Genomic DNA, 280,240 nt, shown 5'->3' on the forward strand with positions numbered 1-280,240 from the left:
CCAGGCTGGGAAGACTGAATCTGCAATAGGTAAGCAGCTTGGTTTGAAGAAATCAACTGTGGGAGCAATTATTAGGAAATGGAAGACATACAAGACCACTGATAATCTCCCTCGATCTGGGGCTCCACGCAAGATCTCACCCTGTGGGGTCAAAATGATCACAAGAACGGTGAGCAAAAATCCCAGAACCACACGGGGGGACCTAGTGAATAACCTGCAGAGAGCTGGGACCAAAGTAACAAAGCCTACCATCAGTAACACACTACGCCGCCAGGGACTCAAATCCTGCAGTGCAAGACGTGTCCCCCTGCATAAGCCAGTACATGTCCAGGCCCGTCTGAAGTTTGCTAGAGTGCATTTGGATGATCCAGAAGAGGATTGGGAGAATGTCATATGGTCAGATGAAACCAAAATAGAACTTTTTGGTAAAAACTCAACTTGTCGTGTTTGGAGGACAAAGAATGCTGAGTTGCATCCAAAGAACACCATACCTACTGTGAAGCATGGGGGTGGAAACATCATGCTTTGGGGCTGTTTTTCTGCAAAGGGACCAGGACGACTGATCCGTGTAAAGGAAAGAATGAATGGGGCCATGTATCGTGAGATTTTGAGTGAAAACCTCCTTCCATCAGCAAGGGCATTGAAGATGAAACGTGGCTGGGTCTTTCAGCATGACAATGATCCCAAACACACCGCACGGGCAACAAAGGAGTGGCTTCGTAAGAAGCATTTCAAGGTCCTGGAGTGGCCTAGCCAGTCTCCAGATCTCAACCCCATAGAAAATCTTTGGAGGGAGTTGAAAGTCCGTGTTGCCCAGCGACAGCCCCAAAACATCACTGCTCTAGAGGAGATCTGCATGGAGGAATGGGCCAAAATACCAGCAACAGTGTGTGAAAACCTTGTGAAGACTTTGTGAAAACGTTTGACCTGTGTCATTGCCAACAAAGGGTATATATCAAAGTATTGAGAAACTTTTGTTATTGACCAAATACTTATTTTCCACCATAATTAGCAAATAAATTCATGAAAAATCCTACAATGTGATTTTCTGGATTTTTTTTCTCATTTTGTCTGTCTTAGTTGACGTGTACCTATGATGAAAATTACAGGCCTCTCTAATCTTTTTAAGTGCGAGAACTTGCACAATTGGTGGCTGACTAAATACTTTTTTCCCTCACTGTAATTAATATATTACTGAAAGCATAAACTACAGCTAGCTAGCACTGCAGTGTATAAAATGTGGTGAGTAGTTGACTCAAAAAGAGAGAAAGACAATAGTTGAACAAATTATTTTCTTTCAAAATGAAGGAGAAGCAAGAGACAAATAGAGAGAGAGAGAGATTCTAATTTCTTTTCACTTTCAGTTTCACTTACTTATCTAGCAAATGCAGCTAGCTAGTTTAGCCTACTGAAACACCCTGCTCAATGTTAGCTAGCTGGCTATGACTTTACAACACTGGAACTCTTCCAAGTCAAGGTAAGCTTTTGGTTTACACATTTATTGCCACCGGGACCCGCCGGTGTAACTGCTTACAGACTGTACACTAACTTTACTGCATGATTGTAGCAGGTTTACTAATGGATTAACATTAGTTCTATTAGCTACGCTGACTATGATGTTACTTTAGCTAATATGGTGACAACTATGTATGCTGTGTGTAGCGTTTTGGTTTGGAAGGTTATTTCGCCTGGTCACATACAGCTGATGTGCTGTGCATTGAAGTCCACAAGCGAAGGGAAGAGGTGAGAGCAGGAGTGTGCATGGATGCGAGAACGAATACAACATGGCTGTCATCAAAGTTAACTGTGTATACGGGTGATCAGGGGTGTATTCATTCCGCCGATTCTGTTGAAAACGACCTGTGTGCACTTACGTTGTAAACTTTCATTCATAGGCTAGGTTGCAGCAACCTCGTGATGGGTATAGGGAGAATTCGAGTATCATGTAGTAGCCTAAACCTATCGCTGTTACATTGAACTGGGTGAATGGAATATGAATGAGAGTCATCCAATATGATGTAATAGAAATAAGGCTATGCTCATGATAAAACATTTTTTTCTGAATTCTGTCGCTGTACATTTCAAAAGTGCTGAACAAATAGTTATATTGACTACGTCCGTCCTAGCTCGCTCATTAATGTCTTAATCGAAATTACGGATTGCCTTTAATCCGCTCGTCGTCTCCTTATGCCATAGATTGTACATCTCAATTGTCAGTAGAAACCACATTTGTTTAAGCAAGGCAGGCATGTTTTTTTACAAGGCAGTAAATGAGGGTGAATTAACTGTTTCGCTGCCAGACAAGGCTCCGCTTATAGCCAGGTGTAGCAGTGGTAAGGATTCCATGGCGCTGAAAAGAAAGCTCTGCTGTTGGGACAGCTTTATGTAGGCCCTTACAGCTTGTGGGAACCGTTTGTCACCGTTATAGTGCAATTCATGTATTGTTTAGTGTTGTGTTGTGTAGTGGCTTTGCTGGCATACATCTAAATAAATTGGCCCACCAAGATATACATGCTAAAATCGCCACTGTCCACGCCTAATAGTCATACTCGTCACTTATTATTATTATTATTATTATTACAAATAGAAGATTATCACTTCACACAATGGTGCTCGTTTAGTAAAGTTACATCAAAGCTGAATCAATGTCTCGCAAGATCACATAATGATTAATTCGTATTTTACATAACAGAACCAATATAATAGCATAGCATACTAGGCCTATAACGTTACTGTTACACCAAAAGTAGCTCCTCATTTCTAATGAGATTTTAGGATAGTTAGCTGAAGCTGAATAGTCAAAGAAAAAATGTAATGCGCCAAAACTCAACAGAGCCACTAGGCAGGATATATGCTTTGATTGAAACAAAATACAACAAAGGCCAATAGTTTGTTAACACCATCTGCTCTAATTCGCTAACGAAACAGATCGAAATGCATAGGCTATTCCCATGAAACTGACTGAGATCAATCAAGTGACTGGCATTCAGATGCAGTTTCACCTGTAAAACGTGAATATTTATCATTCATGATTGACAGTGATGATGTCCTATTTTGAAATTAGGTATGCCTAACTTGTTATTTGAAGGTATTAAAAATATAAAATTTTCTTGAGACAAAATGTGTGGGTAATTGGAGAATGCATTTTATGCATATTTTATAACAGGGCTCTCCAACCCTGTTCCTGGAGAGCTACTGTACCATCCTGTAGATTTTCATTCCAACCCTAATCTAGCGCACCTGATTCTGATAATTAGTTGGTTCATAAAATGAATGGGTTAGTTATGACTGGGGTTGGAGTGAAACCCTACAGGAAGGTAGCGCTCCAGGAACAGGATTGGAGAGCCCTGTAATGATAGGCTATTCAATAGGCTATCTTTCGGTACACACTTTGATTGAGGAAATGATGTCACCATTTACATAATTTTTGCACTCCCTCAACTAAAGAAATTGCACTAAACCACTGCAAGTAAGATCTGTGGTAGGTCTGTAGGGGGTGGTGTCTGCCAGTGGAGACTGGTGGGAGGAGCTATAGGAGGACAGGCTCATTGTAATGGCTGAAATGGAATAGAAGGAACGGAATCAAACATGTGGTTTCCATATTATTGACACCGTTCCATTTATTTCATTCCAACCATTACAATGAGCCCGTCCTTCTATAGCTCCTCCCACCAGCCTCCACTGCTGTCTGTATGCTGCATGTGTGCCCTGCTGGCTTCATCCATCTGAGCAGAAGCCAAAATGCAACGTCCCGTGCTCATTACGAACAGGGTAAATAAAGGACCTTGAATGACAGCACCATGGACAACTCCTCCATTCACCCGGAGACTTCGTGCAGTATTTTGGTCTGCCGCAGACCAGGTTTTAGCATTCTTCTCCATGTACATTGTGTCATAGCCTACACTTAGATTAGCCTACACTGTAATTCATTAACTGGACTGGATTATTTTACCACACCAGTATTGCAATCCAATATATGCACAATTTATGCAATACACTGAGATTTCTGCAATACACTGAGATATATTGCGGCGCTGTAATTATTATTTTTGCCTGCGCTACAGACGGCAATATTGGTTCTCTAATACAGGACTAGTAGAGGCCCAGTGCACTACTTTAGTGAAATAAATATACTAGATATTTAAACAAATAACGAATATTAGTTTTTATTCCGATTTTTCAGCGGGTGCTGCAGCACCTTCAGCCCCCCTACTTCCTGAGGCTATGCTTGCCACAGTCTGACAATGTACAATGGCCATTAGAATGGTATTGCTTTGGGAATACCGTGTGTGAGTGACGCCTGTTTGAACGAGTGTATTAGACACCCCCAAAACAAACACACACACACAACCCACCTGTCTCTATCTGTGTATGTAACCACATGGACTTGGATGAGATACCTCATCCCAGTCCGTGTGGTTCCTCCCTCTGAAAATAATCTGTGGCACAACCTCTTCCATGTCCTAATAGGCCTACTTATAATAATATGGTTATTATGTGCTAAAAGAGAAAGTATTTCCTTGTTACTAAAGCCAATTCTAAAGTATAGTTCCAGGTCATGTTATTATCATGTTGTTCAAGGTTATTGTATATATATATACATACATACATACAGTGGGGAAAAAAAGTATTTAGTCAGCCACCAATTGTGCAAGTTCTCCCACTTAAAAAGATGAGAGAGGCCTGTAATTTTCATCATAGGTACACGTCAACTATGACAGACAAAATGAGAAATCACATTGTAGGATTTTTTATGAATTTATTTGCAAATTATGGTGGAAAATAAGTATTTGGTCAATAACAAAAGTTTCTCAATACTTTGTTATATACCCTTTGTTGGCAATGACACAGGTCAAATTTTTTTTTCTGTAAGTCTTCACAAGGTTTTCACACACTGTTGCTGGTATTTTGGCCCATTCCTCCATGCAGATCTCCTCTAGAGCAGTGATGTTTTGGGGCTGTCGCTGGGCAACACAGACTTTCAACTCCCTCCAAAGATTTTCTATGGGGTTGAGATCTGGAGACTGGCTAGGCCACTCCAGGACCTTGAAATGCTTCTTACGAAGCCACTCCTTCGTTGCCCGGGCGGTGTGTTTGGGATCATTGTCATGCTGAAAGACCCAGCCATGTTTAATCTTCAATGCCCTTGCTGATGGAAGGAGGTTTTTCACTCAAAATCTCACGATACATGGCCCCATTCATTCTTTCCTTTACCGGATCAGTCGTCCTGGTCCCTTTGCAGAAAAACAGCCCCAAAGCATGATGTTTCCACCACCATGCTTCACAGTAGGTATGGTGTTCTTTGGATGCAACTCAGCATTATTTGTCCTCCAAACACGACGAGTTGAGTTTTTACCAAAAAGTTATATTTTGGTTTCATCTGACCATATGACATTCTCCCAATCCTCTTCTGGATCATCCAAATGCACTCTAGCAAACTTCAGACGGGCCTGGACATGTACTGGCTTAAGCAGGGGGACACGTCTGGCACTGCAGGATTTGAGTCCCTGGCGGCGTAGTGTGTTACTGATGGTAGGCTTTGTTACTTTGGTCCCAGCTCTCTGCAGGTCATTCACTAGGTCCCCCCGTGTGGTTCTGGGATTTTTGCTCACCGTTTTTGTGATCATTTTGACCCCACGGGGTGAGATCTTGCGTGGAGCCCCAGATCGAGGGAGATTATCAGTGGTCTTATATGTCTTCCATTTCCTAATAATTGCTCCCACAGTTGATTTCTTCAAACCAAGCTGCCTACCTATTGCAGATTCAGTCTTGCCAGCCTGGTGCAGGTCTACAATTTTGTTTCTGGTGTCCTTTGACAGCTCTTTGGTCTTGGCCATAGTGGAGTTTGGAGTGTGACTGTTTGAGGTTGTGGACAGGTGTCTTTTATACTGATAACAAGTTCAAACAGGTGCCATTAATACAGGTAACGAGTGGAGGACAGAGGAGCCTCTTAAAGAAGAAGTTACAGGTCTGTGAAAGCCAGAAATCTTGCTTGTTTGTAGGTGACCAAATACTTATTTTCCACCATAATTTGCAAATAAATTCATAAAAAATCCTACAATGTGATTTTCTGGATTTTTTTTCCTCAATTTGTCTGTCATAGTTGACGTGTACCTATGATGAAAATTACAGGCCTCTCTCATCTTTTTAAGTGGGAGAACTTGCACAATTGGTGGCTGACTAAATACTTTTTTCCCCCACTGTAGTACATTTATCATAATTTGGTTGTAATCCAGAGAGGTTAGAAAATGTATCTAGATCCTTTATGAGGCTGTGGAAGGATTCAAGTTGTGGATTTAAAAGAAAACATAAATCATCAGAGTACAATGACACCTTTGTTTTTAAGCCCTGGATTTCTAATCCCTTGATATTATTGTTGGATCTGATTTTAATAGCTACCATTTCGATGGCCATAATAAATAGATATGCCGATAGTGGACAACCTTGTTTTACTCCTCTTGACTGTTTAAAACTTTCGGCGAAATAGCCATTATTTACTATTTTACACCTAGGGTTCCTATACATGATTTTAACCCATTTTATAAGAGATTCTCCAAAATTGAAAAGCTCCAGGCATTTATATATAAACTCCAGTCGTACTTTATCAAATGCCTTTTCAAAGTCTGCTATGAATAGCAGGCCTGGTTTCCCATAATTTTTCATAGTGTTCTATTGTTTCCAGTACTTGCCTTATATTATCTCCAATGTATTGTCCATGTAAAAAAACATGTCTGATTAGAATGAAAAATGTCCGACAATACCTTTTTAATTCTATGCGCTATACATGTTGCTAGAATTTTTTTTATGGTTGGATCTTTATATTTCCCACTTGTATCCTGTTTAAGTAATAATGAAATCAGACCTTCTCCTTGAGTGTCTGATAATCTACCATTTACATAGGAATGGTTAAAACATGCTAATAACGGTCCTCTGAGTATATCAAAAAGGTTTGGTATACCTCGACTGTTATGCCATCCAACCCTGGAGTTTTCCTGGACTTAAAGTCTTTAATTGCATCCAGAAGTTCCTCCTCTGTAATTTCACCTTCACATGAGTCTTTCTGTATGGCTGTTAATTTTACATTATCAATAGAAAAAAATCTCTACAATTAGCTTCAGTTAGAGGAGAAGGAGGCAACTGAAACGAAAACATATGCTTAAAGTACTTTGCTTCCTCCTTCAAAATATCATTTGGTGAATCATGGGTGACTCCTTCATTTTTAACCAGTTTCAGTAAATTCTTTTTGGTAGCATTTCTATGTTGAAGATTAAAAAATAATTTGGTGCATTTTTCCCCATATTCCATCCAGTTTGCTTTATTTTTATAATATATTACACTTGATCTTTCTTGAATAAGTTTCTCCATTTCTTTTTGTTTTTCCTCAAATTTATTCTGAGCCTCTATGTTACAGTTTTTATTGCTATCTATCTGTTCTGTTAGACCTTCTATTTCCTTTGTTAGTATGGACTCTTTTGACCTAAATTGCTTTTGTTTTCGAGATGAGTACTGAATTGCATGGCAATTTAAAGGTGTCCCATACAATAAGGGGATTTGCTGTACCTATGTTATGTCGGAAAAATTCAGTTATAAATTCCTCTGTCCTAGTTAAAAACAAGTTATCATCCAATAGGCTTTGATTACATTTCCAATATCCTCGCCTACGTGGAAATTCAGTAAGAGTAATGTATATGCCAATTAATATGATGGTCCGACCGCATTCTGTCCCCTATCAACACTTTTTAAACTTTTGGTGCCAACGAGAATGACATAAGAAAGAAGTCAAGACGACTAGCTTGATTGAGTCTCCGCCATGTATATCTCACTAGGTCAGGATATTTAAGCCTCCATATATCCACTAGTTCTAATGTATCCATGACATGTACATGATATCTTTAATTTGATCACTCTGTTGTCGCAGATAATTTTTTCTGCGCAGCATGAAATGCAAATTGTAGTGTATTCAAAGTTTAAAAAGGCTTTTAAAGTTTGTAATTTCCACTTTAAAATGTCAGACATGATTTTTCCTAACGGAAAATGTATCAACCCCTACAAAAATGTCAATTAATTATAATCTACAGTGGGGAAAAAAAGTATTTAGTCAGCCACCAATTGTGCAAGTTCTCCCACTTAAAAAGATGAGAGAGGCCTGTAATTTTCATCATAGGTACACGTCAACTATGACAGACAAATTGAGAAGAAAAAAATCCAGAAAATCACATTGTAGGATTTTTTATGAATTGATTTGCAAATTATGGTGGAAAATAAGTATTTGGTCACCTACAAACAAGCAAGATTTCTGGCTCTCACAGACCTGTAACTTCTTCTTTAAGAGGCTCCTCTGTCCTCCACTCGATACCTGTATTAATGGCACCTGTTTGAACTTGTTATCAGTATAAAGACACCTGTCCACAACCTCAAACAGTCACACTCCAAACTCCACTATGGCCAAGACCAAAGAGCTGTCAAAGGACACCAGAAACAAAATTGTAGACCTGCACCAGGCTGGGAAGACTGAATCTGCAATAGGTAAGCAGCTTGGTTTGAAGAAATCAACTGTGGGAGCAATTATTAGGAAATGGAAGACATACAAGACCACTGATAATCTCCCTCGATCTGGGGCTCCACGCAAGATCTCACCCCGTGGGGTCAAAATGATCACAAGAATGGTGAGCAAAATCCCAGAACCACACGGGGGGGACCTAGTGAATGACCTGCAGAGAGCTGGGACCAAAGTAACAAAGCCTACCATCAGTAACACACTACGCCGCCAGGGACTCAAATCCTGCAGTGCCAGACGTGTCCGTCCCCCTGCTTAAGCCAGTACATGTCCAGGCCCGTCTGAAGTTTGCTAGAGTGCATTTGGATGATCCAGAAGAGGATTGGGAGAATGTCATATGGTCAGATGAAACCAAAATATAACTTTTTGGTAAAAACTCAACTCGTCGTGTTTGGAGGACAAAGAATGCTGAGTTGCATCCAAAGAACACCATACCTACTGTGAAGCATGGGGGTGGAAACATCATGCTTTGGGGCTGTTTTTCGGCAAAGGGACCAGGACGACTGATCCGTGTAAAGGAAAGAATGAATGGGGCCATGTATCGTGAGATTTTGAGTGAAAACCTCCTTCCATCAGCAAAGAAATTGAAGATGAAACGAGGCTGGGTCTTTCAGCATGACAATGATCCCAAACACACCGCCCGGGCAACGAAGGAGTGGCTTCGTAAGAAGCATTTCAAGGTCCTGGAGTGGCCTAGCCAGTCTCCAGATCTCAACCCCATAGAAAATCTTTGGAGGGAGTTGAAAGTCCGTGTTGCCCAGCGACAGCCCCAAAACATCACTGCTCTAGAGGAGATCTGCATGGAGGAATGGGCCAAAATACCAGCAACAGTGTGTGAAAACCTTGTGAAGACTTACAGAAAACTTTTGACCTGTGTCATTGCCAACAATGGGTATATAACAAAGTATTGAGAAACTTTTGTTATTGACCAAATACATATTTTCCACCATAATTTGCAAATAAAATCATTAAAAATCCTACAGTGTGATTTTCTGGGATTTTTTTTTCTCATTTTGTCTGTCATAGTTGACGTGAACCTATGATGAAAATTACAGGTCTCTCTCATCTTTTTAAGTGGGAGAACTTGCACAATTGGTGGCTGACTAAATACTTTTTTCCCCACTGTATATAATAATTCAAATTTCCTGTTGCTGCAGGATTATTTTCCTGCTGCGAGAAGCAGGGTCAAATTTAGATAGCACACCTGTACATAACATGGTATGATTGAAATATGAAAAGATGTGAACAACCATTGTAAAAAGTGGGTGAATAATGCCTGAGATTTTTTATCCTTTCTAAAAAGGCTATAGCCGCAATCAAACACACAAACGGCACCCTATACGATTTTACCTGATTTATATCTGTAAAGAAAATATTAATATTAGTGATAGTAATTCTGTGTCATACTTTCTGAATTTTTGGGGACTGTCACTCAGCCCCAAAACTACTGCCTCTCAGAAAAGAAAATAGAATTAGACCAGGCGGTGTCTGACCTCTGACCTGGAAGATCGTCAAGGTCAACAACTCCAGTCACCCGAGCCACGGACTGTTCACTCCTGTTCACTCCATTAGTTACCATCTGGAAAACGATATCAGCGCATTTGGCAAACTGCCTACTCGGCGAAGGAAAGGCGCCCTGTGTGAAAGATTCTTTGACAAACAGTGATATACACTCTGAATGACCTCAAATGATTAATCCCATATTGGTCTTTCACAGTCAGGCCAACCCAAGCTGTACTGTGCAAGTAGGCTAATATTAGGCCTACTAATCAAATAGATAAGTGAGGCTGTCAACTGAGTCAGAAATTCACAGGTTTCAGATTTTTATTTTTCAGGTTTTCGCGCTCAAAGTCACACTTTTTTAATAGAAAAACATAAAAATGGGATGTTCTAAGTCCACAACAATGCTTAAACCACATCAAGAGACCACTTTTGAGGTCTGCGAAAAATCTAAGAAATTTAGATTTTGAGGGTAGTTACCCCTTAATTTAACTGTGCAGGCACCTAGCACTGTTGTTTGGTTAGCTGGGTTTCTAAAGTGCACATGAAGTGGTGTTTGCAAACCAAATGGCCACTGGATTGATGCAAATAATCATGATATCATTCCTCCAGGTAGGCATAGGCTACTTTTTAGCTAGTTACCATTTAATTGAGAAGAAAAGGCTTTCACAACATCTACCAGAAGATGGTTAGGGCTATCATTAGTATCACTATATTTTTCCTGTTCCTTAATTGTTTGAAACCATATTATGAGGCATGTCTTACCTTGTTTCAAAGTAGCCTATAGCCAAAATCCCACCATAGAAATGTGGAGGCAATTATTTTATGAAGACTGCCTCATATGGCTCTCCTGTTCTATTGGTTTTCAATTCAACTTTATTTCATTGTCTAGCAGCCAAAGGTATTATTGTAGTCATATTAGCAACCCATGATTGTTGTCATAGCTGCGGGATGTAGGGGTGCTGGGGGTGCTTCAGCACCCCCTTGTGGTGAGATGTTAAAACTGCAATAATGTGTTGTTGCAATAAAAAATGATTAAATAGTTGCACTATTGATATAAATGATAATGGGATTTGGGTAGGGGAGAGAAAAAAAAACATGGGATATTTATATACAGTGCCTTCGGAAAGTATTCAGACCCCTTGACGTTTTCCACATTTTATTAGGTTACAGCCTTATTCTAAAATGTATTAAATTGTTTTTCCCCCCTCATCAATCTACACACAATACCCCATAATGACAAAGCAAAAACTGGATTTATTTATATATATATATATATATATATATATATATTCATATTTACATAAGTATTCAGACCTTTTACCAGTACTTTGTTGAAGATTACAGCCTCGAGTCTTCTTGGGTATGACGCTACAAGCTTGGCACACCAGTATTTGGGGAGTTTCTCCCATTCTTCTCTGCAGATCCTCTCTGTCAGGTTGGATGGGGAGCGTTGCTGCACAGCTATTTTCAGGTCTCTTCAGAGATGTTCGATTGGGTTCAAGTCCGGGCTCTGGCTGGGCCACTCAAGGACATTCAGAGACTTGTCCCGAAGCCACTCCTGTGTTTTCTTGGCTGTGTGCTTAGGGTCGTTGTCCTGTTGGGAGGTGAACCTTCGCCCCAGTCTGAGGTCCTGAGCGCTCTGGAGCAGGTTTTCATCAAGGATCTTTCTGTACTTTGCTCCGTTCATCTATGTCTCGATCCTGATTAGTCTCCCAGTCCCTGCCGCTGAAAAACATCCCCACAGCATGATGCTGCCACCACCATGCTTCACCGTAGGGATGGTGCCATGTTTCCTTCAGACGTGATGCTTGGCATTCAGGCCAAAGAGTTCAATCTTGGTTTCATCAGACCAGAGAATCTTGTTTCTATGGTCTGAGAATCTTTAGGTGCCTTTTGGCAAACTCCAAGCAGGCTGTCATGTGGCTTTTACTGAGGAGTGGCTTCCGTCTGGCCACTCTACCATAAAGGCCTAATTGGTGGAGTGCTGCAGAGATGGTTGTTCTTCTGGAAGGTTATCCCATTAACACAGAGGAACTGAATACTTATGTAAATAAGGTATTTCTGTTTTTCGTTTTTAATAAATTTGCTAAAATGTCTAAAAACCTGTTTTTACTTTGTCATTATGGGGTATTGTGTGTAGATTGCTGAGGAAATTGTTTTATTAAATCAATTTTAGAATAAGGCTGTAACGTAACAAAATTTGGAAAAAGTCAAGGGGTCTGAATACTTTCCGAAGGCACTGTATGGTTCCCCATTCTGCATGGAGAGCTCTCGGCTCTGTTTTGTAAGCGGTGCGCTCATGATATGCTCATATCTATTCAGTTGTGGGGGTTTGGAGTCGGACACACACTCTGCTGTACGTTAGACAGTTTAGTTTGAGTTAAGGTCTCTCTCTCTCCCTCGTCTCTTCTCTCCTCCTTGTGGTGGATATCAACTGATCTGGAGCAATAGTCTTCCACTTCTATTTTCTATTAGTTTACAATTCTAAACTTGGCGGAAAGGTAATGGGAACAATATCAAATAAGGAACATGGCATTCTCTCGCCCTTGGCTCGTAGGCCTGCTCCTGCCCTATGTCAAACACGTAGGCATACTAACCCACTAGCCTAGCAAGCAACACAGTGCTGGCCGCGGCCCAGTGAGTGGCGCTTTCCACCCACTGGTGCACGATGGATCGTATAGCTGTCCGTTTGTGCTCAGTTTTAATAGATACAATCTTAGTTACAACACCACTCTCTTTACCGCGCTCTCTCTCACAAACACCCTTTGTAATTATGCAGTACAAATAAATGTGCACTCTGTTCACAACAGTCTATTCCTAGGCAGCGAGTGAGTTTCAAGTTTGTGAGTTTCAAGTTTGGGGAAGCTTACAATTTATCAAACCATTTAACTACCGATCTGCGTGCCAGTTGTGATTTTCATATGCACATTTTCATGGAACAGTTTCATTTCAATGGTTAATAATACAAATCGGAATTAAAATGATAAAAGTAGAAAAGTAGAAATTCCACTAATGCGAGCCTTTGCCATATGGACACATTGATTCACTGTGAGCCATTGGCAGCTGAATAAATTAGTGCATGGAACTAAGAGATGCCTATAGGCCAATGTAGCAGTAGGCCTATAACTTCCATTGTCAACTAAGTAAAAATACATAAAGCCGACAAATAAAAACAGAAAATATCCTGATGAAAATGCAGGTTCTTTCAATTGCATTCATCGCTCTACTCCACCTGTCTGCCTCCCTTTCTATATGTCTTGACTTGAGCTATAGCTAGTGAAGTGCAACATTGTATCAAATCAATCAACTGGGTCCACCCAATGAAGGTCTGGCCGGAAGCTGTTGCTAGCAAACTTACAACATTGTATCAACTAGCCTCCGGGCCCTCAGAGTTTCCTGCACCTGTGAGCTCGGGACAGACACAGCTGTTTTTGTGAAAAGAGAAATGTGTTCAGGTATTTTATGACGTTTCCACTGGATATGTGGTATCCCAAGAGCATGGCATCTTGCTCTTTCACAATGAGTGAGGCCTGGTGATTATCAAGATTTTTCAAATAATATGAAGAACTATTATTTTTCACAATGACTGAGAAGCTCCGCTGATTAGTAGTGGTGAGTTAAGACAATCAGAAATCAGACATCCCCAAATGGGCACTTTCCTACTTTTGCGCACAGCAGGCCAGTTAGCCTACTTCTATGCCTGCTCAGCCGCACAAGCTCCCTTCACATTAAGAGGACAGAGAAACCAGACACATGCTCATTGCTCACATGGAGCGCTCCAAACAAAATAATAATAATAATAATATGCCATTTAGCAGACGCTTTTTATCCAAAGCGACTTACAGTCATGCGTGCATACATTTTTGTGTATGGGTGGTCCCGGGGATCGAACCCACTACCCTGGCGTTACAAGCGCCGTGCTCTACCAGCTGAGCTACAGAGGACCACAAATACAATGAAAAAATTGACAAAACTCATAAATGATGGTATGAAATAAATCACAACTTGTTTCTCACAAGAGTAGGTTGTGAACTCTGCAAACAACGTTTCCACTCCGAGAATAAGAATGGTAAATGACTGTAGGCCTAATTAATCCATGCATTAACAGAAATTAATGTAACCAAATGATGGGATTAATGGTAAATGTTTTACTAGTGACATATGCAATAGGGAATTGAACGAAATAAACAAAGGGCAAACAATAAAACAATGAATGAGCAAGAATTGGTGTGAGACAGCTCAGCGCATTCTGGAGAGAGACACGCCAATATCTTTGCCAATGTCTTGCCCGACTCACGCCTCTCCCTTGAGATTAATGAGCAAGCCTAAATTACCCCTGCTTCAGGCCTATTACCTACAGGTGTTGCCGTTCCAGCCCAGTTCCGATCCTAGAGACCTGCTGGTACCAACCGCGGCACCGGCTTCCCACTCGGCTGCCGACGGCTGGGGTGGGAGAAACCTTTATTAAAAACCTAGCTCAGGGGTTGGGTGACCCATAGTTCATCATGCTCTCCTAGGACTATAAGACCAGGGGAATTCGAGTGGTGAGTATACTTTCTCAGCTCGGCAACTTACAGTATCATTAAATAAATATAGTTGTACACCCACGGGTGCACGTAACAAACACTTCACCTGTGGACCTGGAGTTACTCTCCGTAATGGGACCTAGTGTCCCACGAGACTAAGAGGTATATTCACCTTGCCGTGCCTTAGCCTATCATCCTAAGACATTTCTATACACACCCCAAGCATGGACCCCATCGATAGCAAGAAAGAGGAGACCCTCTGCTCTATTACGGTCAGTGGCCCCAGTCGGGAAAATCCATTCAAGGAAAGCCCTTTACAATTACCCTAATTATCCCCCAAAATATCCTGTCTCCCAAGCCGAGATCTAAGTTTTTTTTTTTTTTTTTTTACATGACTTTAAAAAACCTAAGCCTATGCAACATTAACCTATTAAAAACAGTACTGTAGTCATGAAATTTGTGCAGTAGGCTATAGGCCCGTAACATTATCACAGCATATTGGCTTTGCTTGAATTGCCCTCCCAATGCATTGTTGTTCTTCTCAGACCATAAAAAAATTATCAACATTTGAGGTAGGCTATATGATCACACCGGTAATAGATCAGTTGTTGTATTACTTGTGAGGCACAGCTGAGTGAGAATACATTTGAATAATTTGCTTTTTTACTTTATAATAATAATAATAATATGCCATTTAGCAGACGCTTTTATCCAAAGCGACTTACAGTCATACTTTACTGGGCTGATGGAGCCTGCATCTGATGGTCAGTCTCAGCGGAGGGAGAGGGCAGCAGATTGGTTCTGCCTCTCAACGTCCCTCCGCTCTCCCTTTCCTCCGCTGACACTGACCAAAAAGGGACACTCTCTTCCAGCTGCTGGCAAAATTCGAGTCGCACTGCATTATTTCTACCTCATGCACAAATTCATCTTGTTGCGCCTATGACCAAGTGAAATATTCCTAGATATAAAAAAATACCCAAGCCGCTAATAATAACAATGCAAGCCTATCGATACACTTTCCTACTCATTCATGGCAGCTGCAGTGCTGGTTGTAGTGCGAGTGGAAGTAGGGAGAATGCACATTTTATGGCTTATGAAAGTGTTGGATAGAAAGTGTTGACAGTGCTGAGTAAAAACTTAAACATGAACTCACTCATAAAAACAGCAGCTCTTTGCTGTTTTCGTTGACAGTCTCTCTCTCTAGCCATGGTTTTAAAATCTCACAGTATCAACTTTGCTGTAGCTTTCTTTTCCGCCTGCTACGTTACTGCAGACACGGTAATATGAGTCCTCTGATTGGCCAGCGGTAAGCCTATAGTGCACTTGATTTTCTCCCCCCGGGCCTGCCGGGAAGGCAGTTGTACCTTCAGACATGAAATGGATGAAAATGGGAACACGTCACCTACTACGTGCGCTAGGCATTTGAATCGGGTGCACCTACCGCCAACAGCGAGACTAATACAAAAAAAAAAAGGAATGCAAGGCTTATCGTTGTTTTTTTACAGAAATGTTTGACAATCGACTAGAAATGCCTTGGCGATCGACCAGTTGGTGACCACTGCCTTAAACCATGACTTATATACTGTCATATCAACACACAACTCCTCCTTCAAAACTGGTTACATCAGATTCATACAATACTATAATTTCCCCTTATTCAATCACTCCCTTAAAACCGGTTACATCTGGTCCATACTGGACTCCCCCTCCCCAAACCCCCAGCCCTCATTGCTCGTCATCTTCCAGAAGGACTTCAAAGGGGTTTATGGAAGTTCATGTAGCCCCAGCTATTCAGCCACTCATTCATCCATTCCAGTGAGAACGTCTGACCAATCAGGCCTCCACTCACATAGCCGCGGCATGACAGTTTCCCTGTTACCATTCGAACCCAACCTCCACCGGCTAACCTCTTCCACCTGGTTTCCTCAGGTGCCCATTTTATTTTTTACAAGTTTCCCTCTAACGTCCTTTAGACTGAAACGATACAGCTTGCCCCTGGCTCATGCTATAACGGTCACATCCTTCTCAGGGGGATGGTCCTATACTCAGATCATAGGGTACGGTAATCACTTGGGTGTCTCATGTGTCTCCTGCTGAATAAACCGTGGCCAGATAATGGTAACAAGTCCAGTAATTGTTTCTCCAATCCAGTTTATTCAGGCATGGTTTCACATAGTTCAGCACCTCCCAGGTTTGCAGACCCCACCATACACAAGCCTTATCAGTGGTAAACACTTGGGTATACGATTTTAGCGCACTTTTCACCGTGCTGATCCTCGTAGCCCTGTGCAATTATACCGCCATAAGCCCTTCTCCCAGGCTCCCACCTGGTGTATAGAGCACCTAGGAGTTCCCCAGGAATTCCTGACTCCATCCAAGGTGAAGTCCTTGCCGTCTAGGGCCTCAGCCATCGCCTTACTCACACACTTATCCAGTTCCGCGAAGTGAGTTCGATTCACCCCATCCAAATCCCCGGGGGTGGGTTGGGACTGTACCCATATTTCTATTCCCACCATTCCAGGGGGTCGTTCACAGCTAATATGTACAGTGTAACAGGCCATCGAGCGCCAGGGAGGGGGCGCGGGAGCAGGCGTGACAGTACCCCCCCCCTCTCTAGGGACGCCACCCCGCGTTCCACCTGGGCGAACCTGAGGCATGGGAGCCGGACGAGCCGGCCGAGGCGCGGGAACCTGTCTAGCCTGACGGGCCGGCTGAGGTATGGGAGCCTCACGAGGGTGTTAGCATTCTGTGAGGACAGATGCTGGGAGACAGGAAGCAAGTACAGGGAGTGAACATTTAATGGAAAAAACAGACAGGAATAAAACACGGAGAGTGTCTGGACAGGGGAAACCAAACAAGATCAATGCTGACACAGGGATCAAACAGAGGAACAGACTGATATAGGGGAGGTAATCAACAAAGGGAAGGAGTCCAGGTGAGTACAATGAGCGCTGATGCGCGTAACGATAGTAACAGGTGTGAGTAATGATGGGTAGCCTGGCGCCCTTGAGCGCCAGGGAGGGGGAGCGGGTGCAGGCGTGACAGAGGTGGCCTCTCTTGACCAGGGGCATGTCAAATCTAGTTTTCCCCAAAACCGGCTATCTTGGTGTATGCTCACGATGCATTCCGCCTCCCCTGATCCACTTTTTCCACAAACTCTCTTTCTCCGAGCGGTGTGTCAGGATCTCCCCTGTGGTTCTTAATACACCAGTCAGCATACTGCCGAGGTGGTCCTCCATTTCTCTAATCCAGATCAGCTGCATAGGTCTGTCCTCCAGTTTGGACCATGACACGTGACCAAATACAAATATCTATGGTCCCAGTTCACATCCAAAACTCGAAAGCCCGTCTTATGATTCAGGTTGCCATCAGTGACCCAATTATCCAGCCCTTGGGTACAGTTGTCAACCGTTCTGTTCAACTCCTTCCCCACCACTTTGTTAAACCCACTCCACTTTTTTCTCACATTCCAGTGTCTGAATAAATGACTACCATCAACGGGGCCCCAGCCTTGTCCCCACCCACATACTGTATCATTGGTAGTGTGTATGTTTCAAACACGGGATTATACTCTGTTCCGTTAAATTGTCTAGTTGGCCTTATTCCTACCCTAATATGTGTGTGTTCCCAACCAGGCGCTACCATGAGCAGAGCCCTGAACAGCATGCTCATGCTAATTTCGTAACCTCATTTACACCACTTCCTGCTAGGCTTTCCTTCGGGTCCAGATGGTAGGGAAGCTCCATCTCCTTTGCTTCCCTTTACTTCCATTCTTACCCTTTCTGGGTGTCGGCTTGGGGGCGTCCTTTTTTACCAGGTCAGTTCCAGCTGCTGGCTTTACCACTCTCACTTCTGTTGAAAGAGAGTAGAGACCCGTTAGCGGCACATAGACCGTCCTAAGCTTCTCCCTCAGCTGCACAGGCTCCTTTCCTGCCAGTGGACCAGGCGCTCTGTCCACCTGACCCCCAGGGACCTGCAGTACACCCTGTCTAATTGTTTCCTAGGTGACTGCCATCAGAATCATTTCCTTGCATCTTATTCAGGCTTCTCTACTCCCCCTGCCATCTAATCTGGTCAGGATTTAGCGCAGCCTACCACTATTTTTCCCTTCCTCATCCGGAATTTGAATTCCCGTTTCCTCCCACAGGATTCGAGAATCCTTCATAATTTCCTTTATCAACTGGTTCCAATGGTATAATTTCCATAGGCCTGTCCAACCCTTAGCCTCTATACAGTCGGTTAATTGGGTGACCCATATCGAGGTGTCCCCTCCCTGGGTACAGGGGTTCAGGCACTCCATTCTGACGTGCCCTGTCCCACTGGGATATACCTCCCATTGAATCTCCCTCAAGCCTCCTACTGCGCTCAGAAGGAGTCTGGTAAATTTCCTAACCTGGTAACCATCATCCACCTCGGCTGACATTAGCAGGCCTGCCCTTTTTAGATCACTACATTCCTCACATCTCCCCAGCTGTGCCTCATCCCACTGACAGGAGCAGTCCTGGGGTCCTTTCTCCAGTCTCTCATTGCCACACTGGCCTACATTTTTAAATTTTTAGTCATTTAGCAGACGCTCTTATCCAGAGCGACTTACAGTTAGTGAGTGCATACATTATTTTTTTATTTTTCATACTGGCCCCCCGTGGGAATCAAACCCACAACACCAGGCACGACTGCAGGCCTTTTATTTCCTGGTCCTTGCCATATCTTGGGCAGGTTATATCCCAGGCAAACTGAGCATGCTCCCCCAGCCAAAGGACCCCACCTAATCACTTCCTTCTCCCTGGATATCAATCCATGATTTGCCCTGTTCAGAAACCCCAACCCTCTACCGATCCATGCTTGGGTATACCCTTGTCTCAACACTATGATCCCCTGTACGGTGGCCACCCCTGCCCAGGGGGGTAGTGCTACAGTTTTTTCTACCATACGCAGGGCCGGCGCCAGAACTCATCCGTTGGATGGGCATTTGATTTCCATAGAGCGCCAAAAAAAATCACGGGACCTCCTATATGGATATATGTAAAAAAATATATATATATATATGTCTTTTTTTTTTCTTTTTTTTCAAGGGTTCAATCAATTGTATTCGTGCAGTGCCTTTGCTACAACTATGAAACAGAAAGCATTGGTGTTGGAACCCCGTATAAGCTTATTTGTTGTAATATTTTTATAATAAAAATAAATACCCCAACCACCAAGACACACGGTCAGCAAGATGCATGGTTAAATGACACAAACATCAGTAGCCTAAACATCATTACAAGGGCCAAGTGTGCTTGATAATAGTGAAAATCATCACAAAAGCAATAATGGCATTATAAATATGTGTTAATATGACAGCAGTCAAAAAGTCAATTATCAGTTGGAGCATGTCCATGTCACATAGCCTAAACAACGAAAGCTGTTGAGTGCATTGCTGATTTTATTTCTTGCTTGAGATGTAGGGCCTGTTACCTCAGTAATGACATTTTGTGCTGATAATAATAGCCTGTATAATTCTCACTGGCTTGTTCTATTCTCTCCGGTCTCACCGTTTCAACCTCCCGAGTGGCGCAGTGGTCTAAGGCACTGCATCGCAGTGCTAGCTATGCCACTAGAGATCCTGGTTTGAATCGTAGCCGGCCGCGACTGGGATACCCATGGGGCGGCGCACAATTGGTCCAGTGTCGTCCAGGGTAGGGGAGGGAATGGCTGCCAGGGATGTAGCTCAGTTGGTAGAGCATGGCGTTTGCAACGCCAGGATTGTGGGTTCGATTCCCACGGGGGGCCAGTATGAAAAATAAAAAATAAATGTATGCACTCACTAACTGTAAGTCGCTCTGCGTAAGAGCGTCTGCTAAATGACTAAAATGTGGTGTGGTGCGTACAGTTCTGGCTTTTTTGCGCTTAGGCCACGGAGGTTCAGGTTGAGGCTCAGAATAAGAAGAATACTCGTTAGAGATGCCACCATGATTAGAATACTAATGAGTTACAGTGGGGGAAAAAAGTATTTAGTCAGCCACCAATTGTGCAAGTTCTCCCACTTAAAAAGATGAGAGAGGCCTGTAATTTTCATCATAGGTACACGTCAACTATGACAGACAAAATGAGAAAAACAAATCCAGAAAATCACATTGTAGGATTTTTAATGAATGTATTTGCAAATTATGGTGGAAAATAAGTATTTGGTCAATAACAAAAGTTTCTCAATACTTTGTTACAGTGGAGAAAAAAAGTATTTAGTCAGCCACCAATTGTGCAAGTTCTCCCACTTAAAAAGATGAGAGAGGCCTGTAATTTTCATCATAGGTACACGTCAACTATGACAGACAAATTGAGAAGAAAAAAATCCAGAAAATCACATTGTAGGATTTTTAAAGAATTTATTTGCAAATTATGGTGGAAAATAAGTATTTGGTCACCTACAAACAAGCAAGATTTCTGGCTCTCACAGACCTGTAACTTCTTCTTTAAGAGGCTCCTCTGTCCTCCACTCGTTACCTGTATTAATGGCACCTGTTTGAACTTGTTATCAGTATAAAAGACACTTGTCCACAACCTCAAACAGTCACACTCCAAACTCCACTATGGCCAAGACCAAAGAGCTGTCAAAGGACACCAGAAACAAAATTGTAGACCTGCACCAGGCTGGAAGACTGAATCTGCAATAGGTAAGCAGCTTGGTTTGAAGAAATCAACTGTGGGAGCAATTATTAGGAAATGGAAGACATACAAGACCACTGATAATCTCCCTCGATCTGGGGCTCCACGCAAGATCTCACCCCGTGGGGTCAAAATGATCACAAGAACGGTGAGCAAAATTCCCAGAACCACACGGGGGGACCTAGTGAATGACCTGCAGAGAGCTGGGACCAAAGTAACAAAGCCTACCATCAGTAACACACTACGCCGCCAGGGACTCAAATCCTGCAGTGCCAGACGTGTCCCCCTGCTTAAGCCAGTACATGTCCAGGCCCGTCTGAAGTTTGCTAGAGTGCATTTGGATGATCCAGAAGAGGATTGGGAGAATGTCATATGGTCAGATGAAACCAAAATATAACTTTTTGGTAAAAACTCAACTCGTCGTGTTTGGAGGACAAAGAATGCTGAGTTGCATCCAAAGAACACCATACCTACTGTGAAGCATGGGGGTGGAAACATCATGCTTTGGGGCTGTTTTTTCTGCAAAGGGACCAGGACGACTGATCCGTGTAAAGGAAAGAATGAATGGGGCCATGTATCGTGAGATTTTGAGTGAAAACCTCCTTCCATCAGCAAGGGCATTGAAGATGAAACGTGGCTGGGTCTTTCAGCATTACAATGATCCCAAACACACCGCCCGGGCAACGAAGGAGTGGCTTCGTAAGAAGCATTTCAAGGTCCTGGAGTGGCCTAGCCAGTCTCAAGATCTCAACCCCATAGAAAATCTTTGGAGGGAGTTGAAAGTCTGTGTTGCCCAGCGACAGCCCCAAAACATCACTGCTCTAGAGGAGATCTGCATGGAGGAATGGGCCAAAATACCAGCAACAGTGTGTGAAAACCTTGTGAAGACTTACAGAAAACGTTTGACCTGTGTCATTGCCAACAAAGGGTATATAACAAAGTATTGAGAAACTTTTTTGTTATTGACCAAATACTTATTTTCCACCATAATTTGCAAATAAATTCATTAAAAATCCTACAATGTGATTTTCTGGATTTTTTTTCTTCTCATTTTGTCTGTCATAGTTGACGTGTACCTATGATGAAAATTACAGGCCTCTCTCATCTTTTTAAGTGGGAGAACTTGCACAATTGGTGGCTGACTAAATACTTTTTTTCCCCACTGTAGATCTCAATGGGGACACACCAAAGAGATAGAGGACTCATCATGGATATAACCAGTTTTAGCATGGACATTGCCACTGAGGGCCTCCACCATTTTAAAATAGTCAACTGGGTGGGGAATCCTATGGGTTGGGCGCAATCAGCTAATGATCAGAGCATTGTCTACTTCTTCAAATTGGGTGTTATTGTTTGTAAATGGCTTTAACCTATATAACCGCCATCTAGTGGCCATAATAAATGAATGACACAAAATTTGGTTCACGACTCCAGCACTGCAGGTGACAATAAATCACCAATATTAGCTTCACACTTTTTTTTTTAACACAAAAGAAGAAAACTGACTACTTTAAAATGGAGATAGCCTCAATACATATGACTGTATATATGAATGGACAAAGCCATCGATCATGTGACACCATTAATTCCTATGTGAGTACTCAATAGCGCATTGAAGCCAAATGAAGTCGGTTAAGATGGCATCTCATGGAGACCTAACATGCACAGTTTGAGCTACTCCAATAAGTCACATTGCAGTCTTGGTCAGTGCTGCCCCCTCTCATTGAGTAACTCAAGTTGAATGCCAACCGGGGTACTGCAGGCTGCCATTAGTAACTAAATTATCCTTATGACTTCTTCTGTGTGCGATTTTAAAATAATCTGTTCAAGGACATACATCTGATGTATTAGAAGCAATTATTGGTACCATGATTTTCTTCTAAAAACATTTTTATTTACACAAAAATTCACCACAAAGATTTTTCCATTCACTATAATGGGGGATCCTTGTTTTCTGCGAGAGGGGGCACTCATTCTCCCCTGGGCGCTGCCCAAGCTGTCACAGACGCTAGTAGCCTATAATGGCACAGATACAAATATGAGTCCTCTATGGGACAAGCGCCAAAGAATGGAATGGACAGCATTCCCGCGTTCCTGAGATTCCAATCTTTACGGAGTACATTTTAACAGAAATCAGACATTCCTAAGTCAAATAAATAGCATAGTAAAATCACAACCAGCACCAAAACACAGTTTAGTTCCCGAATTCGGTCCTTTGTCATGATGACGATAACGTAGCCTAGTGTGCTTTCGCTCTGCCCTGTGTAGTCTACTAACTGTAGTGTCAGGTTAAAAAAACCAAAGTCCATGACACACCTTTTACTACTGCAGGGGTGTAATCATTAGTGCACACCTGAGTAAACAGTTGCAAACAGTTGCCAATACAAAACGTTTTTCATCAAAAACGAGAGTTTCTATTGGGCAAATTCAGGTAGGTCACTACCAATGATGTGCGTCATTGGTCAGTATCCGTTTGTTCCGTTTGCTTTTGTTGGCTGTTTGGTTCCTAGCTAGTACACCCCAGGTGTAACACACCCTGAAAGTATTGCCCAACCCGCTTACCCTGGTATACGGCGCTAGGCCTACTCTTGACTGAAAAAGACGCCGACCGCTGTCATCAAAATGTGTTTATTTAAATCTTTACGGTACAAAATGCTATCCAAACGTATATGAAAACGGTAAACGCATAGGCTTCAAATATATCTCCATAGATTTTCACTGAATTCAGATACATCCCTTGTACAGCAAGCCATCAAAACATAAAGGACAACACAAGGAAATCAGGCTGGTAAGGTAAGAACTACGTGGTTGTAAGAACCAAGTGGTTGTCAGCTTTCATGACAGTCACAACAATTAACAATGTCTGAGTAACATCTCACATTCTATTAGTGAATGTAATTATGTTGGCCAGCTGTTATTTTAATGTTATCCCCAAAAGATGGGGATAAAAAAACAATCCTGTCTATCTTAAAGGGGAAATCTACAGTTGCTACATCCACTTTTGCACTTGAGCTTAGTTCAACTGTCATACCCCATCAGAACCCAAATTATAAGCTTGCTTTACTCCAATGTTTGTAAACAAAGTAAATGTAAACAAACACTGTATAGCCTCAACATGGTTAAAACTATAATTTAGAAATCATGGATGGTCAGTCCTTGCATCTATAGCTCTATGAATTTGAGAGTGGTTACATTTTCCCCTTGACAGGGCATGTACATTTCCGTCTTGATCTAGTTGGTCACAAAGAAAATTATCAGAGATTTCAGAAATGTTTATTTTGCTTAAAAGTGTTCAAGTTCGACTGATATTTGAAACGAGCTTCCCTTCCAAACCTCTTGAATGACAATAATTAAAACAGGTGAAGGTTTTAAGTTTCAGACCATGGAAGTAACATTTCAACATGGTTTTGAGGGTCTTGATTGTACAATGCAAGTTTAACTGCACTCCAGGACTCCTATGGATCAGGTTAGTGTATATGAGGAAGAAGGAGATACGTTTTTTTTTTATACAACTTTACATAATTGTGATTCTTTATGAGCCAATAAACCTTTTTATAAAAAAGAAGAGTACTTTACTGAAAGTCGTGCACAGGAGACACTGTTTCTCTACGATAGAAGAGAATGTATGAAAATGTATGCACTCACTAACTGTAAGACGCTTTGGATAAGAGCGTCTGCTAAATGACTAAAATGTAAATTTCTCCTTTCTCAGCTTCTTACTGAAAGTGGCAGGCATGTTCTTTGTTATTGTTTTAACTGCAGATTTTTAGCTATACAATATAGATCCAGAGGTCTCTGTTTGCTGTGGCTTTGTTTATGTGAGAGGTTTGTGGTTGTGTGTATACAGTATACAGTGGCTTACGAAAGTATTCACCCCCCTTGGCAGGTTCCCGAGTGGCGCATTGGTCTGGCACTGCATCGCTAGCTGTGCCACTAGAGATCCTGGTTCGAATCCAGGCTCTGTCGTAGCCGGCCGTGACATGGGGCGGTGCACAATTGGCCCAGCGTTGTCCAGGGTAGGGGAGGTAATGGTCGGCAGGGATGTAGCTCAGTTGGTAGAGCATGGCGTTTGCAACGCCAGGGTTGTGGGTTCGATTCCCACGGGGGACTAGTATTAAAAATAAAATAAAATATGTATGCACTCACTAACTGGAAGTCGCTCTGGATAAGAACGTCTGCTAAAAATGACCCAAACATTTTTTTGGGACCACTGCTCCACTCGGGAACCTGCCAAGGGGGGTGAATACTTTCGCAAGCCACTGTATACTGTATACACACAATTTTTATTAAAAACTATTTTGTTGCCTTACAACCTGGAATTAAAATTGATTTTTGGGGGGTTTGTATAATTTGATTTACACAACATGCCTACAACTTTGAAGATGCAAAATATTTTTTGTGAAACAAACAACAAATAAGACAAAAAAAACAGAACTTGAGCGTGCATAACTATTGCGGCAGACATAGCGTTTTCCTTGATGGCCAAAAAGTTCAATTTTAGTCACATCTGAGAGTACCTTCTTCCATATGATTGGGGAGTCTCCCACATGCCAAACTTGTTTGCTTACTTTTTTCTTTAAGCAATGGCTTTTTTCTTGCCAATCTTCTGTAAAGCCCAGCTATGTGGAGAGTACGGCTTGAAGTGGTCCTATGGACAGATACTCCAATCTCCGCTGTGGAGCTTTGCAGCTCCTTCAGGGTTATCTTTGGTCTCTTTGTTGCCTCTCTGATTAATGCCCTCCTTGCCTGGTCTGTGAGTTTTGGTGGGTGGTCCTCTCTTGGCAGTTTCGTTGTGGTGCCATATTCTTTCCATTTTTTTTATAATGGATTTAATGGTGCTCCGTGGGATGTTCAAAGTTTCAGATTTTTTTATAACCCAACCCCTGACTTTGCCCCTGACCTGTTTGGAGAGCTCCTTGGTCTTCATGGTGCCGCTTGCTTGGTGTTGCAGACTCCGGGACCTTTCAGAACAGGTGTATATATACTGAGATCATGTGACAGATCATGTGACACTTAGATTGCACACAGGTGGACTTTATTTAACTAATTATATGACTTCTGAAGGTAATTGGTTGCACCAGATCTTATTTAGGGGCTTCATAGCAAAGGGAGTGAATACATATGTACGCACCACTTTTCCGTTATTAATTTTTTTGAAACAAGTTATTTTTTTCATTTCACTTCACCAATTTGGACTATTTTGTGTATGTCCATTTCATAAAATCCAAATAAAAATCCATTTAAATTACAGGTTGTAATGCAACAAAATAGGAAAAATGCCAAGGGGGATAAATACTTTTGCAAGGCACTGTATGTGTGTGGTACCCTCGTGGTGAGCCTCTGGTGACTGTGAGTTGTTTGTGGTGTGTGTGATTGTCAGATGGAGAAGAGGAGCGGTCTGCGCCTGTGTCACTTTGGGACAGCCAGGCGGAGGCGATGGTGGGGTCTGAGGAGAAGATGGATTTACATTTACATTACATTTACATTTACATGGAGGATGCTGGGGCTGTTTAAGATCAACCAGGAACATGACTTATGCAGCCTCACCTGTCTTATGAAAGAGGGCCTGCATGCTGCCCTACAGACCAGCAACGACACAACAATACCTGTGAGCAAACCTATAGACTACACAACAATATACACACTATTTCAACTGTCACATAGAATACATTTTTATACCATAGGAACTTACTGCATTGACCCACCTCTGAGAAAATTGCTCTACATACAGTATTTGCATTGTACATAGCTTTCCCTACTTATATGACAAGAAACCTTTCATTGCGGTTTGATAATTAGTTGATGTTGTTTCAATCAGGATAAACTTTCTGCTGAACATTACAAATTGGCGGAGACTCAAGTCCACAAGGTGCTATTTAATCACTATTCAAACAAATATGTTAAACCAATCCCGACAGCATACTGTCTATTTGAGTAAATGTTTTTTGGGACACGTCTCAATTTTGACCCGTGGTCCTCTGTTGCCTCCCCCTGCAGGACTTGGAGATGCAGACGTTTGCAGGGCCGGTGTTTGCCAGCCTGCGGCGCTCCCTGGATATAACAGAGGAGGAGTACCAGAGGTCCCTCTCTTCAGACGGCTGCTATCTACAGTTCATCAGCAACTCCAAGAGCAAGGCTGACTTCTTCCTCACGTGAGTCCTGCTGGAGGACAACATATAAACCTCATAAATGTACACACAACACACCTAATCTATGTCAACTCTATATAGTAGCATATGTAGTAAATGTCTTTTTTTCCTCCTTAGGAATGACAAGAGGTTCTTCCTAAAGACACAGAAAACACGGGAGGTTACCTTTTTCCTATCCAACCTGAAGGCATATATGGATCACTTGGAGAAATACCCCCACTCACTGATGGTCAGATTCCTGGGTGAGAGAGAAGACCAACAGCTTAAGATCAAAATATCACATGACAAATGGACTGTCACCTTTGTCAGATGTTCATATTCTTATTTTCTTATTCCAGGTCTCTATAGTATCCAAATTCCAAATAAAACAAAGGTAATTTTAATGAAGCACAAATATTCACAAACACAGTTGTTTTTTTTACTCTGTAAGTAACTTTTCTCTCACTCTCCCTCAGAAGTATTTCATTGTGATGCAGAATGTGTTTTACCCGGACGAGAGGATTAATACCAGGTAAACATTGTTTGTATTGTAGTTATGAAAGATAAAGTTGATTTAAAAAAATATCTTTCTGGATTGTTTGTTGCCAATTTTGGCTTTGTCTCTTAGATATGACATCAAGGGCTGTGAGGTGGGTAGGTGGACTGACCCTGCATCTACGGGAAGCCCAGTTACTAAGATTCTGAAGGATAACAACTTTGAAGGAAAGCACATCATTCTGGGTAAGAGTCTGGTATGCCCTATATCTGTCAGCACCTGAGGGGATGGATAAAGTAATATTGTATTGTGTTCTTTCCTTGTGTCTTATCAATTGAAAGGTAAATCCCCATATGTTCCCCTAAGAAGTAAACATTTATCATGTGTTGACAGATCAGCAGCGCTCCTGGCTTGTGGATCAGGTTGAAATAGACTCTGCCTTCCTCCGTAGCCTCAATGTGCTTGACTATAGTATCCTGCTGGCCCATCAACCCTTGCACCAAGACGAGCAGGACAGGAAGCACTCCTTTAGTAACCTGACTATGCGCACTGCAAAGTAGGTGTTCAGTGGAGAACAATAATCTACTGTATGACAAAGTATGAAAAAAAGTAACACAATAGTTTTCTTTAGTGGACCTTTCAGGCAAGCAACTAATGTAAAGTAACAGTGAGAAGATCATTAGAAATCAGGGCTTTTACTCTTAAGCTGAGTTCTTGAATGGTCTTTCCTCTGCAGGTCCATGGACCAAGACAGTCCCACAGAGGAAGATCCCCCCACTATTCCGTTGTTGGAGGGGGACTCTGCTCGACTGGCATCAGATACAATAGACAGTGGGTCAAACCACATCCAGAATACAGGGGAACACTCTGGCCATGGAATCCCCCTCCAGGAGATAAACCTACACTCAGTAAACCGTACAGATGCAGAACTCCATGAGTTCCATGCTCATCACCGTAGGCTGCTGCCTAATTTAAAAAACTCAGTGCATGTCATAGACGGACCAAAGCTGCGCTACTTTGTGGGTATTGTAGACTTTTTCACTGTGTATGGTGTGAAGAAAATGCAGGAGAACCTGTGGAAGAGTCTGCGCTTTCCTGGCAGAGCCTTCTCCACTGTCAGCCCAGCTACCTACTCACAGAGGTTCTGCCAGTGGGTAAAGGACCACACCAAGTAAAACAGGGACACTGTGAGAGATAGATACATTGCTAGAAACACAAAGTCCATTGAAAGAAACAGAAGAGAATGTCAAGTGAATAATCAAACTGGGCATCATTTTTTTGTTTGTTTTGTGAACAGCATGAACAGTAGGTGGCATCAAATAGCTTCTGTTGCAGTGGAAGCCTATTTCAAAATACATACTGTACAAACAACTTGTCATGTAACTTATGTTATTCAATTTGTTCATATTATGGTATTCTATGTGTTATATTATATAAAAAATGATCTAGAGGAATTTTACTGAAGTGATATTTACCCCCAAACAATTATGTGTCAGGTTTCTCAAAAATCATACATGAATGTGTATAAAAATGTATTGGAATAAGTCGTTAATAGAAAATCAATAATAAAACCTGTCACTGCATAAGAAACCATAAACTCCATAAATTGTCAGATGGGTTGTAAGATGGGTAGACGACCATTCATATAATGATTCCAGGATGATGTGTAGATACCAGAGACAGATACCGCTGACTGAATAACATCTGTCGCTGGACATAGCTAGATGTGTGTTTAGCCAGATACTTCCTACATAATGGATTTCAACGTGAAGAAATTAGCTTCGGATGCAGGAGTGTTTTTCACACGAGCTGTACAGGTAGGGTAGTTTATTTCGTGTCTCCTATACATTGACTAACGTTAAATGCTAGCTAGCTAATGTTCGCTAAATAGCTAGTAGCGTCTGGCTTCAGTAAAAACTGGAAACGTGATGATTTGGCATCATTGCCAAAGTCCTTTAGCTTACGTATTGACAGAATACCCTCTATATCCTATACAAAACACTGGTTCAGCTGACGTTATCCTCCTTTCTTCACAGTAGCTATCGTACAGTACTGCTAGCTAGTTTGCCTGGCGTGCACTATAGCCAGATATATTGGAGGAAGGTTTCTATGCCGTCTGTTATAGCCACTGCTAACTTGATGCTATAGCAGAAGTTCGCTAGTTGTGTTTTCGCAGAGGTCTTTCTTTGCCTTTCAGGTACAGTGTAGTGTGGGGTCAGAGGTGGCCTATCGTGTCCCCTTTGTCCAACCCCCAAACATTCCAAAGCAAGATACATCTTTCATTATTGTGACAGTGTGTAACAGGTCATGATAAAAATGTCACCAGGGAATGACAGTGGGACTGATTTCCTAATGACAGTAACGTTGCAAGGAAGCAATGAATGTCTGCTCAGCCCATCGACATTCTGGTGAAACATTAGACAGGGACTGGGAAACTAGCAGGTGTAGTGTTTCATGGCGTATGAGGGCTTGGTATTTAGTTAGATGGTTTCCAGTAGCCTATGAGGAGACGCATGACGTGAAGAGCATCTCAAAACCAGTGATAATGCTGAAGCTTCTAGTGACATGGCATAGGGCAGCTCCACAGGCACTATAGAAAAGTACAATGATACACAGAAACAGTGGAAATGCACTATTGATGTTGAGTCAATGCAATAGGCCTACTGCAATAGGCCTTGTTCACAGACAAGTGAAAGTGATGCTGTCATTGTGTATTTTGCCAAAGTTCACAGGGGAAAAGTTTGGACAGGTAGAGAAGACTGAGCTGGATGCCCATTTTGAGAGTCTGCTCAGCCGTGCTGATTCCACTAAAAACTGGACAGAGAAAATCTTCAGGCAGACAGAGTGTCTGCTGCAGCCCAACCCAAGTAAGGCCCGGCATACACACTGAACTCCCACCCCTACTTAATGCAAACACACACACATATACACAGGATAGAAGGACCAAAAACACATTAGATTAAAACTGTAAAAAAAAAAATGTTTTATGTGAAACATGGTGGTTACATGGTGATAGAGAGCAGGGAGCTCTAACCTGTGACTTTCTGATTTTCCATGCTACAGTTGACCACACTGGTGAGTATCCCTCCCTCCCATAGTGCCCTGTTGTGGAATCTTTTCATCCGTATGGTCTGTAGTGCAGCTCTATGCAGTATTGGGCATTTTCAAGCACCAGTCTGTTCTAACACTTGGTCTGTGGGTATGAAAACCTGTTGATTATCCTCTATGGCAAGCGGTAGCCTACTTATTAGTGAGCAGCTCAACAGCTGTGTCAGCTGTAACATGCAGCAATTCATTCCTCAGAAACATGCATTTACCATGTTTGGGATAAATATGTTAGTCTCTCTACAAAGGCATTATCTGAGTGAAATAACATTTATCTCCACAACGACTTCATTCTACACCTCGTTCCCACCATGTTGAATTACAATACTGTACATTCTCATTTTGGCCATTTTCTTACTTTGCTTTGGCATTCTTCTCTCCCACCAATTTCCATTCTCAGACTAGGTTTCATAGTGTCCATCAGTGACAACTGTTTTTTGCCAGGCCTCTCTTGAAGCATGCCCCCTCTTTCTATCTGCAGGTGCCAGGATTGAGGAGTTCCTGTATGAGAAGCTTGACAGAACGGTTCCCTCCAGACCAAATAATGGAGAACTACTGGGTCATTACATGCAGGATGCGGCAAAAGATTTTGGACCTGGAACTCCATATGGTGTGTGACTCAGGCTTTGTGTACACTTATTCTTCCCAGGTGGTCTAAATCTGGTTTGTTTGAGCGGATTGGCCAGTGATCATTTCATTTTTGAGAGAGGAAGCCGACACCGTGCCTTGGGCCCCATTCAAATCCATTAATACAATTTTCTGGAAAGTGCGTTTACACACTTACCCAATACATCTTCACTCTGTGACCTCACCCTTATGCATGCTATAAGAAAAGCTCAAACCATTTGTGGTATATCCCTGTGAGAAAAGATCTCCATAGTTGATACAGGATATTGATTTTAGATTACATTAGAAGTCAGTCACAGGTTGCAGGTGTAATTACAGGGTACAGTGAAAATCTTAAGCTCTGAGCTCCAACATATGGTATTTTTCCAATAGTTTGTAGTGTATAACTCTTTCGAAAGCCTTTGTTTATACTGATGATTTCACCGTAAGGTGAGTGAGCAGTGAGATTGGTGATGATAGCTGTTGTGAGCGTTAGTGAATTGGTCTCCTCCCACCCCTTCACTTCCCTGCCCTCCAGGCTGTCTCATGTCTGTCAGGCCAATAAATCGGCCTCTCTCCTTCACTGTCCTGAGGATCAATAGTTCTCTCTCTCTCACTCTCTCTCTCTTCTATGTGGATGTTGTTGAGAGCTGCAGGCTTGGCTCTGATGCGCAGAATGTTTATGCAGAAATTAGTTTATTAGGTGTTGTGGAAAATAACCACTATACTGTATTACAAATAAGGTCTTACATAGTTTTTGTTGCATCAAGAAATTACTTTATTAAAGTTTCAACAAAGCCGATACCAGTCTGCAGAGTGGCACCCCGTTCTCTCTCCCTTACGTCACATTATATACCATCATCCCCAACTCTTCTAGCTCTAAATCCCTCCCTCTTCAGTTTCCCGCTCTTTATCACTCCACGCCCACTTCCTTTGTCTCTGAGGGGGGCTAAACCTAACATACACAAACCTCACCCCATCATGCTGTAATCAATCAAGAAGATACCAAGGAGACCAAGGTCTAGCCCAAACTCCATTCAACCCTGGTGCCACTCCCTTCACTGTGTTTGACGAGAGAGACAAGTTTCAGTCTCTCATCAGATAAGACAGCCATGGATTTAAGTAAGAGCAAGCAATTTGACCCTAGGGCAGATTCCCTCTCTACTCACCCACACAGTGAAATTATGACCCAATACAATTCCTGGCCCAGTAACAAAGAATTCTAACTTTATGCTCTTGATTAACCCAGTTCTACCTCATAGTCCATTAAACTCTACAGTTCATTACTAATAATTCACCACATAGGCTGCCTGTCTGTGGTGCTTTTCTCCTTCAGTTGAAGAAATGTAACTCAGTCACAGAGACCTGAGTACTGGGCCATGTACAGTTTCATTTAGAGCTCTGCAGTACTGCTGCTTAGCAAGGATTTGATTTATAAATTAATTCCATTATTTTAGAATGGCAAGCTGATGCCAATAAGTCCCCTTTGTTTTTTCCAATATGAAAAATGCACACAAATACAATAACCTATACTAAGCAAGAACATGCATGTTTTAGTGATTTTAAATCATTTGTTTTCTAATTAATTAATTTGTACATCATGTCACAAAGCAGACAGCTGTGTGGAGCAGTGGAAACCCCTGTGGAAACCCCTTATTGGCATACAGATCAATACATCACTCATCAATCCCATTCTCTCCTCTCCTGCAATAGTAACTAGATTGGCACTGAGCTGCTCTAATCAGGTCGTTAGTGGCCTGTTTCTCAGTTGTGGGTTTTAGTGATGCAACCTTCTGTGTGTGGGTGTAGTAGTGGCTCCTCAAAGCAATGACGTGTAGAAAAACAATTATAGTTCCTCAGTATAAGAATGCAGTCTGTCCATGTTTTCCAACAAATAACCTACACAGATATTCATACTTCAAATTACACAAGTAGTAGGCCTGTTTGATGCTATTATCCTTGCTATGTGGTATTCAGCAGGTATCCCTGTACTCCTTTAGTCTGTTTTACATCTGAGGAAACCACAACGTTCAAAGGGGGAATTTGAGTTTCTGCTTTTTTTGATAGGTCATGTCAAGAATGTTGCTACTCTGGAGGTTCCCTCTCTGTTTCCTTCCCACTTTCACAGGTATTAAGTAGTTGGGCATGTAAAAGACACAGAAACGAAACTTAAGAACAGGAAGCATAGAAATAGCGCACATTGAACAGATCTACCGCTTCTTAGACTTGTTTTCAATGAGAATGACAGATCTATTACACACATTTCTATGTGAATTTGGGTGACCCAAAAAGTTGCATATTGCAGCTTTAATGTTTGAGATCCTAAACTGGTTGTGTTGCACTACCAAGTCCTATTGGTCTCGACTTTGTCTATCTGTATTCCTCTGATAAGTATTAAGTCATTTCTCTGATAAGTATTAAGTCATTCCTAAGTAATAAGTCAGACACTTAGACCTATATTTCACATATTGTGTGTGGGTTCATCATATGCTCATTGTGTGTGTGTGTGTGTGTGTGTGTGTGTGCTATAGGTAACACCCTGATCAAGGTAGGCGACTGTGAGAGGAGACTAGGCGGTGCACAGAGAGAGTTCCTACAGACCTCCGCTATCAGCTTCCTTGCCCCACTCAGGAACTTTCTGGAAGGAGACTGGAGGACCATCTCAGTGAGTCTGGCTTTCTGGCCTCAGAGGGACATCTTGGGATTGCATGCAGACCAGTGTATAGACCAGGATTGAATACAATGCTAATCAACACCTTGGGATTTACTTTACTACTTATTACTGTATGGATGTAGCAGGACTTAAGGGCCTAGCCAAGTTAAACATAGCCTGTATGTGTGGGGTTATGCCGTGCAGAGAGTTGCTGATCTTCTCCTCCCTGTCTCAGAAAGAGAGGCGTCTCCTGGAGAACCGCAGACTGGACCTGGACTCCTGTAAAGCACGGCTGAAGAAAGCCAAACTAGCAGAGTCCAAGGCCGCGGTGAGTCCCCCCTCTACCCCCTGCCCTCCACCTCTCCCTGTGCCCCTTCAGCTGCATCATGTAACCAGCCTCCAGTTCAGCGTGAACTGCTACTGCTAACTAACATCTTTCTCTGTTCTAATTATGTTCACAGTGTGAGGGAGAAGTGAGTATTAGTGTAAAATATTGTCCACTTTAGTTCTTTATTTTCCCTTTTTCTTTCTGACATGCTCATTGCCACCATGAAATCCAGTTGAATCCATGTTTGTTTTCCAAGCATTGCTCAATGAGAAGCCAAGAGAGGAAAAAAACAAAAACAGACTAGAGTTGTCTTGAAAGTGAATGAAATTAACTTGTGGCATGGTACACTGGAGCAAACCCATATATGACCCTAGAGTCAACAAAACTGAGTAGTACACAAAAGTATTTGGAAAATGCCTTTAAATTGGACTAGTTTATGGTTCCAAAGTGACAAACTGCATCCAATTTCCAAATCTATCCCCTCATTAAATCACAAAGGCCTATTTGAGACCAGTAGTGAGAGGAGAGGCCCTGTCCCATGTGAGTGCAGATGACTGGGGTTGAGAGTCCTGATTGCTAACATGCTTGCGCTATTATACCATGACCAGTGAATGTCTAGCTTCACCTCACATTCCCTGCTCCCACTCAGAGCATTTGAAATGTTTAGATTTTTGGCTGAGTTTTTCCTTCAGCTCAAAGATCTGATTTGATAAGCCATTGTATTAGCCATTTGAGTAGTTGTTTTTCTGTAATAACATGAGTAAATAAACAGATATACAGAGGAAATACATTTTCTTTCAGTTGTAGACTAATATCAAATCAGATATTTGAAACCTGTATGCATGGTAATTGCCACATGAAGGCATGCTATTTTTGAAATATGTATTTGTTTGTTTAGCCTACTTACACTATATATACAAAAGTATGTGGACACCCCTTCAAATTAGTGGATTTGGCTATTTCAGCCACAACCGTTGCTGACACGTGTACAAAATCGAGCACACAGCCATGCAATCTCCATAGACAAACATTGGCAGTAGAATGGCCTTACTGAAGAGCTTAGTGGCACCGTTATAGGGTGCCACCTTTACAACAAGTCAGCTCGTCAAATTTCTGCCCTGCTAGAGCTGCCTCAGTCAACTGTAAGTGCTGTTATTGTGAAGTGGAATCTTCTAGGAGCAACAACAGCTCAGCCGCGAAGTGGTAGGCCACACAAGCTCACAGAACGGGACCGCTGAGTGTTGTAGCGCGTAAAAATCGTCTGTCCTCTGTTTGCCACACTCACTACTGAGTTCCAAACTGCCTCTAGAAGCAACATCAGCACAAGAACCGTTCGTCAGGAGCTTCATGAAATGAGTTTCCATGGCCGAGCAGCCGCACACAAGCCTAAGATCACCATGCGCAATGCCAACCATCGGCTGGAGTGGTGTAAAGCTCACCGCCATTAGACTCTAGAGCAGTGGAAATGCGTTCTCTGGAGTGATGAATCACACTTCACCATCTGGCAGTCCGACGGACGAATCTGGGTTTGGCGGATGTCAGGAGGACGCTACCAGCCCGACTGTAAAGTTTGGTGGAGGAGGAATAATGGTCTGGGGTTGTTTTTCATTGTTCGGGCTAGGCCTCTTAGTTCCAGTGAAGGGAAATCTTAACACTACAGAATACATTGACATTCTAGACGATTCTGTGCTTCCAACTTTGTGGCAACAGTTTGGGGAAGGCCCTTTCCTGTTTCAGCATGACAATGCCCCTGTGCACAAAGCGAGGTCCATACAGAAATGGTTTGTCGAGATAGGTGTGGAAGAACTTCACTGGCCTGCACAGAGCCCGGACTTCAACCCCATCAAATACCTTTGGGATGAATTGAAACGCCGAATGCGAGCCAGGCCTAATCGCCCGACATCAGTGCCCGACCTCACTAATGCTCTTGTGGCTGAATGGAAGCAAGTCCCTGCAGCAATGTTCCAACATCTAGAGGAAAGCCTTCCCAGAAGAGTGGAGGCTGTTATAGCAGCAAAGGGGGGACCAACTCCATATTAATGCCCATGATTTTGGAATGAGATGTTCGACGAACAGGTGTCCACATACTTTTGGTCATGTAGTGTATTTCTTTCCTGCAAAACATTTGTCTTTTGATACTTTATTTACTTTGGGATTTTCCACATACTCATACATTTACATAAAATATACATTAAAGATCAAACCAACAACTCATCACCCAGATATAGCATTCACAGTTCCAGTTCCTCTATACTCCATTATATTATAGCTTAGCCTCTGTGAAGACAGGAACTATTGTCCAGGTATACTGATGGTGAATGACATGATGGTTGAAGGTTGGCTTCCTTTATGGGCTATGACACATGACAGGCTGTGTACAGATAATGATCTCACATCCTGCTGTGTTTATTTACACATGCTGCATAACCATTAACATTCTAGTCTAACGTGGCTTGGGACTCCCCAGGAGATATGCAGGTGTTGAAAGATATTTGGACCGGTCTCAGACTTGTCTCTGTATATCAGCAAGCAAAGAACAAAGGGTTTCGTTTTTGCTATGTGTGCTTTCCTGTCACATGACATTCTTAATTTTTTTGTTTTGTTTGTTGATTTGTTTCTTTGGTTTGGTGCACACCATACTGTATGTGTAAACTCCTCTGCCATGTCTGTAGGCTGTGCCTGATTTTCAGGAGACCAGACCCAGGAATTATGTCCTCTCTGCCAGTGCATCTGCGGTAAGGAGCTTAAACAGCCAGTCCACTCTACACTAACACTGTACATGTAGCCTACTCTCACTGACCCTCAGTGTGCTCATACCCTCGAGCAGCCTCTCCATACACTCAGTGTACACATGCGTCATGTTGCAGGCAGATAGACTACAGCCTACTGTTGAGAGTGCAGCTCCCCCTAGAGGTCCTAGAGCAGTGTTTCCCAATCCTGGTCCTGGGGTTGCCTCGCGAGCCACCCTGATCTAACAAGCTTTCATGAATTGTTCACTACACAAACAGAGATCTGTGTAGCGAACCATTCACGTAAACTCGCAAGATATTCTCTACACAGATACAGATATGACAAAGTTGGCTCTTTTACAATGGGGTCATTGGAAAATAATGTTTGTTTTCCCCTATTTGTGGGCGTGGTCCTTCTTATGACGTGAATATCGTCTTGGAGTATAAGTCACTATAATGTTAATCATGTCTGTCTTTGTGTTGTCACCCATGACAACCAGGGTTGTATACAAGACACACCATGAGACATATTTATTAACATCACCAGATTGCTTTCGGCATAGTTTTACGGTAGTCCATTATCTATCTATGTGACACTTTTCGGACACACCCACAAAAGTAGTGTAAATATCTTCACAGGTGTTTCACTTCAAATTATCCAGATAAAATGTACTCTGAACACAGTACCAGAATATTTGGCAAAAGCTGCTGTTCTGAATGCACTCTTGGGTTGAAAACGTATGTTTCTTAACTGTCATGTCATCAGTCTCAATCCAATCTAAGAATGTGTGTGTCTCCCCTGTGATGTCATCAGAATGTGTCTCTCTCTCCCCTCTCTTGTTGTGCTGTGGCTTTTCAGCTCTGGAGTGAGGAGGTGGACAAAGTGAGTATGACATGTTTGGACACCATCCTCACGTACTGTCTAAATAAATTATTTATTTACTTTTTATCTTTGTTTCTAGATAGTGTCTCTTTCCACAAGTTATCACCCCCAGAGTTCACACAGGTGGACACAAAAACAAAACAGCTGATAAAGGACAATGGGGTGATGTAATATTACATGTAGGTGTTACCGCCACACCAGCGGTCACGAGTCATGAAGGCAGTCAAATTGAACGTGACCGTTTAGTCACGGTAATTAGGCTTCTCCAAGCTCTGATGCTGCTGATCGTCATTAGTAGCATAACAAACTTGATAACTGGCTGTTACTCAGCACTCTGTTGTCCCTCTAATCACTCTGACATCAATGCAAATGTAATCGAAATTCTAATGAAACGCTTCATGAGAGCCCATGAGTTCATGTTGCGCAACATTTCTATAGTCTATGCAATTGCACGAGATCCCATCAGCTTTCTATAGGCTAGGCCTACTATATTTATTTCTCAACTTTCCTAATATTAAGCACATTGCTTATCTTTACAACAGGAGTATAGCCTACCTGGCTGGCATGAAAATGAACCACGGGAAAATCGTCCTCCATTTGCTATTTAAGTGCATAGATTACATGTATTTTTTCCCACTGCCCCTGTTTCGAGACGGGTGCATGATAATATAATAATATAATATGCCATTTAGCAGACGCTTTTAACCAAAGCAACTTACAGTCATGTGTGCATACATTTTCATGTATGGGTGGTCCCTGGGTTCGAACCCACTACCCTGGCGTTACAAGCGCCATGCTCTACCAATTGAGCTACAGAGGTCCATTCTAAATGAAAACAAATTTCACACATATATTATTTAGATTAAATCAAGAATAGTCTGATGGGTGACAATATTAGCCTATCACTTATGAATTATATATTATCATTTGTGAATGATGCCCAGCACAAGGCAAGAAACAATGCCTTTTATTGCAACTTTTTAAAATCATAGTCGCACACCTCATGTAGCCTAGCCCATAGGCCTATATGTTTTAATAAGGATTGTATCACAACTAAAGCGGCCAAATAACTTCTTAAAATTAAGCACATTAATCCGCTTTACAGGGGTGTTAAGCCTAACTGGCATACATAAACTCCAGAGTGGTCTAAGGCACTGCATCTCGGTGCTTGAGGCGTCACTACAGACCCCCTGGTTCGATTCCAGGCTGTATCACAACCGGCCGTGATTGGGAGTCCCATATGGCGGCGCACAATTGGCCCAGCATCGTCCGGGTTTGGCCGGTGTAGACCGTCATTGTAAATAAGAATTTGTTCTTAACTGACTTGCCTAGTTAAATAAAGGTAAAATAAAATAACATAAATAAAAATAAGCAGCGTGTGAGTTTCAAGTTTAGGGAAGATAATTTCCACCATAAAAATGCACCTGTGCGCTTTGCTGCACTTATAATGTGAAGAAATAGCCTAATAGTTTATCAACATTTAAAGCTAAACATTCTGATCTGTTGTGTCAGCCACATTGCGTAAAAATTAATTTGGGATCTATCGCATCCCACAACTGTCCCAGACTATGTTTGGAATATTTATTTCTCGCATAGAATAGGTCAACTTTTGTACTATGGGGGATAGTAGATTGACATAGGCTAGTGCTTTTGCTGTTCGTTAGGCCTACTCATCTTGTTGGCTGACGAAAAGTAAATGTGGACAGTTCTTCCAATATCTTCAATATGCACCTTGGAATTGGATAAGGACATGCGCAGTTGCGTCCCCGATGTGTCTGTCTTCACTTGTAGCCTGTGAGAAAGACCCGATCACGTGATGGAGAGCCATGTGAATGAGAGGTGCTTCGGAGTTCGCAGCACTCCGGGCCAAGGGCACAACGGCCACTGGCCGCAAAAGGCATGGATTTTGTTTAGGGTGCATTACGGCCACACAAAGGGGATGCCGCCGTGAAATTCAAGGCATTATCAAGTGGTTGTCAAATTCTGAACGAGAGACTGATAAAGTGTGTACAGCCTGCGCAAAAAAACAGCAGAGCTCATGCCTTTCAAGCAACTTTTTTCAAATCATCATTAGAGTTGCCTAATTTATAAAAAATCTAAACATATAGCCCAACGTTTGTAGAAAACCTGAAGTTACATAAATAACTTTAAGCGTAAAGGAATACCTATTTCTTTGTTAACCGCTCAACACAAGAATAGCCACATGTGCGCACTCAAGTCATTTGGAGAAAATATCATTTATATTTTATTCAGCTTTGTTCAATTGTATTCTACATACTATAAAATAATGCAAATCTTGTCTGCTAAATAAACCAGTGTAGCCCACAGTCATTTGGCATAGCCAGATCAGGACCTAACATAAGGACAACTCATAGTATGCTATTTTGTTCTTCTGAAATAGACTACATTTTCTTCATATCTTGCTTCTTTAGACATGTATAAAATAAATAATGGATTTATTGTGAAGGTGTAGGCTATTGAGGGAAAAACGTTTTTGATCCCCTGCTGATTTTGTACGTTTGCCCACTGACAAAGAAATGATCAGTCTATAATTTTAATGCTAGGTTTATCTGAACAGTGAGAGACAGAATAACAACAAAACATCTAGAAAGACTCATGTCAAAAATTTTATAAATAGTTTTGCATTTTAATTAGGGAAATAAGTATTTGACCCCCTCTCAATCAGAAAGATTTCTGGCTCCCAGGTGTCTTTTTATACAGGTAACGAGCTGAGATTAGGAGCACACTCTTAAAGGGAGTGCTCCTAATCTCAGCTTGTTACCTGTATAAAAGACACCTGTCCACAGAAGCAATCAATCAATCAGATTCCAAACTCTCCACCAGGCCAACACCAAAGAGCTCTCCAAGGATATCAGGGACAAGATTGTAGACCTACACAAGGCTGGAATGGGCTACAAGACCATCACCAAGCAGCTTGGTGAGAAGTTGACAACAGTTGGTGCGATTATTCGCAAATGGAAGAAACACAAAATAACTGTAAATCTCCCTCGGCCTGGGGCTCCATGCAAGATCTCACCTCATGGAGTTGCAATGATCATGAGAACGGTGAGGAATCAGCCCAGAACTACACGGGAGGATCTTGTCAATGATCTAAAGGCAGCTGGGACCATAGTCACCAAGAAAACAATTGGGAACACACTACGCCGTGAAGGACTGAAATCCTGCAGCGCCTGCAAGGTCCCCCTGCTCAAGAAAGCACATATACAGGCCCGTCTGAAGTTTGCCAATGAACATCTGAATGATTTAGAGGATAACTGGATGACAGTGTTGTGGTCAGATGAGACCAAAATCGAGCTCTTTGGCATCAACTCAACTCGCCGTGTTTGGAGGAGGAATGCTGCCTATGACCCCAAGAAAACCATCCCCACCGTCAAACATGGAGGTAGAAACATTATGCTTTGGGGGTGTTTTTCTGCTAAGGGGACAGGACAACTTCACCGCATCAAAGGGACGATGGACGGGGCCATGTACCATTAAATCTTGGGTGAGAACCTCCTTCCCTCAGCCAGAGCATTGAAAATGGGTCGTGGATGGGTATTCCAGCATGACAATGACCCAAAACACACGGCCTAGGCAACATAGGAGTGGCTCAATAAGAAGCACATTAAGGTCCTGGAGTGGCCTAGCCAGTCTCCAGACCTTAATCCCATAGAAAATCTGTGGAGGGAGCTGAAGGTTCGAGTTGCCAAACGTCAGCCTCGAAACCTTAATGACTTGGAGAAGATCTGCAAAGAGGAGTGGAACAAAATCCCTCCTGAGATGTGTGCAAACCTGGTGGCCAACTACAAGAAATGTCTGACCTCTGTGATTGCCAACAAGGGTTTTGCCACCAAGTACTAAGTAATGTTTTGCAGAGGGGTCAAATACTTATTTCCCTCATTAAAATGCAAATCAATTTATAACATTTTTGACATGCGTTTTTCTGGATTTTTTTGTTGTTATTCTGTCTCTCACTGTTCAAATAAACCTACCATTAAAATTATAGACTGATCATGTCTTTGTCAGTGGGCAAACGTACAAAATCAGCAGGGGATCAAATACTTTTTTCCCTCACTGTAACATGGATTTATTATACTTTTTAAAATGTAGATGTTTCAAAGGTCTGCATCAGTGGCTTGTAGGCTATGTGTGGAAGCCAGGAGATGCTAAATGTGTTTATGTTAATTAACGTCAATTACGGTGAGACCGACAGTTATTTGCTCGACAATCACCGGCTGACGAAATTTCGTAACCGCCACAGCCATAATTACATGATATCTCGTTCTGTGTTTTTGTTGTTCTGTAGGCAGCGCATGAACTTCGAGTGGCCCAGACAGAGTTTGACAGACAGGCAGAGGTCACACGGCTCCTGCTGGAGGGCATCAGCAGTACACACGTGAGTCATGATGTCACACATGTGGAGTGGACAAACATGACCACTACACAAAACCATTCTCTTTAGCATATGCACTGTTTACCATGTATTATGCTGTTTTAACATGGTGGTCACAGGGTATGTTGAGGTTGTCTTGTCTGTGTTTTGGATATGTTGTCTGTAGGTGAACCACCTGCGCTGCCTGCATGAGTTTGTGGAGGCGCAGACAGCCTATTACAAGCAGTGTTACCTGCACATGCAAGACCTGCAGAAAGAGCTGGGCAGGTGAGGACTGGCTCTGGGTAGATGCAGAGCATTTATATTGGGCACACTTAGCTGGGGTGTCTATGGCTGGCTTTCATTTGCTGCAAGCTGTTTATCAATGACCGTCTCCACTGTTATCTCTTATGCTTTCAGTTCCAATGGAGATGTGTAAGTAACATTTGATGACGATTACAGTTGAAGTCACCTTTACTCAACATATTTATGTTCACAGTTTTTCTAAATCAAACATGAAGTCTTATTATTCCTTAGGGAATGTGCTGTGTACCTTACGACTGTCTTCTCTCCCTAAACCTCTGCAGGTTTCCCAACGCGTTTGCTGGTAACCCGGGCCTCTCCATGGCCTCCGGTGGCTCCTCTCCCCAGGGGAATGCCACCCTACCCCTGGACGCTGCCAGCGCTGTGGAGACAGACACACTGAAAATCGAAGAGGTACAGGCTCCTGCCACGGGCACACGCAAGGCCAAGGTCCTGTACGACTACGACGCTGCCGACACCAGTGAGCTCTCCCTACTGGCTGACGAGGTGAGCACACAATCCTTTCTTTCTGCACACCAGTGATTAGTTTAATCAGGTGTGTCCGTGAAAGGCTAGAATATGTGGACTGGTTGCTGGCTCATGTACAGTTGCATTGTATTAACACTGCTGAAGCACTATTAATACACTACTGTATGTTATTTTGTCTTTTCCCAGCTAATCACAGTTTACACAGTGCCAGGCATGGACTCTGACTGGCTTGTTGGAGAGAGAGGGAACCAGAAAGGGAAAGTGCCTGTCACATACCTGGAGCTGCTCAGCTAAAGAAACTACACTCAAAGAAATACATGGACAGACAGACACACACACACACACACAAAATTGCACTCACATGCCTTCAAACATGCAGACATCGACAAATTCAAACAAGCAAACACACCCACTGTACATTCTTTACGCACGAGGACTGCATGAAATCATTGGTGATTATGAAGCCAAATGCACTACATTGAATATGGATGGATGGTTACCATGACAACTTGGCAGAAAATTCTGAAGTGTAAGACGTTTACAGATTATCTTAATTTCACCCTGCTTCTCACCGCAGGAAAATTATCCTGCAGCAACAAGAAATGTAAATGATTATGTGGATTATAGTTAAGGGACATTTTTGTAGGGGCTGATAAATTTTTTCAATAGGGCAAATCAAGTCTGGCATTTTAAAATGGAAATTACAAACTTTAGAAGCCTTTTAAACCTTGAATACACTACAATTTGCATTTCCTGCTGCGCTGGAAAATTCTCTGCGACAACAGAGTGGTCAAATTAAGATAGCAGATCAGTACATACTGAAATCCCCTGTATTATTCAGACTTTTTGATTTTATTTTAGGTGACCTAAAGCAGGTGTGAAGCTTCTTACTAGCGTCATAGCCTACCCACTCAGTAGCACCTGTTTAAACTATATGCACCAATGCATGCACCAATGCACCAATCTTTTCCATTCCAAATACTATTAGGGTACTGTACGTCTAAAACATATTCCATACACCCTGTGCACCTCTGGTTAGTCCACATTCCTATGGCATTTCCCTGCACAGCTCTACCACTACCTGGCACTGAAACATTTCATGGCCGTATGCCCTGCTTAGTGACTAACTGGAAATGTACTCACTCTCACAGCGAAGATTTGAAGCACTCCTAGTCGTTTACTAACTGCCTTACAATGATGGGAGAGAGCTGTTTCCATCTGCTATAAGTAATAGAATGTATTGTACACACCACAATGTCCACACTCTCCTGTTTGCTTGGACACTTCTTTTGAAGAAGAAAAGCCAGATCTAACATAGAACATACATTTTGGCATGCAAGACTATAACTTGTTATCATTTAAGTATCTGTGGTGAGCAAAATTCCCATTTGTGTCCCTTTTTTAGTTTGCTCTTTTGCTCTTCTGTTTCTTAAACATGTTACTGTTCCTTCAGTTGTCTTTCTGTGATCTCAGTGGCTTCAGACAGGACCTAGGCTGCTGCATGTTATGTGATACTGGCAGGAGTTGGTCAGACTACTCTGTCCACTGCAAAGCCTCTTTTAAAAAATTGTAATCCAAAGTTTTAATGGCTGTATATTTATTGCTCAGACCTTATTAGTACCAAAGCAAACACAAGTATACACATGCATGCAATTCTGAGCCCAAACCTGGTTTGTACCATTGCTGCTGTGACTGTTTTGGCATGTCTTGTTTTGACCCTTTTCTGCCTTTACTGTCAATGTATTTATTGCCTGTTTACAAGCCATGCTGAGTGAATGAAAATATGTAGGATGTAATAAAAAAGTATGCTTTATTTGGACACAATCCGGTTATGTGGTCGTCAGCTCAAGTTGTTCTTAAGCTAATATTCTGGTGTAGCAGTCAGTCAGAACGAATGTAATCATTCTCTTCTTTATGTAAGATTTAACTTTATGTCCAACATCCTGTAACACATCAAATAAAAGTTTATTGGTCGCTTACACAGATTTGCAGGTGTTATAGCAGGTGCAGCGAAATGCTTATGTTACTAGCTCCAACAGTGCAGTAGAATGTCTAGCAAATACACAAATAATCAGAAGATCTAAATAAGAAATCAAGAAATGTCAGAATGAGTCCAATTAACAATCCAAAGTAGATATATTAGAGTGAGCAGTGTCAGAATCCAGAATATAAATAAGTGGTGTGTATAGACAGTATATAACTTGGAAATAATTGTATGTACAGGAGTAGGTATATTAGGATGAGCTATGTTGAGAATACAGTATACATACACAGTTAGTAAACAATATAATATATGCCACACAGTCATGGGTGTACAGGGAGTACAGGAGGGGGCTGGGCACACACCCCTGGGGGGCCCCTTCTTGAGGATCAGTGTGGAAGAGGTGTTGTTGCCTAACCTCACCACCTGGGGTCAGCCTGTCAGGAAGTCCAGGATCCAGTTTTAGTGGGAGTTCAGACCCAGGGTCCTTAGCTTAGTGATGAGCTTGGAGGGCACTATGGTGTTGAAAGCTGAGCTCTAGTCGATGAACAGCATTCTCACATAGTCATTCCTCTTGTCCAGGTGGGATAGGGCGGAGTGCAGTGCGACGGCGATTGTGTCGTCCGTGGATCTGTTGGGGCGGTATGCAAATCATAGTGGGTCTAAGGAGTCAGGTAAGTTGGAGGTGATATGATCCTTAACTAGCCTCTCAAAGCACTTCATGATGACAGAGGTGAGTGCCTTGGGGCGATAGTCATTTGGTTCAGTTACCTTAGCTTTCTTGGGTACAGGAACAATGGTGGACATCTTGAAGGAAGTGGGGAAAACAGACTGAGATAGGCACGAGGTTGAATATGTCTTTAAACACTGCTCGGAGGATGCAGCTTGGGATGCCGTCTGGGCAGGCATACTGGTAATTCACTGTTTGACACAACATACTCTCCTATTTCTAATCGTTTTATGAGTACGGCATCAACATGTTCATGCGTATAAAGTATTTTATCTGGCATGCTTGGCATTAAAATTATGATTTCATTTCAAATAAACAAAGAAAAAAATAGCTTCAAACCGCATTTAAAATAAGTGCTATAGGTCATTTGTCCAGCAAATCGGGGAATATACGTACATGTTTATGTATATTTGAAATGTCATTACAGTTATGTTTATCTATAGTGCCTGTACATTCTAGAGGGTGCACCACGTACTCTCACTACTGGCGTCCCCTAGGGCTCGGTTCTAGGCCCTCTCCTTTTCGCTCTATACACCAAGTCACTCGGCTCCCTCATATCCTCACATGGTCTCTCCTATCATTGCTATGTGGATGACCTTAAACTACTTTTCTCCTTCCCACCTTCTGACACCCATTTGGTGACATGCATCTCTGCATGCTTGGCAGATATCTCAGCTTGAATGTTGGCCAAACACATCAAGCTCAACCTCAGCAAGACGGAGCTGCTCTTCCTCCCGGGGAAGGCATGCCTGCTCCAAGACCTCTCCATCACGATTGACAACTCATCGGTGTCCCCCTCCCAGAGTGCAAAGAAACTTGGTGTGACCCTGGACAACACCCTGTCGTTCTCTGCAAACATCAGAGCAGTGACTCGCTCCTGCAGGTTCATGCTCTACAACATCCGCAGAGTACGACCCTACCTCACACAGGAATCCAGGCACTTGTCATCTGCCGTCTGGAATACTGCAGCTCGCTGTTGGCTGGGCTCCCAGCTTGTGCCATCAAACCCCAGGAACATATCCAGAACGCTGCAGCCCGCCTGGTGTTCAACCTTCCCAAGTTCTCCCATGTCACCCCGCTCCTCCGCACACTCCACTGGCTTCCAGTTGAAGCTCGCATCCACTACAATACCATGGTGCTTGCCTACGGAGCAGCAAGAGGAATTGCCCTTCCCTACCTTCAGACTATGCTCAAACCCTACACCCCAACCTGAGTAAAAAAAAAAGCCTTTTGTGAACTAACACTCGCAATTGACTTTTCCCCCCTTACTAGCACTGAATTTGCTGATAGCAACTTTATTAAGGAAATATATACTTATTATAACTGAGATACATTATATATACAAAAGTATGTGGACACCCCTTCAAAATAGTGGATTCGGCTATTTCAGCCACACCCGTTGCTGACAGATTTATAAAATCGAGCACATAGCCATGCAATCTCCATAGACAAACAGTGGCAGTAGAATGGCCTTACTAAAGAGCTCAGTGACTTTCAACGTTGCACCGTCAAAGGATGCCACCTTTCCAGCAAGTGAGTTCGTCAAATTTCTGCCCTGCTAGAGCTGCCCCGGTCACGTCTTGCAACACACACTACCGAGTTCCAAACTGCCTCTGGAAGCAACGTCAGCACAATAACTATTCGTCGTGAGCCAAGCAGCCGCACACAAGCCTAAGATCACCATGCTCAATGCCAAGCGTCGGCTGGAGTGGTGTAAAGCTCGCCGCCATTGGACTCTGGAGCAGTGAAAACGTGTTCTCTGGAGTGATGAACAACGCTTCACCATCTGGCAGTCCAACGGATGAATCTGGGTTTGGCGGATGTCAGGAGAACGCTACCTGCCCCAATGCATAGTGCCAACTGTAAAGTTTGGTGGAGGAGGAATAATGGTCTGGGGCTGTTTTTCATGATTCGGGCTAGGCCCCTTATTTCCAGTGAAGGGAAATCTTAACGCTACAGCATACAATGACATTCTAGACGATTCTGTGCTTCCAACTTTGTGGCAACAGTTTGGGGAAGGCCATTTCCTGTTTCAGCATGACAATGCCCTCGTGCACAAAGCAAGGTCCATACAGAAAAGGTGTGTCGAGATCGGTGTGGAAGAACTTGACTGGCCTGCACAAAGCATTGACCTCAAATCCATTGAATACCTTTGGATTGAATTTGAATGCCAACTGCAAGCCAGGCCTAATCGCCCAACATCAGTGCCCAACCTCACTAATGCTCTTGTGGCTGAATGGAAGTAAGTCCCTGCAGCAACGTTCCAACATCTAGTGGAAAGCCTTCTCAGAAGAGTGGCGGTTGCTATAGCAGGAAAGGGGGGACCAACTCCATATTAATGTCCATTATCTTGGAATGAGATGTTCGAAGAGCAGGTGTCCACATACTTTTGGTCATGTAGTGTATGTTGTTGTCCCACCTAGCTATCTTAAGATGAATACAATAACTGTAAGTCACTCTGGATAAGAGCGTATGCTAAATGACTAAAATGTAAATGAGTAGATGTGTATCAGGTGCAAATCGAAAGTGGAGGCAGGGCCTTACCGTGTCGGCTATGCACAGAGAGATATCACTACATATATGATCCAGCCCACACAAACAAACACCCCAAACATTAGGCTGAACAGCACCAGCAGACGGGCCTTCTGGGAAGCCCTCTCTGCCTCCCTCATGTCCCCTCTGGCCAGAGCAGCACGGGTCTAGAGCAGAGGGGAGACACAACCAGCTCAGTCAGGACATGGTCTGTAGCCAACAGGCATATGCATTGTTTGAAGATGTCTGATAGGGTACAATTGAAAATCAAAAGAATTGAACTTTCCATAACTTTCCTTCTACTGAATCAGACATCTTGTTTTGTCATCATTGGCGTAAGGAAGGCCTTGATAGTATCACTGCATTCTTAGGATTCTACTACACCTACACTGAAACTCATGCCCACTCTCTGCCTTAATTCATTTCACAGCCAGGCCTTTGTTAGTGCACTAAGGATATATTGTACTTGAGTTACCTCATATGAATACATAAGGGCAATGAGGCCACTCATGAGGCAGCAGAAGATGGTGACCAGCAGGGACTCCACCATGTAGTCCTTGGGCAGGGGAGGCCGCTCATCCCCCAGTGGAGGGCCGTTCATGTACTGAAACACAACAGAGGCAAACATGCATGGACACAATAACCCATTAAAATAGTGGACATTCTTGATTTTGAATCGAGATTTAAAATAGAAATGGCACACTGTCGATCCAAGCACATTACTTTCATTACAACACAGGAAAATATTTAGATCTATTGTTAAATCCGGAAGTAGTCTCGCGTGGCCATAAGGGAATACATTTTTTAACCGTACGTGAATCATGTCCTGTGATTCAATAAAGCTATGAGGAGTAATTTAATGTGCAAATCTGTTCTAAACTTACTGTATATCTAATAAATTTCCCCCCTTCCACCACCACCACCACCACCACCACCACATGAAAAAGTATGTGTGTTTGACAGCACATTTACACTTGTTTTTTTTGCTCTATACTGATACTCTGATACTCTCTTACTATGGTGTAGGGAGGGTAGCTGGGTGAAGGCATGAACTGGGCCTGGTAGAAGGCTGGCTGGTTGGGTCCTGGCTGGCAGGCTATGACAGGGGGTCCTGGGTAGTGAGGTGGTTGTGGAGGGTAAATAATGTAGGCCATCTTGGGGTCAGGTGGGCTGTAGGGTGGGGGCTCCTCTGATGGGGTAGATGCTGTCATGTCTGGTTGGACCAAGGAGATCTGTGGTTGACACACAGTCGAGGGCGTCCCTCCTGCCAGGTCAGTCTGGCCTAGCAGCTCCTCCCTGGTTAACCTCCCATCACTGTCACTGTGAGCTCTGTATGGCGGACAGGCAGCAAAAGTACTGTCTGCCTTAGGCACTGGAGGACAGACAGTGTGGACACTGTCACTGATGGATGACAGATGGGTGGTTTGGACAGGTAAACTTGTACGTCCAACATGGTCTTGGGTTCCTGAGTTTCCCTCCTGCACTGCTGTCCTCCCACTGGACATGGCCTGGCTCTCAGGGCCGGATGGTTGAATGACTAATGAGTAGAAAGAGGAAGGATAGATATGATGACGGCTGACTGTAATTCTTAGTCAACTGGCAATGAAAAACGTGACTGAAAGTTGGTTATCTACAGCGATTATGTAGCCATGAATACATTACTAACTTTATTCATGAATGACTTATTTTAAAGGAAATGGTAATGTGATCTGTAATAAGTAAATAGAGGAACTCTCACAAGTTTCTCTGGGAAAGTTGACTGACCCACTTTGGGTTCTACAGTGGAAAACAGTGTATCTGATTAACTAAAAGGATCAGGCAAAATGAGTGTGGTTATTCAGTGTCACTCTCCAGCTGCCGGTGTGGTTTGTCATGGCTTATTGAGTTTCTGCTCGGGGGGGGAGGAGCTTGCTGACTGACTGAGACCACAGAACAAACAGCAGGGCAGAGCCCCAGCCAAGGCATCCAGGCTGCTCTAGTGTTGCATGCCTAGGAGAGAGAGGGTTTAGACTTAGGCCCACAAAGATAGATTTGTAGATTTAAAACCAACTGAGATCCTGTAGAATCAATTTGTACTTGTAGATGGGTCAAATAATGTATAATGGACCTGTGCATCACTGAACATTCTGCAGGTTAAATAGAGCAATAACAGCAACCTAATTTCTCTTCATAACATTGTCATGACCCATATATTTACACCTGTTGTGACATAAATTGCATTATTTTATGGCTGATTATGACACCCACATAAGAGTGTCAAAACCCACATTTATTCAAATTAGTTTTTTCTCTGCCAAGAAGTTTCTTTTCACTTAAAATGTTGTTTCTTAAATCTATTGTTGTTGTTGTAATCAGTCATGTTTTTTTCATCATATTTTAAATAACTTGTAGAAAATACACTTTATGACACTGTCAAGAAGCATTATGACCATCCTGTGTCACTTTACTTGAACTAAGAAAATACACTTTATGACACTGTCAATAAGCATTATGACCATCCTGTGTCACTTTACTTGAACTAAGAAAATACACTTTATGACACTGTCAAGAAGCATTATGACATCATAATCATATAAGCCAGATAGGCCTATCACATACATGCCCTTATATCAGTCATCAGTCAAAAAGAGGGTGTCTTGTCCTGCTCCTGAAATCTGCTCCTGCATTCATCCCAGTCATCAGCAACAGAGCATTGGGGTAGGTGCATGTCTGACATCAATGTGTGCAATTACAGTGATAATTTAATATGGTCAATTAAAAAAAAAATATATATATATATACAACATAAACATACTGTTGACATGTAGGCTATGGTGTAATGGAATGTTTTGTGGGTTTTGACACTCTTATGTAGGTGTCATAACCAGCCATAAAATAACTACCGTGGTAGGTTCTGTGGGTTTTTACAGTCATATGTATGTGTCATAACCAACCATAAAATAATGCAATATATGTCACAACAGGTCTAAATATATGTGCCATGACAGTGTTATGACCATATTATAACAGGTTATGACAAGTTCTGTCAGCTGTTGAGACATATTATGACATGGTTATGACCGTGTCATAATGTGTTATAACGCTTGGTGTCAAGTAAAGTGTTGCTGAATATTCATTGTTTTATACAATCCCATCTTCTTTTGTTTTAAATAAACTCAATGCATACAGCTTATCTCATTTTGTAATGTTTGTTGTTTGTTTCTGTGTAATCCTAATCATTCAATTTAAATTCCCATGTCTCCCAAAGTACACTGTTTCACACATTTTATACAATAATAAATTACCATTTTGGTTTGTAGGACTAAACATGCCTTAGGGCATGAACAGAGACTAACCTGGGTCCATTTTGGCAGGCAGCGTACAGTACAGGGCAGTATACAGTTGGAGAACGGTAGAGAGGAGGATTCAGGTGGTCATCTGTAGAAAATGCCTGATCCAGACAACAGAAACAGAACATGGGACAGTTTGCAGCAGATATCCCATGGGCTCCCTCAAATGGCTACTGATCTTGTGCCTCCTCTCCACAAGGGGAGAAATAGTATCGTGTTTGTTTAATAATTGAAAGGCTTGTGTGTGGTGTGCATGTGTGTGTGTGTATGTGGTGTGTGTGTGTGGGGGGAAACCTAGATTGTAACATAACATGGAAACAAGAACATCACAGTCTCTCTGATCACACCAAAACCAATGTAAAAAATAAGCAACCATGTTTTAGAAAAGGTTGAGCTCATCATCATGAATGGGAACTGTGATAACATTTGCTAAGAAATCATTATAATGTAATGTTTAGACAATAATAAAATAAACACTGTAAACCCGAGTGTGACTCAGTAATCAGATATCTAGAGAACTGTACTTCCTCTCCTCATCCACAACAAAGGTGTGCTCCTTTCTTGTGCTCCTCAGGGTGACTCAATTAGTTGGTGAGCCTTTCTTTTTGCGTATCCTTTTGCTGACAGTGAACTCAAATGCCATGGGATTACAGTGCCTTCAGAAAGTATTCATACACCTAGACTTATTCCACATTTTGTTGTGTTATAGCCTGAATTGAAAATTGATTAAGTAGATTTTTTTTCTCATTCATCTACACACAATACCCCATAATGAAAAAGTGAAAACATGTTTTTAGAAATTTTTGTATTGAAGGTGAAATACAGAAATATATCATTTACATAACTATTCACACCCCTGAGTCAATACACGTTAGAATCACCTTTGGCAGCGATTACAGCTGTGAGGCTTTCTGGGTATATCTCTAAGAGCTTTGCACACCTGGATTGTACAATATTTTCCATTATTCTTTTCAAAATTCTTCAAGCTCTGTCAAATTGGTTGTTGATCATTGCTAGACAACCATTTCTAAGTCTTGCTATAGATTTTCAAGCAGATTTAAGTCAAAACTGTAACTCCGCCACTCAGGAACATTCACTGTCTTCTTGGTAAGCAACTCTAGTGTAGATTTGGCCTTTTGTTTTAGGTTATTGTCCTGCTGAAAGGTGAATTCATCTCCCAGTGTCTGGTGGAAAGCAGACTGAACCAGGTTTTCCTCTAGGATTTTGCCTGTGCTTAGCTCCATTCTGTTTCTTTTTTATCCTGAAAAACTCCACAGTTCTTAACGATTACAAACATACCCAAAACATGATGCAGCCAACACTGTGCTTGAAAATATGGAGAGTGGTACTCAGTAATGTGTTGTATTCGATTTGCTTCAAACATAACACTTTGTATTCAGGACAAAAAGTTAATTGCTTTGCCACATTTTTTGAAGTATTATCTTTAGTGCTTTTTTACTAACAGGATGCATGTTTTGGAATATTTTTTTTCTGTACAGGCTTCTTTTTTTCCACTCTTTCAATTAGGTTAGTATTGTGGAGTAACTACAGTTTTCTCCTATCACAGCTATTAAACTGTAACTGTTTTAAAGTCACCATTGGCTTCATGGTGAAATCCCTGAGTGGTTACCTTTCTCTCAGGCTACTGACTTAGGAAGGACGCCTGTATCTTTGTAGTGACTGGGTGTATTGATACACCATCCAAAGTATAATTAATAACTTCACCATGCTCAAAGGGATATTCAATGTCTGCTTTTTTATTTTAACACATCTACCAATAGGTGCCCTTTGCGAGACATTGGAAAACCTCCCTGGTCTTTGTGGTTGAATCTGTGTTTGAAATTCACTGCTCGACTGAGGGACCTTACAGATAATTATATGTGTGGGGCACAGAGATGAGGTAGTCATAATAAAAATAATGTTAAACACTATTATTGCACACAGAGTGAGTCCATGCAACTGTTTACTCCTGAACTTATGTAGGTTTGTCATAACAAAGGGGTTGAATACTTATTGACAAAAGACATTTGAGCTTTTCATTTTTTATTAATTTGTAAAAATGTCATAAAAACATAATTCCACTTTGACATTATGTGGTATTGTGTGTAGGCCAGTGACAAAAAATCTCAATGTAATCCACTTTAAATTCAGGCACACAACAAAATGTGGAAAAAGTCAAGGGGTGTGAATACTTTCTGACGGCACTGTATATTGGTCAGCCTGTGTAAACAGGAAGCAATGCATCATTTAATCAACATTTACAACAATGGGTGTTGTCTGTCACACGATGGTGCAATAGCATGCATGCCATACATTCTGAAGTAAGGTTACGTTGAGGTGGTAAACACAGTGGCTGCTCATTCTGTTGTTTATCTGCTGGAAACACACTTCAAATGTCACTTTTACTTTTTTTATACAGTAGAAACACTATATGAGCTTTAGGGACATTTGTAGCTGACACAGTACCCAACCCCACAGGACAGGCTGGGAACACCACAGGGTCAGCCGTAGCGAGGCACTCATGGAGCAGTTAGGATTAAATGTGTTGCGCAAGGACACAACTCATAGATTTTCCTCATCAGCCCTGGGGTTTCAACCAGCAACCCTCTAGTAACTAGTCCGCTTCTCTTACTACGAAGTAACTGTCACCCCAAAAAAAAGACCTTCAACGGTCCAGGTCCGACTGTACTTATGGCTAACATAAATTAAGTTGTATACCACATACCGGATTGTGTAAGATCATCAATCTAATCTAAAGTTCCCTATTTGTCTGTGTGACAGACGTCACTGTGCTTGCTTAACTCTACTTCCTCCCCCACCAGCCCACACTGAGACTGGAACTCGGGACCTCTGTCCTGCAAACACATGTGACCACCCTTGTGTCTTCCCCACTAATCCAACTAGCTGACTAGGCATACATTTCCCAGATTGTACTTGTCCTAGGCTACACTTACACAGACAGCCAATTCTGATCTTTTGCCAAATGATTGGCAAAAGAGCTGATTGGTCAAAATAACAATTTGTGGAAAAATATCAGAATTGGGTTAACCCTATAGCTATGTCACTGTTTTACTGAATAACAGTTATTTATGGCCACACTTGAGAGCATAATAACACTGCAATGTTGTACTTCAAATGCTCTCTCACCCACATTCTCAAATCATTCTCAAATCAAAACTCCCCAGAAATAAATAAAGTATATAGTGAACAGACATTAATTTGTTTAATAAGTGATAGTGGTTACAATCATTTCAACAAAGTTATGCTCTCATTATGTAGCAGTTGACATATTCAATAGAAAACACAAACATAAAGCAAACATATATACAGCTCTAAAGTCCATTATTATCCCTGCACCTCAAATGAGATGTGCCCCAAAAAATGTATAGTCTTCTCGAAGGAGCATCAACTCATGGTACCTGTCCTCGTTACTCACTCTAAGCCTGTCCCCAGCTTTTAGTTTAAACACCCCGGATGTGCGGGTAGATTTTTCCCAGTATGGAGTCACTGAGTCAGGGGGCTGACAGCAATTTGATTTGGGCATGCATTCCACTGTGTCAGATGCTGTTAGGAGTTCTCTGTTCTTCTGGTAGTTAATTGCAAACAGGATCACCTTCTGGGAGAGGATGAACACAGGGTCCTCTTTGCTACACACAAAGTGACTAGGCCTTCGGAAGGTGATCTGCAGGTAAACCTCGTACATGCCATCTTTGAGCACGATGAGGTTGCCGTCATCATACTCAAAGCCGCTGAGGTGAGCAAGTCCAAGTTTGTCCTCCCATTCAAGGTATTCCCTTTTTGAATTACTAAATGAGGCTGGAGCTGGAAGAGAGACAATGAGGACATTACCTTTTAGCTTAGTCTTATAGATTGGTCTTTCAAGCAATAATATCATGAATAGTGTGGGTATCATAACTGTACCTGTCAGATGGGCACTTGGATTGGTTCCAACTTGCTGCTGCTGAACACTGCCTATATGGAGGGATAGAATAGACAGTGTGAGGATGATGATGATGATTATAATAATAATAATAAGAATCATAACAGCCATAATAATAATCAGAATGTACCTATAGAATCGCTTCCCGCTGAAGTGAGCTACAAATGAAAACACAAGATCCATTCAGATTTACTGTGTATAAGAGTCTGCAAGATATATCACAGCCCTCTACAATTAGAATGACAAGCGTTTTCTGATCTCTCTAATAATTATACACATTTACTCTAGGCTACAGTTTCGACTCTTATCACACACAACACTATCCATAAATTAATTATTTGCAGATAACAGGTTGATTTTATGGATGGACACTTGTGCGCCGTTGAAAAAGAAGCTCACCTGGTAGTCTGCTGCTGCTGCTGCTTTATGTTGATATGCGTTTAGCAGGAGTGCCACACACGACAGAAGTATAGAGGCAAACGCAGCGAACCGAGTGAGGCACACTGAGCGCCCTTTATCGCTGCCGCTCACCCGGGAATAAAGGATCATGTCACTCGTCGCATGATGACACGGGATCTCACAGCGAACCTCTTCATTGCCAGCGGCTGTCATGATCAGCATGGAGGGAGTACTACTCAATGGATTTTGCAGTTCATGTCCGACTTTTATAAATCTTGTCGCCCACGTTCCACCTACAGTCAGGGTATCGTGTAAAGGTGTTGTCTCAAACTGAGTTTCAGTGTAGTCCCTACAGTTGCCATTGTTAATTTAACACTTAACTTCCTGTTTACATTGAACTTAAAAATGAATGGGAATCTAGCCATACTATCAAGCAAGATACTGTTGTAAATATTGTAACTCAATAACAATGGATTTAAGGTACGTTTATTTGTTTTTCTCAAGTTGTTACAGGATTCAAATTTCAATCAAGTTAAAAATATAATCAATCATTCAATCATTCGAAATGTTCAATAAATAAGACAATTAAATAAACCCTTAAGAAAAAAGACTGCATTCAGAGTGCAGTATAACTGCAGAACACTATGCTGGAAATACTGCCACCAAAATAACCCCCAAAATGTACTGCAGTAATTTTGCAGTAAAACTGCAGTTACAGTGCAGTATAACTGAACTGCAATACACTGCAGTTATTCCGCAATTACTGTGTCCAAAATACCACAGTGCACTGCAGTTACTGCACTTTTACTGCAGTTTCAAAACATAAGTCATCCAATCAAAGCAAAAATAGACAGATCAAATCAAAAGGCAAATCAAACAAATGGTCAGCAAAAAGTAAAAACAAGAAAAATAAATAAAAGTGTATTTTCAAGGTTTGTTTTTTGTTTGTTTAAGTTACAGCTCTTTATTGACCATAACTGGCAGTGGACATAATCAGTCTTCATTGTCACAACACCAGTGGTGGCTGGTGGCCCTTAAAATGGGGAGGACAGGCTCATAGTAATGGCTGGAACGGAATAAATGGAAGGGTCTCAAACAATTCAAACACCTGGTTTCCATGTGTTTATACCATTCCATTGACTCCATTCCATTCATTATTATGAGCCGTCCTCACCTCACCAGCCTCCTCTGAACAGAACACATAGGTCGCATTCCCCTGCTCAGACCTGCACGCATGACATTTTAGTCATTTAGCAGACGCTCTTATCCAGAGCGACTTACAGTTAGTGCATACATTTTTTTTCCCATACTGGCCCCCTGTGGGAATCGAACCCACGACCCTGGCGTTGCAAGCGCCATGCTCTACCAACTGAGCTACACGGGGCCCAATCATTGCATCAACCAATGATTGCGTGTGCTGTCGGGCACCAGATTGCTATAACATATGATGTGATTAGCCAATACTTAAAATACCTATCTGCCCATAAACTGGCTGACACTCTCATGGTTGCAAACAAATATTCTAATGAGCCATCAATCTAGACCACCTGGCCAGGCTGGAAGGACCGGTGTTATGACACTGATAGCTTCTCGGAACTGATGGCTTCTACAGTTGTGGCTAGATGGAATACAGGTCCATCCAGTTGTTGCTTTCGAGGACAGTTGTAGCATTATAGTTAAGCCAAACGCTAACTATTTTCCTATCCTTAACCTAATTCTCCTAACCTGCTATGTTAATTCTCCAAACCTGCTACTTAAAGTCACTTCAGCCACAACCGTAGAAGCCATCAGTTCCTAAGAAAACAGCAGTATCACCACACCGGCCTTGACCACGGTTGTCAGTCACTCTCCTCTGCTTGATTTTCACCTTCAACACACAGCACTGAGTGCAGATGTGATGACAGCAAACTCAATAGAACTTCTCTCAGGCGTTGGAGGGTCTCTGTCTTCTGGGAGTGACCCTCCCCCACTGCCTCACAAACAGCTCGAAGGACATGGGCTCGAAGGGAACTGGGTACAAGGAACTGCCAGACCTACACCATCACGCGTCATCTCCTTCCATACCCGAAACACAACCCCATTGTGAAGGGCCAGGCAGTCCCATTGTGAGTAGTAGGCCTTGGCCTCTGGGCCAAGGGAGGAGATACTACCCCAGGCAGATTCTGGCCAACCTCCAGTCATCCCCACACGACTGCCAACACTAGGTCAGTTTCCTTGTTTTCTCTGAAAGTCCTGCTCATCCAAAACCTCCAAGGGGATATTCACCCTGTCTGCCCATCTGCTGGGAGACACTCAATTCTTGGGCCTCTAGCTGCATGGTCCTCTCCTGGCGGTCATCACTGCCGGCTGCTGCCCGTGCTGGCAGCTCCCACTGACGGTGCACCAGCTGAGGTGGAGCTACTGCTACACAGTACCGAACCATGTACACATTACACTTTTTTGCAGTGTTGCCGCTTATGCCCATAAAAAGGAAGCAAAGTGAATGAAGTTATGCTACTTAAAGCTAGAATTACATTTACATTTACATTTTAGTCATTTAGCAGACGCTCTTATCCAGAGCGACTTACAGGAGCAATTAGGGTTAAGTGCCTTGCTCAAGGGCACATTTACGTCATTTAGCAGACGCTCTTATCCAGAACGACTCACCAATTGGTGCGTTCACCCTATAGCCAGTGGGATAACCACTTTACAAATTTTTTTTGGGGGGTAGAAGGATTACTTTATCCTATCCCAGGTAATCCTTAAAGAGGTGGGGTTTCAAATGTCTCCGGAAGGTGGTGAGTGACTCCGCTGTCCTGGCGTCGTGAGGGAGCTTGTTCCACCATTGGGGTGCCAGAGCAGCGAACAGTTTTGACTGGGCTGAGCGGGAGCTATGCTTCCGCAGAGGAAGGGGAGCCAGCAGGCCAGAGGTGGATGAACGCAGAGGTGGATGAATTCTTAATTGAAACAATAACAAAGCACTCCCCGCCAGTGTTTTGCTAAAAAACTAAGGGATGGAGGTGGAGAAATGTTGCCACTCTCAAATTCATAGACAGAGCTATGGATGCAAGGACTGACCATCCATGATACACTAAATGACCAAAAGTATGTGGACACCTGCTCGTCGAACATCTCATTCCAAAATCATGGGCATTTATATGGAGTTGGTCCCCCCTTTGCTGCTATAACAGCCTCCACTCTTCTGGGAAGGCTTTCCACTAGATGTTAGAACATTGCTGCGGGCACTTACTTCCATTCAGCCACAAGAGCATTAGTGAGGTCGGGCACGGATGTTGGGCGATTAGGCCTAACTCGCAGTCGGCGTTCCAATTCATCCCAAAGGTGTTCGATGGGGTTGAGGTCAGGGCTTTCTGTGCATGCCAGTCAAGTTTTTCCACACCGATCTCAACACACCATTTCTGTATGTACCTCGCTTTGTGCACAGGGGCATTGTCATGCTGAAACAGGAAATGGCCTTCCCCAAACTGTTGCCACAAAGTTGGAGGCACATAAATGTCTAGAATGTCATTGTATGTGCTATAGTGTTAAGATTTTCCTTCACTGGAACTAAGGAGCCTAGCTTGAACCATGAAAAACAGCCACAGACCATTATTCCTCCTCCACCAAACTTTACAGTTGGCACTATGCATTGGGGCAGGTAGCGTTCTCCACCAAATCCAGATTTGTCCATCGGACTACCAGATGGTGAAGTGTGATTCATCACTCCAGAGAACGCGTTTCCACTGCTCCAGAGTCCAATGGCGGCGAGCTTTACACAACTCCAATGTCACGACTTCCGCCGTGGCTGCCTCCCCTCCTTGTTCGGGCAAATTTCGGCGTTCGTCCTCACCAGCTTACTAGCTACTGCTAATCCCATTCTCATCACTCCACTTGTCTTGTCTTGTCAATCACACACACCTGGTGCTCATTCCCCTAATTAGTATGTGTATAAGTGTTCCCTCTGTTCCCCTTGTCTTTGTGAGTGATTGTTTCATTGTGAGAGCGAGTAGCTCGGTTGAGCTTGGTTATTGCCAAGGTGGAATATTTCCCTTGTGATAGTTTCGTTTTGACGCTGGGTGCGTTTTATTTATGTAAACGGAATAAACTCTGGACTTCGGTGTTTTACCTCCTGTGCCTGACTCCTTCATTCACACCTCATCACATCCAGCTGCCGCTTGGCATTGCGTCTGGTGATCTTAGGCTTGTGTGTGGCTGCTCGGCCATGGAAACCCATTTCATGAAGCTTCTGACGAACAGTTATTGTGCTGACGTTGATTCCAGAGGCAGTTTGGAACTCGGTAGTGAGTGTTTCAACCGAGCACAGGCGATTTCTACACGTTACGCGCTTCAGCACTCAGCGGTCCCATTCTGTGAGCTTGTGTGGCCTACCACTTCGCGTCTGAGCCGTTGTTGCTCCTAGACGTTTCCACTTCACAATAACAGCACTTACAGTTGACCGGGGCAGCTCTAGCAGGGCACAAATTTGACGAACTGACTTGTTGGAAAGGTGGCATCCTATGACGGTCACATTGAAAGTGGCCTCCACAATCCCCCAACCTCATCCCAATTGAGATGGTTTGGGATGAGTCGGACGGCAGCGTGAAGGAGCCAACAAGTGCTCAGCATATGTGGGAACTCCTTCAAGACTGTTGGAAAAGCATTCCAGGTGAAGCTGGTTGAGAGAATGCCAAGAGTGTGAAAAGCTGTCATCAAGGCAAAGGGTGCCTATTTGAAAGTCACTGAGCTCTTCAGTAAGGCCATTATACTGCCAATGTTTGTCTATGGAGATTGCATGGCGGTGTGCTCGATTTTATACCCCTGTCAGCAACAGGTGTGGCTGAAATAGCTGAATCCACTCATTTGAATGGGTGTCCACATACTTTTGTATATATAGTGTATCAAATGTATAGTTTTAACCATGTTGAGGCTATACAGTGTTTGTTTACATTTATGTTGTTTACAAACATTGGAGTAAAGCAAGCATATATTTCGGGTTCTGATGGAGTCAACAGCTGAACTAAGCTCATGAGGCATTTATAAGTTATCTTCTTCAAGAATCAATAGGTATATATATCATTAACTTATATGTCCAAAAATGGATGTAGCAACTAAGGATTCTAGCTTTAATTGCTATTGATTAATAAGAAAGAAATTAAAACTTTCAGACCAGTCTTCTCTGTTGAACTTCTCTGGCTGCACTTCATTAGCACTGAAACGACTCAAACACAGAAACACAGCCACTGTGAAACAATATAACAAAATACATCTCCAGGTAGGGTAAACATGCAAATATAAAGGAGTTAAACACAGTTACAGACTAAGCAAGAAACCCTCTTTTATTTAGCATTGTGTGTGACATTTTCAGTTTGTGGTATTTACACAATTCCCATGAATAATTTAACTGAAAACAGTAGTTAGGGATGATGACATGTATCCTGCAAGACAATACAGAGGGTAGGTCTTTTTATAATTCATTTCCTGTGTGGACTGTGCCCAGACCATATTGGAGCCTTTTAGTGTACGGGTACCGACTGTTCTGAGTGCACTCTACCTGTACAATAATAATGATCCTATTCACATTCATCTGTACAATGTCCTACTCTTATTTACAGTGATCACACTGGGGAAAGAGGCAGTACCTGAGGAGTGAGTTCCCTTAATAACTTAACCCATTAATTATACTTTTTACAGAAACAAATCCTAGATATCATTGTAGTTTATAAACAACATAAAAGCACGAGCAGGATTAATAGTGATGCTGCCAGCAATACATTACCAAGATCAGTCTATTTTGTACTGATAAGACTACATAAGAAATTGAGGCTGGCATAATTTTGTCCTAGAAGTGGATTACTTAATGAAACCTGCTTAAATAGACTAGGACTACTTTTTGAGCAAGAACATGTTCAACAACTTCTGTTGAGGTAGACATTTCTCAAACCAGCAGATTAGCACACCATCAGTAAAAAGCTCAAAGTGATGATCATAACAAGCAATGGGACAGACTGCCCTGCACAGTACTGAGTAGAGAGAGGATACAAGGTATGCTTGTTTTATCATCTAAACACTCCTTGTTAATACTCAAGGTTAGGACCTGGCAATTCTTCATCCAGGATACAACCGAAAACAAAAGACGAGGTCATTAAGCCAGCAGCCGTCACTTTTCCCAATAACTAACAAAAAATACATATACATGAAATCATTTTGCACTTCTTAATATAGCACACAAGTTAAAATACCATGTTCCACCTACCATGTACCATCTTACACGTGGAACATTTATCCCAAGAACAAAACTTGAAACAATAAATACAATTAATTAAATAACAATCATTGTCTGGACCAGATCTCTGTTCAAGTTATAACTTAAACTATTAGTCTGTTTTAAAAGGTTCTGAAATGCTCGGTCTCCTGATGAGTGGTCTGATGTCCATTGAGCTGCATAAGGAACAGTGTCCATACAACAGAGACATGGTCCTCTACTCTTGCATGGGCAAACACCCCATTACCACAACCATCCACGTCTTTAACAGTGCCCTCTGCAGGCACAACTGAAGTAAAACAGTCTACTCTTCTTTGGACCCTTCATTGACTTCTTCTTTTACATGAATCACTTAAATCTGAAATGGAGCCCAAAACGTAAAATAATCTTGTAATCTTTTGCCAGGACAAAACCAACAGAAACATACCATCCCTTTTTCCTCTGTCAGTCTGTTGGTTCAAATGGCCTTATGCAGAATCTCGAGTTACACATTGGCTTTGGGTTTGGTGTCCAGCAGCTTTGAAAGTCTTTATCCATTTCATGTCTCTGTCCTGTGAGGCAGGCAGCCAGGCCGGAAGCCTCTCGGTGTGTCCAGTCTGTACGCAGTGTGCAGTCTGTCTGCCCTGTGGGCTAGGCCTTGTAGCAGTTGCCCTGGGTGGTGAGAGCCAGCTGGCCGTTGGGTGCCACCTCGTTGGCCTCGTCCTCCAGCAAGCCCGATACGTCAGCGTTGGGAATGCTGTCATGGTAACTGCTGCAGCTGATGTTGTCCTCCTTCAGCTCGATGGTCCAGAAGGGAGCGTTGAGCTTGCGGTTCTGGTACTCTCGGTAGGTGTACACCCCTCCCACAAAGCCCAGAAGCACCACCACCACAAGGATGATGACGGCCAGGACGATGATGTTGAACTGGGTCCAGGAGACCTCTGTGAGGGCGGCTGTGGTGTTGTCTGAGGGGCTGCCCAGGCTGGTGAGCAGGGCCTGGGTGGTTGCTACGCTCAGCAGGGTGCTGGAGTTGGTGGTGGAGGGGGGAAAACTGGTGGGCACCGTGGAGGTCAGGCCCTTGCTGCTGGGGGTTGGAGCAGGGGTGGTGGTGTTGGTTTTAGGGGCCTCGGTTGTTGTCACAGGCTCTGGCGTAGGAATTATCCGTGATGCTAAAAAACAAATTATTTACAATGTGAATGGGCATGAATTGAGCTACTCATGGCTCATGCAATAGCTTCACAACTACTAATACTCCTCTGCACCAAATTATTGGATGACACTTACCTGGGCGGGTGCAGTTGTGGGCGTGGGCGTCCCCTGTGAAGCCGGCGGCACAAAGCTGGCATTGAGGCCCCGTGGTGTTGTTGGTGCAGCTCAGGCAGTGGCCAGTGTCAGGGTGGCAGAGCTGGGCCGGGCCCATAGGGTCTGCGTTCCCACTGCAGTCGCAGGGGACACACCCACTGTTGGCACTGTAGAAGCCAGCCTTGCACCGGTTACACTGCTGACCGCTGTATTCAGACAGGCACTGGTCACACACTGGGAACCCATCAGAATCTAGGTAAACAAAAACACACACAAATATATGTCAATCATAAATCATAAGAGACTTGGCTGATGTACTACCACTAGGTGGCACCAGAATGCCAAAGACAGATTGGTTTGTAATACTGTACAACGCAAAAGGTAAGCCCTATGGCAGTGTCTCTAGTCTACTATAGGCTACTTAAGGGCTACACGTGGGCTATATAAGAGTACCCTAGCTAATAATACAAATGTCTTCTGTTGCTCAGACGCATTTTTAACCTACCCCAAAAGTTTCAGAGAAAAGATTCAACGATAATAATAATATATGCCATTTAGCAGACACCTATCCAAAGAGTTTTTGTATGGGTGGCTCCAGTGGGAATTGAACCCACAACACTTGCCGTTGCAAGCACCATGCTCTGAGCCACACACGACCACCGATGTAATCAGAGAAAGATATGGCTTAAGTGTGGAAAAAAGACTGTTCCACAAACACGCGTCTTTACGGCCCGGAATCAAATTCACTTTAATCGTTTCTAAAGACTGATCCCTTGTATCAGAGCATCATCATCACTCCTCATTATCATGAGATGTCAGTCTCCTCCAGGGTCAGCTTTCTCCTCCAGCCTCTGGTCCTTAGTAATATGATGCTACTATACAGTGCCCTTCCTTCTCTCCTAATGGCATCACTAACTGTTATATATCCCCTTCTGCTGTAAGCACATCCATTAAGTACCAGGAGGTCTGACACCAAATATTATTGAGCACAGTAATCAAGCTTGCTATATGTCATTAGCGTAAGTGTTGATCCCCTCCTACTAAGCAACGTAATAGAGAAAATAGCGACATACTCAATGGTACCCTAAGCCACATCCTCAATGGTACCCTAAATGTGTGCTGCAGGCTTAAGTCTGCTCAAGATCTTTCCGACTTATGGACCAATAATTGTGCCCACAACAGACACACTTTTAAAGCGACAATTAAAATCCTAGATGAGCGCTAGACCAATGAAGTCTAGGAGTGATAACACCTCTTATCTATAGGCAGTGTCTGATTGGTCGGGTTTAACCCTGGGCCGTTGTCAGTGGAAACACTGCAGTCAGAGTGAAACATGTTATGTCACCAGGAGAGAACATGACCCAGTCAGCACGGTGACGGCTGGGGGCAAAGGACCTTCACATATGGATACTGACTCAACAACCTGACCTGGATATTTATCCAATACCATCCTCCCTCGCTACTGCTATACAGCCAGCTCAGCCACTGACAGGCCTGCACTTCCTTTTCATGCACACACAAATATACAGTACCAGTCAAAAGTTTGGACACACCTACTCATTCAAGGGTTTTTCTTGATTTTTACTATTTTCTACATTGTAGAATAATAGTGAAGACATCAAAACTATGAAATAACACCTATGGAATCATGTAGTAACCAAAAAAGTGTTACACAAATCAAATATATGTCATATTTTATTTGAGATTCTTCAAATAGGCACCCTTTGCCTTGATGACAGCTTTTCACACTCTTGGCATTCTCTCAACCAGCTTCACCTGGAATGCTTTTCCAACAGTCTTGAAGGAGTTCCCACATATGCTGAGCACTTGTTGGCTGCTTTTCCTTCACGCTGCCGTCCGACTCATCCCAAACCATCTCAATTGGGATGAGGTTGGGGGATTGTGGAGGCCAGGTCATCTGATGCAGCACTCCATCACTCTCCTTCTTGGTCAAATAGCCCTTACACAGCCTGGAGGTGTGTTGGGTCATTGTCCTGTTAAAAAACGAATGATAGTCCCACTAAGCCCAAACCAGATGGGATCGCTGCAGAATGTTGTGGTAGCCATGCTGGTTAAGTGTGCCTTGAATTCTAAATAAATCACAGACAGTGTCACCAGCAAAGCACCCCCACACCATAACACCTCCTCCTCCATGCTTTACGGTGGGAACTACACATGCGGAGATCATCCGTTCACCCACACCGCGTCTCACAAAGACACGGCGGTTGGAACCAAAAATCTCAAATTTGGACTCCAGACCAAAGGACACATTTCCACCGGTCTAATGTCCATTGCTTGTGTTTCTTGGCCCAAGCAAGTCTCTTCTTATTATTGGTATCCTTTAGTAGTGGTTATTTTGCAGCAATTCGACCATGAAGGCCTGATTCACAGTCTCCTCTGAACAGTTGATGTTGAGATGTGTCCGTTACTTGAACTCTGTGAAGCATTTATTTGGGCTGCAATTTCTGAGGCTGGTAACTCTAATTAACTTATCCTCTGCAGTAGAGGTAACTCTGGGTCTCCCATTCCTGTGGCGGTTTCATCATAGTGCTTGATGGTTTTTGCGACTGCACTTGAAGAAACTTTCAAAGTTCTTGACATTTTCCGTATGGACTGACCTTAAAGTAATGATGGACTGTTGTTTCTCTTTGCATATTTAAGCTGTTCTTTCCATAATATGGACTTGGTCTTTTACCAAATAGGGCTATCTTCTGTATACCCCCCACCTTGTCACAACACAACTGATTGGCTCAAACTCATTAAGAAGGAAAGAAATTCCACAAATTAACTTTTAAGAAGGCACACCTGTTAATTTAAATGCATTCCAGGTGACTACCTCATGAAGCTGGTTGAGAGAATGCCAAGAGTGTGCAAAACTGTCATCAAGGCAAAGGGTGGCTATTTGAAGAATCACTCTCCAAGAAGGAAGAGTGATGGAGTGCTGCATCAGATGACCTGGCCTCCACAATCCCCCGACCTCAACCCAATTGAGATGGTTTGGGATGAGTCGGACGGCATAGTGAAGGAAAAGCAGCCAACAAGTGCTCAGCATATGTGGGAACTACTTCAAGACTGTTGGATAAGCATTCCAGGTCAAGCTGGTTGAGAGAATGCCAAGAGTGTGCAAAGCTGTCATCAAGGCAAAGGGTGGCTATTTGAAGAATCTCAAATATAACATATATTTTGATTTGTTTAACACTTTTTTGGTTACTACATGATTCCATCTGTGTTATTTCATAGTTTTGATGTCTTCACTATTATTCTACAATGTAAAAAATAGTACAAATAAAGAAAAACCCTTGAATGAGTATGTGTGTCCAAACTTTTGACTGGTAGTGTAAGTCAATGTTTTATTTGCCTTAGGATGAATGAGTCAGGCCATCGTTTACCTTTGAGAAAAGAGAGGCTACACACAGATCATTTAATATGAGTGACCCATCTCTCTATCGATACTGCATTGTGGATTTGTCACTGTTGCCAGGGCAACCTCTAACTGAGGCTTTTGTTGATTACTCATACACCACATTATCACCCTACTGCTGCCTTGTTAATTCCAGGAGCCGTGGTGTGGTGCCATCCCCCCTCTGTTCTACTGCCTGACTAGCTTGCTGTGAAGTGGCCCGGCTGTGCTCTATGTTCAGCTCAACCTCGGCCTGGTGTGTGTGTCCCCCTTCCCCTCCCTGTCCAGTGACATAGCTGTTCAGCTCAGCCCCTTCGGCACTCGACCCTGGCTGGGCAAACACAACCTGACAGGCCTCAGAACCCTCTCCACATGGCTGTTGCCAGGCTGCTAGGACCCAATGGGAGGCTGTCAGCAGTCACATGGCTGCGGCTGATTGGTCAGATCAGAGGTGGGGAGGACTGTGAGAGGTGAAAGACGGTGACAGATAGACAGACAGGGACTCTACGTATGTCTGTGGCTCCAAGGCTCAGGCCTCATCTGCTGAGTTACCAGGTTATGATGGGTACAAACCAATGCTGGCTTGCTTGGTTAAAACATAATATCGAATACATGTCTACATGAGACATTTGTGATTTTGCTGATGTGAAGAGACCCATCCACTGTTAGGCCCTAACATACCAACACCAGCAGGGAGAAGACAGATAGGTGGGATTAAACATTGTCAACCAAAGGGTCCAGATATTGATGCTTTGGCAAACCATCACAAGTAAATTGCAATTATCTGTGAAAGACAAACAGTATCCTTGCGAATGGGGTTATAGTAATGGGGACCAGAGCATTCATCCCTGGCAGTGACTGTTGATGGTGTTTTGCTGTTGGAGAGTTCACAATAGTGGGGGTACGCTGTACCGGTTGAATATTAACCTATCATAATAATCCAAAACAAAAACCTTAGGCTATTACACTATTATTTATAATTTCCTCATGTCACCCGCATGAAAAATGTACGAATGGACTTGAAAACGTGTGGAATATGTTCCAAAATGTGGTATGGTTCGACATTTTGTGAAGGCAGAGATGAGTGGCCGAGACGCACGCGGACAGTGGATGCATCAATTCAGGTTACAAGTGTAGGCCTAATGAATGAAAATCAGCAAATGTTTTGGTGTTTTGTTACAGATGTCTTTTTCCATTCCTCAAATGGCGTGTGCACAGTGCACTGAAGCCTATGGATGCAGGGATTATTTTAGAGCGGACGAACGTGCGCAGGTAGCCAGGTTTACAAGAGCATTTTGTAGTGGTGGACAATCAGATTAAAACATCATGTTAATGTAATACATTTTGAAAGTTAAACGACAAATCTTCACTATTAGGCCCACAGAGATTGTATTAGACTAAGGGATTCTACATTGGGTGTACAAAACATTAGGAACACCTGCTCTTTCCATGACAGACTGACCAGGTGAATCCAGGTGAAAGCTATGATCCCTTATTGATGTCACTTGTTAATTCACTTCAAATCAGTGTAGATGAAGGGGAGGAGACAGGTTAAAGAAGGATTTTGAAGCCTTGAGACAATTGAGACATGGATTGTGTATGTGTGCCATTCAGAGGGTGAATGGGCAAGACAAAATATTGTCTTTGAACAGGGTACGGTAGTAGATGCCAAGCGCTCCGGTTTGAGTGTGTAAAAAACTGCAACGCTTCTGGGTTTTTCACGCTCAACAGTTTCCCGTTTGTATCAAGAAAAGACATCCAGCCAACCTGAGTCAACATGGGCCAGCATCCCTGTGGAATGCTTTGAACACCTTGTAGAGTCCATACCCCGACGAATTGAGGCCAAAAGGGTGTGCAACTCAATATTAAGGTGTTCCTAATGTTTTGTACACTCAGTGTATATGTAATTCTGTTTAGGCCCCCCCAGAATTCTGGGTCAATCCCTTCTGCGGTTACTCCCTCTTGCCCAGGCAGAGCACACCAAGACATGTTGACAGGTACACCAGCCTAGCAACCAGACTGGCAAGAGTACTAATATGTGACCTAAGAAGGGCACTACTGAGGCAGGGGATAGTGGCTACTCACCAGTGTGACAGGTGCCAGTGGAGGTGGTGTTGGAGCAGGGGCAGGGGACACAGGCATCGGTAGTGGCAGCACCAGAGCTGCAGTAGAATCTGGGCTTGCATTCCGCACTGTTGGGTCCTTGAGTGTTGCCCTGGCAGTTCAGACAGATGCCTGTGGAAAAGGAGGGGAAGTTATGGTTAAAAGTTAATGACCATTTCCTATGCTAACATATTTTGAAAACAGGGGTCTGTTTCTTCAATGTAGGGACTATGATATATGCTATTTATTGACCACACCTGAACATTGGTGCTTTTGTTTGTATAGTATAGAAACCGTTAATCCAGCAAATACTACTATCCTGCCGATTTGAATTTGAGCCCCAGACTGTTTAGTTGCCTGTTACATAGTAATGGAGTTGAGGGGTTTTTGTGGAATAGGAACCAATACTTCTCTATGGGATATGAAATTATTCTGTATATTGGGGCATTGCAGATGTTCTCTAAATGAAGGAATACAGTAAACACTTGTTTTCTCTGTCCTTCTCGATAGAGGACACCTCTATCACTCTTATCTAAAAACAATGACCCTATAGAGGTAGGAACAAATCAGCTTGATTTTCCAGTATTCAGATTGAAATGGAACAGGTCACTCTCATGTTAATCTGGAAGAGACAGTCTAGTGTGTTTTGCATACCCTCATGTTTCTTATGTAACGCTCCCTGGCTGACAGAGGGTCATTGTCGATGATGTCAGACCTGAGCAAGGAAGTACAACCACATTATTTATCATTCTTCTGCATCACAATGGCAGACAGATGGGTTCTACAATCCCATCCACCTTGACCCCTCCAAACCTCTCAATAAGTGTCCACTCATACAACAATACCCAGGATGGGGGAACGGACACACACACAAACAAACAGGATTATTGTGTAGCAGGGAGAAGAAAATGTGATTGTTATGGTTGTGGTTTGTAGATAGAAGGTGTGGTGTAGTGGATGACTCACCAGATTGCGGGTGGCAGTAGTTACTAAGGCTGTTGCACTGGCAGGGTTGGCACCCAGTGCTGCTGAAACGGAAGAAGCCTGGGTGGCACTCGTCACACTTGGGCCCGTACACTCCCGTCTTACACACACACATCCCTGAGCTGAAAGAACAGGAGAGCACAGTCAACATACGATCACATCACATATTTGATTATCCAGCCTTTAGGTTTTGTAACAGCCTAGCTGTAATGCTGGGTTTGAGAGCTCTCTACAGTCTGACAGTGAAACTGCACTATTTGGTTAGGATTGCATTAGCCATGACATTCTGTGCCCAGATTATTCTAATGGTTTCACACATGACATCCTGCAGGTTCCCCCTGAGTGGTTTCTCCCATCAATCCATCTGCTACCCATAACTCCCATAACACTCCCTGCCCTTTATGTTTTGATTGAATGAAGAGATTGTTGTGGTTGTAATGTTGAAATTTGTAACTTGTAGTTTTGTTTAAAAAAATAAAAACCAGATCCTTCCCTCCGTCGTGAACAGAGCACAGCTACTCCAGACGGGTTCAATGGCATGGGTTAGCCTCCCATCCTCCACAGTTCAAAGCTGTCTATTTAATTCCACTAACATGGTTGGCATGTTCTGGGGGCAGGGAAGCATGGTAGAGTCTGGACCACAGATTGGAGCACTCTAGGAACATCTGGTCCAAGGCTGGAGACTGAGAGGCTGCCTGGATCCCACAGCCTACAGGCCAGGCATGATAACTCAGCCTCACAGGGCCTCTTTCTGACAGGTTTTCCCCTCATATACTCTATTAGACAGTGACCTTGAGGAGTGCATAGGTCAGGGTACCTGTGGGACCCTCTTCAAGCATTCAGCACGTCTCAAGCGCTCTCAGCAAGACACAAAAGGACAAACCCCCTCCTACACAGCCCTATCTCCTGCTGGGTAGAAAGAGCAGCTATGCCCAAAGAGAAGGGGTTATGAAAGGGTTATGTCTCAAGCAATAACTAATTCACACCCAGTGGTCTCTGGTCATCATGGACTGACATGCAGCTCATAACTAACCCTGAATGGTACAGTGAGGCTCTGCAGGGTTGGGCTATGATCTAAAAACAATAGGCAAATAATTCATTACAGATAATTCACTATGGTTTTGATTACAGTACAATCATTACAGAGAATTCACTGTAGTTTTGATTACAGTACAATGCCTTTTGGAAGGAGATGAAAGTAATCAATGATTCCAAATTAAAGAGAAGAATAAATACAGTTTGTCATCTGTTTATTGTCTATGTAAATTTGAGGTAATAAAATTGCGGGCTAAAACCAAACAATGTGTTAGTGTGCTGATGATGATGATGCGTATGATTGCTGACAGCTGGAACTACAGGGTGCTTTCTATTTGATTATCCAGTCTTGCTCTAGCCCACTTAAATCCAATTAAACTTCAGCTCTTTAGCACACTGTCGAGCTTTGAACACTTATTTCATTCGCTAATGCGTTCTGTCCTAATGCCTACACACACCACTGCATTTCACCTGCACATTCCACATACTGCTGCGTGGCCAGCCTGCAAAACATACAAGCTGAAGCTTATATTGAATTGTACAGCACATGAGACACTGGGGGGAAAAGGAATGGGGTTGTTCGTTCACAGAAAATATGTCAGGCTGCACATCTATAGGCTACACACACACGCTCTCTGATTCCAATCGTCCTGTGTGCTGATCCCCGAGTCTCAAAGGAAAAACACACAGAGAAGAGTCATGCCTGATCACTCCCTTTCACCCAAAACAATCAACAGAATAGATCTGTGGACTACAACGAGCAAATAACAATCAAGCCCAAGAAATGACAGAGCAGTTGCCTCAATGCCTTCCCATGAGTGTGTGGGCCTTGTTCAAATGAGGCAGTATTAAAACACTGCTATTGATGCAAATGTTATGTTGATGGTAATGCTTAGTGGGCCGTGTGTAGCCTGATGGGAAGAACAAGGCTAGGAGTTAAGCAGCTCGAAATAAACACAGACAGAGACACACATTCAAACAACCATGAACCCCCCCCCCCAAAAAAAAGACAAAAACACACATGCACCATCATATGACTCCATGGGATTGGAGGCGGAGAGGAGAGTGAGCCATAGGAATGTGACACAGTAGAGAAGTAATTGCTATTTTCTGTTGCTATGGTTGCAAAATTCCTGTAACTTTCTCAGGTTCTTCAGAAATCACATTTGAAAGACTCCCAGAATCAGGAGGGAATAAGCAGGAAATCTGGAATTCTCCAACCAGGATTTCTGGAAAACCTGCGAATTTTGGGAAAGTTACCAGAATTTTGTATCCCTAAATGCTGCATAATCAACAGCACTGCTTATATAGTACGAATATTCCTGACACCTTGCTTATTTGGTAAAAAGCACACAAGAAATTTGGAGGCAGGTTCCCAGTATCACTGTCAGTGATTCAGTCTCTCTGATGTAAGAAGCTTTTCTTTTCTCGCCAAAGAGAGCAGATGGTGAGAAAATCTCATAATTTAATATGTTTTTGGCGAGACGTAAACAGTGTTGTACGACAGCACTGATCTCATCCTTGGTGGCCCAATTCCCCGACTGGTATCAAACCAACCACCCCAAACCAACCAGTGATGACACCCTAGAAGCCACCATCTGTGATGGTATCTGCTGAGCCACAATGAAACGTTTAAATGTAATCTAATATGTTTGATGGAAGATGACCTGACAAATACTTGATATTGTAGCTGGGAAAAGCATTCTGGGAGTAGTTATTGTGACTAGAGGAAATAACAACCCTAGGATCCATTCAAACAGACATTCCCAGACCAGGGCACAACAGAGATGAGCAAGGTTGGTAAGGCTGGGGTCTCTATGGAAATGTATCCTAAAACCAGGATATGGTTGAAATGCTAGTCATTCACTCACAACTACCACCCACCTAGTGTCACCAGGGGGAGGAGGGGGTTGTTTTGGTGTGTTTTCATTGGGCTTCAGACTGTGTAGCCCAGCCACTCTGCTCCGTGTTATAGACGCATATTAACTAGGTCAGTATTACATGGCAACCAGGCTTAGCTTAACCCTGTTCTGCTGCTGCCATGGCGATGCCGGCCATACATTGCTTGCGCATGACTGGGGAATCACAATAGACTGAGCACATATCTGTGCTGCAGAGCTGACTGCATCCTCTTTAACCACTGGGAAACAGCAGTCAGAAATGCAACCTAAGTGTTCTCATATACACCATGCGGGAGGAGAATGGTCGCCAGTCAGGAAAGACACGCACTGTTCTACACTAAGCATGTTTTAGAGTCAGGGCTCACACTGTCAGATCTTCAGAGAGAGAATGTTTAACAACAACAAGGGCCAAGAGTGGTGATCCATTCCAGAGCGCTCCTGGCTCAGGATCACACATTGGGCCAGTTATGTAACTCAGCTCAGAGTAAAGCCTGGCACAATGTGCTAGCAGTCATGGCCACTGCACTGCACTCCAGCCATTAAAGCAACAAAGCCTCCCCACTGGGTCCTTGCCACTAATACAGCATGGGATGCTGCCTCCTGCTAATGTGAGTGTTGGGTTGGTCGCCTGCGGTGGCCTGTCACTCGGCCTCTTCCTACACAGCACTCTACCCTTCGTTCTTCCTCCCCGTCAGAGAAGGCACACAGCTGTGCCGGTGTAGCATATACCAGGAGAGTCCTGTCAGGTTTGGATACCATGCATCTACCTACTACCTGCACTTCGGAGCAAACTGCATGCACCACTAGATCAAGAGGCTAGCATGTCGCTCTGGAGAAAACAGTAACAGTTAATATCAGGTGTGACAAAAGGATATCAATGCATGAACTGATACATCATTTTGGTGCCAACCCCTTTGGCTCCCCCGACAGTGCTCTGTTAAACTGGTTCATGATGACATGACCCCATCAAAGAGAAGGGAGGATATTGAGAGGGATCTCCCCGGGTTTCCATTGATTGCCCCAGTAATTCTAACTTGTTCAATCAAACCCACATGAAAAGGGAGAGGTTTGCGCCGGAATCGTTGAAAAGAGAGTGCTTTTTCAACTAAATATCCCAAAATAAAGACATTAAAGCACCCGAAACACATTTACACCAAGGCGTGTTTTCATATTCATACAAAATGGCTCGCAATCTCTCAATTCCTTCCTGACAAGAAATATGCAAACATAAAAAAGTGTTATTGAAATTTGTTTAGGCTACTGTATTAGAGAGAGAGACTAAAGAAATAGGAAACATCTGCACCCAAATCAATATTTCATTACAGACTGTGTTCCCATTCCATAGAGGACGAGGGTGAAAAATAAATGTGCAACTTTCAAAACAGTGCCCCTAAGGATTGGCCCAAATAAACTATTGATATAACATTTATGGCAAAAGGAAGTAATTTGAGCTAGAACATAATTGTTTTTGGTAGTATATTCACATAACTGTGGAGCTAAATAATGGTAGTGGATTACAGAGCAGTACCACATCATATCAGAATACAATCATTAATTTAGTTGCTAAGATACAGTAACATGAAGCCTCCTACTATGTCATCTGGGGCTCAATGCTACTGTCTCTTAGCAACAGCTTGTTTTTCCCACAGGCTTGAGATTAGTCCCATTTCTATCAAACTGTTCCTGTACAGTTTATCTGTTTGTCAAGCCCCCAGCCTACACAGAGAGACAGAAAGTGCAGTCGGCACTGATTCCAATGCTGCACTCATTATTATTTAGTATTGAGGCCCTAGATGAATCAGACTACAGGAGAGAGTCAGGAGTACAAACTGGTACAAAACCCATCCTGTTAGGCTGAGGATTACCATCAAATCACCTTCACATGTTAAGGTTGTTAACACAGATCATGATTTAAAAAAGGGCTCAAGACAAGACTGGCCAGGTTCACCTCCTCCAGTCTGCGGTCTGTAAATGCACACATACTGTATGAGCATATTGTCATGAACTATCAGCCTAATGGGCAGAGGTCAAGTCATTATCACTAATCATCACGCCTGAAAACAAATGATCAACGGAAGGCGGAAGGCTCTGAGACGAGCCTACAGCTCAGTAACTTTTGTTTTGACTGATGGATCTATTTCCATGTTTGTTGTTGGACCCCTGTGGATCTAGTTTGGTAAAGAGCACAGCGGGACACAGTAAGACATAGCTTCTTACAGATGAGTGAATTAAAAAGTAGCAACTTCCTACCAACATGGTCTAGTAGGCTGGGAGCCTAGAATATTCTTATTGCTACCAAGAGGAGCACATCCTTCCTATGCAAGATAACAGCAACAACAACTGAAACCAAAACAGTACATCTCATATCGTGCTTCAACCACATCGAATAGCTCATCCTCAACAACTTTCATTTGATTTACAGTTTGTCTGAAGAGAACTGTGGCTCTACTTTAAGATTATGGCACTATACAGATCAGAAATATGCTCATGCTTAACCTAGATCCGGTCAGTTCATGTCCTTGAGGAAATGTGAAGAACAAAGAGCTCAAGTTGAAATCCCAGGCAGGCAGCTCTGATCTAGACGTCTGCAAGCCAATGACATCCTGGTCCTCTCCCAGGTTCCAGGCTGGATCAGATCAGAATTATGCTGTGATCTGGAACCAGTAGGTAATTAGTTTAATCCAAGCCCTCTGTTCCTGGCCATGCAATTAAATAGACCTAAGCGAGAACACACAGACACACTTACAGAGTTCCAAAAGCAAATGTGATAGAATGCCAATTTGCCAAAGTAAAAGATGAATATGACTATGACTGTAATACGAAAGGCTGGATGGTCCATCAGTATATGAGAGGCATCCTCTAAAGCATGAGGGAGACTGGGGGGGTCTGGGAGCCAGCTAATCTATGTAAATCACAGTGCTTACCCGCTGGGAGAGAGCTGGCCTCGCCTGGGTTAGACCAACGCTACGCTAGCTGGGTTTGCACTGTGTAGGCTCAGACTGTCTGAGCAGGATCATTTTATGTGTGCTAGTGTTACTGCGTGAGGGCAGGGCTAGCCCCATACGCTCCTGCCCTCAGAATAACCCCCTGGCCTAGCTGCCCCTTCACCCGCTTCTCACTTGATCTATTCTCTACTCATTCCGTTTTTGTGGTAAATGAGGGAATGAGGCAATAAGCAGTTTTCTCCCTGAATTTGAATCCTACAGCTTGAGCCCCATGTATATTCCTACATGAATGTATAAAATGTTTGTCATAAACTTAATTTGGCACAATACAACATAAGCTCTAGGTTATCTACCTGCTGTATGTTGACGGTTGATTCACTGCCACTGGGCATTAGAAACATCACAAGGATGTTCACTCAGCTTTCTGACCAGACACATTCCTTCCAAAGGTTTAGAAGCCAAAATACAACAGCTATTTTTAGCGTGTTCCTAAGCCAAACAAGCTGCCTCTCTCCAAGTCACACTCTTTCTGACAAACTGTAAGGCTGCATCTGGGACAGTGTGTTGTTTAGCTCAGGATATGAGAACCAATCTGTGGTCCTCTGTAGCTCAATTGGTAGAGCACGGCGCTTGTAACGCCAGGGTAGTGGGTTCGATCCCCGGGACCACCCATACGTAAAAATGTATGCACACATGACTGTAAGTCGCTTTGGATAAAATGATCTGCTAAATGGCATATTATTATTATATTATTATAACCAACCGAGGTCTGGCAAACCAACTGTCTCTCTCTACAAAGGCCAGGGGGATGGTGGCCTGGTCGGCCAGGCTGCTGAACAAGACCAGGAGGATAATGACTACCACAAGATGGCTCCAGTATATCATAAACACTAGAGATTTGGAGCCGCTCTAACTCTACATCATCCTGTGTGACAAGTTCATGTATATTTCAGAGCAGTGTCTTTATGCACAGTGTCTGCTAAATCAGTTATTCAAACAGATTTGATACATTGTGATTTCTAAACTACATCTCAAAGATGCAGTAGATATGAACTAAAAAATGACAATTTATTCTGGTTTGGTTGGTAGTACGCTATACTGGATGTATAGTGTTTAATTCCCAGTGCCATTAGTGCATTAGAGCTCTTACCTGTCACATAGGTGGTTGACAGCGCCGTAGGAGTCACAACCGCAGGGTATGCAGCCAGTGGTGCCATTGGTGAAGTGTCCTTCCTCACAGTCCTCACACAGCAGCCCAGTGTACCCTGACATGCAGACACACTGGCCTGTTTTCTTGTCACAGTCATCCACGTCTAGAACACCCTCACTGCTGCAGTTACACAAAGACTCTGCAGGGACAGAGAGGAAGAGATTGTTATGAAACGGCACCACTAGGATATTCTGTATACACACACATATACTATGAGAAGTGCCAGATCTGGATGACCGTGTAGACTCTGCTGAGTGGCCATGTATTATTTATTTGAGCTCAAGTACGATGAGCATGGAGTCTGAGTGTTCCTTCCACCTCTCTCCAGACTGTTTCCAAGAGAGAGATGGAGGAAGAGGAGGGGTGTCACACCCTGGCGCTGGGACTCTATATGTTGAGCCAGGGTGTGTTCGTTCTATGTGGTGTATTTCTATGTTGGGAGTTCTAGTTTGTTTATTTCTATGTTGGCCTGAGTGACTCCCAATCAGAGGCAACGAGTGTCAGCTGTGGCTGGTTGTCTCTGATTGGGAGCCATATTTTAACTGTCTGTTTTTCCCTTTGTGTTTGTGGGTTCTTGTTCCAGTTGGTTTTGTGTTTGTACCGTGGACTTCACGAGTCGTTTGTTGTTTTTGTTTACTGTCCGTGTTTATCGCTAATGATAAATAAACATGTTCGTTCATCACGCTGCGCCTTGGTCTACTTCCTACGACGATCGTGACAGAAGAACCCACTATCACAGGACCAAGCAGCGTGTCCAGGAGCAGGCAGCCTGGACGTGGGAGCAGATCTTAGACGGGCAGGGGTCCTGGACCTGGGAGGAAATCCTGGCCGGGATGGATCACCGGCCATGGAGTGAGACAGTAGAGAGGCGACGGAGAGAGGAGCAACGGCGTGATCAGTGTCGTCGTCGGGCTGACGAGAGGCAACCCCAAAAAAAATTTAGGGGGGGGCACAGGGCATGGACGACGGGGCTGACGGAGGCAGAAAGGGGCGTATTCAGAAGGCCACCAGGTTACGGGGGCCACTGGTCAAAGTAGGGAAAGAAGGTTTAGAGGCACGGCCGAGAGGTACTGGGGTGTGTTACCAGTCCGGTCCGGCCCGTTCCAGATCCCGGGGTAGAGCCAGTGGTGTGTGTCCCCAGTACGGTCCGGCCTGTTACGGCCCCTCGCACCAAATGTACGGTGCGCGTCGCCAGCCCGGTCCGGCCTGTTCCTGCCTCTCGCACCAAGCCTACGGTGTGCGTCGCCAGCCCGGTCCGGCCTGTTCCTGCCCCTCGCACCAAGCCTACGGTGTGCGTCGCCAGCCCGGCCCGGCCTGTTCCTGCCACTCGCACCAAGTCTACGGGGTGCGTCGCCAGCCCGGCCCGGCCTGTTCCTGCCACTCGCACCAAGTCTAGGGTGCGCGTCGCCAGCCCGGCCCGGCCTGTTCCTGCCACTCGCACCAAGTCTACGGTGCGCGTCGCCAGCCCGGCCCGGCCTGTTCCTGCCACTCACACCAAGTCTACGGTGTGCGTCGCCAGCCCGGCCCGGCCTGTTCCTGCCACTCGCACCAAATCTACGGTGCGCGTCGCCAGCCCGGCCCGGCCTGTTCCTGCCACTCGCACCAAGCCTACGGTGCGCGTCGCCAGCCCGGCCCGGCCTGTTCCTGCCACTCGCACCAAGCCTACGGTGCGCGTCGCCAGCCCGGCCCGGCCTGTTCCTGCCCCTCGCACCAAGCCTACGGTGTGCGTCGCCAGCCCGGTCCGGCCTGTTCCTGCTCCTCGCACCAAGCCTACGGTGTGCGTCGCCAGCCCGGCCCGGCCTGTTCCTGCCACCCGCACCAAGCCTACGGTGAGCGTCGCCAGCCCGGCCCGGCCTGTTCCTGCCACTCGCACCAAGCCTACGGTGCGCGTCGCCAGCCCGGCCCGGCCTGTTCCTGCCACTCGCACCAAGCCTACGGTGCGCGTCGCCAGCCCGGACCGGCCTGTTCCTGCCACTCGCACCAAGCCTACGGTGTGCGTCGCCAGCCCGGCCCGGCCTGTTCCTGCCACTCGCACCAAGCCAGGGGTGCGAGTCGTCAGCCTGGTCCAGCCCGTTCCTGCTACTCGCACCAAGCCAGGGGTGCGAGTCGTCAGCCTGGTCCAGCCCGTTCCGGCCACTCGCACCAAGCCAGGGGTGCGAGTCGTCAGCCTGGTCCAGCCCGTTCCTGCTACTCGCACCAAGCCAGGGGTGCGAGTCGTCAGCCTGGTAAGGCCCGTCGCTGCTCTACGCACCAAGCCAGGGGTGCGAGTCGTCAGTCCGGTGAGGCCCGTTCCAGCTCCACGCACCAAGTCAGGGGTGCGCATCGTCAGCCCGGTCCGGTCCGTTCCTGCTCCACGCACCAAGCCAGGTGTGCGTATCGTCAGTCCGGCACAACCCGTGCCTGGGTCACCGGTGCCTAATCAGGTACCGGTCAACTGCTCCACAACGGAGCTGAAGCTATCCGCTCATACTACGTCCAGTTCAGCTCCAGCCAGCGGGGCCAGACCGGACCAAGGGCGTTATGGGGGGATTATTGGAGGGTGGTGGGCAAGCCCGGAGCCAGAACCGCCGCCGAGGAGGAAGGCCCACCCAGCCCTCCCCTGTTTTGCTCTGGTTGAGGCGCGGTCGCAGTCCGCGCCTTTAGGGGGGGGTACTGTCACACCCTGGCGCTGGGACTCTATATGTTGAGCCAGGGTGTGTTCGTTCTATGTGGTGTATTTCTATGTTGGGAGTTCTAGTTTGTTTATTTCTATGTTGGCCTGAGTGACTCCCAATCAGAGGCAACGAGTGTCAGCTGTGGCTGGTTGTCTCTGATTGGGAGCCATATTTTAACTGTCTGTTTTTCCCTTTGTGTTTGTGGGTTCTTGTTCCAGTTGGTTTTGTGTTTGTACCGTGGACTTCACGAGTCGTTTGTTGTTTTTGTTTACTGTCCTTGTTTATCGCTAATGATAAATAAACATGTTCGTTCATCACGCTGCGCCTTGGTCTACTTCCTACGACGATCGTGACAAGGGGGACGCAGAGGATGAGGAGATAGGATAGAGACTGACTGCTGCTGCATGAGACTGCTGCGGTTTTTCCAGGAGACAAATGTGAAAACAGTCAAAACTGCCTCATGACATGCAGAGGAAATACCAAGCTGCCATTGGTGTGCTTTGAGCATGTGGGCTGTTCTTCCACGAGAGGAGACAGGTTGCTGCTACTAACACAGCCTAATTTACAAGAATGATGTGGGAGGCTGGGGGAGGCAGGGCTGCTGTCATACTGTAAACCATTATACAATACTGTACATTGAAAGCTGAGAACAAAAAATAGAGGTTTGGGGAATAATGTTAATTGCTGAATTTGTGTCATATTATGCACATGACTAGAGCAAACGAACAGTTGGAAATCCAGTGTGTTGACAAAGTTGCTTGTCCTTTCAGGTCCATGTAGAGGTTGAAATTGAAACAAATGGGTGTTGAAGTACAACAGTGTGTCCTATGATCCAATATGGTATTGTGCTACGTTTGCTATTAGCACAGTCCTGTATGTTTCTGTACAGTGAGATAGGAAGGGTTTGACCTTAACATAGTACATTTTGTCCAACGTTACTGCTCTAAACGTTCAGAACACGTTGTTGTGCCGTCTTCTCAGACGTCGGCATGGCCATTAGAGGGGATTTCATGTCATTTTCTGCAACAGTAGTGTCCTCCTCAGATTAGCGCTCTCCATCTCTGGCCACTGTTCCAGCTTTATGTAACAGTGAAAGGGCATGGTTATGCAAGCCTGGAGAGCACTGTCAGCTTTCCATTTATTCACTGAAGCCATCTTCCCTGCACAACTGTCAGCCAAGATCACCCCCCAGACTGTGTGAGATCCTGGGCCGTGTAGCTGCCAATCTCACTCGCACGCTCGCTCGGGCATACGCACAGGGTTTCACTCTGTGTTGTATTAGATTTGACCCAAACCTGTAGTTTTTAATTTAGGCCAAAAAGTGTCTTTGCCATATTGTCTTACAATATTAAGGCTACTACAAGCTTCACTCCGCTGATCTACGTGCGTGCGTGCACGTGGGTGGAGTGGGATTTTGGGTGTAGCAGACACCTTTTGGTAATATGATATCCTCGCGGGTCCCACTCCCATTCACAAGGGGGTGATAGCAAAGTGTTTTCATTTTTTATTTAGTGAAGGCAAGGAAGTGTCACCTTCCATTGCTAGGTAGTAGCACAGATTGAACAATGAGCCTGATGTTTCAGCAGCTGTATAAACCTGAAGCAACCGGTTGGCATTTCCATTTACCACCAAATATGGTGATGAGAGGAAGCCCAGTGTCCGGCAGTGGGAGAAGGATGGATTTTGGCCAACATTTTTTCGTGGTTGAAACATTTGATCTCAATACTAATTTTTTTAGAAATTAAAAGCTGAATTGTCTTGAGCCAATAAGTATTAATGCCCTTTGTTATGGTATGCCTAAATAAGTTCAGGAGTAAAAATGTGCTTAACAAGTCACATAATAAGTTGCATGGACTCACTCTGTATGCAATAGTGTTTTAAATTATTTTTGAATGACTACCTCATCTCTGTACCCCACACATACGGCGCTTGTAACGCCAAGGTAGTGGGTTCGATCCCCGGGACCACCCATACACAAAAATGTATGCACGCATGACTGTAAGTCGCTTTGGATAAAAGCGTCTGCTAAATGGCATATTTATTTTATTTTATATTTATACAATTATCTGTAAGGTCCCTCAGTCGAGCAGTGAATTTCAAACACAGATTCAACCACAAAGACCAGCGAGGTTTTCCAATACCTCGCAAAGAAGGGCAGCTATTGAAAAAATAATAATTTGAATATCCCTTTGAGCATGATTACTTTATTAATTACACTTTGGATGGTGTATCAATACACCCAGTCACTACAAAGATACAGGCGTCCTTCGTAACTCAGTTGCCGGAGAGGAAGGAAACCGCTCAGGGATTTCACCATGAGGCCAATGGTGACTTCAAAACAGTTACAGAGTTTAATGGCTGAGAATGGATCAACAACATTGTAGTTACTCCACAATACTAACCTAATTGACAGAGTGAAATGAAGGAAGCCTGTACAAAATAACAAGGCACTAATGTAATACTGCAAAAAATGTGGCAATGCAGTTTACTTTTTGTCCAGAATACCAAGTGTTATGTTTGGGGAAAATCCAATACAACACATTACTGAGTACCACTCTCCATATTTTCAAGCATAGTGGTGGCTGCATCATGTTATGTGTACGCTTGTAATCGTTAAGGACTGGGGAGTTTTTCAGGATTAAAAAGTAACGGAATGGAGCTAAGCACAGGCAAAATCCTAGAGAAAAACCTGGTTCAGTCTGCTGTGGTGGAGATGAATTCACCTTTCAGCAGGACAATAACCTAAAACACAAGGCCAAATAGACACTACAGTTAAGTGGCGGCTGGTGGGAGGAGCTATAGGAGGACAGGCTCATTGTAATGATTGGAATGGAATTAATGGAACAGAGTCAAACATGTGGTTTCCATGTGTTTGATACCGTTCTATTTATTCCATTCCAGCCATTACTATAAGCCCGTCCTCCTATAGCTCCTCCCACCAGCCTCCACTGCTGGAGTTGCTTACCAAGACCACATTAAATGTTCCTGAGTGGCCTAGTTACAGTTTTGACTTAAATCGGCTTTATGATTCATTTGGAAACGACAGGCTGTGGTCTATCTTGGGTTAGTTATAAAAAAAATATTTGGTAGTAGTTAGCTGGCAGCCTGGCTAGCTGGCTTTAGCCTGGCTAAAAACATAGCAAGCTAGCTAGCCTTTTTAACTTCCAACATCTCCATGTGAGATAATCTGATTTATAATAAAAAAATATGCCCTGGCCTCCCGAGTGGCGCAGCGGTCTAAGACACTGCATCGCAGTGCTAGAGGCATTACTGCAGACCTGGGTTCATTCCCGGGCTGTGCCATAACCGGCCGTGGCCGGGAGTCGGGGGGGCTTTACTTGGCTCATCGCGCCCTAGTGACTCCTTGTGGCGGGCCGGGTGCCTGCAGGCTGACCCCGGTCGCCAGTTGAACAGTGTTTCCTCTGACACATTGGTGCGGCTGGCTTCCGGGTTAGGCGGGTCATGTTTCGGAGGACGCATGGCTTCGCCTCTCCCAAGCCCGTTGGGGCGTTGCAGCGATGAGCGATGAGACAAGATTGAAATTGGGTAGAAAAAAGGGGGGTTAAATACAATAATAATAATAAAAAATATGCCCTGGCAAATATTCTTATACTTGCCGGTGTAACCTAAAACCTTATCCCAGTTTGATATGCTGCTTGTGTATTCATAGAGTACCACAGTATGAGTCATAATACCCATTAAACCTAGCGGTCAAACAGGAAAATGGTTCCAATCGTTTTTCCACCATTCATTTTTCCCAAAGGGATTTTAGAAACACTTAAAATAAGGGCTGTGTTTCGTGTAGGCTTACCCTGGCATGACGTTTTGATAACTGTGTAAATCTCTCTAGGACAAGATGACTTAATATATTCACCTGTATATTTTAAGTGTTTCTAAAATCCCCTATGGAAAAAATGAATGGTGGAAAAACTACTGGAACCATTTCAGTTTGGCCGCTACGTTTTATGGGTATAATGACACCTCCACTGTGGGGCTCTATACCCATATCAGCTAAAAATGGAAGGTCATCATGTTTTGGTCATGGAGAAAAAAAGCACATGGATAGCTAGTTTGCTACAGCAGGTTCTACCATTTCACAATAGCCGGAGCGTATTACAAGGAGCCGCCCCTTTTGTGATGAATAAAGGTATTGCAACACTCCGAATCTTGTGTTTGCATAGAGCTTGTAGTAAGCTTTACTTAACGGCCTTGTTGCAAACAGCATGGATGATTTGGAGTGGATTTTTTAACACAAGCTTCCTTCTTTTCACTTTGTCATACAGGCCAGTAATGTGGAGTGAATACAATGTTGTTGATGTCTGTGTATTTTCAAGTATTGTGGTGGCAGCATAATGTTATGGGTAGGCTTGTCACCGGCAAGGACTGGGGAGTTTGTTAGGATCAAAATAAATATGAAAGGAGCAAAGCCCATGTAAAAAGTTAGAAGAAAACCCGCCCAATCTTCTGAAAACCTAACCCTGGGATAGAGTCTTATTTTTCTGTGGGGCAATTACACAAATTGTAATGCCAAAGACACACCAGAATGGATTTCCAAGAGGTGTTGAGTGTTCCTGATTTAAATCTGCTTAAAAAAACTCTGAAACAAGGTTTGAATATTGCTGTCCATCAATTAATCCCAACCAAATTTACTGAGCTTAAGCAATTTTGACAAAAACAATGGATATGTTTCCCTAGGAGTTGTGCAAGGTTGGTAGAATCTTATTCAAAATGATTCACAGCTGCAATCAATATATTATAATTTTGTATTTCTTAGTAATTAGGACATTTTTACATAATTGTTCTTTCTCTTTGAAAATGTTGCCCACCCCAATCTCTACATAGGCTCTGTCGGAACGTTTATCGTCATGCAAAGCACTTGAACGCAGAACAGCGGGGCCAGTGACGAGAGAGGAGGGAGACAACATAAACCGCTAAGGTTATAACAGTGCTGGCTCATTCATGTCTTGGTCTGCTCATTTTGATTGGATGTGGGGTAACATTCCCCTGTCCCCCCCTCCTTGGTCTAAGGATGTTGAATAGACACAAAGGCCACGGGGATCACTGTCCAAACGGACGCGTTGTCTGCTTGTATGAAAAATAAATAATATCATGGTGGCAATTATATGCAGACATGGAGAAGTCTGTGTGGATGGATGAATAAAAACAAGGGATAAACGCCCTCCCCTCCCATCCAATCACCATAATATCTGACACACTTATGCATGTCATTATACATAGCCTACCTCAGAATAAAGGCCCCACCATCTCTGGGAGCGCCAAACGTAGCTTATAATAATATTACTCTTGAACCGGTATGTTCTAATTCATATGGATAATTTAGTTATGTCTGATCATTTTGCAAGGAGAAAGCCGCCGATGGTTTGAGGACCACGATCTATTGTTTCTACAATCTCAGTTTCTTCGCCTGCCTGCGCTCTGCGTCAAGACATAATGCGGACGTTTTGGTTGTGCCTTTAGTTACATATTAATAACAAAAATTGCATGAAAAGGGACATTTCTGCAAATATAAGTGAATGTGTGAGGTGATTAAAAGGTCAGAGAGTAAAATATCATATATGCTATCAGTCTATTAATGAGGTGTATCTATTGCGGAGGTGTGGCAGAGGATATTCTATACACAACACAAGATAAAATGACAATTGATGCGCCTTGGAACATTATATATTTTATTCTTATCACACCTAAGCGCCAACATAGGCTCACCTTGACTATTCTCGGAGGTAATCGATGCATCGATGTTATCTGAAGACCATGCATCATTTGTCGTCCGCTGAGAAACCATGGAGACCATGGTCTGCAGCGTTTTTTCTGGAGGAAAATCTGATTGCGCATCAGTGGATCGTTTGCTTGAATTTGATGTTCTGGAGCTCAACGCCGTTATTTGTTGTCTAGGGGTTGAAATAATTTCTATGCTTGGCCTTGGGGTTGTCGGAAGCTGAATTGTGGTTGCGGTTGGCGAGACAGGAATGGTGGAGACCTGTAACGTTTTGCTGGTCGCTCCGGTGGAGACAATTGTGGGGGACGGCGTGAGCCCCGTTAGTAGGCCGAGCACAAACCTGTCCTCAGGTAAACGATTAGGCAAGGTGGTGTAGAGCTGCTCCAAGCTCTCGGATGCTGAGCGAGGCTTCCTGGAAATAGGCGACGCATTGTAGGAGTTGATGCGAGGTCCAGCATCAGAAAGTCCAATATACAAAATAAATAGCAACGCCGGGGATATGTACATCATTAAGGTCGTTAACCTCATATTCAATTTCAGCTCTCCATGTAAAGCCTTAGTAATGGTCTGTCTCAGACCTTTCCCTGAATGGACTAGCCTATGCTGTTCGCAATTGCTGCCCAGTTATTGCGAACCGAACTACCCGCAGCTTCTTAGCTTCACTTTCGGTTCAACCTAGCCCAGCGCAATGAAACTGAACGCTGTGGATTGTAATACTCTTCAGCCAATCAGGGCATTGAGGGGGGGTCTCGTGGTATGGTTAGGCGTTTGTTTTTCCATCGCAAAGGCATTTGATTGGTTCAATGCGTAATCGTGAGCCAGTGCGCAATGAGAAGTCTGTTTGACTTTTCTCTTTAAGTCCACGGACCACATCATTTGACACACTTTAATTGAACAAATATAAAGAATCTAAGATTACATTATTTTATGATTATAGCCCAGACTAAACATTACATCCATTCGATTATGGGACATTAGGCCTTGGCTATTCATGAAATAACATATGCCCCTCTTTAATCGATTTACCCCCTACAAGCAACAACATGTTGAAAAAGTAAGCTATCCAGGACTGTGGGCCTAGACTCGAGAAAAAAAGATGGTGATGTTTATTATGCCTACGCTGTAGGATACGTGCGCGCTGTAGCCTAATCACCCATTGTTTCTACTGTGTGCGAGCGACACTATGTGGCTATTGGCCTAAACACCTGCCGTCTACAGTCATTCATCAGCAGTGACATGAGCTGCCCAACAAGATCAAGATCAAAGCTACAGAGCTGTTACACTCAATAATTAATCATTTGATTATATGATTAGACAATCCTTAAAGAGCCCACAATATACAGTGTCCGGGGATCTGGGGCCTATACAATCTAAGGCCTAAGTAGTGCATAACCCACACAGCAGATGGCAGCACAACGCAAACTATTCAGTAAATCCGCTAGACGGAACCAAACATGTAGGCTAAATAGGCTAGAAACATTATCGCGAACAGCTGATACAATGGCGCCAATGGACCTGGATAAATACAAGGAGATTGCCAAGCAGTGTAAATATTTACCTGAAAACGACCTCAAGGTGAGAGTCACTGCCTTCGCAAAGTCGATCACCGAAATAAGCCTGATGAGCAGCACATATAGTAAGGAGCCTACTAATCAGACCTAAACAATGGCAAAATGGCTGTCACTTCTAAATCATAGACTATCTAAACTGACCTGAAATCACACAGACAGACTGTGATGCCATTATAACCAAGAATTTGAATTAAATGGATGCCATCATCATGCTTGACGAAATTATTGGTATGATATAAAATCCCAGTTTTTAATGGCTATGAATAAAATGTGCCATTTACAGTAGTTGTCACTAGTTTATGGATGTTCTATTATGACATGCATTCATTAAATCATTGCTTGGGCATTGCATCACATATCACACAGCACATTACACTGCTCCTTATTCTAAGGGTGTGTGTTTTTTTCCTCAGAGGTTATGTGACTATGTATGTGACATATTGCTAGAGGAATCCAATGTCCAACCAGTGTCCACCCCAGTGACAGTGTGTGGGGATATACATGGACAGGTAGGCTACTTCATTGACCCTCACAGCCATACAGCATCATTGCTAAATATTTGTATTTGAAACAGATTCTGTTTCTTTCCATTCTTTAATTTCCAGTAATTCTGAAGTTAACTTGCTTGTTTCTTCTTCATTCAATCAGTTTTATGATCTGTGTGAACTCTTCAGAACCGGAGGACAGGTCCCAGACACAAACTATATTTTCATGGTGGGTATAAACTCAACTATTATCCCCTCGTCCACTCCCATTTATGTTATTGTTGTCCCCCATGATGAAATCGGGGAGGGGACTGTGGATCTGTCTCCGTCTGTCCGTTCATAAGTTAAAGGCGCTACATGGTCAATCTGACGTCTGCACGAAGATTCCATCCATCTGCTAGCCCTTACTAGCCCCTGCTAACCCTCTTACTCACTAGCGCTTCACCACCGGACCTTATGATAACTCAGCTATACAGCTGATATCTGCTGGACTGTTCCTTTTTACGGTACTACATCCTGTTTATGTTTAGCCTCAGCCCAAACATGGTTAGTTTATTGTTGTTTCGGTTATTTCTAATTGTACTATATCACTGTAGACCCCCCAGCCTAGCTAAACCTGCCTTAGATAGCTATTTTGTCCCTCCCCCCATACACTCAGAGACCGACTCAATTGATGCCTCTAGAGATACTATCTCTTTCATTGTTACCCAACGCTTAGGTTTACCTCCACTTTACTCATATGCTTCCATATCCTTGTCTGTACATAATGCCCTGAATCTTTTCTATAACACCCGGAAATCTGCCCCCTTTATTCTATGTACCCAACACACTAGAAGACCAGTTCTTAAAGCCTTTAGCCGTATCCTTATTCTAGTCCTCCTCTGTTCCTCTGGTGATGTAGAGGCTAACCCAGGCCCTGCAGCCCTCAGTATCACTCCTACTCCCCAGGCGCTATCATTTGATGACTTCTGTAATCGCAAAAGTCTTGGTTTCTTGCACATAAATATCAGAAGTCTACTTCCTAAGTTTGAGTTATTCACTGCGTTAGCACACTCTGCCAACCCTGATGTTCTAGCAGTGTCTGAATCCTGGCTCAGGAAGGCCACCAAAAATTCTGAAATTTCCATCCCCAACTATAACATTTTCCGTCTAGATAGAACTGCCAAAGGGGGTGGAGTTGCAATCTACTGTAGAGATAGCCTGCAGAGCTCTATCATACTATCCAGGTCTGTGCCCAAACAGTTTGAGCTTCTACTTCTAAAAATCCACCTTTCCAGAAATAAGTCTCTCACTGTTGCCGCTTGCTACAGACCCCCCTCAGCCCCCAGCTGTGCCCTGGGCACCATATGTGAATTGATTGCCCCCCATTTATCCTCAGAGTTTGTACTGCTTGGTGACCTAAATTGGGATATGCTTAATACCCCAGCCATCCTACAATCCAAGCTAGATGCCCTCAACCTCACGCAAATTATCATCGAACCTACCAGGTACAACCCTAAATCCGTAAACATGGGTACCCTCATAGATATCATCCTGACTAACACACCCTCTAAATACACCTCAGCTGTCTTCAACCAGGATCTCAGCGATCACTGCCTTATTGCCTGCGTCCGTAACGGGTCCGCGGTCAAACGACCACCCCTCATCACTGTCAAACGCTCCTAAAACACTTTAGCGAGGAGGCCTTCCTAATTGACCTGGCCCAGGTATCCTGGATGGATATAGATCTCATTCCGTCAGTAGAGGATGCCTGGTTGTTCCTTAAAAGTAATTTCCTCTCAATCTTAAATAAACATGCCCCATTCAAAAATACAGAACTAAGAACCGATATAGCCCCTGGTTCTCCTCAGACTTGACTGCCCTTGACCAGCACAAAAACATCCTGTGGCGTACAGCATTAGCATCAAATAGCCCCCGCGATATGCAACTTTTCAGGGAAGTTAGGAACCAATATACACAAGCAGTCAGGAAAGCAAAGGCTAACTTTTTCAAACAGAAATTTGCTTCCTGTAGCACTAACTCCAAAAAGTTTTGGGACACTGTAAAGTCCATGGAGAATAAGAGCACTTCCTCCCAGCTGCCCACTGCACTGAGGCTAGGAAACACTATCACCACCGATAAATCTACAATAATCGAGAATTTCAACAAGCATTTTGCTACAGCTGGCCATGCTTTCCATCTGGCTACCACTAACCCGGCCACCAACTCTGCACCCTCTGCTGCAACTTGCCCATGCCCCCCCGCTTCTCCTTCACACAAATTCAGACAGCTGATGTTTTGAAAGCGCTGCAAAATCTGGACCCCTACAAATCAGCTGGGCTAGACAATCTGGACCCTTTCTTTCTAAAACTAGCCGCCGAAATTGTCGCAACCCCTATTACTAGTCTGTTCAACCTCTCTTTCATAACGTCTGAGATCCCCAGAGATTGGAAAGCTGCCGCGGTCATCCCCCCTCTTCAAAGGGGGTGACACTCTAGATCCAAACTGCTACAGACCTATATCCATCCTGCCCTGCCTTTCGAAAGTATTCAAAAGCCAAGTTAACAAACAGATCATCGACCATTTCGAATACCACCGTACCTTCTCCGCTATGCAATCCGGTTTCCGAGCTGGTCACGGGTGCACTTCAGCCACGCTCAAGGTCCTAAACGATATTATAACCGCGATTGATAATAGACAGTACTGTGCAGCCGTCTTCATCGACCTGGCCAAGGCTTTCGACTCTGTCAACCACCGCATTCTTATTGGCAGACTAAATAGCCTTGGTTTCTCAAATGACTGCCTCGCCTGGTTCACCAACTACTTCTCAGATAGAGTTCAGTGTGTCAAATCGGAGGGCCTGTTGTCTGGACCTATGGCAGTCTCTATGGGGGTGCCACAGGGTTCAATTCTTGGGCCGACACTTTTCTCCGTGTATATCAATGATGTCGCTCTTGCTGCTGGTGACTCTCAGATCCACCTCTACGCAGACGACACCATTTTGTATACATCTGGCCCTTCATTGGACACTGTGTTAACAAACCTCCAAACGAGCTTCAATGCCATACAACAATCCTTCAGTAGCCTTCAACTGCTCTTAAACACTAGTAAAACTAAATGCATGCTTTTCAATCGAACGCTGCTAGCACCCGCCCACCCGACTAGAATCACCACTCTCAGACGGGTCTGACCTAGAGTATGTGGACAACTACAAATATCTAGGTGTCTGGTTAGACTGTAAACACAACTTCCAGACTCACATAAAGAATCTCCAATCCAAAGTTAAATCTAGAATCGGCTTCCTATTTCGCAACAAAGCCTCCTTCACTCATGCTGCCAAACATGCCCTCGTAAAACTGACTATCCTACCGATCCTTGACTTCGGCGATGTCATTTACAAAATAGCCTCCAACACTCTACTCAGCAAATTGGATGTAGTCTATCACAGTGCCATCCGTTTTGTCTCCAAAGCCCCATACACTACCCACCACTGTGACCTGTACGCTCTTGTTGGCTGGTCCTCACTACATGTCCGTCGTCAAACCCACTGGCTCCAGGCCATCTATAAATCACTGCTAGGCAAATCCCCGCCTTATCTTAGCTCATTGGTCACCATAGCAGCACCCACCCGTAGTCTGCGCTCCAGCAGGTATATCTCACTGGTCATTCCCAAAGCCAACACCTCCTTTGGCCGCCATTCCTTCCAGTTCTCTGCTGCCAATGACTGGAGCGAATTGCAAAAATCTCTGAAGCTGGAGACTCTTATCTCCCTCAATAACTTTAAGCATCAGTTGTCAGAGCACCTTACCGATCACTGCACCTGTACACAGCCCATCTGAAATTAGCCCACCCAACTACCTCATCCCTATATTGTTATTTATTTTTGCTCTTTTTGCACCCCAGTATCTCTATTTGCACATAATCTCTTGCAATCTAGCATTCCAGTGTTAATACTATTGTAATTATTCTGCACTATAGCCTATTTATTGCCTTACCTCCATAACTTGCTACATTTGCACACACTGTATATATATTTTCTGTTGTATTTCTGACTTTATGTTTTTTTACCCCATATGTAACTCTGTGTTGTTTTTATTGCACTACTTTGCTTTATCTTGGCCAGGTCGCAGTTGTAAATGAGAACCTGTTCTCAACTGGCTTACCTGGTTAAATAAAGGTGAAATAAAATAAAATAAAAATAGTGAGGGTACTTTTTCCCATACTGGTCCCCGGTGCGAAGCGAACCCACAACACTGGCGTTGCAAGTGCCATGTTCTACCAACTGAGCCACACAGTTGCCTTGTTTTTCATAGTGTTTACAATGTCCATCAATAATGACCCCATCAGGATTATGTGTATTTGTGTCTCTTCAGGGTGATTTTGTTGACCGGGGATATTACAGCTTGGAGACGCTCACATACCTGCTGGTGTTAAAAGCGAAATGGCCTGACCGCATCACACTTTTAAGAGGAAACCACGAAAGCAGGCAGATAACCCAAGTGTATGGATTTTATGGTGAGATTTTCTTAATTAAATCTTCATATCCAACCCAACCAAATGTTGTATTAACACATTAGTAATTGATGTACAATGCAAACCCTTAACTCCAGGTGCTCTGGTTGTAAATGAGATGTTCCTGGACTATGTTGCCTTTCAGATGAATGCCAAACCAAATATGGAAATGCAAATGCCTGGCGCTACTGTACCAAAGTGTTTGATATGTTAACAGTTGCAGCAGTGAGTATATCTCTATTGCTTTGTATTTCTGATTTCCTGCAGTAACAACCCCCATGTCACAATTTTACCATATCAAGCCAACATGGGGATATTTTCTACTGTCACAGTAACTCGGCATTCTAATGCTGTGCTGTGGTTGTTTTCGTGTGCCAGCTGATGGATGAGCAGATTCTGTGTGTTCATGGGGGCCTCTCCCCGGACATAAAGACCCTGGACCAGATCAGAACCATTGAACGTAACCAGGAGATCCCCCACAAGGGAGCATTCTGTGACCTTGTGTGGTCAGACCCCGAGGATGTGGACACCTGGGCCATCAGCCCCAGGGGAGCTGGGTGGCTGTTTGGTGCAAAGATCACCAATGAGGTGAGTACATTGTCAATTTCACACTGTAAAATATATATATACACTACCAGTCAAAAGTTTGGACACACCTACTCATTCAAGGGTTTTTCTTTATTTTTACTATTTTCTACATTGTAGAATAATAGTGAAGACATCAAAACTATGAAATAACACATATGGAATCATGTAGTAACCAAAAAAGTGTTAAACAAATCCAATTATATTTTATATTTGAGATTCTTCAAAGTAGCCACCCTTTGCCTTGATGACAGCTTTGTACACTCTTGGCATTCTCTCAACCAGCTTCACCTGGAATGCTTTTCCAACCGTCTTGAAGGAGTTCCCACATATGCTGAGCACTTGTTGGCTGCTTTTCCTTCACTCTGCGGTCCAACTCATCCCAAACCATCTCAATTGGGTTGAGGTTGGGTGGTTGTGGAGGCTAGGTCATCTGATGCAGCACTCCATCACTCTCCTTCTTGGTCATATAGCCCTTACACAGCCTGGAGGTGTGTTGGGTCATTGTCCTGTTGAAAAACAAATGATAGTCCCACTAAGCGCAAACCAAATGGATGGCATATCGCTGCAGAATGCTGTGGTAGCCATGCTGGTTAAGTGTGCCTTGAATTCTAAATAAATCATAAACAGTGTCACCAGCAAAGCACCCCCACACCATAACACCTCCTCCTCCATGCTTCACAGTGGGAACCACACATGCGGAGATCATCCGTTCACCTACTCTGCGTCTCACAAAGACACGGCGGTTGGAACCAAAAATCTCAAATTTGGACTCATCAGGCCAAAATACAGATTTTCACAGGTCTAATGTCCATTGCTCGTGTTTCTTGGCCCAAGCATGTCTCTTCTTCTTATTGGTGTCCTTTAGTAGTGGTTTCTTTGCAGCAATTCGTCCATGAAAGCCTGATTAACGCAGTCTCCTCTGAACAGTTGATGTTGAGAAGTATTTATTTGGGCTGCAATTTGAGGTGCAGTTAACTCTAATGAACGTATCCTCTGCAGCAGAGGTAACTCTGGGTCTTCCTTTCCTGCGGCGGTCCTCATGAGAGCCAGTTTCATCATAGTGCTTGATGGTTTTTGCAACTGCATTTGAAGAAACTTTGAAAGTTCTTGAAATGTTCCATATTGACTGACCTTCATGTCTTAAAGTAATAATGGACTGTCGTTTCTCTTTGCTTATTTGAGCTGTTCTTGCCATAATATGGACTTGGTATTTTACCAAATAGGGCTATCTTCTGTATACCCCCCCTACCTCATCACAACACAACTGATTGTCTCAAACGCATTAAGAAGGAACGAAATTCCACAAATTAACTTTTAAGAAGGCACACCTGTTAATTGAAATGCATTCCAGGTGACTACCTCATGAAGCTGGTTGAGAGAATGCCAAGAGTGTGCAAAGCTGTCATCAAGGCAAAGGGTGGCTACTTTGAAGAATCTCATATATACAATATTTTGATTTGTTTAACACTTTTTTGGTTACTACATGATTCCATATGTGTTATTTCATAGTTTTGATGGACTCACTATTATTGTACAATATAGAAAATAGTAAAAATAAAGAAAAACCCTGGAATGAGTAGTTGTGTCCAAACTTTTGACTGATACTGTATATGAAATGGGTAGTAGTTTTATTTCTCACATTCACATTTATCTCACTGTCTTTCTTTTTTCATTATATATTGATGTGCAGTTTGTTCACATCAACAACTTGAAGTTGATCTGTCGGGCACATCAGCTAGTCCATGAGGGATACAAGTTCATGTTTGATGAGAAGCTGGTCACAGTCTGGTCGGCTCCTAACTACTGCTATCGCTGCGGCAACATTGCCTCCATCATGGTCTTCAAAGACGCCAATACGAGGGAGCCCAAGCTGTTCCGGGCGGTGCCCGACTCAGAGAGAGTAATTCCACCCAGAACAACGACACCATATTTCCTGTAAACACTGCACTAACTATCATCAGCTTTGGCCGCACTGTTCTCAACCACCACATTTGTAATGCATCACATAAGGAGGAGTGACAACAACTCCTGTTGAAGTGACACCACTGATTATGTAATTCCTATTTTATTATAGTGTGTACATTATATATGTACTGCAAGTTTTTGTGTCTGCTGTAGCTCTGTGTGCACACACACATGCATTGACACAGAAGTACCATATCAAGTAATGCCACTACGTTTTAGGTGATAGCAGTGTCAATATTTTATGTTTTTATCTAACGCATGGCATGTTAGATTACGTTAATCATGGTAGTTCACAATAAGAACACATGAAGTGAAACAGGATCACTTTACAGGAATAAGTCAGTTTCAGTTTGACTTGGGTCTATTTGCAACCTATTAGGCCTATAGAATGTTATTTCTCAGATGTTTGATTTTATTTTTGTAATGTACACTACCGTTCAAAAGTTTGGGGTCACTTAGACATTTCCTGAAAACATGAAATGAGTTTGAATAGGAAATATAGCAAAATGCATAGGAAATGTAGTCATTGACAAGGTTAGAAAAAATGATTTTTTTATTGAAATAATAATTGTGTCCTTCAAACTTAGCTTTCGTCAAAGAATCCTCCATTTGCAGCTATTACAGTCTTGCAGACCTTTGGCATTCTAGTTGTCAATTTGTTGAGGTAATCTGAAGAGATTTCACCCCATGCTTCCTGAAGCACCTCCCACAAGTTGGATTGGCTTGATGGGCACTTACGTACCATACAGTCAAGCTGCTCCCACAACAGCTCAATAGGGTTGAGATCCGGTGACTGTGCTGGCCACTCCATTATAGACAGAATACCAGCTGACTGCTTATTCCCTAAATAGTTCTTGCATAGTTTGGAGCTGTGCTTTGGGTCATTGTCCTGTTGTAGGAGGAAATTAGCTCCAATCAAGCGCCGTCCACAGGGTATGGCATGGCATTGTAAAATGGAGTGATAGCCTTCCTTCTTCAAGATCCCTTTTACCCTGTACAAATCTCCCACGTTGCCACCACCCAAAGCACTCCCAGACCAACACATTGCCTCCACCATGCTTGACAGATGGCATCAAGCACCCCTCCAGCATCTTTTCATTTGGTCTGCGTCTCACAAATGTTCTTCTTTGTGATCCGAACACCTCAAACTTCGATTCTTCTGTCCATAACACTTTTTTCCAATCTTCCTCTGTCCAGTGTCTGTGTTCTTTTGCCAATCTTAATCTTTTCTTTTTAGTGGCCAGTCTGAAATATGGCTTTTTCTTTGCAACTCTGCCTAGAAGGTCACCATCCCGGAGTCGCCTCTTCACTGTTGAGACTGGTGTTTTGCAGCTACTATTTAATGAAGCTGCCAGTTGAGGACCTGTGAGGCGTCTGTTTCTCAAACTAGACACTCTAATGTATTTATCCTCTTGCTCAGTTGTGCACCGGGGCCTCCCACTACTCTTTCTAAGAATATAATAATAAGCCATTTAGCAGACTCTTTTATCCAAAGCGACTTACAGTCATGTGTGCATACATTTTTACGTATGGGTGGTCCCGGGGATCGAACCCACTACCCTGGCATTACAAGCGCCATGCTCTACCAATTGAGCTACAGAGGTTAGAGCCAGTTTGCGCTGTTCTGTGAAGGGAGTAATACACAGCGTTGTACGAGATCTTCAGTTTCTTGGCAATTTCTCGCATGGAATAGCCTTCATTTCTCAGAACAAGAATAGACTGACAAGTTTCAGAAGAAAGTTCTTTGTTTCTGGCCATTTTGAGCCTGTAATCGAACCCACAATTGCTGATGCTCCAGATACTCAACTAGTCTCAAGAAGGCCCGTTTTATTGCTTCTTTAATCAGCACAACAGTTTTCAGCTGTGCTAACATAATTGCAAAAGGGTTTTCTAATGATCAATTAGCCTTTTAAAATGATAAACTTGGATTAGCAAACACAACGTGCTATTGGAACACAGGACTGATGGTTGCTGATAATGGGCCTCTGTACGCCTATGTAGATATTCCATAAACAATCAACAGTTTCCAGCTACAATAGCCATTTACAACATTAACAATGTCTACACTGTATTTCTGATCAATTTGATGTTCTTTTAATGGACAAAAAAATTGCTTTTCTTTCAAAAAGAGGGACATTTCTAAGCGACCCCAAACTTTTGAACGGTAGTGTATATTTATTTAATTTTGTGTATCGTGTAGATATATATATAAAGCACTCAAATCAGAAACAGCACATATGAGCAATACTATTTTTGTTCAGAAATATGTTGAGAATTTATTCATGCACTTGACTTAGTTGTCTCTTGTAATCTAGTCTTATAATAAAGCTATAAGCCTGATAATTGAGGTAAGCTCATTTTAAGATGAAGATCACTGATCTAAAGATGGGCAGTCCTATGAGAGCAGGAAGCCTAGCTGTGGTTATTTGTGTGAACTTACTGTGATACAGGATGAGCTAGTTAATATGGCAATTATCAAAATTAGAGATGCTGCTATTACTGTTAATGTCACGTTCGTTTATAGACGGGACGGACCAAGGCGCAGCGTGATATGCATACATGTTTATTATAATGAATAAACACAACGACAAAACAACAAACTAAATGAAACGTGAAGTCCAAGGTACAACAAACAACATACCTCACACGGAACAAGATCCCACAACTAACTAGTGCCAAAAGGCTGCCTAAGTATGGTACCCAATCAGAGACAACGAGCGACAGCTGCTTCTGATTGGGAACCACACCGGCCAACATAGAAATACACCTACTAGAAAACCAACATAGAAATACACAACATAGAATATACACACCCTGACTCAACATATAAGCGTCCTCTGCGTCAGGGCGTGACAGTACCCCCCCCCCAAAGGTGCGGACTCCGACCACACAACATACACATAACAGGGTAGGGACCGGGTGGTCATTCCGCCTCGGAGGCGGATCCGGCTCAGGGCATGACGACCTCTCACTCTTCGCCTCCCTGTTGCGCCCCTGGTCTGGTCTAGACCTCGGCGCGTTGCTTTCCCTCTCCTTCCTCCCACTATACTCCAAGCCCTGTCTGGACCCTGGTGTGGGAGATCCCGAACCTGGAGAGGGGCTGACGTCTGGGTCTGGACTGGAGCCGCTGACCGGAGCTGGACCGGGCACCGGTGGAGCGGACTGCTCAGGCTCCAGAGTGGAGCAGGTGACCTGAGCTGGATCAGGCACCGGTGGAGCAGACTGCTCTGGCTCCGGAGTGGAGCCGCTGACCGGAGCTGGACTGGACCCCGGTGAAGCGGATTGCTCTGGCTCCGGAGTGGAGTAGCTGACCGGAGCTGAACTGGGCACCGGTGGAGCGGACTGCTCTGGCTCCGGAGTGGAGCAGCTGACCGGTGCCGGACCAGGCACCGGTGGAACAGGCACGGGCCGTGCCGGACTGGACACACGCACCACTGGCTTGGTGCGAGGAGCAGGAACAGGCCGGACCGGGCTGGCGATGCGCACCAATGGCTTGATGCGAGGGACAGGAACAGGCCGGACCGGGCTGGCGACGCGCACCACTGGCTTGGTGCGATGGACAGGAACAGGCCGGGCCGGGCTGGCGACGCGCACCACTGGCTTGATGCGAGGGACAGGAACAGGCCGGACCGGGCTGGCGACGCGCACCACTGGCTTGGTGCGAGGGACAGGAACAGGCCGGACCGGGCTGGTGACGCGCACCACTGGCTTGGTGCGAGGTGCAGGAACAGGCCGGGCCGGGCTGGCGACGCGCACCACTGGCTTGGTGCGAGGGGCAGGAACAGGCCGGGCCGGGCTGGCGACGCGCACCACTGGCTTGGTGCGAGGGAGCGGAAACAGGCCATACCGGACTGGCGACGCGCACCACTGGCTTGGTGCGAGGGGCAGTAACGGGTCGGGCCGTACTGGGAACACGCACCACTGGCTTAGTGCGGGAAGCAGGAACGGGCCGGACCGGACTGGCGACACGCACCACTTGCTTGGTGCGAGGAGCGGGACTGGGTTCCTTTATTAACCCCCGCTGCCTAACCAGCTCCTCTTGCCGTGCCTCTACACTTTCCTTATCCCTTATAGCCTCCTGTAGCTCCTCCCTCTGACCGAATAACTCCTGCTCCCTCTGAACCAATAGCCCCTGTAACATGGTGGCCTCCTAACCTGCAGATCTCCAGCCTCCTGCTGTCTCGTCGTCCACACCGTGTGCCCCCCCCCAAAATGTTCTTGGGGTTGCCTCTCGGGTCTCCGTCGTCGGCACTCCTCTTCCCGTGAGGACTCCTCCGGGAGCCCCCACGAGTTAGGGAACAGAAACTTGTCGTCGTCGTCATCCTCCGACTCCTCAGTATAATACTGTTCCCACTCCTCTTCCCAAGGTCGTAGGGACCCAAACTGAAAACCAACCGGGTGCAGTGGTCAGGGCTCTTCTCTCACGCTCCACGACCACCCCTTTAGCCCCCCCAAAAATGTTTATTGGGGCTGCTTCTCGGGCATCCTCCTCGGCCGGCTTCCGTGTTGCCGTTGCTCCTCTCCTGCCTGGGCATCTACCTTCGCCCATGGCCCTTTCCCCGCGAATATCTCTTCCCATGACCACAATTTGCCCATCTGTGACATGGCAATTCGCTCTTCCTGGGCACGCTGCTTGGTCCTCGTTTGGTGGGATCTTCTGTCACGTTCGTTTATAGACGGGACGGACCAAGGCGCAGCGTGATATGCATACATGTTTATTATAATGAATAAACACAACGACAAAACAACAAACTAAACGAACCGTGAAGTCCAAGGTACAACGTACAACATACCTCACACGGAACAAGATCCCACAACTAACTAGTGCCAAAAGGCTGCCTAAGTATGGTCCCCAATCAGAGACAACGAGCGACAGCTGCCTCTGATTGGGAACCACACCGGCCAACATAGAAATACACCTACTAGAAAACCAATATAGAAATACACAACATAGAATATACACACCCTGACTCAACATATAAGCGTCCTCTGTGTCAGGGCGTGACAGTTAATCAGTAAATACAAGGAAATACACTACATGGCCAAAAGTATGTGGACACCTGCTCGTCGAACATCTCATTCCAAAATCATGGGCATTAATATGGAGTTGGTCCCTCCTTTGCTGCTATAACTGCCTCCACTCTTCTGGTAAGGCTTTCCACTAGATGTTTGAACATTCAGCCACAAGAGCATTACTGAGGTCGGGCACTGATGTTGGGCGATTAGGCCTGGCTCGCAGTCAGCCTTCCAATTCATCCCAAAGGTGTGCGATGGGGTTGAGATCAGGACTCTGTGCAGGCCAGTCAAGTTCTTCCACACCGATCTCGACAAACCAGTTCTGTATGGACCTCACTTTGTGCATGGGGGCGTTGTCATGCTGAAACAGGAAAGGGCCTTCCCCAAACTGTTGCCACAAAATTGGAAGCACAGAATCGTCCTATAATGTCATTGTATGCTGTAGTGTTAATATTTCCCTTCACTGGAACTAAGAAGCCTAGCCCGAACCATAAAAAACAGCCCAACCCATTATTCCTCCTCCTTTACAGTTGGCACTAGCATTCGGGCTGGTAGCGTCCTCCTGACATCCGCCTCAACACTTGGCGGTCCCGTTCTGTAAGCTTGTGTGACTTACCACTTCGCGGCTGAGCCGTTGTTGCTCCTAGACGTTTCCACTTCACAAAACAGCACTTAGAGTTGACCGGGGCAGCTCTAGCAGTGCAAAAATTTGACGAGCTGACTTTATTGGAAAGGTGGCATTCTATGACGGTACCACGTTGAAAGTCACTGAGCTCTTCATGACGGGCTATTCTACTCCAATGTTTGTCTATGGAGATTGCATGGCGGTGTGCTCAATTGTATACACCTGTCAGCAAGGGGTGTGGCTGAAATAGCCGAATCCACTAATTTGAAGAGGTGTCCACATACTTTTGGCCATGCAGTGTACAATCAACGCATTGTATGTCCTCCAGGTTCCGTCGTACTGTTTTTGTTGACTGACATGAAGTAGAGCGAATCCCTTTCCACACCCTTTTAGATTTGTCCAATGAACACGGACGCAGTGTACTGGCATATTACGTGTTGATGTAAGCGAGCTAGCCAAAGAAACAGTCCAGACATAGTAATACATTTGTCGTAAAGCAGTATATTTGTAGTTATTACATTGGGAAACGGTAGAGTTGCTATTCATTGCAGAGAATACGTTAAACACAATGGGCTTCACTGGGAATGTGTTACTTTGTCGGAGTTCATACGGTAAGAGATTCCCTTGATTAGCTGGCTAACTTCGCTAGCTAGGCTAACAATAACAGCGACAGCGTTTGTAAAACTGGCTAGGTAGCTAGCTGATAGCCATCATTTGTTGAAATCTTCTGTCTCTTCCTGGATGATCAAACAGCCGTGAACAGTTAGCTGGTGCCGACAGATTTCTTAAATCTCGAAATGTTGGGTTTTTTACAGAATGGTAACGAACTATTCGGAAACTGCTAATGAAAGCTAGCAAGAGAGCAGCCATCCTTGCCAAGACTGAGTAGCTAGTTAGCTACATTGTCGTGTCATCCAGCTGAAATATCATTAGCCTCTTCATATGTATGTCTTCGCAAACCTGCTAACTAAACCTGCTGTCACGTACGTGTCAACTGATCTGGTGACATCACAAATCATAAGGCCAAAACGACTTATCAGCTAGCTACAGTCAGTAGCATATCCTCATTCAGCATTTCTAATAGTTTTTATGCTGATTGCCATGACTCACTCTGTTGTCTATTTCAGATTGAAAGAGGAATGACAATGACAGTTTCCCTTTCTGTGAGAGGAGGCTACACTGGAATACAGCTGTTCTGGGACCCAGAACGACCACAGCCCGAGTGACAGAGGACTTGCATTGTGGAGCTTTTGGGGAGAGAACTAGTAGCAGGCAGTACACTTGGGTAAAGAAACACTAAGGCAAGGTGGAGATGTTTGCCAAACTGAAAAAGAAGATTGCTGAGGAGGCTGCCACTGCCCCCCGGACCGGAGTCCGCATGCCTCGCTCCTGCAGCAAAGAGTCCATTACGTCAGTGGGGGCAGACTCCGGGGATGATTTTGTAAGTACAAGTATTGTTACCTCACTGTCCATGCCAGTCATCCTTTGAACCCACTAAGAGTAGTTGGTCACATGACACGAAACAAGGTTTCCCAGGCTATTCTACAAGGAAGACATCATGGAAGAAAAGCTGGGAGGTTTCTTTGAAAGGATGGCTTGTGGCCTCTAATTTCAGTAGGCTTAAGTTTTGCACATATGAAACGCAAACAAAGGTCATTTATATCGTTTACACTCTTTCAATTCAACATAACTGATCTATAACATGATAGGCTTTCTCAGTGTTTTGAGAGATTCTGCCTACCTGACAGGAATGGCCCAGGCCCTCCATCAGTGTTTCTCCTGTGTAATGGAGCCCCAGGGACTGTCATGATGATGTAAATCACTACCATTTACATGCAACATATCAGATCGCCCTTGCACTGTGGTGTAAACAGTGCTGCATTCGCACTTTGAGATGGATATCTAATATTGGCTTTATGAATATCAGCGAAATAGTAGACCTAATGTACAAGACTTACAGTATGCAGAGCCAGGGAAAGAGCAGTGAAGCGATTTGCTGCGTTTTGAAGTTTGGTGTAATTGTCTTTTTATATACATTACCAGTCAAAAGTTTGGACACACCTACTCATTCAAGGGTTTTTCTTTATCTGTACTATTTTCTACATTGTAGAATAATAGTGAAGACATCAAAACTATGAAATAACACATATGGAATCATGTAGTAACCAAAAAAGTGTTAAAAAAATCAAAATATATTTTATATTTGAGATTCTTCAAATAGCCACCCTTTGCCTTGATGACAGCTTTGCACACTCTTGGCATTCTCTCAACCAGCTTGACCTGGAATGCTTTTCCAACAGCCTTGAAGGAGTTCCTACATATGCTGAGCACTTGTTGGCTGCTTTTCCTTCACTATGCTGTCCGACTCATCCCAAACCATCTCAATTGGGTTGAGGTTGGGGGATTGTGGAGGCCAGGTAATCTGATGCAGCACTCCATCACTCTCCTTCTTGGTAAAATAGCCCTTACACAGCCTGGAGGTGTGTTGGGTCATTGTCCTGTTGAAGAACAAATGATAGTCCCACTGAGCCCAAAAAGGATGGCATGGCGTATCGCTGCAGAATGCTGTGGTAGCCATGCTGGTTAAGTGTGCCTTGAATTCTAAATAAATCACAGACAGTGTCACCAGCAAAGCACCCCCACGCCGTAACACCTCCTCCTCCATGCTTTACGGATGGAACTAAATATGCGGCGATCATCCGTTCACCCACACCGCGTCTCACAAAGACACAGCGGTTGGAACCAAAAATCACATTTCCACCGGTCTAATGTCGATTGCTTGTGTTTCTTGGCCCAAGCAGGTCTCTTCTTCTTATTGGTGTCCTTTAGTAGTGGTTTATTTGCAGCAATTCGACCATGAAGGCCTGATTCACACAGTCCTCTCTGAACAGTTGATGTTGAGATGTGTCTGTGACTTGAACTCTGTGAAGCATTTATTTGGGCTGCAATTTCTGAGACTGGTAACTCTACTGAACTTATCCTCTGCAGCAGAGGTAACTCTGGGTCTTCCATTCCTGTGGCGGTCCTCATGAGAGCCAGTTTCATCATAGTGCTTGATGGTTTTTGCGACTGCACTTGAAGAAACTTTCAAAGTTCTTGACATTTTGTATTGACTGACCTTCATGTCTTAAAGTAATGATGGACTGTCGTTTCTCTTTGCTTATTTGAGCTGTTCTTGCCATAATATGGACTTGGTCTTTTACCAAATAGGGATATCTTCTGTATACCCCCTACCTTTTCACAACACAACTGATTGGCTCAAACGCATTAAGAAGGAAAGAAATTCCACAAATTAACTTTTAAGAAGGCACACCTGTTAATTGAAGTGCATTCCAGGTGACTACCTCATCAAGCTGGTTGAGAGAATGCCAAGAGTGTGCAAAGCTGTCATCAAGGCAAAGGGTGGCTATTTGAAGATTCTCAAATATCAAATATATTTTGATTTGTTAAACACTTTTTTGGTTACTACATGATTCCATATGTGTTATTTCATAGTTTTGATGTCTTCACTATTCTACAATATAGAAAATAGTAAAAATAAAGAAAAACCCTTGAATGAGTAGGTGTGTCCAAACTTTTGACTGGTACTGTACAAGTAGGTTGCCTATATTCTGTTGACATTGCCTCTTGGTTTATGATTTGGGTCTGTGAGTCAGCCATCCTGTTGTTATATGGTTAGGTGTGTCTGGAGATTGGCATCCAGAAGCCAGTGGATTCCATGGTCAAGTGTGTAAATGTACGAGTATGATACCATCACTCTTTTGTCAATGATGACATGAATTCAGAAATATTCCCCATCATAGAGCAGGTTAAAGGGATAGTTCAGGATTTCGACAATGAGGCCCTTTCTGTACTTACCCTTTCAATGAGGCCCTTTCTTTACTTATGTCTCTGCATGCAGTTTGAAGGAAGTTGCTAACTAGCGTTAGCGTAATGACTGGAAGTCCATGGGAACAGCAAGCATGCTACCTGTTCCTGGCTAGCTGTTCCTGTAGACTTCGTCATTGCGCTAACACTAGTTAGCATTGGCTTGCGAAACTCCTTACATTTCTTCATACTGGATGCAGATACAAATAAATGGTATCCACAAGTTCATCTGACTCTGGGAAAGTCATTGCCAAAATCCCGAACTATCCCTTTAATGCATTGTTGAGTCTTAAGGTGCAAACCTGTGTAACATGAAGCCCTGCTCGGGTGTCAGATCTACCCTGCTCTGTTCACTTGACCACACATGACTTGTAGGCACTAGAACACACACTGTTCCTTTTCTCTTTTGGAGAAGGTAGCTTAACATACTGTATGTAGAGACAATTCCGCTTAAATCTTTGAGGCTAATCAGTAGACAATGTGATGATGTTATTCCACATTGCACTGTTGTGTTAGATATTATATTACTTTCAGAATATCATAAGATACAGAATTTTTGTTGTTGTGGATGTTATTGGAAAGCGTCAGAAGCGTTAATCAGTTCAGTTGTGATTTTACCCCCCCCCCCCAGCCTACGGTTGACAATATGAATTGAGTGGCTCTTCTTACAGTGTTACCCAGATCCAGTGTCTTGGGGCTGATGCGTCTTTCCTTTGTCATTTGCACTATTTTGAATTATTTAAGTAATTGACTGGTAATAAGATCCAATCACCTGGTAGGCTATCCCTCATTAAATTTGTAGTAAAGTAAAATCACGCACAAACCGTCATTCTGTTACCAAACTTTGCATCTGCACTGTTCTTCAAGTTTTTGTAAAATGTTCAGTGTAAATTGTTAAAAGTAGTCCTTGTGCATAGAGTTGCATGATTTGTTTAAATTTGAAATCATTGTTTTTTGTTTGACATACATTTTAAAGTGAAAGATCATTCTGTGACCATGGAATTGCCCTAAACACACTTATAGACATGAGTTGGGTACCTCTGATATGAAATATCATTAATATAGATCTTGTCAGTGGGATATTTCATAGATTCTACAACATCCACAACATACAGTGGGGAGAACAAGTATTTGATACACTGCCGATTTTGCAGGTTTTCCTACTTACAAAGCATGTAGAGGTCTGTAATTTTTATCATAGGTACACTTCAACTGTGAGAGACAGAATCTAAAACAAAAATCCAGTAAATCACATTGTATGATTTTTAAGTAATTAATTTGCATTTTATTGCATGACATAAGTATTTGATCACCTACCAACCAGTAAGAATTCCGGCTCTCACAGACCTGTTAGTTTTTCTTTACCTGTATTAACTGCACCTGTTTGAACTCGTTACCTGTATAAAAGACACCTGTCCACACACTCATTCAAACAGACTCCAATCTCTCCATAATGGCCAAGACCAGAGAGCTGTGTAAGGACATCAGGGATAAAATTGTAGACCTGCACAAGGCTGGGATGGGCTACAGGACAATAGGCAAGCAGTTTGGTGAGAAGGCAACAACTGTTGGCGCAATTATTAGAAAATGGAAGAAGTTCAAGATGACGGTCACCCTCGGTCTGGGGCTCCATGCAAGATCTCACCTCGTGGGGCATCAATGATCATGAGGAAGGTGAGGGATCAGCCCAGAACTACATGGCAGGACCTGGTCAATGACCTGAAGAGAGCTGGGACCACAGTCTCAAAGAAAACCATTAGTAACACACTACGCTGTCATGGATTAAAATCCTGCAGTGCACGCAAGGTCCCCCCGCTCAAGCCAGCGCATGTCCAGGCCCGTCTGAAGTTTGCCAATGACCATCTGGATGATCCAGAGGAGGAATGGGAGAAGGTCATGTGGTCTGATGAGACAAAAATAGAGCTTTTTGGTCTAAACTCCACTCGCTGTGTTTGGAGGAAGAAGAAGGATGAGTACAACCCCAAGAACACCATCCCAACCGTGAAGCATGGAGGTTGAAACATCATTATTTGGGGATGTTTTTCTGCAAAGGGGACAGGACGACTGCACCGTATTGAGGGGAGGATGGATGGGGCCATGTATCGCGAGATCTTGGCCAACAACCTCCTTCCCTCAGTAAGAGCATTGAAGATGGGTCGTGGCTGGGTCTTCCAGCATGACAACGACCCGAAACACACAGCCAGGGCAACTAAGGAGTGGCTCCGTAAGAAGCATCTCAAGGTCCTGGAGTGGCCTAGCCAGTCTCCAGACCTGAACCCAATAGAAAATCTTTGGAGGGAGCTCAAAGTCCGTATTGCCCAGCGACAGCCCCGAAACCTGAAGGATCTGGAGAAAATAAAATAAAAATAATAATATGCCATTTAGCAGACGCTTTTATCCAAAGTGACTTACAGTCATGCGTGCATACATTTATTTGTGTATGGGTGGTCCCGGGGATCGAACCCACAACCTTGGCGTTACAAGCGCCGTGCTCTACCAGCTGAGCTACAGAGGACCACGAGAAGGTCTGTATGGAGGAGTGGGCCAAAATCCCTGCTGCAGTGTGTGTTAAACCTGGTCAAGACCTACAGGAAACGTATGATCTCTGTAATTGCAAACAAAAGTTTCTGTACCAAATATTAAGTTCTGCTTTTCTGATGTATCAAATACTTATGTCATGCAATAAAATGCAAATTAATTACTTAAAAATCATACAATGTGATTTTCTGGATTTTTGTTTTAGATTCCGCCTCTCACAGTTGAAGTGTACCTATGATAAAAATTACAGACCTCTACATGCTTTGTAAGTAGGAAAACCTGCAAAATCGGCAGTGTATCAAATACTTGTTCTCCCCACTGTATATGTTTCTAGTACCTGCTGCGCCATAACCATGGAAGCTCCAGTATGACCTGCTGTGCTGATGGGGATCCCTCTATTCTGTGTGTTTGTGTTGACCTCCAGGCTTCTGATGGCAGTAGCTCCAGGGACGACCTCTCCTCCCAGATCCTCAGAAGGAATGATCAGATTCGCAAGCTGGAGGCCAAACTATCAGGTAAGACATGTCTGTATGGAGCCAGTTTAATCAGAGTAGGATGATGTGGTTGCGCCTAGGCCTAGACACTGATCTAAGGTTAGTTTTGCATTTCCCCCAACCATAATTAAGGTTAGGTTTGGTGGTGCGTAAGCTGATTCTAGATCTGTGTCTATTGTGCTTAGAGACAACTTTTACCAAGAGCAGTATACTCAAGTCAAAGGTCACATAACCAACGGGTAATGTCTGGCTTCTGTCTCGACCTCATGGCTTTTGTTAACACCGGCCCTCACAAAAGGTATGATAGGGTATTTTTTACAATTTTTCTTTATTCTTTACCAAATTCCCATCTGGTGAACGTTAAGAGCAAATGCCATGGCTTTTAGTCTACCTTTTAGGTTCTGTGTGTCTTTTCTCCCAGATTAGTGTGATAGCTACTCCTCCCTTAGAGGTGGTGTGTCTGACCCCTTAGAAAAGGTTAAAAGTCGCACATCTTCACGCAGCCTCTTAACCAGGATGGTTTTCTCATCTAAGAAAATCATTGTTTTTTCCTTCCATTTTTTCTCAATCATGTTTTATTTTATTTTATATGCCTCTCCATTTATTTTATTCCTCCTCCTCCCCGTGGCTTGTACTCTCATCCCCCTGTCCCCCTTTCCTGTGTGTGTGTACATGTGTGTTTTATGTGCTGTTGGTATTCCATCACCCCACCTCCTGCCACTAGGCTACGCTGAGCAACTCCAACTTATGCAGAAGACCAAGGACAAGCTTGAAATTGCATTAGAAAAACATCAGGATTGTACGTACTTTTATTCTCCAATCTCCTCTCATTTTGCTTTCTTTCTTTCTTTCTTTCTCTCATTTGTTTGTCTGCTGGCTGTGGTAATGGTCACCCAAAGCACCATCACTCGCTCAAGGAGGGGCTCAGAATCATATGCTGTCACTTCTATAGGTTTCCATATTTAAAAAATCTATTGTTGAAACAAGGGACTTGCATGCTTCTTGACATAATTGTTTTGAAATGTTTTTGGCACTGTTGTAAGTAGGTAAGTATTTCTGCTATGACAATTATATGAGACAATATAAAACAGTGGATGTTTTATCAGTATGTAAATGTCTATTACTTCCCTTTTTTTGGTAATAATCAATGTTATAACAAACACCAATGTACTAACGTAACCAATAACAATAAAACATCTATAAAAATAAGTCCATTTGGGATGTCTGTGTTGGCCATGCTTAGATGCACTGCTTGCCTTTGCTTCTTGGAAACACCTAGCTTGGCTTACTGGACACATTCTATGGTCAATATTACTCTCACCCTTTCAAAGCTTTCAAAGCTAGCAGCTACCAACCACTGACAAATCTACAACCTGCTGTTTCAATTGAGCCATCTTTGGCTAGCCAGTTGTATTGCTAATTCTTTCTCTCTCTCGCTTTCTTTTACTACCCAGCCTCCATGAGGAAACTGCAGGACCAGAATGAGACTCACCAGACCAATAGAGCCAAAATGGCCGAAGGCATGGCTTTGGCCCTGGACAAGAAAGATCAGGTGAGCATCATATCCTTTGCACCACGAGGCATACGCTTGTGTGTGTTTATAGTTAGATTAAGTCCTGTCTTTGTCTGTAGGAATGGATGGAAAGGATGGCTACGCTAGATCAGGTACGCTAACATCTAACTAACATTCTAACATCTAACTAGCATTCTATGTTCTCATTCAGCCAGTCAGTCATCGTCTGTGTAGATGAGAGATCTATTCTGTCTGTGCCCCTCAGGAGAAGGCAGCTCTGTCTGTGCGGCTAGATGAGATGATGGAGCAGAGCCTCACTCTGTTCCAGAAGAGGGATGACCTGGATGAGCTGGAGGGCTTCCAGCAGCAGGAGCTCGCCAAAGTCAAACACATGGTACGCACTATGGACAACAAGGTCCCACTGTCTAACACTAACCCACCACATGGCACGTAGGAGGCAATTCAAACATACACATGTCGTTTTGTGCTTTATCTGTCTGTCTATTCTGATCCAAGCTGTAGCTATGTCGGTAATGATCCACCTTGGTAAAACAACGCTTTGGTGGGATCAAAAGTTTTTCTATTACCCTAGACAATAATGGTAGTTAAACATTTGTTATAGTGAAGTATTTTCTGTGGTGTGTCCTGTTTCGTTATGGTAGTTACTGAGGAAGGAGGAGCAGCTGGGACAGCGGGAGCGAGAGCTCCAGCAGAAGGAGGCCGAGCTGCAGACGGCCAAGAAGGGTTTGGCCGAAGCCCAGGAGAAGCTGCGGGCTCTGGGAGAGGAGCATCAGGAAAGTTGTAGGCTCAACACCGAGCTGGAGATCGAAAGGTTAGGACAGGACACAGAGATTGCCATGAATTCAGTAGTTGGAGATGCTTATCATCATGACTGAAAATAATGACCTTACTGATAAGGGAGAGTTTGTGTGCTAAATCTCTTGATGAAGTCTGCCTGTTTTCTTCTGGGTTTTCTGAGGTTTTGGTTGTTGTCTAACAGTACAGGGTTGTGTGTGTGTGGTCTCATTAAGAGAGGAGCTGCTGGAGGTCAGGGAGGAGGCTGAGAAGAAGATCGCTGAGCTGGAGGGCAGAGGCCAGAACCTGCAGAAGGTCATCCAACAGGTGTCTGAGGACTTCCAGAAGGTTAGCCCTCTAACCTATAGATGCTTCCTTGAAAAATCCTGTCACTGTATTGAAATGGTACATATCTGTAATGACAGCATATGAATACAGTTAGATAAATGTGATGATAACAGTTTATAACATTTTTCAGAATGTAGCAATCTAATTGTGTGTGTGTGTGTTCTCAGTCGCGGAGCGCGGAAGCAGCTGTAGAGAAGTCTCTCCATACCTTACAAACAGAGCACAATGCCCTGAAGCTGCAGCAACACAAGGTAAGACCAGACCACCATGTAACTCCTTATATGGGCAATTCCATATTTCTGTTACTAAATCTGCAGTTTTTCCAGTGAATGTTTTACTGTGTAAATTGTTCAAAGTAGTCATTGTGCATAGAGTTGTATGGTTTGTAAAACTTTGAAATTAATTGTTTTAGTTTGGCATAAACGAAAAATCGGAGTCTCAGTGTATTTCCATTACCGTGGAATTGCCAGTATCTAACCCCTCCTCCTCCTCATCCAGTATGCTCTATAATTGACCCATCCCTCTCTCTCTCCCTGTTGTGGTCCCCAGGCAGCAGTGACTGATGAGGACAAGGAGCGTGTGCTGCTGGACCTGCAGGAGAAGGTCTCCTCTCTGGAGAGACGTCTGCAGGGTAACCTGAGTGAAGACGAGCTCCTCCAGGAGCTGCTCAAAGAGGTAACTACAACAGCTAATCCTAAAGACAGAGGACTCCTGTGGAATTGGTATAAGGAAAATACCTTAAAGAACCATAAGTAAGTATTTCACTGTTAGTCCACATCTGTTATTTACGAAGCATGTGACAAATAAAATTTGATTTGAATGGTGATGCATTTCAAGTCAAGCTTATTTGTCATATGCACAGAAACACATGGTGTACACAGTACAATGAAATGCTTACTTGCAGGTTCACCTCTAAACAGTACAATAACTATAACAAAGAATTAATACAAATCATTTAGAAGCTTAACCCTTGGCCTATATGGAAAGGGCTAAATTGAAACGTTTCTTACAGAAGAAATATGAAATGCATATGCATAAGCATGGTAGCAATTGAAAAAGAACAGTTTGAAGATTATGGGAAAATTATTAGACCAAAGTTGAGGACACAATAGTTCACCTGACACAACACTGAATCCAAACATTACACTGTTTATTTTATGTGCATTTGACAATTTCTGTACTTTTTGCCACATTTGTTGATAACGAAATTTGAAAATACTCTTGATACATTCAGTAACATAATATTTTTCCTGGAAAATGTGGGGTAGGTGCAACATAAGACAAGAAAATGACAAGGGTTTGAGTGAGAGGACTAACTGGTGTCTCCAAGTGGCCACACACCTCTCCGAAGTGTGCACAGTTCCTAAGTAACTTCAATGCACTTTTATGGCTCAAAGAAGAGTCTTCATCTATAAGGTGCATTTTAGAGCTCTCCTAGCTGTGCTGTTGAGGAACTAGAGCAAGCACACTTGTAGTTGTTTTGTTTGGAACACAACCCTGCATCCCCGCCTTTACACAATTACTGTTGTTGTTTACGCAATCCAAAAACCTTCCATTATAAATCCTATTCTGGGTCAGGTGGGCATCATTTGAAAGCTTGTTCTATAGCCAACATTACTAGCTAAGTTATAAAATATGATCTTACAGTTAGGCTTTCACAAGGCAATTCGGAGAAACAGATCGTCATTTTGGTGCGCATAGAAAGGAATCGTGAGTGCATTCAGGTGCGTGTCCTGCGGCCAATATCTTCCAGTTGCCCAATTAGTGGAAGGGATGGGGGCAACTTCTTGTCGCGCTGTGCTCAAGTTCAGAACGTCTGTCAGTCAAAACCCATACAGCGCTCTGAAGCGGAGAGCCTGAGCTCTGATGTCATGTATAGCATGTTACTGTACAGCCACTTTGTCCCAATTTAGGCGCTTATCAGTGTCCAAATCTGCCATTTCCAACCTGTATACGGGTACGAGTGTAAAGGGTTCATGGAATAACAACAGAATAAACATTTAGCAGAAGTATAAATACAAGGAAGGCACTCAAACAAATGTACAGTATAATATTTACACGTGTGCCGGGGAAGGGGGATATGGAGAGGAAAGGGTTTTGTGCGATATTTTTAGCAATAATAAATAAAGTCCAATAGCAGCAGTCGTGGTGTGTATGTAGCGTGAGTGTGTGTGTGTGTATGTGTTTGTGCATATGGGTGTGTGAGTGCATGTGTGCTAAGGTGCGGAGAGTCAGTGCAAATGGTAAGTTCAAGTGTTCAGCAGTCTTTGTTTTTTCCCCTGTGTGTTAATGTGTAGAAGTCCACTCTGGAGCGGAGGCTGGAGGACATGAGAGTGGAGCTGCTGCAGGCACGCACCAACCATGCAGACACGGTTAGCTCACTGGAGACTCAGGTAAACAGCCCTCTCTCTACCTCTTCATCAGAGTTCTATAGTTCTTCACATGCAACTGGCTTAGATGCTCCATTAGTTAACAGCAACATATGAACAATTGTATGAACACATCTGGTAAGCATATTCTATCTCTCCCAGATATCCAGAATCAACAACAATGTAACTGAACTACAGAACCTGCTACGACACAAAGACGACTCTTCCAAGAACTACAGAGAGAGAACGGACGCACAGGTAAGCGATCAGGCACACTGGTGGGAGAGAACAATGTAAGCATTTCAGACCTGTGCTCTCTCTTCGTTCTTTCTCCTTGTGCGCTCTACCTTCAGTCTCTCACACACAGCCCCATGTCGCTCTCTGTCTTACAGATAGCAGGTCTGGAACAGCAGGTGCAGGAGAGCAACGAGAGGCTCAAGAACACTGAGCAGCAGATCACCGACAAGCAAGCACGCCTGGACGAACTGGTAAATGTTTGTCCGAGTACGGTGAAAGATGCTCTACCACCACTGTAAATAAAGTTGAAGCTGAGGCTGGAGCAAATGCAGTTGAACCTTTTATTCCTTGATTAGACTTCTTCATGTATCTTATGGGAGCCAGAGACACAGTTAATGTAAGTATGTGTGATGCTGAGACTGCCCTTTCCCCTGTGGTCACCCCCAGCAGGCAGAGTGGAGTGTGGAGAGGGACAGTCTGCAGCAGCAGGTGTCTGCAGAGCGGCAGCAGGGCCAGGAGAGGGCAGGCTGGATGGAGGAGCAGCTCTCTGCACTGCAGACAGAGAAAGACACAGAGCACACCTCTGCCCAAGCTAGGATTGTGAGTTACAGTTCTCAGCTCTCACTTGCTCTGTAGATGTTGACATTTTTGTTCACTAAACTGTTCTCAGTGACATACCTGTTAAGGTACATTTTTACTTTGGTATTTGATAGTTTCGATGCAGATTTTGATCAGCTTATCCATTGGTCTCGGTGGATTGGTAATTGCACATTATCGGGACTCTCAAACAAGGCCATAAAATATGTATCTATCGTTATTAGACTGTGATCCTACGCCCTCTAATTTCTGCTTTTCTTTCGCTAACATCCCTTTATCTATTTTTCTCTGTCCCTATCCCACATCTCTCTCCCTCACCCACCTCTCCCCCCACCCATTTCTGTTTTGTGTTTCCCAGAGTGAGTTGGAGGAGGCGAGAGGAGCTCTGCTGAGAGGGAGGGATGAAGCTGACGTGGCTTTGAGGAGACGGGCAGAGGAGCTGGAGCAGGCCAGGGTCAGACACACTTCCTGCTTTATATTAGGCAGTCAGTTGAAAACAGGATGTCACAGATTTCATGATAAATTCAATTGTATTCTTGGGTCACTCCAGATTTTTTTGCATGCTGTGCCACACCCATTTCTATGAGAATAGCTACTGCATTACAACTCCAAGAAAGGGTCCTGTTGCCCGTACACATGGGGTAATGATGCAGCGGTCTAAGGCACTACATCTCAGTGCATCTCAGTGGTAGAGGCGTCACTACAGACCCTGGATCGATTACAGGCTGTATCACAATCCGGCCGTGATTGGGAGCCCATAGGGCGTCGCACAATTGGCCCAGCGTCGTCCGGGTTTGGCAGGGGTAGGCCTTCATTGTAAATAAGAATGTGTTCTTAACTGACTTGCCTAGTTAAATAAAGGTTAAATACCATTTTAAAAATGATGTCCCTGTATGTGACCCCAGTCGGAGCTGAGCAGTAGGCAGACAGTGAGTGTGGAGATAGCGATGGCTCTGGAGGACACCAGGAGACAGAAGGAGGAGCTCCAACTACAGGTCTGGAGAGACATCATACTCACTATCACATCATACATTTTTTCTGTACTCTTTTAAATAACAAACAACATTCTCTACACTGTGTTGGAACAAGGTTTTACAAAATTGCCAATGCTATTGACTTAATCATACTCGGGCAGCGAGTGATCTGTTACAAATTCATGAATTCAGCTTGTTTCGATTGTGCTCCTAAATAAATTATACGTTTACTGTCTCCTTTTCCAGGTAGGACAGATGACGACATCACTTCAAACAACATCGCAGGAACTGGCCCACGTCACTGAGCAGTTGAAGCAGAGAGAGGAGGAACTCCAAACACTTCGCAATGGTAAACACTTAATTTCTCTGTCAGGTGCACTTTTCCTCTGTCTGCCTTGCTATGTGAATTTGGAAGTTGTAGTGTTGACTTAATACTGTGTAGTGTCTGATGCTCCCTTCCACTGTGTTTGTGTTGCAGAGTTGCAGAGGGCCCAGAGCTCCCTGTCCCAGCTGCAGGACGAGGGGGAGAGGCTGCGGGCATGGGCCCAGAAGAGGGAGGAGGAGAAGGACAGCCAGCTGGTCAGCCTGAGGCAGGAGCTCCTCACCCAGACCGAGCATCTGGATTCCTGCCAGTCACGGGTCCGAACACACACAGCGGGCACAGCCATTACGCCACTTTAACCCTGTTTTTAATGTCCTCCTTAGCTTCCATACTGTACATAACTCAAGTCTGTCATTACAGATTATACTTTTTGCATGTGTTGTCTGACTGTGCGTGTGTGTGTGTGTGTGTGTGTGTGTGTGTGTGTGTGTGTGTGTCTCAGGTATCTGAGCTGGAGGTGGAGGTGGAGACCCTGACGTTGCAGCTGCAGACTCCAGAGGTGTGTGAACCGGACCAGAATGGGACCGTGGACGACCTGGACCACATGCAGAAGGCCAACAGAGACCTGGAGCAGCAGCTTAGTGACAAGAACAAGGTCAGTACTGGGCCAACCAAAAACCGTGATCACCACACAGGCATGTTCGGATAATTACTCCTTGTCTGAAATATCTGGAACAGGTCCATTTCAGTGTTTGTGTGCTGTTATTGATTGGATGCCTGTTGCTTTACAGACCATTAAGCAGCTGCAGCAGAGGCTAGCTGAGCTGAAGAGGACCTTGCAGAAGGAGCTGGTGTGACATTTAGATACCTTTTAGTATGAGCATCCAATCTAAATCCAATATTTCTTCCATTGATTGAATATGGTCCATGTGCTGAGTTTTGTGTGTGATGGTTTGTGCCTGTGTGTTCCTGTTGCAGAAGCTGAAACCTGAAACGGAGTTAGAGGGGAAGGAAAGGGCCCAGGAAGGGAGAGGAGAGCGGCAGGAGAGGCCAGACAGAACCTTCACTGAGCCCACTCCAGCCCCTGGCCCAAACACCACTGTCACCAACACTTCTGACCTCAATGACTCACGAGAGATCAACTTTGAGTACCTCAAACACGTGGTGCTAAAATTTATGTCGTCCAGAGAGGCTGAGGTGAGAGCAACCCACCTGGTCCCTGTTATCGTAGCTAGACCCATCAGTTTTGGATGTCTATGGTCATGGCTGAAGTCTAAATCTCTCCCTGTCCCCATGTCGCTCTGTCTCATAGGCCTATCAGCTGATCAGAGCGGTGTCTGTGTTGCTGAACTTCACTGGTGAGGAAGAGGACATGTTAAAGGAGACACTGGAGTACAAGGTGACTTTCTCCTTTCAGACATCTGTTCCCTGAAACTCCTCTGTCAAATGAATGGGCGTTATGGCCATACCACAGCCAGTGTACAGTGGGGGAAAAAAAGTATTTAGTCAGCCACCAATTGTGCAAGTTCTCCCACTTAAAAAGATGAGAGAGGCCTGTAAATTTCGTCATAGGTACACGTCAACTATGACAGACAAAATGAGGAAAAAAAATCCAGAAAATCACATTGTAGGATTTTTAATGAATTTATTTGCAAATTATGGTGGAAAATAAGTATTTGGTCAATAACAAAAGTTTCTCAATACTTTGTCATATACCCTTTGTTGGCAATGACACAGGTCAAACGTTTTCTGTAAGTCTTCACAAGGTTTTCACACACTGTTGCTGGTATTTTGACCCATTCCTCCATGCAGATCTCCTCTAGAGCAGTGATGTTTTGGGGCTGTCGCTGGGCAACACGGACTTTCAACTCCCTCCAAAGATTTTCTATGGGGTTGAGATCTGTAGACTGGCTAGGCCACTCCAGGACCTTGAAATGCTTCTTACGAAGCCACTCCTTCGTTGCCCGGGCGGTGTGTTTGGGATCATTATCATGCTGAAAGACCCAGCCGTGTTTCATCTTCAATGCCCTTGCTGATGGAAGGAGGTTTTCACTCAAAATCTCACGATACATGGCCCCATTCATTCTTTCCTTTACACGGATCAGTCGTCCTGGTCCCTTGCAGAAAAACAGCCCCAAAGCATGATGTTTCCACCCCCATGCTTCACAGTAGGTATGGTGTTCTTTGGATGCAACTCAGCATTCTTTGTCCTCCAAACACGACGAGTTGAGTTTTTACCAAAAAGTTATATTTTGGTTTCATCTGACCATATGACATTCTCCCAATCCTCTTCTGGATCATCCAAATGCACTCTAGCAAACTTCAGACGGGCCTGGACATGTACTGGCTTAAGCAGGGGGACACGTCTGGCACTGCAGGATTTGAGTCCCTGGCGGCGTAGTGTGTTACTGATGGTAGGCTTTGTTACTTTGGTCCCAGCTCTCTGCAGGTCATTCACTAGGTCCCCCCGTGTGGTTCTGGGATTTTTGCTCACCGTTCTTGTGATCATTTTGACCCCACGAGGTGAGATCTTGCGTGGAGCCCCAGATCGAGGGAGATTATCAGTGGTCTGAGGACAGAGGAGCCTCTTAAAGAAGAAGTTACAGGTCTGTGAGAGCCAGAAATCTTGCTTGTTTGTAGGTGACCAAATACTTATTTTCCACCATAATTTGCAAATAAATGCATTAAAAATCCTACAATGTGATTTTCTGGATCTTTTTTTCTCAATTTGTCTGTCATAGTTGACGTGTACCTATGATGAAAATTACAGGCCTCTCTCATCTTTTTAAGTGGGAGAACTTGCACAATTGGTGGCTGACTAAATACTTTTTTCCCCCACTGTATATCAAATGAAATAGGCCATGACACTGTTTTGTCCTCAATTGGCCTCATTTCTTAAATATACTTGCTATCTGTTGTTTATTTTGGAATACCTAAGCTACATCCGGAGGGAAAATGTTATTTTAAAGAGGCTAGAAAGCCAGTATGAGGGTTTGCGCACAGGCTAGAATGAAATGCGGCCGGTGCGTGGGAGAGAAAATATCTGTAGAGTTCCAAAAGTACTCGCACTCAAAACCATGAAAAGGAATAACACAAGGAGGCCGAGATGCAAAAAATAATATAATGATTTTAATCCATGCTCAAAAGAATACAAAAAGTGAAATAAATAATGTACAGAGCATATGTATCGGCCTTATGCCTTCACCAGTGTTGTACAAACAAATTAAGAAGGCACTGTGCGTAACAGGCGCAACAGGTGCAAGCAGATAGTTAATTAGAGACTGGTGAATAGGGAGTCGATGCGAATATATAGAAGAGTATAAAAAATTGACAATTCATATGTCACATATAATTAGAAAGAGACAAGAGTCTGGGCTACCATAACTTTCAAGCACACATCACATATACAGTTGAGACGGGCACAGAGTCAAGCTGCAGTGCAGCACCCCTAGATGGAGAGCAAGTTGTGGGGTTAAGGGCCTTGCTCAAGGGCCCAACGGTAGGGGAATGTCTTCAGGATGTGAACCCAGCAGCCCTCCAGTTGCCAGATGAATTCCCTCCTATTTTTCCAGCGCCCGACCCTTCCACAGTTGTAACTATAGTTCTAATAGTCCAGTGATACATGTATTTCATTTGATATAATCGTAACATCGCTTTGTTTTTCAGATGTCCTGGTTTGGATCCAAGCCTTCTCCAAAGGGTATTGTTCGGCCGTCAGTTTCAGGGGCACCTGCTCACTGGAGCTGAGGGGACAGCGAGAGGAAGAGATGTGGAGAGGACAGAGACACACATGACTTTTATCATGTCCTTGCATGATGTCTCCCATCACTGTGGTAACCAACTGAACATTGTGAAGAGGACACTACCTAAGCTTTAAAACGGTTTCTGACGTGACACAGATTCCTATATAGCTCTTCAATCTCCTTAAAGGACTTTTTTCTTGCTCTTCAAGAGGACAGAGAAGGGCTCCACAATGACTTGGAGAGGCTGTCTTGTTTTATGGTCTGTAAAAAACGTTTTGGGGTGTGATTTTATTTACAAGTAAAATGGTTAAAGCAGACATGGGATTGCTGCGTTGATAAATGTTAACCTTAAAGGGATACTTCAGGATTTTGGCATTTATCTACTTCCCCAGAGGCAGATGAACTCATGGGATACAATGTCTATGTCTCTGCATCCATTGTGAAGGAAGTTAGAGGTACTGTAGTTTTGTGATCCAATGCTAACTAGCGTTGAACAATGACTGGAAGTCTATGGTATTTACTAGCATGCTAGCAGTTACCATAAACTTCTAGTCATTGCGCAAACGTTAGTTAGCAACTGCGCTAACGCTAGGTACCCCTTTAAGAGTAACCCTTCTCCCTCTTGGAATTAAGTTAACATGAGATCTTTGATGCAAACAGTACAAGTATGTCTTACGGAATTCAGCAGGTGTTAACAGAGTGGGATGGGTCAGGCCTACCAGACTGTCACGACTCTGTTTGACAGAGAATTTTATTTATTATCTCTGTGCTCCAATGTCTCTGTTTTTTCTTTAATTTAGATGTAGAAAATGGTACTTGCTGCCTAATAACTACCTATGGTCTATGGCTGGGAAAGGGATCTTGTTGGATTGCGAGTGCATGATAATAATAACCTTGTAAATGCTACCACCCCAATCAACCGCTCTTCAGTTGAATGGATCCCACCAAGATTTCTGAAGGACCCTTCACAACAGTATTTCATTTGGTTCTTTCCTACAACAATATTAATTCTGGGGGCTTGTGTAGAAAAATATCATGTTAGAATGAGAACTAGAATGAGAAGGTTTGCTGTTCTCTGAAGGGGAGGTGAGAGCCATACATCAATGGTGTTGATATCAATGGAAAAAATGTATGTTATGTAAAGAGGAGAGGAGTGACTCTTAATATAATGTTGATTAAGTAAATAATTATTGAAAGATATCTAAATAAGAATTATTGGAGGATGTGCTCTACCTTTACCTGCCTTGTGTTTGTGTAAATGACATTCCATATGTCTATTTATATATGAAAACTGTACATATGCATTGAGAACTTTATAAATCACTGGATGTAAATTATTTTTGTTTCACCTCTTGCAGCATTTTACACCATCTGTCTGTCCATGTTGCCAGTCTTGGCTTGATGCTCTGTCTCACTTGCATCCTGCAAGAAGTGACCCTTTTTATGAGCTTACAATGTGAGGGCATTAACATTGTACTGGAGGAAAGCCCATTGAGTACAGTATGAATGCCTTATACCAGAATGCATTGGATCTCTGTAGAGGAAAACCTGTCTCCCTACATTCTAAATAGAATGTGAACCAGGTGTGAAATCTCCATGTGTCTGGTGACGTTACAATACTGTAGCATTTGTTGTCACATTCATCAGGTTTCTGTGGTCAGTCAACCCTAGGGCTTTAAACTTTCTTAAAATGGACATGATCTACATTCAATTATAAAACACCACACTTCATTAACAGTGACCTGTTATTGAATAATACCGGGTATCACACAAGTTTAGAATTCTGTATGGACTCCAGTAAGGGCTTGAAAGCAATCTGCCTGAAGTAGTTATATATAACTACAACATTAATATCACAGCACAGGTGACTATGACTCCACTGATCAATTTACTGCAAGGTCACTATCAAAAACCTGATGCTCTTTTGAACCTTCTGTTTGATCCCGCTATGTGTTCAACTCTGGTTTTTAACAAATAAATAAAATAAATCACTACAGATTCTCTTCATTTGCATTTTAACAAGTGCTACCACAACAAATTATTTAGTTTTGTCTTAATTTATATTGTGAACATAAAGGTTTGTTTTCATACATTTTCTCCGGTACAGTGTACAATCCTCATGATTCTAAGTAAAGCAGAGATACAGCAAAACAAAGTGGGCAACAGTAATTCTCAGTTGAATCCATTCAGTGGCGCTGTAGGCATTTCACCCATGCGCAACAAAAGGAACGCCTCCGACCGGAAGATAGCTTATGCGCGAACACGTTTTCGGTCTTTCTTTTCCTGTGGCAGCATCGACGAACATGGTGAGAGGCTCGCGGCTTTCGTTCAATTCAGTAAAATGGTCCTGTCTATTCCACATAAAACGACCACAGTTGATAACATCCATGAGCATGAGAATCTTATCTTGCCACATATGTTTGTGGTAGTTCGAGAATGGTCCTTCATTTTTCGCTTGTCACCAAAACGAACGCGAGCTAGCTAAACGCTAACGTTAGTAAGCTAAAAGCTAACGTTAGCAAGTTTGCTAGTTACTAACGATTGCTAGCTACGAACGTTAACTAACCAGTTACGTTGGCTACATTTTAGTCATTTAGCAGATGCTCTTATCCAGAGCGACTTACAGTTAGTGAGTGCATACATTTTCATATTGGCCCCCCGTGGGAAACGAACCCACAACCCTGGCGTTGCAAGCGCCATGCTCTACCGACTGAGCTACAGGGGACTATAGCTAGCTGTCAAACATGTCTCATAACTACTTCCAAATGGAATGGTTGTTAGCTTACTAACTAGCTATGGCGGTTAGCTACCAACTATTTCACTACTTATCAACTTAATTATTTCGATATGTGTGTTGCCAATTAGAATACCTAGGAGATTCATTAGCTGTCAGCCCACGTTGACTGTATGTGTTAATTTCGCGAACTAACGTTACATGGGTAACGTTAGCTAGTTCGCTAACTGTTAGCCAAATCGATTTTCAAAGCTTGTGTCCCCGTTTTTTGTAAATCTTAACAGGGCAAGATCAAGGCTAGAGACCTGCGGGGCAAGAAAAAGGAGGAGCTGCTCAAGCAGCTGGATGACCTGAAGGTTGAGTTGTCCCAGCTCCGTGTAGCCAAGGTTACTGGTGGAGCTGCCTCCAAACTCTCCAAGATGTGAGTATTATTTGGACTGCAGAAATTATGCAGTGTCAGCTTGTCCAGAGTTGGCTGTCACTGTTTATGGTGAAGGAAAAAGTGGCTTCTCCGTTGTTATCTCGCAGTGAGGTGATGGTTATATGACTATGGTATACAGTGTTTAGATGCAGTAGGGCAGTCAAAATGGCCATATATTTCTGCTAAAATCGTGAATTGTACTAAACCCTTATATTTGGATCTGTTTCCTTTCAAGCTGTGTCGTCCGCAAATCCATCGCCCGTGTTCTGACTGTCATCAACCAGACTCAGAAGGAGAACCTGAGGAAGTTCTACAAGGTAAGAGCAATGCCCTCCATACCCACATCTATTCAACATTTTAGTTAAACAAACCTGATGAATGGTTAAAAACCAGCGGGCGGCTCTGACCACAGAGTATCTGCGAACATTTTCTGTTTATTTCCTGATTTTACGTGTTGACATGCCACCGTTCGTCAACACCCAACAGGTGATCTGCTGCACATGGTGTGGGTTATGGCTTTTCTTAAATGTCAACCTTGACCACAATTAAACATGCTGCAGATTAGTTTAAGTGACCTGTGTAACCTAAAAATTTCAGAACTAGGTTGAGTGCCAACCCTGACTATCAGACCTTGAATTTCCCGGCTGCACATGGCTGTCAATTTCCCCCTCTGTGGCCGTAATGCCCCTTAAAAAATCCATGCCTTGTGGCCGTTGTGCCCTGAATATAATAATTATAATTCCCTTCTCCCGGCTGCCTATCACCGTGCTCCGAAGCACCTCTCACACGCATGGCTCTCTCAGATATCTCAATTCTTATTAACCAATGCCCGTCACATGATCAGGTCCTTCTCACAGGCATTGCAGCTCCAAAGTAAGGTATAAGTGAAAACCGACATATTGGAGATGCAACAGCACGCGTTAGTCCATATTTACTTTGTCAGCCAACAATATGAGTAACCAACCACAGCCTATGTCAATCTACTATCCCCCATAGTACAAAAGTTTACCTATTCTATTGGTCAGCTTGTCCTTCTGTGCGAGAAATAAATATTCCAAACATACTCTGGGACAGTTGTGGGACGCGATAGATCCCAAATTAATGACAACTGTACATCAAAAAAAACTTTTGAAAGCACTGAGGCTGATTCAACAGATCAGAATGTTTAGCTTAAAATGTTGATAAACTATTAGGCTATTTCTTCAAGTAAGTGCAGCCTCTCAGATATCAAGGTGGGTGATGTTACAGTGCGCAACAGGCACTGGCCTTTCTCTATCTGAACGAACAGTGCCTCAATTATGTAGACAGAATCAAACCTTTAGATATTAATAATGATCCTACATATGTGTCACATATTTTCAGGCGTGTCCCTCATGTCAGCATCAGTCTGGACATAACCAAGGCGCATTGGCTGCAGCCTGTTGTCACCTACACTTCGACATATAGGCTATTTATGTACATTTACACATGTTTTTTTTACAGAATAGCTTCTGTTTAAAAATTAAAATAAATGTAATTGCCTATTTTGGTTAATGTCCTTGGTGCCCTGGCAGATTGGGCACCTCTTGGCCAAATGGCCTTGCCCCTAAAATCACAATTCCAGGCCTGCTGACTATACAGCCCAGTTTAATGCTGAAGGCCAGTTTATACGACCAGAATTGAAGAACAATGCAATAGCAGCAGTCCTAATCTGAGTTTTGTTCTGGTTATTTTTAGTACATATCGCATATAGTGCCAATGTAGTGTTTATTGTAATTTGACTGTGAATGTCATGTTTCAGGGTAAGAAATATAAGCCCTTGGACCTGAGACCCAGGAAGACCCGTGCCATCCGCAGGAGACTCAACAAGCATGAGGAGACTCTCAGAACCAAGAAGATGCAGAGAAAGGATCGCCTGTATTCAATTCGCAAATTTGCTGTCAAGGCTTAGGGTCGTTTATCTTGTACAAATAAATTGACTAAAAAGAGGAAGTATGTTGTCTTCTGTAAAGGGATGTCACTCAAAATGGTGTATGTGAGCGGGTGGAGTGTTGATTGCAAATATCTTCAGGGTAATTATTTGGTGAGACATTTTGCATCGGCTTTGCAATCTTAATATGCACTGATAATGGATATTATGCTGAGGATCCTGCTGTGTTTAGAAAAAAACGCTCTTAGTTGGAATTGGGACAACCTCAATGCCTTTGCTAAAATACTGATCTGAAGAATGTGGTCAAAAGTTTTGAGAATGACAGGTATTGGTCTTCACAAAGTTCGCTGCTTCAGTGTTATGATATTTTTGTCAGATGTTACTATGGTATACTGAAGTATAATTACAAGCGTTCCGTAAGTGTCAAAGGCTTTTATTGACAATTACATTACGTTTATGCAAAGAGTCAATATTTGCAGTGTTGACCCTTCTTTTTCAAGACCTCTGCAATCCGCCCTGGCATGCTGTCAATTAACTTCTGGGCCACATCCTGACTGATGGCAGCCCATTCTTGCAAAATCAATGCTTGGAGTTTGTCAGAATTTGTGGGTTTTTGTTTCTCCACCCGCCTCTTGAGGATCGACCACAAGTTCTCAATGGGATTACGGTCTGTGGAGTTTCCTGGCCATGGACCCAAAATGTCGCTGTTTTGTTCCCCGAGCCACTTAGTTATCACTTTTGCCTTATGGCAAGGTGCTCCATCATGCTGGAAAAGGCATTGGTCGTCACCAAACTGTTCTTGGATGTTTGGGAGAAGTTGCGCTCGGAAGATGTTGGTACCATTCTTTATTCATGGCTGTGTTCTTAGGCAAAAATGTGAGTCAGCCCACTCCCTTAGCTGAGAAGCAAAGAACCGTGGCGTGACCCTGGACAACACCGTTCTCCGCTAACATCAAAGCGGTGACCCGATCCTGCAGGTTCATGCTCTACAACATTCGCAGAGTGCGACCCTACCTTACACAGAAAGCGGCACAGGTCCTAATCCAGGCACTTGTCATCTCCCGTCTGGATTACTGCAACTCGCTGTTGGCTGAGCTCCCTGCCTGTGCCATTAAACCCCTACAACTTATCCAGAATGCTGCAGCCTGTCTGGTGTTCAAACTTCCCAAGTTCTCATGTCACCCCGCTCCTCCGCACACTCCACTGGCTTCCAGTTGATGCTCGCATCTACTACAAAACCATGGCGCTTACCTACGGAGCTGTGAGGGAAACAGCACCTCCTTACCTTCAGGCTCTGATCAGACCCTACACCCAAATGAGGGCACTACGATCATCCACCTCTGGCCTGCTAGCCCCCCTACCTCTACGGAAGCACAGTTCCCGCTCAGCCCAGTCAAAGCTATTCGCTGCTCTGGCACCCCAATGGTGGAACAAGCTTCCCCACGACGCCAGGACAGCGGAGTCACTGACCACATTCCGGAGACACTTGAAACCCTACCTCTTTAAGGAATACCTGGAATAGTCTAACAGTAATCTTTCTACACCCCCCCCCTCCCCAAGTGGTGGTTGTCCCACCGGCTATCCTAAATTGGATGCACCTATTTGTAAGTCGCTCTGGATAAGAGCATCTGCTAAATGACTTAAATGTAAGCAACCCCACACGTGAATGGTCTCAGGATGCTTTACTGTTGGCATGACACAGGACTGATGGTAGCGCTCACCTTGTCTTCTCCGGACAAGGTGTTTTCCGGATTCCCCAAACAATCAGAAAGGGGATTCGTCAGAGAAAATGACTTTACCCCAGTCCTCAGCAGTCCAATCCCTGTACCCTTTGCAGAATATCAGTCTGTCCCTGATGTTTTTCCTGGAGAGAAGTGGATTCTTTGCTGCCCTTCTTGACACCAGGCCATCCTCCAAAAGTATTTGCCTCACTGTGCGTGCAGATGCACTCACACCTGCCTGCTGCCATTCCTGAGCAAGCTCTGCACTGGTGGTGCCCCGATCCTGCAGCTGAATCAACTTTAGGAGACGGTCCTGGCGCTTGCTGGACTTTCTTGGGCGCCCTGACGCCTTCACAACAATTTAACCTCTCCTTTAAGTTCTTGATGATCCGATAAATGGTTGATTTAGGTGCAATCTTACTAGCAGCACTATCCTTGCCTGTGAAGCCCTTTTTGTGCAAAGCAATGATGCCGGCACGTGTTTCCTTGCAGGTAACCATGGTTAACAGAGGAAGAACAATGATTTCAAGCACCACCCTCCTTTTAAAGCTTCCAGTCTGTTATTCTAACTCAATCAGCATGACAGAGTGATCTCCAGCCTTGTCCTCGTCAACACTCTCACCTGTGTTAACGAGATAATCACTGACATGATGGCAGCTGGTCCTTTTGTGGCAGGGCTGAAATGCAGTGGAAATGTATGCAATTTGCAAATTGCCATCATCAACTGAGGCAGCAGACTTTGTGAAAATTAGTATTTGTGTCATTCTCAAAACTTTTGACCACGACTGTAGTATTTCATAGCAGGAATGTAATAACCAGTAATGACCTGTGGGGTGTACTCATACTGAATGTCTTGACTCTGGGTACAAAGTGATGATGAAATTAACAATCATAAGGTTATATAAACAAGCATTGTACTTCCTATCATATGCATAATTTATCTGTATTGTATTTGTGAAATATCCGCATAATACTCAGGAACGGTAGTAGGAAAAACACCTATGAACTCAGTAATGTAAAACGAGAAGCTCAAACATTTGATGTCAAAATTAGTAATGGGAACTAAATTCCCTTGAATTCCCCCTCAAACCCACCCCTAACACTCGGCCTATGTTTTTTTTTTCAAGTGTTTAATTGAAATCTGGCTGCTACAACCAATGATGTCATACGATGGATATGCATACCATTGATCCATGCTATTGATCAACAGCAGTGCTGAAATGGTATGGCTCCAGTGGAAGATGCACTATGACTATAGGAGGCATTTTTCCACCACAAGGGGGCAAAATGTATCCAAATCAAATGTTTATTCGTCATATGCTTTGTAAACAACCGGTGTAGACTAACAGTGAAATGCTTACTTACAGGCCCTTCCCAACAATGCAGAATGATTACAAAATATCCCATAACCTACTGTAAGGTATTAACCGAAGTAAGGTCATGTTATTTGTGCCAGTTTGACATTTGGTTTTTGGTAATGTGGCCAAATGATGAGTTGGTCAGAATGGTTTTGATTTGATAAAGTAATGGGACTGTAAAGGGAAGCTGAAGTACGGGGTCCTCTGGATAGGCATCACTCAGTCAGTAGCCTAACTAGAATTCTCCACTGCTCTGCTTATGACTGGGTAATGTCTCAGCTGCTGACCTTTGGGACTGAACACAATACAATGTAATTCCCCATCCACTTGCTGTTTTCCATGGCATGCATTTGTATTTTCCCACGTCTCTCGTTTCAGTTCTTTATTCACTGCACCATTAGTGTAATGTTATTTCTATTATGTCTGTAAGGATCTGGACAATTTGAAGAACCCAGTCATGACATGAACACAAAGCTGATCTGTTTGTGTACTTTGATATCTCATATAAGGTATTTTTTAGCCCAGTGTAATATACATGCATGTTTACATGCTTTTTCATCAGGGAACCACATTCTCTATACAAATATTTGCCTTTTCTGAACTGGAAGCAAGATCACAATATCATCTTTGCCTCTGGCATTTCCTTGGATCAGGTTATGTCAGATAGTGTTTTTACAATCACAGCTCCCCCTGTAAGGTCTAATCTTTTAGCTGACTATTTCTTATGGTTGGATATGAATCAGTTGGGTCTCACTGGCAGGTAAGATATTCCAACAAACCCAAGATATGGGATTCAATGTGAATGGCAGGATGAATGCTCTTATGTCTGATTTGTTGTGTATCTGCCAATATGCCTCTGCAGAACAAACACACTCTTAATCTCCTGGGGTCCAGAAAGACCCCACACAAAGGTCTTAGTGGTTTTTATTTTGGGGAGTCTGTTCACATGCTGCCTTAAAGATGTAGGGTCCCTCCCTTGAACAGCTGCCGGCATTATCTGGAGAGGGATGCATTCCTGTTTCTGTTCCATGTCATGTCCATGAGCTCTCTGCTTTGGAACCACAAGGCCATTTGTTCTGTAATGTGTTATCCCCTGGAACCTGGGATTGTCAGTGGGCTCCATAGAGCTGATGATGTCCTCTGAGGGGCCCTGTAGACTGGGGTTTAATGTAGGGGCCTCCTGTATTTGGACGGTTTCTTTATGATCCTGTTGTAGACCAGTATTATTGGTAGGGTTCAGCATTGTGACATTTTCTGAAGGGGTCGGTGTTCTGATCATTTCTGTGGTGTCTTCTAGGCCGTTGTTTTCTACTGTAGGCCTGTGATAAATAGATGTATATGATTAGAAAGGAAATGGATGACAAATGTTAAATTTAGCCTCACTATGTTAAAATGTACTGCTATATTTCACACCATATGTGTTTCTCTGCCATAATTTGATCAGTGGCTATCGTATTTCTACACCAGATTCCATGGGAGACATGATAAATTCTCCTGAATTCCTACTGAGAGCATCTGGGAAAACTTGTTCATGTGGTGGTCACTGCATGTTTCTGTCAGAAGCTTTTTTGTCTTCTCACCCACAATGACATCCTATTTCAGTGCTCTGTTATGATTTCTGGATGGAGGGCAATAAAAAACGGAAATATCACATTTACTAAAGCATTCAGACCCTTTACTCAGTACTTTGTTGAACCATCTTTGGCAGCGATTACAGCCTTGAGCCTTCTTGGGTATGACGCTACAAGCTTGGCACACCTGTATTTAGGGAGTTTCTCCCATTCTTCTCTGCAGATCCTCTCAAGCTCTGTCTGGTTGGGTGAGGAGCGTCGCTGCACAGCCATTTTCAGGTCTCTCCAGGGATGTTAGATCGGGTTCAAGTCCGGGCTCAGGCTGGGCCACTCAAGGACATTCAGAGACTTGTCCCGAAGCCACTCCTGTGTTGTCTTGGCTGTGTGCTTAGTGTCGTTGTCCTGTTGGAAGGTGAACCTTCGCCCCAGTCTAAGGTCCTGAGCGCTCTGGAGCAGGTTTTCATCAAGGAACTCTCTGTACTTTGCTCCGTTCATCTTTCCCTCAATCCTGACTAGTCTCCCAGTCCCTGCCGCTGAAAATCATCCCCGCAGCATGATTATGCCACCACCATGCTTCACCGCAGGGATGGTGCTAGATTTCCTCCAGACGTGACTCTTGGCATTCATGCCAAAGAGTTCAATCTTGGTTTCATCAGACCAGAGAATCTTGTGTCTCATGGTCTGAGAGTCCTTTAGGAGCCTTTTGGCAAACTCCAAGCGGGCTGTCGTGCCTTTTACTGAGGATTGGCTTCCGTCTGGCCGCTCTACCATAAAGGCCTGATAGGTGGAGTGCTGCAGAGATGGTTGTCCTTCTGGAATGTTCTCCCAGCTCACACATGCTTTTTAAGTTATGCCCACAAATGTTCTATAGGATTGAGGTCAGGGCTTTGTGATGGCCACTCCAATACCTTGACTTTGTTGTCCTTAAGCCATTTTGCCACAACGTTGGAAGTATGCTTGGGGTCATTGTCCATTTGGAAGACCCATTTGCGACCAAGCTTTAACTTCCTGACTGATGTCTTGAGATGTTGCTTCAATATATCCACGTAATTTTCCTTCCTCATGATGCCATCTATTTTGTGAAGTGCACCAGTCCCTCCTGCAGCAAAGCACGGCCACAGCATGATGCTGCCACCCCCATGCTTCATGGTTGGGATGGTGTTCTTTGGCTTGCAAGTCCCCCCTTTTTCCTCCAAACATAACGATGGTCATTATGGCCAAACAGTTCTATTTTTGTTTCATCAGACCAGAGGACATTTCTCCAAAAAGTACGATCTTTGTCCCCATGTGCAGTTGAAAACCGTAGTCTGGCTTTTTTATGGCGGTTTTGGAGCAGTGGCTTCTTCCTGGCTGAGTGGCCTTTCAGGTTATGTCGATATAGGACTAATTTTACTGTGGATATAGATACTTTTGTACTTGTTTCCTCCCGCATCTTCACAAGGTCCTTTGCTGTTGTTCTGGGATTGATTTGCACTTTTCGCACCAAAGTACGTTCATCTCTAGGAGACAGAACACGTCTCCTTCCTGAGCGGTATGTCGGCTGCGTGGTCCCATGGTGTTTATACTTGCCTACTATTGTTTGTACAGATGAACGTGGTACCTTCAGGCGTTTGGAAATTGCTCCCAAGGATGAACCAGACTTGTGGAGGTCTACCATTTTTTTTTCTGAGGTCTTGGCTGATTTCTTTTGATTTTCCCATGATGTCAAGGAAAGAGGCACTGCGTTTTAAGGTAGGCCTTGAAATACATCCACAGGTACACCTCCAATTGACTCAAATTATGTAAATTAGCCTATCAGAAGCTTCTAAAGCCATGACAACATTTTCTGGAATTTTCCAAGCTGTTTAAAGGCACAGTCAACTTAGCGTATGTAAACTTCTGACCCACTGGAATTGTGATACAGTGAATTATAAATGAAATAATATGTCTGTAAACAATTGTTGGAAAAATTCCTTGTGTCATGCACAAAGTAGATGTCCTAACCGACTTGCCAAAACTATAGTTTGTTAACAAGACATTTGTGGAGTGGTTGAACAATGAGTTTTAATGACTTCAACCTAAGTGTATGTAAACTTCTGACTTCAACTGTATATAGACAGGTGTATGTCTTTCCAAATCATGTCCAATCAATTGAATTTACCACAGGTTGACTCCAATCAAGTTGTAGAAACATCTCAAGGATGATCAATGGAAACAGGATGCACCTGAGCTCAATTTCGAGTCTCATAACAAAGGGTATGAATACTTATGTAAATAAGGTATTTCTGTTTTTAATTTGTATAAATGTGCAAACATTTCTAAAAACCTGTTTTCGCTTTGTCATTATGAGGTATTGTGTGCAGATTGATGAGGAAAAAATGTGATTTTATCAATTTTAGAATAAGGCTGTAACGTAACAAAATGTGGAAAAAGTCAAGGGGTCCGAATACTTTCACGAATGCACTGTATATATACTGTATGTATGACATTATGACACCCATATAACACCCATAAATGAAACCATACCTCACATCCTCCTTCTCTATCTCTATATCCATCTCCTGCTCTTCATCCTCATAGTACGATGAAGAGGGCAGATAAAGATGCAGTGTGGATAATGTTGAGAAAGGCCTCCTCCCCCTCCACGTGTCCTGCTGCTGTCCATGTGTGTTGTCATATTTGGCGTTGCAGGGCACTCTGGGACATTCTTACAAGAAATGTGTTATAAAGTCAGTCAGTCAATGTGAGGGATATGGTTTTGGAGTGTCAACAGCTACCCTCTGAAACTACGGCTGCAGATGTTTGATGATATTCAGTCTTGGCTAATGTCCCAAATACAATATCTTGAAATTAACATGGTCAGTGTATGAGAGATTGAGCACAACTTTATTTAAAGCAGTGTTAAGACTGTGTGTGTGTGACCATTATCGATAGAGGATTTCAAAGGTAAAAAACAAAAGCTGCAGCTCAAAAACACATACCACCCTACAGCTAACACACAGATAGGAAATTTCATGTGAGCGGGTAATAAAATTGGTTGATTATTTGTTTGGGCAACCAAAAATAAACCACAGCTGTTTAGCCTGAAGTCAGAATGGGAAAAGATTAGTTTATCCATGTTGTTTGGATATGTTTATGGGAATTTGTGAGGTTGATGGAAGCCTGTGTGTATAGCTCTAGTGTTGGCTCATAAGAGAGCACTCCGATCAATGGGCATTTTTAATGGTTAGCACTAAGGGTAAACAGCAGCCTCAGTCACATTATGGCAGCGATGAGTACACTTTAGCTCCAGATGCTGCAGCACAAGTCAGGTTAGCCACTTAAGCAGTAGTAATTGGGCTTTTGATTTGTGTTTGATTTGTTACACGCAAAGCTAGTGCTCCTTACAAGTTAGCTTTGTGGATTAAGGGACTGTGTAAGCAAGCGAAATAGAAACAAGAGATAAAAAATGAGATCAAGAAAGAAAGAATTTGACAGATGGAATATATTAGATATTTTCCACTAAGATAAGGGTGTTTACCTGTCCTGTCCCTGACTTGAGCTCCAGGTCTCTGGCCCGGGTCTCTGCGCCTTCCTCCTCCCCCGGGTGCAGTAACTGGTCTGCTCATGGCTCTGGTTCCCCTCCCTGGGCTGTTCTCCAGTCTACCCAGAGCACTGCTCATTGGCCTCCCTCCCACTCCTCTGGCATTGCTATTGGGAGTCAACCTGGCACTGCTGCAGCTGGGCCTCTGCTGCAGAGTACAACGGAAGCCCTGGGCTGAGAGAACGCAGGTAGAGAACAGGATCTTCAAATGAAAGTAACAGCAATAGAGTTTTGATATTGCTTTAATGCACCATACTAATTTCCAACCAACCCCTGCATGATTATTTAATCAGAATGAATGGATTGTTTTGATTATGTTGCTGTGGATATGAAGGTATTGCTAGAGTATCACCGTAAAGGCAACTGGTGTAGACATCATCTGAAGAGGTGGGGTCTGCTGATGCTCTGAGGGATCGCCTCTGGAAACAGGATGTTGGTCTTTGTAACCAGGATGTTGGCCTTGGTAACCATGCAGAGTGCACTCGATCCATGCTGAGGCCTCTGGACTGAAACATCCCTATTGATTTATAGAAACAGGCTTTGGACTCTGAACTAAATGCAACTTTTCTCTTGGGCTCTTTTAATGAAAAATCCTTATTAAAATGAAATGCATACAGTTAGAGTGCAGCTGGCTGTGACTCACGGGACAGTAGGTAAAGCAGCACAATCCTTAAACCTAAATCACCAAAACATCTGCAAAAGAAGAGGATACTTCATTATGGAGCGTTAGACACAAGCATGTTCGAATACAAATGCAGATGTTTGAGTGCTGTGATGTTTGAACATGTCTGTTAGGACTCTATCAACACATACAGAGACTGAACATTAAAGCTACAATATGTAACTTTTTGGGCGACCCGACCAAATTCACATAGAAATGTATGTTATAGATCTGTCATTCTTATTGAACGCAAGTCTAAGAAGTGGTAAATCTGTTCAATGTGCACTATTTCTATGCTTCCTGTTCTTAAGTTTATTTTTTTGCATCTTTTACTTTCGGTTTTGTACACCAGCTTCAAACAGCTGGAAATACAATATTTTTGGTTATGGAAAATATATTTCACAGCGGTTTAGATGGTACAATGATTCTCTACACTATACTTGCTTGTTTTATCACATAAACTAACATTTGGCAAACTATTCGAATTTTAGCAACCAGGAAATTAGTGATTTCTGTTAATACTGTGTATCGGACAATGTCACAAAAACGATCTGTGTGCTTCCATGGGGCAGAAGTCAGCGTGTTGTTGTGATTCTGGATAGCCAGATTGCTAGCAAGAGTGACAAGAAACTGCAATGTGGGGAATCATAAGTGGCTCGTTTCAGATCGTTTGATCTTGTTCTTGATACCATGTCTTGTTTTGAGGTGTTTTGACTGATTTCATGTCAATGCTAATATGGCTAAAGTCCACTAGCGAGCTAACCAACAACTGTATGGATGTATTTGAGAGGAAACAACAAGTGCTCATTGTGCAAATGTATAGCTTACATGTTGTCAGCAATCTAAGCCAACGTAATAAACTGACCTTCTGCACCTCCTTCCTGACTACCGGCGTATACGTAACAGAATACGTATGGAGGAGATCCTCCACATTCTCCACCTCCTTGACACCACCAGAGAAGATCTTCATACCACTATCAGAGGGCCTCATACCACAGGTCGTCACAGTGAGTCAGTCCCCCAGCCTACCCAGCAGTCCGCCCAGGTCAGCGATGCCCGACTGTCCCTTCCGGAGAAGTATGACGGTACTCCATCGAAATGTCGTGGCTTCCTACTCCAGTGCTCCCTCTATTTCGTCCATCAGACGGGAGCCCCCACCACCGAGAGGTCCATTATCACACACTGTCATTTCCCTGCTGACCGGGCGGCCGTTGGAATGGGCTACGGCAGTCTGAAAGAGAGGAGAGGAGGATCTGGGTTCCTACGAGAGGTTCATGGCTCTGTTCAGGGCGGTGTTCAACCATCCTCCAGAGGGCAGAGAGGGAGGTGAGCGACTTCTCCAACTCCATCAGGGTGCTCAGACCACTGCGGAATACGCATTCACCTTTCGGACTGTGTCAGCCTCCAACGGATGGAATGAGCCGGCGCTCCGCACCCTATTCTGGATAGGACTGCGCGAAAAGGTACAAATTGAGTTGGCGTGTCGGGATGACAACCTTTCCTTGGACGCAGTCATCACGATGGCCATCCGTCTGGATAACCATCTTTGGAGTGCCGGTGCTTACCTCGCCTCCCTCCTTTGGCCGTCCTGAGGCAGAGCCTGAACCCATGGAGATAGGGTCCACAAACCTCCCCGCAGCAGAGCGGCGTCGCCGGAGGCTCTGCGTCTATTGCGGTCAGGAGGGGCACCAGCTTCAGCGATGTCCGGTGCGTCCCAACCCGGGATCCATGAGAGCAGAGGGGCGGCCCTGTGATCATCCGTTTCCCTGGAAAGGCTTGAGTACTACATCATCATCGTTAAGTACCGCTACCCTCTCCCGTTGGTACTGAGACGCCTCCTGGATAACCGCCTTTATGTTAAAGCGGAGAAGTGCCAGTTCCATCAGGTCGACGTCTCCTTCTTGAGATATCGGATCAGCCCACGGGGCTGTGGATGAAAGGAAGGTCGAAGCAGTTAGGTCATGGCCAGTCCCAACCACCATAAAGGGGCTCCAACGGTTTCTGGGGTTTGCCAACTTCTACCACCACTTCATTAAGAACTTCAGCTCCATCATCTCTCACCTCTCTCCTCAAGGGTGGTCCTCGTAAGTTGGTGTGGAGTCCTGCAGCCGATGAGGCCTTCTGCATACTGAAGGGGTGTTTCACCTCCGCCCGTTGCTGCCACCACCATGCTTCACCGTAGGGATGGTATTGGTGATAAGCGGTGCCTGGTTTACTCCAGATGTGACACTTGGCATTCAGGCCAAAGAGTTCAATCTTGGTTTCATCAGACCAGAGAATCTTGTTTTTTGGCAAACTCCAAGTGGGCTTCCGCCTGGCCACTCTACCATAAAGGCCTGATTGGTGGAGTGATGCAGAGATGGTTGTCCTTCTGGAAGGTTGTCCCATCTCAACAGATGAACTCTGGAGCTCTGTCAGAGTGACAATTGGGTTCTTGGTCACATTTAAAATGTAAATGTCAATGTTACCTAGGTTATCCCTATGGCTCACAGCAAAAACTTCACCTTTTTCAAACGTTATTTTCTTGTTGTCTGCTTGTTTTAGTCAATTACAAAATTACATTTAAGAAAAGTACAACATGTCTAAAGATTACTTTTCAACATTGCCTGCTCCCGAGCGCTATCGCTACTTAGAAAAATGTAATGTTGTAGGGCTTCCCTCATGCCCCTGTCGTGGAAATTCTAATCAATAATGAGGAGAGACAAGGTCAATCTCCAATCAGGATATTACTTTATTCAAAACTTATTAATAAGGCAGCAGGTCACAACACATAGAGTGAGTGCTCTGCAATATTGAGGCTGGTCGACCCAACACTCTTGAGTGTTGGGCCAAGAGCTCTGACATACAAAGAATACAAATATATTTTATAGCGAAGATACACCCTCTTAGTCTACATGTCAAACAAAAGATGTGTGGAATTGGTCAAAAGGTTGGGATTTGTATGAAATAAATGAATAATTCACAGCAGACAGTATCTGCTGTGAAGACTGTTCTTATTGTATGAAACCCAGAGTTTGGCCCCTAAGACAAGGTTCTTATCAACTATTCATAATAGATCACGTCCCTTGTACCTTACACACACAGACACCAATTCAGTCTATGAAAATGCAGGCTCAGTCAGACCGGAGACATCTCCCTCTCACACACCATTAATCACGAAATGGAATGTGGCTGTTAGTTTTATCACTTAGCAATCCTTAAATCAATTGTCAGCTCCAGACACCCCTATCTCGAGTAAAATCCATGTCCTTGACCACATACCTAGACTAGCTGCAGGGAGCTGGAGTAGAAACCTCCCTTTACAAAAACACAGCATTAGTAGAACCGTATATCTTTGTTAACTATTAATATTAAACAAAGCAGGTAAACAGGTTTAATTTTTCTCTCAAACCCCTTTTCATGAAGGTGCTAGCAGCCATGTGAGTACTAGCTAGCTACCGACCGGAACATTAAGCTAGCCAAGACCAACAACCCAAACAGACGGACTATACAGTGGCTTGCAAAAGTATTCACCCCCCTTGGCATTTTTCCTATTTTGTTGCCTTACAATCTGGAATTAAAATTGATTTTTTGGGGGTTTGTTTCATTTGATTTACACAACATGCCTACCACCTTGAAGATGCAACATATTTTTTATTGTGAAACAAACAAGAAATAAGACAAAAAACAGAACTTGAGCATGCATAACTATTCACCCCCCCAAAGTCAATACTTTATAGAGCCACCTTTTGCAGCAATTACAGCTGCAAGTCTCTTGGGGTATGTCTCTATAAGCTTGGCACATCTAGCCACTGGGATTTTTGCCCATTCTTCAAGGCAAAACTGCTCCAGCTCCTTCAAGTTGGATGGGTTCTGCTGGTGTACAGCAATCTTTAAGTCATACCACAGATTCTCAATTGGATTGAGGTCTGGGCTTTGACTAGGCCATTCCAAGACATTTAAATGTTTCCCCTTAAACCACTTGAGTGTTGCTTTAGCAGTATGCTTAGGGTTATTGTCCTGCTGGAAGGTGAACCTCCATCCCAGTCTCAAATCTCTGGAAGACTGAAACAGGTTTCCATCAAGAATTTCACTGTATTTAGCGCCATCCATCATTCCTTCAATTCTGACCAGTTTCCCAGTCCCTGCCGATGAAAAACATCCCCACAGCATGATGCTGCCACCACCATGCTTCACTGTGGGGATGGTGTTCTCGGGGTGATGAGAGGTGTTGGGTTTGCGCCAGACATAGCGTTTTCCTTGATGGCCAAAAAGCTCAATTTAGTCTAATCTGACCAGAGTACCTTCTTCCATATGTTTGGGGAGTCTCCCACATGCCTTTTGGCGAACACCAAACGTGTTTGCTTATTTTTTTCTTTAAGCAATGGCTTTTTTCTGGCCACTCTTCCGTAAAGCCCAGCTCTGTGGAGTGTACGGCTTAAATTGGTCCAATGGACAGATACTCCAATCTCCGCTGTGGAGCTTTGCAGCTCCTTCAGGGTTATCTTTGGTCTCTGTTGCCTCTCTGATTAATGCCCTCCTTGCCTGGTCTGTGAGTTTTGATGGGCGGCCCTCTCTTGGCAGGTTTTCTTGTGGTGCCATATTCTTTAAATTTTTAAATAATGGATTTAATGGTGCTCCGTGGGATGTTCAATGTTTCTGATATTTTTTTATAACCCAACCCTGATCTGTACTTCTCCACAACGTTGCTCTGACATGTTTGGAGAGCTCCTTGGTCTTCATGGTGCTGCTTGCTTGGTGGTGCCCCTTGCTTAGTGGTGTTGCAGACTCTGGGGCCTTTCAGAACAGGTGTATATATACTGAGATCATGAGACAGATCATGTGACACTTAGATTGCACACAGGTGGACTTTATTTAACTCATTATGTGACTTCTGAAGGTAATTGGTTGCACCAGATCTTATTTAGGGGCTTCATAGCAAAGGGGGTGAATACGTATGCACGCACCACTTTTCCGTTATTTATTGTTTAGAATTTTTTGAAACAAGTTATTTTTTTCATTTCACTTCACCAATTTGGACTATTTTGTGTATATCCATTTAAATTACAGGTTGTAATGCAACAAAATAGGAAAAATGCCAAGTGGGATGAATACTTTTGCAAGGCACTGTACAGCTACAAGTAGTGAGTGGCATTACTAAACAAATTAAATGTATTACCTGTGATTAAATGTTTTCTATACACATAGCTACATGTAGCCTACTTGGACACCGGAATCCACATTACCCACTCTCCCACGATGAATAGTCTAAAGCCACAGGGCTCTTCTTGCAGGCTCTATTTCCCTACATGGGAGCATTGCGAACCGCAGGTTGGGACGTTTGACCTGGTTACATGTACATTGAACAACACAGCAGCTTTTCGGAATGTTTTGTTATTTCTGTATAACTAAATATTTAAACATTGACGACGAAGTTGACTCTTTTACAATGGGGGTCAATGGGAAAGAATGGTTATTTTCCCCAATTTGTGGGCATGGTCGAGGGGAATTCCTTATGATGTGAATATCGACTTAACTTAACAAACTTCATTTTGCTTCAATGTGCTTTTGAGTCTTTCCATAGGAATGAATGCGATGGCTTTGCATTGGTATATACTACTTGTGTTTGATGCTGATGATGATTGCAGATGCATAGCTATGTCGTGATAACAATGTTTTTCTATGGACTTATGGAACATTGAGTTTAGGAAGCAGCAGCAGCAGCGCGGGCAATCAGTGAATCATCATTAGTCTTTCATTAGGGTAACATGCCATGAGAGTAATGTTTGTTTTCTGCACACATTCCCCCCTCACACCTTCACTATTTAGTCCTTTCAGGTACCAAGGAATTCCATATGATTGAATTATGATTTTGAAACTTGAATAAACAATAAATGTGAAAATGTATCAAAAACATCAGGAAAAGTATGCAGAAAATGTTTGCTTTTTTAGTTTTGCAGAGGCAATAAAGTACATTTACACAACGTCTTAAAAACAGTACCCATTGTACGAAAAATACTTGGTCCTCATGTTAGCGCGGTCACTTTGAGAAGTGAGCTCAGGCCAAGAAAGCATATTAAAAGTTACCCCCCACCCCACCCCCACCCCACCCCCACAGACACATACACACAACATAACAAACACATAAATCAATGTAATATCACAATAGAAACAATGCAACACTTACATATCAAAGATCAATTTACATATTTACATGCACATACATTTAATCATACAATGATCCTGTCACTGGAAGCAGAACTATAAACAGTGGTCTACTATGTCTATTTGTCTTTCTTTTTTGTTTGTGAGAATGACAGTGGCAGTAATCAGGCCTATTACAGCTGAAGGGTAAATGTTTGGCTACAGTTTTAGTGATGATAATAAGCAGTTGTGAGTTGAGTTTACAGAGCAGGCCCTGATTAGAGGATCACAGTGGATGGAACTGGATTGTCACTTTGATTAGAGGACTGGTGTCAATCTAACTAGATGGGAATATCTCAATGCAGAAGGTACAGTTTGACCTGTGACAATTAATCTCCCAAATCCTTGAACTTCTGCTTTTTCGTAAACAAATTTTCCACCCAAGACATTATTACGAAAACAGAAGGCTTGTCATTCTGGAATGGATTCAGTAATGATATGTTGTTTTAGTGCATTGGGAAAGAAGCGTCTCTGTCAACAATCTAAGAGAAACCATATGTGAGTGTTTCTCACACATGCCTTTAGGGACTATTTCTAACACAGAGCCTTCCAACATTTCCACAACAATAACGTTTTCCAAACCATTCTTACCTGCTCTCTGAAGATGTCCAAGATTTTGACCACCATCATAGACTTTGAGGGAATGTTTCTGTGGTGTTCTGATTGTCAGCCCATTTTCTAATGTGTTTCTCTGAGTTTATCAACACCCAGGGATTTACAGGGCTGACAGACCCACTTTACTGTTGCCAAGGGCACAATGAGCTAAGTTGCAGGATTTGTTTGTGGTTGGTGAGGGGGCAAGTTTCAGTATTGTCATAGTAACAAAAAAAACATACCAACAAGTGTACAGTATATGATTCACAGACATCCTGGATAATAGTCTACGAAAAGTTTGTCAGTTGTTGGGGAGCAAAACCTAACCATTGTATCTATTTGCATTGGTCTTGCAGCCTATGGTAATAATTCAATAGTCCTCCAAGATAATGCTCAAAGGTCATGCGTGTGAGTGAGAAGGAAGCTTAGCATTATCGAGTGGATTTGGGGCACCTTGGTGATGCTTTTATCACTGCTCCATACCTAATTTGAGGACTTTAAGGAGGACAGGTGGAGAAGGAATTCATATATCTGGATTTTGTCTGTCTCCACCTTCCACCCGGTGAGCTGCATGTTGGACTGATTCCAGGAGAGGAGGCTTCATGTGGTAGAGATCCTGTTGTCTGGTTTCACTTACAAACCTGTCGCCATCCATGTCTTTGGCGTTGTCCAGGTGAAACTGCTGTTGAACAGAAGCAGGTAGAACCTGACAGTTTAGTACAGTACAGCCACCACTGTCTTTCTACTGACAGCTACACTTCCCTAACCCTAGGCAATTATGTGTTCTCCAACTGTGAAATAAAATCACCATATAGGTAGTAATGTGAGAGGGGAGCCATTGGCAACTTATAGGAATAAATGTTTTTCAGTGTCATTGCAGCAGGAGGTAAGACTGAGATGCCCCCTTTTCCATATCCCTAGTGTGTCCTGACTTCTGAAATAGAAGTTCCTGGCGGATGAGCCCAGTGTCTCTTCAGTCTGATATTTTGATTGTCTATCCACCCATTGTAAAACTAAAAGTGGATCCTAGTCTTAGCTCATATGGAGAAAATGTTAAAGGGACATTTCAAAATGTTTCAACTTCATATTCATCATCTCTAGCAAAAAAAACGATTTGCATTTTTGTTGCTTTAGTTCCCAGTCCCAGTAAGTGTACTGTAGTTATTTCTCCCCAAGTATGATTGGAAGGCCTGTGAAAGTTCTGAGGGCATCATTCCTAGTTAATAAGTGGAAGATCATCTAAACTGGGTATTCCCCACAGTCTAGTCAGACACTAGCCATGTCTGTTTGCCCTCTGTGTCCAAGACAAGCTAGCTCATCTCAACAGGGAACAGTTACCAGTGACATTGGAATACTTTTCTACATGACTTACAATAGGAGTCTCTTATGCAATGCCCTTGGCGACTTTTCTGTCAACTACACTCAATGAGTTATTTTCGCAACCACCATACCTCCAGACAGGGTAGCCCTATGAAAACTGGTAACTGGGTATGTTTGATGAGTCAAAAGACACTTTCCTGTGCAGGGGAGAAAATATTTTCGGAATTATAAACAGCTGAGTTTCTTTTTGGGTCACATAAACCTTATTTAGCTGACGCGGACCTAAACTGGGCTCTTCAAGCACAAGGGGAGTGGTGTTTTGACATATCCTGGAAACCCAGTTATTGGGTTGATTGCTTAGGACACTAAACTTATTAAACCATTGATTATTTAATAGTTCTCATAATTATTCATACTTGGGGTTGCGGTTCTGTTCTTTATTCCAACAACAATGTCAGTACAGGAACAGATTTAGTCACTGAATCCAAATAAACCCCCAATTACCTCATCTCAGTCTTTGGCCTCCTTGTCCCAGTTCTTCCCTAGTTACCCATGCGGAAGAGTCCCCCAGTCCTCAAACCCATGGCCATGCTAAAATAGGAGATGAGATGTGTTAATGTGGAAATGCATCATTGGACATACAGTGGGGAAAAAAAGTATTTGGTCAGCCACCAATTGTGCAAGTTCTCCCACTTAAAAAGATGAGAGAGGCCTGTAATTTTCATCATAGGTACACGTCAACTATGACAGACAAAATGAGAAAAAATTATCCAGAAAATCACATTGTAGGATTTTTAATGAATTTATTGGCAAATGATGGTGGAAAATAAGTATTTGGTCAATAACAAAAGTTTCTCAATACTTTGTTATATACACTTTGTTGGCAATGACACAGGTCAAACGTTTTCTGTAAGTCTTCACAAGGTTTTCACACACTGTTTCTGGTATTTTGGCCCATTCCTCCATGCAGATCTCCTCTAGAGCGGTGATGTTTTGAGGCTGTCGCTGGGCAACACGGACTTTCAACTCCCTCCAAAGATTTTCTATGGGGTTGAGATCTGGAGACTGGCTAGGCCACTCCAGGACCTTGAAATGCTTCTTACGAAGCCACTCCTTCGTTGCCCGGGCGGTGTGTTTGGGATCATTGTCATGCTGAAAGACTCAGCCACGTTTCATCTTCAATGCCCTTGCTGATGGAAGGAGGTTTTCACTCAAAATCTCACGATACATGGCCCCATTCATTCTTTCCTTTACACGGATCAGTCGTCCTGGTCCCTTTGCAGAAAAAACAGCCCAAAGCATGATGTTTCCACCCCCATGCTTCACAGTAGGTATGGTGTTCTTTGGATGCAACTCAGCATTCTTTGTCCTCCAAACATGACGAGTTGAGTTTTTACCAAAAAGTTATATTTTGGTTTCATCTGACCATATGACATTCTCCCAATCCTCTTCTGGATCATCCAAATGCACTTCAGACGGGCCTGGACATGTACTGGCTTAAGCAGGGGGACACGTCTTGCACTGCAGGATTTGAGTCCCTGGCGGCGTAGTGTGTTACTGATGGTAGGCTTTGTTACTTTGGTCCCAGCTCTCTGCAGGTCATTCACTAGGTCCCCCCGTGTGGTTCTGGGATTTTTGCTCACCGTTCTTGTGATCATTTTGACCCCACGGGGTGAGATCTTGCGTGGAGCCCCAGATCGAGGGAGATTATCAGTGGTCTTGTATGTCTTCCATTTCCTAATAATTGCTCCCACAGTTGATTTCTTCAAACCAAGCTGCTTACCTATTGCAGATTCAGTCTTCCCAGCCTGGTGCAGGTCTACAATTTTGTTTCTGGTGTCCTTTGACAGCTCTTTGGTCTTGGCCATAGTGGAGTTTGGAGTGTGACTGTTTGAGGTTGTGGACAGGTGTCTTTTATACTGATAACAAGTTCAAACAGGTGCCAGTAATACAGGTAACGAGTGGAGGACAGAGGAGCCTCTTAAAGAAGTTGTTACAGGTCTGTGAGAGCCAGAAATCTTGCTTGTTTGTAGGTGACCAAATACTTATTTTCCACCATAATTTGCAAATAAATTCATAAAAAATCCTACAATGTGATTTTCTGGATTTTTTTTCCTCAATTTGTCTGTCATAGTTGACGTGTACCTATGATGAAAATTACAGGCATCTCTCATCTTTTTAAGTGGGAGAACTTGCACAATTGGTGGCTGACTAAATACTTTTTTTCCCCACTGTATCCCCGACACTGCCTGTCCTTGTCTGTAGGCCCATTAACTCCACACCATTTAGAAAGAGGTCTTGCCCTCCTCAGTAGTCCCACTATGGGGGTTTCCTGGCCTTCACCATGATGTCATCCCGATAGTTTAGGGCCTCAGGGTTGGGCCCTTTTATACTGTCAATGGTTGGGGCCTCACTGTAGGGGGTGGAGTGATGAGCTGCACTCTCTCTCTCTCTGGGCCAGAATTCTAATCCATCTAATCCATCTAATCCATCTCTCCTGGATATCAGTACTGATGAGGTGTTTCATTACGCTTAGAGCGAGCCTTAACTGCTCCAGTTGGGAGAGACCTGTACTGTCATTCACATCAGTTTACTATTACACCCAAAGAGAGTGAAGTCTCTCTGGGTTAGGTGAATGTATGAACAGCACACAGCCCATGGGATCCTAGGAGGCCAGGATATACTGTAGCCTACGTGATGAGAGATAGTTAAGGCATGGTTCATGTGGAGCAGTCTGAACACATGTCAAATGAGGGGCACATGCTGATGGGGGGAGGAGAGGGAGGAGGATAGGGAGGAGGTGTTGAGGGAAGGTTGTGTGGGAATGTGAGGAGTTGATCAAGCCTTATGTTATCTGTTCTCATCATCCAGGACTGATGCAGGACTGAGAGATGACTGGAGAAGATTTTCAGGCCTGCTGCTCTATAATCCTGAGGAGAGGAACATAGCAGGTGGGCAGTTCAACTCATCATGGTCTGTGTATATTCCCAATAAAGAGAGATATGAAATGCTCAGTGTGTTGTATTTGCAGTTTGCGATTGTCATCCAGTTAGCTTTAGGTGGAAAACTTAATTCCAGGTGATGTACATAAAAATAAATACATTTATAAGTACTGTAGTTTGTGGCCTGAGAAAATAACCTTTAACTCAGTCGAATACCATGTCCAAAACCAGATTTTTTAGCCTTGTTTATTTCACATTTTAAGGTCACTTAAAAATGGGAGACAAGAGGCCATGTTGTTTGACTGGAAGCCAGAGGTTAGTGCTGAAGACACCAGTGGAATTTGTTTTAGCCTGTGAGGAGCTCTTTGTTAAACCTTAACGAAATCCAATATAAACAAATACATTATCCTCTACTGAACCATGGAGTGTGGCAACAAAACAAATGTAACAGTTTCTGCACAGAATTGAATGCAATAAAACATAAATAGACACGCACACACACACCCCAGATGGAATCCAATTGAAAGAAATGGATAAAAAACAATTTTTTTATATCACTATGTGAATAAATGTGACAGTTTCCAGTCTAGATTAAATGCAATAACACACGCACGCCCACATACACAAACACAGTTGTCGTTTTCCGTCTTTCACACCCACGCTGGCCACGAGTCTGGTCTACCTCCCAGGGTGCCATCCACCAAATGTGTTACAATTCTGGGCATAATTACAGCAGAGCTCTCATTGTTTCCCTGGCTGATTCCTAGAAAACGTGTTCAGAGTTACATCTGTGTTTGAATAGCAAATCATAACAATATTGTTCCCATCGAATGAATCATATTCCTCTCCTACCGTAAATATAGAGCAGGGGATTGGAGAATTAGGGGACTGACAGAGAGTCCTAGAACATCAGTTGTGCGTTACAAGCACAGCCATAACAGGGCATACTGCAGTAGACCACCCTGGTAGTCAACAGCCTACAGTGAACCCACCCAGATTATACCTTGGCAGCCTTGCCCAACAGCTTCTATCCACAGGCATCTCATTTCGGACATGAGTCCTGTTTTTTTCCCCCCCACTCCTGCAACCACACAGACCTTTTCCATACACTTATCCATTCGCTTAAGCAGTAAGCAAAAAAAAAAACCACAGTTAAATGTGTGCCACAAGTCAAAACTATGCAATATATATATATATATATATATATATATATATATATATATATATAATAAATATCGCAGCACATGTATGATTGCTCTCTCATATACAATTCTGCTTTTGAAGAGGAAAAGGGGGAGAGGTGACAGGCAATACTCATCCTCCCCTCTACCCTCCCGTCCTCTCTAAAGGAACAAGTCTATCAAAATACTCACCCCAAAATGTCACAGATGACTGCTGTGTCAGTGTTGTGTTTAGTTGGAGGGCCACAGAGGGTGTCAGAGAGTTGGGGATGTTGACTGTGAAATTGGCCCCATTTAAACCTTTATGGAGGCCATCTGGTCCCTTTTCACCTATTTGTTGACTCATTGGTTGGCTAATTAACAAGAGAGTTTGCGTTATTACTGGAGTACATTTCAAACATCCACACATATTCTAATATGTGGCCACAACAGTAATCAATTATTCATTGCACTTGAAAGTCTGGGATAATCTACTCATAGTCTCCTGACACTGATCATTTTCCACATCAAGGAAAGGTTTTATGCATGATAATTTACATTACACATAAACATTGGATCTCTCCCCCTCGCCTTGTCTGCAGGTCCCCAGGTCTGTACAGTATTTATTCCAATCATGACAGGTGACTGGAGATAGAGAGAGAGACAGAGAGAGACATAGGGACAGAAAGAGAGAGAGAGAGAGATAGAGAGAAAAGAAAACAAAGAGAGAGAAAGGGATTTACACTGAATCTGAATCCACATGGCATAGAGAGAGCAGTTAGCAGCAGGTTTGTGTTAGAGTTAAAATCAAATAAAATGTGTATTTGTCACATGCTCCACAACGTTGCCCCTGACCTGTTTGGAGAGCTCCTTGGTCTTCATGGTGCCGCTTGCTTGGTGGTGCCCCTTGCTTAGTGGGGTTGCAGACTCTGGGGCCTTTCAGAACATCTGTATATATACTGAGATCATGTGACAGATCATGTGACACTTAGATTGCACACATATGGACTTTATTTAACTAATTATGTGACTTCTGAAGGAAATTGGTTGCACCAGATCTTATTTAGGGGCTTCATAGCAAAAGGGGTGGATACATATGCACCCAACACTTTTCCATTATTTATTTTTTAGAATTTTTTGAAACAAGTAATTTTTTTCATTTCACTTCACCAATTTGGACTATTTTATGTATGTCCATTACATGAAATCCAAATAAAAACTCATTTAAATAACAGGTTGTAATGCAACAAAATAGGAAAAACACCAAGGGGGATGAATACTTTTGCAAGGCACTGTAGGTAGGAATAAAGTGACTAGGCAATGGGATAGATAATAAACAGTAACAGCAACACCAACAAACTAACATGGTCCAAGCACACCAAGACAGTCGTGAAGAGGGCACGACAAAACCTATTCCCCCTAAGGAGACTGAAAAGATTTGGCATGGATCCTCAGATCCTCAAAAGGTTCTACAGCTGCACCACCAAGAGCATCCTGACTGGTTGCATCACTGCCTGGTATGGCAACTGCTCGGCCTCCGACCGCAAGGCACTACAGAGGGTAGTGCATACGGCCCAGTACATCACTGGGGCCAAGCTTCCTGCCAGGTAAGCCAGTTGAGAACAAATTTGGTCGGGTAGCCCAAAAAGTTACATATTGCAGCTTTAAGAGCTCAGATGCTGCTTCTGAACGTTAAAACGAATCGCTTGCTGTATTTACTTTTTTTATTTAACCTTTATTTAACCAGGTAAGCCAGTGGAGAACAAGTTCTCATTTACAACTGCGACCTGGCCAAGATAAAGCAAAGCAGTGCGATAACAACAACACAGAGTTACATATGGGGTAAACAAAACATAAAGTCAAAAATACAAACAGAAAATATATATACAGTGTGTGGGAATGTAGTAAGTTATGGAGGTAAGGCAATAAATAGGCCATAGTGCAAAATAGTTACAATTTCGTATTAACTGTAACACTCTGGCTCCAGGGACTCTGATTGTTGAGCCAGGGTTGTTATTTTCATTTAGGGTGTCTTTTGTTTTGGTTTTGTATTTCTAGGTTTGCCTTTCTGTTGGTTGTATTTCTAGGTTTGTCTATGACTCCCAATCGGAGGTAACGAGTGTCAGCTGTCGGCTCGTTATCTCTGATTGGAGCCATATTTATTCTGAATTTTTTCCTGTGGGGTTTGTGGGTTTTTGTTTCCGTTACGGTGAGTGCACCGTGGAACTTCATGATCGTGGTTTATTGTTTTGTCGTGTTGCACTTTAATTAAATAAAGTCATCATGTTTATCGGTACACGCGCTGCGCGTTGGTCTCATCCTTCAGACGATCGTGACAGAAAAACCCACCATACCAAGACCAAGCAGCGTGTACAGGAGCAAAGAGACTGGACATGGGTGGAGGCGCCGGGCAAGGAGATGGAGAGGCTGGCGATGGCCCAGGTGGGCACATCGTGGTCCTGGGAGGACATGCTCGGAGGCAAGGGACCTTGGGGAAAGATCAAGGCCCTGGCGAGAGGGATCATCGGCGGCAGCAGGTTTTTTCGTCGGAAGGACGAGAGGCAACCCCAAGAAATTTTTGGGGGGGGCACATGGCTAGGCGGCTGGGCAGCAGGAGGCTGCCACAGGGAGAAAAAGGAGAGAAGGCTAACGGAATACGGGAGCCATTGGCGTAGAGGAAGGAAGTGTTTGTGGCACGGCGTTGAAAGACTGACGTGTGTTGCCAGTCCGGTCCGGCCCGTTTCTGATCCTCGGTTGAGGCCAGTGGTGTGTGTTCAGGTACGACCGGCCTGTTCCTGCTCCCCGCACCATGGATACGGTGCGCTACGCCAGCCCGGCCCGGCCTGTTCCGGCCACTCGCACCAGGGATACGGTGCGCGTCGCCAGCCCAGCCCGGCCTGTTCCTGCTCCCGCACCATGGATACGGTGCGCTTCGCCAGCCCAGCCCGGCCTGTTCCTGCTCCCCGCACCATGGATACGGTGCGCTTCGCCAGCCCGGCCCGGCCTGTTCCGGCCACCCGCACCATGGATACGGTGCGTCTTCGCCAGCCCAGCCCGGCCTGTTCCTGCTCTCCGTACTAGCCCTTATGTGCGTTCTCAGGGTCCAGCATGCCCTGTTGCTTCTCCCCGCACTAGCCCTGTGATGCGTGTCCTCAGTCCGGTACCTCCAGTTCCGGCACCACGCAACAGGCCTACGGGTGCGTCCCCAGGGCCAAGCATGCCCTGTTGCTTCTCCCCGCACTAGCCCTGTGATGCGTGTCCTCAGCCCGGTACCTCCAGTTCCGGCACCACGCAACAGGCCTACGGTGCGTCCCCAGGGCCAAGCATGCCCTGTTGCTTCTCCCGCACTAGCCCTGTGATGCGTGTCCTCAGCCCGGTACCTCCAGTTCGGCACCACGCCACAGGCCTACGATGCGCCTCAGACGGCCAGAGTCTGCCGTCTGCCCAACAGGGCCTGAACTGTCCGTCGGCCCAACGGCGCCTGAACTGCCCGTCTGCCCAACGGCGCCTGAACTGCCCGTCTGCCCAACGGGGCCTGAACTGCCCGTCTGCCCAAAGTCTGCAAAGCCGCCCGTCTGCCATGAGCCATCAGAGCCGTCCGCCAGACCGGGCCGCTAGAGCCTTCCGCCAGACAGGATCAGCCAGAGCCTTCCGCCAGACAGGGATCAGCCAGAGCCTTCTGCCAGGCGGGGATCAGCCAGAGCCTTCTGCCAGACAGGATCAGCCAGAGCCTTCTGCCAGACAGGATCAGCCAGAGCCTTCCGCCTGCCATGAGCAGCCAGATCCGTCAGCCAGCCATGAGCAGCAGGATCCGCCAGAGCCAGCCAGCCAGGATCCGCCATTTCAGTCCGGGCTGCCCCTCAGTCCGGTGCTGCCACTTAGTCAGGTACTGTTCCTTAGCCTGGTGCTGGTCCTTATCCCGGTGCTGGCCCTTAGCCCGGTGCTGCCCCTTAGCCCGGTGCTGCCCCTTAGCCCGGTGCTGCCCCTTATCCCGGTGCTGGTCCTTAGTCCGGTGCTGCCCCTTAGTCCGGTGCCGCCCCTTAACCCAGTGGGGGTGTAGTTGGGGGGTAATGTGTAGGAGGCATATTAAGTGGGTAATGACTATGGTGGGGTGGGGACCACGACCTGGGCCAGAGCCGCCACCTGGACAGACGCCCACCCAGACCCTCCCCTAGACGGTATGCTGGTGCGCCCGGAGTGCGCACCTTTGGGGGTACTGTAACACTCTGGCTCAGGGACTCTGATTGTTGAGCCAGGGTTGTTATTTTCATTTAGGGTGTCTTTTGTTTTGGTTTTGTATTTCTAGGTTTGCCTTTCTGTTGGTTGTATTTCTAGGTTTGTCTATGACTCCCAATCGGAGGTAACGAGTGTCAGCTGTCGGCTCGTTATCTCTGATTGGGAAGCCATATTTATTCTGAATGTTTTCCTGTGGGGTTTGTGGGTTTTTGTTTCCGTTACGGTGAGTGCACCGTGGAACTTCATGATCGTGGTTTATTGTTTTGTCGTGTTGCACTTTAATTAAATAAAGTCATCATGTTTATCGGTACACGCGCTGCGCGTTGGTCTCATCCTTCAGACGATCGTGACATTAACACTGGAATGATAGATGTGCAAAAGATGATGTGCAAATAGAGATACTGGGGTGCAAATTAGCAAAATAAATAACAATATGGGGATGAGGTAGTTGGGTGGGCTAATTTCAGATGGGCTGTGTACAGGTGCAGTGATCGGTAAGGTGTTCTGACAACTGATGCTTAAAGTTAGTGAGGGAGATAAGAGTCTCCAGCTTCAGAGATTTTTGCAGTTCGTTCCAGTCATTGGCAGCAGAGAACTGGAAGGAATGGCGGCCAAAGGAGGTGTTGGCTTTGGGGATGACCAGTGAGATATACCTGCTGGAGCGCATACTACGGGTGGGTGTTGCTATGGTGACCAATGAGCTAAGATAAGGCGGGGATTTGCCAAGCAGTGATTTATAGATGGCCTGGAGCCAGTGGGTTTGGCGACGAATATGTAGTGAGGACCAGCCAACAAGAGTGTACAGGTCACAGTGGTGGGTAGTATATGGGGCTTTGGTGACTAAATGGATGGCACTGTGATAGACTACATCCAATTTGCTGAGTAGAGTGTTGGAGGCTATTTTGTAAATGACATCGCCGAAGTCAAGGATCGGTAGGATAGTCAGTTTTACGAGGGCATGTTTGGCAGCATGAGTGAAGGAGGCTTTGTTGCGAAATAGAAAGCCGATTCTAGATTTAACTTTGGATTGGAGATGCTTAATGTGAGTCTGGAATTAGAGTTTACAGTCTAACCAGACACCTAGATATTTGTAGTTGTCCACATACTCTAGGTCAGACCCGTCGAGAGTAGTGATTCTAGTCGGGTGGGCAGGTGCCAGCAGCGTTCGATTGAAGAGCATGTCGTAGCCGGTCGTGACCGGGAGACCTATGGGGTGGCGCACAATTAGCCCAGCGTCGTCCAGGGTAGGGGAGGGACTGGCCGGCAGGGATGTAGCTCAGTTGGTAGAGCATGGCGTTTGCAATGCCAGGGTTGTGGGTTCGATTCCCACGGGGGGCCAGTATGTATAACTGTAAGTCGCTCTGGATAAGAGCGTCTGCTAAATGACTAAAAATGTAAATGTAAAAATGTAGTTTTACTAGTGTTTAAGAGCAGTTGGAGGCTACGGAAGGAGTGTTGTATGGCATCCAGGACCTCTATACAAGGCGGTGTCAGAGGAAGGCCCTAAAAATTGTCAAAGACTCCAGCCACCCTAGTCATAGACTGTTCTCTCTGCTACCGCACGGCAAGCGGTTCGGGAGAGCCAAGTCTAGGTCCAAGAGGCTTCTAAACAGCTTCTACCCCCAAGCCATAAGGCTCCTGAACATCTAATCAAATGGCTACCCAGACTATTTGCATTGCCCCCCACCCCTCTTTTACGCTGCTGCTACTCTCTGTTTATTATCTATGCATAGCCACTTTAATAACTCTACTTACACTACCGTTCAAAAGTTTGGGGTCACTTATACATTTCCTTGTTTTCGAAAGAAATAACATTAAATTGATCAGAAATACAGTGTAGACATTGTTAATGTTGTAAATGGCTATTGTAGCTGGAAATTGCTGATTTCTAAGGGAATATCTACGGTGTCTTGCAAAAGTATTCATCCCCCTTGGCGTTTTTCCTATTTTGTTGCATTACAACCTGTAATTTAAATTGATTTTTATTTGGATTTCATGTAATGGACATACATAAAATAGTCCAAATTGGTGAAGACAGACAGTTTTATTGCTTCTTTAATCAGCAGAACAGTTTTCAGCTGTGATAACATAATTGCAAAAGGGTTTTCTAATGATCAATTAGCGTTTTAAAATGATAAACTTGGATGAGCAAACACAACGTGCCATTGGAACACAGGACTGATGGTTGCTGATAATGGGCCTCTGTACGCCTATGTAGATATTCCATTAAAAATCAGCCTTTTCCAGCTATAATAGCCATTTATGCCCCTGCACATTGACTCGGTACTAGTACACCCTGTATATAGCCTCGCTATTGTTATTTTTCCTGCTGCTCTTTAATTATTTGTTACTTTTATTTCGTATTATTTTATGTTGTATTTTGTGATTCTTTCTTAAAACTGCATTGTTGGTTAAGGGCTTGTAAGTAAGCATTTCACTGTAAGGTCTACACCTGTTGTATTCGGCGCATGTGACAAATAAAATTTGATTTGATGTGATGAGTCAAAAGAGTTAGTACAAAAAGGGTCAATGCCGATAGTCCGGGTAGCTATTGGTTAACTACACTGAACAAAAATATCAACGCAACATGCAACAATTTCAAAGATTTTACTGAGTTATAGTTCATATAAGGAAATCATTCAATTGAAATAAATTCATTAGGCCCTAATCTATGGATTTCACATGACTGGGAATGCAGATATGCATCTGTTGGTCACAGATACCTTTAAAAAAAAGGAGGGGCATGGATCAGAAAACCAGTCAATATCTGGTGTGACCACCATTTGCTTCATGCGGCGCAACACATCTCCTTCGCGTAGAGTTGATCAGGCTGTTGATTGTGGCCTGGGGAATGTTGTCCCACTCCTCTTCAGTGGCTTTGCGAAGTTGCTGGATATTGGAGGGAAATGGAACATGCTGTTGTACATGTCGATCCAGAGCATCCCAAACATGCTCAATGGGGACCCCAAACATGCTCAATGTCTGGTGAGTATGCATGCCATGGAAGAACTGATACATTTTCAGCTTCTAGGAATTGTGTACAGATCCTTGCGACATGGGGCTGTGCATTATCATGCTGAAAAAATGAGGTGATGGCGGCAGATGAATGGCGCGACAATGGGCTTCAGGATCTTGTCACGGTATCTCTATCCATTCAAATTGCCTTCAATAAAATGCAATTGTGTTCGTTGTCCGTAGCATATGCCTGCCCATAACATAACCCCACTGCCACCATGGGGCACTCTGTTCACAACGTTGACATTTACATTTTACATTTTAGTCATTTAGCAGACGCTCTTATCCAGAGCGACTTACAGTTAGTGAGTGCATACATTTTCATACTTTTTTCATAATGCCCCCATGTGGGGATCGAACCCACAACCCTGGCGTTGCAAACGCCATGCTCTACCAACTGAGCTACAGAGGGCCATCAGAAAACCGCTTGCCCACACGATGCTATCTGCCCGGTACAGTTGAAACCGTGATTCATCCGTGAAGAGCACACTTCTCCAGCGTACCAGTGGCCATCGAAGGTGAGCATTTGCCCACTGAAGTCGGTTACGACGCCGAACTGCAGTCAGATCAAGACCCTGGTGAGGACGACGAGCATGCAGATGAGCTTCCCTGAGACGGTTTCTGACAGTTTGTGCAGAAATTCTTCGGTTGTGCAAACCCACAGTTTCATCAGCTGTCCGGGTGGCTGGTCTCAGACATTCCCACAGGTGAATAAGCTGGATATGGAGGGCTGAGGTTGTGACGCCGGTTGGACGTACTGCCAAATTCTCTACAATGATGTTGGAGGTGGCTTATGGTAGAGAAATGTATATTAAATTATTTGGCAACAGCTGAGGTGGACATTCCTGCAGTCAGAATGCCAATTGCACACTCCCTCAAAACTTGAGACATCTGTGGCATTGTGTTGTGTGACAAAACTTCACATTTTAGAGTGGCCTTTTATTGTCCCCAGCACAAGGTGCACCTGTGTAATGATCATGCTGTTTAATCAACTTCTTGATATGCCACACCAGTCAAGTGGATGGATTATCTTTGGAAAGGAGAAATGCTCACTAACAGGGATGTAAACAAATTTGTGCACAAAATCTGAGAGAAATAAGCTTTTTGTGCGTATGGAAAACTTCTGGGATCTTTTATTTCAGCTCATGAAACATGGGACCAACACTTTACATGTTGTGTTTATATTTTTGTTCAGCATATTTAAATAACTATTTAGCAGTCTTATGGCTTGATGGTAGAAGCTGTTCAGTATGCTGTTGGTTCCAGTCTTGGTGCATCGGTACGCTTGCCATGTGGTAGCAGAGAGAACAGTCTATGATTTGGGTGGCTGGAGTCTTTGACAATTTTTAGGGCCTTCCTCTGACACTGCCTGGTATAGAGGTCCTAGGTGGCAGGGAGCTCCAATATCTGTGATGTACTGGGCCATACGCACTACCCTCTGTAGTGCCTTGCGGTCGGATTCCAAGCTGTTGTCATACCAAGCGGTGATGCAGCCAGTCAAGATGCTCTCAATGGTGCAGCTTTAAAAGCTTTTGAGGATCTGAGGGCCCATGCCAGATTTTTTCAGCCTCCTGAGGGGGAAGAGGCGTTTTCGTGCCCTCTTCACGACTGTGTAGCTGTGTGTGGACCTTGATAATTCCCTAGTGATGTGGACACCGAGGAACTTAAAGCACTCAACCTGCTCTACTACAGCCCTGTCGATATGGATGGGAGCGTGCTCGGCCCTCCGTTTCCAGTAGTCCAAGATCAGCTCCTTTGTCTTGCTGACGTTGAGGGAGAGGTTGTTGTCCTGGCACAACACTGCCAGGTCTCTGACCTCCAATCGTCGCCGGTGATCAGGCCTACCACTGTCATGTCGTCGGTAAACTTAATGATGGTGTTGGAGTCGTGCGCGGCCACGCAGTCGTGGCTGAACAGGGTGTACAGGAGGACAGTTAGTGTTAGTGACTGGCTGTACTGGTGGAGGGAGATGGTGCAGGGAGCTGTCTCCTCGTTAACACAACCTTAGGATGGAGGGAAGGAGGTCTGGACCAGGTGGTTATTTGGTCCTAATTACGCCGGGTGTCATTGAGAGAGAATCCAGATGTCTCCGTTAAATGAGTCTCCCGTGTTGAACAGTGAAAAGTGTCTGGTCTCTCTCAGCCAGTGAACCTCCAGTGTCAAACAGAGCAGTGACTTCGGCTGGATCCCCAAAGCTCGTCTTCAGAAAGAACATGTTTTACGTTTTCCCTAGAAGCTTTCATTTTCATGAGAAAAAAGTACCCTTGCTGATCAGTGAAAAGTATCTGGTGTCATGTGGTGATGGTGTGCTGGACGCTGTTCTGTTCTGTTCTCCCAGCTGTCCAGACTCTCTGGCTCACTGGGACTTTTCCCTCAGTCAGTGTCCTTTAGTCTATCCCCTCAAACCCCCCACACACTCTGTCCAAGTGAGAGCTCTCTCTCTCTCTCTCTCTCTCTCTTTCTTTCTTTCTTTCTTTCTCTCTCTCTCAGCCCCTAGCATATTGCCCACTCTCATAGGACAGTCCCTTGTCCTGGAACATGTATACTATGGGTATCACTATCAACATCCCCACTGGATACACTGGCTTGCCCAAAAGTACCAAATAAAATATATTAGGTCTCACTGTTTGTATATGGGGATGTAAAGCTATAAAATGTGTTTATCCAACTTGTCCTGCCCCCAATTTCTTTTAAATCATTTTGAAAGATATATACAAATGATTAGGATGTAAAGTAACTATTTGTCTAATGATTTATTCCTTGATAATTACGTCCATGCACCGCACTGAATTTATCTTCAGAGAGCTCCAGAACTGGGTGGAGGAAGTCCTCAGAGATTTGATAGTCCATCTATAGCTTTATTAATTGGATTCCATCTTCTGCAAAGCGCTCTCTGTATTCACAGATACTGCCATTTCTTTCATAAGACAGCTCAGACAATTCCTCAGAAAGAATGCCCTGGAATTATTCATGCTTTTCATGCTCACTTGCTTCCCTCTCTGTTTTACAAGTGAAATGAAGAGAAGGTCTGCCAACATCTGGCCAGAGCAAGAATCCAGTAAATCCACTTTTATATTTGACGTTTTATTATTTAGAGTGCTGGCCTGCGCCACATGCGCCCCGTCTCTCAGGACAACAGGATACAGATATTGGATTCTTTGGGTTGATATCCTTGGCATGGCCACCCTTAAGAGTGAAATCACCATTACACCGGAAGTCTGCAGCTTCACTGTTCCCATCCCACTTTTCCTTTACTGGAAGAATTGCTGCTCACTTTTATCTCCTGCATTATGAAAGGAGTCATTTGAACTGTGCTCAGCATTGTGGGTAAATGTGAGATAGTTAAAGGAATGTGTAGTGTCAATGATCTCTTTAGAGGATATGAGACCTCACAACATGTCTGACCTATTAGCCTGGTCATTCTGGGTGGCTGTTCTCTTAGATCATCATCATGTAAGCCCCCTCGAGGTGGGAGAGAGACCCCAGGAGTATTTTTATATCAAACTTTTACAAATGGGGTTCCTGTAAGAATGGGCAACATATGTGCCATATAGGTTACCTCGATGATCAAACTGGCGGCAGATCATTGGTGTGTAAAGAGCATTTACTTTTCGAAATAGATATGATAATTCTAAAAACAAGACAAAAACACTGTTACACAAGTTATACTAATACATTTCAAAGGCAAATTCAACATTCAGTCTAAACATGATATCTTGTTTCACAACATCATTGGTCACCTGTCCGGTGTCCTGCATGTTCTCAGCTTTGCATTCTGTGGAGTGGTAATTTGACATCTGTGAGAGACTTCATATCACACAGTATTATATTGTGAGTATTCTTTATGCCTCCATGGAACACAAAAAAATAGTAGCATTAGGAAACATCCAGTTTCAACACATCCACCCATGAAACTGAAACTCTACGGCCAGAGTGTCACAGTGTGTGCAAGCCAGAGAAGATTACATGTGGGGTTTCTACTTCTTCACCCATGTGAAATTGATTTAAGCAGCAGTTGGGCCCTATGAATCATGTGTGGTGAGAGCAGGCTTACTGGCCTCTCTGTCTGCTATGGAGGAACTGGATTGTATTGAGTTACAATGTCAAACAAAGTAATTGGAGTTCTATATACACTGAGTGTACAAAACATTAACAACACCTTCCTAATATTGAGTTGCACCCCCCTTTTGCACTTCAATTAGTGCAGATGAAGGGGAGGAGACAGGTTAAAGAAGGAATTTTAAGCCTTGAGAAAATTGAGACGTGGATTGTGTATGTTTGCCATTCAGAGGGTGAATGGGCAAGACAAAATATTTAAGTGCCTTTGAATGGGGTATGGTAGTAGGTGCCAGGCGCACCTGTTTGTGTGAAGAACTGCAACGCTGCTGGGTTTTTCACGCTCAACAGTTTCCCATGTGTATCAAGAATGGTCCACCACCCAAAGGACATCCAGCCAACTTGACACAACTGTGGGAAGCATTGGAGTCAACATGGGCCATCATCCTTGTGGAATGCTTTAGACACCTTGTAGAGTCCATGCCCCGACGAATTGAGGCTGTTCTGTGGGAAAAAATAGGTGGGTGCAACTCAATATTAGGAAGGTGTTCCTAATGTTTGGTATACTCAGTGTACACAATGTCTCAATTGTCTCAAGGCTTAAAAATCCTGCAAGTGATCATAGTTTTCACGTGCATTCACCTGGTCAATCTATGTCATGGAGGGAGCAGGTGTTCTTAATGTCTTGTACACTCAGTGTACAGTAGAGAGGAGTAAGAAGTAAACATTTGTTAATTGCCCCTTGACTGTACAGTATTTATTATGTAAGTCTAGTGTCTTTACATGCAAAGGGATCCCTTATCAACCATGGCTGCAGTATTTTAGCGCTACCTTTACTGAAGCTCAGAGCTCTGTACTTGGTTATCTCCTCAGGTCATGCTCATGCTCAGGGGAATGTGAATTATTGTTCCTATAGGGATTAGTTCTGAGGTGGAGCAGACACGTCCCCAAAACATGCTTTGGTGAAGAAATGTAACTTCCTTATGTTATAAAATAACTTTTACCAAGACAAATATGATTATTCAGATTGTTCAGTAGTGTCTTGCTCTAGCATATCATTAACATTATATCCTAAAAGTCGGATTTTGTAACCTAATGCATCCGATAATAAGCACCGAGCTCTGTTGACTTAGTGGTGCAGGTTTCTCGTAACAACTTTTGAGGATTTTACATTTTTGGTCATTGTCTTGAAAGTTGTTTCAGTAGGTCGCAGAAAGCTAAATTAGCATAACACGAGCTGAATTAAATGTAAAAGGCTTTGAAAATAAAAAGCTTGGTATACGCTCAGTGCTCCATTGACATTTCACAGAGATATGCTTGTTTTTGTGAGACATTTTCTATTATTATGAAAGTGTATACTAAATATGAAAATACTACATGCCGTGTCTCAAAATCGATATCCATTTTACCTCTATATTGTTCTATGTCCTGCGGATTTGAGAAGAAAGATGACGAGTTTAACAGGAAAGCGAGCCTGTCAGGTAGCCAGTAGCTTTAATTCTTGCACAGAATCCAGTCTAGTTGACGTGATGCAATTTTCCTGATCTTTGACCACTTTTTTTTCTCAGGCCTCCATTGATTTAGTCACAATAATTTTGGCTATCCTACAATGGTAAAAACTCCAATCACTTTTGAACAGATTATGATAGAGACGTGGTTTGGACCATTGGTTTTCTTAAAGGAATATCCACACAATTATATTATAATATATTATCATATTATTTTACCCATTGGTCAAAAGATGCGTATTTGATTGGACACCCTACAACTAACGTGAATTCAACATGAAATCCGCAAAACATTTCACCATGTCATTGGATTTAGGTTAAAAGTTGGGTAAATCCAATCAGTTTTCCACGTTGATTCATTTTTTTGTTGAAATGACGTGAAAACAATGTTGATTCAACCAGTTTTTGCCCAGTGGGATGACTCTCCCCATAATGGTCTCTCCCTAATGGGAGCCAGGCTGGGGAGGAGGGGCTTAGTTTACCGACTGAAAGTGCTCCATTAAACAGTGTGTCTGACTGACAGCATCCACAAAATGAGCTAGATCAGAATGCTAATATTTTGATTAAACAGCAGCTCATCCCTAGTGGTGCTGTCATGATGATATAAGACAGCAGGTAGAACTGGAGGAGGAAGTGGATGATTAGTGAAGGGGTGACAGGGATCATGACCAGTGGAAGCAACACAGAGACACGGACATATGTTTAGACAGAACACCTACCATCTGCAGCCCCAGTGCTGAGGCACCTTCAGAGAAAACATAATTCATCATCCCACAAACCTTGGCTCTCCCGACGATGTTTTCACTGCCGACCAGACCATTTCCAGAGTCCCTTGTTGTATTGTCTTATGTTATGAATAAGGTCTGTGTGAGTGAGTGGATTCCATAGACAGGCTCTAGCAGTTGAAAGATGTGTCATAGCATTTAGCTTCAGATTAGCTGTGAACAACAGCTGTCTGTGATATGTGTGGTGGTAAGTAGTAAGTGGAAGAGGGGGGGATCTGAAGGATGGTACAATGGTCACATTCTTCATTAGCTTAGATTTTGCTTGCTGTCGCCAAGCCAGCATTCCAGCCAAAAGGCTAGCGGAGCCATTGGCTTAGTGCTGAATGTCAGAGACCTCTGGGATTTGTGTGGACCCATCAGAAACTCCTTTTGATCACAACTGGAGGGAATAAGACGGAGGCTGGAATTCAATCTCTGCAATAGTCCCAGTCGGTATTAAATAGAATGTTGCGGCCCCAGCCACCTGTGGGGAAAACATCCCATGGTTACCTTGGTTACCCCATTTGCTCACAGCAAAAACTTGACCTTTTTCAAAAGCAATTTTCTTGTTGTCTGCTTGTTTTAGAAAAGTACAACATGTCTAAAGATTACTTTTCAACATTGCCTGCTCCCAACCGTTCTCAATACTTCGAGAGGAATGCTTTCTTATGACATAAATACAGGCTCTGAGTATGTGTAGAACTAATATGGGCCATGTGCACCTTCTGATTATTAATGCAATTAGTTATACTGTTCAAACCATTAAGAAACCTATTTTGATTTCGATGAAAACATGCATTTTTATTCTATGAAGGAACAATATTATTTTTCTGCAGTGCACATTTTATGGAGTGTAGACTTGATTGCATTCCATCCTGAAATGTGTATTTACAATGCGCTGCATAACTCAAAAGGCTTTTAAAGAATGACCTGCCCACTCACATTATAAATCCAATATTGATTTTGCTTTACAAAAAAATATCCATCAGTAAATTAAATGTCAATAGATATACATCAATGATATGAGGAATTGCCATGGCATTTTAAACAAACCCATCGATGTTCCATGCCTGCCTCCAGTCCGACAGCTGCTCTGTACTGTGGATATCTTTCCCTACTGTAGTTGAAGAGCCTGGCACCACATGTTAAGGCAGAGAGCAGTCTGACTGATGGCATAGCTGAGTGAGGGTGAGGTAGCCTAGCCCTCTTGGTGGTATTCCAGTGTGCCAGGTCAGCTGTTGGGATGTCATGCTGGGCCTTGGGCTGATTGCATTAGATGTGTGACTTTGCAGTACATTGTTCTTGGCCCAGCCCCAGCCCATTGGGTCAGTCTCTGCTCTGCTCCCCAACACCCAGTAGAGCACTCCTTTTCCCTTCCCTTCACGTGCACTGCTTTTCCCTTCCCTTCACGTGCACTGCTTTTCCCTTCCCTTCACGTGCATTGCTTTTTCCCTTTCCTTCACGTGCATTGCTTTTCCCTTCCCTTCACGTGCATTGCTTTTCCCTTCCCTTCACGTGCACTGCTTTTACCCTTCCCTTCACGTGCACTGCTTTTCCCTTCCCTCTCCCATCTTAAACTGGGCCCAGATAAATATTAGGATATTTGTTTAATTTGTCATTTTGTTTCTCAAAAATAAGAGAGGAGGGTGTTGCCAGTGTAAATGAAGTCTGGAAGTCATTTGTTGAATTAGTTATTTTCTTTCTTGGGGATTTCTCTCCTTCTCTCCCACTCATTGTTTGTGTTTCTCTGGAGGTTCCTGTTGGAACATGATGATCAGCATGACTTCAGTGGAGTCAGTCTGCAGTACGGAGGGACAGAGAAATACTGTAGGAGACAGATGATGTCATTACACTGATGCAGTTTGAACTTGTTACAGTCAATGCAAAATAATATGTGTGTATATTACAGTATGTTGTAGTGCAGTAGAATGTAGAAAACTGCAGCATCCGTAATGACAAATCTTAGAGTGACTGACAGCATCCAAATAAATGTTAGTCCACTACACATACATTAAAAAATAACAATTGAATAATCAGGTAATGTGGCAATAAAGAGACAGTAGTTTTAGAAGATAACTACAGGATGGTCCCAGTCTAGAGAGGCATATCAGTGATCACACCACTGCATACCTTTTGTGCCTGTTTGTTGACAGATGTATCCTCTGTCACCATAGTGACCAGATCCTTGCCAAGTGCTGAAATATTAGAAATCTGTTTAGTGTTTTGGAATAAGGGCCTCAGGCACTGTCACGTTCGCTTATAGACGGGACGGACCAAGGCGCAGCGTGATATGCGTACATGTTTATTAAATATTAACCACAACGACAAAATAACAAACGAAACGAAACGTGAAGTCCAAGGCAGCACAACACAACATACCTTACACGGAACAAGATCCCACAACTAACTAGTGCCAAAAGGCTGCCTAAGTATGGTCCCCCAATCAGAGACAACGAGCGACAGCTGCCTCTGATTGGGAACCACACCGGCCAACATAGAAATAGACATACTAGAACATCAACATAGAAATATACAACATAGAACATACACACCCTGACTCAACATATACAAGTCCCTTGAGTCAGGGCGTGACAGTACCCCCCCCCCAAAGGTGCGGACTCCGACTGCGCCACATAAACATAACAGGGTAGGGGCCGGCTCCGGGCGTGACCACCACTTACTCTCCACCTCCCTGTTGCGCCCCTGGTCTGGTCTGGACCTCGGTGCGCTGCTTCCCCTCTCCTTCCTCCCACGAAGTACCAAGACCTGTCTGGACCCTGGTGTGGGAGACCCCGAACCTGGAGAGGGGCTGACGTCTGGGTCTGGACTGGAACCGCTGACTGGAGCTGGACCCGACGACGGTGGATCTAACTGCTCTGGCTCCGGAGTGGAACCGCTGACCGGAGCTGGATCGGGCACCGGTGGAGCGGACTGCTCTGGCTCCGGAGTGGAGCAGCTGACCGGAGCTGGATGGACCCCGGTGGAGCGGACTGCTCTGGCTCCGGAGTGGATCCGCTGACCGGAGCTGGACTAGACCCCGGTGGAGCGGATTGCTCTGGCGCCGGAGTGGAGCAGCTAACCGGAGCTGGATCAGGCACCGGTGGAGCGGACTGCTCTGGCTCCGGAGTGGAGCAGCTGACCGGTGCCGGACCAGGCACCGGTGGGACAGGCACGGGCCGTGCCGGACTGGACACACGCACCACTGGCTTGGTGCGAGGAGCAGGAACAGGCCGGACCGGGCTGGCGACGCGCATCAATGGCTTGGTGCGAGGGACAGGAACAGGCCGGGCCGGGCTGGCGACACGCACCACTGGCTTGGTGCGAGGGACAGGAACAGGCTGGACCGGGCTGGCGACGCGCACCACTGGCTTGGTGCGAGGGGCAGGAACAGGCCGGGCCAGGCTGGCGACGCGCACCACTGGCTTGGTGCGAGGGACAGGAACAGGCCGGACCGGGCTGGTGACGCGCACCACTGGCTTGGTGCGAGGGACAGGAACAGGCCGGACCGGGCTGGCGACGCGCACCACTGGCTTGGTGCGAGGGGCAGGAACAGGCCGGGCCGGGCTGGCGACGCGCACCACTGGCTTGGTGCGAGGAGCAGGAACAGGCCGGGCCGGGCTGGAACACGCACCACTGGTCTGGTGCGAGGAGCAGGAACGGGCCGGACCGGACTGCGAAGGCGGACTGGAGGTCTGGAGCGGAGAGCTGGCACAACCCGTCCTGGCTGGCTGCCCACTTTCGCACTACACATGCGGGGCGCTGGCACAGGACGCACTGGACTGTGCACGCGCACTGGTGATACAGCTCGTAGAACAGGCGCAGGATATGCGGGACCGAGGAGGCGTACTGGAGACCAGGAGCGTTGAGCCGGCACACCCCGTCCTGGCTGAATGCCCATCTTCGCACGACACGTGTGTGGTGCTAGCACAGGACGTACAGGACTGTGCCGGAACACTGGCGACACAGTAGCTCCGCATAACACGGAGCCTGCCCAGTCACACGCATCCTCGCGTGAGTACGGGGAGTTGGCTCTGCTCTAACACTAGGCTCCGCCAACCACCCTTTTAGCCCCCCCACATTTTTTTTATTGGGGCTGTCTCTCGGGCTTCTTCCTCGGCTGGCACCTTCTGCGTTGCCGCTGCTGCTCTCTATACCGCGCCTCCACTGTCTCCTCCCAAGGACGGCGATCCATCCCGGCCTGAATCTCCTCCCAAGTCCAGGATCCCTTACCGTCCAGGATCTCCTCCCAGGTCCAGGCTGTCTGCTCCTGGACACGCTGCTTGGTCCTCATTTGGTGGGATCTTCTGTCACGTTCGCTTATAGACGGGACGGACCAAGGCGCAGCGTGATATGCGTACATGTTTATTAAATATTAACCACAACGACAAAATAACAAACGAAACGAAACGTGAAGTCCAAGGCAGCACAACACAACATACCTTACACGGAACAAGATCCCACAACTAACTAGTGCCAAAAGGCTGCCTAAGTATGGTCCCCCAATCAGAGACAACGAGCGACATCTGGCTCTGATTGGGAACCACACCGGCCAACATAGAAATAGACATACTAGAACATCAACATAGAAATATACAACATAGAACATACACACCCTGATTCAACATATACGAGTCCCTTGAGTCAGGGCGTGACAGGCACATTGTATTTAATTTGGTGTGACCTTTTTTCATGGTTTATTTGTTGCCCAAACATGCTATTTATTCTTCTAAATGGCTCTATTGTATTCAGATTTGACTACAATGCTATAATGTATAATCAATAGGGGAAAGAACGCACAGAGAACAAAATGCATAGGCTATGCTTAATCATCCATGAGTTCCTATTAAAAACCAGCACTGGCTAATGTTTGGAATGCACTGTGAATAAATCAATCATTACACACATACCCTTTTAAGGATATGTTGACCATAGCGCCACAAACACCTACTCGAAACCTCACATTTTTCAGCCAGGCATTTTCTTTGCAATTCTCCAACGCAAACACGTCATCTATGAACCCCTGATCCAACAGCTAAACATTGCGATTTCTTTGGAAGATTTCTTTCCACAACTGATGTTTCTAGTGTGCTGACTGTACATGCCCTGCAGTGCATAGCAGCAAGCACATACCAGCCTGAGCCTGAGTAGGAGTCTCTGTGCCTGAGTCTGATGCTCTGCTACAATATGTGTTGCCAAGGTCCCGACACAACCACTCCTCCTTGATAATCTCCAAAGAGTCCATTGTGTCTGATACAATGGCTTCCCTTAGTGCTCTCTTCAGACCACTAGGCTAGACTGCAGGAAAAAACCCTCTAAAACGAGCATGGGACATAATTGAGTGTGTGCCAAGTCCCACAGACAACCCAAGGGGAAAGCACTTAATACCTTTAATTGGATAGTTATTGAGTATGAGACCCCTGGGCCATGTCTTGCACATTAGAGCTAATAAAGCCTACAGGTTTGACGACAAGACAGCTAATCATGAGTGCCATTCACCTTCCTGATTATAAAAGGCTTGGCCCTGCGCTCATAGTTCACTGTCCCAGTCCTGCTCCCTACATCCTACTTAATCATTTGCTTTTCAAGTGACTGACTGGCTGCAGGAAATAGCCTGTGGGATCTTAACTAAAGTCATGTTGAGGCTGCACATATTGTTCTGGACTAGCATAAGCTTTCATGAGCTCTGTTTCCTCACCACATTTAATTTAGTCGGCACTGGTGGAATGTGTTAGCAATATATTTTCAATAGGAATTAAAATATTTACACAGAACTTAATCATTTACGTGGAATGGATCCATTGTTGCTGAGCTTATAAAACTGCAATGTGTTTTGCATGCAGTGTTCTGTTCAATGTCGCTCATAGAGATCTAATGTATATAATAGTTATTGGATGAGCTCATCCTCAGATTCAATTGTCAATCGTTGCTTTGCTCTCCCACCTGATGTTTTTGAACGGCATATGAATTGTTCTTGTCAACCTCACTTAAAGTTTATGTGCCAGGAACATCTCCGGACATATGATTTGCAACAGATCACAAAATATCTGGCCCGTCAATCATCATGTCATTTCTCTTCTCATGTTTCAGAGCTCAGTGATCCTGGGGTTTTCATGGCTGGAGATGTGCTTTCCCTTTATGTCCATAATGAGACTAATATACAGAGAGGTCTCAGTGCACTCGTTTAGAGCAGGGTGTGGAGCTGGAGATGTGTGTAGAACATGCAAAGGTCTCTACAGCGGGTGTGTATGACATCATCATTGGAAAAGGCCTTGTAGAGGGTCTTGGAGGACAAGCTTGCTCAACATTAACCCAATCAATTCCTGTCCATGTAAATTAACCTATACATCCGCTGCTTTTATCAACAGCAGACTCAGGTGATCTCCGGTCCTGTGACACTAAAGCTCTAGTGTCAGGAAGGATACAGTGAGCTGCATATTTGAGCCTAATTTAACACGGTTGAATTGGAGTGAGATCGTGAACAGGGTCATCACCAGAGCAGGAGGCCCTGTTGATGTTTAGAGGATCACTTTGAGTAACAGGAGAGCCTTTGTGTTAGACAAGGGGACCTCAGCACCCTGAGTCATGTGAATTTTCGTTCCTCATTGCAAAACTTTGACTGATCATCATTGTCCCATGTTGCATGACAACAACATGTTAGCATCTCACTGTACAGGTGGAGCTAGCTAGCAATCAGCCATTAACAAAACCATAAAACAGAGTTAATTACACAGAAATGTGTGCCTCTTGATCTTGCGATGGAATTATTGGCTGTATTAGGCGATGAAAACTCCAACATTGTGTGCAAAGCTGTACTTTAAATAGCATTGTTGAGGGGGTGGTTCGTGCTCCCAAATGAGGACCACATGAGAGGACCACACCCCTTATACATTCATCTCATGCTCCATTTCCACTCCTCCCTCCAGCATTGCCTGGCTCGGAGCTCGGAGCTCAGAGCTAAAGTTGAAGAGTTTCACATCCCGAGCCAGCCAATCATCCTGCCCAACCCTTGTTACCATGACCTCAGGGCAGGCCAGCTCCTTTAGTGCACTTGTACTCCCAATCAAGCAGAGCCGAGTGACCTTTGTTCTGGAACAAAACACAACTCATGAGAGTGAGTTTGTGGTGCTATTTAGGGAGAGAGTTAAGTACACACAAAAAACTCAAGAGGAATCATCGAGTCATTCAACTGCATCCTGTCAACACATAACACTGGGCAGGAAAAGTCCTGCTCCCCATGGCTTCCACTGGGTAGGCCTGTGCACATTTTGACTTCTCACAGCAATATTTAAAACTGGATTTTTTTACGTCATCCATAGCACAGAGACAAGCACATCGGGTTGTGTGTAGTAATATAACATTTCCACTTAAAATCCTTTCTGTCAAAAATGGTGTATCAAACACCATGACATTACAAACAAATAAATAGCAGTGCTGTAATTAGCCATGCACATTTCAGTGTAAACTTAACCAAACCATCAAAATAGATTACAAATACAAAATTAGTCATTAAAGTGGTTGTTTCAAAATAAACCAAATATGATACTCAAAAGGTATTTAGGCAAAACTTTATTTGAATTAGTGGTCTTCATAACTCTCCATAATGGCAGTACATGCACTACATGCAGGTCTAATAATTTATGACACATCATAGATCAGAAACTGTCATAGAGGTTCATGGATTATACTTTCTTTAGAAGACGGTACTGTACATCTGTATGCATTTACATAATTGACCTCCATGACAGTTAATTTCCTATGAAGTAATGGTTTACAAATACGCCAAAATGATTATGACAGATGTAGTGACTGTGTAAATGTTACTAGCAGCAACAACTGTATATTTTTCATTCAAACAAAAAATGAACATATAACTTTATACAAAATGTATGCAAAGCAACAACAATGTAGATATGAAGTATACATTTCTGGAAAATTACAAGTGAATACAAAATCTTAAGTTTAGAAACTCGTGTATATTGTTTTTGTGAGTTCATATACACTACCGTTCAAAAGTTTAGGATCACTTAGAAATGTCATTTTTTTCAAGAAAATCAATTTTTTTGTCCATTAAAATAACATAAATTGATCAGAAATACAGTGTAGACATGGTTAATGCTGTAAATGGCTATTGTAGCTGGAAACGGCTGATTTTTAATGGAATATCTACATATGTGTACAGAGGCCCATTATCAGCAACCATCAGTCCTGTGTTCCAATGGCACGTTGTGTTTGCTAATCCAAGTTTATCATTTAAAAAAGCCAATTGATCATTAGAAAACCCTTTTGCAATTATGTTAGCACAGCTGAAAACGGTTGTGCTGATTAAAGAAGCAATAAAACTGGCCTTCTTGAGACTGGTTGAGTTTCTGGAGCATCAGCAATTGTGGGTTCGATTACAGGCTCAAAATGTACACAACGTTGTACGAGATCGTTGTACGAGATCCAACGTTGTACGAGATCCTCAGGTTCTTGGCAATTTCTCGCATGGAATAGCCTTCATTTCTCAGAACAAGAAAAGACTGAGGAGTTTCAGAAGAAAGTTATTTGTTTCTGGACATTTTGAGCCTGTAATCGAACCCACAATTGCTGATGCTCTAGATACTCAACTAGTCTGTATGACTAGTTTAAAAAAATATATACATATATATGCACTCACTATCTGTAAGTCGCTCTGGATAAGAGCGTCTGCTAAATAACTAAAATGTAAATGTAAAATGTAGTCTCAAGAAGGCCAGTTTTATTGCTTCTTTAATCAGCACAACAGTTTTCAGCTGTGCTAACATAATTGCAAAAGGGTTTTCTAATGATCAATTAGCCTTTAAAATGATAATCTTGGATTAGCAAACACAACGTGCCATTGGAACACAGGACTGATGGTTGCTGATAATGGGCCTCTGTACGCCTATGTAGATATTCCATAAAAAATCTGCTGTTTCCAGCTACAATAGCCATTTACAACATTAACAATGTCTACATTATATTTCTGATCAATTTGATGTTATTTTAATGGACAAAAAAATTGCTTTTCTTTCAAAAACAAGGACATTTCTAAGTGACCCCAAACTTTTGAACGGTAGTGTATAGTCAAAGCATCCCTCATCCTCACTAAAATAAACCATTTCAACAGTTAACACTACAGTACCCAGCAACATTTATACAAGTAAAAAAACGAACATCATCAATAGGCCTGAAATGACAATTACAGATGATCATAGTGCTAGGTGATAGGATGGAGTTTGATGGGCCCTAAAAATCTAATAGGTGGAATAAATGAGCAGTTCGTGATTTACAATAGCATCCCAATATAGAGTCCACATTGACCTGGAACCTTGTTGTGTATGGGACGCATGGTATGCTGTCAAGTGTATTGGTTAGTATGCATTGAAAGAGGAATGCTGGCTGTTGAATCCAATATGGGCGCTACTGGACTGTCCATAGATCCGGTAAAGAGGTCAATGGAACTCGACCAAAACAAAATGCCATGGAAACGCATGGGGGAAAGATCCCGAATCTCCTCACTGCCCCCCAGCAAAATTACCCTACATTTAGGTTATTGTTTATATGTGTATTTCACACTATGTTGAGGTAAAAATCTGAGTATAATGCTTGTATGGATGTCAAGCCCAATACATGTTCATGTTATCATGACCAATCAACTGCATTACAGTTAAAAACGACATTGACTACCACCAACGATTTCTCTATGCTAGCTATGCTACCAGCTTATATGAAAGGGAGTTAGCATTTAGCAGTCACTTCTTCTAAACCTGAACAGGGACTATTTCTAAATGTTATGCAGCAAAAACAGCCCAAAATATACAAATCGGACATTAGTAACCACATTGTGGGCCTGTTACAATACATCAATCATAATGGATTTGACGAATATCCACTTCGTTAGATCAGATTTGTTGAATGTGCGCCAATCCGGCGTCCTTCTTTTATCCCCCATGGTCTACGTTCCTTTGACCTCTTTACCGCATCTATTACTGAGCATCTCTCTTATCTCTAAGGGGATGGTGACCTTGTCATGATCCTGATGGCCTATACTTTACCTGAGCGCAAAACACCTGTGCTCATTGGTCAACAAAATGTATGTTATATGTGACCTGGTGTCCATTGTCCCAGGCGTACAGGACCTTCTCCTTGGGATTGTAGTCGATCTGGGTGGTGTAGGCATATTCGTTGGTAAAGGGCAGATGAGGGATAGCCTCTGAGTTGGTGTGGGTGTCGTAGGCATAGTTCACCTCCCCTTCCTTCTGGTTATAGACGTCCACAGCGTACAGCACCCCACAGATGATGAAGCAGTTCCCGTAAGTCTTCCTCTTCAGGCCCGTCCTCCAGGTGGTCTCCTTCTTCATGGACAGATCCCCAGGGTCCAGCTTACTGATGACAATCACCTCCTGCTGAGAGTAGTCATAGTCCGTGGCAGGGTAGATCACCCACAGCCCACTCTCATCCACGGCAAAGTCAATGTCCGAGTGGCCTCTCCACTTCCAGGGGGTGGTGTCCTCGTAAACCACGTCATGCAGGAGGGTCCAGGCGGCCACGTAACGCATCCTTAGGTCGTACTTAATGATGTTTTTGGTGAAAGCTCTGTTGTAGTAAAACGCTCCATTGTACACCACATGACCCGTGCCGATCCAGTTGTAAGGCAGTTTGAAGAGGTTGCTCCAACGACCTAACAGGACCAAATATAGAAATGTTTAGTGAGCGCTAACTGCATACCATGTTGCCCCCCAGACATTATGCTAACATCATGTAAAATTAAGTATAAATCAAGTCATTCTGGGTTTCACAGGTGTTACACACGCAAACGTTTTAATAGTTCCATAAAAGTTTATACAATTGTGTCACATGAGAGACTGGTTCCTTTATCTTACTGTCCCACTCCCTGCTGTCCAAACATATGTATTGTTATTAGGGTTACACTCATATCTGATCACATCTGCGCTCTTATATTTCTACCTCAGGAAGTGTGATTTAGATAATGAATGAAGCTGCAGCGAAGGACAAAAACAACCCCGTAGCACAGCACTTTTCCCCCCCGAGGCCAGCCCATGCCTCTAATCCCTCTCAGCTATGGCCAGTTCAAAGGGGAGGCCAGAGCACATGTCAGCCTAGGCAGGGATCACAGCCACTCACAGAGATACCTAGTCATCCGCACACTGCTGTGAACTCACCACCCTACCGGATATCAGAGCAAAATCTCTATACACTTTGCAAGATGTAAGTGAGTTTAAAGAAACATTGTCCAAACACTTCTAAATCAACCAGGCTAGTCCTGTGAGAAAGATAATTTTACACAGTCATTTAAGAGGAGTAATCCTATTTCTCTCTCCAAGTACTAGTGCAAGAAGGGGTGGATTCTTTCCACCCAGCTGTTTTAGGAACTTTATGTGTGAAAAACCTGCCTGTTTGAGTCTCAAGCTACTATAGTGTATACTCACTATATTTCATGGGTCACTGTAGATCAGTGGTCACCAACCTTTTCTTGACTTAAAAAACATAAGCCTATGCAACATTAACCAATAAAAAACAGTTCTGTAGCAATTAAGTTTGTGCAGTAGGCTATAGGCCCAATACATTATCACTGCATATTGGCTACGCTTGAATTGCCCTGCCAATGTTGTTCTTCTCAGACCATTTTGAAATTATATTTCAAAATGTTAGGTATATGATCACACTGGTAATATATAATTTGTTGTATTACTTGTGAGGCACAGCTGACTGAGCATAATCATTTGCTTATTGTTTTACTGGACTGATGGCCTGCATCTGATGGTCAGTCTGAGGGGAGGGAGGGAGCAGCGGTGAGGCTGCCTCTCACCCGACTCACCGTCCCTCCTCTCTCCCTCCCTCCGCTGAGAAAAGGGGACACAGTCTTCCAGCTGATGGCGAAACTTAAAAGCCAATTGATGCTTGATCCGAAATGTGGGCGGAGGCTCCGTATGGAGGGTGTAACGCAATTGCGGAGCCTTCGGAGGCATGCAGAGGCCAAATTGAGCTCCGTACCGCATCGCTGTGCGCCTCCCAAAGCGCAGGAAGTATGAATGTCCTGACTTCTGTAGAGGCCGTATCACCATAAATGCTGCACGGCCAATGCAGATGTCGGATTGACCATGCAGCGCCTTTAAGTCGCACTGCATTACTTCTGCCTCATGCACCAATTCATGTTGTTACTCCTATGACCAGAGAAAGTTAAATTTTCATCAATATTAAAAAAGACACACGCCGCAAATAATAACAACTCAAGCTTATCGAAACGCGCTTTTTATGGCTTATAAAATGTTCAACAAGGTTTTGACGGTGCTGAATAACAACTTAAACATGAACTTACTCATAAAAACAGCAGCTCTTTGCTGTATTCGTTGAGTCTCTCTCTAGTCATGGTTTTAAAAGTTTTTAAATCTCACATTATCAACTTTGCTGTGCATTCGAGGTTTCTTTTTACAGTCTATGGCGCGAGGAAACTGTGCAGACACAGTGATCTGAGCTATCTGATTGGCCAGCGGTAGGCCTATAGGTGCACTTGATTTGCTCTCTGGGCCTGCCGGGTAGGCGTAGTTCTACCTTCAGACACATGAAATGGTTAAAAATGAGAACACTTTGCCTTCCCGGCGCTAGGGCTGCTGAATCAAGCGCACCTACCGTCAACAGTGCAAAACAAATAAAAAAATAGGTCCGCAAGGCTTTATCATTGGGTTTTTTACAGAACTGTTTGGGCGGCAGGTAGCTTAGTGGTTAAGAGCGTTGTGCCAGTAACTAATCCCCGCGCTGACTAGGTGAAAAATCTGTCGATGTGCCCTTGAGCAAGACACTTAACCCTAATTGTTCATGTAAGTCGCTCTGGATAAGAGCGTCTGCTAAATGACTAAAATGTAATGTAAATGTGATTTTTGCATGGGAATACTTTGGAACAGATTTCCAAACACCAGCAAATCGCTCCAAGTGATTTTAATTTTGGATATCTGTTCCAAAGTATTCCCACGCAAAATAGAGAGATGTATGTGATCATATACAAATGTAAGCAAGGTTTGAAAATATTATGTTTTAGTCAAATATTATATATTCTTGGTCCAACAATTCAAATAAATACGCAGGCCGCCAGTTGGGGAACCCTGGTCTATAATATATGTATCTCTCTATGCCATGCCCACCTTGCTTGAAGTTGTCCAGGTTTCGGAACTCCACCAGGTTGTTGCCATAGTAATAGTTAGTGACGTAGATCTTGGAGTCCTTTGCCAGAGGATCCTTCATCCAGGCTCCCTCATTCCGCCCGTAGCTGTGCTGCTTCTCTGGGAGCTCGATAGAGGCCAAGGTCCCCTCACAGTCCAGGATCTTCCCTGCCAAGTACAGCACAAAACAATCAACACAAAAACTACCAGAAAAACTGGATAAAGAATGGCCTGCATGAGTCTCCAATCATCCAATTTCACAGTCACACATATTCTGGCAGCTAAACGTTACATGCTTATCCGTTACTGAACTGGACAGAGTCATAGCACTGACTGTCAGTATTGCTGTAAATGAGCACATTCAGTTGATATAGGGTGTAGTGTAGTGTACAGTAGGCTTTCGTGTAGGTCAGGCTACCTGCTCTGTGTAAGATTGGCCGGCTGTTGTTGTCTGAGTTGTCCAGGAAGAGCATGATGGTGGGAGCTGGTCTGTCTAGCCTCTCTACTCCTGCTGCACTGGTGGTGGTGGTAGTGGTAGTAGATGGCATTGTGGTACTGGCTGTTGTTGTTGTTGCTGCCATTGTTGTCGTGGTAGTGACAGCAGTTTCTGTGGTAGTTGTCGACTCAGCTGTGGTTCCCTCTATGGTTTCCAGGACGATTTCAGCGCCTCCGTCCTCCGAGTGTGTCTCTTTGACATGTTGGACGGTGTGAGTCTTGGCAGCGTTGTCTGAGGATAAAGGGATGAAGTGTTGGAAAGCAGGCCATAGAATTTAGTTACTCAAACTCAAACTCTGGAGGGGCCTTGTCTTCACTAGCTTTCATTAGAATTAGCTGGCTAAATTAGTCAAATAGAGCCTCAGAGCCACAGGCCCTGTATGAGCTGCTTTTGAGACCTCTGTCAGAGAGACAAACACTGTACAGTACCACAGATTTCCCGGGGCCACATCAAAGGGGAATGCATTAGTTATGCAGCACACAGAGCATGCCAGCTTCCTCTCACTTTCTCTGTCCCCTCCTCTGTAACCAAGTCTGTCCCGCTGTCTCTGCCTCTGTCTGTTTGGATTCAGAATTCCACAGCCCTCACATGACATTTTCTTATCCTTGGCCATAGAGAGAGAATTGCAGAACAGAGGACAGTGCCAGGAGAAGTGGGCCTGGCTGAGGCTGCTCCCCTCTGTTACTCATATTACTGGTAATTTATCAGTCCAACTGAAATCCCAAATTGCCCGCCTGATACAAACTGCCATGAAGGTCATGGGTGTGAGACAACATCCCTCCCTGCAGACTATTTTTGAACAAACCGTTATCAGACAAGCGCAGAAAATTATTTCAGATCCCTCCCATGTAGTATACTCTGAATATCAGCTCTTCCCCTCAGGCAGACGCTATAGAGTCCTCATGTGTAAGCTGAGCAGATATAAGCACTCCTTCATTCCCATGTCCATCAAATACCTAAACAGCAATAAGTAAAGCTGAGCTGTGTTAGTATGCCACTGACAGAATAAGGGAATATGCAAAGTATTATGTATGTGGCTATATAAGAAGTATATGATGATAAGGGCAATGTGTTATGTTGAGTGTGTAATGTACAGTGTCTATTTTGTATACAGCAGTACTGTTGTGTCTAAGACAATTTTCCCCTTGGGACATTAAAGTTAATCCTATCCTAGCCTAGCCTACTCTCACTTCCTGTGCTGCTAGACATGTGTGATATAAAACGCCTCTCCCTGCTACATACGCAGCGCATCTGCATGACACTTGCACTCTGAGCCTCAGGGTGCCAGCCGTGCACACTACCTGACCACATGTATCTGTTAAAGGCTTAACAACAAGATAGGGAGTCAGGGAAAACGTTAGGAGTTAGGAGGTAGGCATAGATAGGTGAATGTGCTGTGGGTCTCTAGAGTCAAAAATCACAAGTACTGTATGTGGTGAAAGAAAAGCAGCGTAACTTGTTACTTCAAAAGCCACATTGTCCTTTATCTAATAGATGCAATTTACCTTTGAAAAAAAGGCCCTTCTGTTCTTTGTGAGAGATTATGGAAAGTAAGCTGATTCGCTTCACTGGGTTGACAAGTGTGGCTGTACTCACCAAAGTATGGCTAAACGGCTAGGCACGGCAGAACACATGATCTAACAGCATATGTGCGTCTGAGCCCTGAGCAAACCTAGCATACCTATCCATTCAACTAGAGTTATCCAGCAAACCACAATTGGTTCTGTGAAAGTTCCCAGAACATTCGTTAGGTCGCAGCAAATGTTCTCATAACACAAAAACTGTCCAATGTTTCTTTAGGTTGTAAGAACATTGTGGGCATATAACAAGAGATAGGTTCCAAAAAACACTAAAACGGTCCAGTTATGCTGACATTCAGATAATGTTTGTATCAGGACATTGCACAAAACATTCCTTTGATGTTGCAAGAATGTTAACAGAACAGCCTTTCTGAGTTCTTTATAGGTTCCCAGAACATTTAATTAGGTTGTGGGAATAGTGTGGGTACATTACAAGAGATAGGTTCCCAAAACACAAAATTGTGATGAAATTCATTCAATGTTTACGTTAGGTTGCACAAGACATTCCTATAATGTTGTAAGAATGTTGACAGAACACCTGGTCTAAGTTCTTCAAAGGTTCCCAGAACATTTTATTAAGTTATGGGAGTTGTTTGGGTTGTTGCAAGAATAATCTTGTGATATTCACATAGGTTGCACAGAACATTCCCACAATGTTGTACAGTGTTCCACAATTTCCAAATAAGTCTGTTTTTATGACGTTCATAGCATATTTGTTTTAGGTTTAACATAATATTCCATTGATGTTCACGCAATATACATTTGACCTTGTCTTGGAGGTTTACTGGATTGGTTGAACAGTGTTTACATAAGACGTGTTGTCTTATGTAAACAAAGTCGGAGCTGCTGGGCAGGTCTATCTCACTGTCTATGCTATTGTATAGAGAGCAATCACCGCAGCTGTTCACCCTATGTTAGTGGGCAAATTGACATTGTCAAATCAAAACCCAACATTAATTTACCCCGTTGTGACACACAGATGTTACACATCAGACTTTATGACCAAAATGATCCTTTTTACACTTGGTGGTCAATTTTGACACTAGAATAACTGTTTCAGACTTTAATCGATGCCACATAGGCTATTTTCAAAGGGATTTGTTGCTTTTTAAAGGCAGTATATTGTGTGAACATCAATGGGATGTTATGTTAAACCTAAAACAAATATGCTATGAATGTCATAAAAACAAACTTATTTGGAAATTGTGGAACATTGTGCAACATTGTGGGAATGTTCTATGCAACCTTTGTGAATATCACAAGAATATGCTTGCAACATTAAGGGAATGTCCTGTGCAACCTAACTTAAACATTGTATGAATGTCATCACAACTGAGCATATTTTGTGTTTTGGCAACCTATCTCTTGTAATGTATCCACACTGTTTCCACACCCTAATTAAATGTTATGGGAACCTTTAAAGAACTCAGAAAGGCTGTTCTGATCCCCATTCTTGCAACATCAAAGGAATGTTTTGGTCACCCTGATACAAACATTATCTGAATGTCAACACAACTGGATAGTTTTAGTGTTTTGGGAACCTATCTCTTGTCATATCTCCACAATGTTCCCACAACCTAATGAAACATTATTGGAACCTTTAAAGAACAGAATCAATGTGTTCTAGGAACGTTCTTGCGACATCTGGTGAATGTTTTTTTCACCCTAAAATAAACATTATAGAATCATCTGCACAACTGGACAGTTTTTGTGTTTTGGGAACATATATTTTGTGATGTCTACACAATGTTCCCACCAGATTGTTCCCACAACCTATAATGAAACATTCTGGGAACCTTTAAAGAACAGACAAAATGTGTTCTCTGAACTTTCTTGCAACATTAGGTGAATGTTTTATACAAACATTGTATAATCATCAGCATGACTGGACAGTTTTTGTGTTATGAGAACATTTGCCGCAATCTAACCTAACGTAGCAGGCATAAAATAAACATCTGAAACTAGATCCCCTACATATTGGTCTTGACAAGAAGAAAACAACTGTTGGCGGAGATTCTCTTCTGCACTGTTCAACCAATCCAGTAAATGTGGAGGTGGAGGTAGCCCTTTCCTGCAGTCAAATGACCTAGTGGCCTCATAGGTGGAATGTTTTTAATATACAGTTGAAGTCGGAAGTTTACATACACTTAGGTTGGAGTCATTAAAACTAGTTTTTCAACCACTCCACACATTTCTTGTTAACAAACTATAGTTTTGGCAAGTCGGTTAGGAAATCTACTTTGTGCATGACACAAGTAATTTTTCCAACAATTGTTTACAGACAGATTATTTCACTTATAATTCACTGTATCACAATTCCAGTGGGTCAGAAGTTTACATACACTAAGTTGACTGTGCCTTTAATTTTTTTATTTATTTTTTATTTAACCTTTATTTAACCAGGAAGGGCTCATTGAGATTTAAAATCTCTTTTTCAAGAGCGTTCTGGCCAAGATAGGCAGCACCAAGTCATTACAAAAAATTACAGACAGACAACATGAAAAACTACAAGTAATCTAGTAAAAACCATTCATGAATTCACAAGAGTATAACAATATCAAAAATAGCAAATTAAAAACATTGACAGGTCAGGGAATCAGCCTCAAAATCCTTCATCAGAGATTTAAAAACACCAATCGGGACAAGTTCTTCCAGTTTAAAATTATTTTGTAAGGTGTTCCAAGACGATGGCGCAGAGTACATAAAAGACCTTTTACCAAATTCAGTTCGGACATTTGGAACAGTTAGCAGGATAAAGTCCAGTGAACGAAGAGAGTACCCACCACATTTCTGAACAATAAAAATGCCCAAATAAAAAGGTAGTAAACCCAAAATGGCTTTGTAAATAAAAGTATACCAGTGACTGAGCCTACGAGTGACTAGAGAAGGCCAGCCAACCCTGGTATACAAAGTACAGTGGTGCGTAAGGGTTTTGCAGTTTAAAATAAATCTCAAAGTACCATGATAAAGAGTGTCAATTGATCTCAAACACTGAGCGGAAGCATTCATATATAAAATATGCGTTCTGTCTCCTAGAGATGAACGTACCTTGTTGCGAAAAGTGCAAATCAATCCCAGAATAACAGCAAAGGACCTTGTGAAGATGCTGGAGGAAACAGGTACAAAAGTATCTATATCCACAGTAAACATCTTTAAACATCTTGGAAAATTCCAGAAAATGATGTCATGGCTTTAGAAGCTTCCGATAGGCTAATTGACATAATTTGAGTCAATTGGAGGTGTACCTGTGGATGTATTTCAAGGCCTACCTTCAAACTCAGTGCCTCTTTGCTTGACATCATGGGAAAATCAAAAGAAATCAGCCAAGACCTCAGGAAAAAATTGTAGACCTCCACAAGTCTGGTTCATCCTTGGGAGCAATTTCCAAACACCTGAAAGTACCACATTCATATGTACAAACAATAGTACGCAAGTATAAACACCATGGGACCACGCAGCCATCATACCGCTCAGGAAGGAGATGCGTTCTGTCTCCTAGAGATGAACGTACCTTGTTGCGAAAAGTGCAAATCAATCCCAGAATAACAGCAAAGGACCTTGTGAAGATGCTGGAGGAAACAGGTACAAAAGTATCTATATCCACAGTAAAACGAGTCCTATATCGACATAACCTGAAAGGCTGCTCAGCAAAGAAGAAGCCACTGCTCCAAAACCGCCATAAAAAAGCCAGACTACGGTTTACAACTGCACATGGGGACAAAGATCGTACTTTTTGGAGAAATGTCCTCGGGTCTGATGAAACAAAAATAGAACTGTTTGGCCATAATGACCATCGTTATGTTTGGAGGAAAAAGGGGGGGCTTGCAAGCCGAAGAACACCATCCCAACCGTGAAGCACGGGGGTGGCAGCATCATGCTGTGGGGGTGCATTGCTGCAGGAGGGACTGGTGCACTTCACAAAATAGATGGCATCATGAGGAAGGAAAATTATATGGATATATTGAAGCAACATCTCAAGACATCAGTCAGGAAGTTAAAGCTTGGTCACAAATGGGTCTTCCAAATGGACAATGATCCCAATCATACTTCCAAAGTTGTGGCAAAATGGCTTAAGGACAACAAAGTCAAGGTATTGGAGTGGCCTTCACAAAGCCCTGACCTCAATCCTATAGAAAATGTGTGGGCAGAACTGAAAAAGCGTGTGCGAGCAAGGAGGCCTACAAACCTGACTCAGTTACACCAGCTCTGTCAGGAGGAATGGGCCAAAATTCATCCAACTTATTGTGGGAAGCTTGTGGAAGGCTCCCCGAAACATTTGACCCAAGTTAATTTTTACTAGGATTAAATGTCAGGTATTGTGAAAAACTGAGTTTAAATGTATTTGGCTAAGGTGTATGTAAACTTCTGACTTCAACTGTATTTAATCATTTTATCATTAATAAACATTATTTAAAAAAAACTGCCAAAATCCGGTGTTTCTATGTCAAACGGTTTTGTTATATTTCAGTCTTCCGTGATGTATAGAATGTGTAATATTGGGATGCAAACTCAAAATTGAATACATTTCAACTGTATATCTGACATGGTACAGGCGCCTTCTTTTTTTAAGCCCATAACCATGTGTGTGAGGTGTATACTTTTGTTTCAAAGTAGATTTGTTTAAGACTATCAAGAAACACTCTGTGTGACCCTGATTTAACCCACTGCAGTAAAAGGTTTTAAGATGGCGTGTCGCCTTGTTAACGTCCAAAAGCGGAAGTCGTGTCACAGGCTCTCTTTCCATTTCCCCTGAAAACCAGAACATCCGGTCGTTGGGGACTCGGCAGAGGCTAGCCACAACCTAACCAACGTCCTGGGAACTTTCACAGAACCAATTTTGTGTTAGAACATCATCTTTCATTCAAATCTAAATGGCTTGCTCTATACAGAAAAATAATATACAATAGAGATGTACAATATCTGTCTCTGTTGGGATTCTGAAATAACAGTCTGGTGCAACGCATTATGTAATGAAGATCAAATCCAAGAGTATAACTTATATTTTAATTGGTTTAGTTTATAACAATCACAATAGGGTCTGAGCAAATTAGAACAGCATATAGATGATCTCATGCAGGCTAGCTGAGTGCTGCTAACTCAGCTGAAGTCACATCCCAATGTTGTCTTTAGGGGTGAGGGGGCTCCATACACATGCACACACTGGGCTGGGAGAGAGAGTGGTCAAACTCTCCCCCTGTATCGGCCCCTTTTCTCTCACCTTTACTGCCTGCGCTATGCTCGTCCCCATCCACCTTGGCTGCTTTGTAGTATGTGATGCCCCTTACTACCCCCGGCTGGTGCCCTACCACCTTGGCCTTGGCTGTGGGGTCAGGCTTGATGGGCTTCCCAGGTTTGGTGCTCTCTTTCTTGGGTTTTACAACCTTTTCCTTGGGCGGCTTGGGAGGGGGCTTGGATGCAGGGGGCTTTTTGTTCGTTTTTTTTACGGCCTCCTTGGTTTTCTCATCATTGTTGTCCTGTAAACATTGACATTCAAGCCTGTGATTTACGATGCGTCTGTGGGCATGTGAACGTTGATTTGTGTGTGTGTTTGATGTGTAATTTGTGAGCAAGCTTTTGTGTAGACCTATGCGTGTGTGCGTGTGCACGTGTGTAGGTATGTGTGTGTGTGTGTGTGTGTTTGAGACACACTTACCTGAGCTTTGGTCTCTGTTTGGTCTTTCTGCAGTAGCTGCAGCCCCAGGCTGGAGATCTCCTTCTTGATGCTCATCATGATGTTGGAGTAGTTCTCATACCTCTTAAACTGGTTTGTCAGAGTGATCATGCTGTCCCTTACAAACTCATTGTCCCGAGTCAGGTTGGTCTTGATTGTCTGGAGAATCAGATGTGTTCTAAGAATCAGACCAGTCCATTGTACGACCCATGTGCAAGTAACTCTAACCAAAAAGGAACCCTTTCGTAAATAGATTATAAAAACGTTACTTTGTGTGACTGGTACTCTGGCGGAACCAGTCACACAAATCTCTCTCCCCATTCTAGGACATATTTCCCTGTTAGAGAAGTGAATAACTGTGGGGTTAAAGAAATCGCTGTGGATACTGTAACCATGCAGTTTGGGGGGGATTACTAGTATCCAATCACAAACCATTTAATCAGCTCTCTGTCTCCATAAAGGACCGTAGACAGCTTTAACAGCTTAGAACCCTTGGAAAGATCCCAAATACACTCAAATACAGTATATAGGAAGGCATGCAAACCTAGTGTACCCTGGTTTTTGTTTTATGTCCTTGTTATTGTGGCACTTGTTCCACTATACTAGAACGTTGGTTTTCTGTGCTTACCTCCTCTAGTGTGTTCATCTGGGAGACCACCTTATTGATGTAGGAGTGGACCTTCATGAGGTCCAGACTGTACAGCGTGCCCTCCAGTAGGTCCACCATGGAATGGAGCTGTACACCCACACACACAGGACAGAGGAGAGTATTAACACGAAACAACAACCAGGCTTAATCTATGGCTAAGTCTAAATCCACTGAGGATGGCCTGGGGCCGAAACGTTTGTGTTTTGTTTTCACCTTTCCTTTATAATTTGTTGGGCACAATGATGTTCTAATAAACATCTTTATTTTGCATTCAAGCCTCAGTTTTGGATGTATCTTTTTTTTTAGACAGTGTGCGGGTCTCCATCTCTTCCAGTATTCTTATTTTGACTCCGATGCACCTGGAACAGACACTATTCAGCAGTAAGGACCTTAAAAAATGCATACTTTATAATTTAAGGTTAAACCCAGTCAGATCATACATCTGGTTCTCGTTGTTCTGTTCATATGGTGCATAGCGTGCCTCCTCTCCTCTCACTGCCAGTGAAAAATGAATGTGTGCTTCAGATATGTACATCCTCAGAGGTGCTGAGATGTTATTAACAGATGGATATCAGATAGACAATCCAGTGAGGTCATAGTGAACTGTCTGTGTAACAACCTGGGATACTTTGAAGCTTTCATTTGAAAATTATAGGGATATCCTGTTTCTGCTTCTCCCATGGTTACGTATACTGTATCTTTAGGACCAAACCACACACATGTAATCAGGGTCTCTGTCACTGTCTTTACACAGTCAATTACCAGATCTTACTACCAACATTTACAGTTAAAAGGTTATTGTGCCACCAAGTTACAGTTAGTGTCTGTTACTGCTGCACCTCCATTCACCTTGAGCAGCTCTGGGGCCTGTTTCTTCAGCTTCTCCATCTTCCACTCGTTCTCGCACGGGTTGAGGGAGGAGGGAGGGGCTGTGCAGGAACACTTGCAGTCCGATCCAGAGCTGACAGTCTCCACCGTGTAGAAGTCCTCCACGCGTGCTCTGCCGCTCCTCAGATGCTGGCACGCATCCTTGCTCAGTGGCCTCATGATGCACTTACATCGACAGTCTGAGCCCTCCGACGTCATCCGCACCGGCTCCGTCTCCCCAAAGATCTGACAAGAGAGATAGAGTTGAAGAGAAGGGGTGAAATGAACTGATTACACTGGTTTTAAATGGAGAGGTGTAGGAGTGGTTGACTAAAGTATTCCTGACATGCATGAACTGGACATGGTTCCTGTCCCTCAGCTACAGGAGGCAATCACAGTCTGGAATGATGTCACAACGTGGGGTTGAATGTGAGAGGGCCAGTCTGGAGGCTGAGCAGCTTTCACATTCAAACAGAGACATTCTGAGAAAGCAACTCTATATGACCCATAGTGATACAGTATATGGTCAGGATTTAACTTTATATCCATGAACATTATGATTCATAAATACAGTGGCTTGCGAAAGTATTCACCCCCCTTGGCATTTTTCCTATTTTGTTGCCTTACAACCTGGAATTAAAATTGATTTTTGGAGGGTTTGTATCATTTGATTTACACAACATGTAAATTTTTCTGTGTGAAACAAAAAAGAAATAAGACAAAAAAACAGAACATGCAGAAGCGTGCATAACTATTCACCCCCCTTTATAGAGCCACCTTTTGCAGCAATTTCAGCTACAAGTCTCTTGGGGTATGTCTCTATAAGCTTGGCACATCTAGCCTCTGGGGTTTTTACCCATTCTTCAAGGCAAAACTGCTCCAGCTCCTTCAAGTTGGATGGGTTCCCCTGGTGTACAGCAATCTTTAAGTCATACCACAGATTCTCAATTGGATTGAGGTCTGGGCTTTGACTAGGCCATTCCAAGACATTTCAATGTTTCCCCTTAAACCACTTGAGTGTTGCTTTAGCAGTATGCTTAGGGTCATTGACCGGCTGGAAGGTGAACCTCCGTCCCAGTCTCAAATCTCTGGAAGACTGAAACAGGTTTCCCTCAAGAATTTCCCTGTATTTAGCGCCATCCATCAAACCTTCAATTCTGACCAGTTTCCCAGTCCCTGCCAATGAAAAACATCCCCACAGCATGATGCTGCCACCACCATGCTTCACTGTGGGGATGGTGTTCTCGGGGTGATGAGAGGTGTTGGGTTTGCGCCAGACATAGCGCCAAAAAGCTCAATTTTAGTCTCATCTGACCAGAGTACCTTCTTCCATATGTTTGGGGAGTCTCCCACATGGCTTTTGGCGAACACCAAACGTGTTTGCTTATTTTTTTCTTTATGCAATGGCTTTTTTCTGGCCACTCTTCCGTAAAGCCCAGCTCTGTGTACGGCTTAAAGTGGTCCTATGGACAGATACTCCAATCTCCGCTGTGGAGCTTTGCAGCTCCTTCAGGGATATCTTTGGTCTCGTTGTTGCCTCTCTGATTAATGCCCTCCTTGCCTGGTCTGTGAGTTTTGGTGGGCGGCCCTCTCTTGGTAGGTTTGTTGTGGTGACATATTCTTTCCATTTTTTTATAATGGATTTAATGGTGCTCCGTGGGATGTTAAAAGTTTCTGATAATTTTTTATAACCCAACCCTGATCTGTACCTTGGTCTTCATGGTGCCTTGCTGAGTGGTGTTGCAGACTCTGGGGCCTTTCAGAACAGGTGTACAGTTGAAGTCGGAAGTTTACATACACTTAGGTTGTAGTCATTAAAACTCATTTTTCAACCCCTGCACAAATGTCTTGTTAACAAACTATAGTTTTGGCAAGTCGGTTAGGACATCTACTTTGTGCATGACACAATTTTTCCAACAATTGTTTACAGACAGATTATTTCACTTATAATTCACTGTCTCACAATTCCAGTGGGTCAGAAGTTTACATACACTAAGTTAACTGTGCCTTTAAACAGCTTGGAAAATTCCAGAAAATGATGTCATGACTTTAGAAGCTTCTAATAGGCTAATTGACATAATTTGAGTCAATTGGAGGTGTACAGTACCTGTGGATGTAAGGATACACGTTCTGTCTCCTAGAAATGAACGTACTTTGGTGCAAAAAGTGCAAATCAATCCCAGAACAACAGCAAAGGACCTTGTGAAGATGCTGGAGGAAACATGTACAAAAGTATCTATATCCACAGTAAAACGAGTCCTATATCGACATAACCTGAAAGGCCGCTCAGCAAGGAAGAAGTCACTGCTCCAAAACCGCCATAAAAAAGTCAGACTACTGTTTGCAACTGCACATGGGGACAAAGATCGTACTTTTTGGAGAAATGTCCTCTGGTCTGATGAAACCAAAATAGAACTGTTTGGCCATAATGACCATCGTTATGTTTGGAGGAAAAAGGGGGTACTTGCAAGCCGAAGAACACCATCCCAACCGTGAAGCACGGGGGTGGCAGCATCATGCTGTGGGGGTGCTTTGCTGCAGGAGGGACTGGTGCACTTCACAAAATAGATGGCATCATGAGGAAGGAAAATTATGTGGATATATTGAAGCAACATCTCAAGACATCAGTCAGGAAGTTAAAGCTTGGTCGCAAATGGGTCAAGCATACTTCCAAAGTTGTGGCAAAATGGCTTAAGGACAACAAAGTCAAGATATTGGAGTGGCCTTCACAAAGCCCTGACCTCAATCCTATAGAAAGTTTGTGGGCAGAACTGGAGGCCTACAAACCTGACTCAGTTACACCAGCTCTGTCAGGAGGAATGGGCCAAAATTCACCCAACTTATTGTAGGAAGCTTGTGGAAGGCTACCCAAAACGTTTGACCCAAGTTAAACAATTTAAAGGCAATGCTACCAAATACTAATTGAGTGTATGTAAACTTCTGACCCACTGGGAATGTGATGAAAGAAATAAAAGCTGAAATAAATAATTAGATCATGTGACAGATCATGTGACACTTAGATTGCACACAGGTGGACTTTATTTAACTAATTATGTGACTTCTGAAGGTAATTGGTTGCACCAGATCTTATTTAGGGGCTTCATAGCAAAAGGGGTGAATACATACAGTGGGGAGAACAAGTATTTGATACACTGCCGATTTTGCAGGTTTTCCTACTTACAAAGCATGCAGAGGTCTGTAATTTTTATCCTAGGTACACTTCAACTGTGAGAGACGGAATCCAGAAAAAAATCCAGAAAATCACATTGTATGATTTTTAAGTAATTAATTTGCATTTTATTTGCATGACATAAGTATTTGATACATCAGAAAAGCAGAACTTAATATTTGGTACAGAAACCTTCATTTGCAATTACAGAGATCATATGTTTCCTGTAGGTCTTGACCAGGTTTGCACACACTGCAGCAGGGATTTTGGCCCACTCCTCCATACAGACCTTCTCCAGATCCTTCAGGTTTCGGGGCTGTCGCTGGGCAATACGGACTTTCAGCTCCCTCCATCCATCCTCCCCTCAATACGGTGCAGTCGTCCTGTCCCCTTTGCAGAAAAGCATCCCAAAAGAATGATGTTTCCACCACCATGCTTCACGGTTGGGTGGTGTTCTTGGGGTTGTACTCATTCTTCTTCTTCCTCCAAACACGGCGAGTGGAGTTTAGACCAAAAAGCTCTATTTTTGTCTCATCAGACCACATGACCTTCTCCCATTCCTCCTCTGAATCATCCAGATGGTCATTGGCAAACTTCAGACGGGCCTGGACATGCGCTGGCTTGAGCAGGGGGACCTTGCGTGTGCTGCAGGATTTTAATCCATGACGGCGTAGTGTGTTACTAATGGTTTTCTTTGAGACTGTAGTCCCAGCTCTCTTCAGGTCATTGACCAGGTCCTGCCGTGTAGTTCTGGGCTGATCCCTCACCTTCCTCATGATCATTGATGCCCCACAAGGTGAGATCTTGCATGGAGCCCCAGACCGAGGGTGATTGACCGTCATCTTGATCTTCTTCCATTTTCTAATAACTGCGCCAACAGTTGTTGCATTCTCACCAAGCTGCTTGCCTATTGTCCTGTAGCCCATCCCAGCCTTGTGCAGGTCTACAATTTTATCCCTGATGTCCTTACACAGCTCTCTGGTCTTGGCCATTGTGGAGAGGTTGGAGTCTGTTTGATTGAGTGTGTGGACAGGTGTCTTTTATACAGGTAACGAGTTCAAACAGGTGCAGTTAATACAGGTAATGAGTGGAGAACAGGAGGGCTTCTTAAAGAAAAACTAACAGGTCTGTGAGAGACGGAATTCTTACTGGTTGGTAGGTGATCAAATACTTATGTCATGCAATAAAATGCAAATTAATTACTTAAAAATCATACAATGTGATTTTCTGGATTTTTGTTTTAGATTCCGTCTCTCACAGTTGAAGTGTACCTATGATAAAAATTACAGACCTCTACATGCTTTGTAAGTAGGAAAACCTGCAAAATCGGCAGTGTATCAAATACTTGTTCTCCCCACTGTATGCACGCACCACTTTTCCGTTATTTATTTTGTATAATCTTTTTAAACAAGTTATTTTTTAAATTTCACTTCACCAATTTGGACTATTTTGTGTATGTCCATTACATGAAATCCAAATAAAAATTACAGGTTGTAATGCAACAAAATAGGAAAAACGCCAAGTGGGATGAATAATTTTGCATGGCACTGTATATATGCTGAGCTTGGTTTTTCTTCTCACAGCAGTCTAAGGAGAGTTGTTCCAATGTTCTGAATGACTCCCTCCCTGGTGGACATACTATGAATAATAAATCAATTTTCTTAGGAGAGAAACAAAAGCAGGGAAATTAAAGTGATCCTGAGACATTTACCACATGCTTCCTCTCCTTTGAAGCACATGAAAGCAATTGAGACCAATGTAATGCAATTAATACTCTTATCACCAGCTGTGTTGGACACTAGCAGTCCCCACTCACTGACATTATTCTCATAATCACTCCAGATACAGTACATAACAAAAGCCAAACATTGCATAAACAATACATTTGTTATTATAGACAATCATCAAAGTGATGTGTTTATAGGTTTCATACTAGGCCCAGTCAGACATTTGATATACCATAGATTTATTGCATATCTTATTTAACGTTCTGTTGTTGTTGGTAAGAGGTCAATGAGTGCCAAACCTTCATTCCACAGAGAGCTTAAGGTGTCACACTAGTTCTCAAGTGTCTGTCTCTCTGCCTGTTGTCTGTCTCTCTGCCTGTTGTCTTGTTATCTCCCCATGCCTGGTCATCTCCCCATGCCTGGTCATCTCCCCATGTCTGGTCATCTCCCCATGTCTGGTCATCTCCCCATGTCTGGTCATCTCCCCATGTCTGGTTATCTCCCCATGTCTGGTTATCTCCCCTAGCGCCTCATGAATGCCACTGGAAGGAATAGCGGCCGTTTTGCGGGCTCCTGACCAATTGTGCTATTTTGTGTATTTTCTTGTGATGATCGTAATTAATTTTCTTACATAATGTTTCCGCCATCGTTTCCTATGGTCGAAAAGAGCTTCTGGACATCAGAACAGCTATCACTAACCTCGATTTGGACGAGGCGAAATACATATTGATTATCCCGGACAAGGCCCAAATCCCTGACACTTGAAGAAGGAGGAGATTGCGTTATAGAGGCCGGCATGCGGGACACCTGATGAGACTACATCGGAGAGTGGATAAACCGCCTGTACCCTCCGTTCTATTGGCGAACGTGCAATCACTAGAGAATAAACTGCATGAGCTCCGTTCGAGACAATCCTATCAACGTGATCTAAAGAACTGTAATATCCTATGTTTCTCAGAGTCGTGGTTGAACAAGGACATGGTAAATATAAATCTAGCTGGTTTTTCTATACATCAGCAGGACAGAATGGTGGTGTCAGGGAGGCTCAGGGGAGGGGGTGTGTGTCTCTTTGATAAAAACAGCTGGTGCGCAATCTCTAATATTAAGGAAGTCTCAAGGTTCTGCTCGCCTGAGTTAGAATACCTCATGATAAGCTGTAGACCATACTATTTACCAAGAGAGTTTTCGTCTATATTTTTCGTAGCTGTCTATTTACCACTAGCACTAAGACCACACTCAATGAGCTGTATAGTGTCATAAGTAAACAAGAAAATGCTATCCTAGTGGCCGGTATTTATTTATTTTAATTGTTTGTACTTTTTACCCTTTTTCTCCCCAATTTTGTGATATCCAATTAGTAGTTACAGTCTGGTCCCATCGCTGCATCTCCCGTACAGACTCGAGAGAGGAGAAGGTCGAGAGCCATGCGTCCTCCGAAACACGACCCTGCCAAGCCACACTGCTTCTTGACACACTGCTCGCTTAACCCGGAAGCCAACCGCACCAATGTGTCACCGGATGACGCTGGGCCAATTGTGCACCGACTCATCGGTCTCCCGGTCGTGGTGGCCGGTGACTTTAATGCAGGAAAACTGAAATCCGCCTTACCTCATTTCTACCAGCATGTCACCTGTGCAACTAGAGGCGAGAAAACTGTAGATCAACTTTACTTCACACACATAGACGCATACAAAGCTCTCCCTCGACCTCCATTTGGCAAATCTGACCATAACTCTATCCTCCTGATTCCTGCTTACAAGCAAAAACTTAAACAGGAAGTACCAGTGATGCGCTCAATACGGAAGTGGTCCGATGAAGAGTTACAGGACTGTTTTGCTAGCACAGACTGGAATATGTTCAAGGATTCATCCGATGGCATTGAGGAGTTTACCACATCAGTCACCATCGTCATTAATAAGTGCATCGATAACGTCGTCCCCACAGTGACCGTACGTACATACCCCAGCCAGAAGCCATGGATTACAGAAAACATCCGCACTTAGCTAAAGGCTAGAGCTGCCGACTTTCAAGGAGCGGGACACTAATCCGGACGCTTATAAGAAATCACGCTATGTCCTCCGAAGAAACCTTCAAACAGGCAAAGCGTCAATACAGGACCAAGACTGAATCCTACTACACTGGCTCTGACGCTTGTCGATGTGGCAGGGCTTGCAAACTATTAGGGATTACAAAGGGAAACCCAGCCGCGAGCCGTCCAGTGATGCAAGTCTACCAGACAAGCTAAATACCTTATATGCTCACCTCGAGGCTAGCAACACTGAATCATGCATGAGTGCACCAGCTGTTCACGATCTCCGTAGCCGATGTGAGTAAGACCTTAAACAGGTTAACATTCACAAGGCCGCAGGGCCAGACGGATAACCAGGATGCGTACTCAGAGCATGCACTGACCAGCTGGCAAGTGTCTTCACTGACATTTTCAACCTCTCCCTGACCCAGTCTGTAATACCTACATTATTCAAGCAGACCACCATAGTCACTGTGCCCAAGAATGCCAAAATAACCTGTGTAAATGATTAGCGCCCCGCAGCACTCACATCTGTAGCCATGAAAAGCTTTGAAAGGCTGGTCATGGCTCACATCAACACCATTATCCCAGACACCCTGGACCCACTCCAATTCGCATACTGCCCCAAAGAATCCACAGATGACGTAATCTCTATTGCACTCCACACTGCCCTTTCCCACCTGGACAAAAGCAACACCTACATGAGAATAGTGTGCATTGACTACAGCTCAGCATTCAACACCATAGTGCCTGCCAAGCTCATCACTAAGCTAAAGACATTGGGAGTAAACACTTCTCTCAGCAACTGGATCCTGGACTTCCTGACAGGCAGCTTCCAAGTGGTGAGGGTAGGCAACAACACATCCGCCACGCTGACCCACAACACGGGGGCCCCTCAGGGGTGCGTGCTTAGTCCCCTCCTGTAGTCCCTGTTCACCCACGACTGAATGGCCGCGCAGAACTCCAACACCATCATTAAGCTTGCCGACGACACGACGGTGGTAGGCCTGATCACTGACGACGATGAGACGTCTACAGGGAGGAGGTCAGGGACCTGGCAGTGTGGTGCCAGGACAACAACCTCTCCCTCAACGTCAGCAAGACAAAGGAGCTGATCGTGGACTACAGGAAATGGAAGGTCGAGAGTGCCCCCTTCCACAGTAATGGGGCTGTAGTGGTGCAGATAGACAGCTTCAAGTTCCTCGTTGTCCACATCACTAAGGAATTATCATGGTCCACACACTCCAACACAGTCGTGTTTGCCATCAACACCTCAATTAGACGGGGCATGGACTCTACAATGTGTCAAAAGCGTTCCACAGGGATGCTGGCCCATATTGACTCCAATGCTTCCCATAGTTGTGTCAAGTTGGCTGGATGTCTTTGGGTGGTGGACCATTCTTGACACACACAGGAAACTGTTGAGTGTGAAAAACCCAGCAGAGTTGCAGTTCTTGACACACTCAAACCGGTGCACCTGGCACCTACTACCATACCTCGTTCAAAGACACTTAAATCTTTTGTCTTGCCCATTCACCCTTTGAATGGCACACATACACAATCCGTGTCTCAATTGTCTCAAATCCTTCTTTAATCTGTCTCCTCCCCTTCATCTACACTGATTGCAGTGGACATAACAGGTGACATCAATAAGGGATCATAGCTTTCACCTGGATTCACCTGCTCATTCTATGTCATGGAAAGAGCAGGTGTTTTGGACAGCCAAGTTATCATTACTCATTGTGTATTTATTTCTCGCGTTATTATTTTTCTATTATTTAACTTTTTTTTCTCTCTGCATTGTTGTGAAGGGCCTATAAGTAAGCATTTCACTGTGACAAATAAACTTTGATTTGATTTGATGTAGAGGGCCAGGGGGTCGCTAAACTCTACTGATGCTAAGCTCGTCTTCCAGTACCTTCTGGGGCCCAGCTCCCTCTCAGACCCTCTGTCCAGGGTTAACCTGTCATCTTCCTCCAATGAGATTTAGGGATCTCTATAAACCCTGAGGCAGGCCCACATGTGGTACCACTTAGGGGAGAGTGGGGTAAGTTCAACCATTTTTTACATTCAACATCACTCCGTCAAGGGAAATATAGCATTATTTCTGACAAAGATATCTACATACAGTGCCGTGAAAAAAGTATTTGCCCCCTTTCTGATTTTCTCTACTTTTGCATATTTTTTTATAACTCATGTTATCAGATCTTCAACCAAAACCTAATATTAGATAAAGGGAACCTGCGTTTACAAATAACAAAACAATTTATACTTATTTAATTAACAAAGTTATGCAACACTCAATTCCCCTGTGTGAAAAAGTAATTGCCCCCTTGCACTCAATAACTGGTTGTGCCACCTTTAGCTGCAATGACTGCAACTAAATGCTTCCTGTAGTTGTTAATCAATCTCTCACTTGGCCCACACTTGCATGCAGAACTGCTTTAACTCAGCAACATTTGTGGGTTTTCAAGCATGAACTGCTCGTTTCAAGTCCTGCCACAACATCTCAATTGGGATTAGGTCTGGACTTCGACTTAGGCCATTCCAAAACTTCAAATATATTTCAGCATGGTGTGTATCCCTGACAATAATCGGAATTCATGAAAACATTACAGTTTTGAAAACATAGCTTGTCCAAATAAAGTGGTCTCTTGGCACAACTTACCCCGGGTATGGGGTAAATTGAGCCACTGTACAGGATCAAATAAGCCGCCTACAAATTTCTGTACTGAATGAAGTATTACCAATAGCTTTTTAAAACCATGTCTATCTTTATTTCCCCAAACACAATTCAACACAAGCGTAAACACTTTTTTGTATTTTAATAATTTTAAGCTAAACACACTTTGTACTTTTTAAAAAACACTTTTAACATAGGCAATGTCATGTTGTTGCCTCATATCCCAGGGATAATGCCTTGCATTAAGCCTGAGAAGAAAACACTTTAATTTGCTCAACTTCCCATTGGCGCAACCATTGGCTCAACTTACCCCAAGGAAAACATTTAGATTATATTAGCCCACACAGCTACAAGGATGCACTTTCATGCTAGGTTTAGGACCTCATATTGAAGCTTATAGAGAAACCCAAATGATGTATAGAACAGTCTTAAAAGTATCCACTTTGGTTAAGATACAAGCATCATGAAACATCTAACACAATAAATTCATTTGACTTGGTGAAAATCTGTATTTTGGACCTAACTTGCTTCCCACTTTTTCCATGTGCTTTCTTCCTTCACAGACTCCATGAAATGATGACCTCTTCCTAAATATTTGGTCAAATTATTAATTTAGTGTATGGTTTCCTAGAAAAAAGGGTGACTTATCGTACCCCTTTGGCTCAGCTTACCCCAATCTCCCTTACAGCAGCACAAGAATGCAGCATGAGATTCTTCATTAAATAATTATCTCTGTCTGTCTCTGTCCTATCTCTTTGAAATGAAATGTGTCTCTGTCTGTCCATCTGTCTGAGCCCTTACTCTGCCACATTGTATCAAGACAGGATAAACATCTCAACTGTGCACTCAATCAAGGTATTTCTGGGAGAATCGTCAGTCCTGTCCTTCACCAAATCCACACTGGGCACGTAAACTGTAGATCTGGGCAAATATATATGGAGAGAAAGTCTTCTTGCCAATGTGAGTAAAGAGTAAACCCAAGTTTAGAGCATCAACACAACTGTGCACAAATATCCAGTGACTGAGTGGTCTCTGGAGGTGAAGATGTTTATGGAGGCCAGACCCTGCAGGCTGGTGAGGGGGAGGGAGAGGAGTGGAGAGGAGGGAGGGGGTGGGTGGGCTCATTAGTTGAGGAATGCAGCCTGAGTGACAGGAGTGGGGGGCAGTACCCTCTATTACTGTAGACTTACACTCAGAGGGGTCTTTGATTATGGGGCAGGACCCCTGTGTGCATAGTGGCCGGCCATTCCTGACCCATGTCAAGTGAAAAAGGCAGTGGGTTGACAAATGCTACAACCACATGAAAACAGAGTGGATTAGCAGATTAAAGTTCCCTTGGAGGGGTTGTGCCCACAGCCCTGCTGCGCCTTATTGTTCCACCACAGAACCAGGCGAACCCAGCCTGCTCCTTAGCAACATCAGCTTAAGATGCTTTTAGTACCAACTAAGTATGGCAAACCTAGTGGAATTCTTGCCAGCTTGATCGGGTTTGGTTGCCTCCTCGTCACCTGTATTTGTGATAGTGTGCATTTGTGTATTGATAAACAGGGAAGAGTTAGAACACACCATTCATTTGCAGCCTCGTCCCTATCAACCATCTTTACTGTACACAGACTGGAGCAAGTTGGACGTCAGCTGTCCTAATTATAAAGAAAGCTAAATGATATTGGCTATGAGAACCGTTATTGTCCTCGCTCTGTTCATTTAGCATCCCATGCCAAGTGAACTTCCAGTATGAGAGCAGACAACAGACCTCAGAGCGTTCGTAATTAAGACTGTTAAGAGCTTAACGCATGCTTTGAGTTTGGAGCCGTAGGCTTTGACCTCTGAGAGCGGTCAAGTTTCAGGTCAAAAGAATAGGACCCAAACACAAACTTTGGTCTGCACAATAGGTGGAAGGGACCCAACTGCACAGTTTCACATTCACACACTCCACAGACCACAGTACATGATTAGATCACTCACTCACTGAAGGCAGCACCCACTCTTACAGTGACTAAGTGAAAAATCAATTGTGTCCACAACTGCTAAAAACAAGATTCATTGCACACAATGGCTGGCATATTCCAGGTGCTTGTTAGTATTATTTTTAAACACAGAAAACCAATGTTATTCTATGATGGCCTTAAGTGTTACTGAAACACTAACCTTGGTCCATATAAACAAGGATGTCCGTTTCAGACCGTAGGTTTTGTATAATTGTTCAGGCCATCTGCATGCTGTTACTAGGCCTATGGCATGTGGACTTAACAATGGCACTGTAGCTTTCACAAACGAGATAATTAATGTAGGATACTTTCCAGAAACGTTTATTAATATAAATAGATCAAGAACAGACCCTGTTCCAGGTGTTGTCCACTTCAAAGACAATCAACTCAGTAAGCTGTTTCTGAGGTAAACTGGTAGATAAAAACTACTTAGTATGACTATTACAGTGATGGGAATGAATCCACACAGTTTTCACGCTTGGAAAGGGTTTTTCTGATGAATAAATCAAAGCAATAATATTTCAGGGTAGAAAAATGTTAAAGAGAAAGCTCATCTCAGAATCATCATCTAATAAATTGGAATTCGATGGCCCTAATCCATAAATCTGGGTTTACACAACAGATACTGGAATATTGACTCAGCTTGACTTTAAGATAACTTTTGACCTATGAAGATACCTGAACTATTCATTTAAATTCCCTGATGTCTCACCTTGCTCTCCAGTCTAAACATTTCAGACAAATCTGGAGTCCAAATTCTTGTCCAGAAAGTCCACCTGATTCCTAATCTAATTAGTATTGCTTATGATAAACAGTCTTACTGCCACTGTAAATCTGAACCTGGACTGCAAAAGGAAACTTAAGCCTTCAGCCTGGAGATGAACCATGAGATTGCAGTCCCTAACCTGAACAGAAACGGGCATTAGCACTGGGACGTTAATTAGCTGGACACAAGCTTACTGAGCACTTGCTGCTTTTGGGGGTACACATCCACATTCCATCTAGGGCTTGCTGCGTGTACACAGGCAGCCCATTTCTGATCTTTTGCCACTAATTGGTCTTTTGACCAATCAGATCAGATCTTTTGCCAATAATTGGCTGTGTAAACGTCGCCATAATGTGTCCGACCGAGCACACTCAGAACCTTTTGGTTAACCTCAGTGGCTACTACTGATTGATCCTAATGAGAGAAGAGTGAGGTAGAGAGAAAGAGTGGTGGATAAAAAAGGCGATGTAAGAGAGAGAGAATCAGCTAATCTGTGTAACAGTTAAGATGATTTATCTGTAAACAGTTATCTCTTAATTATCAGCGCATGTCTGGAACCTCAGTCATGAATGGAATTAGCTGGTTGCCATTGCTTTCCTCCCCAGATGCTGTTGTTTTGGGAGCCAGATGTTTGAAAGGGCCCACTGGATAGATTGATGGAACGGATAGATTGATCTTAGGGAAAAACATAGATCAGTGTCTAGTATTCCACATGATTGTACAATTGTATCAAACCTTTACCTTGACTTTTTTTCCCACCATAAAACACAGTGAAGGACCATGGACGTGATAGATGCTGCTTGTGAGAAAATGCCAGCTGAAGGAGACCCACTGGGCACAGGCGTCAATTCAATGTCTATTCCTTGAAATGACATGGAAACAACATTGATTCAACAAGTGTGTGCCCAGTGGGGATATCCTTTCTCTCCTGTGTGGAACTAACAGGAAGACCCAGCTTGCTCCTCATTAGGCACAAACTCACATCATAGCAGTCAGGCACATAGGCTGCGTTTACACAGGCAGCCCAATTATGACCCCCCCCACACTAATTGGTCTTTTGACCAATCACATCAGATCTATTCACATCAGATCTTTTTCAGAGCTGATCTGATTGGTCAAAAGATCAGAATTGGGCTGCCTGTGTAAACACAGCCAAGGAGACATACAGTAATGCAGACTGTGAAAACAGGTGGAAGGCAGATGGTGTAGAGAATGGGTGAAACATACTTCCCTTTGGCCATGTGGGCCTCTGGCAGCCATGTTCTGTATGGAGCATCCTTAGATGAAGGGTTCAGACAAATAGGGCTTGTAATTACAATTTCAGCTCTCTTTGTGTTAGTTTTCTCCTACATTACATCGCTCAGAGGGAAAGGGAGATTGCTTTTTGTTTGCTGTTGTGGTCTGTGTCACTTTCTCCTTCATTTCCTGCTGTTCAGAATGAGAGCCCTCTCCCAGCTGCACTGAGGCCTGGGGCCCCCAGACAGACAGACTGACACATCGAGTCTCATGAACTCATTAAGTCCCAGTGACACACCAGGTCTCGTTAGTTAATTACTCTGACAGAGGGGCGTTCTGTGGTTCTCCTCCCTACGTCTCTGTGTCCGTCTCTCTCTCCGCCCTCTCAAGGACCTCTCGGCGATATTCCTGGGTTTGTTTACAACCAAAACAAGGGGCAGGTGCACACGCCTGTTCCCACACCATCACGCCCTCTGTGTCCTCCTCTGAGCTGGCTTTGTCTCACAATCATCTCAGTGCCTCCAGTGGGCCATGACACTGTAGGCTTGGCAGGACATGTCCAATGGGACGGGCAGGGGACAGAGGGCATCCAGGCAGCACATAAGACAGGCACATGAGATGTCTCACAGAGAACAGAGAGAACCATAGCCATGCTAAAATCAATCACAAGTTTGTTAGTGATCCTATACTGTGCTTTTGTATTTGTATATATTTGTATTTATTAAGGATCCCCATTAGCTGCTGCCAAGGCAGCAGATACTCTTCCTGGGGTCCAGCAACATTAAGGCAGTTATATACAATAAAAACTATTACATGACATTACATTTTATAACACTTTTCACAACATATTAAGTGTGTGCCCTCAGGCCACTACTCTACTACCACATATCTACAATACAAAATCCATGTGTATGTGTGTCTGTGCCTGTGTGTGTGTCTTTTCACAGTCCCCGCTGTTCCATAAGGTGTATTTTTATATTTAAAAAAATATCAGATTCTACTGCTTGCATCAGTTATCTGATGTGGAATAGAGTTCCATGTAGCCATGGCTCTATGTAGTACTGTGCGCCTCCCATAGTCTGTTCTTGACTTGGGGAACGTGAAGAAACCTTTGGTGGCATGTCTTGTGGGGTATGCTGTGTGCTAGTAGTTTAAACAGACTCCTCTGTGCATTCAGCATGCCAACACTTCTTACAAAAACAAGTAGTGATGAAGTCAATCTCTCCACTTTGAGCCATGAGAGATTGACATGCATATTAGTGGTGGGCAGCTCTCATCCATTTTTTAAATCCTTTGACAGAAGGCCTTGGCTATTGTACAGCCCACTTGAATCCTGAGTTATAAGTTGTCTAAGTTGTTGCCCTCAATACATTTGATGATCATTGTAATAATAAGGGATTATCATTGTTATGAGCAATTTTACACTCCACTGTTCTTGAGAGGACACAAATACCATGATGCGAACGCATGACACCTGTGCTCATTGTTCTAAATGTAGCACACGTCCTCTCATGCACAAAGAATAAAATCTGCTAGACAACCTTCATGTGGTTGTGTGCGTCTTGTCTTGTGCCCATGTTTTTTTCTACAGCAGGGGGAAGTAGTCATTCACTCAGAACCATGTGGGGAGCAGGGATTAGACTCTCCTCAGGGGAATGCAGTTCTATGAGAGAGGGGTTACTGAAGTCAGCATCTGTGCAAACAAGGCAGGGCAGATATAACTGTTACCCCACTGGCTGCCATCTCTTCCCACATTTCATCTGGCATCAGGCCGTACTTAAAAAAAAAAAGTGTTTTATTTATTTCACCTTTATTTAACCAGGTAAGCCAGTTGAGAACAAGTTCTCATTTACAACTGCGACCTGGCCAAGATAAAGCAAAGCAGTGCGATAAAAACAACAACACAGTTACATATGGGGTAAACAAAACATAAAGTCAAAAATACAACAGAAAATATATATACAGTGTGTGCGAATGTAGTAAGTTATGGAGGTAAGGCAATAAATAGGCCATAGTGCAAAATAGTTAAAATTTCGTATTAACACTGGAATGATAGATGTGCAAAAGATGATTGCAAATAGAGATACTGGGGTGCAAATTAGCAAAATAAATAACAATATGGGGATGAGGTAGTTGGGTGGGCTAATTTCAGAATGGCTGTGTACAGGTGCAGTGATCGGTAAGCTGCTCTGACAACTGACGCTTAAAGTTAGTGAGGGAGATAAGAGTCTCCAGCTTCAGAGATTTTTGCAGTTCGTTCCAGTCATTGGCAGCAGAGAACTGGAAGGAATGGCGGCCAAAGGAGGTGTTGGCTTTGGGGATGACCAGTGAGATATACCTGCTGGAACGCATACTATGGGTGGGTGTTGCTATGGTGACCAGTGAGTTAAGATAAGACTGGGATTTGCCAAGCAGTGATTTATAGATGACCTGGAGCCAGTTTTATGAGGGCATGTTTGGCAGCATGAGTGAAGGAGGCTTTGTTGCGAAATAGGAAGCCGATTCTAGATCTAACTTTTGATTGGAGAAGCTTAATGTGAATCTGGAAGGAGAGTTTACAGTCTAACCAGACACCTAGGTATTTGTAGTTGTCCACATACTCTAGGTCAGACCCGCCGAGAGTAGTGATTCTAGTCGGGTGGGCGGGTGCAAGCAGCGTTCGGTTGAAGAGCATGCATTTAGTTTTACTAGTGTTTAAGAGCAGTTGGAGGCTACGGAAGGAGTGTTGTATGGCGTTGAAGCTTGTTTGGAGGTTTGTTAACAGTGTCCAATGAAGGGCCAGATGTATACAAAACGGTGTCGTCCGCATAGAGCTGGATCCGAGCGTCACCAGCAGCAAGAGCGACATCATTGATATACACAGAGAATAAAGTCGGCCCGAGAATTGAACCCTGTAGCACCCCCATAGAGGTCGCCAGGTAGCCTAGTGGTCAGACTCGCAGGGGTATTCAACTCTTTCCCTACGAGGTCAGGAGCCTGCTGGTTTTCTGTTCTATCTGATAATTTACTGCACTCACCTGGTGTTCCAGGTCTAAATCAGTCCCTGTTTAGAAGGGAACAATGAAAAAATGCAGTGGAACTGGCTTCTAGGTCCAGAGTCGAATTTGAGGGGGTTAGAGCATTGGGCCAGTAACCGAAAGGTTGCTAGTTTGAATCCCTGAGCCAACTAGGTGAAAAATATGTCGCTCTGCCCTTGAGCAAGAAACTTAACCTTAATTGCTCCAGGGTTGCCTCAATAATGGCTGATCCCTGGCTGTTACCCCAGTCTCCGAGACAACCTTGGGGAGTTGGATACTTAATGGGGAAACCTAATGTAATGGTTACTTAGTCTGATGTGTAATAAGGTGATTCAAAGCCTATACTTATAAGCCAAGAAGGCTGATGTCATGTTCAGTAAGGCCATCTATTCGGACTGGGCATTCTAATTTGGAAATCAAATGGACTATTGGAATAGCATAATATGTACTGTTTGTTATGCAAACTGCTCCCCACTTTCAACAACCTCGTGTCACAAGAGCATCGATCGCGTCTTCGCGCACGTGAACGAATTAACAAGGCTATTTTGCGCAAATTGTGCAATCATTTTGTTGAAATACGTTGACTTTAAAGTGGGATAATATGTTTTTTTAAGAGTGCATAAAACATTGATGTTCAGATATTAAGATAACAATAATACATGTAGTGTAGAAGAGCTGCAGGACAGGGATGAAACATTCGTATTAACATTTTATCACAAGGAATCAGATCCATTAAACATGGGGGAGTTCCTTACTTACTTGTGCCATTGCAGCATTATACAGGTGTTATTAGTCTATAACCAAGTCATACCAAACTCATGCCCATAACTTACCTTACTCTGCGCAGTGACATCTTTACACACCACCAGTAGGCAAGCTAATAAATTCGTAAATCTCCACATTTTTCTCCTAGGTGCTTGATAACAGATAAATAATCCCTCAGCACAACTGTTGATGTCGAATGACAAGAAGATCGGTTACAGTATTACTAAATCCATAAAGTAGGACATCCGCACGAGATATTAGGGCTCCATTGCCACAGACCCACGTCGAATATGTTGTTGCTGTAATATGCGCAACAATCCGTTTTCAAAGCTGATAAGGCGCTGTCCACACACTAGTCCTCAACTCTGCACATCAGCGGTAAATCATCATCCACCAATCTTATCTTCTCCACACATGGGAGGGGCAATTTGCACACACACTTGACATGAACTTGAACATTATATTTATTGTCGAATCTTATCTTTAGAGTCATTTCAGACGTATTTCATGACAGTTTAATAGTTTTCTAATATTCAATAACACTTTTTTCAACCTTTATTGCGACAAATCTGACAATTAGCATTTACGTATGGCGCACAGGGATATGAATTACACGTAAAAGCTGCACTTTTTCTATACCATTTTAGCATTCAATTTCATAAGTTAGTGGCACATATCAAATGTATGCTCAAGTTTCAGACTTGTCACACTGCTGCTAGCAACTTGCCCTACTGCTGCCAGACGGCACTATAGCGCCATCTGGCGGCAGTAGGGCTAGCTCGCAACAAGATCAGGTGAGACAGGACACAGATGCAGTGGAATGTAAAAGAGTAGCAGCACCATCTCCTGGCTATCTGTAAAACATACAGTCACTGTATTCTTTGAGGTCTTCTTGTACAAGAGGGTTCGACTCAATAAAACCCCCATTGCATAAATTACGCAGTAGAAGGTTAGATCTTGTCTCTGTGATCAAATAAAATCACAGCATGGTTTGGGGTAAAAAAGGTTACTATAAACCTTCTAGTCCTACATAGACTCCCTAGTAGAGGTCTTCACGGGTCCACCCGAACCCGAATACCTGAGAGCCGACATTGGGACCAGAGAGGGTCCGGGTCCAAAATTCTAACTTGTGCCTCGGGTCCAGGTCGGGTTCTGTTTGAATGTCAATGTCTCGGGTCTATCTAACTACAGCTGATAGACCTGAGTGGACCCGAATGGACCCGACCATGGCTCTGCATAGCCTATAGGATATTCATTTTACGCTAATTAAGGTAAATTTATTGACTTATAGAAGGCCTAGCCAACATATAAATACCTATTCTTAACCAGAAGAGCAACTTGACTGATAAACATATTTTTTTTGTCAGTCTGGTCCAATCGGACCTGTTAGGTTACGGGTCGGGTCTAGGTCCAGTTGTTCTCGGGTCCATTCAGGTTCGGGTCGGGTCTAGGTCCGACTGTCCTCGGTTCCAGTCGGGTTTGGGTCTGATTGTTCTCAGGTCTGTTCGGGTGCGGGTCCCCATAAAAAAAAACTCTGGGGGGCCTCCCGAGTAGGCGCAGCGATCTAAGGCACTGCATCGCAGTGCTAGAGGCGTCACTACAGACCCGGGTTAGATCCCTGGCTGTATCACAACCGGCGGTGATCGGGAGTCCCATAGGGCGGCGCACAATTGGCCCAGCGTCGTCCAGGTTAGGGGATGGTTTGGACGGGGGGGGCTTTACGCACTAGCAACTTCTTGTGGCGGGCCAGGCGCCTGCAGGCTGACCTCGGTCATCAGTTGAACGGTGTTTCCTCCGACACATTGGTGCGGCTGGCTTCCGGGTTAAGCGGGCGGGTGTTAAGAAGCACGGTTTTGCGGGTCATGTTTCGGATGACTCGACCTTCGCCTCCCGAGCCTGTTGGGGAGTTGCAGCAATGAGACAAGATTGAAATTGGGAAGAAAAAAATACAAAAAAATGAAAAAAACAACTCCGGGTCCAATCGGGTCTGGGTCTGATCGTCTTCAGGTCCGTTCCGATCCGTGTCCAAAAAGTTGGAGAAGACCTCTACTCCCTAGGTAGCTTATACATATCTACAGTGCCTTCAGAAAGTATTCAATATTTTGTTGTGATACAGAATGAATTTAAAATTACATTTAGATTTTGTGTCACTAATCTACACACAATATCCCATAATGTCAAAGTGTAATTTTGTTTTTAGACATTTTTACAAATTAATTAAAAATGAAAAGCTGAAAAGTTGTGAGTCAATAAGTATTGAACCCCTTTGTTATGGCAAGCCTAAATAAGTTCAGGAATACACATTTGCTTAACAAATCACATAATAAGTTGCATGTACTCACTCTATGTGCAATACTTGTGGTTAACATGATTTTTGAATGACTGCCCCATCTCTGTACCCCACACATACAGTACAATTATCTGTAAGGTCCCTCAGTCAGGTAGTGAACTTCAAGCACATATTCAAGCACAAAGACCAAGGAGGTTTTCCAATGCCTTGCAAATACTGGCACCGATTGTTAGATAGATAAAAATGATTGATTAGGCTTTGGATGGTGTATCAATACACCCAGTCACTGCAAATATACAGGTGTCCTTCCTAACTCAGTTGCTGGAGAGGAAGGAAACTGCTAATTGATTTCACCATGAGGCCAATTGTAATTTTAAAACAGTTACAGAGTTTAATGGCTGTGATAGCAGAAAACTTAGGATGGATCAACAACATTGTAGTTATTCCACAATACTAACCTAAATAACAGAGTGAAAAGAAGAAAGCCTGTACAGAATACAAACATTCCAAAATATGCATCCTGTTTGCAACAAGGCACTAAAGTAATACTGCAAAGAATGTGGCAAAGAAATTAACTTTTTCTCCTGAATACAAAGCATTATGTTTGGGGCAAATCCAACACATCCCATCACTGAGTACCACTCTTCATATTTTCAAGCATGGTGATGGCTGCATCATGTTATGGTTATGCTTGTCATCAGCAAGGACTAGGGATTTTTTTATTTTATTAAAAGAAATTGAATAGGGCTATGCAACGGCAAAATCCTAGAGAGAAACCTGGTTCAGTCTGCTTTCCAAAAGACACTGGAAGACAAATTCACCTTTCAGCAGGACAATAACCTAAAACACTATCTACACTGGAGTTGCTTAACAAGACAACATTGAATGGGGCCTAGTTACAGTTTTGACTTAAATTGGTTTGAAAATCTATGGCAAGACTTGAAAATGGCTGTCTGAAAATGATCAACAACCAACTTGACAGTGGATTGAAGAATTCTTTAAAAGAATGACTGGCAAATATTGTACAATCCAGGTGTGCAAAGCTCCTAGAGACTTACCCAAAAAGACTCACAGCTGTAATTGCTGCCAAATGTGTTTCTAACATGTATTGATTCAGGGGGTTGAATACTTATCTAATCAAGATATAGGCTCTATTAGTGTTTTATTTTTCATAAATGTGTGAAAAATGTTAGAATTTTTCTTCAATTTTGACATTACAGAGTATTTCATGTAGATCGTTGACACAAATGTATTAAATCAATTTTAATCCCACTTTGTAAACGCAACAAAATGTGGAAAAAGTCAATAGGGTTGAATACTTTCGAAAGGCACTGACTGTATACAGTAGACAGTTTTAAGTTTCCATTAGTAAGGATTAGAGTTCGATGACAATGCACAAACCATTTACAGTGCCTTGCAAAAGTATTCATCCCCCTTGGCATTTTTCCTATTTTGTTGCATTACAACCTGTAATTTAAATTGATTTTTATTTGGATTTCATGTAATGGACATACACAAAATAGTCCAAATTGGTGAAGTGAAATGAAAAAAAAACTTGTTTCAAAAAATTCGAAACAATAAACAACGGAAAAGTGGTGCGTGCATATGTATTCACCCCCTTTGCTATGAAGCCCCTAAATAAGATCTGGTGCAACCAATTACCTTCAGAAGTCACATAATTAGTTAAATAAAGTCCACCTGTGTGCAATCTAAGTGTCACATGATCTGTCACATGATCTCAGTATATATACACCTGTTCTGAAAGGCCTCAGAGTCTGCAACACCACTAAGCAAGGGGCACCACCAAGCAAGCGGGACCATGAAGACCAAGGAGCTCTCCAAACAGGTCAGGGACAAAGTTGTGGAGAAGTACAGATCAGGGTTGGGTTATAAAAAAATATCTGAATCTTTGAATATCCCACAGAGCACCATTAAATCCATTATTTAAAAAATGGAAAGAATATGGCACCACAACAAACCTGCCAAGAGAGGGCTGCCCACCAAAACTCACAGACCAGGCAAGGAGGGCATTAATCAGAGAGGCAACAAAGAGACCAAAGATAACCCTGAAGGAGCTGCAAAGCTCCACAGCGGAGATTGGAGTATCTGTCCATAGGACCACTTTAAGCCATACACTCCACAGAGCTGGGCTTTACGGGAAGAGTGGCCAGAAAAAAGCCATTGCTTAAAGTAAAAAATAAGCAAACACCATGTGGGAGACTCCCCAAACATATGGAAGAAGGTACTCTGGTCAGATGAGACTCAAATTGAGCTTTTTGGCCAGGGAATAGTTATGCAAGCTTAAGTTCTCTGTTTTTATGTCATATTTCCTGTTTGTTTCACAATAAAAAATATTTTGCATCTTCAAAGTGGTAGGCATGTTGTGTAAATCAAATGATACAACCCCCCCCAAAAATCAATTTTAATTCCAGGTTGTGAGGCAACAAAATAGGAAAAATGCCAAGGGGGGTGAATACTTTCGCAAGCCACTGTATGCTACGAAGCTTATTTAACAATGGTTTGTTTTGGCCAAATATACTAAATGGATATAAGTAAGCATTTCACTGTAATGTCTGCACCTGTTGTATTCGGCGCATGTGACCAATAAAATTTGATTTGATTTGATTTGATTTGATATCAGAAATATAATGGTGATAGACAAGTGACAACAACATTTAGCATACTTTCCCTCCAGAATCACTCTTCAATGGTCAATCACTGTTGGATTATTATGGCCATTATTTTTCACATACCTTGAATACCATTTTCGATTATCCAAATCAACTTTGTATAACGCTTAATAACAATACTTTACCGTTCTAAACTGTTGCATTAATCTGATGGCCAACTAATTGCCAACTCAGCGGAATGATGCAACTATGTGGGTAGCTGCACCACCCCCAACTACAAACACTGCGGCCAAACCCTACATAACCCAGAATTCCTGCTGCAGTGCGTGCGTCATTGCGTAATGTTCAGGGTGCAGGTTTGTGTAGGTATGGGGGTGTGGAAGAACTGTTATTCTTACTGACACTAGAAACCATGGGGCTACGGTCCGTCCAGTGAAGACAGGAGCGCATCAACGCAACGAAGACAGCTAATTGCATTATCGAACTGAAAATAGTGGTAATAGGCGCCCTGTTGATAGAAAGGCGCGCATGCAGCTTTTATGAAGGAGGATGGAGATAGAGAAGAGGACGAATGGGTTCGATTACCCAGAGAGAAACAATGCGAAGTCCGTTAACGGTATGTTTTTCGCATCCTTGCTCCAATTCCATTGGGAATGTATAGTGGATGTGAACATCAGGCTGTTTGCTTTATTAGATTTGGCTACAGTATAGTCCTACTAGTCTACAGGATACGTTTGATCAAGTTTTTTTTATCAGGTTTTGTGGAAAAAACACTTGCAGTCATTGGGGAAAACACAAACATGCATATACATATATACATCTCATTACATTCATGAGACATTATTATACAATTATTGTAACATAGTTAATCATTCTGTTTTTAGGCTACATCATATTCGACTTATTCTAGGTGGGGTTTTATAAGGTGAAAAAAATACAGTATCCTTTACATGGGCTGTTAATTGCCTTTCAAAATGTGTCTTACCTATGGGAATTATCTGACCCAGTGTGCTCCCTGCGATCTATATGATAGGCCTACTTTTGTTTGTCAGTCTTGATTCTTGCATATTTCACTGTGATGGGTTTGAGGGTCGTTTGTTGAGAATAGAGGTAGGAATGTTTTTATTTGGACGTGGGCAGTCAGCGTTCTTTTGAAGATCGTAAAAGGTGAACTTTTGAACTTGGAGAACGCCCTGAAGCTATTAGGTTTAGTCACAAAATCCTGTGTTGGCTATTACCAGCACAAAACATGGAAATGGCTGATGACCAAGACAAGGCAGCGAGAGCGAGAGAAAGAAAGAGAGAGAAAAGCATTGCGTTTTAACAATTGAATTAATCCAATTGGAATGACAATTTGGCTAAATTGGCTTAGATCTGTTAATAGACCAATTCTCAATAGAGAGATAAACATATTTGCCATCGTTTTAAATCTAATAAATCAATATATTTAGAGACTATTAAAGAGTAGCTATAGGCCTATATTGTTTGATAATTTTTGGTGAGATAATGGCATCCATAATTGCACTACGTGTGATCTCCTGTCATGGCTATATATTGAGGACCCAATTCACTATTCCTTATAAGGCTATACATCACACATTTGGTTATATTTCGTTTTTTAAATGATTTCTCTCATGCACGAAGGCAGGTTGACAAATATCGACGCGTTGTTTCAGGGGAGGGACATTAGTGTCTCATTCAGGCGCCAGTGCCTCGTGCCCCAGTGTTGGTGTGAAGATGTATTGTCATTTCGAGGATTAAAATTCCTCACGCCTTGACGAGGAATAGTAATCGAAAATGACTGATCGAAATGAAAATATATATCACCTTTTATGTTAGTGGACCGTAAATTAATTGATTAATCTTATTTTGGCAAGCATGAGGCCACTATGCGCTAATTAATGGGTTATCCTAAATAATGTTAAACCGAGTAGGCTACTTAAAATGTAATCAGTTAAATTTATATAGCCTAAGATTTTGATTATTTTCATGTATGACAATTATTTTTTGTGAGTGCAAACATTATTTCAATGACAAATGTGGAGATTCACCAAATAGCCTAAAATCTGGGATTAACAGCTCATTTTGGGCGGGTTCGATGGCACTGTCTGATTTACATTCGTGTACAAATGTTACATTTAAGGTATTTAACTTTATTATAGTTACATTTATAATACGTTATTAGAAATTGTGCTTATAAACTGATCATAAACATTATTACATAGTTTGAAATAAAATAAAGTAGTTAATTTAAATTAAAAAGATACAAGGAAGGCATGTTGTTCATATTTATTTGATTAGGCCTAAACCTCGTGATAAATACATTAGTAAACAATAGTATTTTTTACAAATTATTTACAAATTATTTCCAAATCGTTTGCCAATGGTTAATTAACTTGTTAATTATGCAAATGTCAAACATACTTTTAAATAAGTATATCCTGAAAAAAGGGAACTATAAAAAAGGTGTCTAAAAAGACATTAGTGGTCCTGACATATTTTACCTAAGAAGAATAGTTTGTTCCCCCTTAAATAGTTATTTTTTTCAAGGTTCTGATTTCCTCATCAGAGAATTTGAAATGACCCTAAAAGAACCTCACATTTTATGTTCTATTACTGTATAGAAATAAACGTGTCTAGAGAAAGTACATTTTATTCTCAAGTGAAAATAGAGAAAATGAAATACTTTTAAAATACTATTCAATTGCATCAATTTACCATTACCATAATTACTATAAATACTCAAATTGTATTTTATTTTCAAGATTATGATGAAGACCTCATTGTTGAATTCCCTCTCAGTTAGCTTATTGACAATTTCACACTAAAACAATATTACAATTCAGTATAGCACTATATCAGGTCATTACTGTGCTGACTATGCCAAACCTCTTAATAATACTGTATATTCCTCTGGTGAAGAGCCCTGTTGCACTACACGCTATACTACAGTATCACCAGTCACCACTGACGTCACAGCTGATATAGGAGAAGTGAAGAATGTGAAAATATTCTAAACACATACTCATTTACTGCTTATCTAATAGCTTTGCTTATCTCTAAATTCATTCCAAGAGAAACTCAATGCCCATTGATCTGAATTGACCAAGTGTCAGGACCTCTACAATTTCCTATAATCAATGCAACAGGTCTATTTTAATGTAATTGTCTTCACATTAAGTTAAATAGGAAAATATGTTTGTGTGGATCTGATGTGGTTTAGCCTCAGGGTGGTAAGAGAGCCTGGCAGGTTTTTGCAGACGCAGTGAAAGAGAGTGCTTTGTCAGCCCTCCACTCTGGTAGGGGCTGGGGGTGGTGGGCAAGGGACCATGGGGCTTTCCTTTCCCTGGGGGGACAAACTGTGTTGTGGGTGGAGAAGGAGGAAGGGCAGGATACGACCCCTGTGGTGCTGCTGAATGATGATTGAAAATTACAGTAGAGGAGGTGGGGTAGCAGAGAGGGGGGACAGGGGCACAGCAGGCAGATGTGATCCATCATGTCCTTTTTACCAGAGAGATTCTTAACACAGACTCCCAGCCATATCTTAACTCCACCTCTTATCTCCCAATCTGTGTCAACCCCACTATCACGAGACACAAGACACTGCGACTCCCACCAACTTCTAGTTCATTTTATTAAAAAAAATATTGTTGAGAGTCAATACTATGAAGGAAAGACTAGTGGTGACAAATGACCGATTAAGTAATTATTCAGATTAATACTAATTAGAGTTGGCCTTTACAGAGATCAGGAAAATAGGGAAATATATATTTTTAGGGCTGAATTATAGGAAAGGAATGACAGAGTGTGTCACTTTGTTGGGTATAATGGAACAAAACAGGAGGATAGAAGTCATTAGAGAAACAGATCTTTAAGGAAATAATGTGCAGGCATAGTGAGAGGTATTTGCTCTAAGGGAGATCAGCAGGGTTGGGTAGGTTACTTTCTAAATGTAATCCTTTACAGTTACTAGTTACCTGTCCAAAATTGTAATCAGTAACGTAACTTTTGGATTACCCAAACTCAGTAACGTAATCTGATTACAATACTTTCAGTTGCTTTTAGATTACTTTCCCTGCAGGTTAGCGTTTTCATCATTAATCTTGTTTTGGAGGCAGCTCTCCAGAGTGGTAACTAGCTGGCACAGCCACAAAGTCATAAAATCTGATTTAAAACCTAACCCTAACCTTAACCACACTGATAACCCTAATGCCTAACCCTAACCTTAAATTAAGACCAAAAATCAAATGTTTGTTTTCATAAATGTTTACAATATAGCCAATTTTGCAGCTGGCCCATATAGCGGAAATTACTCAGTTCTGCCTCAAGGACAAGACTCATCCCAATAGGCTAAATGTCAACCTGCCAGATGTCCACCAGATGCATATGCGTTTTATTTTACTAGATGTCTAACCCACATTTTTCGTACTTGATGTGAAAAAAATGTGCTTCGCTTTTCAACTAGCTAAAAGCTAGCTAGTTGGAGTATGTGTATGTACTTCCGTTTGAACCACCGCATGGTAAAGCGACACACAAGTTGAAAATATTGAATGCATGTGGTACACAAAACGCACCGCAGCCTAGTGCGGCATCCCCCAACGTAGCGTTGCGGACTGCTCCATTGACAATGAATGACTTCCGCCGGAACGCAAAGAGTTTGACACATCTGGTGGACATTAGGCGTAAGAGGGAATAGAAACAGCCAAAAATGAATATAACCAATTGAACATCTTGCAGGATAAATCACATAGAAGGACATAAATTGATGTTGCATTTTACTTTATGGGTTGGTTATGTAGGCTTCTTCTAACCCATCGCGTTCTACTACAGCTAATAATACGAATAGGATTTATCTTTAGATAAAAAAATACAACGGTCAGATTTCCAGTCATTCCAATTAATTTAATACCCCTTGATCTTCAAGAATAGGAATTCGAAATAGGTCAATATAGATAGATTAACCAAACTGTTTTACCTGAGCATAACCCCCAAAACTAAGGACTAATTAGCGTACTCTGTTGTTTATGATTTTGTTTTCATGGAGTATTGGGCTCATTGCTTCGAGTTGAAAAATAAATACTTCTCTTTGAATTGCATGCTTTGAGCACTACTGAAAAGTCCTATTTGCATGTGAAAAATTAATGCCATATGCTGCATTTGCTATAGGCCTATTGTTTACATTTTTGTTGGTGACACTTTGATATCTCAATAATTTGCAGCTGTTTAAGTCTATCAAAGGTTTGCAAGTTTGAGCATGTGTCCGTTAGGCCTATGGACATTAGATTGAGCAATAAAAGCCCCACTGGTGGTCTTCTTAAATTAAACTCATTTTTGACAGTACAATAGGCCTACCACGGGGGAGTTTTTATTCCATAGGCTGGGATCCACACTATGCAGCTGTTGCAAGAGCGCATTTTTCACTGGCTGTCCACAGGGTCGTATTCATTATGCCAATTCTGTTGCAAAACGTTTCTTAAGCGGAAGCAAACGGAACGAAACGGGGAGGGACCTAATGAATTTGTCCAATAAAAACTCTCGTTTTGCTCTGTTTGCGTCCTTTTGGTTAAACAGTAAACAGTTTCGGTAATGAATACACCACTGGTCGCAAAAACAATGATTGATAGGCAGCTTCAACTTCTTCAATTCAACTATTATTGGGTTAAAATACACACATAGGCCTACATTTGTGAACAGCCATCCACAACAACTACAATCCGTAAAGCGCAAATAGCAAAATGAGAGTGCATCAGTGCGATTCACATCAATGCGCTATTTAGCCTAGATATCAATAATAAGTGATAGGCTATCTGTGTCGCCACTGCTGTCGTCCTTACCTCCAAGTGTTTATTCAAGTTGGATAATCTTTGCATGCCGACAGCATTCGAATCATTGGAAGACAGCTTGGACTGTAGCATATACAAAAGCCTATTCCAGCTCTTTTCATGCCATCCATCAAACACATTTGGTGTGTCATCATAATGCTCTCTGAGTTGTGGTCAGACTTGCTAAGGCTGAACAAACTTAAATGTGCACCTTTTTTCAATGCTGATTTGAATGTCACTGAGAAAACATAAAGATGTCCAAAAACAATGGGGGGGATTATTTCTGAATATAAATGTAATCTTAGAAGTTATCATCTAGTTTTGTATCTGTAATCTGATTACAATATCTTTGCTGGTAACAGAACAGATTACAGTTACAGTTTTTTTGTAATCCTTTACATGTAATGGATTACATGTAGCCTAATCTGTTTCTCGCCAACCCTGAAGATCAGCCACTTCTATGCTTTATTATACTGTTAAAGGAGATTAATGTGATATACTATATAGAATATATTTTTAAAAGACACAATGCACATCTATTATGGATTTATGTATAAATGTGTGAGAAAATTATTTACCTTCTGAAATGATCAAACGGGACCAACATACATATTTTCAGCAAATCTATTAGATTTTACAGATTTTTACAAATAAATAGAAATGTATATTTTATTTTAGTATTACAGAATACTAATCATGATATGAGCATGAAGTTCTGTTGATTCCTCACTGTCTTGATAGAGAACGCCTTGGCAAAATTCATCAAACAATGACAGTGACTAAATGTGACCGACCGGCTCGATTCGGTCTTATGTAGCAAAATTTGAAATTATGTTTTTTACATTGGATAAAAGTAGTGACTCAGAGCTAGAAAATGGTACATCATACATTACAATTGAGGAACAATGGGAAAGTAATTCTGCTTTGAAAGTTGATAAACTTGTAACCTCACTTTTGAGAAAATGGCCCTTGAATGTTTTGGTACCTACTGGAGAGCTCTTCTTTGTCTACACCCATTCAGCATTGTTCACACCCTTTTAAGCTTTAGCCCCACCCATCTCTTTAAGGATTCAGGTGAGGCTATGTACTAAACAACCAAAGATTTCAAGACTAAAGGCTGGCTAATACTACGGATGTGTTCGTAAATTTAATCTGGAGGGCCAGTGTGCTCTGGGTGTTCGTAAACTCAGAGCGTTGTTATATTGGCCATTCGTAAATTCAGAAAATTTCACTCTCGGAGCGTTCAGAGCGTATACTGGACTCTCTGGCCGAAAAGTAGGGTTGATCCGAGCGTTCTGACCTAACAACAGCAGTCAAGCACCCAAGCTAACTGGCTCACTATGACCATTTTACTCGCCCTAGCAGAGCTGGTTAGGCTGTTTTTATGTTATCCAGAACGTTGGTGACTGCAACTGTGCTGCTGGCAACAATTTAATTACGCTTTTTTGCCAACGTTTACTGACAACGGGTGTTGAGCGTTCGTAAATTTGTCAGTTATTCTGCGAACGAGAGTGCTCTGAAATCAGAGTAGATAGCCAGAGCGAATTTACCAGCTACGTCTATCGACAGTTGTCACAGTGACATCATAAACATTCTATTGAAATAGTTACTTGCGTAGCGGAGTCTTTTGTTTAGACATGTAGCTAGTTAGCTAAACAATGAACCATAATCCCAACTCATAACGTTACTACCCTGCATGAATCTGCAGGTAGATAACCAACCAGGTTCAATGTTAGCTAGCTAACATTAGGCTATAACTAGCAATGCAAATGGCTCTGAGATACGAATAATATTACTACACAGATCATACATGTAATGTTAACTAGCTAGCCAGCCAGCTAATGTTAGCTAGCTAGCTAACAGTACATTTTAACTTGAAATAAAAACGACTTTCTGACAAAATTAGAAACGTTAAATATCTGAATGTAGCTAGCTAGATTATCTTACCCGTATACATGGATGGACACTTCTCCCTCTCTGTCACGGATGCCATGGTTGCCCTTAGTTTGAAGATGTAATCCGGAGACAGGTGTTTTACAACAGCCTTCTGTGTGCTTTCTTTTCGACTCCGGCTGCATATTTGCAATCTAACGCCAGAATTTTCTCCATCTCCTTAGCTATCATACTCTAATTCCACTGATTTCAAAACTCGGTCCTCCAGAAAGTGGGAGAGCAACACTTCTGCAGTTCTACTACGTGATATCTTTAAAAAAGGCCATGTTAGAAAGATTAACTACGCATATTGACCAGCTCACATTATAGACAGAAGCGTACTACATGGCAGACCAATCCGAACTCATCTCTCGGCATTTCCAGCCCACTCATTATCTCAGCCAATCATGGCTAGCGGGAAGGTTGCTGTCTTTTTCTGTGGCTAAACCAACTAGGTTCGTAATTTAACAATTTTATTCGTATTTACAGATGGAATACAAGTTTGTTATTAAGGCACATTAAGTTCACATGTTCCAGAAGGCATTTCTCCCCCAAAACGCATTTTGATTTAAAAAAAACATTTACGTTCAAATGGCTCTCCTGTGAAGTAGTGATGCGCGACATACGCCTAGTTTCCTGAAACAAGTCACAAATGATGACCATTCCCTAACATGTACTGTCTCAGCAGAGCTCTGTTAGGAAGGACACAATGTAATGCTGCTTCTGGGTGCTCCTCCTGTCCCTGTGCACGCTAAGTGCCGTTATCGGGCAACACATTCCTCCGGTCATCCCTGTAATGATACAGAGAGCAGAGGATAATTAGATCAACGACTGGTGCCACAGCAACCAGCAGGCTTCAGGAATCAACACTTCACACTGTAGAGTCAATTCAGAACGTACACGACTCACACATAACAATACCGAAATCACAGGACACACCATAGTATCAAGATGTAAATCACATGACACAATCAAGTCATTTTGCGTGATTTGTGTCTGTCTTGCAGTCAACACACTGGAAAGCAAATGTATTTGACTTGAGACTTGAGCTTATGGAGATGTTGCTCTTGAGGCAATAATGGCCAAGTCTCTGTTGACCCCCAAACAACCCAGAAAAGTATTTACAACCTCCACTTGATCCATGAGCTAGAGGAGAGCTAGAGGAGAGCCACTGAGCCGGCCAGGAGGAATAACAAGGCTGGTTACTGACAGGCAGGCAGAGATGTTTTGTTCATTCATCCAGCTAGCAGCCCAGCAGAACACAGAGCAGAACCCTTAGGGGATGGACAAGGAATTAACAGCTGGTATTGAGATGCAGGGGGGCTGGCGTGGGGGGTCATAAAGGCTTTTTGGGGAGGAGGCAGTACAGTAAGGGCATCAAGGCAGTTGGTACAGTGACATCGCAGATGCGTGAGTCTAGGGCCAGGCTTTTGTCAGGGCTCTGTGATATTCAACACGTTGGCCAGCCAGGAGCCGTAAACGTCTACAATTTGAGTTTGAATTTGGGTGGAAGATGAGTTTACAGGGCGCTGTAAAACACTGAACTTGGTATGTAGAGTAGGGATGCCTTTCCTGTGGATCTCACAAATCAGAGCCAGGGTAATGCTACAGGAGACAGTTGTTACGGGCGATAAAAGAGCAGCTTCCCCTGACTCTGACACATTTATTCAAATTAGCCCCTCAAACTTAGTGCAATCAACACTAGAGTAGTGACAGATGTAGTGTACCTGTGTTTGATATAAATCTCTGTTGATAAAGATACGTCTGGTCTCTCACTCATTCATTCTTTTGGAAAGGAAACTGATTTAATTAATGAGACATTCATTTGTTACCTGAGCCATCTGCACTGATTTAGGACAGCACAGTCAATTACTGACTCTGACATTTCACAGTCAACAGCAAAGACACACAGTCACATTCCCAATGACTGTTTTAGCAGGAATCTGCTAGCAATCTGGACTCTCTAAACTTTCGTCCTCATCACTTCACAATCCCCACAAACTCTTCTACAGTACATGATTGGCCAGTGGACATGCTCAAACTCTCTTTGAAAACTTGGAGGACTCAGAGAGGCTCAAAACAAAACTCAAGAAGATAACATGTTCATTATAGTGTCACATGATTGGTGACATAACTTTTCTCTTATTTATTGGCACTCATTTAATAAGATAATTATTATCATATGCCCCTGAGCCATCAGTATGTGTGTGTGTGTGTGTGTGTATTTGTGTGTGTGTATACTACGCTATCCAGCCCAGCGCGTGGTAATAAAACTCTGACCCCTGTTATGATGAAAGGGAAGTTGATCCTTTGAGCGTGTCGGTCGACCAGCTGTGAATGACCCCCACCCAGCCCCTCTGTGGCTCTGACCAGGGCTTGACCTGAGAGCTGAGCTGAGGGGGCTGGCAGGATTAGGGCAGATAAAGACATACAGTCAGCACCTTTAACCAAATCACCTTCTCTAACAAATTACCTGAACATGTCTAGAGGACAGAAAAAAGTAATAGAAATGAGAGAAAGTGTCATTTACATTTTTCACTCCAGTTATATACTGTAGATTTTAGAATCTCAGATCTACTGAAGACTACATTTAATGTTAATGGGTTGTGTTACTTCTAATTTGTCTCCTAGCTCCAATATCGGTCTCATACTTTAGAATACATTTTAGACTGAGAGCGGGACTTAGGCTGCGTTTACACAGGCAGCCCAATTCGAATATTATTTTCAGTAATTGGTCTTTTGACCAATCAGATCAGCTCTGAAAAAGATCTAATGTGATTGGTCAAAATAAAAAATTAGTGGAAAAAAGATCAGAGTCCCTGTTAGAGGGAGTGAGCCGTCCATCCGAGAGTAGGGCAGTATGCATTGTTAGCCTGGAGGGAGCAGAGGGGAGGACAGAGTAGACATTGTGCTGCGTGGTGTTACATACCGGGGTCAGAGGTCAGGTGTAGAGGTCAGAGGGATGACCACAGCACAGCCTGTGGATCTAACACTGGAGTTCCTCCACAATCTGTCACATATCATATCCATGGTGGTGTGGTGAATGGTGTTGGGCACGGTTTCCCGATAGCAATGAAACTTAGGTTTTAACGATGCATCTTTCCTACAATGGCCGAAAATGTTCACTGGCTGAGACAGGTTAAAGAAGGATTTTTAAGCCTTGAGACAATTGAGACATGGATTGTGTAGGTGTGCCATTCAGAGGGTGAATGGACAAGACAAAATATTTAAGTGCCTTTGAACGGGGTATGGTAGTAGGTGCCAGGCGCACCGGTTTGAGAGTGTCAAGATTTGCAACGCTGCTGGGTTTTAAACGCTCAACGATTTCCCATGTGTATCAAAAATGGTCCACCACACAAAGGACATCCAGCCAACTTGACACAACTGTGGGAAGCATTGGAGTTGACATGGACTAGCATCCCTGTGGAATGCTTTCGACACCTTGTAGTCTGTGCTCCGACGAATTGAGGCTGTTCTGATCACAAAAGGGGGTGCAAATCAATATTAGGAAGGTGTTCCTAATGTTTTGTACACTCAGTGTAATTATTTCACAATACTGACGACAGATCAGCTCCTAGAGAGATATTACTACCTGGCACATCATTGCGCAGATGTTAGGCTACACATCATTAAATATATTGAGACAAATACAGACAGTAGCCTACAAGTAGCAAAATAGAACTCAATTGATTGAACATGAAATGTATTTCAATATGATTGAAATAGTCATATAGCCTACTGTTTATATTGTTATGCAGTCATCTCAGTTTTAATTTGAAGGATATTTTTATACATCACTTGTTTGTATCAATTTGCAAAGACATTGGCAACTTTGTATTTGTAGTCAACTTTGTTCTGAAGTTATCAGCGCTCACATAGAGATGGATAAACCATGTGATTGTATGTTTAGCGGAGATCTTATGTGTATAGAGTGACGTGTGAGCATCTAACGACGCACTTAGCTGTTCTATGAGTGGTCTGAGGCAGGTGTTAGATTATAAGCATTTTCAAGTGCAACGTTGATAACGATGGTTTTGGGAAACAGCTCGGAGATTTAACGATGCTCCTACGAAGGTTCTAACGATGAACTTAGTCTTAAGATGCTTTTGGTAAAATCGGGCCCTGTGATTAACCAACATTTCTGTAATTTTTTGTCTTTTAAAGATATCATTGACTTACATCGGTAAATTTGTTTAATTCCATTTTCTTTTTTTTTCTTTTTGCGAGCTCAATGTGCACATTGCACAGTTTCTCTAGAGATTAATCAGATCAAGCCTGAACTGTGCGATGAAGTATGGAGTTGCAGTTTCCAACAGGCCAATATTCGACATAGTTTTGCACAGAAAACTTGGTAATTAACTACATTGACCATAGTCCATTGCCTGCCTACTTGTCCGATCTGTGTGTTTCTTTTACACCTGCTAGGCTAGGTTAGTTTGGGGCAGACACGGAGAGGGAGACAGAAGAGTGATTTTGTCAGACAGCATAGGCAGCAGCTCTATAGAGATGAGATGATGACTTGGAATGAAATAATCAAGTCATCAAATAAAATAAATATAATATACACAGTGGCGATTTTAGCATGTAAATATTGGTGGGGCAAACTCCCCCCAAAAGTGTTTTGATGCATGCCAGCAAAGCCACTACACAATACAACACAACACTAAACAATACATGAATTGCACTATAACGGTGACAAACGGTGCCCACAAGCTGTTAGGGCCTACATAAAGCTGTCCCAACAGCAGAGTTCCAACAGCAGTCCCAACACCTTACCACTGCTACATCTGGCTATCAGCGGAGCCTTGTCTGGCAGTGAAACAGTTCATTCGGCCTCATTTACTGCCTTTTAAAAAACATAGTTGTTATGGCTGACTTGCTTAAACAAATGTGGTTTCTATTGACAATTGAGATGTACAAACTATGGCATAAGGGGACGACGAGCGGATAAGAGGCAATCTGTAATTTCGATGAAAACATTAATGAGCGAGCTAGGACGGACGTAGTCAATATAACTATTTGTTCGGCACTTTTGAAATGTACAGCGACATAATTCAGAACATGGGACGTTCTTACAGTATTCTCCCTGTACCCCAAGTCAGAACTGTAGGATAAATAATGGGGGCATATAAGCAGACAATGAAAGCTCTTACAATATTCAATGATTACATTTGTCTAAAACAGGCTACAGGCTACATGTGCACCACCAAGTCAGAACAGTAGGCTAAATTATGAGGGGAAAATTGACCAAATTATTAGGGTGAGGCACATGCTACTAACAGCTTACTACACAACATACACTTAGTATTACTTTCTTAGCTACAGTATACATATCTCCCTGGCATATTACATAATTTATGCAGCAGCATACAATACATTTTTGGACTCACCTTGTTGTGCTGTACTCACTTGAACAGGAAGGTGGTGCGGTGGTCCTTCATGGGCGAATTTTGTCATCAAACTTTGTCATCAAAGTCTGGCATTCTCTGGATTTATGGTGCTTTCAAGACAACTGGGAACGCTGAAAAAAACAAGGTCGAATCATTATGACGTCAGTGATCTTCAGGTCGGAGCTCTAGAAAGAGGCCCGAGTTCCCGACTTTCAATTCCGAGTTGGAAGACCGTTCAAAACTTATTTTCCCAGTCGGAGCTCATTTTGTTCTGTGTTTCCAGTTCTCTTGAACTCACTGAAGTCTGAGATTTCCCAGTTCCAAGTTTCCAGTTGTTTTGAGCACGGCAGAAGTCATGCTTGGTTGACAGCATGGCCAATGTTGAATGTTTACCCTTTTAAGCTTGGAAAAGAGACCCTTAAACCCAGTCTTGGACCACACACCCACTCCACTGAATAGCAGGCCAGTGATTGTTTTGCAATGCTTGCAGTTAGCCACTGATTCCTTCCAAACCACTCATTATTGAATTTGCGATTTCCAACTTGTTGTGTATTGTTTATTTCCAATGGCCGATGTGCACCGATACGTTTTATCTATAATTGCTCTTCATTATTTATCTTCATATGACAAGGATTGAAAAGGATTTGCCAGTAGATTGTCGACTTGATTCATGATGATGACTGCTAGCTTGCTAGCAAAGATTTTTGATAGTATGATGTTGACATGATCAGTCCAATCAAAGCTACGGTAGATATAACCTGATTTGACATCATTTTATCTGTGGCCAATGACCTTGAGCCTTCTTGGATGGGCACTTCTAATGTAACTCTATGGCAACACCCAAGGGTCTTGAATTTTCGAGCTCTACCCGTAGATTTTACAGCGACGTAGTGTCCCCATGAGTGACAGAACACTGAGCCAATCACGGCGCAACTAGAGAACATTACCAACCCCTACACTCCGTATTTTCCGCTGGCTGCCCCACCACCACAGAAACCACTGAGCTAGGCTGAAACACCTGCATTTTGGAGCTGCCTTCCTCAAGAAAGCAAAAAAGAGACCATGTTTGTATGCGGCTTTATTAACGCAATTATTATTAATTTTTTTACGTTGTTTGCAAACTGATATGTAACACATATTAATGCCAAAATAACATGCAAAACAGGCAACAACAAAAACGTCTTATTAATAATAATAATAATAATAATAATAATAATTTGCTAAACAGGTGTGGCTCAAAACAGTTGGGGCTCAAAACACCTGCCCTGAATGACGGGTCGCTACTGAATATACAGTGAAATATTTTATTAAAGTAAAGTGTTGTGAATAAATTTACATTTACATTGTAGCGCAGTGGTCTAAGGCACTGCATCGCAGTGCTAGCTGTGCCACTAGAGATCCTGGTTCGAATCCAGACTCTGTCGTAGCCGGCCGTGACCGGGAGACCCATGGGGCGGCGCACAATTGGCCCAGGGTAGGGAAGGGAATGGCCGGCAGGGATGTAGAGCATGGCGTTTGCAATGCCAGGGTTGTGGGTTCGATTCCCACAGGGGGCCAGTATGAAAAAAAAATATATATATATTATGTATGCACTAACTGTAAGTCGCTCTGGATAAGAGCGTCTGCTAAATGACTAAAATGTAAATGTAATGAATAAATTATGGTTAATAAGTGATAAGCAGTAATGGGCAGTCACTACCTTCATTGGACTTTTATTAATTGTTTTATTCTGTGTCGTTACAGCATTCAACCCACATAATGTATAGCGCAATGTAAAATTTTTTTATCGAAACCGAAATCGAAAACCGTGATACTTTTTTCATAATCGAACCGAAACCGAACCGAACTGACCTCAAAAAGCACTAATCGCTCAGCACTAGTGGTGAAGGATCTTAGCCTCTTTGTCGTGTTGGAGAAGAAGGTGTGCCAAGTCCGTAGTAATGGGTTGTGTTATGACTCGCTGAGGAGAGGGCAGAAATAAGTGCATATCAGTAGTTATAAGTGGGGGAAGTAATTTGGGGACCTGTTGGGTAGCACTCCTCTTCGATTTTGGGAGCACTATTCATGTAACAGCCCCAGTCAGGTAACATTGACCCACTTGGTAACAATGACCCACCTCAGCCAAATTACCCTCTCTGACCCACCCCAACTCAGGAAGCACTGACCCTCTTAACTTAATGTCAGGTAATACAAACAGAGCCTACTAATATCAGGTAACGGTGTATCACGCCCCCCTATACAGCTAACCCATCTGTTTCTTCAAGGCTTTCTAGAGCATGGAGCTGAGGGCAAACTGAAACTCTCCTTAAAGACATGCTTCGCTGTCTCTAGGAACAGGATGAATTGAACACTGCCCACAGGCTATTGGTCTGTGACACCACACTGGCTTTTCATAGCAGGTGATTAATGTGCTCCTGTAATGTAGTGGAAACAATTATATATCCATGGCTGCTTCCTCCCCATAATCTCCTGTCACTGTGGGCTGACATATCACAGATGTCACTCACCATTCAGCCATGGAGAATAAATATTTCCCCATGTACAATAAATGTCTTGAGTTCCTAGCAAATTACCTTTTGTTAGGAACTCAAGACATTTACTGTACATGGGGAAATATTTATTCTCCATACTGATTCTACACTCTACGCTGTCCCCATAGGATTACGTTTTTTGGTTCCAGCTAGAAACCTTTTTGGAAAGGGTTCTACATGGAACCGAAAAGGGTTATACCTGGAACCAAAAGGGTTCTACCTGGAACCAAAAATAGTTATTCCAAGGGTTCTCCTATGGGGACAGGCGAAGAACCCTTTTAGGTTATAGATAGCACCTTTTTTGTAGCATTTCAAGTTGAGAATATAACTTTAGCACAAAACTAAGCAACGTATTTGATAGGAATTAAATTAAGTTCAATTCTACTTAAATTCTACCAACTATAGCAGGTTAGGGTATACTAGGTTAGTGACAGCCTCCCCACAGCACACATTCCTGAGCTAGAATAGAAGTTAAGCTCACAAGAAAAACAGATACCGTTATACATTAATTTATGTCCGTTCCCTATGTACCGTTCCATTAACCTTGGATAGGCCTACTCTTATCCCCAAAAATGTTGCAGCCCACCGCCCTACACCCATTGAAGTCTATGAGACCTTCGCCGCTTACCGTGGCCCGTCTGTAAGCGCCTTTACCAATGGAGCACGCATTGAGCCGTGCACCTGCACTCGCTCCCATTCCTCAAGGACATGACCACTAAGTGGACATAACAGACAGAGTGGGCGGATTCGATTATGCTGAGCCGCGGGGAACCGTTCTATGGCCTGTGACGCAGAAGCGGTGGAGGAGCGCCCTTCTCAAATTGAACAGTAATCTGCGTTGCTCAGTTATGTTGTCAACAAGGCAGCATGGTGCATCGTCCAGAAACATACAACTGATTTTCATTGGGAAGGCAGATAAGGCATTTTTTATCAAAAGCAATCACTTTTGTGTGTGAAAACACAGAATCCTACTCATTACTCCACGTGTTTAATTACGTCACTTTTGTTTTGAGCTGACTTCGCCGTGGGGTTTGAACAGGCACCTGGATCACACCCAGGAGGCAGCCCGGTTTCCAAAGGGAATGCAATCAACTTTGACCCGGTGAAAAACACACCTACCCGGGCACCCGGGCCAGATTAATAAAATCCCCTCAGTGACATGGAGCTCTGAGACGCGCAAATTACAAACAAAGGAAACATTACTATAAACAGCACTTCTTTCTCATAACTGTAGCGAGTTTTCATGTGCACCTCAACATCACATCCACTTGGAGGATTGCAAACAGGTAAATTACTTCATTTAATGATATTGAAATGCACAAATAACTTGATCAAACATTTCCTTGATACATGCTTAGTCTACTCATGATACTGGAAAAATAGGATAAGAACAACATATACATTTTGAAGAAATTAATTACTAAATATATGGGGAAAACATGAAGACGCCAAACAATTTGTAATGGGAATGAAATAATGCTTTCTTGACTGAGTCCGCTTTGTCAAATCTATGCCTACCTCCCTCATTTAGCTACTGACATGATCAGTCAATCACTCACTCTTTCACTTTATCCTTACCTCCTTCCCTCTCTCTTTGCATCATTCCTTCTCTCCCTCACTCCTTCCCTCCCTCTATCCGTCCCTCCCTCCCTCTGTGCCAGGCCTCCCAGTGTGACGTGATAGATGTGATAGTGTGTGTTGGTGAGATAAGGCCAGGGCCAGGCTGACAGGTAGGTAGGGGCCACTCTACTCAGATGACAGGGTGGCGTGCCCCTCCACTGGCCAAGCGGAACACTGGCCATCTGGGACAGACGATCTGGGACAGTGATGGACTGACTGATCTAGGGGCTGGGTGGATGTTAATGGAGAGAGGCAGGGTGCTGAAATGGAAAGGGGATGGAATTATGCCATACTAATGGGAGGGGGTGGAAGGGGGACTTGCTGCAGTACACTTACTGTTACACTCTGTTGCATGTACATTATCATCTATAACCTCTGCACCAACATGATCTCACACACACACTCTCACCATATGGTTCCTGTTGAAAAGGAATGCTGCTACTGCAAGGCATGTGGAAATAGTATATTTTTTGTCATACAGTAACATATCTGGAGCCTTGGAGGTCTCTCAAATGAGTTTCGAAGCTCATTGGTTGTGCTTCTCTTAATCCTTGTTCAGAATACCTGTGTAGGTGAAGATCCTAAATGTTTATATTACACATATTCATATATATTACACACATTTATATTAACATTTCTGAGTTGAGTATGGTGCCAAGAGGTTGTTCAATAGGTTGTACTGTATTTACATTAGTGGGGGCTGCGGGGGGAGAGCTGAAGCAGTGGGTTAGCTGGTGTTCCCCAGCCTGTAACCTGGCTAATGTGATTTGCTTTAGCATTGGCCCTACTGCAGTCATTTCATGGAGCTGGTTACCAGAGCTGAGCAGCTAATCAGCATGTGTACTGGTGGTGGTAAACCTGCCCTTGAGGGGATCCTAGAATCCCTAAACTCACAGGAATACTAGAGCTAGAGGTGAAAGAGTTGTGGAAGAAGTAGTTCTCTCTCTCTATCGGAGGACATGTGTATTATAATTTAGAATTACAACAGTAGGAATCATAAATTGATTGGTTGGTTATGGTAATATGCACACCATCTCGCCACTGTGTTCATTTTTTGTAGTTATTTATTTAGGAGCTGAGGCCCCTAAGTATAGATTTCTCTATGAAATACCTTTACAGTATTTTGATTACTTGTGTGAGTTCTGTCAAGCATGCCTGACCTTCTTATCCCTGTGGAGGGAAGAGAAAGCACAAGAGCCAGTATGTTATTTTGATTGTGTGCTGATTGTGTTCCGGAGGTTGCAGAGGTTTTAGAGGTGAAAGGTTAAAGATGCGGCCCTTCTTTGTCAACACACAATAGGCTGCAGCGGAGGAGGCTCTGGCACAGTGAGCTGACAGGACAGGCAGCTGAGATTAAGTTGAGACATGAATAGGTTGGTCTTACTGAAATACACTCAGGATGGCACCTAAATCCTCAGGGAAATTTAGTCTTTAAACTAAGAACATCTGTCCCTTTGAGGTGCAGGGTTTTCTCTTGTCTTCAGGGAGGATAAGTGCTCAGAGCCACTACTGATCCTAAATATCACGGTTTAATATTCTGTTTTTACAGCTATCAATGAATACTACAATGTATATAGTCAATCAGGTGTCAGGACGATTAGAAAAGTAGGGACCACACACTGGAGTCCTTTATAATTTTTCCTTGATGTTTTAGCCAATCTTCTCATTTTGTAATGGTGTTAATTGTAGTTGTAATGGTGTTAATTGTTGGCAATATGGAGTTGTAATGGTGTTCATTGTTGGCAATATGGATTTGAGTGAATGCTTGTTTGTGCTAAATATTGTTTGTGCTATCACATGGTTATACTGCATGTGCTTGTGAGTATGCTGTAATTCACTGATGTGTGTGTGAGTGAGTGAGTGAGTGAGTGAGTGAGTGAGTGAGTGAGTGAGTGAGTGAGTGAGAGAGAGAGAGAGAGAGAGAGAGAGAGAGAGAGAGAGAGAGAGAGAGAGAGAGAGAGAGAGTGTGTGTGTGTGTGTCTGAGTTGGGCATATGTGACTGTGTGTCTGTGAGTCTGATATGGGCATGTGTGTGTGTGTGTGTGTTGGTGCAGTGTGTTTGCTTGAGGGACACCATATGCCAGTGTTCAGTGGAGGGTGCAGGGGGTGTCTGGCGTGTGTCGGGTCAGGGGTCTACAGCTGTTGACAGCAGGGCGGTGTGCGGACACGGGCGGGGTGGGTGGTGTCCTATAATGGAGGGATATACCGACAGGGAACTTTACACACACTACTGTTTTGCGTTTGAACGATTGCTTGTCATTGAGTGTGTAAGTGAGAAGTGGACTGGCGTCTAGACCCAATGCACAGCACAGATGGTATGGCACTGATGGACCAATCACAGAGAGGGTCTCACTTCATAGTCAACATGATGAATTACTGTCTACAGCTAAAGCTTCTGTAAGTGATCTCTGATTGTCCCTCTGTCTTCACATTTCTCCTTTGTTTTTCAGGCTTCTACGGTGACCATCCCTTGGAAGCTGAACGAAATGATGGGATAGGTAAGTTGACTTGTTATGTATTTAATACTTCATGATAGGACAAATACATTATGATAAAGTCATTCATGTGATTTCCTGTTGGCAAATCGCCATTGATGTTCTTCCATTAATTTTCAGTTGAAGATTTTAGTTTGGAGTATTGTGACCAATTTGTTCCAGATAGTTAATGTCTAATTGTGACTGGTGATGGTATTTCCAGACATCATTTAATGTCGGGCCTGTTACATTCAACCAACGTGGATGGCAGTGAAAATTGGCTAAATAACGCTCTCTATTGGCGAGATAGAATAGTACATGTACAGGTCCTAGGTGTAGTAGGGAGTTGCCCAGACAGGATACTATCACTCCCCCAGATGTTATCTGAATAAACATTCATCACCGACAATATTATGTTAAATGTAACCCATAGTTTAGGATATGTGGATTTAAAAAACAAAAACAACACTCAAGTAAAGCTATAAACGGGAACTGATTGGGAGCAATGCTATTCTGCTGCCTTACATCACTATGTCCTTTGACCTCATTGATTTTTTGCTGCTTTAATAAATAATGAGTCTGTTTGCTGACTGTATACAACACTCTGTCAATACACAGTGCTCTCTTAAGAACATGCAGAAAAATGAGAGCCACTTTGTGGTTCATCTGGCCTCTGTTTTTTTTTTCCACTAGTGCAGACAGTTTGCCGGAATCCCAGCTCCTCCTGAAATGCAAAATGTCTGCCCATGTCCGGCTCTCCATCATTCCAATTTCAGGAGAAAATAATTGATAATGTTTTTGCTGTTCCTCTTGCCTATCCAATTACTGGATCTGCATGATAAGCGTGTCTTTAATATAGCATGTGATTCCTTCCATCTCCACCAGGGGGACATGTTCAGCTGAAAATAGAGCAGAAGCTGGCCTACAACATGGTCACAGATTGAATTATAACCCGCGCGGGTAGGTTAAGGATCATGAGAATAAAGAGAAAACAATACCTTAAAAAATCCATAAATGTATCATTCTTCTGCAATTTATATCTATAGGCTACATTGAGGTTTTTCTTTCATTATTTTAGGCTATCTGGCATTAGTGGGTAAGCTTTAAAATGCAGGTTTTAAAATGTTATTTGTTGGACATAAAACACAGTAAAAACTTCAGCAAATCAGCTCCAAGTGATTTTTAATTTTGGGACTCTGTTCCCAAGTATTCCGACACATAATAGAGAGACACGTGATCGTATACAAACGTAAGCAAGGTTTGAAATTATAATGTTTTAGTTACATATTATATCTGTTTGGGCTTCTTGCAATCAATTTAGTCAACAAATTATTTGTAGGGATGTTCTGGCTCCCCATCCGCTCAAGAAAAAACCGGACTGCGGCTGAATCTATTTGACAATCCCTGTTTAACAGTACGTGCACCAAATGCTTTTGGGAACGGCCAGAAAAAGTTAACATCGATCCATGGAGGCAGAAATAACAATACCGGAGTTTAATTCAATAAGAGAAAACCTGCAAAATGGAGAGTTGAAAATAAAGAAATGGTAGGGCCAGAAAAGTAATGTTTGTGAAAGATTTGGTAAAATAGTGTTAAAATAGGATGATAGCAGTGCCGGCTATGTCATGTGTGATGATTGTGATGCGCTATACAAATTTGAAAGTCACAAGACGGGACTTCAAATAGAGCTCGTAAGCTTTTGGTCGTAAAACCCGGAAATTAGTTACCTCTGATTCGTTCAGCCATTCCTATGGGGAAAATGAATGGGGAAAGAATTGGGTTTTGGGATAAATGCTGAAAATAAGGTATGAGGTTAACACAGGCTTAGGAGATCTTATACATTTAGTTCTATGAAATAATATCAGTCAGTTAACATGACCTATATGAATTATGAAGCCTCATTGTGCTTTATGTGCTTTTTTTTATTACATAAATGGTTCAAAATTCACTAAAAGTGATTAAGATGATCTCATAGAACAAAACATATAAGATCTCCTAAGCCTGTGTTTACCACAGACCTTATTTTTGGCGTTATCCAAAAACCCTACAAAAACTCCATTCATTTTCCCATAGGCGTTGTCCAACGAACCATGGCGGAGTTAGTGCCTACAAAAAACACCATTACTATTGCTCCCTATAGGCCTATGGTACGTCAAGGAAACTGTAGCCTACTGTTCAGATGTGTTAAATGGAAACTGAAATCTGGACACTGACTGTAGGTCTGACCTCACATAGCCTTAATATTAACTTCTGCAGAATTAAGCATTTCTTTCACTAAAATGATACACCAAATGTAGGCAACAGTTTTACTCTGGAACAGAAATATGGAGAAATATGATTGATTTATTTCAGCATCTTTAGAGGCAGATACCATCTGTAGAGGTGCTATATCAGCATCATAAAAGCTGATAGTATTTCAACCACATAAAATATGCATCCAAGCCGAACTGAAATCTTATCAAACATGTTGAGTTGTTTTCAAAGCTTTCTATTTCGTTACAACCGGTCAAACTGATGTCATTTGGACATTTTGTATAGAAAATCTTTTCATTAATTTATTTTTTTGTTATTGTATTTTCTCCCCATCCCTTAACATCTTTGCTCCGCATAAGAAGCAGAGATGACTTAGAATACTTAACCGATGACAACTACAGTGAGCTCCAAAAGTATTGGGACAGTGACACATTTTTTGTTGTTTTGGCTCTGTACTCCAGCACTTTGGATTTGAAATGATGACTATAAGGTTAAAGTGCAGACTGTCCGCTTTAATATGCGGGTATTTTCATCCATATCTGGTGGACTGTTTAGAAAATACAGCACTTGTTGTACATAGTCACCCCATTTTAGGGGACCAAAAGTATTGGGACAAATTCACTTACAGTGCTATGAAAAAGTATTTGCCCCCTTTCTAATTTTCACTACTTTTGCATATTTGTGATACTGAATGTTATCAGATCTTCAACCAAAACCTAATATTAGATAAAGGGAACATAAGTGAACAAATAACACAACAATTACATATTTATTTCATTTATTTCATAAACAAAGTTATGCAACACCCAATTCCCCTGTGTGAAAAAGTAATTGCCCCCTTACACTCATTAACTGGTTGTGCCACCTTTAGCTGCAATGACTCCAACCAAATGCTTCCTGTAGTTGTTGATCAGTCTCTCACGTCGCTGTGGATGAATTTTGGCCCACTCTTCCATGCAGAACTGCTTTAACTCAGTGACGTGTGGGTTTTCAAGCATGAACTGCTCGTTTCAAGTCCTGCCACAACATCTCAATTGGGATTAGGTCTGGACTTTGACTAGGCCATTCCAAAACTTCCAATTTGTTGCTTTTTAGCAATTTTCATGTTTACTTGATAGTGTGTTTTGGATCATTGTCTTGCTGCATGACCCAGCTGCGCTTCAGCTTCAGATTCAGCTCACAGACGGATGGTCTGACATTCTCCTGTAGAATTCTCTGATACAGAGCAGAATTCATGGTTCCTTCTATTAAGGCAAGTCGTCCAGGTCCTGAGGCAGCAAAGCATCCCCAAACCACACACCACCACCACCTCTTCTTTCAAGTTTGTCGCATTCTTTAAGCAGTTTGCATGGAAGAGTACCATCCTAGCACGGCTACAGCATTTCCGCAAAGGTGGCAACCAGTTATTGAGTGTAAGGGGGCAATTACTTTTTCACACAGGGGAATTGGGTGTTGCATAACTTTGTTTATGAAATAAATGAAATAAATATGTAATTGTTGTGTTATTTGTTCACTTATGTTCCTTTTATCAAATATTAGGTTTTGGTTGAAGATCTGATAACATTCAGTATCAAAAATATGCAAAAGTAGAGAAAATTAGAAAGGGGGCAAATACTTTTTCATAGCACTGTATGTGTATTAACGTAGTCAAAAGTGTAGTATTTGGTCCCATATGCCTAGCACACAATGATTACATCAAGCTTGTGACTCTCTTTGTTTTGGTTGTGTTTCAGATTATTTTGTGCCCAATAGAAATGAATGGTAAATAATATATTGTGTCATTTTGGAGTCACTTATACTGTAAATAAGAATATAATATGTTTCTACATTAATGTGGATGCTACCATGATTATGGATTATCCTGAATAATGATGAGTGAGAAAGTTACAGACGCACAAATATCATACACCCCCCTCACTGTAGATTGAAGCATTCATTCTATCGATTTATTACATTATTCTGGTGAGCAAGAATTTATTTAGTCTTCTAGGGCAACATATAATGACAGAAGAGAAGCTGCATGTATCTAATTATAGACAAGTTGACTAACAAACAGCTTGTTGGAAATTATAAGCAGAAACATATCTAAATCAGACAAAAAAAATCCTGCACCCCCTGTCAAAAAATATTTCTGCCGTCTCTGACTGTAGCCTACAGCGCATTTTCTATATTAGCGGGTTAGGGTCGGGTGCGGGCCTCAGATTTTCACTTTATCACATATAATTGGCCGGTTGTGGATGGGTATTAGCAATTGCGGTCGGGTGCGGGTGAACAACAGCTGCCCTACGGACCACTAGTCACAGCCTCTGTTTCACAGATACAGCAAGATAATGGAATGGAATATTTGCAGATAAGTCTCAAAATATGTCAATTGAACAAATACATGTTAATGAGCCACACACATACAGTAATTTAGATTGCTGTCACTTTTTCTATCTATGAACAATCCCCCCAGTTTTGTAAAGGATCTAGTCAGGCATTTCTTAGTCCCCCTATGACTGTGTCTGTGTTCTATGGGCTGCTGTGGGACCATGTGGTTGCAGCCCCTCTCTCTCCTCTCACCGTGGGGCAACAGGCTGGTGGAAGGGGCAGTGCAGGGATGGGGGGTTTGTCCAATGTTAAGGTCCAGGTTCAGGCGAAGTTCATTTGAGATTGTCACTTCTCTTCGCCCTGGCTGCGGAGCCAGGTGGCACCATCCAGAGGCCAGAGGTTAGACTCAGTTCAGAAACTCATGACCCCGCCGTGACTCCAGGCTGACCTGATTGTGTGCAGCTCTACTCTGTACTGGACTTTCTTAGCAGCCTCTGTGTCCTGGCCCCTATAAACCTGTGGGAGTCAGTAATAAGTGGAAGGAAGCTTGGGGGAACTATTAAACCAGTGCACAGAGAAAGACTGGCATTGTTGCCCCCCTATGGGAGGAGGCATGGATTTATGAGGCAAAGCCTGATTGGGTTGTAAACTTGAGGAGGCGGGATCAGAGAGTACCCGTGGACAACACTAGTCTCCCTCAGCCTATTCACATCCCAGGATGCCTCAGTGCATGGAGTGGGCAGGGGTGATGTGGGGGTCAAGGGGCTGTAGAGTGTGGAGGGGGGCGGAGGCAGGGCTCCTTGAGCTTGTAAACGCTGTGACAGGGGTGGGAATCCAGAGACCCCCATCCAAGGACCAAAACTCAGGTCAGGGGGCAAATAGCTGAGTTAGCAACAGCTGTTTTCAACACTACGCAGTAGATGAAGTCCTAATCTTGCCACCACTCAAACTCTCCTAAAACAGCAGAGACGGGGAATGTAAATTGAGGAATTTAGAAGTTGTGATCTCTCTTGTTCCTTGTAAATGCTTTCCCCGTCATCTCTGTGAACCTGTAAAAGGCGGATCAGTATTTACTAATGTCAAGCTGATTTATGGATGCACTTTCTTGTAGATAATTGCTGTATATGTGGAATTGTATATTCATATTGTCTTAATTTGTTAGAGCAGAGAAAGTATGGTTAATGACGTTTTATTGAAAATGTGGAAAAGTGGTTGTCCCTCCCTGATGTAAAAAGTGTTTACAACCACGAGCTTGTCTATGGGTGGGTGTCTCATGTGTCACTCACAGCAGCAGGGATGGCTCCACCCCCTGCTCACAGCTAGTCTGACCTGCCTCTGTCCCAGGCTCCAACCCCCCACCCCCTCACCCTACCTACTCTGTCCAATGGACACAGTTGACCAATCACTGCTGATTCTGCCATTTCTGAGGTTATCAGTGGCTTGGAGTGGCTCCCTTTGTCCTATCGTCAATCATTACCAGCTGTCCATTCACTACAGTGGAATTGGGCCGGGAGGACTTTCATTGTTCAACTATGCCCTGAGAGGGTGCCACTGACTCGTCAGTTGGTCGCATTGATCATTATACTATCTCTCATTGTAGCTACTTCAATACAGCTTAGATGACTGAACATATACAGTACATATTTAATTTGGCAAAATCAATGATAAGGATGAAATACAATGTAGTATTAATTGATAACTGTAAAATCAGAATGTGATACCGTGATACAGTTCCTAGTGAAAGTTTACACCTTCCCTTGCACAGTTGTCACATTTTGCTGCTTTAAAATGTAATCTGAAAAGGGATTCAATTCTACCAACTCTGCACAACTCTTAGGGCAACATACACTGAGTGTACAAAACATTAGGAACACCTTCCTAATATTGATTTGCACCCCCTTTTGCCCTCAGAACAGCCTCAATTCATCGGGGCATGGGATCGAAAGCGTTCCACAGGGATGCTGGCCCATGTTGACTCCAATGCTTCCCAAGGTTGTGTCAAGTTGGCTGGATGTCCTTTGGGTGGTGGACCATTCTTGATACAGACAGGAAACTGTTGAGTGTGAAAAACCCAGCAGCGTTGCAGTTCTTGACACTCTCAATCCGGTGCGCCTGGCACTTAAATATTTTGTTTTGCCCATTCACCCTCTGAATGGCACACAATCCATGTCCCAATTAAGGCTTAAAAATCCTTCTTTAACCTGTCTCCTTCCCTTCATCTACACTGATTGAAGTGGATTTAACAGGCGACATCAATAAGGGATCATAGCTTTCATCTGGATTCACCTGGCCAGTCTATGTCATGGAAAGACAATGTTTTGTACACTCAGTGTATATCCATTGTTTTTGTCAAAATTGCTCAAGCTCAGTAAATTTGGTTGGAAATCATTGATGGACAGCAATATTCAAACCTTGTCTCTGATTTCCAAGCAGATTTAAGTCAGGATTGAGACTGGACCCCTCAGGAACACTCAGCACCTATTGGAAAGCCATTCTGGTGTGACTTTGGCATTAAAATGTATGTAAATGTCCCACTGAAAAATATAACTCTATCCCAGGGTTATTTATTCTGAAGACTTGAGGCAGGGTTTCCTTTAACTATTACCCTGGGCTTTTCTCCTTTCATATTTATTTTGGTCCTGACAAACTACCCAGTCCCTGACGGTGACAAGCATACCCATAATATGATGCTGCCACCATCTGCTTGAAAATCAGAGACAAGGTGTATATTGCTGTCCATCAATGGTTCCCAACCAAATGTACAGAGCTTGAGTCATTTTGAAAAAAAAACTATGGATATATGTTGCCCTAAGAGTTGTGCAGAGTTGGTAGAATATTATTCCGAATTATTTACAAGATGTAATTGCTGCCAAAGGTGCTTCCACCAAGTATTAACTCTGGGGTGTGAAGACATACGCAACCAAGAGGCCTTCATTTTTTATTTGTTCTTACTTTAGAAAATGTTCTTTACTTTTTCTTTCACTTAAAACATGTAGAGCAGGTTGTGTAGATCTTTAAAAAAATCTAATTTAATCCCCTTTTAGATTTTATTTTAAGGCAACAAAATGTGACAACTGTGCAAGGGGTGTGTAGACTTTCACTAGGCACTGTATGTAGGATCAGTAGTGGCTCTGCGTACTTGTCCTCACTGAAGACAAAAATACATTATGAAAGATCCCTGAACCTCAAAGGGACAGATGTTCTTAGTTTTAAGACTGCAAGACAGCGTCCCTGAGGATTTAGGTGTCATCCTGACAGTGTATTTCAGTAAGAAAAACACTGTCAGTCTCCACCTAATCTGTGCTGCCTGTCCTGTCAGCTCACTGTGCCATCTCAGTGGTTTCCACGGATACTTGGATTTTTATGGTAATGTCAGCACCCAGTACACGCGTGACTAGTTGGATTATGAGTGAGAGGTGTCGGCATGTGGGATGTAGTGTTACAGCTTAGACCTGAGTGGTTCTTCTACTCTCAGAGCAGGGTGCTCTTAGACAATGCTTACCTCAGGATCAACTGTCCATTTCATTCTTTTTTTGTTTCTTCTGTGGCTTTTGTCACTCATCAACCCCTTATTGGCAGACTAAATAGCCTTGGTTTCTCGCCTGGTTCACCAACTACTTTTCAGATAGAGTTCAATGTGTCAACTCGGAGGGCCTGTTGTCTGGACCTCTGGCTGTCTCTATGGGGGTGCCACAGGTTTCAATTCTCGGGCCGACTCTATTCTCTGTGTATATCAATGATGTCGCTCTTGCTGCTGGTGACTCTCAGATCCACCTCTACGCAGACGACACCATTTGTATACATCTGGCCCTTCATTGGACACTGTGTTAACAAACCTCCAAACGAGCTTCAATGCCATACAACACTCCTTCTGTGGCCTCCAACTGCTCTTAAATGCTAGTAAAACTAAATGTATGGTCTTCAATCAAACGCTGCTTGCACCCGCCCGCCCGACTAGAATCACTACTCTCGGCGGGTCTGACTTAGAATATGTGGACTACAAATACCTAGGTGTCTGGTTAGACCGTAAACTCTCCTTCCAGACTCACATTAAGCATCTTCAATCCAAAGTGAAATCTAGAATCGGCTTCCTGTTTCGCAACAAAGCCTCCTTCACTCATGCTGCTAAACATGCCCTTGTAAAACTGACTATCCTATCGATCCTTGACTTCGGCGATGTCATTTACAAAATAGCTTCCAACACTCAACTCAGCAAATTGGATGTAGTCTATCACAGTGCCATCCGTTTTGTCACCAAAGCCCCATATACTACCCACCATTGTGACCTGTACGCTCTCGTTGGCTGGCCCTCACTACATATTCGTCGCCAAACCCACTGGCTCCAGGTCATCTATAAATCACTTCTAGGCAAATCCCCGCCTTATCTTAGCTCATTGGTCACCATAGCAACACCCACCCGTAGTATACACTCCAGCAGGTATATCTCACTGGTCATCCCCAAAGCCAACACCTCCGTTGGCCGCCATTCCTCCCAGTTCTCTGCTGCAAATGACTGGAACGAACTACAAAAATCTCTGAAGCTGGAGACACTTATCTCCCTCATTAACTTTAAGCATCATTTGTCAGAGCAGCTTACCGATCACTGTACCTGTACACAGCCCATCTGTAATTAGCCCACCCAACTACCTCATCCCCATATTGTTATTTACATTGTTATTTATTTTGCTCATTTGCACCCCAGCATCATCTTCTGCACATCACTCCAGTGTTAATACTAAATTGTAATTATTTAGCACTATGGCCTATTTAATACCTTACCTCCATACCTTACTACATTTGCACACACTGTATATAGATTTTCTATTTTCTATTGTGTTACTGATTGTAGGTTTTTGTTTACCCCATATGTAACTCTGTGTTGTTGTTGTTTTTATCGCACTGCTTTGCTTTATCTTGGCCAGGTCGCAGTTGTAAATGAGAACTTGTTCTCAACTGGCTTACCTGGTTAATAAAGGTGAAATAAAAATAAATAAACAATGGTTAAATGTAACATCAAAGCGCAGGAACAGCTAAAAGATACACTACTAATTCAGTCTCAATATAAACAGCACATTATTTAATAACATAATACTACTATGTGGACTTATTATTTCCATTATAGTTTTCGGTGGGCATAAAAAAACATTATTTTATTATCCACCTTCTTGATTTTTAGTCATTGGGTTGAGGGTGTTACACAGCCTGTCCACCCTTGGTAATGTGGAGTTCTAGCCACTAGGGGGTAGTAGTCACATAGTATTGTTTTCACAGGATATACATTATGACTTCCAGTTGTAGGTTGGACTCAGTGAACTCAAAACTCATATGGAAATACTTGGCCTTGTCCCAACACATGCTTTTTCATTGTCCTCACATAACTGGGCGAAGTTTGACGCTCTTTTCAAAAAGTCATTTAAGAACAGACGTTTTTCATTTCCATATATCTACTTTTTATCAGAATGCAGCCAAACCCTTACTGTTGTTTCAGATTAATTCCTTTATTCCTTTGAATTATATCCCTGCATGAAATGGAGTTGATATACAGTGAGGAAGGACAGATGCTTGAGTAGTGTATTTTCTTATTTGAAATCTATGTGTGCTGAAAATGAGACTGAAAGAGTAAATGAATGTATAAAATGTAGCTCTGTGAATTTGACTTTCTTTACTTCTGTTTTTTTTTTCTTGCGTTTGATTGTCGTCATTCTATTTTTCCTCTAACACAGTGATCACATGTTATCTTTAAAACATAGTCATTTTGTATTAAAGTCGTCTACAAGTGCATCATAATTGAAATAATGTTTCTTTGTCAATGCTTCTGCCAGCCATTTGAGTCATTTAGCAGATACTCTTATCCAGAGCGATTAGGGTTAAGTGCCTTACTCAAGGGCACATCGAAAGATTTTTCACATATTTCACTCAGGAATTTGAACCAGCAACCTTTCAGTTACTGGCCCAATGCTCTTAACCACTAGGCTACTCAGCAGTCTTGCTTTATGTGTGAAGCATCTAAGTGCTGACCTCTGTCCCATCTCTTCATTTTCACCTTTAATAATTTATGATCAGCCCAGATTTGATTCATTCCCCATTTTGTTTAGCCTCTGCTTGATGCAACTTGCGTTGGCGTAAGAATCGGGGTCAAGCCTCGGGATGGGTTTCGGGGTCACCCAGAAGTGGGTCAAGCTGTTCCCAGTGTCAGTCTCTATAACTTCACTGTGTGTGATGACTAAGCCCAATTCCAGGGGGATAAACAGGCAGGTCTTTGTGTGGGTGACTAATGTATGTCACAAACAGTCCCTTCTGAGTAGAGACAGTCTACTCTACTTGCAGTAAACCAGCCTCTGAGGACTTACAGTCTCAGATAAATCTTTAAATTATGTTGTGATGACAGTGCATTTACTGTAATTGGTGTGTGTGAAATGTGTGTCCTCATATTTTAAAACAGTGAGAGGCATTTTATTTTCAATAAATCATTTTCTACGCCATTAGTAGGGTATATGACAGGCCATTATTGTAAATAAGAATTTGCTTTTAATTGACCTGCCTGTTAAAATAAAGTTACATTACAAAATATTTAAAATAAAGGTTGACAGAGTGAAATAATGTACTATAGTTGCCATAGTGGTGTGCTGTGTGCTTTAAGAAGCTAGTTCAGTGACAGGGGAAACCCAGGCTGGTTTTCATTGTTCCCTCAGACACTTTCCCACTGTAAATAAATGATAAAACATGCATTGGGTCAGGCCTGGCTGAAAAACGTCAATGTGTTTGAGATTTCCCAGCATGTTAACATAACCTTACAGGGCAATTACTGGCAGATTATTTCCATATGTCTGTATCTCCTCCAATTACAGAAAGAAAAGGGCAAATTAACTTTCCAAGAATCAAGCATGCTGATTGTTTCACTTTTTATTTGAGGTCAACTTGAACCGAAACTGAAAAATGTGTGAAAACGTGTTGCTCTGTTCCAACCCTGTGATTGTTCTTGCCACAGTGAATCTGCTGAGTTTAAACTTTATTTCAGGCTTTTTTGTTTTGGCATAATGAAAGCGTGAACACTCCCAGCTGTTTGGTGAGGGCTGCAGCCGCCTTCCAATACTGGAGCTGTCTTCTTGACCATAGGTCTCCTCTGAAAAAGGAGATTCTTTAATTAAAAGCAACTAAATAAAGGTTACATAAAAAAGGAACTGAAAGGTCCACTAAACAGTTCATCCTGTGACAAAGTGTCTCGCTATCCCCAGTTTCCCTTAACAGAAGGGGAAATCATTCTGAAATAAAAGTACTGTAAACGTGCACTGATCTTATGATGAGAGGATTATGAGTCACTTCGCCAACACACATGATCTACCATAATAACCCAGGGAAATGTCATTACATTGCCTTGCAAAAGTATTCATACCCCTTGGATTTCTTCACATTTTATTGTGTTAGAAAGTGGTATAAAAAGTGATTTAATTGTCATTTTTTTGTCAACAATCTACACAAAATACTTTTTAATGTCAAAGTGAAAGATATATATATATATATATAGATAAATAAAAAATTCATAACTAAAATATAGTCGTTGCATAAGTATTCAGCCCCTTTGTTTAGGCAAGCCTAAATTAGTTCAGGAGTAAAATTTGGCTTAACAAATCACATAATAAGTTACATTGACTCTGTGTGAAATAATAGTGGTTGACATACCCGTCCTCTGTCCCCCATACATACAACATATGTAAGGTTCCTCAGTCAAGTATCACAGATTCAACTACAAAGACCAGGGAGTTTTTTGAAAGCCCCATTAAGAAGGGCAGTGATTGGTAGATGGGTAACAATAACAAATCAGACATTGAATATCTCTTTAAGCATGGACAAGTTAATAATTATGCTGTGGTATTAAACCACCCAGAGACATCAAAGATACAGTCGTCCTTCTGAACTGAGCTGCAGGACAGGAATGAAACTACTCAGGAATGTTACCATGAGGCCATTGGGGATTTTAAAACAACTACAGAGTTCAATGGCTTTGATGGGAGAAAACTGAGGATGGATCAATAACATTTTAGTGACTCCACAATGATGACCTAAATGACAGAGTGAAAATAAGAATACAAATATACAGAATAAAAATATTCCAAAACATGCATCTTGTATGCAGGCACTAAAGTAATACTGCAAAAAAACACAGCAAAGAAATATACTTTTTGGCCTAAATGAAAAGCCTTATGTTTGGGGAAAATCCAACACAACACATCACAGAGTAACTGCCTCCATATTTTCAAGCATGGAGGTGGATGCATCATGGTATTGGTATGCTTGACATCGGCAATTCTGGGGAGTTTTTAAGGATTCAAATAAATTGGATGAGGAAAACCTGGTTCAGTCTGCTTTACATCAGAGACTGTGAGAGGAATTCACCTTTCAGCAGGACGATATACGATATACCTACAACACAAGGCCAAATATACACTGGAGTTACTTACTAAGAAGACAGTGAATATTCCTGAGTGGCCAAATTACAGTTTTGACTAAAATCTGCTTGAAAATCTATGGCAAGACTTTAAAATGTATTAATCTTTAAAAAAAGGTTAGACTTTTTCTTTCACTTTTACATTACAGAGTAGTTTGTGTAAATTGTTGACAAAAAAATTACAATTAAATCAATTTTAATCCCACTTTGTAATAAACAATTTTTTCTAAAGAAATTCAAGGGGTCTGAATACTTTTGCAAGGCACTGTACATGGTAAATATAATTACATAGAGTGTTGTATCTTTGCAATGTTGTTTCTACTTCTGGAGAGTACAGTAGAGGCTATAGTAGAACACTGAACATTAGCGCTAGCTGTATGTTTACATGTAATCTGTTCTCCTATCCCATCACTCCCTGCTGAAATAATGGCCTCGAGGTGTTTGTACCGCAGTCTGCATTCATTGATCAGTGAGTTGTTCTCATGTAAACCCACCGACAGCAATGAATGTTTATTGCAGCCTTAAGAGTTGGACCTCTTAACTAGTCCAGTATGGGTGGTAACAGAATATTCTGTACACTAGGGGAGCAAGGGAGATTTAGAGGAAGTGTCTGTCTTCATCCCTCTCTCCTTGCCGAGTGTCTTTTTAACGGTGGCCCTCAGGGTACATTTAACGGTCGATGGTTTTGGACAGATTCTCAAACTCACCGACAGCGTTGAATGTTTACAGAGGGCACCAGAAGGAAATGTCTTGTCCTTTAGTTGTCACACTCATGTCTGCAGATCAGCAACCACTCACCTTTGTTCAGCAACCACTGCACCACATAATATTGGCTGCTGTTTCCAGGCCAGCAGATATAGGAGGCCGCTAATTTCTCGTGGCCAGCATGTTCAATGTGGACGGCCAGTTTGTTACCACCCAGGCTGGTGTTGAGTTGCTAACAGATATTGATGGGGTGCCAGCAGGAGAGGAGTGGAGAGTCATGGTGTTGGGTTTCCCGAAACAGTCGTTCCTGCAGCTGTGGTGAATACCATAATCATCTTCCTCTTCTGCTGCTGCTGCGATGAAACTTGTGACTGCTAACAAGACTCTTACCTTACTTAGCCCAGAGCAGCGCCCCTCTCTCCCCCAGCATATTCCATCCTCTCCTCCTCACACACACTACACATCCCAGTCAGCTGTGCTGTGGGGAAAACAGACAGAGAAAAAGGAAAGAGCCTGAATATAAAATCCAAAACAGCACGTCAATCAATCCTCCAAAAATGACTTGGAGAAATGGAATCATGCTGTGATGGTTAGCTAAGCGCGTGTTGTAGAGATCCCCCTACAGCCTAAACCAGTGCACTGTAGCATTGTTAGTAGTTAGTAGTTTGAAGGCTGTTCCCTTTACCCTGCTCTGAACCCCAGCTCTGTATTGCACGGGGAACACAGCATCTTCCTGTTTCAGCCTCTTTGAGGTTGGAAACTCATGCAGTCATGTTTTATTAATGCACACTCCCATTGGGCTGCTCATCTTAACTGTGTAACATGCAGCAGGGATTTGAGACACTTTTCTTGCTTTTGTTCTTTTTTGTAATCTTTGGCACACAAATCTGGCATTTAGGATGGGTGGGGAATACAAAGCCTGGTTCAAATATTGTGGAATATAATGCAACTAATTAGACTGATTTGTTTTGGCTTTAGAATATGTCTTGTATAGAGCAGTGGATTACAGGCTTCCTGTCTCTGTTAGTTCCATCAAACATTAAATAATGATGTTATTGATTGGTTCTCCAGACCTCAGTTTGCTACGGTAGCTTTGTCTCTACACCTTCAGGCTGCTTTAAGAGATCCAAGATTTCAACCAACTGAAGTGTTCAGTTGGTTGAAATAATAGACTATTCATGTCCTTTTGCATTCTGACACAGTTCACTGAGATATCACTATCACTTTACTGCAGTATTCTGTTGTCATGTTTCTCACATTCAATCTAATTTCATATATCCCATGAGCGTTAATATCTGTAGCAATTTAGCTGATTACAGAGGACTTAACTAAAAATGGTTGGAAAAGCATTATTCTCTTATATCTGTACTCATTTCCTAGAGTGTTCCCTCAGTTTCAAGGTAAGAAGTGCTTGTTTCTCAGCATGGTCAGAGATTGTCCTATTCCCAAAATGATCCTGGCGTTGGGTTGGCTGTGGTCCCTATCTTCCTTGGCACTTGTACAATTTACCTGTCTGCCCCAAGACACACAGGGGCTTTTCATTCTGGAATATCTCTTTCCTTTTCCCCTCTATTCATTTGACTGAACTTTTATCCTGTTTGCAAGCAGAACACATTGGCAGTCTGACTCAAATCCCCACATGCTGTACTTCCTTATAAAATAGTTATGTCTGAGACCGCCCAGGCTGCTATCACTGAAACAATCTGTAATTTTCACGAAACTTTGCATTAGTGGGCAAACTGTGAAACCTGACCTGAGAGTTAAGGACTGTTTTGAGTGTATTACTGATACTGAACCAGTTAAACCCTAAGAGAACTAAGAGAGAGACAGTGTCTGTGTGAGGGCCACAGAGTGAACTGGATTGACTGTAACACTGTCACTGAACCCATTTGAACCCTGCACCATCAGCACATTCCATAGGTCAGACAATGAGAAAGCACACAGTGTACTCTCTGACTGGCTGACGTCATGGTGCTCAAGTCCATAAACAGGATCCTGGATTCTAACGTTACCTTTCTGACACTAAGAAACAAGGCCAGACAATCTGTCTTATGAACATTTTATCTAATACATTGTACAGTAGACATGAGGAGACTGCCTTTAAACACTTATATATTTAAATATTCTGCAGCCATGTTCTTCGGACAGTGGGAATGTGCGAGAGCGTTCTGTCACGTACTGTACCCACTTTTAACCTGACACTTTCAACATAGCCGGGATGCCAGTTCTAAAAATACTCTGCTGAGTTTCTTCAGGCCTGAGACATGCTCTGACATACACATCCCACTACGTCTCTGACTGTCCGTCAGCATTACACAACGACCTGGGACACTGTCATTTAATCTCATAGCTTCTTAACCTTCTACTTTTAAATCAGGGTCACACAGTGTTTCTTGGTAGTCTTAAACAAATCTACTTTGAAACAAAAGTATACACCTCACACACATGGTTATGGGCTTAAAGAAAATAAGACACTTGTACCATGTCAGATATAGTGTTGAAATGAATTCAATTTTGAGTTTGTATCGCAATATTACACTTTATATACATCACAGAAGACTGAAATATAACAAAACCGTTTGACATAGAAACACTAGATTTTTGTCAGTTAAAAAAATTATATTTGTATTAATTATGAAATTATGAAAAATATTAAAAACATTCCACCCATGAGGCCACTAGGTCATTTGACTGCAGGAAAGGGCTACAGCCACATTCAATCACTTTATGGAGTGGTCTGAATTTTGTTAGAAAACGCAATAAAATCCAACAAATATGCCTTAATTGCCATGTCAGGCAGAACATGTGCTGTAAGTCAGATCTGACAAGTTATTAACTGGCAGAATTGCACATCCCTCTTCTAAATTAATTCATTTAATTAGATTTAGTGGTGCAGTGGGGTAGTATCATATTAAGTGTCACGTTATGGTGGAATAATAGTTGATGTCTCTTACAGTTTCATCTAGCTGCTATGGTATAGTTGTAGCGGCAGGGTGTAGTATTATATCATATGGTATGATATTCAGAGGCTCAGGTGGAAGGAAGGACCACCACTGGGTTCCCAGCGCTGAGGGACTACTACTCGGAGATTTCTCCCAGGCAGAGCGCCAAGCCTCAGTCCACCACGCCAAGCCTCCAGAACTCTCCACGTGCCACCGCTGACGCTGCCAAGGCTCCGGGTGTTTATTTCCAACGCTCAGCCCACCAGCCAGAGCCATTTTTTATCTTTAATGCCAGAAAGCACTCAGAGTTAACCCTCGATGCTCTCAGGCAGCACAATCTATCGCTCCATGCAGTCACAGTTAACCTCTTCCTTCACACAAAGGGAAGAGCGTAGCTATCTGTGTAAGAAGACAAATAACTATTTACAGAGGGAGTGTTGTAGTGTAATAGAATGGTACTAGACACTACATCCCTCCCCTCAGTCCTTAGACTGGGCTGTTTGTTATACAATTCAATATCTATCTCCTCACACATCCACTGCAGCTGGTTATCATTCTCCCTTCTCACAGACCCAGACTGGAATGCTCTTTTGTGTAAAACCAGTTGTCAATGTGTTGGGATCGGACAACATCTCTCTCTCTTTCTCTCTACTGATGAAGTGAGATCACTCCCTCTGTCTGCCATCTCATGTCATCTGTTCACTTTTGACCCCACAGTGATCTACTGGATAGGTCCTGTCACCTCAGACTGGCTCTGCTAGAGTGATTCTGAGAAGAATATGTCACCATCCTCTTTCAGATCTGAAGTAGCACTGGCTCGGTTTAATCAAGCTGATGAGTATGTTATAAGCTATTTCATGAGCAATTTTGAAGATAGCTAACAAAGAGGGATGGAGCTCTTTGTGGGTGTCTGCTGGATTTAGCCGTGACATTTCTCTGGTGTCTGCTGTCACGTCTGTCTCAAGGAGCCTTTTTTAATTGGTCAGGTTCACTGGCCCCCTAAACACTGGCTTTGTCACAGTTCTCAGACCAAGATCCACAAATGTGGTCCAATGTATTGTTATCAGAGCTATAGTACAACTGTAAAGTCTATTTGAAGATGCTTTAGTTATGTCGTTAAAGAATGCATAGCCAACATATTTTTCTTAACACAAAAAAAAAATGTTTCCTCAAGGTTGACTGCAACAAAGTTACACAACACTTGTTTACGGTGCATAATCCCTGCTTTAATCTATTGTGTAGACGCAGTGCAGTCATCTCCAAGCCCAGAGGGTTAGCGTGTCTCCTCTGACGACTGTTTGCACTCACTGCACTCTGGATCACAATAAATAAGGCATGCAGCTGCCGCCATATCTCCTTCCCCTCCCTCTCTACTCTCCTCCTCCCTCCTCTTCTCCCGCCTGCCTCTCCAACCCCCGCTGGGGGCGCAAAGGAGGGATGTCTCACACAGTGAGATTTAAAATAGCATGGAGGGGCAGGGAGGAGAGGCATCACACGACGAAGCAGTGCTGATTTCATATTTCCGTTATCACTAGGAGCCAGAGGGGTGAGCCAGCATGGGAATGACCTGAATATAGATGGAACTTTCGTTTGTCCCGGAGCTGTGTTACCTTATGGCAGGTATTGACATGCCAAGTCAACCCTTGTTCTCAGTAGAATGAGATTGGTTATTCCACATAAGGCACGAGCAGGATGGCCGTAGATGTTGCCAGGAACCCTTTTGTCTTCTCTGCATGTCAGTAGTTCATGTGTGGGCCTCTGCTCTGACCCAGTGGCATCTTATCCTCTGAGCTTCCTCTAGCAGACAGGCACCTAAGTAGAAACTGACACATCATCCTGTGTAAAACTCAGAGGACAAACCGTGGCCATCCATCAGTGTAAGGACCACGCAAAGAGCTGAGCATCTCTATTCCTCAGGAGTCTGTCTCCGCCTCACAGCGTGAGCCACAGTCCCTGCAGCACACTGATGACAGTGAGGCCTCCGCCTCTTCACAAAGTACACTCTGTCCTGATTACTTAGTCTTTCCCATTCTATGCATGCATAGCTGAGTTTGGGCATAGTCAGGTATTGGCATACCATTTGGCAAGCCAATGCTCAATCAGTGTCACTCATAATATTGCTGATTTGATTTCACTAAAGTAGCACATTACAGCTCTGATGTCTTGTGCTGTTAATAAACCTCCATGCCTTCCTATTGGCTCAAAGTACATGTAGCGATCTGTTGCGGTGTACCCAGTCAGTGGAGCAGAGTTGAGAGCATTGATCCAGAGAGTTAGTTAGTTGCATAGAGTCTTAACCCCCCTTCCAGGCAGTTCCTTCCTCTAGCTGCATGAAGAAATCTCAGCTGAATTCATTTCTCCTTTCAGATTTCTAAGAGGCGTTAAACCTTTCTGGATTAAAGTAGGTAAGCTGACAGGCAGAAGATTGTATTAACTGGTGTGTTGGCACAGCTTTGAATTTTCTCTCCTTCTCGCTGACCTGGTAGACAGCATTGTTGTGTATTTCCATTTTAAATTACAGCAAAAACATCATCTCTCTCTCTCTCTCTCTCTCTCTCTCTCTCTCTCTCTCTCTCTCTCTCTCTCTCTCTCTCTCTCTCTCTCTCTCTCTCTCTCTCTCTCTCTCTCTCTCTCTCTCTCTCTCTCTCTCTCCCTCCCTCAAAGCACTGACAGCATACTTCTGTGAACACATAATTTATCATCTGCTAAGCCATGCTGATTATAGAGCTTTCCCCACAGCCCTTATCTGTTGCTGAGCCTGCTTTTCACTCCACAGCTGCCAATTATATCCCGTCCGGCTTGCCTGCAAACAGACCTAGTCTGTCAGCCAGCTGCAAACTGATGGAGGGCTTGGAAATACATGTTATAAGCTTACCAGTACACAGGGAATAGAACAATTATGGTTTGATATAGGGACTTGACCTCAGTGAGTGTTACATTGGGTGATAGTTGAATGGCATTACCTTAAACCAGGCGATGGATGCCAGGATGATGGTGATGGTGATGGTGGTGGTGTGACAGTGCTAGGTTTTTGGGAGAAGAGCCTGTGGGGAGGGTATGTATTGCATGCAGATCGCGGCTCCCTGGCCTCTCAGCTGATATAATGTGACGTCTGATTGTCAGTGTAATGGGAAGAGACGTGAACATCGGAGCAATGTGGGTCAGAGAGGCAGATGACTAGCCTGCGGCCTGTATCTGCTGCCCCTGTCTAATCTGTTCTAACACAGCCAGACGGGACTCCTAATCGACCCTGATATTCACTGAGCACACAAACACACATTACGCTCTCTGCTCCCTGCTTCAGCATAGCGACGGAGGGGGATGGAGGATTGAGGATGGAGCCTCAGTTTGTGACATACAGCATTTCCATTATACAAAGATTTATGTTTCCTGATTTATCTTTTCTGATAATATAAGATGTTTCGATGAGAAATGTTCAGTGAAACAACAAAATTATTCATCTTCAAAGGAAATAATCAAGACCCGATCCATCTCTTGTAAAACAGCCCAAGAACCATTTAAACATGGATTCTAGCATAGGTAAACAGACTTAAACTGTGTAGGAATAGAAAAGGAAGTTGAGCATCCTCTCTTTTCCTTCTGTGATCTCCGATCTAGCACAGAGCGATGACAAGAGACCCTTCTTATCCACACAGAGTTCCTTTCAGGAAACTAGAAAACCAATTTATGTACACTTACAAGACAAATTAATTTTAAGCATGCCAAATTCAGATTTCACATTTCAGATTTTTCTCATCATCTGGGCGCCTTTTAAGTTGATGTAAGAACCACATTGGTCAGGTCATTCTCCACGGTCTTATAGATTTTAAAATATTTGTGAAGAATTTGAAAATCTACATTTGAAAACTGATGTCTGTGGTGTGGCTGCAGTAAGATATATATGTAGAGTGCTGGATTCCAATCCCGTGATCAGGGACAGAGATTGTACTAGCGAGAGAGAGAGAGAGAGAGAGGGACTTTTGCCCACAGTGCACATCTGTGGGGTCTTAACAGCCCCATCATAGCCAGACAGAGGTGACAATGAGGCCTTGAAGTGTGGTGACATTTTCTGCTCAGACTGCTTTTTTACAGCTATGGAAAAGCCCTGGAGAATCTGCCACTGCTTCATCAAAGCCAGTCATTTCCTGTCCATTTCAACCCCCATCCCCCTACCCTGATTCCACGTCTGCTAATCCCACCCCCGCAAACCCTCTGGCCCCCCTGCTGGCGCCCCTGCTGGCACCCCGCCTGCCCGTTCCACTCCATTCTGCTCTGTGCTGCCCTGGGTTGGGCTAGGCTGGCCTAGGCTAGGCTGTGTGGCTATGTGCTTTGTGTCAGCAGGCTTGCGGCTGAGCATTAACAAATCCTCATTGTCCAGCGCGGGAGTGGTGACTCACTGTCTGGTTTCTATTCAAATCCAGGTAAAGGGGCCTGAGAGATCCAGCCTCAGAGCAAAGTCCAGTCCCAGCACAGGGCAGGCTATAGGGCCGGAGGACAGGTTACACAAGCTCTCAAACTCTGCACCCAAACACACACTCATATCTCAGCCTCAAAGATCAACAAGTGATAGTGAGTGATTCACCAACGCTTTGACCCTAAGATGTGCAGTTTTAAAATTGAAGGATATTGAATGTAACTTCTTGTTGCCAGACTTCCCTTGTGGCAACACAGATGTGTATCAGAGTAACAAGACTCTACATGTAAAGGCATCTCAAAGGATTACTTGTACTGGGCCTATATCCTGGGGATGTGGTACACACATGCACACCAAATACATTTTTTCTGTTGATTTTCTCCAGAGCCATAGCTGTTTTTAACGATGCCTATGGAAGACTCAAAAGCCGTGCTGCCTGTCTTTATTCCACAGCTGTGCAGCTAGAACATTTGTTTTAAAGCTGCTTTTCTAGTGTCATCAATGATGTGTCCATACATTATTGTAGATGTTTTTTAATACTTGTTGTGGTATTTGTATTTGTATTTATTTTTAATTTAAAGTTTTGTCATAAGCGTCTTTAATATCTGTTCTTCTCTCTGTCACTGTGCCTGTTTGTTCATGGGATTTGGACAATATTTTCGGTGTTACTAGTCCCTCTCTCAGACAGCTTTTGTAGTGGATTAAGGGCTTTGGACAAAAGCAGACATGACAAAAAAGATAGCTAGGGACCGGCTGTATTTCCTGTCACTCAATACATTCCAACTCCTCTGTCACACACAAGACGCCGGAAAAAACCCACCAGCCATTCTTGTAATTACACTCTTTTCTCTCTTCCTCTTTCACTGCTGTTTATAAACCTTATTTTCATCCTATGCTGCATTTTTAACTTCTCAGCCTCAGAGCACATTACTACTTCACAGCAGCTTTGTTTTTTCTGTGTACAACAGTGCCATACAGCTAGAGTCAAAGAAAGGGGGGAGAGAGAGAGACTCTTTGAGAAGCCGGTCACAAGTGAAGCATGGTCACCTCTAACCCGGGTCAGGCATCCCCTCCTCAGGCACCCTGAGCAGCAGCTGGCTGTTTGTCTCTCCAGCCACTGCTCTAATGGCTGACATGGCGGTCTGGATGTGGCTGGACGCTTTTGTCCACAGTCCCTCTCAGTCAAATAACTACTAGTGCTACTGGGCACACCCAACATTACCAGGGACCAGTGTTATGAAACACACACAGACATACAGGGAAACGCACAGGGATGCATTCATTCACACACATGTGCGCGCACACACACACACACACACACACACACACACACACACACACATACTTAAACACACACACTCACACAGACATACTTTGTCTACCACACACAATCTCTCTCTAACTCTCTCTTTCACACAGACCCTCTGTTTAAAGCACACATGCTCTCTTTAAGACACACTGTACCTAGCACGCATACTCTCCAACGCATATACACACGTTATAATAACCACACACAAAGATGCCCTTTTAAAGACAATCCAACACTTACACAATCCTCTTCTTTATAAACAGTCATATTACCAATAGGTAAGTGGAAATAATCATGAAAATAGGGTCATTAATTGCAGTTATAGTACACTCAACTAAGTCATCAGTGAACAAATACAATAAGGCCTTCATTCAGAAATAATGCATAGAACTAAAGCATAAAATATTGTGCTAATAAGGTGTATAATGGGGAGAATGTGTTCTATTCAGAGCCATGCAGACATCATGCAGAGGAGAGCGACTGGCACCGTTGGCCAGAGGTGAACTGTTACAAAACACAGATTGTAAATGAATAGATACTGGAGGAGAGAGGAAGAGTTCAAGAAATAAGGGATACTCACTGAAATAATAGTGGACAGTTATTCAGTTGAAGTTCTCTACTTGTCTCGTTGATGTTATTGCAGAAAGTCGAAAAGTGTATAGGTGGTAGAACAAGGAAAGACAAAACGGTTCCATAGCCGGGGAACAGCTAACTTCCCTCAAGTGCACACGTTGAAAAGTTAGTGTGGAACTGAGGGGAATGGGTTCTTCTCTCTCCCTCCCTCCCTCTCCCTCTCCCTCTCCCTCTCCCTCTCCCTCTCTCCCTCTCTCCGTGTCTCTGTCCCACACATGCAAACACACATACTCAAACACATTTACACACGCTAACAAACTATGTCTGTCCGATCTTCTGATCTCCTGCCCAATCTCTCTCTCTCTTTCTGTCTGTCTCCCACTCTCTCTCTCTCTCTCTCTCTCTCTCTATCTCTCTCTCTCTCTCTCTGTCTCTCTCTTTCACACACACTCTAACTCTCTGTTTTTCCTCCCTGTGTCTCGCCCCACTCTCTCTCACTGTTTCTCTCCCTCTCACACACACAGACGCATACAAACATGCATGCACATCCACACAAAGGAGCTTGGCTACGGAAGTTATTAAACTGCTTCACATTTAATTGCATGAACTATATATGAACCAGTTGATGGACAGGACCACATTTAATCATGTGTGGAAGAGGAAGAGCAGTTATTGGCTGAGCCTTTAAGAGCCAGGGGCTAGTGCTCAGTGATTGGCCAGTGTTCAGACCATTGAAAATAGAGCCCTCTCTATTTAATGGCTGCTGGTGTGGGTGGGGCCTGTGTTTGGGTGATAGACTGGCTCTGAAAAAATATCCTGAGAGTTCTGCTACTCTGCCAGCCTGAGCAGCCTATGCAGAGAAGAGGGGAGAAGTGGGGTGATGTTCAGTATTTGTGAAAAGAAGGAATCTGCTCACCAGTATGCAGTTTTATCATTGAAATATGGTCATTATTTATTTTAATGACACACTTTGGAGTATCAAATGAAGAATATCAACCACAATGTCTTACCCAACTGTTTGAATAAAAAAAGTAATAAAATATATTTAGCATTGATGGTACATGCAAGAAAAATTCTGATCTCATAATAGCTTGAAATAATTATTTTCAGTCTCCTCGGCTTTTGTCCGGTTTCGCTTGCCAAGGATGGAGATTTCTCTCTCCGCCACTCACTCACCCACCCAGTAGAGGCTGGCTAAACCCCTAGAGTCCCACAGAGCCTGACATCTACATGTCTCCCTGTGATGCACTAGCTAGATGCAGACCCAGACTCCTCCCTTTGTGTGTCTTTCCCCCTCTCTCCCTCTCCTTTCTCTTCCCCTCTCTTCCTAGTGATGACGACAGCCTGGGCCCGGGAGTGCTGCCAAGCGCTTTCATTCACACCTGATTAGATCAGAGTGACCTCGATAACATCACTCTGCTCCACGCACTGCGCCACACTGGGACACAAGCCTTTTGTTTGGGTTGAGAAAATACTGTGTCTGCACAAATTGACGCTGAATTAGATGGAGGGGATATTAAAGTAGAAATGTCTAAAGATGTGAGAGGGGAGAATGTGTGCGTTAGAGAAGAGGTGGATAGAATATCTTACAATTGAGGTTATTGTACAGTATTTAATGTAATTTGAAGTGGAATATATATACTGAGTACATGTAGAAAAGTTATAAAGGAAGATGATCTATTGTCTCTGTCCTGGAGTGTTCTCAGTGACTACCCGTCATTCAGGGCAGGTGGCTTGCCTGTTTTGCATGTTATTTTGGAATTAATACGTGCCAGATATCAGTTTGCAAACAATGTAAAAAATAAATATAAACATTGAGTTTAAAAGCTGCATACAAACATGGTCTCTTTTTTGCTTTATTGATTAAGACAGCTCCAAAATGCAGGTGTTTCAGCCTAGCTCAGTGCTTTCTGTGGTGGTGGGGCAGCCAGCGGAAAATATGGCGCGTAGGTGTTGGTAATGTTCTCTAGTTGCGCCGTGATTGATTCAGTGTTCTGTCACTCATGGGGACACTATGTCACTGCCAAGTCTAAGGGTAGAGCTCGAAAATTCAAGCCCCTTGGGTGCTGCCATAGAGTTACATTAGAAGTGCCCATCCAAGAAGGCTCAAGGTCATTGGCCATTGATAAAATGACCATCAAGTCACGTTATATCTACAGTAGCTTTGATTGGACTGATCATGTGTTTTTGTTTTGTTTTTTTACATTTAGCAGACGCTCTTATCCAGAGCGACTTACAGGAGCAATTAGGTTTAAGTGCCTTGCTCAAGGGCACATCGACAGATTTTTCACCTAGTCGGCTCGGGGATTAGAACCAGCGACCTTTCGGTTACTGGCACAACGCTCTTAACCACTAAGCTACCTGCCGCCCGTGTGAACATGTGAACATGATACTTTCAAAATCTTAGCTAGCAGTCATCATCATGAATCAAGTCGACAATCTACTGTCAAATCCTTTTTAATCCTTGCCATATGAAGAGAAATAATGAAGAGATATTATAGATAAAACGTATCGGTGCTCATCGTCCATTGGACATAAACATTACACAACAAGTTGGAAATCGCAAATTCAACAATGAGTGGTTTGGAAGGCATCAGTGGCTAACTGCAGGCATTGCAAAGCAATCACTAGCCTGCTATTCAGTGGAGTGGCTGTGTGGTCCCAAATCTGGGATTAAGGGTCTCTTTTCCAAGCAAAATTATAAACATTCAACATTGGCCATGCTGTCAATGAAGCATGATTTGTGCCGCGCTCAAAACAGCTGTTAACTCGGAACTACGAAATCTGACTTCAGTGAGTTCAAGACAACTGGGAACTCGGGAAAAATGAGCTCCGACTGGGAAAATACGTTTTGAACGGTCATGTAACTCGGAATTGTAAATCCGGAACTCGGGCCTCTTTCTAGAGATACAACCTGAAGATCACTGACGTCATCATGATTCAACCTTGTTTTTTTCTGAGTTCCCAGTTGTCTTGAATGCACCATAAATCCAGAGTGCCAGACTTTGATAACAAAGTTTGATGGCAAAATTTGCCCACGAAGGACCGCCGTGCCACCTTCCTGTTCATGTGAGCACAGCACAGTCCAAAAATGTCTTATATGCTGCTGCATAATTGCTAGGGAGATATGTATTCTGTAGCTAAGAAAGTAATACATAAGTGTATGTTGTGTACTAAGCTGTTAGTAGCCCATGTGCCTCACCCTAATAATTTGGTCTATTTTCCCCTCTTAATTTTGCCTACTGTTCTGACTTGGTGGTGCACATGTAGCCTATAATCTGTTTTAGAGAAATGTAATCATCAAACATTATAAGAGCTTTCATTGTCTGCTTATATGCCCCCTTTATTTATCCTACGGGTATGACTTGGAGTACAGGGAGAACACTGTAAGAACGGCCCATGTTCTGAATTCTGTCGCTGTACACTTCAAAAGTGCTGAACAAATAGTTATATTGACCACGTCCGTCCTAGCTCGCTCATTAATGTCTTAATCGGAATTACAGATTGCCTCTTATCCGCTTGTCGTCCCCTTATGCCATAGTTTGTACATCTCAATTGTCAGTAGAACGCACATTTGTTTAAGCAAGCCAGCCATATCAGCGATGGTTTTTTAAAAGACAGTAAATGAGGCTGAATGAACTGTTTCACTGCCAGATAAGGCTCCACTGATAGTCAGGTGTAACAGTGGTAAGGTGTTGGGACTGCTGATGGGACTCTGCTGTTGGGACAGCTTTATGTAGGCCCTAACAGCTTGTGGGCACCGTTTGTCACCGTTATAGTGCAATTCATGTATTGTTTAGTGTTGTGTTGTGTAGTGGCTTTGCTGGCATGCTCTTTTTTTTTGCCCCACCAAGATTTACATGCTAAAATCGCCACTGAGTGTTCTTACACTGAGGCAGTTGTGGAAAAAGTACTAAATTGTCATACTTGAGTAAAAGTAAAGATACCTTAACAGAAAATGACTCAAGTGAAAGTTATCTAGTAAAAAACTACTTTGGTAAAAGTCTAAAAGTATCTGGTTTTAAATGGGAGAAAAGGTACTCAATTGTCATACTTGAGTAAAAGTACAAAGTAAAAGTAAATGATATACATCAAATTCCTTATATTAAGCAAACCAGACGGCACTATTTTCGTATTATTTTTTAAAATTACGAACAGACGGGCACACTCCAACACTCAGACATCATTTACAAACACAGTATTTGTGTTTCGTGAGTCCGCCAGATCAGAGGCAGTAGGGATGACAAAGCGTTATATTGATAGGTGCCATAATTCTGTCTTGCTTGAGCATTCTAAATATAACGAGTACTTTTAGGTGTCAGGGAAAATGTATGGAGTAAAAAGTACATTATTTTCTATAGGAATGTAGTGGAGTAAAAGTAAAAGTAGTCAAAAATATAAATAGTAAAGAAAAGTACAGATACCCCAAAAAACTACTTAAGTAGTACTTAAAAGTATTTTTACTTGAGTACTTTACACCACTGCACTGAGGTGAAAATATTGATTAATGGATCCAGTAATGGCTGAAAATGACTGTCTTTCAATGTTTCTACATTTAGTCAGATTAGAGGAGAGTTTGGGAACCATGGCTGTGTGGCGCACGCGTGTGTGGGTGTAGGTATGTGTGTAGGACATGCCTGACATCAGTGCCATCTGAGACAGCGCTACATCCCAATGACGATGAAAGCTATTTCAGCACAGTGGTTTTATGAGCATGATTGCATCAGTCTTCTTTCTGTAACCCACAGTAACAAATCGAGCAATTCCAAGCCAGCATGGCTGCAAATATTTTTGGTATCACAGATTGTTCTGCCAATTTTCACATAGAAACTTCATTAGGAGGAAGAATATTTAACATGCTTTTTACATTTGTATCACAAACAATTTTTTTGAAAATCATGATGAAAGTGGGAGTTTTAGGCCCTTTTTAGACCTATACTGTACATGCCTCTTGTAAGACCCTATGATCTGTGAACCGTACATGATACAGACAACATCTTGGTGTCATTATACTCCTTACAGTGTGCTCTAAAATATGGAATACGTCTATATTCTGAAGAAGAAAAAATCACATTAAATTATTCAACATTACAAATATTATTATTATTAATATCTCAAAAGTACCCTTTTTGATTTTGCTTATTTTTTTTGACAAATTGTTTGGAACAATATACTCTTTAAACACATCACATTACCAGGGTGGGCTCTCTGCTACTTTTAAATAAATTATCAATTTTATACATAGAAATGTACATTATAGGTCATTAACCAATCACAGCCCTCCTGTAGGATTGCACATTCAGCAAATCACCAGCAGAGGGACTTCCCTTTGAATCCATTTTCACATTCACTATGTTGGTGGTGCTCATAAAATGTATCATAACTTTAAAAGTAACAGAGAGCCCACTCTGGAAATTTGATGTGCTTGTAGAGTTTATGATTTAAAACAATATGTCTAAAAATGAACCAAATCAAAAAGGGTACTTTTGAGATATTAAGAAAAGTTTTAATGTTGAATAAATTAATGTGTAAAATATTCAGAATGTAACGATACCCAATATTTTAGAGCACATTATTAGGAGTATAATGACACCAATGTGCAGTGCCCCCGCACATTGACTCTGTACCGGTACCCCCTGTATATAGCCTCCCTACTGTTATTCTATTTTACTGCTGATCTTTAATAATTTGTTATTTGTTATTTTTTACTTATCAATTTTTTTTACTTAACTTTTTGTTTTGAATTTTTTAACTGCATTGTTGGTAAAGGGCTTGTAAGTAAGCATTTCACTGTAATGTCTACACCTGTTGTATTCGGCGCATGTGGCAAATAACATTTGATTTGATTAGTCTGTATCATGCACAGGAGGTTGGTGGCACCTTAATTGGGGAGGACGGGCTTGTGGTAATGGCTGGAGCGGAATAGGTGAAATGGTATCAAATACATCAAATACGTGGTTTCCATGTGTTTGATGCCATTCTATTTGCTCCATTCCAGCCATTATTATGAGACGTCCTCCCCTCAGAAGCCTCCACTGGTATCATGTACAGTGAGGGAAAAAAATATTTGATCCCCTGCTGATTTTGTACGTTTGCCCACTGACAAAGACATGATCAGTCTATAATTTTAATGGTAGGTTTATTTGAACAGTGAGAGACAGAATAACAAAAAAAAATCCAGATTCAAAATTTTTATAAATTGATATGCATTTTAATGAGGGAAATAAGTATTTGACCCCTCTGCAAAACATGACTTAGTACTTGGTGGCAAAACCCTTGTTGGCAATCACAGAGGTCAGACGTTTCTTGTAGTTAGCCACCAGGTTTGCACACATTTCAGGAGGGATTTTGTCCCACTCCTCTTTGCAGATCTTCTCCAAGTCATTAAGGTTTCGAGGCTGGCGTTTGGCAACTCGAACCTTCAGCTCCCTCCACATATTTTCTATGGGATTAAGATCTGGAGACTGGCTAGGCCACTCCAGGACCTTAATGTGCTTCTTCTTGAGCCACTCCTTTGTTGCCTTGGCCGTGTGTTTTGGGTCATTGTCATGCTGGAATACCCATACACGACCCATTTTCAATGCCCTGCCTGAGGGAAGGAGGTTCTCACCCAAGATTTGAAGGTTCATGGCTCCGTCCATCGTCCCTTTGATGCGGTGAAGTTGTCCTGTCCCCTTAGCAGAAAAACACCCCCAAAGCATAATGTTTCCACCTCCATGTTTGACGGTGGGGATGATGTTCTTGGGGTCATAGGCAGCATTCCTCCTCCTCCAAACCTGGCGAGTTGAGTTGATGCCAAAGAGCTCGATTTTGGTCTAATCTGACCACAACACTTTCACCCAGTTCTCCTCTGAATCATTCAGATGTTCATTGGCAAACTTCAGACAGGCCTGTATATGTGCTTTCTTGAGCAGGAGGACCTTGCGGGCGCTGCAGGATTTCAGTCCTTCACGGTGTAGTGTGTTACCAATTGTTTTCTTGGTGACTATGGTCCCAGCTGCCTTGAGGTCATTGATAAGATCCTCCCATGTAGTTCTGGGCTGATTCCTCACTGTTCTCATGATCATTGCAACTCCACGAGGTGAGATCTTGCATGGAGCACCAGGCCGAGGGAGACTGACAGTTATTTTGTGTTTCTTCCATTTGCGAATAATCGCACCAACTGTTTTCACCTTCTCACCAAGCTGCTTGGCGATGGTCTTGTAGCCCATTCCAGCCTTGTGTAGGTCTACAATCTTGTCCCTGACATCCTTGGAGAGCTCTTTGTTCTTGGCCATGGTGGAGAGTTTGGAATCTGATTGATTGATTGCTTCTGTGGACAGGTGTCTTTTATACAGGTAACAAGCTGAGATTAGGAGCACTCCCTTTAAGAGTGTGCTCCTAATCTCAGCTCGTTACCTGTATAAAAGACACCTGGGAGCCAGAAATCTTTCTGATTGAGAGGGGGTCAAATACTTATTTCCCTCATTAATATGCAAATCAATTTATAACAATTTTGAAATGCGTTTTTCTGGATTTGTTTGTTGTTATTCTGTCTCTCACTGTTCAAATAAACCTACCATTAAAACTATAGACTGATAATTTCTTTGTCAGTGGGCAAACGTACAAAATCAGCAGTGGATCAAATATATTTTTCCCTCACTGTATGGTTCACGGATCATTGGGTCTTACAGGGGGCATGTACAGTGGGGAGAACAAGTTTTTGATACACTGCCGATTTTGCAGGTTTTCCTACTTACAAAGCATGTAGAGGTCTGTAATTTGTATGATAGGTACACATCAACTGTGAGAGACGGAATCTAAAACACAAATCCAGAAAATCACATTGTATGATTTTTAAGTAATTCATTTGCATTTTATTGCATGAAATAAGTATTTGATCACCTACCAACCAGTAAGATTCCGGCTCTCACAGACCTGTTAGTTTTTCTTTAAGAAGCCCTCCTGTTCTCCACTCGTTACCTGTATAAAAGACACCTGTCCACACACTCAATCAAACAGACTCCAACCTCTCCACAATGGCCAAGACCAGAGAGCTGTGTAAGGACATCAGGGATAAAATTGTAGACCTGCACAAGGCTGGGATGGGCTACAGGACAATAGGCAAGCAGCTTGGTGAGAAGGCAACAACTGTTGGCGCAATTATTAGAAAATGGAAGAAGTTTAAGATGACGGTCAATCACCCTCGGCCTGGGGTTCCATGCAAGATCTCACCTCGTGGGGCATCAATGATCATGAGGAAGGTGAGGGATCAGCCCAGAACTACACGGCAGGACCTGGTCAATGACCTGAAGAGAGCTGGGACCACAGTCTCAAAGAAAACCATTAGTAACACATTACGCCGTCATGGATTAAAATCCTGCAGCGCACGCAAGGTCCCCCTGCTCAAGCCAGCGCATGTCCAGGCCCGTCTGAAGTTTGCCAATGACCATCTGGATGATCCAGAGGAGGAATGGGAGAAGGTCATGTGGTCTGATGAGACAAAAATAGAGCTTTTTGGTCTAAACTCCACTCGCCGTGTTTGGAGGAAGAAGAAGGATGAGTACAACCCCAAGAACACCATCCCAACCGTGAAGCATGGAGGTGGAAACATCATTCTTTGTGAATGCTTTTCTGCAAAGGGGACAGGACGACTGCACCATATTGAGGGGAGGATGGATGGGGCCATGTATCGCGAGATCTTGGCCAACAACCTCCTTCCCTCAGTAAGAGCATTGAAGATGGGTCATGGCTGGGTCTTCCAGCATGACAACGACCCGAAACACACAGCCAGGGCAACTAAGGACTGGCTCCGTAAGAAGCATCTCAAGGTCCTGGAGTCTCCAGACCTGAACCCAATAGAAAATCTTTGGAAGGAGCTGAAAGTCCGTATTGCCCAGCGACAGCCCCGAAACCTGAAGGATCTAGAGAAGGTCTGTATGGAGGAGTGGGCCAAAATCCCTGCTGCAGTGTGTGCAAACCTGGTCAAGACCTACAGGAAACTTATGATCTCTGTAATATAAAAAGCATATCAAACATGCTTCCTCCCAATGAGGTTTCTATATGAGAATTGCCAGAACAATCGGAGATAACAAAACATTTTGGGCCATGCTGGTATGGAATCGCCCTATCTTTTCTCTACATTGATATGACTACAACTCTGTTGTTTGCTATCCACGCTATTTATACATTTTTTCTCTTATATATTCCTTTGATGAACTAGTGTGATTTCCACATGCTCAGAGAACCTCTGGTACAGAGCTGAGGTATGGGGGCCGATGGGGAGGAAAGGGGGAGGATAGGGGAGGATAGGGGGACGGGGAGCACGTCCTGCAGCTGTGCCTCTGATGACAGGCCTGTCCTCGACCTGCCCTCCATCAGACTAAACACAGACCTGGAAGGGCTCTCTGTGCTGCCTGGCCCTCGCTGCTTACTGCCACACACCATCCTACAGCTCACATGAAACCTACAGTATAGTACGAACACACGCTAGCGCGCACACGCACACACACACACTCACACACACATAAGGCCGGGACGATACCAGTATCACAATTTTTTTAATCTATGTCAAAAATGTAAACACAAAGCAGACCAAACAATTTGGTCCTTTAAAAACCTGCAGTATGTAAAATATTGTGTGCGTTAGCTTGGAAAATAAATATGTGTAACTCTGGAAGACAAAATTACAACCAAATAATTGCAGCATTACCGCAAAAATGGAAGAGGAAAGTGGAAGGGGGAAAAAGTAAGGAACTTGTCTGTCGGCTCTGCATTAAAGACCATAATTGGTTAAAGAAAATTGTGATAAATAGAAAAGTATACCAGTTTAATTTAAGTACCAAAGGATTGATACAATTTTCCCAGCTCTGCAGATTTTGCTGCGAAGAGACAGAATCATTAGATCATTTGTAGCTTGTTTTTGGTCACAGGATTGCAATATTTACCTGGAGCTAACCCTGCAGATAGCACTACTGGGTGATCTGAAAAGTCATAGTCAATCGATCAATAATATAATAATACTTTTAGCAAAAATGTTTATTTTCAATTTACAATCTGTAGAAACAATGAGAATAGAAGGATTCAGAACTTTTTTGAAACATCACAGTACAGTTGAAAAATATATGGCAAATAGAAATCCAATATGGATGGTGTTAAGAGATAGATGGGAGCGGTTGAATGGAGCTGAAGGTTGGGATTAATAACAACTAATAACAACAAGATAACTAATGTAAAAAATACTGTGTCCATAATAAGTATATAAGTTATAGGTTAAGAACTTTTGTGAAAGAGCACAGTTTGAAAGACTGTGATTGGAGAGGTTGAGGGTAGAGGAAGTTCAGGAGTAAAAACAAACAAAATAAAACTATTGTAAAATTGACTGTGTCCATAAAATGTACATAGTATGTATAAACTGGAAGTAGAGGCCTAAGCGTTGTTGTTCACTAGTTTACTCCAATTAGGGGAGGGGTGGTGGGTTTGGAAAGTAATAAAGGCAAATATATTTTAAAAAGGATATGTATATATATGTATTTATATGTATGTATGTGTACATGTATGTATTTATATGTGTATGTATGTATGTGTATGTATATGTATGTGTGTATGTATACATTACCGTTCAAAAGTTTGGGATCACTTAGAAATGTCCTTGTTTTCGAAAGAAAAGCATTTTTTTGCTATTAAAATAACATACACTGTATTTCTGATCAATTTGATGTTATTTTGATGGACAAAAAAATTGCTTTTCTTTCGAAAACAAGGACATTTCTAAGTGACCCCAAACTTATGAACGGTAGTGTATGTGTGTATATATATATTTTTGTTGTGAAAACTATATGTGGGGGATTGGAAGTGATGCAGACAATTACATTGATGGTAGTTACAATCTATCTGCAATATTAAAGCTGATCTGCCCCCATTTTGATGATGTTTGCTTCCAACATTAGGGATGTTTTCCTAAAGAAGTTAAATCCGCTTTGTGTTTTGTTTCCTTACCACGATACTAACGAGTATCGCAATACTGGTATTGTCCCGGCCCTATACACACACACACAAACACACACTCCCAATGAACACACACACACACACACACACACACACACACACACACACACACACACACACACACACACACACACACACACACACACACACACACACACACACACACACACACACACACACACACACACACACACACACACACACACACACACACAGTCTCATGTTTTATGGGGATGTGCTGTTCACCATGTCCTCTTTGATACATCAAAGCATTTTTTAGTGGGTGTGGATGTGGGAATATGGGTTAGTGTGTGCTGCTGGATCACACATTGCCCATGTTGCGTCACACTGAGTTGTGTGTTTCAGGGAAAGGTGCAGTACATCTCTGTTGAGATTCAAATAGTGGACCTGTCCTCTGTGTATTCATTGGCCATTTGAATGGATGGTCCCAGCAGGGTTTTGTGACCACAGCAAATCTGAGAAAGTAATGCCTGCTCTTTCTGGGCCACTGGGAAACTAGGTCACTGGGCTGTCAGTTGTGGCAGTGCATGCATGTGTCTGTGTGTTTAACGTTGTAAAATAGGGCTTTTACATAAGAGTGGGATGGGTTCCACAGATATGCAGTTGCGCTGTTGCAGAGATTCTCTCACACTGCAGTACAACAACCCAGAGAGAGAGAGAGAGAGAGAGAGAGAGAGAGAGAGAGAGAGAGAGAGAGGATATGAAATTCTCTATCCTTGGTTGAGATCCCTAAGAACGTCAGAAAGGCAGGATCTTATTATCATAGTCAATGTGCAGGGTGGAGAGAGAGTGGAGGAGATTAGATGCTTCTGGCCTTTGAAGTATATTTTCCATTCATTGTGTGATGGCAAATTCCATCAAGTATTTGAGGGAGCACTGATAAGGGGCATCTGTTATAATTGCAGTGGCATTAAAAACCCTCGTGAGAAATAATATAAAACTTTTGACTTCTTTTAAATGAAAGAATGTAATTAATTGTCATTAATTTGTATTATTGTAAATCCAAAGAGACCAGCATAACAATGGGCACATAGTTATAGGAATGCATGTCCAAATACACTATACAGTGCCTTCGGAAAGTATTCAGACCCCTTGACTTTTTCCGCATTTTGTTACGTTATAGCCTTATTCTAAAATGGATTATTAAAAAAAAAATCCTCAGCAATCTACACACAATACCCCATAATGACAAACCTAAAACAGGTTTTTAGAAATGTGTGCAAATTTATTAAATATAAAAAACAGAAATACCTTATTTACATAAGTATTCAGACCCTTTGCTATGAGACTCGAAATTGAGCTCAGGTGCGTCCTGTTTCCATTGATCATCCTTGAGATATTTCTACAACTTGATTGGAGTCCACCTGTGGTAAATTCAATTGATTGGACATGATTTGGAAAGGCACACACCTGTCTATATAAGGTCCCACAGATGACAGTGCATGTCAGAACTAAAACCAAGCCATGAGGTCGAAGAAATTGTCCGTAGAGCTCCGAGACAGGATTGTGTCGAGGCACAGATCTGGGGAAGGGTACCAAAAAATGTCTGCAGCATTGAAGGTCCCCAAGAACACAGTGGCCTCCATCATTCTTAAATGGAAGAAGTTTGGAACCACCAAGACTCTTCCTAGAGCTGGCCACCCGGTCAAACTGAGCAATCGGGGGAGAAGGGCCTTGGTCAGGGAGGTGACCATGAACCCAATGGTCACTCTGACAGAGCTCTAGAGTTCCTCTGTGGAGATGGGAGAACCTTCCAGAAGGATAACCATCTCTGCAGCACTCCACCAATCAGGCCTTTATGGTTAGAGTGGCCAGACGGAAGCCAATCCTCAGTAAAAGGCACATGCCAGCCTGCTTGGAGTTTGCCAAAATGCACCTAAAGACTCTCAGACCATGAGAAACAAGATTCTCTGGTCTGATGAAACCAAGATTGAACTCTTTGTCCTGAATGCCAAGTGTCACGTCTGGAGGAAACCTGGCACCATCCCTACGGTGAAGCATGGCGGTGGCAGCATCATGCTGTGGGGATGTTATTCAGCGACAGGGACTGGGAGACTAATTAGGATCTAGGGAAAGATGAACGGAGCAAAGTACAGAGAGATCCTTGATGAAAACCTGCTCCAGAGTGCTCTGAATGTCCTTGATTGGCCCAGCCAGAGCCTGGACATGAACCCGATGTTACAGCTCTGGAGAGACCTGAAAATAGCTGTGCAGCTTGAGAGGATCTGCAGAGAAGAATGTGAGAAACTCCCCAAATACAGGTGTGCCAAGCTTATAGCATCATACCCAAGAAGACTTGATGCTGTTATCGTTGCCAAAGGTGCTTCAACAAAGTAATGAGTAAAGGGTCTGAATACTTATGTAAATGTAATTTCAGTTTTGTATTTTTAATAAAGTAGCAAACATTTATAAAAACCTGTTTTTGCTTTGTCATTATGGGGTATTGTGTGTAGATTGATGAGGAAAAAAAACAATTGAATCCATTTTAGAATAAGGCTGTAACGTAACAAGTCAGTTCGTAAAATGTCTGCCCCGCTAGAGCTGCCCCGTTCAACTATAAGCACTGTTATTGTGAAGCAACAAAGGCTCAACCGCGAAGTGGTAGGCCACACAAACTCACAGAACGGGACCGCCGAGTGCTGAAGCGTGTAGCGTGTAAAAATTGTCTGTCCTCGGTTGCAACACTCACTACCAAGTTCCAAACTGCCTCTGGAAGCAATGTCAGCATAATAATTGTTAGTCGGGAGCTTCATGAAATGGGATTCCATGGCCGGGCAGCCACACACAAGCCTAAGATCACCATGCGCAATGCCAAGCGTCGGATAGAGTGGTGTAAAGCTTGTCGCCATTGGACTCTGGAGCAGTGGAAACGCGTTCTCTGGAGTGATGAATCACGCCTCACCATCTGGCAGTCTGACGGACGAATCTGGGTTCGGCGGATGCCAGGAGAATGCTACCTGCCCCAATGCATTGTGCCAACTGTAAAGTTTGGTGGAGGAGGAATAATGGTCTGGGGCTGTTTTTCATGGTACGGGCTAGGCCCCTTAGTTCCAGTGAAAGGAAATATTAAAGCTACAGCATACAAGGACATTCTAGACGATTCTGTGCTTCCAACTTTGTGACAACAGTTTGGGGAAGGCCCTTTCCTGTTTCAACATGCCAATGCCCCAGTCCACAAAGCGAGGTCCATGCAGAAATGGTTTGTTAAGATCGGTGTGGAAGAACTTGACTGTTCCGCACAGAGCCCTGACCTCAACCCCATCAAACACCTTTGGGATCAATTGGAACGCCGACTGCAAGCCAGGTCTAATTGCCCAACATCAGTGCCCGACCTCACTAATGCTCTTGTGGCTGAATGGAAGCAAGTCCCCGCAGCAATGTTCCAACATCTAGTGGAAGGCCTTCCCAGAAGAATGGAGGCTGTTATAGCAGCAATGGGGGGACCAACTCCATATTAATTCCCATGATTTTGGAATGAGATGTTCGACGAACAGGTGTTCACATAATTTTGGTCATGTAGTATATAACATGTAAAAGTCACAGTCCATAATTTGTCTTTTTTCATAGATCCCTTTTACACTTCAATAACTATTTTACCAGAGTGGTGAAATAATTGTTGGTGTTTTCAGGGTTTGATTGGATAGTTTTTGTCCAATATCCAACCCCTTATTTTGTCTTGACTACAGTGGCTTGTGAAAGTATTCACCCCCCTTGCCATTTTTCCTATTTTGTTGCTTTACAACCTGGAATTAAAATTGATTTTTTGGGGGTTTGTATCATTTGATTTACACAACATGCCTACCACTTTGAAGATGCAAAATATTTTTTGCTGTAACACAAAAAAACTGAAAACTTGAGCATGCCCCCCCCCAAAGTAAATACTTTGTAGAGACACCTTTTGCAGCAATTACAGCTGCAAGTCTCTTGGGATATATCTCTATAGGCTTGGCACATCTAGCCACTGGGAATTTTGCCCATTCTTCAAGGCAAAACTGCTCCAGCTCCTTCAAGTTGGATGGGTTCCACTGGTGTACAGCAATCTTTAAGTCATACCACAGATTCTCAATTGGATTGAGGTCTGGGCTTTGACTAGGCCATTCCAAGACATTTCAATGTTTCCCCTTAAACCACTCGAGTGTTGCTTTAGCAGTATGCTTAGGGTCATTGTCCTGCTGGAAGGTGAACCTCCGTCCCAGTCTCAAATCTCTGGAAGACTGAAACAGGTTTCCCTCAAGGATTTCCCTGTATTTAGCGCCATCCATCATTCCTTCAATTCTAACCAGTTTCCCAGTCCCTGCCGATGAAAAACTTCCCCATAGCATGATGCTGCCACCACCATGCTTCACTGTGGGGATGGTGTTCTCAGGGTGATGAGAGGTGTTGGGTTTGCGCCAGACATAGCGTTTATTTATAAAGCCCTTTTTACATCAGCAGATGTCACAAAGTGCTATACAGAAACCCAGCCTAAAACCCCAAACAGCAAGCAATGCAATACCTGCCTTACTCTGGCCCCACACCTGACTTACTCTGTCTCCACACCTGACTTACACTGTCTCCACACCTGACTTACTCTGGTCCCATTCTTGACTTACTCTGGGCCCACACCTGACTTATTCTGTCTCCACACCTGACTTACTCTGTCTCCACACCTGACTTACTCTGGTCCCACACCTGACTTACTCTGGCCCTATACCTGCCTTACTCTGGCCCCACACCTGACTTACTCTGGCCCTATACCTGCCTTACTCTGGCCCTATACCTGCCTTACTCTGGCCCTATACCTGACTTACTCTGGCCCCACACCTGACTTACTCTGGCCCTATACCTGCCTTACTCTGGCCCTATACCTGACTTACTCTGAGTCCATACCTGATCCAGAGCATACACACTTAACGTCCCTTCTCCAAAAAATATATCTAACAAAGCTGAAAAGAATCAAACCGATATTTTTCACCCCTTCAGCAGCACACATTTAGTCACTGCATGGTTGACATCAGAATGGGAGGAGATATTCTGACTGGGCTTGCTTCATGTGGTTGAGCTAAGTCTTCCACAGTGCACATTTAGAGGCCCAAGAAAGGGAAGCCAACCCAACCAATGTAATACGCATTCCCTTCACTTTTATTTTTGTAATGAGATGGTTGGTCATTGTGTGAAGTCTTTGTTGGTTCCTGGGGTTATTGTACTGTATTGTGTTACAGGGATCCTCCCCTCATGCAGCCTGTGAATTATTGAGATGGTTTGGGGAAGCCGGGTGGCTCAACATGAGGAGTGTATTTTTAGCCTTTAGTCACTAACTGGAGGTCTGAGAAAGAGGTCTTTAGGGGGGACACTCCCTTTTCTCTCCATTCTCTCTTCCATACTCACCCCCACGCTTTTATTTTCTTCCAATCCTTCCCATTCTCTTCCTAGTCCTACTCTCATCTCCTCTGGCTTTCTTTCTCCCTCTCCTCTTCTCTTTTGATTATTATTTTTTGACCATTATTTGTTTTAAATGAGAGGAGAAAATTGAATAAGTGGTGTTCTGATATCAGAAATATATATGCATCTTGTAATTAATTAATATAGTTAATGGTTCAAGGTTCATATGGTTTATAATAGTTCAAGGTTTATATCAAATATTTCAAGACATGGCATGAGGGTGCAGTGAGATACCCGATGGGATGGACGATACTTTTCTCATCAATCATCTTGAAAAAACGAATACTTAAAAACTGGAAATCAACCAGTCCCCCATTGTTAACACAATAGAAAGGTCAAATGCTTTATTATCTATATGTTGAAAGTGTGTGGGCGACGGAGAGAAACAAAATGGTGCAGTTTGAGGCCATGTGGCGGAGAGTGATGGGGGTGCTGGAGATGGGGGGGTGAGCAGGTGGGTCTGTGCAGGGGGGATGTGGATATTTGTGTGCGTCTGTATGTTGTCGTTTGGATATTTGTGTGTGTCTGTATGTTGTCGTTTGTATGTGTATGTTTTGTATTGTAAAAAATCAAATATAAATAAACTTACAGAAAAACAAATATTTCAAATCTGGAAACCTTGAATCGTCATGGTGACAGTAATCCTCCAAGGTGTTCCTCTCTACTCATGGATACAGAATGTTAGCTTTATGAGGAGTCTGCCAATTCTGCCTGTGCGTCTTTGTATGGAAGAGGAGCTGTTGCACATGCAATGCAAATGTTCACAAGAGGCCCTTGGAATAATTAATTGATGCTTTGATACGCGATAATGGAAGTAGTTAGGAATAATTTATATGACAAATATTTTTAGTGTGAGTCTTCACCATCCACATAGTCCCACCCCTCACTACTTCTTGCCTCTATTTCTCTCCCATTGCGCTCTCTCTCTCTCTCCCATTGCATTCTCTCTCTCTGTCGTGTGGCTGAACAGGGACCATTTATAATTCAGCTCCTTCCATAATTCATCCATTCCACTCAATACTCCCCCAATACCTTATTTTCCACCTTGATGCAAATTAGCATAAAATATGTGTCCCACCGACAAAAACAGAACAAACCAAACAAGCATAAAGAAGAGGAGAGAGGAAGTCAGTGCAGTCAGCATTAATTTCCATAGCCCTCTCTCTGTGATTTGATGCTCTGTGACATATTGAGTCTAATTTGTAGCCTAAAGAACTAAACAGCTATAGCCTATTTTGTTGTTCTGTGTTTTGGTGGGTGATGTCACCATTTCTGCATTTTAAGGCTGACCTGTCTTCAGTGGTCAGTGTGAGGATGTCAGTAGTATTTCTCTGGACTGCTAATGGAGGGTTAAGGGGCAGCAGGCCTGAGTAAGGTGGTCAAGCAGAGCTCATAAGCTAAGTCATTATAACAGTGAACTATCTCTGCTCAGCCTCTTTGTCATACCATTCCCCTTTCTCTTGGGTCGTTCCATGTCATTTCAGCAAGCCATGACACCCACCCTCTCAGATTGTTCTGAAATGGTTTCTGCAGTTTGAAACAGATAAGAGAAGCATTCTTGCAACACTATTTTGTTGAAATAGAATTTGATCTCTGAGAAATTAAGCTTATTGATTGCACCCAAATTTGCCATTTTAATTTATAGGATTCATATAATACTCAATAAATGAAAATGTCAAAAGTCACCCACAGACCCCCCACACCCCACGTCAATCTTACCCCGACAACCAATATACAGTATCCGTTCTCTATGTTTGACAAGTAATATGGAGCTGCGGCTTGCAGTATTGTTTCTTCATACTATGTAATGTATTCCCAGGGAATTTGGTGATGGTTATTTTCACCTGTTCAGAGAAGTTAGTCAATGAAGTTATAGGTTTATGTCCCATTATACATCCTGATATTACCAGGTTCTGACCACTAGATGGTCCTGTTAAATTGTTCACCCATCAATATTAAATGGATAGTTCACCCAAATTACAAAATTACATATTGGTTTCCTTACCCTGGAAGCAGTCTATGGACAGCAATTGATGCTTTGGTTTTGTTTACCTTTGCCACTGTTTATTTTTTATTTTTTATTATTATGATTTATTTATTTTACAATACAAAACATACACATACAAATGATAACATACAGAAGCACACAAACATCCACAACATCACCCCTGCCCAGACCCAGCTGCTCACACCCCCATCTCCAGTGCCCGCATCACTCTCCACCACATGGCCTCAAACTGCACCATTTTGTTTCTCTCCACCTTGCCACTGTTTCAAATGCTAACTTTTTAGCATTTCTAGTACAAATCAAATGCAAGTCAAGGGTACCTATATTATCATTTTCAGTGCATTCAGAAAGTATTCAGACCCCTTCACTTTTTCCACATTTTGTTACGTTACGGCTTTATTCTAAAATGTATTAAATTAATTGTTTTCCTCATCAATCTACACACAATACCCCATAATGACAAACAAAATCCTGAAATATCATATTTACATAAGTATTCAGACCCTTTACTCAGTACTTTGTTGAAGCACCTTTGGCAGTGATTACATCCTTGAGTCTTCTTGGGTATGAGGCCACAAGCTTTGCACACCTGTATTTGGGGAGTTTCTCCCATTCTTCTCTGCAGATCCTCTCAAGTTCTGCCAGATTGGATGGGGAGCGTCACTGCATAGCTATTTTCAGGTCTCTCCAGAGGTGTTAGATCGGTTTCAAGTCCAGGATCTGGCTGGGCCACTCAAGGACATTCAGAGACATGTCCTGAAACCACTCCTGTGCTGTCTTGGCTGTGTGCTTAGGGTCGTTGTCCTGTTTGAAGGTGAACTTTCGCCCCAGTCTGAGGTCCTGAGCGCTCAGGAGCAGGTTTTCATCAAGGATCTCTCTGTACTTTGCTCCGTTCATTTTTCCCTCGATCCTGACTAGTCTCCCATTCCCTGCCGCTGAAAAACATCCCCACACCAAGTTTCCTCCAGACGTGACGCTTGGCATTCAGGCCAAAGAGTTCAATCTTGTGCCTCGACACAATCCTGTTTCCAAATCATGTCCAATCAATTTAATTTACCACAGGTGAACTCCAATCAAGTTGTAGAAACATCTCAAGGATGATCAATGGAAACAGGATGCACCTGAGATCAATTTAGTGTCTCATAGCAAAGGGTCTGAATACTTATGTAAATAAGGTATCTGTTTTTTATTTAGAATACATTTGCAAAAATGTCTAAAAAACAGTTTTTTGTTTGTCATTATGGGGTATTGTGTGTAGATTGATGAAGGGAAAAAACATTTGAACACATTTTAGAATAAGGTTGTAATGAAACAAAATGTGGAAAAGGTGAAGTGGTCTGAATACTTTCCCGAATGCACTGTAGATTATTTGTAGTATGGCCTATATCCTTTTTCATTGTAAATTCCTCTATACACTGGCTTTCCTGTGTTATATTTCCCCCTGATCCCCTGTACTCTGTGTTCAAGTGATCTAAGTTTCAATACGTCTCCATTGGAATGTGTAAAGAGCAAGAACACATATTACTCAATTGTGCTTTCGAGTACGAATGTACAGTTTACTGAATGTTCCAAGACATACCTGTGTCTTGTGTATGCCTGCATACCTGTGCTCTCAGACCATACAGGCCCAGCCTGTCTGCCCAAGAGGCCGGGTGGTACGCTGTGCGTGGCAGCTAGAGACAACGTGGCCAATCAGCTGCGATGGGGGGCCATAAGATGCTTGACAGAATATTAATGAGAAAGAATATGGGTCTTGGCAAGAAAGACTATTGATTATATGAAAAAGGCTGTGTGATCCTTTATATTTGAGTTCAATGGTATTGATACTAATTACTGTGTATTAATATGTGTTCTGTTTCTCTGTTTGTTTTACAGATGGAATGAATGACAGTAATCTTGGTAAGTGGCACAAACACTTTGTTTTTAATTTAATATATTTTCACAAGGAATCATCCTGAACCTCCATTCTAACCATGTTCAGTCACTGAACACACTTGAAGTATATGAGAATGTTAATATCCGTGTTAGAACCTGACAGGATTAATGTCCTGCACCTCATCAGATAAAGCTCCCATCTGGTAAAGTAAACCTCAGCAGAGTTTCTCTCAGAGTGATTCAGAATAAACAGCAGGTCAAGTCAGCTCAGGCCAGGTGTTGCTGTCTCTCAGGTCATTGTGTAACTCAGTCAGTCAGTTCACTTCAGACAGTTAGGTACTTTATGTGCCTGTAAAGTTGAGGCTGTCTGATTATCACAGTAATACAGACTCTGGGATAGCCTACCATCCAGGCATGGAGGCTTTTTACATTCCTGCCTTCCACATGCTGCACACAGGAATGTGACTGGATCTGGGACGTCAGCCACTCAGCCTCAGCCTTCATGCCCAGTCAGGGGTGCGTCACCACTGAGGAGAGGGGTGGGGGTGAGGGGGACTGAAACCAGTTGGACCATCCTGGCTTGGATGAAGCCTGTGTCCATGCCCACTTGATTAGAGGTCTCTCCCAGCCAGCCAGGGTGTAATGACAAAATTGTGATGTTGCCACTTCCTGCTGCCCCGGCTGGGCTAATAGTCATGTTAGCCTTGGGCAGTGTGATTAGCTCCCCACCCGTATCCCAATAAGAGGCAGGAGCTCTGTCATTTCACAGCTAAATCACAGGGCTCTCTGGAGATCACAGCAACTCTAAAGCACTCATGTAGGCTCCTACCCCTCACTCAATATGTAGAGCTTATACTGTACATACTGTATTAACACAGAGGAATTACTGTGACATTGACAAAACAGAGGTGAACAGACCTCAATGAGGCAAAACTGTGATACTTGCTGATATAGGCCTACTGTGGTCATTTCATCTAACTGTGATTGGAAAAATATATTGCTAATAATATTATTATAATTATAAGATAATTTATGGTTATCATCACATAGATGATTAACAGGCTAGCGTAGCGTAGCATCCATCAGAGCTCCCACTAATCTGCTGTGATTAGCTTAAGCCCTCTACGCCAGGCTTGGGAAGGAAGGACTGAGTGATGAGAAACTATTCTCCACTCAAGAGTTTTGCTTATTTGTCTGGAATTCCTTGTCAAACTGGTAATTACACTGCCATTGGTTTGGATCCTCCCTATGGTGCAGAACTGTGTCCTCACAAGAGCCGCAGACATGCAGGATTCCTCCAATGTCGTGCATAGGCTATGTCATAGAAAAAGCTGTATGCTCTCCTGGTCTTGGCAGAGTAAAAACTACTATGCAGTTTACAAATATTATACTCCGTATTGATCACAAAGGGCCTTTTATATCCACTTTTATATGTTCACTTTGTAGGCTTCATAGGACGATATATAAATATATGGCTCCTTCATTCTTACAATTGGCTTTACTTTAGTTAAAGGGCCATGCTACAGTTGGTGACACCATCTAATAATAATCAGGGCTCGATTATACAATATACATTTATTTATTTTTTATATCAAGAACATGACCTCTTCCGATAAGATTAGTGTCTGCTTAACTTTGCCCTTTAGTGGGCTATGTTGTGTAAGGGCCACAACATGAATAATGTTGGTATTTTGCGAAGCAGGCTGTGCTGAGTGGAGAGCTAACTGGAGCAGGAGAATGGCGCTGTTCGGCGAGGTTCACGGCAGTTATTCCTACAGGCGATGAGCGTGAAAGGAACTAATGCCATCTGACAGTTCTGGAGCGGAAAAGGAGGAGAGGGAGATGAGAGAGAGAGGAGAGGGGGTTTGAGAAGAGGTAGAGGGGGGATGATGGAGAGGGGGAGGGAGGAGAGTACATGGGGGAAAGTGTTGGATGAGGGAGACAGTGAAAGAGGGGATGAGCTAGATATGGAGAAAGCAAGGATGAGCAAGATATCGGAAGAGAGGGATGGAGCAGGAATGAACTAGATAGTGTAGGGACCTCCACTGTTCACCACCGCAAAGAATGTCAAATGGGCTCTATAGATGTTATCAAGACGCATGAAAGGTAGATTGGAATTTAACTCCAATGCATGCAGGCTTAACAGGAAGACAAAGGTTTGAAATGCTCGAGGCAACTCTAACATTTTATCATACATTCAAGCAAATCCAGTGTGGGTAGTATGTGTGATTTAGCTGAGGACAGATTGACTATTAGCCTGTCATTCTGAAATTGAGCCTCTAACAGGATTCTTATGATAAGTCCTCAGGGGGGTTCAGTCTAGAATATTTCTAACAGAGGTGAACATGGTCATTTCATAGGATGCTGGGATCACTCTTAGGGTTGGAAGATAGAGAGAAAATAGAGAGAAAATGGACAGGAATATGGGTGAGGGATAGATCGACTGAGAAAAGAGGGCCAAGACAGCTAGCTAATGAGGATTATAGAGACAGAGAAAAGGGACATGGCAAGTTAGGGAGGGAGAGACAGTTAGAGAAAGGGGAAATTATGGAAGGTGAGAGAAGGATAGACAGAGAGAGGAGAGGGACAGGGAAGAGCGGGAGGATCACACTGTAATTTGGCAGGCTCCAGGCCCACTCAGTTTACAGCTGGCTCCTTTTGAATGAGGAGTAGCAGACAGAGAGCTGCACCCTGCTGTCTGTGAAACCTGTCATTATCCTGTTGGCTGAGAGAAGAAAAAAATTGATTGATGTCTCATCCTTAAAAACATACAAACCTCTCTGCTCCTAAACACCAGACAGCCCAGACGTTTGATACAAAGTATATCTCTGTCTTTTAGTAGTTTGGGTGGGGGGGAGGGGGGTCTTGCTTTACTTATAGAACACAGTGTTGTAGGCCTAACCCTATTGCATGTGGTGTAGGTTAGGGGCAGTACTAGTCCACCCTGGTTTAAAATGTAGAAATTGAGCGACGATCAGACGATTTCACATCATGGGTGAAGACAATAGCTTTCATCTAGTTTTACCAATGAAGTTCCAAAAATATTTTGTTTTAAAACCATACATTTAGTGAGGTGTTATTACTGGTCTTATAGTAGTACATCTTCAGGGTAGTGATACTACTATAGTGATTCCCTAAAATAGAGACAGCACTGCTCCTCTTTGAAATAAGCAGCGTGTGTTGTTTGATCCCAGGCTTATGGTAAAAGCCAGACTAAAACCCTCAAACACCGTGTCTGTGAGCTGGGCTCATACCCTTTCATCATCTGTCTATCTAGCGTGGTATACCTGTCTGCTGTAGGTGATCATAGGTGGAAGAGATTGTATATTGGTGGTGCCTGTGCATGTCTTTGTTTGTAAAAGAGCGAGTTGATTCACGTTGGAGTTAGCTCTCTCTTGGTCCCCTGAGTGAGTGCACCTGAGAGAGCTTACTATTATCTGTTGCCTCCCTCTGCTGGTGAATCCTCTAAAGTCTGTCATGTTGAGGCTGTAAAGCCCAAACTGGGTTCTCTAGAGCGCTAAACGGCCCTTCCCTCTCCTCATCTGCTTATGTAATATGACATCATGTTGTATTTGTATACTGTGTTAAGGGTTACCAAATACTGATGTGTCAAATATAGCTTTTGTTTCCCACATTGTAGAAAGCTAGTAGTATGGATATTTGAAAGATAAAGTTGTTATTTTTTTGGTTATTTAATAGGCACTCGCACTAACCTGTGATGTTTTTACACACCTATCCCCACATAGCTATAGGCATATGGATTTTCCTCTTTGAGAAACAGATTGATAATTGTTGACATACTGTATGTGTTAGTTACTGTAATAGTATATGAATGTCTCTCACTCAGTACTGTTTAGTATTGCAGTGTACCCAAAGCCAGGGTGTTACCGCATTACTTGCATTAGCTAGAATTACACTGATAAATAATGTGTGAGTTTCACCACCCTTGACCGACTACCTACTGGACACTGTGGAATGTGTGTGTGTGTGTGTGTGTGTGTGTCTGTGTGTGTACAGTGTCTCTCTCTACAAGACAAGCCTTCTACTGTATGTTCTATGAGGGCCCAGCTGGCTAGGAAGTTAGGGGTAGTGTATCTTCATCCATTACTTGTATGACACCAAATGGTTGTGTCTGTGACTTTACAGGTACAAAAAGAGAAAGAGTTACAGTATGTTGGCAGTAGTATATGAACTCACAAAGTCCTGTTCTGTAAAATACCCTGTGTTCTATGATTGATTTGATATTTTGCTTGGGATGAAAAACAGATATTTTCAAATGGATCACAAATGGATTCTAAAGATGCTCTGTTGTGTTTGTTTGTGTTTTTACTGTTCAGTTTTACAGTGCCTTCAGAAAGTATTCACACCATTGACTTTTTCCACATTCTGTTGTGTTACAGCCTGAATTTCAAATGGATTAAATTGAGATGTTGTGTCACTGGCCTACACACAATACCCCATAATGTCAAAGTGGAATTTAGTTTTTAGAAATTTTAACAAATTAATACAAAATTAAAAGCTGAAATGTCTTGCGTCAATAAGTATGCAACCCCTTTGTTATGGTAAGCTGAAATAGGTTCAGGAGTAAACATTTACTTAATAAGTTGCATGGACTCAATAGTTAATAGTGTTTAACATGATTTGTTTATGACTACATCTCTGTACCCCACACATACAAGTATCTTTAAGGTCCCTCAGTCGAGCAGAGAATTTCAAGCACAGATTCAACCACAAAGACCATGGAGGTTTTCCAATGCCTTGCAAAGAAGGGCACCTAAAAATAGCAGACATTGAATATTCCTTGGTGAAGCATGGTGAAGTTATTAATTACACTTTGGCTGGTGTATCAATACACCCAGTCACTACAAAGATACAGGCGTCCTACTTAACTCAGTTGCCATAGAGGAAGGAAACCGCTCAGGGATTTCACCATGAGGCCAATGGTGACTTTAAAACAGTTACAGAGTTTAATGGCTGTGATAGGAGAAAACTGAGGATGGATCAACAACATTGGAGTTACTCTACAGTACTAACCTAAATGACAGAGTGAAAAGAAGGAATCCTGTACAGATAAAAACTATTCCAAAACATGCATCCTGTTTGCAACAAGGCACTAAAGTAAAACTGTAAAAAATGTGGCAAAGAAATTAATTTGATTCCAAAGCGTTATTTTTGGGGCAAAACCAATACATCACTGAATACCATTCTTCTTATTTAAAGCATGGTGGTGGATGCATCATGTTATGGGTATGCTTGTCATCGGCAAGGACTAGGGAGTTTTTTAGGATAAAAATAAACAGAATACAGCTAAGCACAGGCAAAATCCTAGAGGAAAACCAGGTTCAGTCTGCTTTACAACAAACACTGGGAGACAAATTCACCTTTCAGCAGGACGTGATGCCCAACTTCCATCAACAAGTCTCCTTTGCCACTAGGGGCGATAGAGTCCTAGACCACTGTTACTGTCACGCCCTGGCTCTGGGGACTTTTATATGTTGAGCCAGGGTGTTAGTTTCTATGTGTTAGTTTCTGGGTGTTAGGTTCTATGTTTCGTTTTCTATGTTCTTGTTCTAGTTTATGTGTTTCTATGTTGGCCGGGGTGGTTCCCAATTAGAGACAGCTGTGGCTCGTTGTCTCTGATTGGGAACCATACTTAGGCAGCCTGTTGTGCACTTGTCTTTTGTGGGATCTTGTTCCGGAGAGGTTTGTGTTTGTTAACCTTAGGACTTCACGTATCGTTTTGTTGTTTTGTCATTGTTTAAAGTACTCATTAAAAGATGTACGCATATCACGCTGCGCCTTGGTCCACTTCTTACGACGATCGTGAGAGAAGATCCCACCAAAACAGGACCAAGCAGCGTTTCCAGGAGCAAACGCCGGAGGTAACGTTGGTAGATGTCCTCCTCGGTTGGGGCCAAGCTTCCTGCTATCCAGGACCTCTATACCAAGCGGTGTCAGAGGAAGGCCCTAACAATTGCCAAAGACTCCAACCACCCTAGTCAAAGACTGTTCTCACTGCTACCACACGTCAAGCGGTACCGGAGCGCCAAGTCTAGGTCCAAAAGGCTTCTTAACAGCTTCTACCCCCAAGCCATAAGACTCCTGAACAGTAATTAAATGGCTACCTGGACTATTTGCATTTAAAAGAGAGATTAACTGTAGATGCAATTAACAAAATACTACCCTTTGTTACTCTAATGTTTACGGAAATGCAAAAAAACTAACAATAAGCTCTATCCAATTGACATATAATTAAATTAACATTTCAGTAAACAACTTTACATGACCACTATTGCTGTGTCCTGGCCTTTGTTTAGTGGTATCACGCCTAATGAATAAACTTATCTCATATATATTCGATGGTTATTTGTATTCATCTTCTTAGATAAAGTTGTGATCATTCCCTCAAACATGTAATCTGTTTTAAGAAATAACCCAAAAATTACACAAGTAGTCAACTGGTGTTCAACTGATGTTATGTGACAGAAAAGTCCCCCAGCCAGTGTTCTCTCTCTGTGTGCTCAGCCTGTTGTGCAAGAGAAGACAGTGGGCCACATATATAACCTCCCTCATTGTTTAACCAGATAAAGAAGGGCTGTTTGGGATTTAGATTACCAACGATACAGGGAACAGAAGCCATAAACAAGGCCTGGGATATCCATGAGACATGTAGAGATAGCCTCTACCTGACCTGACCTGGGCCTGTTGTAGAACAGTCATAATGCCTCTCCACATCGCCCTAATAACTAGCCAAGGAAATTTCAGGCAACATTATCCCTGCCGTCTCGTGTGACTTCAAGGTTAAAGGCAAAATGGCTGATTATGCTATTCATCTTCAGCGTGTGCGTGGGGGGATGAAGGTACTAAGGTCAAGGGTGACATATGGCCAGTTCCCATGGCCGAGCTCCCCACTCCTCATCGTCAGGCTTGGTTTCCTATTAGCATTGACAAACTGAGGTTATGCCCTTCAAAACATGTAAACAGAGGACATTTCCCTTAGAAGTACAGATTTGCCAAAAACATACAGTACATCCGCCTGTCCCGAGTATATCCTATTAAAGTGTAGAATGTTGCACTGACGGCATGCTAACAATCTCTGTATTTCTATCATATGAAATCAAAGTGCAATAACACAAACAACCACCATTTAACTGAATAGCAGTTGTGATTAGTGCATAAAAACAATAGATTTAATTAATAGTAAAGTCCCTGTGGAGGAACCTTGACAAAGTGACATATGGCGTGAGACTCTTTAGGGTATTACTGTAAAGTAATCTGGGAGACGGCGAGACTTGTCTTTTGCTATTACACTACTAGAGCAGGTCTGTCGATGGATCAGTAATCTGCTATACTACTACTACAACTGATTAAAGTTTCAAGTTTTAATGTCACATGCACAAGTACAGTGAAATGCCTTTCTTGCAAGCTCTAAACCCAACAATGCAGTAATCAATAACAATGTAATATAAAAACTATCATAAAGGTAGAACTAAAACACACAAGAAATAAAAATAAGAAATAGGAAGAACACGAGAAAGTAAGTAAGCATACTATATACAGGTTCAGTCAGATCCAGTACCATATTTACCATGTGCAGGGATACTGAAGTGATAGAGGTAGATATGTATAGGGGTAAGGTGACTAGGCATCAGGATATATGATGAACCGAGTAGCAGCAGCTTATATGATGATTGAATGTGAGTGGGTGTGCATGTGTGTAGAGTCAGTGTAAATGTATGTGCATATTATGTGTGTGTGTGAGCAAGTGGTGAAGTGAGTGTTTGTGTGTGTGTTGGTGTCAGTGAGTGTGAAGGGCCCTGTGAGTGTGCATAAAGATAAAATAAAATAGAAGGGTCAACTCAGATAGTCCGTGTAGCCATTTTGTTAGCTATTTAGTTAGCTATTTAACTGTCTTATGGCTTGGGGATAGAAGCTGTTCAGGAGCCTGTTGGTGACAGAATTGATGCACCGGTACCACTTGCCATGTGGAAGCAGAGAGAACAGTCTATGGCTTGGCAGCTGGAGTCTTTAATGATTTTCTGGGCCTTTCTTTCACACCGCCTGATATAGAGGTCCTGGATGGCAGGGAGCTCGGCTCCAGTGATGTACAGGGCTGTCCGCACCACCCCCTGTAGCGCCATGTTATCAAGGGCGGTGCAGTTGCCATACCAAGCAGTGATGCAGCCAGTCAAGATGCTCTCAATGGTACAGCTGTAGAACTTTATGAGGTTATGAGGGCCCATGCCAAAGCTTTTCAGCCTCCTGAGGGGGAAGTGGTGCTGTTACGCCTTCTTCATGACTGTGTGTGTGTGTGTGGACCATTTTAAGCCCTTAGTGATTTAGACACCGAGGAACTTGAAGCTTTCGATCCGCTCCACTGAAGCCCTGTCAATGTGGATGGGGGCGTGCTCGCACTCCCGTTTTCTGTAGTCTACAATCAGCACCTTGGTATTACTTACGTTGAGGGAGAGGTTGTTGTTCTTGCACCACACTGTCAGGTCACTGACATCCTTCCTGTAGGCTGTCTCATCGTCGCTGGTCATCAGGCCTACCACCGTTGTGCCTTCAGCAAGCTTGATGATGGTGTTGGACTCGTGCATGGCCATGCAGTCTTGGGTGAACAGGGAGTACATGAGGGGACTAAGCACACACCCCTGTGGGGCCCCTGTGTTGAGGGTCAGCGTGGCGGAGGTGATGTTGCCTACCCTCACCACCTGGGCTCGGCCCGTCAGGAAGTCAAGGATCCAGTTGCAGAGGGAGGTGTTCAGTCCCAGGGTCTTAAGCTTGGTGACGAGCTTGGAGGGGACAATGGTGTTGAACGCTGAGCTGTAGTCAATGAACAGCATTCTCACATAGGTATTCCTCTTATCTAGGTGGGTGAGGGCAGTGTGGAGTGCAACTGAGATTGCGTCGTCTATGGATCTGTTGGGGCGGTATGCAAATTAGAGTGGGTCTAGGGTGTCAGGGATGATGGAGTGGATGTGTGCCATAACCAGCCTCTCAAAGCACTTCATGATTACAGATGTGAGTGCTACAGGGTGGTAGTCATCTTAAAAGATGTGGGGATTACAGACTGGGACAAGGAGAGGTTGAAAATTACCCTGAATATGCCTGCCAGCTGTTCTGCGCATGCTCTGAGAATGCGCCGTGGAATACCATCGGGCCTTGTGGGTGTTGACCTGATTAAAGATCTTACTCACGTCGGCCTCGGAGGGCGGGATCCAACCAGTCCTCTGGGTCAGTGGCGGCCCTCACACCCGGCACAAAGTTGTTATTGTCAAAGTGTGCATAAATGCATTGAGTTCGTATGGTAGAGAGGCATCGTTGGGCAGATCACGGCTGGGTCTTCCTTTGTAATCTGTAATAGACGGTAGCCCCTGCCACATGCGGTGGGCATCGGAGCCTGTGTGATATGATTCCACCTTATTCCTATATTGTCCTTTTGCCCGTTTGATGACTCTGTGGAAGTTGTAGCGGGACTTCTTGTACTTGTTGCTGTCCTCAGCCGTAGCCTCGTGGTTGTCTGCGATAGCCCTGTGTGCGGTAGCCCTGTCCTTTAGTTTAGCACCAACCTCTGTGTTAATCCAGGGCTTTTGATTGGGGAAGCAGCGAACCTTCACTGTGGGGACAATGCCGATGCATTTCCTAACGAAGCTGGTGACGGAGGTGGTTAGCTCATCGATGTTATTGGCGGAGTCCCGAAACATATTCCAATCAGCGCTAGCAAAGCAGTCCTTTAGCATAATCTCTGATTCTGATGGCCATTTCTCAATGGAGCGAGTCACAGGTACTTCCTGTTTGAGCTTCTACCTGTAAACAGGAAGCAGGAGTACGGAGACATTATCTGATTTGTCGAATGACAGACGAGGGAGGGCCTTGTATGCTTGCCTGTGGGTAGAATAACAGTGGTCTATGACTTTATCACCCCTAGGAGACATGTTGATGAAAGTTGGGCATCATGTGTCTTGATGTAGAATTTAAATCGCCGGCAACCAGAAAAGCAGCCTCCGGATGAAAGTTTTCTTGCTTGTTTATAGCCTCGTACAGTTCGTAAAGTGCCAACTTGTTACTTTTCTTGTCCTGAGGTGGAATACAACAGTCACGATAACAGCTGAAAACTCCCTCGGGAGGTAGGAGGGTCGGCATTTGACCATCAGGTATTCCAAGACGGGTGAACAATGACACTTCCACTGCGCTCGAGTCAGCACAGCAGTTGTTGTTGATGAAAAGGCAAACTCCTCCCCCTCTCGATTTCCTTGACTCTACTGTCCTGTCCGCATGGTGAATGGAGACTTCATCGAGTTTGATAGCCATGGATATCTTGTCCGAGAGCCATGTTTCAGAAAAGCAGAAAATATTGCAGTTTCGAGAGTCCCATTGGTAGCAAATCCGCGATCTGAGGTCATCCATCTTATTATTATTTTTTTTAAATTTTTTTTTATTATTATCAAGTGACTGTACGTTGGCCAGTAGAATGGAGGGAAGAGGTGGCCGGTTTTGCCTTCGCCAGGATCCCCCCCTCTCTTGCCTCTGTAACGCCGGCATTTCCACTTGGGTAGCCCGAACATTTTAGAAAGAGCCTAGGGCAGATGATTCGAAGTCGAAGCCGGATTTGAGGTAAGTAAGTTCTTGATACTGACTGAGACAACGACGATGACGTACTACTACTACTACTATGACTGATACTAGTACTATGACTGATACTACTACTACAACTACTACGACTGATACTACTACTACTACTATTACAACTACTAGGGGATAACAATGGTCACTGACAACCCCATCTACACATGATAAGATCTACATTTCTCTGTCCTTGTGTTTTACCCGTTACTTTCCCCAGAAAGAAACCAAAGATTGTCGCTCAAACAGAAGGGGGAACTAACAAAGAGTAACTAACAATCAAAACGAAACAGGTGGCGTTCTAGGAGGGATTCTGAAAGGCACTCATGGGGGTGTCCACAAATGCTTCCAACTTAAAGTAAATGGCTTTCTAAAATTGTATTAGCCTGTGTGTTTATGCAACTTTCAAAATGATTCCACCAATCGTATAACTCCTTTGGGTGGATGTCAGTGAAAGAAACTCTACCACAAAAGTGTATTTTGAACGCACAGATATCTGGGCCCTAAAAGACACCCACCATGAGCACCCACTAAATTTGCCCAAGAAGAGGCAATCAAAATAAAACCCACACCAAACTTAAAGACAGGAAGCAAACCAAAAAGTGGAGCAAAATGAAAACAGGGAAGATCAGATAAAGGATAGTTTTTTAGAAATCAAAATAGGAAACGCCAACTAAAGGTGTTAACCCTCCAAATCGCTCAAGTCAACTGGAGCACTGGGCCAGCCGCTCTTAAATAGAAGGTTGAAACACCTTCTGACTAACGAGATGACAAGCCAGCACAGGTGTAACACATACTGACTAAGGAGTTGACACCAATCGTTGCACCCAATGTGCTAACGTTCAACCTCAAAATATAAATGGCAAAACCAAAGCCTGTAACACGTCTCTCTCTCTCTCTCTTTCTCTTTCTCTCTCTCTCTCTCTCTCTCTCTCTCTCTCTCTCTCTGTCTCTCAATTCAATTCAAAGCGGCTTTATTGTAATAGAAAAAGTGTTTACATTGCCAAAGCAAGTGAAATAAACAATAAACAAAAGTGAGAAGAAACAAATTAAACAACAAAAAACGATTATATATTTTTGTTGTTGTTGTATTTTACCCCTCATTGCTGCAATTCCTCAATGGGCAGAGGGGGCAAAAGTCGAGTCATGCATCCTCCCAAACATGACTTGCCACACCGCGCTTCTTAACACACACCCGCTTAACTCGGCCGCACCAATGTGTCAGAGGAAACACAGTTCAACGGTCAGTCAAAGTGGTCAGGTATTCTGCCACTGTGTACTCTCTGTTTAGGGCCAGATAGCATTCCAATTTGCTCTGTTTTATGGTTGAAATAATCTACACACAATACCCCATAATGACAAAGCAAAAACAGGTTTTTAGAATTCTTTGCAAATGTATAAAAAACTAAATATAACATTTACATAAGTATTCAGACCCTTTACTCAGTACTTTGTTGAAGCACCTGTGGCAGGAATTACAGCCTTGAGTCTTCTTGGGTATGACGCTACAAGCTTGGCACACCTGTATTTGGGGAGTTTCTACAATTATTCTCTGCAGATCCGCTCAAGCTCTGTCAGGTTGGATGGGAAGCGTCGCTGCATAGCTATTTTCAGGTCTCTTCAGCGATGTTCATTCGGGTTCAAGTCCGGGCTCTGGCTGGGCCACTCATGGACATTCAGAGACTTGTCCCAAAGCTACTGCTGCATTGTCTTGGCTGTGTGCTTAGGGTCGTTGTCCTGTTGGAAGGTGAACATTCACCCAACTTTGAGGTCCTGAGCGCTCTGGAGCAGGTTATTTATCAAGGATCTCTCTGTACTTTGCTCTTTTCATCATTCCCTCGATCCTGACTAGTCTCCCAGTCCCTGCCACTGAAAAACATCCCCACAGCATGACGCTGCCACCACCGTGCTTCATCGTAGGGATGGTATTGGCCAGGTGATGAGCGGTGCCTGGTTTCCTCCAGACGTGATGCTTGGTGTTCAGGTCAAATAGTTCAATCTTGGTTTCATCAGACCAGAGAATGTTGTTTCTCATGGTCTGAGAGTCCTTTAGGTGCCTTTTGGCAAACTCCAAGCGGGCTGTCATGTGCCTTTTACTGAGGAATGGCTTCTGTCTGGCTACTCTACCATAAAGGCCTAATTGGTGGAGTGCTGCAGAGATAGTTGTCCTTCTGGAAGGTTCTCCCATCTCCATGAGGGACTCTGGAGCTCTGGCAGAATGACCATTGGGTTCATGGTCACATCCCTGACCAAGGCCCTTCTCTCCTGATTGCTCAGTTTGACCGGGTGGCCAGCTCTAGGAAGAGTTTTGGTGGTTCCAAACTTCTTCAATTTAAAAATGAGGGAGGCTACTGTGTTCTTGGGGACCTTCGATGCTGCAGAAATGTTTTGGTACCCTTCCACAGATCTGTGCATCAACACAATCCTGTCTCGGAGCTCTACGAACAATTCCCTCGACCTCATGGCTTGGTTTTTACTCTGACATATACCGTCAACTGTGGGACCTTATATAGACAGGTGCGTGCCTTTCCAAATCATGTCCAATCAATCGGATTTACCACAGGTGGACTCCAATCAAGTTGTAGAAAAATCTCAAGGATGATCAATGGTAACAGGATGCACCTGAGCTCAATTTTGAGTCGTACAGCAAAGGGTCTGAATACTTATGTAAATGTCATATTTCCTTTTTTTTATATACATTTGCTACAATTTCTAAAAACCTGTTTTCACTCTTTCCCTTTCCCTTCATTATGGGGTACTGTGTGTAGGTTGATGAGGACACTTTTTTATTTAATCAATTTTAGAATAAGGCTGTAACGTAACAAAATGTGGAAAAAGTGAAGAGGTCTGAATACTTTCCGAATGCACTGTAAATGTTGAAGAGGGTGGGGCTCAATCCCTGTCTCACCCCATTTTTTTAAAAACATTTTTTTTATTTAACCTTTATTTAACTAGGCAAATCAGATAAGAACAAATTCTTTTTTACAATGACGGCCTACCCTGGCCAAACCGGACAACGCTGGGCCAATTGTGCGCCACCGTATGGGCCGTATGGGCGCCGCCCTATGGCCCTGAGGAAATACATCTATGTGTTTGTTGCCAATTTTAACTGCACACATTTTATAATGTCATATTTTTTTCCTCCATCACCGCTTTCCATTAATTTGTATAGTAGACCCACATGCCAAATTGAGTCAAAAGTTTTTTTTAAATTAACAAAGCATGACTTTGCTTTTGTTTTGGCTTGTTTGTTTGTCAATAAGGGTGTGCAGGGTGTATATGTGGAAGATTCCAGAGCTGAGGATAATGTTGAAGAGTTGAAGAATAGCCCATTTGAATTTGTGGTCTGTATATTTTATCATTTTGTTTAGTAAACCATGAACACTGCAGCCCTTTTGGGGTTGGAGGGGTTGTATTTCATCCTGTAGCTCATCCAATGTAATTGGAGAATCCAATGGATTCTGGTAGTCTTTAATAACTGACTCTAAGTTTTGTAAATTATCATGTATGCGTTTTTATTCTTTGTTATATGGCAGAAAAGTTTCGAGAAGTGGTTTATCCATACATCTCCATTTTGGATAGCTAGCTCTTCGTGTTGTTGTTTGTTTAGTGTGTTCCAATTTTCCCAGAAGTAATTTGATTCTATGGATTCTTCAAGCACATTGAGCTGTTTTCTGACATGCTATTCCTTGTTTTTTCTTAGTGTATTTCTGTACTGTTTTAGTGTTTCCACATAGTGAGAGCGTAAGCCAATGTTTTCTGGTTCTCTGTGTTTTTGGTGGGATACTGTATGTTTCTCAATTTATTTTAAAGGTTTTTGCATTCTTCATCAAAGCATTTCTCATTGTTGTTAGTTTTCTTAG

General features: G+C 43.1%; 10 protein-coding genes and 1 long non-coding RNA gene across 22 annotated transcripts; 5 read left to right on the forward strand and 6 right to left on the reverse strand.

Annotated features, from left to right (window-relative positions):
* Positions 1-1,439: 1,439 nt before the first annotated feature.
* On the forward strand, positions 1,440-29,432 carry LOC121550286 (phosphatidylinositol 4-phosphate 5-kinase-like protein 1). 4 transcript variants are annotated; one of them, XM_041862479.1, is made up of 10 exons: positions 1,440-1,477; positions 26,612-26,839; positions 27,050-27,100; positions 27,229-27,383; positions 27,498-27,622; positions 27,719-27,753; positions 27,836-27,891; positions 27,988-28,100; positions 28,249-28,411; positions 28,592-29,432. In XM_041862479.1, exons 2-10 carry the CDS (start codon positions 26,612-26,614, stop codon positions 29,028-29,030), a joined length of 1,365 nt encoding a protein of 454 aa, XP_041718413.1. In that variant the 5' UTR covers positions 1,440-1,477; the 3' UTR covers positions 29,031-29,432. The 4 variants fall into 4 exon arrangements, with proteins under 4 accessions (XP_041718413.1, XP_041718412.1, XP_041718411.1 ...); XM_041862478.1 differs by lacking the exon at positions 1,440-1,477 and adding an exon at positions 17,340-17,521; XM_041862477.2 differs by lacking the exon at positions 1,440-1,477 and adding an exon at positions 23,776-24,024.
* Positions 29,433-29,497: 65 nt separating this feature from the next.
* LOC121550287 (endophilin-B2) lies at positions 29,498-43,970 on the forward strand. Of its 6 annotated transcripts, XM_041862481.1 has the most exons (14): positions 29,498-29,672; positions 30,581-30,722; positions 30,919-30,930; positions 31,442-31,570; positions 34,098-34,231; positions 34,455-34,547; positions 34,681-34,692; positions 37,220-37,282; positions 38,136-38,159; positions 42,466-42,555; positions 42,719-42,819; positions 42,952-42,966; positions 43,119-43,341; positions 43,510-43,970. In XM_041862481.1, exons 1-14 carry the CDS (start codon positions 29,610-29,612, stop codon positions 43,615-43,617), a joined length of 1,209 nt encoding a protein of 402 aa, XP_041718415.1. In that variant the 5' UTR covers positions 29,498-29,609; the 3' UTR covers positions 43,618-43,970. The 6 variants fall into 6 exon arrangements, with proteins under 6 accessions (XP_041718415.1, XP_041718418.1, XP_041718417.1 ...); XM_041862484.2 differs by lacking the exon at positions 42,952-42,966; XM_041862483.1 differs by lacking the exon at positions 34,681-34,692.
* Positions 43,971-48,491: 4,521 nt separating this feature from the next.
* On the reverse strand, positions 48,492-52,303 carry LOC121551553 (proline rich transmembrane protein 1B). 2 transcript variants are annotated; one of them, XM_041864255.1, is made up of 5 exons: positions 51,902-52,303; positions 50,305-50,555; positions 49,583-50,103; positions 49,042-49,170; positions 48,492-48,733 (listed from the first exon to the last, which is right to left on the reverse strand). In XM_041864255.1, the coding sequence occupies exons 3-5, from the start codon at positions 50,069-50,071 to the stop codon at positions 48,587-48,589; spliced, it is 765 nt and encodes a 254-aa protein (XP_041720189.1). In that variant the 5' UTR covers positions 50,072-50,103; positions 50,305-50,555; positions 51,902-52,303; the 3' UTR covers positions 48,492-48,586. The 2 variants fall into 2 exon arrangements, with proteins under 2 accessions (XP_041720189.1, XP_041720190.1); XM_041864256.1 differs by having other exon boundaries at positions 49,583-50,555.
* A 2,793-nt stretch (positions 52,304-55,096) lies between these two features.
* On the reverse strand, positions 55,097-56,575 carry si:ch211-158d24.4 (uncharacterized protein LOC560966 homolog). Its single transcript, XM_041862772.1, has 4 exons — positions 56,235-56,575; positions 55,966-55,993; positions 55,817-55,867; positions 55,097-55,717 (listed from the first exon to the last, which is right to left on the reverse strand). The coding sequence occupies exons 1-4, from the start codon at positions 56,454-56,456 to the stop codon at positions 55,254-55,256; spliced, it is 765 nt and encodes a 254-aa protein (XP_041718706.1). The 5' UTR covers positions 56,457-56,575; the 3' UTR covers positions 55,097-55,253.
* A 4,956-nt stretch (positions 56,576-61,531) lies between these two features.
* Positions 61,532-87,375, reverse strand: si:ch211-158d24.2 (multiple epidermal growth factor-like domains protein 9). The gene is made up of 6 exons (XM_041862436.1): positions 87,284-87,375; positions 77,275-77,473; positions 70,226-70,365; positions 69,242-69,391; positions 63,739-64,008; positions 61,532-63,623 (listed from the first exon to the last, which is right to left on the reverse strand). Exons 2-6 carry the CDS (start codon positions 77,394-77,396, stop codon positions 63,106-63,108), a joined length of 1,200 nt encoding a protein of 399 aa, XP_041718370.1. The 5' UTR covers positions 77,397-77,473; positions 87,284-87,375; the 3' UTR covers positions 61,532-63,105.
* On the forward strand, positions 87,158-95,316 carry LOC121550258 (serine/threonine-protein phosphatase 6 catalytic subunit-like). Its single transcript, XM_041862437.1, has 7 exons — positions 87,158-87,300; positions 87,710-87,805; positions 87,945-88,010; positions 92,134-92,275; positions 92,418-92,497; positions 92,651-92,860; positions 94,551-95,316. The coding sequence occupies exons 1-7, from the start codon at positions 87,226-87,228 to the stop codon at positions 94,797-94,799; spliced, it is 918 nt and encodes a 305-aa protein (XP_041718371.1). The 5' UTR covers positions 87,158-87,225; the 3' UTR covers positions 94,800-95,316.
* A 5,563-nt stretch (positions 95,317-100,879) lies between these two features.
* Positions 100,880-120,255, forward strand: LOC121550289 (golgin subfamily A member 1). Of its 3 annotated transcripts, XM_041862487.2 has the most exons (24): positions 100,880-101,077; positions 101,594-101,907; positions 107,296-107,386; positions 108,090-108,164; positions 108,820-108,917; positions 108,998-109,030; positions 109,144-109,272; positions 109,541-109,710; positions 109,910-110,021; positions 110,189-110,272; positions 110,571-110,696; positions 112,319-112,414; positions 112,553-112,648; positions 112,783-112,878; positions 113,075-113,227; positions 113,583-113,678; positions 114,130-114,219; positions 114,445-114,547; positions 114,677-114,837; positions 115,023-115,175; positions 115,312-115,371; positions 115,499-115,717; positions 115,833-115,919; positions 118,187-120,255. In XM_041862487.2, exons 2-24 carry the CDS (start codon positions 101,779-101,781, stop codon positions 118,265-118,267), a joined length of 2,538 nt encoding a protein of 845 aa, XP_041718421.1. In that variant the 5' UTR covers positions 100,880-101,077; positions 101,594-101,778; the 3' UTR covers positions 118,268-120,255. The 3 variants fall into 3 exon arrangements, with proteins under 3 accessions (XP_041718421.1, XP_041718422.1, XP_041718423.1); XM_041862488.2 differs by lacking the exon at positions 108,998-109,030; XM_041862489.2 differs by lacking the exon at positions 108,090-108,164.
* Positions 120,256-120,474: 219 nt separating this feature from the next.
* On the forward strand, positions 120,475-123,385 carry LOC121551052 (60S ribosomal protein L35). Its single transcript, XM_041863577.2, has 4 exons — positions 120,475-120,569; positions 121,282-121,418; positions 121,654-121,735; positions 123,199-123,385. Exons 1-4 carry the CDS (start codon positions 120,516-120,518, stop codon positions 123,346-123,348), a joined length of 423 nt encoding a protein of 140 aa, XP_041719511.1. The 5' UTR covers positions 120,475-120,515; the 3' UTR covers positions 123,349-123,385.
* Positions 123,386-125,766: 2,381 nt separating this feature from the next.
* On the reverse strand, positions 125,767-132,074 carry LOC121550263. Its single transcript, XM_041862445.1, has 4 exons — positions 131,892-132,074; positions 131,477-131,713; positions 130,483-130,663; positions 125,767-127,725 (listed from the first exon to the last, which is right to left on the reverse strand). The coding sequence occupies exons 1-4, from the start codon at positions 132,052-132,054 to the stop codon at positions 127,227-127,229; spliced, it is 1,080 nt and encodes a 359-aa protein (XP_041718379.1). The 5' UTR covers positions 132,055-132,074; the 3' UTR covers positions 125,767-127,226.
* Positions 132,075-166,985: 34,911 nt separating this feature from the next.
* Positions 166,986-198,177, reverse strand: olfml2a (olfactomedin-like 2A). The gene is made up of 8 exons (XM_041862878.1): positions 197,868-198,177; positions 180,402-180,665; positions 179,532-179,639; positions 178,886-179,062; positions 178,451-178,706; positions 171,575-171,883; positions 171,139-171,324; positions 166,986-168,659 (listed from the first exon to the last, which is right to left on the reverse strand). The coding sequence occupies exons 1-8, from the start codon at positions 197,934-197,936 to the stop codon at positions 168,055-168,057; spliced, it is 1,974 nt and encodes a 657-aa protein (XP_041718812.1). The 5' UTR covers positions 197,937-198,177; the 3' UTR covers positions 166,986-168,054.
* A 35,759-nt stretch (positions 198,178-233,936) lies between these two features.
* On the reverse strand, positions 233,937-246,127 carry LOC121551188. The gene is made up of 3 exons (XR_005997044.2): positions 245,448-246,127; positions 236,593-236,680; positions 233,937-234,174 (listed from the first exon to the last, which is right to left on the reverse strand). It is a non-coding gene; the product is annotated as an uncharacterized LOC121551188 (long non-coding RNA).
* Between the last annotated feature and the right edge of the window lie 34,113 nt (positions 246,128-280,240).

This window comes from Coregonus clupeaformis, chromosome 18 (assembly GCF_020615455.1).
Source record: "Coregonus clupeaformis isolate EN_2021a chromosome 18, ASM2061545v1, whole genome shotgun sequence".
In the NCBI taxonomy this organism is placed as follows: Eukaryota; Metazoa; Chordata; class Actinopteri; order Salmoniformes; family Salmonidae; genus Coregonus; species Coregonus clupeaformis.

Bases quoted from the DNA above. Each gene is read 5' to 3' on its own strand.
- LOC121550286 (XM_041862479.1), top strand. From the start codon at position 26,612: ATGGAGAAGAGGAGCGGTCTGCGCCTGTGTCACTTTGGGACAGCCAGG. The intron at 27,384-27,497 runs GTGAGTCCTGCT...TTTCCTCCTTAG, and splicing joins AAGGCTGACTTCTTCCTCAC to GAATGACAAGAGGTTCTTCC. The intron at 27,623-27,718 runs GTGAGAGAGAAG...TTCTTATTCCAG, and splicing joins ACTGATGGTCAGATTCCTGG to GTCTCTATAGTATCCAAATT.
- LOC121550287 (XM_041862481.1), top strand. From the start codon at position 29,610: ATGGATTTCAACGTGAAGAAATTAGCTTCGGATGCAGGAGTGTTTTTC. The intron at 31,571-34,097 runs GTGTGTGACTCA...TGTGTGCTATAG, and splicing joins TGGACCTGGAACTCCATATG to GTAACACCCTGATCAAGGTA. The intron at 37,283-38,135 runs GTAAGGAGCTTA...GTGGCTTTTCAG, and splicing joins TCTCTGCCAGTGCATCTGCG to CTCTGGAGTGAGGAGGTGGA.
- LOC121551553 (XM_041864255.1), bottom strand. From the start codon at position 50,071: ATGTCCAGTGGGAGGACAGCAGTGCAGGAGGGAAACTCAGGAACCCAA. The intron at 49,171-49,582 runs GTAAGAGAGTAT...GTTGTGTTTCAG, and splicing joins GCTACCCTCCCTACACCATA to TACATGAACGGCCCTCCACT. The intron at 48,734-49,041 runs GTAACTCAAGTA...CCTCTGCTCTAG, and splicing joins CCCTTATGTATTCATATGAG to ACCCGTGCTGCTCTGGCCAG.
- si:ch211-158d24.4 (XM_041862772.1), bottom strand. From the start codon at position 56,456: ATGCTGATCATGACAGCCGCTGGCAATGAAGAGGTTCGCTGTGAGATC. The intron at 55,994-56,234 runs GTGAGCTTCTTT...TTTCATTTGTAG, and splicing joins CAGCAGCAGCAGACTACCAG to CTCACTTCAGCGGGAAGCGA. The intron at 55,868-55,965 runs GTACATTCTGAT...CCCTCCATATAG, and splicing joins AGCGGGAAGCGATTCTATAG to GCAGTGTTCAGCAGCAGCAA.
- si:ch211-158d24.2 (XM_041862436.1), bottom strand. From the start codon at position 77,396: ATGTCAGGGTACACTGGGCTGCTGTGTGAGGACTGTGAGGAAGGACAC. The intron at 64,009-69,241 runs GTGAGTAGCCAC...TTGTTTACCTAG, and splicing joins CACTGGCACCTGTCACACTG to ATTCTGATGGGTTCCCAGTG. The intron at 63,624-63,738 runs GTAAGTGTCATC...TTTGTTTTTTAG, and splicing joins CCACAACTGCACCCGCCCAG to CATCACGGATAATTCCTACG.
- LOC121550258 (XM_041862437.1), top strand. From the start codon at position 87,226: ATGGCGCCAATGGACCTGGATAAATACAAGGAGATTGCCAAGCAGTGT. The intron at 87,806-87,944 runs GTAGGCTACTTC...TCATTCAATCAG, and splicing joins GTGGGGATATACATGGACAG to TTTTATGATCTGTGTGAACT. The intron at 92,861-94,550 runs GTGAGTACATTG...ATTGATGTGCAG, and splicing joins GTGCAAAGATCACCAATGAG to TTTGTTCACATCAACAACTT.
- LOC121550289 (XM_041862487.2), top strand. From the start codon at position 101,779: ATGTTTGCCAAACTGAAAAAGAAGATTGCTGAGGAGGCTGCCACTGCC. The intron at 107,387-108,089 runs GTAAGACATGTC...TCCTGCCACTAG, and splicing joins GCTGGAGGCCAAACTATCAG to GCTACGCTGAGCAACTCCAA. The intron at 110,697-112,318 runs GTAACTACAACA...GTTAATGTGTAG, and splicing joins TCCAGGAGCTGCTCAAAGAG to AAGTCCACTCTGGAGCGGAG.
- LOC121551052 (XM_041863577.2), top strand. From the start codon at position 120,516: ATGCGCGAACACGTTTTCGGTCTTTCTTTTCCTGTGGCAGCATCGACG. The intron at 120,570-121,281 runs GTGAGAGGCTCG...AAATCTTAACAG, and splicing joins TGGCAGCATCGACGAACATG to GGCAAGATCAAGGCTAGAGA. The intron at 121,419-121,653 runs GTGAGTATTATT...TTTCCTTTCAAG, and splicing joins GCCTCCAAACTCTCCAAGAT to CTGTGTCGTCCGCAAATCCA.
- LOC121550263 (XM_041862445.1), bottom strand. From the start codon at position 132,054: ATGTTTCAGTCCAGAGGCCTCAGCATGGATCGAGTGCACTCTGCATGG. The intron at 131,714-131,891 runs GTGATACTCTAG...GCGTTCTCTCAG, and splicing joins CTACACCAGTTGCCTTTACG to CCCAGGGCTTCCGTTGTACT. The intron at 127,726-130,482 runs GTATGGTTTCAT...TATTTATCACAG, and splicing joins ATAGAGAAGGAGGATGTGAG to GCCTACAGTAGAAAACAACG.
- olfml2a (XM_041862878.1), bottom strand. From the start codon at position 197,936: ATGTGGAGATTTACGAATTTATTAGCTTGCCTACTGGTGGTGTGTAAA. The intron at 171,884-178,450 runs GTGAGAGAAAAG...CTTTATCCTCAG, and splicing joins GCATAGCGCAGGCAGTAAAG to ACAACGCTGCCAAGACTCAC. The intron at 171,325-171,574 runs GTAGCCTGACCT...TGTACTTGGCAG, and splicing joins GCCAATCTTACACAGAGCAG to GGAAGATCCTGGACTGTGAG.